At 43.7% G+C, this 243,793-nt stretch overlaps 1 protein-coding gene across 4 annotated transcripts; it reads left to right on the forward strand.

The window, feature by feature from the left end:
- The first annotated feature begins 26,294 nt into the window (after positions 1–26,294).
- ASAP2 (ArfGAP with SH3 domain, ankyrin repeat and PH domain 2) lies at positions 26,295–242,972 on the forward strand. Of its 4 annotated transcripts, none has more exons than XM_077291397.1 (28): positions 26,302–26,384; positions 82,528–82,600; positions 112,248–112,393; positions 128,014–128,088; positions 129,043–129,092; positions 144,718–144,847; positions 146,985–147,070; positions 167,975–168,050; positions 177,710–177,796; positions 189,608–189,711; positions 189,818–189,887; positions 190,001–190,088; positions 190,533–190,581; positions 193,597–193,763; positions 196,424–196,557; positions 197,538–197,632; positions 202,608–202,797; positions 206,308–206,393; positions 208,107–208,222; positions 216,535–216,602; positions 217,417–217,530; positions 219,690–219,939; positions 223,180–223,350; positions 224,242–224,404; positions 225,742–225,806; positions 226,847–226,950; positions 240,866–240,988; positions 242,390–242,972. In XM_077291397.1, exons 1-28 carry the CDS (start codon positions 26,340–26,342, stop codon positions 242,462–242,464), a joined length of 3,000 nt encoding a protein of 999 aa, XP_077147512.1. In that variant the 5' UTR covers positions 26,302–26,339; the 3' UTR covers positions 242,465–242,972. The 4 variants fall into 4 exon arrangements, with proteins under 4 accessions (XP_077147514.1, XP_077147512.1, XP_077147511.1 ...); XM_077291396.1 differs by lacking the exon at positions 26,302–26,384 and adding an exon at positions 26,515–26,866; XM_077291399.1 differs by lacking the exon at positions 223,180–223,350 and having other exon boundaries at positions 26,295–26,384.
- The last annotated feature ends 821 nt before the right edge of the window (positions 242,973–243,793 follow it).

Consider the following 243,793-nt stretch of genomic DNA (forward strand, 5'->3'; position numbering starts at 1 on the left):
ATCAATATGTCATAATATAATAGTATTATATTAAAGTAGGATTACCCTATGAATGCTTTAAGTAAACTTAGGCCCTGATTCATCAAAGAAAATTTCCTCAGCATGCTGGTGTAATTGTTTTTGAAGATTTGCAACATTTTTGCACAAGTCGGAGTTGCGCCAACTTTTTTCTAATTGACGTTTTTACACTAGTTTCTCCCAACTCCGCAAAAATAGATGAAGACACAAAAGAGCACAGTGAGGTCAAAAATACTCTGTTGTAAAAAAAAAAAAAAAAAAAAAAAATAGATGTAGCTGGGGCTGGACAAGGAAAGGACATCACAGCTCGCCCAATTTATGAAAAACTGTGGTGTTCCTTACACCAGAAATGTTACTCCAGTTGAGGTTTGGAATAAGATTCCTGGGGTGGTGCATAGAGACATACGCCACTCGTCAGAAACTACTGATTCATTAAGAGGCGTGTCTGGCTCTTACACGTTCCCTAATAAAGACAGACAAGAACATCGTCGGTGTTAATGAATCGGTCCCATAATGTTTATTAGCTATCCTCAATATTGGGTAATAAACCACAATAAGGCCCCATTCAGACGTCCGATTTTCTCATACGAAAGCTGTCCGTGGTTCTCACAGAGAGTTTATGGTGCCATTTAAATGTCCGTGATTTTTCACAGACCGAGCAATCCACGGAAAATGGCAGAGACATGTCCAATTTTTTGATCCGAGCGTTGGATCAAAATTGACAGTGCAAGTCTACGGTATAGTCAAAACAATTAGACTGCGGATGACATCTTAGTGTGGGTCAATTTTCACGGACTGTCAGATAGGAGATGGTGGAGAAACTTTTTTTTTCCCACGTACGATAAAATCTGATGATACTTTGGCTATACTCTAATCAAAAATATCAGTCAGTATAAAATACTGATGTGTGAATGAGCCCTAACCAGTTCCCATTAACATACTGTTACTCATGCCGAATATTAGGGAAGCACAGAACATAGCACAGTTATGTTGTAAAACCGGTTCTGAGGCCATTCGGGAACGTGAATACATACACACGTGTCCCATTAGATAATTATCTTTAATGCATCACAGATTGGTTTTTTTTTTTCTCTAAGCAGATTCTAATAAGGCTGAGGTTACTGCTTACATCAGTAATACCTACCAAATAAGGCTATTTTCACACTTGCGTCGCTATGGCCGTACCGACGCACGTTGTGAAATTTGTGGACGACGTGGGCAGTGGATGCAGTCTTTCGAAGCATCCGCTGCCCATTATGAAGTCCAGGAAGGAGGGAGCGGAGTTTCGGACACGCATGCGCGGTAGAAAATGGCGGACGCGACGGACAAAAAAAGTTCACTTGAACGTTTTTTTTGTGCCGACGGCCCGCCAAACCACGACGGATCTGTCGCACAACGGACGCGACGTGTGGCCATCCATAGCGGTCCGTCGCTAATACAAGTCTATGGGCAAAACACGCATCCTGCGAGCACATTTGCAGGATCCGTTTTTTGCCCAAAACGATGGATTGCGACTGATTTCAAAAAACGGAAGTGTGAAAGTAGCCTAAGACATACAAAAGGCACTCTGATCTCATAAATACTCGGATTCTCCATGAAAGAATAATCCTGTAGAATAATTTCTTCTAAAATATATAATATTCTGTGTTCTGTTCCTCCCTTTTTCCTCTAGGAAATGTAGAACAACTGGGTGGAACCAGCCTCTGACAATGGGGTGTGGCCCCACACAATCTAAGAGGATGATGATGCACATTAACCCCGTCAGCCAGTATAACGTAGCAGCACCTTGTGTGTTCGCTTCATTTTACTGGTATTACGATGTGTAGCCTTAACCACGTCTGTACACACAGCTTATATGTGCGCCCGCCAGAGGGTTACAGAAAAGTGGGCACTCTCACGGCATTCTTCCTCTGGAGATTTAGCAGCGTATTAATCCATAGCCCCCTTGATTCTGCAGACGGCCTGGGCTTATTTTCCTCCTAAGCTATTTTTATCCACCATAGTCACAGAACATTACATCACCAGGACCTCTGACATTCAGTGCGGATAACTGAAAAATATCATTCACGAACTCGGCCATGGGTTTGCCGCAGAATATTTATAGTAATAGATGAATCCAGGGCAACAGATCATTTTTTTAAATTTTTTTACTGGATCCGAAAATAAAAATTATTATGTAAAGGGGTTGTCCAGCCTTAGGCTACAAGTCTGCAGTCGCGCTGTGTGACTGAATACTTGTAAATCTTCACCCTGCATCGGGAGCAAGCTGTCATGTGACCAACAGTATGTGATTTGCATACTTCCAGTCACATTCCAACTAGACGTGCCTGGCTTTGCGCAATACACTTGCATTGAGTGAGAACAACCACATCTAGCGGCACGTGAACGCATGTATGCCAATCATTTACTTGTGAGCAAGCGCTCGCTGCTGGTACCGGACAATCCTTACAGCATGCAGTGCACAAACTGTGAGGATTTACAAGTCTGCTGTCACAAAGGCTTCAATTCTGAAGTCACTTAAAGGATGTCAGAAAAGACACTTAGGCCGGAGTCACGCTACCGTAGAATACGGCCGAGTGCTATGCGAGAAAACATTGCATAGCACTCGGCCCAGTGTTAATCACTGTTTATTTTCTCAGCTGTATTCAGCATGAGTGTAAAATCGCAGCATGCTGCGGCCGAGATTCACCAATGCAAGCCAATGGGAGCAAGAAAAAAAAAATCAAATAGCACAGCACTCGACCCATGCAAGTGCTGCCTGATTTTTACGCACCGGTGTCCTTTGAAAAGCCAACAATTCATCTGCCGAATACAGTAAAATCAGAGTGACAGGTTAGAATAGAATATATACGCAAAGAATACATATATAGATGTCAGTGACACACACACATATATATGTATATATATTACATAGATAGATAAATAGAAGAAAAGCTGGCAAATCAGCAGCCGCATAGTGTAAAATCACCGGCAGGATAGAAGAGATGGATTACACACAGTAAATACATATAGAATATGTAGATATATACATGTCAGTAACAAATACAATTAGTACAGTGTGTGCAGCTTAGGCTACTTTCACACTAGCGTCGGGAACAACCCGTCGCCGTGCGTCGGGCCGACGTTCCCGACGCTAGCGTGTTCTCCGCCGCACAACGGGGTCAGCGGATGCATTTTTCCCACGCATCCGCTGCCCCATTGTGAGGTGCGGGGAAGTGCGGGGAGGTGGGGGCGGAGTTCCGGCCGCGCATGCGCGGTTGGAAAAAGCGGACCGTCGGGAGCAAAAAACGTTACATGTAACGTTTTTTTCTCCCGACGGTCCGCTACCACACGCCCAAGCGTCGCAAAACGGACGCACCGTTTGGCAATGCGTCGCAAATGCGTCGCTAATGTTAGTCTATGACGAAAAAACGTATCCAGCAAGAACTTTTGCTGGATGCGTAGTTTCGGCAAAACGACGCATTTGCGACGTATTGCAGTTAACGCTAGTGTGAAAGTAGCCTTACTGCACATTTATTTAACTCCCGTGGGCTCCCTTGTAATTTTCGTAACCAGCAGAGGGAAAGTCGAAGGCTGGGGGCCGATGTTTATAGCCTGGGAAGGGGGTAATATCCATGTAACTTCCCAGGCTATTAATATCGGCTCAAAACTGTATACTTAGCTTTTACTGGCTATTAAAATAGGGGACCCTAAAAAAATGGCATAGAGTCACCTTATAATAACCAGCAAAGGCTATGCAGACCTCTGCAGGTTGATATTAATGGTCTAGGAAGCGGTCAAGGATACTAGCACCCCACCCCCAGGCTAAAAACATCAGCTTTCAGCCGCTCCAGAAAAGACGCATCTCTATGATGTGCCAATTCTGGCACTTAGCCTCGCTCTTCCCACTTGCCTTGCAGCGGCGGCAAGTGGGGTGATAGGGGGGTTGATGTCACCTTTGTATTTTCAGGTGACATCAAGCCGCGATTTTAGTAATGGAGAGGCGTCAATAAGACGTCCCTATTACTAACCCCATAGTCACATTGTGTAAAAACACAGACACCCAGAATAAAGTCCTTTAATTGAAAGAATGACACAGACTCGTTTAATAAATCTTAATTAAACTATATTTACGACTTGGCCCATTCCACGGACGCTAAATCTAGATGGCAAGCTGCATGATTGCATGATGCGACCATACAGCCTGTCATCCGGCAGCACCGTGTGTCAGTATCTCCCTGTGAACGCCTATTCCCTGCTCATGGTGCCGTCAAACAGGTCCCGCGAGTTCACAGCCAATGAACTCATTTCACCTAACTGACGTCAGCGGGGGCATGGTGGGAAATTTTTGTCTAACAGTATCTATGATTACTGCATTACCAAACTCATTGCCTATATATGTGAGTAGTAAAAAAAAAAATCACATTTTTTTTTTTTTACAAAGTTCTGATTAGTGTTACCAATTTCTGAGACACATTTTTTTATTTTTTTCCATCAATGGAATGGTGTTTCTTTTGCATGGTACCCATTCTTGGTACCACTTGGAGGTATGTATAATATTTTGGTTGAATTTTATTCCATTTTATTCAGGAAATTTAATTTTTTCTTTATGGTTTAGCTAATTTCATCATTTTATAGATTGGACTTTTAGAAACGTGTTTTTTTATACTGGATATTTTATTTTTTAATTTTATTGGAAAAAGGGGGTAATTGTAACATATTTTACATTTGTTTAGGTTTTACATTGTTGTTATTGACTTTCACTTGGTTTTGAAGTCCTCCTGACTTGAACTTGTGATTATTTGGTTGCTGTTACTATATGCTGCAATACTTCAGTTAACACTGTTAAAACCCATTCCCTTCTCCTCCTTAGGCCTTTTTCACACATCAGTATTTGGTCAGTATTTTGCATCAGCATTTTAAAATTAAAATCAGCAGCAGATCCTACAGGGTGAACAAGTATAATAGAAAATCAATGTATCTTCTGTGTTTTTGAGCCACTCCTAATTTTAGCTTGCAAATACTGATGAAATACTGCCCAAATATACTGACGTCTGAATAAGGCTTTACTGTAATCATACACCTTTTCCTGTTAAGCCAACTTTACACCACAATAATTCATCTTCCACCCCCCAGAATCTCTGTCAATGAGAACTATACCGCAATTAACAATTTTGGCCTACCCTCCATCTCACCCCACCCTACTGGGTAAAGCCTGACTCCCCATTGACTCCATTCACAATATACAGTGGGGCAAAAAAGTATTTAGTCATTCAGCAATAGTGCAAGTTCCACCACTTAAAAAGATGAGAGGCGTCTGTAATTTACATCATAGGTAGACCTCAACTATGGGAGACAAACTGAGAAAAGAAAATCCAGAAAATCACATTGTCTGTTTTTTTATCATTTTATTTGCATATTATGGTGGAAAATAAGTATTTGGTCAGAAACAAACAATCAAGATTTCTGGCTCTCACAGACCTGTAACTCTTTCTTTAAGAGTCTCCTCTTTCCTCCACTCATTACCTGTAGTAATGGCACCTGTTTAAACTTGTTATCAGTATAAAAAGACACCTGTGCACACCCTCAAACAGTCTGACTCCAAACTCCACTATGGTGAAGACCAAAGAGCTGTCAAAGGACACCAGAAACAAAATTGTAGCCCTGCACCAGGCTGGGAAGACTGAATCTGCAATAGCCAACCAGCTTGGAGTGAAGAAATCAACAGTGGGAGCAATAATTAGAAAATGGAAGACATTCAAGACCACTGATAATCTCCCTCGATCTGGGGCTCCACGCAAAATCCCACCCCGTGGGGTCAGAATGATCACAAGAACGGTGAGCAAAAATCCCAGAACCACGCGGGGGGACCTAGTGAATGAACTGCAGAGAGCTGGGACCAATGTAACAAGGCCTACCATAAGTAACACACTACGCCACCATGTACTCAGATCCTGCAGTGCCAGACGTGTCCCACTGCTTAAGCCAGTACATGTCCGGGCCCGTCTGAAGTTTGCTAGAGAGCATTTGGATGATCCAGAGGAGTTTTGGGAGAATGTCCTATGGTCTGATGAAACCAAACTGGAACTGTTTGGTAGAAACACAACTTGTCGTGTTTGGAGGAAAAAGAATACTGAGTTGCATCCATCAAACACCATACCTACTGTAAAGTATGGTGGTAGAAACATCATGCTTTGGGGCTGTTTCTCTGCAAAGGGGCCAGGACGACTGATCCGGGTACATGAAAGAATGAATGGGGCCATGTATCGTGAGATTTTGAGTGCAAACCTCCTTCCATCAGCAAGGGCATTGAAGATGAAACGTGGCTGGGTCTTTCAACATGACAATGATCCAAAGCACACCGCCAGGGCAACGAAGGAGTGGCTTCGTAAGAAGCATTTCAAGGTCCTGGAGTGGCCTAGCCAGTCTCCAGATCTCAACCCTATAGAAAACCTTTGGAAGGAGTTGAAAGTCCGTGTTGCCAAGCGAAAAGCCAAAAACATCACTGCTCTAGAGGAGATCTGCATGGAGGAATGGGCCAACATACCAACAACAGTGTGTGGCAACCTTGTGAAGACTTACAGAAAACGTTTGACCTCTGTCATTGCCAACAAAGGATATTTTACAAAGTATTGAGATGAAATTTTGTTTCTGACCAAATACTTATTTTCCACCATAAAATGCAAATAAAATGATAAAAAAACAGACAATGTGATTTTCTGGATTTTTTTTTCTCAGTTTGTCTCCCATAGTTGAGGTCTACCTATGATGTAAATTACAGACGCCTCTCATCTTTTTAAGTGGTGGAACTTGCACTATTGCTGACTGACTAAATACTTTTTTGCCCCACTGTATAGGCAATTCCCAAATTTGTGTACAAGATGGAACAGGGCAGTCAAAGAAATACCCAAATACTTCCCTCATCTCTGACGTCTCCAAAAACCTCGCAGCCCACCATCCAGTTCACTCCTTCCTGCCATCACGTATGGCATCTTCAGCCTCTTCACTATAGGCCGGGATATCTGGCTGTTCAGGCCTTGGAGGTCACTGCGCTTCATAAAGGTGGTGGTGCACGTTTTGATATTACAACATCATGATCTTACACTTCGCAGTGATCTCGGAGGCCTGGATGTTCTGGTCTATAGTGAAGAGGCTGGAGAGAGAACGTGCAACATTATCTGTTAGGAAAATGGTGGGAGACCCTTATACATGTTAGATGGTCTGCTGATCCTGTCGAAATTGGCAGGCTCTTACAACTCTAATCTAATGAGTTTGGGGACCTGCTTCCAATCTCTCTGTAAAAAGAGGGGTGGAACCACTGTGCTGTGGTCCGAGGAGAGCCTGGAGGGGCATGATTAGGTGAACACCAGACTCTTCTTCACCAGAACCCCTGATGGTGGGGTTACACTTGGCTCCCGATGGACATCAGGTGCTACTCCAGGACAGACCTTACACACAGCGGCTGACTGCCGAGGGACAGGTAGCTGGAATGGCTCAGTAGGAGGAACAACCGAACAGGGACCTGAGAACTATCAAGAGTGTTGGTGGACTAACAACATTGCACAGGCACCTCCATGCAGGTGGAGGTGCCTTACATAGTAAGTGTCTCCCAGTTATTGGCAGGGGACACTTTAGGACGGCGCATGTGGCCCCTTTAAGAAGGAAGGAGTGCACGCGCACCCTAAAAACAGTGCCCGGATATGTGCGAGCACCTCGGGCAGCAGCAGATGAGGAAGGAGGAGGAGCGGGACAGGGACTGCGGTGGTGAGTCGGCATCCCTGCCGGGGGAGAGGATCAGCGTGCAAGGACGCCAGCACTACACTCTCATAACTAATTAGTGTGTTAATGCAGCAATAACTTTACAAAAATAAAATGTAATAAATGTCAATTGTGGAAAATCCATTCGAGTTATTATATACAGTAACACAAACGTCTATGGATCCCCAGGTGACCCACATACATCAAGATTCCTGTTTTGTGGCACACCTATCCCAGAATAACATATAAATGGGGCAGAGGATGACAGCAAATTTGTTTGTTTCTAATTATAACACATATTATACGCTGTAATTAATATGTAATTCCCCAAGACATATCAGAGCTGTATTATGATATAAATGTGCACTGACACACTGGTTGGGAAGATAAGATTTCATGTATTTACTCGACCTAAATATTTCAGGTGACGTTAATAATATCAGATAGACAGATTACGGTATTGCAATTATCTCCCCGCGGTTAGGTGCTTTCTCTATTGGCTTAAAATAAATAAATAAATATATATATATATATATATATATATATATATATATATATATATATATATATATATATATATATATGTATATATATATATAAAGTACAGACCAAAAGTTTGGATACACCTCATTTAAAGATTGATCTGTATTTTCATGACTATGAAAATTGTAAATTCACACTGAAGGCATCAAAATTATGAATTAAGGCTAGTTTCCCACTAGCGTTTTGAGGAGCTGCCGAGGGCTGAGGACTTCCTCCGTGAAGCCCTGCCCTCGGTCGCTAGCTCCGCCTACTTCTGCATGCGGCCTGCATGCGGCCGGCGTACCTATCTTTAACATTAGGTACTCAGGTCGTGCCGCTGTATGCGGAAGCATCCGCATGCGTCGTTTTGACGATGCGGAAATAAAAAAAATTGCTACAAGCTGAGTTCTACGCTGGTTGCAGCATCGTCAAAACGGCACATGCGGAAGCAACCGCATACAGCGGCACGACCTGCGTACCTAATGTTAAAGATAGGTACGCAGGCCTCATGCAGGCCGCATGCAGAAGTAGGCGGAGCTAGCGGTGGAGGTGTGGCCAAGGGTGGGGCTTCACGGAGGAAGTCCACAGCCCTCCGCAGCTCCTCAAAACGCTAGTGTGAAACTAGCCTTACACTTGTTGAATTATATACTTAACAAAAAAAGTGTGAAACAACTGAAAATATGTCTTATATTCTAGGTTCTTCAAAGTAGCCACCTTTTGCTTTGATGACTGCTTTGCACACTCTTGGCATTCTCTTGATGAGCTTCAAGAGGTAGTCACCGGGAATGGTCTTCCATCAATCTTGAAGGAGTTCCCAGAGATGCTTAGCACTTGTTGGCCCTTTTGCCTTCACTCTGCGGTCCAGCTCACCCCAAACCATCTCAATTGGGTTCAGGTCTGGTGACTGTGGAGGCCAGGTCATCTGGTGTAGCACCCCATCACTCTCCTTCTTGGTCAAATAGCCCTTACACAGCCTGGAGGTGTGTTTGGGGTAATTGTCCTGTTGAAAAATAAAGGATGGTCCAGCTAAACGCAAACCGGATGGAATAGCATGCCGCTGTAAGATGCTGTGGTAGCTATGCTGGTTCAGTATGCCTTCAATTTTGAATAAATCCCCAACAGTGTCACCAGCAAAGCACCCCTACACCATCACACCTCCTCCTCCATGCTTCACGGTGGGAACCAGGCATGTAGAGTCCATCCGTTGACCTTTTCTGCGTCTCACAAAGACACGGTGGTTGGAACCAAAGATCTCAAATTTGGACTCATCAGACCAAAGCACAGATTTCCACTGGTCTAATGTCCACTCCTTGTGTTCTTTAGCCCAAACAAGTCTCTTCTGCTTGTTGCCTGTCCTTAGCAGTGGTTTCCTAGCAGCTATTTTACCATGAAGGCCTGCTGCACAAAGTCTCCTCTTAACAGTTGTTGTAGAGATGTGTCTGCTGCTAGAACTCTGTGTGGCATTGACCTGGTCTCTAATCTGAGCTGCTGTTAACCTGCGATTTCTGAGGCTGGTGACTCGGATAAACTTATCCTCAGAAGCAGAGGTGACTCTTGGTCTTCCTTTCCTGGGGCGGTCCTCATGTGAGCCAGTTTCTTTGTAGCGCTTGATGGTTTTTGCAACTGCACTTGGGGACACTTTCAAAGTTTTCCCAATTTTTCGGACTGACTGACCTTCATTTCTTAAAGTAATGATGGCCACTCGTTTTTCTTTACTTAGCTGCTTTTTTCTGGCCATAATACAAATTCTAATTCAGTAGGACTATCAGCTGTGTATCCACCAGACTTCTGCTCAACACAACTGATGGTTCCAACCCCATTTATAAGGCAAGAAATCCTACTTATTAAACCTGACAGGGCACACCTGTGAAGTGAAAACCATTTCCGGTGACTACCTCTTGAAGCCCATCAAGAGAATGCCAAGAGTGTGCAAAGCAGTCATCAAAGCAAAAAGGTGGCTACTTTGAAGAATCTAGAATATAAGATATAATTTCAGTTGTTTCACACTTTTTTTGTTAAGTATATAATTACTCATGTGTTAATTCATATTTTTGATGCCTTCAGTGTGAATGTACAATTTTCATATTCATGAAAATACAGAAAAATTTTAAAATGAGAAGGTGTGTCCAAACTTTTGGTCTGTACTGTATATATATCTGTGGCAGTGTATGGCGCACTGATATTTTTAGGTGCAATGTCTATATGGTATTATGTTCAAGGGCACTGTATGTGTAGCACATTTTTAGGGGGTTAAATATAGTAATGACACCAATATTTGAAAAATACAGTGTATGATGGCACTGTTACACTCCGCAAAATAAGGACACATGGGGCAGCAACAAGCCCAGAAATAGGGGTACCCACAGAAAGGGAGGTTTGTGTAGCTTTGGAATAGATGGGAACAGTGCTCCAAATAGTGTGTAAACTCAAATGTGTCTCTGTTTCAAATGCTGCAGATGAGTCGGGGTTGGAAGAAGTTGTGGTGGTGGTCTGGGTCCGATGGAAAAGATGAGAGAAGAGAATGATGCTCATCAGAAAGGATGTCATCTGTGAATTACCATTTAAAATGCTATTGTAATCTCCTGTACAGCCTGTAGTATTTTTTGCCACTATGTGATGGTGTAAGTGGAGTTGTTGCCCACACTGCCTCTTAAAGATATGTGAAATGATATAATGCATTATGGTGTTTGCAATGTTTTGTATTTTATATGGTAGGGTTGTGTTCTGCCCAGTCACAGAAAGTTGACAGGGGTAGTTAGAGTTAATAGCTGGGACTAGCCCAGATAGGAGGAGTTAAGTGAGAGCACCACAGAGAGCTTCCTGTGAGAACATCAGATAGGGACAAGCCTGCGGTAGTAGCAAACCTCAGGTCTGGATGAATAGCAGAACAGCAAGTAGTGGGTACTTTCATGGCAAGAGGGAGTTGACCGAGGCAGGCAGTAAGTCCCTATGGGAGAAGCAACAACAGGAAGGAAAGAAATTAGAGTCCAGAATCTGTCCAGACTAAAAGGGAGAAGTCGTATCGGGGTCTGAGGCACGAAGTCTAGTGGGACAGTACAGAGTTGTCTGTCAGTCAGGTAACGGGACGGAAGAGGAAGGATAACCGAGACGATGAGGAAATTCCCCATGAAATGGTCCAGATGAGTCAAAGCAGAAAACTAAGTAGTGGCCATATTGGTATAGAAAACTCCCCTAAGAGAAGAAGGACGTGGAACCAGGGGTGGAAGTATAGGACTCTTGCTTGCTGTAGTGCCATTATTTGGGACGAGGAAGTTCGCGGATTAGTGTGTTGGGCTGTGTTGAGATAGAAGAAATGAGCGATGAAGAAAGCGAGAGTGACTCCGGGAAAGAGGAGAAAGCGCGTGATAATGTTTAAGGTCATAACAGAAAAGTTCCTGAAGATGAATACTACCTGCTATACCTAGTCCTACAAAAGTTATTGTTCAGTAAAATACATTTATTCTCTCTCATTGAACTCTGTAACATCTGGTCCTGGCCGGCCGAATACAACAGCACCATGCGTTCTTAATCGGGGTATCGGCACCACAGCTAAAGTCCACACCCAGCCAGGACCCCCATTTTCATTGAGTAGGAGATGAGTATCTCGTACACGGCTACCGTCCCACGCCAAGATACAGTAGTAATATTGTCCTTGTCTTTTTATAGGGTTTTATTTTAGTATCTGTATGGCTTGTCTGCTGAGGTCCGCACTGTACCCATTAATATTAGGGTACACCTCTATAAATTCAATAACTGGGTTGGGGGGCCTCCACCCTGTACTGAACCCTTTGCTACGTCTCTAGGGTGACTACAAGAGATCAGCAATTTGTCACCAAATCCTGTGGGAATAATCCTTTGCCATAAACTGGACAAAAACTTTGAAAACTGATGCAGACTCACATGGAAGACAAGGAAATATCCTACTTTCCTGCAAACTTAACCATTCATTAATACGACCTATACTCCTGGAATCTATGGTGTCAAGTGGGTCAAGGCATTGTGTATATGATGTTGTTATGAGAATGTGGGGGGTCCCTTATGCCTAAAAGATGACACAAAGGAATGAGAGGATGCTCTCCAGAGATCTCTTCTCAACATGTTATTTCCTGAAACCTTAATTGCTGGCGCTGATCCAAGATGTATAACAATGCTCTGCCGGCTTCACATGTTTTGTGCATCACCACATCGGAGGCCCATCTTTACAGATCATCTTGTTATAGTAGATGGAATTAGTGTTGATTGCAACCAGCTCCCTGAATAACTTCTGAGCTACTCCAGGAGCCGACACGTCTGCTTCTCATTTAGGAGATTGCTGGAACATCTGCAATGATTCTGCTCTTTCTCCGTTTTCACTTCATATCAGTAAATGAGTTTAACCACAAAATGGTAAAGGTTATGGTGACATTTGTTATATTGGATCTTGGGAGGTGTGGAATAAATAGAGGACATCAAAAAGATTGAGTAATAAATTGCAGGGCTGCCAGGTTGTGCATACCAAAGAGGGTAGATCACGCAGCTTTACCAGAACAAATGGAGAATATGATGCTTGTGGCTTTCTGTCCTCTCCACAATGACACCCAGAAAGTCACTTTTCCATATCATGAAAACTTGCACTGGTTATTAATCAGCATACGCACTGGAAACTCAGAAAGCAAGGCATTAGGGAAATGACCTAAGGGACTGACCACCCATCAGTCCAACAAGGGGTAGAAAGAGATTTGATCGGTAGGTGAACACGCACTAGGCCCTTCTGTCTCGAAACAGAGAAACAAACCAATCTTGTCTTTTATGATGAACTTAAGTTATACTTCTCAACTCTTTCCGAACACCTGTCTGCTGGAAAAAGGGGTGACCACCCGGATTCTCTAAAGAGCTCTCACATCTCCTTGGGTGCATGCCAAGCACTAGTAAAAACCTCCTGGCAAGCGGTGCTTCCGTCAGCTTTTCTCCATTAAAGAGGCATGGAAAAAGATTGCCTAAAAATGATGAGTAGTTGTGGGTGAAAGATTTTCGGCAATGTGTTCTCTTCGAAGGGTGTTGTCAAAAAAGATTTCTGGTATATCTAGTACTATAACTATACCTCATCCTTTGGACTTACTCAGTGCCACATACCTTTCCGACTGCACATTTAGCGTTTCCCACTCCCACACCACCTCCTCATCCCGCCCTCTCTCTGTTGGAGTACTTCAGGGCTCTGTCCTGGGGCCCCTACTTTTTTCCATCTATACCCTAGGCCTAGGACAACTCATAAAGTCCCATGGCTTCCAGTACCACCTGTATGCGGACGACACTCAGATCTACCTCTTTGGCCCAGATGTCACCTCTCTGCTGTCCAGAATCCCGGAGTGTCTGTCAGCCATATCCTCCTTATTCACCTCTCGCTTTCTAAAACTCAATGCAGACAAAACCAAACTCATCATCTTTCCTTCATCTCGAGTATCTCCCCCCCCAATCTATCTATTATGGTAAACGGCATCAAGCTCTCTCCGGCACCTGAAATCCGCTGCCTCGGAGTAACTCTCGACTCTGCCCTGTCCTTCAAACTGCACGTCCAAACTCTTGCCAGCTCCTGTTGCCTCCAACTCAAAAATATTTCCAGAATCTGTCCCTTCCTCAGCCCTCAATCTACTAAAACTCTTGTGCATGCCCTCATCATCTCCCGCCTTGATTACTGCAACACCCTCCTATGTGGCCTCCCCGCTAACTCTTGCACCACTCCAGTCTGTCCTCAACTCTGCTGCCCGACTAATCCACTTCTAACCTCGCTACTCCCCTGTTTCTCCCCTCTGCAAATCCCTCCACTGGCTCCCAATCCCCCAATGAATCCAGTTCAAACTACTAATACTGACCTACAAAGCCATCCGCAACCTGCCCCCTCCCTAAATCTCTGAATTAATCTCCCAATATCTTCCCTCACGTAATAACAATAATAATCTTTATTTATATAGCGTCAACATATTCCGCAGCGCTTTACAGTTTAACAGTTTCAAACACAACAGTCATAAGTAACAAAGTTAACAATACAATAATTAAAGGGAACCTGTCACCTGAATTTGGCGGGACCAGTTTTGGGTCATATGGGCGGGGTTTTCGGGTGTTTGATTCACCCTTTCCTTACCTGCTGGCTGCATGCTGGCTGCAATATTAGATTGAAGTTCATTCTCTGTCCTCCGGAGTACACGCCTGCGCAAGGCAATATTACCCGAAAACCCCGCCCATATGACCCAAAACTGGTCCCGCCAAATTCTGGTGACAGGTTCCCTTTAAAGCAAAATAAGATGACCCTGCTCGTGAGAGGCTTACAATCTACAATGAGGTGGGGGAGATACAAGTACAGGTGTGTATTTACAATGACGGTCCAGCCATCTTCAGGGGGTGGGGGATAGATGGAGATAGTGAATGGGCTACACACACACACAAACATAAAATGACTTTGATTATTGAACGTGATAGGCCGCTCTTAACAAATCTGTTTTGAGCGAGCGCCTAAACCTATGCAAATTGTGGATGGTCCTAATATCTTGGGGTAGAGCATTCCAGAGGATTGGCGCAGCACGGGAGAAGTCTTTGGAGTTGGGAGTGGGAGGTATGGATTAGTGGAGAGGTTAGTCGAAAGTCATTTGAAGAGCACAGTGGTCGGTTAGGCCGATAGGCCGAAATGAGAGAGGAGATGTATGGGGGTGCCGCACTGTGGAGAGCTTTGTGGGTGAGAACAATTACTTTGAATAGGATTCTATAATGAATGGGCAGCCAGTGTAACGACTGGCGAAGAGCGGACATGTCTGAATACCGATTAGGTAGATGGATAACCCTGGCTGCTGCATTAAGGATAGACTGGAGAGGGGAAAGTCGAGTAAGAGGGAGGCCAATCAATAGAGTGGTAAAGTAATCCAGGCGGGAGTGGATCAAGACGACAGTGAAGGGTTTTGTTGTATCCATGGTGAGAAAAGGGCGGATTCTAGAGATGTTCTTTAGGTGTAGGTGGCACGAGCGGGCAAGAGATTGTATATGGGATGTGAAAGAGAGATCGGAGTCAAACATAACACCCAATTTGTAAATATATGTAAAAGGGGTGCACCCCTATACTGATAATGATACAGGGTGCAAAACCTAGTCTGTAGGGCAAACTAGATACAGCAAAAAAGAGAAAAGACTAGACTATAAAAAATCAGAAAACTTTTATTATTACACCTCAAAAAAGACAGACACAGATAAAACCATTTAAAAGGGCCTAAGATATAGGACCGATAAGCGACACCCCTATATATCGCAAATATAGTATAGTACAACCAAAAAAACGTAATTATAAACAAATATACATAATATAATAGGCTGTACAGATATAAATGACAAAATGTCTCTTGCTCATAGGTTAAATAAGTCAAGTCTCCTAGTATTGAACCAAAACAAAAAAGAATATCATGACACACAGTGTGCTGCAAACACATACACACATAATTGAAACCCTATAAAATAGGCATGACTATAATGAGTAACAGTGTTATCTGAGCATGCTCAATGCCCGGAAAGCCCAAATACCAATATTCATATCACAATGTTAGGCTTGAATGTAGGCACAGACCCCACAATGATATATACGGCTATGCATTATATAACAGTATTGTCTGAGCATGCTAGGTACCTGGAAAGCCTAAGTCCCAATGTGCACATTACAATATTAGGCTGACACATAAGCGTAAACCCCACAAAGATGTATGTCCAAATACCTATGTGGACCTGGTCCAACAGAAATAGGCAGCAACTGATAACAGATAATGTGCAATTGCGCCTGGAGAAAACAAGGTGGGGAAAAATAAGCCCACTCTAGGTAGATAAATACCACTGGAGCTGCGGGGGAGTGCAGCGGATTGAGGCGCCCAGGAGAGACAAGAGACAAGAATAAGGGGTGAGGCAAGAGCCCCACGCGTATCGCTGCAACAGCAGCTTCGTCAGGGGAAGTGACATAACACCCAGACAGCGCGACTGCTGCCGGGGTGCTATTATGGTGCCACCCACGGAGAGGGAAAGGTCAGATTTAGGGAGGTTAGTAGATGGCGGGAGCAGAAGAAGTTCAGTTTTGGGGAGGTTGAGTTTCAGATAGAGAGCGGACATGATGTTGGAGACTGCGGACAGACAGTCAGTGGCGTTCTGTAGTACAGCGGGGGTAAGGTCAGGGGATGACGTGTATAGTTGTGTGTCATCGGCATAGAAGGTACTGAAAGCCAAATTTGCTGAAGGTCTGTCCAATTGGGGCTGTGTAGAGGGAGAAGAGATGGGGGCCAAGGACTGAGCCCTGAGGTACCCCAACAGTGAGAGGAAGAGGAGAAAAATATTTAGAATTGAGAGTCCTCAGTGGTTGATACCTTTTTAAGGTTGATAACCTCATTAAAAGGTATCAACCACTGAGGACTCTCAATTCTAAATATTTTTCTATTTACTGGCTAACACGGTACCAAGATATATATCTTTCCTGTATCAGGAAGAGGAGATGAAGTGGAGCCAGCAAACAGAGCACTGAAGGAGCGGTCAGAAAGATAGGAAGAGAACCAGGAGAGAGCAGTGTCCTTAATGCCTAGTGACTGGAGCCTAGAGAGTAGGAGAGGGTGGTAAACAGTGTAGAAAGCTGCAGAAAGGTCGAGAAGAATGAGCAGAGTGGTCACCGTTACATTTTGCTGTCAGAAGGTCGTTTGTCACCTTGATGAGTGCAGTTTCTGTCGAATGTAGGGGGTGGAAACCGGACTGTGAAGGGTCTTGGAGGGAATGAGTGGAGAGGTAATGGGAAAGGCGGGAGTAGGTCAGGCGCTCCAAGAGTTTAGAGATGAAGGGGAGATTGGAGACTGGTCTGTAGTTATTTGTGCAGGATGGGTTGAGGGCGGGTTTCATTAGTAATGGAGTAATTATAGTGTTTGAAGGAGGAGGGGGAAATGCCAGAGGAGAGGGAGAGATTAAAGATTGTAGTTAGGTGAGTTGTGATGACGGGAGAGAAAGACCGGAGGAGATGAGAGGAAATGGGGTCGGTAGTGCATGTAGTCGGACGAGAAGAAGAGCGGAGCCTGGAGACTTCTTCTTCTGTGATGGGATCGAATGTGGAGAGTGAGCCAGGGGAAATGCAGGGAGGGATGGGAGTCACTGCACTTGGTGGCTGGGAGCGGATTTCCTGAAGGATATTATCTATTTTCTCTATAAAGTGGGAGGCCAGGTCATCAGCACAAAGATGGATACCGCCAGATCACAGGTCAGACGGCATCCATAGTGCCTCCATCTGCCTCATTATAGGGAATCTTTCTCCAGAGGTTCCGTCTGAATCAAGTATTTCAGAGATTTACACGGAAACCCCGCTGTAAGCGCTCAGCACAAATAGACAGAATCCAGTCTGTAGACTAGGCCTGTGCAGTCTGTTGGTAAATATATAGCTGCAGATTTGTTTGTTTTTGTGGGGGCTGAAAAAAAATTATATTCAGGTGCTTCTCACAAAATTTAGAATATCATCAAAAATAGGCATTAGACCTACCGGTAATTATGTTTCCAGGTGTCCATCCTGACAGCACCATGGAGGACGTCGTCCTCCTCCTTACAGGGACAGGAAACACACAGAGGTTAAAAGGCCCCTTCCCACCCACCTCCTTCAGTGTTTTAACAAGTACCACACCATGATGGATGCAACTTAACTAATTTATTTCAACAGATATCATATTAAGGCACCATGAAACAACACAAACAGGGAGGGAACTAACCGTGCTGTCAGGATGGACTCCTGGAAACATAATTACCGGTAGGTCTAATACCTATTTTTCAGGACGCCCCTCCTGACAGCACCATGGAGAATACCAAAGTACCTCCTCAAGGTGGGACCTTTCTCCCGAAGGCAGTATGTTGACTACATAATACATCTAACTTATAATGTTTGTAAAACGTATCTAGCCTGGCCCAGGTTGCGGCCCTACAAATTTGCTCGACTAAAGCCCCTGCCCTCTCAGCCCAGGAGGTTCTCGTCGAGTGGGCTCTTATTCCTTCGGGGTGAAAAACCCCTTCCGAATGGTAAGCTAGAGAGATTGCTGAAGTGATCGATCTTGCAATGGTGGTTTTTGATGCTTTTTTCCACTTATTTTTTTCCCCCAAATAAAATAAGCAAGTTAGGATCCTGCCTCCAACTACTAGTAGCCTCTAGGTATTCGATGACCACCTGCCTAACATCCAACCCGTGAAAGGCCTTCTCTTTCTGATTTGATGGGTTTTCTCAAAAGGAAGGCAACATAATCTCCTGGTTTAGATTCTGGGAGGTCACTGCCTTTGTTAAAAAGGCAGAATCCAGTTTTAGGATTATGTGATCCTCCCATATCCGAAGATACGGATCTCGAGTGGACAGGGCCTGAATTTCTCCTACCCTCTTTGCGGTAGTAATAGCCGCTAAAAATGCTGTTTTGATGGTCCGATATGAGATGGACATCTTCTCAACGGGTACATAAGGATCTTTACAAAGGGCTTTAAGGACCAGATTCACATCCCAAGGGTGCACCGACCGCCTTATAGTAGGTTGCAACCTCTGTATTGCCCTGACAAACCTAGCTACCCACAGGTGAGTGGCCAACGAATAGTCTAAGATTGTACTTAATGCCGAAATCTGGACTTTAAGGGTGCTTGGTTTGAGACCTTTATTAACCCCTTCGCGCCATGCGCCGTACTAGTACTGCGCTGCCGGCACTGCATTTGTGCCAGCCGCAGTACTAGTACGGCGCATCGATCACCGCGGTCTCACGCTGAGCGCCGCGGTGATCAGGTGTCAGCTGTATATGACAGCTGACACCCCGCAGCAATGCCCACGATCGGCGCTAGCGCCGATCGCGGGCATTTAACCCCTCTGATGCCGCTGTCAGTAGTGACGGGGGCTCCCTGCGCTCTCCCATGAGATCGCGCTGCTCCAGTGACCCGGAAGGAGTCCCCGGATCCATGATGGCCGCGGGACTCCTTCTGTGTCATGAAATGACCTGGCTTGCCGGCGCCTGCTGAGAGTTCATAATAGCAGACGCCGGCAAGCCTCTGGAACGTGCCTGTCAGATCAACGATCTGATCTAATACAGTGATGTCCCACCCTGGGACAATAGTAGAAAGTAAAAGAAAAAAAAATAGGATGTATAAAAATAAAATACAAAAATCCCCAAATAAAGAAAAAAAAACATTTCCCAATAACTCCATTTATGTAAATAAAAAAAAAACAATAAAAGTACACATATTTGGTATCGCCGCGTCCGTAACGACCCGCTCTATAAAACTATCCCACTAGTTAACCCCTTCAGTGAACACCGCAAAAAAAATAAAAAACAAGGCAAAAAACAACGCTTTATTATCATACAGGCAAACAAAAAGTGGAATAACACGCGATCAAAAAGACGGATATAAATAACCATGGTACCGCTGAAAACATCATCTTGTCCCGCAAAAAAAAAGCCGCCATACAGCATCATCAGCAGAAAAATAAAAAAGTTATAGCTCCCAGAATAAAGCGATGCAAAAACAATTTTTTTTAATATAAAATAGTTTTTATTGTGTAAAAGCGCCAAAACATAAAAAAATTACATAAATGAGGTATCGCTGTAATTGTACTGACCTGAAGAATAAAGCTGCTTTATCAATTTTACCACACGTGGAATGGTATAAACGCCCCCCTAAAAGAATTTCAGGAATTGCTGGTTTTTGTTCATTCCGCCTCCCAAAAATCGGAATAAAAAGCGATCAAAAAATGTAATGTGCCCGAAAATGGTACGAATAAAAACGTCAACTCGTCCCGCAAAAAACAAGATCTCACATGACTCTGTGGGCCAAAATATGGATAAATTATAGCTCTCAAAATGTGGTGATGCAAAAACTATTTTTTGCAATAAAAAGCGTCTTTTAGTGTGTGATGGCTGCCAATCATAAAAATCCGCCAACAAACGCTATAAAAGTAAATCAAACTCCCCTTCATCATCCCCTTAGTTAGGGAAAAATAATAAAATTTTAAAAAATGTATGTATTTCCATTTTCCCATTAGGGTTAGGGCTAGGGTTAGGGCTAGAGTTAGGGCTAGGGTTGGGGTTAGGGCTAGGGTTAGGGCTGGGGTTAAGGTTGGGGTTAGGATTTCAGTTAGAATTGGGGAGTTTCCACTGTTTAGGCACATCAGGGGCTCTCCAAACGCGACATGGCGTCCGATCTCAATTCCAGCCAATTCTGCTTTGAAAAACTAAAACAGTGCTCCTTCCCTTCCGAGTTCTCCTGTGCACCCAAACAGTGGTTCCCCCCAACATATGGGGTATCAGCGTTCTCAGGACAAGTTGGACAACAACTTTTGTGGTCCAATTTGTCCTGTTACCCTTGGGAAAATAATAACGTGGGGGCTAAATTATCATTTTCGTGGAAAAAAAAATATTTTTTATTTTCACGGCTCTGCGTTATAAACTGTAGTGAAACACTTGTTGGTTCAAAGTTCTCACAACACATCTAGATAAGTTCTTTGGGGGGGTCTAGTTTCCAATATGGGGTCACTTGTGGGGGGTTTCTACTGTTTAGGTACATCAGGGGCTCTGTAAATGCAACATGATGCCTGCAGACCAATCCATCTAAGTCTGCATTTCAAACGGCGCTCCTTCCCTTCCGAGCTCTGCCGTGCGCCTAAACAGTGGTTCCCCCCCATATATGGGGTATCAGCGTACTCAGGACAAATTGGACAACAACTTTTGTGGTCCAATTTCTCCTGTTACCTTTGGGAAAATAAAAATGTGGGGGCTAAAATATCATTTTCGTGGAAAAAAATATATTTTTTATTTTCACGGCTCTGCGTTATAAACTGTAGTGAAACACTTGTTGGTTCAAAGTTCTCACAACACATCTAGATAAATTCCTTGGGGGGTCTAGTTTACAATATGGGGTCACTTGTGGGGGGTTTCTACTGTTTAGGTACATCAGGGGCTCTGCAAATGCAACATGACGCCTGCAGACCAATCCATCTAAGTCTGCATTTCAAACGGCGCTCCTTCCCTTCCGAGCTCTGCCGTGCGCCCAAACAGTGGTTTCCCCCCATGTATGGGGTATCAGCGTACTCAGGACAAATTGGACAATAACTTTTGTGGTCCAATTTCTCCTGTTACCCTTGGGAAAAAAAAAATTGCGGGCTGAAACATCATTTTGTGGAAAGAAAAATTTTTTTTTAAAAATTTTCACAGCGCTACATTCTAAACTTTTGTGAAACAATTGGAGGTTAAAAGTGCTCACCACACATCTAGATAAGTTCCTTAGGGGATCTTCTTTTCAAAATGGGGTCCATTGTGGGGGGTTTCCACTGTTTAGGCATGTCAGGGGCTCTCCAAACGCGACATGGGTTCCGATCTCAATTCCAGCCAATTTTGCATTGAAAAGTCAAACGGCGCTCCTTCCCTTCCGAGCTCTGCCATGTGCTCAAACAGTGGTTTATCCCCATATATGAAGTATCAGCGTACTCAGGACAACTTGCACAACAACTTTTGGGGTCCAATTTTTCCTGTTACCCTTGGGAAAATAAAAAATTTGGGGCAAAAAGATCATTTTTTGTGAAAATTAATGAATTTTTTTTTACGGCTCTACATTATAAACTTATGTGAAGCACTTGGAGGTTCAAAGTGCTCACCACACATCTAGATTAGTTCCTTAGAGGGTCTACTTTCCAAAATGGTGTCACTTGTGGGGGTTTCCACTGTTTAGGCACGTCAGGGGCTCTCCAATCGAGCCATGGGTTCCGATCTCAATTCCAGCAAATCTTGCATTGAAAAGTCAAATGGCGCTCCTTCCCTTCCGAGCTCTGCCATGTGCCCAATCAATGGTTTACCCCAACATATGGGGTATCGGCGTACTCAGGACAAATTGTACAATGACTTTTGTGGTCCAATTTCTCCTGTTACCCTTGGTAAAATAAGACAAATTGGATCTGAAGTAAAAATTTTGTGAAAAAAAAGTTAAATGTTCAATTTTTTTTAAACATTCCAAAAATTCCTGTGAAGCACATGAGGGGTTAATAAACTTTTTGAATGTGGTTTTGAGTACCTTGAGGGGTGCAGTTTTTAGAATGGTGTCAATTTTGGGCATTTTCTGTCATATAGACCCCTCAAAGTCACTTCAAGTGTGAGGTGGTCCGTAAAAAAAATGGTCTTGCAAATTTTGTTGCAAAAATGAGAAATCGCTGGTCAAATTTTAACCCTTATAACTCCCTAACAAACAAAAATTATGTTTCCAAAATTGTGCTGATGTAAAGCAGACACGTGGGAAATGTTGTTTATTAACTATATTATGTGATATAACTCTCTAATTTAAGGGCATAAAAACTAAAAGTTTGAAAATTGCTAAATTTTCATAATTTTCGACAAATTTTTTTTTTTTTCACAAATAAATGCAAGTCATATCGAAGAAGTTTTACCACTGTCATGAAGTACAATATGTCACGAGAAAACAACGTCAGAATCACCAGGATCCGTTGAAGCGTTTCAGAGTTATGACCTCATAAAGTGACAGTGGTCAGAATTATAAAAATTGGCCCTGTCACTTAGGTGAAAACAGGCTTCGGGGTGAAGGGGTTAAAACCCACCTGCAGGAAATCTAAAACCCTTGGAATATTGGGCCTGCCGGGAACAACATCGGACCTGCCACCTTCCAAACAGAACCTTTACCAGATTGTATTGTATATTGCAGATGTGACTGGCTTTCTGCTAGCTTGAATCCAGGTAATAATCTGCTCCGATAACCTGAGATCTTAGGATGTCCCGCTCAGGATCCAGGCTGACAGATGAAGTCTTTCTGGGTTCTGATGGAAGACTGGACCCAGGTGGATTATATCTTTCCTCTTGGGAAGCATAACCGGATCTTCTAACACCATGGTTCTTAGCAGTGGGAACCAACATCTCTTTGGCCAGTACGAAACGATCAGAAGTACCTTCACCTGATCCTCTTGGATTTTCCTGAGTACTCTTGGAATAAGTGCCATCAGGGGAAAGACATAAGGCAGGGACCTGTCCCACTTCTGGCTCAACGGGTTGTCCGTTGGATTTAGGGAGTAAAACCTGTCGACCTCTGAGTTCTTCCTGGTTGTGAGCAGGGCTATTTGAGGTGTGCCCCAGAGATGACACAAGTACTGGAACACCTCTCCGTTTAGCTCCCACTCCATTGGCCAGACCTTCTGTCTGCTCAGGTAATCTGTCACTACATTTTGGGATCCCTCGAGAAGAACCGCCGCCACCGACAGGACAGTCTTCTCTGCCCAGGAAAACATTCTGTACGCCAGATCCTGGAGCACTCGGTGTCTAGGGCCCCTTTGGGGTCGTAAAAAAGATGCTGTTGTTACGTTGTCCGATAGGATTTTCACATATTGCCCCTTTTGCCATGACTGATATTGCATTAGAGCTTCCCACACGGCGTAGAGCTCCCTGTAGTTGGACGACATGGACTGGATCTCTGCTGGCCATCTGCCCTGAAGAATCCTTCCTTCCAAGTGTGCTCCCCAAACCCACTTGCTGGCGTCCATAGTGATCACCATGCATGGTGAGGAGATCCAAGGAATGTCCAACTGCAGATTTTCTGGCTGAGTCCACCAAAGTAGCGATCTTCTTACCACTGGGGATAAGTACATTGCTCTGTCGAGTGATGACTGGCACCGGTCCGAGATGGATAGGACTTCCCTCCGCAAGGCTCTCGAGTGGAACTGGGCCCACCAGACACAGGGAATGCAAGCTGTCAGGAGGCCTAGAATCTTCCCGACTTCTCAGGAACTCTTGGATTCTGTTTCGCATAGTTTCCCGCTTCTCTTCTGGCAGGAAAGATGTTCTGCATCTGGAATCCAATAGTACTCCTAGGAAAATCTTCCTGTTTTCCGGCACCAGGTCCAACTTCTGTGGGTTGAGGACCCATCCAAGGTACTCTACTGTGGATATGGTCTTCTCCCTGTGAAGTCAGAGTTCTTCCCTTGAACTGGCCACTAGGAGGAAATCGTCCAAGTATGGCACTATTATCCATTTCCTCCTTAGGTAGGCTACCATCTCTGACACCAACTTGGTTAATACCCGAGGAGCTGATGCTAGGCCAAATGGAAGGCCGGGAAATTGAAAATGGCAGATGAGATTCTGGATTTTTACCACAAATCTCAAAAATTGTTGGGATGCCAGATGTGTCGGAACCTGGTAATATGCACTTTTTAGATCCAGGGTGCACACAAATGCATTCCTGTCTATAAGGGGAACCGTAGATTTTATCGACTCCATCCTGAATCTGTTGTACTTTACCCAACAGTTTAAGGGCTTCAGATTTATTATAGTGCGGGATTCTCCTGATGGCTTTATGATGGTGAATAATGCTGAATCGTGACCCCTACCCTCCTTTGACTGGTGGACCGGAATAATAACAGCAGTGTCGACCAGCTCTCTTAAGTCTTCTACCACGGGTGAATATTCCCACAAGTTACGGGGAGCGATAACCTTTCGGGGGGAGTAGTAAAAGTTTACTGATCGCGTGAACTTACCCTAATACAGGGAGTATCTGAGTGCCTTATTTTTGGCAGTTCTTGCTCCCTTCATAAATTACACTGAAATTTCCTATTTTTGAAATAACAAAAAAAACATTTCGGTTTATTTACATTATATAATTTTTTCAAATTCCTTTTTACATTTTGCCTTTATATATGTCATTGCACAGGAAAAAATGTTTTAAATTGTTTTTCCTTTAACCTAACCTCCAATTCCTCGTGGGTTTGAAATTTGTTATTGTCAGTCCTTAACCCCTTAGTGACAGAGCCAATTCTGTACTTAATGACCGGGCCAATTTTTACAATTCTGACCACTGTCACTTTATGTGATTATAACTCTGGTACGCTTCAACGCATCCCACTGATTCTGAGATTGCTTTTTCGTGACATATTGTACTTCATGTTAATGGTAAAATGTCTTCGATATGACTTGCGTTTATTTATGAAAAATTTCCTATTGTTGCCGGCTGGCAGATCTCGGCGGGCGCACCGTGCATGCGCCCTCCATTTTCTCCCGGAAATAAGAACATACTGAGCTCCTGAATGGAGCGGAGTACGGCACATGCATCTTCATTCCACCCTTCATTCTCTATGGCTGACCATCTAGTTCAGCGCTCTATGAAAATAAGAAAAAATAATTAACAGCATAAAAAGAAAAAAAAAATCAAAACAAAACCCAAAACCCCAGAATTGCTGCTTTTGTTTTCGGCTGTGCAAAAGTTATTATGCCAATGAAAACCTCCATGGAAAAAAACTGCTCTATACAGGTCCACGGGTGGTAAATTCTAAAAAGTGACGGATCTCGGCAAACGGCAAGAAACAAAGAATTAAGTTTGTTGGAATTTTTTTTAACCACTGAAATAAAAAAAGAATAAAAAAACCCAAACATTTGGAACCCCCATAATCGTAATGACCCAGAGAATCGTGTCGCCCGCCGGTCAGGTTTACAATAAATGTTGAAAGAAAAAAAACAAAAAGTAAAAAAAAAAATATGGGGAATTGCATTTTTTTCCTTTAACTTTTTTTTTACATTATGTGTTAAAACGAATGGCGTCACTGAAAACTACAGCTCAAAAGCCGCTGCACGGAAAAAAATAAAAGTTATGGCTCTTGGGAAAAAAAAACAAACAAACAAACATGGAAAAATTGCCTGGTCATGAAAAGGTTAAAGAGGATAGAAAAAAACCGCACAGATAACGTATCACACAGATGCGTGTGACCAACGTACAAAAAAAATGAGGTTAACCCTTGTGTTTGTTTGTATGAGGTTAATAAAGTTTTATAGGAAAAAAAAAACCCGACCAACCATCGCGCAGGTAGCTGTGGGCGTTCCCTAGAGTCCCGGGCTCCGCAGTGACGTCCTCATACCTGTGCTGAGGCAGGAAGAAGAGAGAAGAGGCGTGCCTACACTGAATAGGGGGCGTGGTATCGGTTTACACAAGCAAAATAGGCGTGGTTTCTTGAAAGAATTGATTAAAAGGGGAAAAAAAGGCGTGCTAACAAAGAAGGTGTGGTGATCTCGATATAGGGGCGTGGTTATAAAGACTTGATGCCGGGGTGTGGCCAGACAGTGGGAAAGCGTTGGCTATGCGCGGTAAGGGGCGTGGTTATACTGGCATATCGGATTATGAACCCATCTAGTGGGCGTGGCTTGCTGGGAGCGGGGCGTGGCTGTGCCGGGGCTGACACTGGGAGGTGCGCCCAGCAGCCACTGCCCTACTCTGGGGATCGCGGACTCATGGAGCGGCGGCTCAGGCGGATGTGTCCCGGGCACGTCTGATCCCCGCCGCTGTCACCTGTGTGTATGCGGAGCTGCCGCCGCCGCTGTGGTCGGTGCTGCGCGCCCGGTGCACTCTCCGCCAGGTGGCCTGGCTTTGTGTAGTTGGGGGTCCTCAGTGTGCGCCCTCCCGGGGGTCCTGGCCACTGCTCCTCCTCCTCCTCATCATCATCATGCCGGATTTAATCAGTGTGTCGGAATTTATAGCGGAGACCAATGAGGATTACAAGTCTCCCACCGCGTCCAACTTCACCACCCGGCTGAGCCAGTGCAGGCACACGGTGGCGGCCGTGGAGGAGGTAAGACCGTGCGCGGTGTGTCGGTGGCCGCGGGCTCTGGGGGCTGCAAGCTTACTCTGACGTCACAGGACTTTAGACAACTTTTTGTGGTTTATATATATGTATATATGGCTGTACCGGGGACTTGTCTCTCCCTCCAACCCCCTTAAGAAAAATGGCACCTTATTGTAGGGATCCGATATCAAAGCGTCAAAGAGCCATATGCAAATCAGGCTGGAAGTGCACATAGGGCGTGGCCAGGCATTTGGAAGAAACAAATGAATTGCTGACGCCCCCAGCGCGCTTCCGGCCTGATTTGCATGTTGCCTCTACGCCGATTATTATTTCGTATTCCAGCACTCACACGCTCCCCCTTTAAATGTGACAATTCCTGCAAACAATCTGCTCTTTTCTTCTGGACCCACAATTTGGGACAGTTTTCAGGCCCTTCTTAAAGGGGCGGTCTGTTTTGGGCACGTTTTTGTTCTGTTTTTCAGCAGGTGAATGTGTGGACAAGTAGTGATCACGGACTTTACTTTTTAGTTTAGATTGAAAAAAAAAAAAAAAAATCTGAGCTTTACTCACCCACCACGGGTCCAGCGCTGAGTCTTCATCACTGCCCTGACGTTGCTGCAGCCAATCACTGAGCTCAGTGGCACAAGCAGTCAACTCGGACTGAGCCTCTGAGCACAGTGATTGGCTGCAGCTGTCGATGTGAAGTCCGCACTGCAGACGATAACAAATACCGGCGAAGACTGAACCCTGGACCTGGGGAGGATGAGTAAGGCGCCATTTTAAGAAACTGTAGATGCGGTGGTGTGACTCTCAAAAAAAGCCGAGTGCATATGTCCAACCACCGCTCCATTCAGATGGGGCTCTTCAGAAATGTTTTTGGGGGCATCAGTCAGCGGACCCCCACTGATAAGCATGAGAATAACCCTTTAATGGTGTGGTGGTCATACATGCGAACTGTATGAGACCCCATAACTCAAATTCCACCACCATTCCAGCTATGGATCTTTGCTGCAGCTGGTTGGTTGCATGATATGTTCACATGACTACTGCAGCCAATCACTGGCTGCAGCAGTGACGTTATCACGGCAGGTGCGTAGGGGGATGTGAATGGTAAGCGTGTTTACTGTTAGGAATATTCCAAAATATCCTGAAAAACTGGACTGACTATATAGTGGGTGCCGTCGTATAAAGCCGAGCGAAGACCAGAAGGGTCTCTCTGGAGGAGATCAATACTGTTGGGGGATACATGACATTTTGGGGGTCCTTCTGGAGATTTCACATTGTGGGCAGCGAGATCCAAGTTACAATACTGCTGAAGAGCCCTTAAAGGTGACTATGGAAACGGCGGAGCTGCGCTGTCTGTTACTCCCATTCATGTCTATGGGAGTTACGGAAATGGCGTAGATGTCCTGCCCTGGAGTTCTATCAGCGAGGAGGACCCCTTTAAGGATGTGGCCTGTTATTGGCTGAGGATTGCCACCTTGAATCATGAAATGTAATTATTTGCTTTTGGAAGAGGCTGAGAATGTCATTAACCCTGCGGTGTCACCGGCATTGACGCCGACATTGATCCTCTGCTGCCTTTTATTTCATTAATAAAACCGGAGAAACCTTGTCAGTCCGCAGGTGGCGGCGTTCTCCTCGGTGCAGGGAGTCCGGCGTGCGCGCTGCTCAATACCCGGCTTGCATTTCCATGTTCTGATTTATACGGCAATTACTGCTCAGTGCGCCATTTGTAGCAGATGAATATAGAATATGTTTCTGGAGCGCGGTACGGGCGCTGAATATTAACTTGTTCACCAGGTTCAGTTATACGCTGTGAAATGTGCCTGGGCGCCATAGTGGCCCTAGATGAAGCCAGCGGTGTAAGTGCCATCTGCGGACACGGCCAGAGAACAGTCCTGGGGCACGAGCACATGTAATGGAAACGTCGCGGATTTGCAGAAGTGGGTGAAAACTTTCTGCGCAGAAATGAATCTGTAGAGCTGACGAGTAAATTTGCAGTTTGCCTTTTTCTTGCAGATCTGCACGCTCATTTCAGCTATTTCAGTACAGAGGGGTAAAATCAGCCGAGAAAACCGCAGCAAATTTTCATGCTGATTTTGCTTTGGATTGACCCCAGATTTTTCCGCCGTTTGTGCTCACACCTTATTATCTTTGACACACTCACCACCAGTCATCGGCCATTACCTGTACTCTTCCATGTTGTGTGTTTGCTGCAGATTTTCTGCATCTGGAAAAAAAAAACACTGAAATTTGAGTATGAAAAAGGTGCAGCTCTTCTCCACATACCGCCCTATGATGCAAAGTGTGAAAAATGCACTGACATACACGGCATAAAATGACATGCTGGAGTTCTACCACCCCCCTCAAAAATGGGGTGACTCGCTAATCAAATCGCTGGGGGTCTGACTGCTGGGACCCCCCACCAATCTTAAAAAGAGGGCTTTTAGAACAAAAAAATCAGAAGGCACTCTGCAGTACAGTCTGGAATGGAGCAGGGGTCCGCTCAATTGATTGTCTATGGGACTGCCGAATGCAGTGATTGGGTGTCAGTCCCATAGACGGTGAATGGAGCGGAGTCCGCACGTGTTCAGGGCTGGGCCGCAGAGCCCTGTTCTGGGTATCGCGGAGGGTGGCTGTGGTTGGACTCGCAGGGATCAGCAGGTTAGCCCTTATTCATAGGATAGGGGCTAACATTTTTGGGGGTAATAATAACCCTTTATAGTCACACTGTGCGTCTACTGCTACATTCTGATTTTCTCTGCAGGGTGTCAGTGGGATCTCATTCACAATACTGGTACAGGGAAAAAGGCAGAAAACCCAAGGGCACATATCCCTGCTGCCTACAAGCAAAATTCTATGAGCTTTATAGGCTGTGTTCACATGGTGTGGTTTCCACATATTTATTTTTTTTTTTTTACTTCATTTGACAAAAAGATACGTGTATTACAAAAACGAATACATGGATAAAAAATTGGTTCCGGCACAGTGAAAGGAAAAAAAAACCAAATTCTCAGGCCTCATTCAGATGTCCATGATTTTTCTTGTGCGCCAAAAAAAGTTCCTAGTTTCATCACTGTTTTGGACTGGAGTTTGGTCCGTGATTTTCACGTATGAAAAAGAAAAAAAATAGAATGGTCGATCTCACAGAAAATGGCAAGAGTGTGTTTGAGAAAAGGGTAGGGATGGCTGCTTCTCGTTGCTCACAGTCGGGCCTTGTCGAAAATGGTGGAAAGCCCCTGAAATGTTTCCCCACAGGTTTTTCAGAGTTTTCCTGACTGAAAGTGGTCACATCCTGGCGGTCGCTGGTAATCCTGTCAGGTGTAATGCAGCCCCTTAGGGTATGTGTCCACGTTCAGGAAACGCTGCGTTTATGACGCTGCGTTTTTCCGCAGCATCAAAAACGCAGCGTCCAGATGTTACAGCATAGTGGAGGGGATTTCATGAAATCCCGACTCCACTATTCGTTAAAAAACGCATGCGTTTTTGCCGCGAAAACGCACATGCGGTGCGTTTTTTCAAAACGCAGCATGTTGCTACAATGAGCAAAACACGCAGGAACACTGCAGGTGACCTGCCAGTGACCTCAGGTGCAGTTTTGGTCAGGATTTTACTTGCATAAAATCCTGACCAAAGCCTGAAGCAAACCTGAACGTGGACACATATCCTAAAGGTTTACAGCCAGCTTCTAATACTGTATATTGCTGCCATCTTTTCTTTTTGAGGTTGTTTTTTTGTGCCTAAAAACAAAAAATGACACAAGATAAAATAATTAAAAAAAAAAAAAAAAAAATTGCCCCCGAGCAGAGTGGTCACAGCCGTGCATTATTTGCCCGTCTGCTGGGAATTCACACGTCCCTGGTTCTGATGGACAGAATGGATATTTCACGGAACTTTTGAGTTTGGCCCGCAAGTGTCCCATCCAGAGTCACGTGGCAAAAAAACCCCCACAAGTGAAATCAGTCATATGCTCTAATGTGTCTGTGTGCAAAATGTAAAAAATATATATATAATATGCAGATGTAAGAAAAATGGATGTGTGAATTCAGCCATAGAGGAGAAGCGCTGCTCTGGAGGACCCACTGCCACCGTTTATTATGTCGTCATCCATTGATTGTGAAGGTATCAGCTGGTTTATCACTAATGTTTCTTAGGCTACTTTCACACTAGCGTCGGGAAAGACCCGTCGCTGTGCGTCGGGCCGACGTTCCCGACGCTAGCGTGGTCTCCGCCGCACAACGGGGGCAGCGGATGTATTTTTCCAACGCATCCGCTGCCCCATTGTGAGGTGCGGGGAGGTGGGGGCGGAGTTCCGGCCGCGCATGCGCGGTCGGAAAAAGCGGACCGTCGTGAGCAAAAAACGTTACATGTAACGTTTTTTTCTCCCGACGGTCCGCTACCACACGCCCAAGCGTCGCAAAACGGACGCGACGTTTGGCAATGCGTCGCAAATGCGTCGCTAATGTTAGTCTATGACGAAAAAACGTATCCAGCAAGAACTTTTGCTGGATGCGTATTTTCGGCAAAACGACGCATTTGCGACGTATTGCAGTTAACGCTAGTGTGAAAGTAGCCTTAGTCTGGAAAAGGGGGTCGCTCACATGGCACAATCCCTTTAAGGCCGGTTTCACACGTCAGTGGCTCCGGTACGTGAGGTGACAGTTTCCTCACGTACCGGAGACACTGACACACGTAGACACATAAAAATCAATGCATCTGTTCAGATGTCATTGATTTTTTGCGGACCGTGTCTCCGTGTGCCAAACACGGAGACATGTCAGTGTTCGTGGGGGCGCACGTATTACACAGACCCAATAGAGTCAATGGGTGCGTGTAAAACACGGACCTCACACGGACATTCTCCGTCTGGGGTCCGTGTGCGTGCAGGAGACAGCGCTACAGTAAGCGCTGTCCCCCCCACATGGTGCTGAAGCCGCCATTCATATGTTCCCTGTAGCAGCGTTTGCTGCAGAGAAAATATGAATAATAGTGTTTAAAATAAAGATCTATGTGACCGCCGCCCTCCCACCCCCTGTGTGCCCCCCCGCTGGTCAGAAAATACTTACCCGGGTCCCCCGTCGGCTGTCGCTCCTTCCTGGTCTGGCCGCGGCTTACTGTATGCGGTCACGTGGGGCCGCTCATTTACAATCATGAATAGTCGGCTCCGCCCCTATGGGAGGTGGAGCCACATATTCATGACTGTAAATGATCGGCCCCACGTGACCGCATACACTAGAAGCCGCGGCCAGACCAGGAAGGAGCGACAGCCGACGGGGGACCCGGGTAAGTATTTTCTGACCAGCGGGGTGCGCACAGGGGGTGGGGGGGCGGCGGACACAGATCTTTATTTTAAACACTATTATTCATATTTTCTCTGCAGCAAACGCTGCTGCAGAGAACATATGAATCGCGGATTCAGCAAGATGCAGAGTGGGTACCACACGCTCCGTGTGGTACCCACTCGCCATACGGGCCGCACACGTGTGCCGCACATGTGGCCTCCGTGAGTTCCCAGGCACACGGACACGGATAACTCCGGTACCAATTTATTCCGGTACCGGAATTATCTGGACGTGTGGGACAGCCCTAAGAGATGACTACAAGAACTCTCCTTAAATAGGACTTGTCATAGATGTAATAAAATATATTTAACAAAATGCACTAATGTATTTATCAATATTTTTTGTTCAACCCGATGTAAATGCCGCTGTTCTCCTAAATCTGGCATTTTTTCTTTCTTTTTTACTACTCTGTTCTTGAAAGAGTGGCCCAGTCTTCCCTGTATGTAAATCTATTTTTTAGCCAACAGGGCATGGCCTTTATGAAGATTCCTGCAGAAATGAGTCAATGACTACACCCCTTTGTCTTAAAAAAAAAAAAAAAATAGACCTATTTAGTGAAGAAGGTGCCATGTCTGAGGAACGGAGAGGAGAAGGAAGAAAAGAAAATGGCGGCGGATTCAGGAGAACAGTGGGATTTACATCAGGGATAAGTTAGTCCTCTTTATAAGGCCTTTATACTGGTGTCTTTCAGGTCCTCCATCTTTTAGTTAAAATTAAGATCTCGCTAAAGGTTTATTTCTTGATGAGGCGACTAAATTGGCCATTTTGTTTTGATTTTTTTTGTGTTTTATTGATCCGCCATCTCGTGCCATGTGGAGGTCAATTTATTCGTCCCTTGTAATTGTCTGTTTATGGCCGCTGTCCCCAGGCTCTCTTTGATGAAGATGGAGTCTGTATTTGCTGAACTATTGATGATCTTTTCATTTCCCTTGATTCAGGACTTGGGGCATGTTCTAGTTTTATTTGATGTTGCCCTTGTGGCTCGTGCAGCTGCGCCTTTCTGTAGTCACCTTAAAATATATCATCGGTCAGACATGTTGTCGTCTTATCATACTTATATTCCATCTCATATATATTATTATATATGAGATGGAATACAGCCGTTACTCAGGCTTATGGCGATATAAAGCGGAGCTGTCTCTCTTTCTGCCATGAAGTTACATTAATAAACTCTTATTTTGTGTTTTGTTTTTTTCTTTTGGTGTTTTTATTAAACACCATAGGCCTCATTTATCAAAAACTGTCTTGTTGCCCATAGCAACCAATTAGAGCTCAGCTTTCATGTTATAAAATGCTCTGGTAACATGAAAGCTGCGCTGCCATTGGTTGCTATGACGGGTTTGCTTTCAGACTGTTTTGATAAATCTGCTCCCATATGTTTTAGTTTTTGGGGTTTTTTTTTTGTGGCATTTTGGGGAAAAATACCTGAATGAAAACCCCACCATATTTAGAGCATATTGTATATTGAAGATAAAAAAGGAATGTCACATTGAGACAGGTTTTTATCGCAATTCTCAAATGACTGCTATAACATCTTATCACATTTTTTTTTTTTTTTACAGCAAAAAAATTCATAAACTGCGTGTGTGAACATGTGCTATGTAACTAGTAGATGGGAGTCACTGTTCAGCAATTGGGTCTTTTTTTTTTGTCATGAAGTGCATCAAGGGCCACTTCACCGGCCATTACAGGGTTCGGAGGACCGACATTCTCCTGATTAAATGGGGGTCACAAAGATGGCCCCTCAACTTTTTAGACCCTCCTAATAAAGGTCTTAGTAGTATTGGTCTTGTAGTGGCCATCTTTTCAGTCTGTAAAGAGGAGAAAGGCAGCGACTACGCCTATAGGCTACTAGCTGTAAATCCATAGACCACAACGGACAACATTGAAAGTTCAAGTTATTAACCAGAATGGAGATCTAACATGTTACTTTTCTAGTAAAGAAACTGTAGAAGCCTCTTGTGTCTCAAAACACTTTTGATTGCCCCCATCGGGGTTTAGGTCCAAACCCCCTCAAATTAGGATTGGGCTGTATGCGCCAACGGGGCCATTGACTGTAACGATGCAAACATAGTCACCGTGTGCTCTGTCGTGCATCATTTTTGGCCATATACGACTATTGGAGGCGAACCGCAAGATGCAATAGACTACTCCTTGTTATCCACCTCCAGTAGCCGTTTAATAATGGTGCAGAACAGAGCACACGGTGATTGTCTGCACCATTATAGTCAATGGCCTCGTTGGCGTATGCGCCCGAATCCTGTTTTGTGGGATGAAGGGGTTTTAATTTAAGTCTCGAAGGAGCTACTGAACACAAGAGAGAACGCTGTGTGATAGTCCTCATTCAGAAGTTCGTCATTCCCTTATCTGTGAATTTCACAGAACTAGTACCCATTATTGTCTGTTTGTATGTCAGTGGTCCGCAAAAATAAGAATGGACACTTTTTGATTCTAATCTTGGCTTAAATTTGTTAATAAATGTCTGTGCCCTTGAAAAGCTTCAAAACAGCAGCCATCCAAGTGCTGTCCAATTTTCATGTTTGATAAGAGAAGAGTAAGAAAACTGGAAAAAATTGATTAATTAGCATTTTTTTAGCAAACACTGATTAAAATTGGTCCTTTTTGAAATCTTTAGGTTTCTATTTGTTAAAATCCAAACTTCCTGGACACCATTTTCCCACTGGCAGACTACGACTATGTTCACACTGAGGTTTTATTTTTTCCAGGATTTTGTATTGTTATCTGAGCCACTCCAAAAAATCTCCTAAACAGCTTGGAGAACCTGCCCTATTCAGCTCAATGGGAAATTCACTTTGTCAATCATATGAGCAGTTGGTATTTTTGTAAGATATTTTTCATAAAGAGGTTTTGGAAGATGCTTGGTGGAAGCAAAAAAAAAAAAGTGCGTGTCACTGCTTTGAAGAGGATCCTATTCCAAACTAGGCTTTAGGAAAAACGCCTCAAAAAAGCTTCCCAAAAAGGAGCTTTTCCTGAAGTGGCTTCAGTTTGAAAAACTTGTCTGCTTTGTCAACTTCAAAAAAAAAAAAAAAACCTGTGTGAACTCAGCCATAAGAGGAAGGTCTGCAGGACACAAGACAACAGATTGACAGAAAAAAATGATCCCTTGGTAGCCACTGACCGAAAACTCCTTCCCGTGACCGTGCTGCAGCTGCTTCTGTTTGAAAATTTGCTTCTGGAAAAGTTGTCCTTCAGGTTTGTTGTGACAGTGCCGTATTGTCTATGCTTACAATGCAAATCTCTGTCCAGGTGTGTCCTCCTAGTAATAACTGCAGAATCCCTTGTAGACAATTTTTGGAGATATTATTATATTTTTTTTTTTGTCGTTTTTCTCTTAAGGTTTTTTTTAATTTTGTTTGCAAATTAATGGTCAAATAACCTATCACTATTTTTTCACTGTTAATAGCTGAGTGGCTTAAGGTTCAATGTTATGTTGTGTGAGCCCTGCTACTCCACATACGAGATCCCAAATAAGCCGCCCGCAGAGTAAAGGGGCATCCCGACCATTGCCTACAGATTATGTTGGGGGACATAATGATCAAGTAGTTGATATTCAGTTACCTGATCCTTTCTGTTCTCTAGAGATAAGGTGCCACGAGAGGAGCCATTTATTAGATATCTCGGAGAACATAGGACCATGTGACCGAGTCAAGCCTTAGGCCGGGGTCACACATGCGTGTTTTACGGACGTAAGAGCGCAGAAACTACGTCCGTAAAACTCGCATTACATACGGCACAATTATTCTCAATGGGGCTGCTCCTATCAGCCGTATATTACGGTTCAGTATTATACGGCTTTCTACGGCTGTACAAAATCGCAGCATGCTGCGTTTGTCAGCGTATTGCGCAAAAAATTCGCCAATGAAAGACTATGGGGGCGAGAAAAATACGGATTCCACACGGACCAGCAGTGTGACTTGCGAGAAATACGCAGCGGTGATAGTGAAAAGTCGGTAATTCAATTGCCGGCTTTTCATTTCTCCTGCACAAACCCGACAGGATATGAGACATGGTTTACATACAGTAAACCATCTCATATCCCCTTTTTTTTTTTGCATATTCCACACTACTAATGTTAGTAGTGTGTGTGTGTGCAAAAATTCAGCACTGTAGCTGCTAAAATAAAGGGTTAAATGGCGGAAAAAATTGGCGTGGGCTCCCGCGCAATTTTCTCCGCCAGAATGGTAAAGCCAGTGACTGAGGGCAGATATTAATAGCCAGGAGAGGGTCCATGGTTATTGGCCCCCCCCCTGGCTAAAAACATCTGCCCCCAGCCACCCCAGAAAAGGCACATCTGGAAGATGCGCCTATTCTGGTACTTGGCCACTCTCTTCCCACTCCCTGTAGCGGTGGGATATGGGGTAATGAAGGGTCAATGCCACCTTGCTATTGTAAGGTGACATTAAGCCAGGTTAATAATGGAGAGGTGTCAATTATGACACCTATCCATTGTTAATCCAATTGTTTGAAAGGGTTAAAAAACACACATTACCGGCTTTTCACAGATATCGCGCTGAATGAAATCTAAATACAGAATATATATATATATATATATATATATATATATATATATATATATATATATATATATATATATATACACACATACACTGTATATATGTTTTCCCGAACATTTGAGCACATAAATCCATTAGATGTCGGTTTTGCAAGCCTGCGCGAAAATCTCGCAGTACGGATGCCATACGGATTACATACGGAGGATGCCATGCGCAAAATACGCTGACACACCCTGGCTACGGATCAATATTTTGGGACCATTTCTCCGTATTACGGCCGTAGTACGGACGTATAATACGTGGCGTATTGTCTTACGCCAAGTGTGACCCCAGCCTTACTGTTTATGGGGGAGTCATGAGAGATGGATGGCTGTGGGCTGAGCGATAGTCCGGCCGACAGCTATCTGATGTGTGGGTAGCCTCCTAAAGAAAAACTGATTCAGCGATTTATAAAAGCAACTTTTAATAAGTCACAATATTTTTGTTGATGTGCAAATTATCGCCATCTTTCGCGAACTGAGAGGTACAAAATCCTTGAACTGAGCAAATCCCAGGGTATGTAGGCCGAGATGTCAGCACCGCTAGAGATAAACGATGGACTGGAATAACAGAGGTGCACATAGACGAACTGTCAGGTTCTGTACTGAAAATATCAAGCTTAAGGCATTAAACAGTGGTACGACCATTTCTCCAAAGTGTCTTGCCTTTCCTCAACACAGAGCGAGCAGCCTCTGCTGTCTAAGTGAGCTAACATAGCCTACTGTATCTCCGATGCTAGCAATTTCAAAAGGAGCTGCCAGCAGCAGACTTTGAAGAACATTCCTCAAACAACCATTAATTTTTCCTTATTGGTGTTGTAATTCCGATGTTGAGGAGTGTATGTTTGTACATGACTTTTGTCCTTGGTTTATGTAATATATATCACTTAATTTTTTAAGTGAACCTGTCTGCACATTTTTGCATGCGGGAGTAGTAGCAGCAATCATACGCATGTTACATTAAAGTGCACTAAGGGTATTTCTTTTAAACATATTGACACACCTCTAGTGCACTTGCAGCCGGATTTGCATATGGCTTTTACTCTAGATTTCTCGTGACTGCCACATCGGATATCTACAATAAAAAAAGCTATCATTTTTATTGGGGAGCGCAAGCCTGTCCAACCATTCCATTAGTTCCAAATGTAAAAATGTGCCAACAGGTTCCATAAATTTTATTAAGCACTGTAATGGAAAAGATCAGTACGGTTAAGTAAGTAAAGGGTTAAAGATTTAGCAATGTCTGTATTTCTAGGCTTCCTCCACCTTCCCTGTGGCGACTGTCATGTCATTATATTTTGCTTCTTTACCTAAGTATTGTATAGAATGAAGTTCTTGGATCAGAAATAACATCCACCGGAGTGAGGGCCTCCTGTGGTCACAGAATCCTGCCAAGGAGGATATATAAATATACTGTGTGTGTGTGTATATATATATATATATATATATATATATATATATATATATATATATATATATATATATATATATATATATATATATATATATATATATATATATATATTTGCACTCAGTATATTTAATAATAAATATATATATAAAGTCCTGAGGACTGCCTTCCGCCATCCCTAGCTCTAATTTAGATTAGCGGTCTGGCATGATGTCACACTGCACCGATGACATCGCAACGGTCATGCCATTCAAAAGAAGAGCTGTGGATGCCAGGAGGAACATATCAGTTCTCAGGGCTCCCGTGTAGTAGCCACAGATAAACGACATGAGAAAATCTAATTTGGTTCGAATCGAAAATTGGTCTGATTGTGATGAATAGACTTTTATATAGTCTGTCTTCCCAGACCCCAAATCATAATAAATGGTTGGAAGGGGTAAAACAATAAGAGAATATACTAACTTGTACTTGCTCCGTGGCTCTCTGGGCGTCCATGGTACTTCTGATGCTGATGATAGATGATTGGCCTTTATAAGGTCACGTTGGGGCAGGGCAACGCACGAGACTGACGTCAGTGATGGGCATCGCCTGGGCTTCATAAGGTCACGTTGGGGCAGGGTGACGCATGAGACTGACGTCAGTGATGGGCATTGCCTTGCCTTCATAATGTCACGTTGGGGCAGGGTGACGCATGAGACTGACGTCAGTGATGGTCATTGCCTGGCCTTCGTAAGGTCACGTTGGGGCAGGGTGACGCATGAGACTGACATCAGTGATGGGCATCACCTGGCCTTCGTAAGGTCACGTTGGGGCAGGGCGACGCACGAGCCTGATGTCTGTGATGGGCATCGCCTGGCCTTCGTAAGGTCACGTTGGGGCTGGGTGACTTACGAGACTGGCGTCAGTGATGTGTATCGCCCCTCACATAATCACCAATTCTTGGTCTCTGAGGCAGAAGACCAGCGTAGAGAACAGAGTAAGGAAAAAGGCGAGTATAGTATTTTATGGTAGCCAAATCACAAAAATTTAATATTTGCCAGATACTTTTTAAAGAAATTCCTAACAAGTTCAATATTTTTATGGATCGATTAACTCCTCTCTGTCATCTACTTGGAGAAGACTCCTCTATAATGGAGATTTACTGATGTCAATGTGGTAATCTGTCATCCATTTCTGGAGGTGACTTCACCACAAAGTCTTTCCTAAGTCGCATGTTGTAAACATGGCGCATGGTGATGAATTGTAGGAAATGTCCAATTATGTCACATTCAGAGGTCTGGGGGGCTACGATAACTCAACTTCTTCATCTTTTATACCATCATTGCACTGAGAATCAAAGGATGAGCTCTTCATGGCATCCGATGTGAAGAGCATTGTCCTGGTGGACAGAGCCCAGAGCAGATGTCTCGCAGAGCGCCGCGCTCTGCTGCACATAATAAAACTCAGTTAATATTCAGCAGAACCCAGCTCGTTCTCGTATCGGTGGCAGCTGCTCGGCTCGCTTTGCCAGGGCGTCCTGACGGTTGTAATACACAGGAGGAGACGCAGCAGATTTGTTTTGTTGTTACGGCCTGCTTTGGTGTAGTTGTTTCCCACGTGTCAGGCTGGCTTTATATCAAGACATTGTAGGCCTGATAATCTAGACAAGCAAACATTTATCACCGGTCTAGTATTTCCTATTCCTGTCCTAGGAATATTATTATTTTTTTTTTTTATATGGTCCCTAGTCCCCTTCATAAAAGCCAACTTCTATGGGTACGCAAAAATAATAATATCCCTTATGAACCAACCATAAAGCATCTGATTTTTATGAGTTCTATAACATAGAGGAAACTGTATTTGGCTTTGTACATTTTTAGAATTGCAGATTGTATTAAAAAAAAAGGTTTCCATGCAGATTGCATCTGAATAATTGAGAGTTTAAATTATTATTTTTTTTTTATATGCTTGTGTGAACTCAGCCTGACAGTGTGATAAAACACATCTTCTAAAATACTGCACTTTTTACTTGTGTAAAGGTACCAATATTCACTGTAAGGCTATCCGCAGTGTATTTTATTCTGAACCCATGGCCGATAGCTTATGGAGTACACTTACCACATTTTGAGAACCTTACACATTGGAGTTCCTAAGGCCTCAATCAGACATCCATTATTCCATTCTTTTTTTTCACTGGCAGAACTCATACCCATCATAGTGTGCGGGGACTGCAAGGCCTCCCATGATATAATGACTTTGATGCTCGACGCATGTCACGATGTTTCATAAGGTGTAATGTCTAATCCTTATGAGATGTTGTGACGTCTTGTAGGTCTTGAAACCATCAGAGGTGCCCAGGATGCCAACCCTTGTTCGGCTGCCATGCAGTATTGAAGTGGACGCTGAACCAGGGTCCTGCAAATGTTTCTGCTTTCTTCTAGTGGCTACACATGTAGCATCATTTTTGTAAAAATGATCTGTAGACGTATACAGTTGTGTGAAAGTGTTTGTCCCCTCCTGATTTCCTATTCTTTTGCATGTTTGTCACACTTAAATGTTTCAGATCACTAAACAAATTTAAATATTAGACAAAGATAACAAAAATAGTAGTTACTCACCGATAACGGTATTTCTCTGAGCCCATGACGGCACCACGGAGAGAGGGGATCCACCCACCAAGGACAGGAAACCTACAGGTAAAAAGGTGGTACCTCTCTCCTGCATCAGTTGTTTACTAGAGAACGATGGGAGACTATGAACGGAGACTTTATCATTATTATTATTTTTTTAACGTTACTTAGTTGAGATACCGCGTGATTATTTACACTATTAACATAAGGCACTATATTTCTGTGCACACCCAAGAAGTGAAAGGGAGGGAATGTACGGGTGCCGTCATGGGCTCAGAGAAACACCGTTATCGGTGAGTAACTACTATTTTCTCTGACGCCCATGACTGCACCACGGAGAGAATTGCAGAGATTTGTACATTAGGGAGGGACCACCGCTTCCAGAACCCTTTTACCAAAAGTAAGGTCCGAAGAAGAGGAAAGGTCCAATCTATAGTGCCTATAGAAAGTGGACGGTGAAGACCAGGTAGCAGCTTTACATATCTGCTCGATAGAAGCTCCGGCCTTCTCTGCCCAAGAGGTTGCCACTGCTCTTGTTGAGTGTGCCTTGATATTTCCCGGGAAGGGTACGCCACTCGATGAGTATGACAGGCTGATGGCTTCTGTAATCCATCTTGCCAGGGTGCTCTTAGATGCTTTCTTCCCCTTCCAGGGACCCTGGAAACACACAAAGAGAGAGGTATCCTCCCTACTCTCCCTAGTGGCTCCTATGTAATGCATCAGGCATCTCCTCACATCTAATGTATGTAATGCCTCTTCCTCTTTGTTTTTGGGATTAGGACAGAAGGAGGGCAGAGATATTTCTTGCGTCCTATGGAAACGGGATGCCACTTTTGGGAGATATGCTGGGTCAATTTTCAGGATGACCCTATCATCAAGGATTTGTGTGAAAGAGGGGTTAGCGGATAGGGCCTGGATATCACTGACTCTACGTGCGGAAGTGAGAGCAACGAGCAAGGAAGTTTTAAGGGATAAGATTTTGATAGGAGCTTCCGCTAAGGGTTCAAAGGGAGGTTTAGATAACGCTTTAAGCACTAAATTTAGATCCCACTTAGGGGTAACCTTCACGGGTAGAGGTCTTGATCTACCGGCTGCTCTGATGAATCTGGTAACCCACCGATTCCCTGCTAAATCATAGTTGAATAAGGCTCCTAGAGCTGCTACATGGACTTTTAGGGTGTTTGTGGCCAGACCCAGTTCTAACCCTTTCTGCAGAAACTCAAGTATGGCTTTAAGGGGGACACCCTCCCCCATTTTGACACCTGAAGATGAAAGAAATTTTTTCCATACTTTCCCGTATTGTTTGGTTGTAACAGGCTTCCTACTTTTAAGCAGTGTAGATACCAGTCCCGGAGAAAACCCCCTGTTTTCTAGTAACTCCCTTTCAAATGCCAAGCTGTCAAGTGCAAATTCTCCACCTGTGGATGATGAACTGGGCCTTGGGAGAGGAGGTTCGGGAGATCCGGCAGTACCCATGGATTGGAGATGGACATTCTCATCATCCAGGAAAACCAAGGCCTCTTCGGCCAGAACGGGGCTATTAAGATTATGTGGGCCCCGTCCTCTCGAATCTTCCTCAGCACTGCTGGAATCAGAGCAATAGGGGGAAAGGCATATGCTAGTGGATGGTTCCAGGGAATCAGGAACGCATCTAGAGATACCGGGTTCCCCCAAGGTGTTATTGAGCAAAAGGAGTTCACTTTTTTGTTTAGGTGGTTTGCGAAAAGGTCTATATTTGGTTTGCCCCAACTTACTGAGATCTGAGAGAACACTGACTGATTCAGTTCCCATTCTCCCTGTTTCAAGCGAGAGCGACTTAGAAAATCTGCCCTGTAGTTGTCCACCCCTTTTATGTGAAGGCCCGATAGTGATTGGAGGTTGGTTTCGGCTATGTGGAAGATCGATTTGGTTATCTCCATCAGATTCTGAGAGTGGGTGCCTCCCTGGTGATTTAGGTACGCTATCACCACCTTGTTGTCCGACATTACTCTGACATGGTGAGACCGAAGGGGACCCAGGAACTCTAATAGTGCATACTTGACCGCCAGCAGTTCCTTTATATTGGAGGACACCCTCTTCAGATGAGGTGGCCAGGCTCCCTGGGCTAACAGATCGTTCAGGTGTGCACCCCACCCGCTGGGACTCACATCCGTTGTTACTATCTGTGAGACTGGGGTTACCCATGGGATTCCTTGAGAAAGATTGTCTAGCGATGTCCACCAATTCAGTGACCGAATTGTGCTTGGGGACAAGTTGAGCCGACCTTCTAAATTTCCTTTTAGAGAGACTTCTTCTGACAAGATTTGCCATTGAAGCTCCCTTGAGTGTAACTGAGCCCATTGGACTGCCGGGATGCAGGCCGTCATGGACCCCAGGAGGGACATAGCTTGACGGAGAGTTATGTAGGGGGTGTCTCGCCTTTTGGATACTAGATTTATGATGTTTTGAATTTTCCCCTCTGGGAGACGGCACGGAGGTGAATCTGTAGGTCTCCCATCAAGGACAGGAAACCAACTGATGCAGGAGAGAGGTACCGCCTTTTTATCTGTAGGTTTCCTGTCCTTGGTGGGCGGATCCCCTCTCTCCGTGGTGCCGTCATGGGCGTCAGAGAAAGTAAACACAAAATGCAGTTTATAAATGAAGGTCTTTATTATTAAGGCAAAAAGAAATCCAAACCTACAGGGCCCTATGTGAAAAAGTGACTGATCCCCTTCATAAAACCTAAATTAACTGTGGTTTATCACATCTTTTGCAAGCTGAGCTTAAATTAGGCCTGATTACTGCCACATCTGCTCCCAAGAAGAAACCAGTTAAATAGGACCTGCCTGACAAAGTGAAGTAGATCAAAAGGTCTCCAAAAGCTAAACATGCCACGATCCAAAGAAATTATGGAGCAAATGAGAAACCGAGTAATTGAGATCTATCAGTCTGGAAAAGGTTATAAAGCCATTTCTAAAGCTTTGGGACTCAAGCAAACCCCAGTGAGAGCCATTATACACAACTGTCGAAAACATGGAACAGAGGTGAGCCTTCTCAGGAGTGGCCGGCTGACTAAAATTATCCCAAAAGGGCAGTGACGACTCATCAGAGGTCACAAAAGACCCCACAACAACATCTGAAGAACTGTAGGCCTCATTTGCCTCAGTTAAGGTTAGTGTTTGTGACCACCAAAAGAGTGGGCAAAAATGGTCTGCATGGCAGAGTTTCAAGACAAAAACCACTGCTGAGCAATAACAACATTTAAGCTCGTCTCAGTTTTGCCAGAAATCATTTTGATGATCTCCAAGACTATTGGGAGAATAAGTTGTGGTCTGACGAGACAAAAGTTGAACTTTTTGGAAGGTGTATGTCCCTTTGCAGCTAGTGTAGAAATAATACAGCATTTCAGAAAAGGAACATCATACCAACAGTAAAATATGGTGGTGGTAGTGTGGTGGTCTGAGGCTGTTTTGCTATATTAGGACCTGGAAGACTTGCTGTGTTAAATGGAACCATGACTTCTGTCGTTTTTAAAATAATCCTGAAGGAGAATATCCTTCCATTTGTTTGTGACTATTGTGAAGCGCTCTTGGGTTATTCAGCAGGTCAGTGATGCAAAACACTCCAGTAAGTGAATGCCTTAAATTAAGACTTTGGAGTGGCCTCGTCAAAGTCCTGACCTTAATCCGATTGAGATGCTGTGGCATGACCTTAAAGGCGGAAACACTCCAATATGGCTGCATTACAACAATTGTGCAAAGATGAGAGGGCCCAAATTCCTCCAGAGCGTTATAAAAGACTCATTGACATTTATAGCAAACACTTGATTGCAGTTGTTGCTGCTAATGGTGGCCAACCAGTTATTAGGTTTAGGGGGCAATCACGCTTTCACACAGGACCCTGTAGGTTTGGATTTCTTTTTCCCTTAATAATAAAAGACCTTCATTTAAAAACTGTATTTTGTGTTATCTTTGTCTAATATTTAAATTTTCTTTGGGTGATCTGAAACATTTAAATGTGACAAACATGTAAAGGAATAGGAAATCAGGAAGGGGCAAACACTTTTTCACGCAACTGTACATACATGAATTCCTATGGGGGAGCGAAATGCATACTAGTTTAGATTTCAGCAAATATTTTTTTTTTTTCTGCTGATATTTTTTTCCTCAGAATTTTCTGTATGTGTTGTGAATTTTGGGTGAAGAATTTTGTAATCAATTTCAGTGCTAGGTGACATGCCAAATCCAAGTTAACCACATCGGCAACGGTGATTTTTTTTCCTTGTGTTTCCTTTGCGCATTTGTATGCTCCATGTTTGTTTTCAATGATGATCATTTATGCGAACGTTTTCCTGTGAATGATTTCTCTTTTAGAGTATGGTTTACATGTTGGATTTTTGGAGCGTTTTTTAATGTAAATGAAAAGCTGCTTTTTACAGTTCCAGCAAAAGCTATGAGATTTCTGAAATCTCATGCACACGATTTCTGTTTTGTCTGACTGAATTGGAAAATTGCTTTTTTTTTTTTTCTTGCAGCGTGTCAATTCTTCCAGCACTTTTTCACCATAGAAAGCAATGAATGCAAAAACGCTACCACGCGTTTTTACACTATGAAACTTGTGCTGTCGACAAATGACATACCGTATATAATCTGCACCAAAAAAAGCAGCAGTTTGTTAAGATAAAAGGGGAAAAATGCCGATCAAAAACTCCCTTCCGGGTATGTGCACACAACATCTTTTAAACATAAGTGAACCCCTTAGTTTTGCAGGAGGAAGATGCTTAAGGACACGCTGGTGTCTTTTGTCCCGAAGCGTCATTTTTGCGCCTTTTCGGTTTCCTGAGCACTGTTTACGTTGTTGACCGCCAGCATTTTTCTTGCGTGCACATATCTTAAGGGTGTGTTCATACTTGACTTTTGTTTTTACTCAGTTTTTGTAGCAGAAACTCGCCAGAAACTACAAGCAAGTTCAAAATGGAGAGTTTCTACTCCAAGATTCAGCAAACAAAAAAAAAATCACCTCAGTGTGAACACACCCTTACACTGCCTGTATACAGTAGAAGATGGCGAATACAGGCAATCGGATGGGAACGCTGTGCCCCCTCGTATAGAAGGAATTTGGTGCTGCGTGTCCAGACAGCTGCAGCATTCCTCCTTCAATCTTGGGTCTAGGTGCCTTCGGGTGACGCACCAGGGCGTGCTCTGACTTTCTCACAGGTACATAGAGGAAGTAATGTTTTATAAGGTTGTGCAATCCAGGCCTGACCTCTACACTCCACCGCGTGACACGCCATCAGCTGTTCTTGTGTGCTGCACAAAGCTGCTACTGCACCTGGAGCCCATGAAGTCCATGGCTTCCCACAGAAACGCACGTTGGTGCCATCGCCGCTCACAAAGTGGCTCCAGAGTGGACCTTATTGACTGGAATTTCACTGGATAATATAGTGCTCAGGGTTGGACTGGCCCACAGGAGAACGGGAATCCTCCTGTGGGCCCCTGTGCATGAGTGTTTACTTGATGTTAATGGTGGGCCCGTGGCACCCAAGTCTGTCACATATTATCGCTGTTAGGGCTGCTGCAATCACTAGATTCGGGCCCCTGTGGTCCCCGTTTGAATAGAGTGGATGACGTTGTCGCACCACTCAGAATTTGAAGGCACATCCACGTCACGTGGAAATCCGGAGGATTTGTCTCGCTGATTCGTGTTGCGGAAAATCTGCAGCAGTGTGACGTAGCCGTCAATTGGATGAAATTTATACTGTGTTTTTCTGCATGGAAATCGATCTGTGGGGCAGATTTTACATTTTGAAGCCTGTCAAGTTTCGCGTATGTTTTCTCATGGATTTCGAGTGGTCTTTAATGTAAAGGAGTAATGTCTGTGGTAAATTACATCTCAAATCTGCAAAATTAAACACTGATTTTCAGCAGATTTTGACATTCTTAGGTGCTGACCGAGACAGTGCAGCGTACTATGGTGTCTGACAGAGCACTTGCTGGACATAACTCTCCACAAAAATTGAATTGATTAGCAGAACCGGGTCCTCGATGCCAAAGTCAGGAGTGGAACAGTCAGAGAAAAAGTATAATAGAAACATGTCACCACTTCTGTATTTTTCACCCACTCCTGGTTTTTGGCTTACAAATACCGATGAAAAATACTGAATGTGTAAATGTGACCTAAAGCCGCATATGTGGATATTACACAATCTGTGTCCACACTAGCGGCTTTATATTCCTGTAATTTTAAGGAGCCCTAGTGGACATGAGGCATAACTAATGTAGGTAATGCATCGGTTATGCCATTGATTGACAGTAAAACAGTGTGTTGTTGTGCAGGTTGTGTAAACCAGCCTGGTCGATGCAGCGTTGGAATAACTAATGCGTGCCTTCCTACATAGAAATTTTCTTTTCATTGCAGTGGATGGTGGAATGCATAGCGGATGCATAACTCGCTTCTCGCTTCCTATGGGCATTCTCCCCACATTTAAAATAGTTTTTGTGGATGAGGTCTTATTTAAAAAAAAAATTTCTCGTAACATTGGTCCCTGCCTGACAGAGTTGTAAAGTAAAACATACCGTAATCTATGTATAAGTTGACCTGCTGGTCTACTTAGGATCTGCTGAAACTAGCATCATGGCTTCTGCTTGTACGTGGCTTCTGCTTGTACATGGCTCTTGCTATGAATTTTTGGTTTTCAATACTTTTGCCAGTAAGTATAGCAATGGCAGATGTGCTGTCCTTGCTCAGAAACGTAAGGCTAATGAAGGCTGTTTTTCACGTACAGTACAAACATTTGTATTTTTCACTGATGGAACACGTACACTTTATGTTCACATGTCTGTGTTTTTTTTGCCAGCTGAGTGGGTACATATAAGAAAATTGCTGATGGTATAAACGGATCAAAAAAACTGGAAATTGGTCTGTTTTTACGATTGAGAAAAATCACTGAATGAGGCCTCTCGGAGATATAATGCTCCTTAAGTCGAGTACTATCAAACCGGTGGTTTCCTCCAAGCCTGCAGTAGTGACGTCACTGGACTGGTGCAGGCAATCGCTGGCTTTAGCCTGCACGCGCACATACAGCACCACTGAGGATGGTGATGGATGGACAAGAGGTCATTGCTATTGGATTAGCGATCCTGGGGCGAAAGTAGTTGAATAGGTGAGTAATAACTTTGTATCATTTTAGCACATTTCCTACTTTGAGCTGCTTATTTTTTGGGCGTATGTTGGACCAGCCTTTGAAGGCTGTGTTCACATGTCCCTTGAAGGCTGTGTTCACATGTCCATTTGGGAGTTTATTTTCTAAGCAGAGAAAAGTATTTCATGCCCAAAGTGGACCTATTGATAATTATTTGGGGTTTTTCTGGCTACTTCTTCTGTTCTGAAAACTGACACCTAACGGAAACTTGACAGCCCCCATAATTGTGTCCCTTAATTTTGATCGTCTGTTCCAACCATTTTACTCATCCCTCTTCCAGGATTGTTTAGGGAATGCTGTAGTATGATGTCCTAGTACTGACCAGTTGTGTTAAGTTCCAAAATCCTACCCAGAGACATTTTCTGGCTCAAACTGGGATTTTGTCACATAGAATCCTCCATGCGGGGCTTGAGTAGCTGCCGGCACAGCTCTGCTCTGGCCGGAAGGTACAGGAGAGGCCTATGGGGTTTTGTCGGGCCGGCGCTGCTGATTTTAGATTAGTTTGTGACATTCCTTGTGAGCACAAGTGACATTGATGTGACATGAAGGTTTCCTCCAGCCCGAGCTGCCACTTACAGATTCAGGAAAGCAATGGAAATGTTAAGTCTAATTTACTTCCAGATGAACAAAGGCAGAGATAAGACCTGTACGCCAAGAGAAAAGCCATCATCAAGGGGGCTTGTATGTCCATAGCTGATTATTTTTAGACATGTAAGAAAAAGCATAACAAAATTAATTTGCATATATTTGAGTCTAAAAATTATTTTTTTCAGGAGCTTAGGGTCCTACTGGATCAAAAATATTCCCGTCAAAAAATCAGTTTCCATCGATTTATGTATGAACATGCGGATAAATGTGGCAGGGCATTGGCTAGGGTGCTACATCCCAGAAAGGACACTAGTTATATCCCACAAATCATGCAGATTGGGGGGGCCCGCACACAGGATCCAACCCAAATTACCGAATCCTTTCGAGCTTATTATAGTGACCTTTATAATATTAAGGGACAATTCAGGGACATGTCAGCTTCATCTCTTCACCTTAATATAAACGACTATATCAGACAAAACGCCCTTCCAGCTGTCCATCCTGAACTCGCAGACTCTCTGGAGGAGGGCTTTTCAGAGGAAGAGATTTCTGACATTATTAAATCAAATCCTGTGGGAGAGAGCCCAGGCCCTGATGGGTTCACACCAAAATGTTATAAGGTATTTAGCGAACAGCTTGTCCCTTTCCTAACAAAAGTCTTCAGTTCTGTGTCAGAGGGATCCCCATTCGTGCCCCAGTCCCTGGAGGCCCACATCAGCGTTTTACCAAAACCAGGGAAAGATCCATTGTTAATTTCCAATTATAGGCCCATCTCTTTGATTAATGTGGACATCAAAATATTTTCGAAGGCCCTGGCAAATAGGTTGGCACCTTTGTTACCCGGGGTTATTCATACAGATCAAGTAGGGTTTGTCAAGGGCCGAGAGGCCAGAGATAATACGTATAAAACTCTTCTCCTGATGGCTCGGGCGAGGTCCAGATCACTCCCATTGTGTTTCCTTTCGGTTGACGCAGAGAAGGCCTTCGACCGGGTCAGTTGGAGTTTCATGTCGGCTTGCTTGCATCAATTGGGCCTGGGCACCAAATTTATTGAGAAGATTTTCTATATAGGGGCCCTACAGCTAGGGTTAGGGTTAATGGGTTCCTGTCCTCCCCTATCCACATCAACAACGGTACATGGCAGGGGTGTCCTCTGTCCCCTCTCTTGTATGTATTGATAATGGAACATCTGGCACTAGCCATTAGAAAGAACCCCAGCATTCACGGTATTCCAGTTGGGGTAGGTCAATGTAAATCGGCCTTATATGCAGATGACCTTCTCATGTTTATATCACAGCCTCGCCTTTCCTTCCCCTCCATAGTCAAAGAATTTGAGACATTTGGCCATCTTAGTAATTTTAAAGTGAATTATTCTAAATCAGAGGCCCTTAATATAACTTTATCTAGAGATGAAGTTCAACATCTTAAAGTTAATTTTCCCTTTAAATGGCAGGAAACAGCATTAAGATACTTGGGAGTAACCATCCCGACAGATCATACTAAACTATATTCTTTAAACTTCCAACCCCTTTTGGATAAGACTTTGAAAGACTTAGGTAGCTATGATAAGCGGAAGCTCTCATGGTTCGGCCGTATAAATGCGATAAAAATGGATGTACTTCCTCGTTTCCTGTATATTTTCCAGACAGTTCCTCTAATTCCTCCTTCTTTCTTTTCCAGAATCCAATCAGCCATCTCGAGATTTGTGTTGGGGTGTGGTAGACCCCGGATCGGCATGGGCACTTTATATAGGCACAAAGGCTCAGGGGGCACGGGTCTTCCGAATTTCAAATTGTATCACAGAGCAGCGCTATTGACACGCATGCTACACTGGCAGTTCCACAGTTCAGACAAACAATGGGTGGGAATAGAACAAATTAGCTCTACAATTCCACTCCATAACCTCCCCTGGATCAGCCCTAAAAGTAGAGGTCAATTCAGTTCTGAAGCTGACCTCCTTAAAGATACACTTAGAGGATGGGATCTGGAGACCCGCAGAGGCTCTCTGTCCTTATGCAGTGGACCGCTTACGCCTCTCTTCTCTAATCCGGAGTTTCCCCCGGGGGTGGAGAGGGATCATTTTCTTGGGTGGGAGGGAGGGGACAATACCAGATGCTTTCATGTCCTCAAGGGTTCGACCATGCCCGCTTTCGAATCAGTGCAGCCGTTAGAGGGAGGGGGCCCTTCTGATTGGTTGGAATACCTCCAACTAAAATCCTTCCTCTCGTCTCCAGAGGGCGCAGGCTCATACTCCTCCCTTCCTACGCCGTTTGAAAATCTTTTCCTGTTGGGGTCGCCGCCTGCACATGCTGTCTCCTTAATATATCCTCTTTTGAGCCAAAATACCAAAGACAAGTTCCCCAATTATGTGGAGAGGTGGCGGGGTGAGTTGGGAGTTGCCATATCGGAGGCGGAGTGGAGGAAGGCGTTCGTATATTCACATAAATTCTCTATTGCCTGTGCCGCACAGGAAAAGAATTACAAGATTCTCACCAGGTGGTATCGCTGTCCTGATGTCTTACACGCCGCTTTTCCCTCCATCTCCGATAGGTGCTGGCGTTGTGGAGTAGAGGGGTACCATGCTACACATTTGGTGGGGATGTAAGCTTATTAAGCCATTTTGGGATTCTGTCTTTTCCGCTTATCAAGCCATTAGCGGTCATTTGGTGACCAACTCCCCAGAGGTGGCTTTATTATCTATCCTCCCGGGCTCGTTTGTCTTCCAGAAAAAGGGGCTCCTAAGATTCTGCTTAACTGCTGCGCGCACTGTGATCCCGAGACATTGGAAATCCTCCCAATCTCCTAGTGTGTCTGAATGGGTCAAGGGGATGACCAGCCTTCAAAGTATGGAGGAATTGTCCGCTGAGGTTAACGGTTCAATGGAGAAATATCTGCAGGTCTGGAGTCCTTGGATTTTGTTTATGGACTCTAAGGACTTTCAATCCCTCTTTTCTAAGCCATAAGGAAGAACAATACGGGTTAGACGGACGTCATTATAGGGGTGCAAGTTGCCCCCTTCTATATCAGACTTCATGGTTCCTCCCCCTCCCCCCTTTTTTTTCATCCTCTCTCCTCCCCCATATTCCTCTTCTTAGTCTCATTCTTTCCGTTCGTGTTTATACCATTACTAGCTATTGAACCCGTTCTACGCCCGGGTGGCGAGCATTTATATTGGTATATGGTCTCCATCCTGGTATGTGCTGCTCCCATCTTGCTCTCCCATCCTGTCATGTGCTGCTCCATCCTGCGCCCCCCATCCTGTCATGTGCTGCTCCATCCTGCGCCCCCATCCTGTCATGTGCTCCCATCCTGCACCCCCATCCTGTCGTGTGTGCCCCCATTCTGTCATGTGCTGCTCCCATCCTGCGCCCCATCCTGTCATGTGCTCCCATCCTGCACCCCCATCCTGTCATGTGTGCCCCCATTCTGTCATGTGCTGCTCCCATCCTGCGCCCCCATTCTATCATGTGCTGCTCCCATCCTGTGCCCTCATTCTGTTGTAATGTGCTGCGCCCGTTCTGCCTGTTCCTGTTTCCATTCTGCCATATGTTGCTCCCATCTTTCTCTCTCCGGCTCTACTGCCCGAGTGCGGCTGTGCTGAGTGCGGGCGGCTGTGCTGAGTGCGGGCGGCTGTGCTGAGTGCGGGCGGCTGTGCTGGGTGCGGGCGGCTGTGCTGGGTGCGGGCGGCTGTGCTGGGTGCGGGCGGCTGTGCTGGGTGCGGGCGGCTGTGCTGGGTGCGGGCGGCTGTGCTGGGTGCGGGCGGCTGTGCTGGGTGCGGGCGGCTGTGCTGGGTGCGGGCGGCTGTGCAGAGGGACATTCATGGCCCCGGAATCAGATGGCGTAAGTTTGAATTGCTGCGTCCTGAGTGCGGGATCTGTCCACACGCCCCCTGTTTCCGGCTGATAAATGTCCCTCTGCTCCCGGAATCGGCGCCTGCGCAGTCCGCGCTTTCCGGCGCCATTTTCTTGAAGACACACTGCAGTGTCCAAGAAAATGGCGGCGGAAAGCGCGGACTGCGCAGGCGCCGATTCCGGGAGCAGAGGGACATTCATGGCCCGGAATCAGGTGGCTTAAGTAGGAAATTGCTGTGGCATGAACTGCCACAGCATCATGAGGGCGGGATCAAGTCCACCGTGTCCCCACGTCCCCTGTTTACGGTTCCTAAATGTCCCCCTGCTCCCGGAATCGGCGTCTGCGCTTTCCGGCGCCATTTTTTTTTTTTTTCTAGAATACGGACACTGGCTATAATCTAACGCTAGGAGCGTCGCGCCTGCGCAGTCTATAAAGGCTAAGGACAGAGTGACGCTCCTACCGTTCTATTATAGATTACTTGGAGTGACCTAGCTCCTCTTGTTTGGGTCGCTCTCTTTCAGAGGATACCTCATATGTATCACCAAAGGTCATACAGTCTCCCTGGATAGGGAATGCCTACATCCGCCATGGATTTTTTTTTTTTCCTTTTCAGATCTTGTTGGACTTGATTGAAAATGATTTTGACCTGAAAGTTATACTATTTCGGGACTTGTTGGTTAGAGGTCTTGATATACAGTTGTATATGAGATTTCTTTTTGTACTCAATACTTTTTATGTTGTTGAGTCCTTTGCTCCTTGTTTGTTTTGAAGTTCTTTTCAATAAAAACCAGATTAAACCTAAAAATTATTTTTTTTCCAATTGGATGTCAGTAAGTTTTGCACTTGATTTTGTGTACAGTCATCTTTCATTTGGTCTGTGGCCATATATCGGATGACAAGAGCCCAGAAAAAGACGGATAAAATGGTTACAAACTCTCCTGTCAAACCGTCAGAGAGCACTCACTGACGGATTCTCAGTTCACTCAGTCAGGAGCCAGCAATGGACAGGGCTATAGAAGGCAAACGGTGCAAAATTTTTAATAAAGACCACTTGGAAAAAAGTATTTTTTGCTCCGGTTACATGCACTGATGTAAAAAGAATGGTGGACAACCCCTTTTGATAATATGAAATGTTTTCTAATATGGTATTTCGGTTAAGTGGCATTTTTTTTTCTCTCATTAATTCCACTTTTCTTTCTTGTAGGCTCCCTGTAAATGTTCAGAAATCTCTATTGTCTCCAAAAACTTTTTGCCTTGTGTAAAATGGTATTAAGAAAAAAAGAGGGTAGGGGGAGATGCAGCTGCAGCTATTCACTTCTTAGTGAGGGAGAGAGTGGAGAGGGGGACGGCAGAGGCAATCCCAAAACATAACCCAGCTCTTGCACTAAACTAACAGCCTGACGAGGAGTCGGCAAGACTGAAATTATAAAGAAGCATGCTGACGGAGTCCAAAAATTATCCAAAATATGCAGGTATCACACATTATTTCTGGCTGATCCACATCTGACTATTTGAGTTTTTTTTTTTCTCACAAAGGACTTGAACTTGGCAGTGAGTGCGCTCCGTAATTGCAACTTTTATTAGTAGTTTCTCTACCTTCCAAGAAAGATATAATTGACTATGAACGTTAACGAGGATTTCTATTCTGGAAAACCAATTTTTCTTTACACTATTGGGATATGTGCACACGCTGTCTCTTTCAGGGGGATTCCGCCTGAAAAGTCGCTGCAAAAGTGCCCCATGTCACATCTTTTAACTGCTTCATGAGCCTTATCTTTAGGCCAGAACAGAGAGCGTATGGCCTGCCTTGCATTGCACAGTCAGCTCATTAATTTAAATAAGCACGGTGTAATTCTTGATTTCACGCGTGGTGGCGCTGTGGAGAAATTTAACACCTATTGCCAGATAACTGCTGATTGCTGGGGATCTTACCAAGAGGACACTTTGATAGTAAAATTCAGTTCAAGGGATTGTCAGAAGTGTAGGACTCCCATTTTTGGCAAAAAAAAGACAATGTAAAAATCTTTTGATAAACTAGAATTTTTTTTAAATTTGAGGATAGTGTTACATCTAGGAAAGGTTTTGGAAGCTATAAATTAAAATAACATGCACTCACAGAGGCTGCTTCATCTTACCCATTTTATGTTCCCCTTGACGCTCTGTCTGCAGCATTGATATTCTGTGCAGTAAATAAATATATTTTATGGCCCCTGGAGGCAGGCACGGAAATTGCTGGCTGCCAAAGATTTTTTTTTAGTAATTTTCTGCTGCTGTGAATTATTCCGTTTATGGAACCTGTAGTTACAGATCTGAAAAAAAAAAAAAAAAGAAAAAAAAAAGCCTTTTAAGTTTTGCCCCTTTGAAAGTTTGTATCCCCTGCGGCTGTGTCTGTTCTGATGCAGGTCTGTTATTATGGATTTATGGGAGTCCCATAAATGTTAATAGGGCTTTTTCAAGTTTTTTATTTTCTTGAAAGCACTTGGATGGAGCTGTTAAAGTGCGCCGACACGCCCCCCCCCCTGTGCGCCGACACGCCCCCCCTGTGCGCCGACACGCCCCCCCTGTGCGCCGACACGCCCCCCCCTGTGCGCCGACACGCCCCCCCTGTGCGCCGACACGCCCCCCCCTGTGCGCCGACACGCCCCCCTGTGCGCCGACACGCCCCCCCCTGTGCGCCGACACGCCCCCCCCCTGTGCGCCGACACGCCCCCCTCCTGTGCGCCGACACGCCCCCCTGTGCGCATGTGACGTCTCAGCAGACCATCTAATCAAAAGACCCACGAATGCCATCAGGTAAAAGGTGATTTTCATGGCTGATGGCCACAGACTAACGACTTGGCGGCTGGACCCGGTGCTGTAAATCGATGTGCACCATTCTACCTGTAATGCTATATATCATTGGTGTATACTTTTTTTTGGGGGGTGGTTTATATAAAAAAAAAAAAAATGTTTTAAACATCGAGCAATAGGAACCGCTAGACTCTTAAATTTGAGTTGCTGGATATAAATAATTGATAGTCCTCCCAGAATACTGCCATCACAGTGCTGGGATAAGAATGCGATTTTCTGGGCGTCTTCTCCTGTCTAGTCCTCCATTTACGAGCCCTTTGTTATACTGCAGTTGCCATACTTTCCACCATTCGTGTAATCCACCTAGAACATTAATCTTTCTGTTTATTTCTGCGGGAATGTCTGTCCTGCTCCAGATGTTCATGTCCTCCTCAGCGCAGAGCCGCACACTTTCGTTCTATGTATTTATAGTCTAGTAATCTCCGCTTGTAGGAAGAAGTTGCAGAGTTTTTGTTTTCCCACGTTCCTTCATGTGAATTACTCAGAGCCAGCTTCTTCTTTCCTTTCGCTCTGTTATTGAAAATTAAACATTTAAAAAATGTGGTGCGGGTTTGGATTATAGCGGGCTTTTTATGTTTAATTGTATTAAAGGGAATCTGCTAGTGGGTTTTTGTTATATAATCTGACAGCAGCATGATGTAGGGACAGAGACTCTGATTCCGGCGATGTATCGCTTGGCTTACTCGGTGCAGCAGTTGTGATAGAATCACATTTTTAGCTGCTGCAGAGCTCTGAATGCTCAGCTCTGAATAACCCCGCCCACACCACGGCTAATGTACAGAAAGCTGCCATTCGGTAGTGGGGGCGTGGTTGGTCTACCTGGGAGCAGCTTTACTAGTCCTCTAGTGATGATTTCCTGTTGATAATAAAACATTGATTTTATAAAAACTACAGTAAGCAGCACAGTAAGTGACACATCATTGGAATCAGGATCTCTGTCCCTACATTATGCTGCTTTCAGATTTGGTAACAAAAACCTGGTGACAGATTACCTTTAAGTCCTTCAAGGTATAAACCACTTGGCACAAAAAAACACAGGAAAACATGAGACCTGCATTTTTGGTGCTTTTTTTTTTTTTCAATGTTTTTTTCACCATCCATTTCAAGTAAATGGGTAAAAGGCTGAAAAAACGCTGAAAGTAGTGACATGCTCTGTCCAAAAAAACATGCAAAGCACAAAATACTGTTTTTGTTTTTATTTAAGGCTGTGTGCACACGTTCTGGATTTTTCGCTATAAAAACGCGATACGGCGCCCATAGGCTTACATTCAAGCAAATGACGGACGGCGACGGATCCGTCTCTGTCCGTTTTTTTTTTGGCGGAAACAAATACGTTACTTTGCCGTTGTCTCCAGCCGCCGGGCAAACAATTTTTGATGGATCAGAAACATATGGGCTACTTGCACATTAAACAAGTCTGTAGGTACATGTTCACACCACCAAGAAACTTGAAGACACAACAGAGCACAATGAGGTCAAAAATACTCTGTTGTAAAAAAATCACAGTAATGAGCAAGTGCTAGTCAAAAAATGGAAAAAAAACCCAGGGTATTTAGTTGATACATTTAAAAAAAAAAAAAAAAAATGTATACTAAGCTGCTCCACCAATCGTCAAGGTATACCCATAACAGAGCAGTCCTAACTAATATATATATAATTGTTCTCTTGTTTCTACAAGACTGGGGAGTCCACCACTCCTTTGTGGGTCATTTGCACTAAAGCTGTTCCATCTAGCTGGTCCACATGGATATTCCCTCTCTGAACCCTGCTTATACAGGTACTATACAGATGATCAGGTTTTTAAATACAGTCATGGCCAAAAGTATTGACACCCCTACAATTCTGTCAGATAATACTCAGTTTCTTCCTGAAAATGATTGCAAACACAAATTTTTCGGTATTATCTTCATTTAATTTGTCTTAAATGAAAAAACACAAAAGAGAATAAAGCAAAACATTGATCCTTTCACACAAAACTCCAAAAATGGGCCAGACAAAAGTATTGGCACCCTCAGCCTAATACTTGGTTGCACAACCTTTAGCCAAAATAACTGCGACCAACCGCTTCCGGTAACCATTAATGAGTTTCTTTCAATGCTCTGCTGGAGTTTTAGACCATTCTTCTTTGGCAAACTGCTCCAGGTCCCTGATATTTGAAGGGTGCCTTCCCCCAACTGGCATTTTTAGATCTCTCCACAGGTGTTCTGTGGGATTCCGGTCTGGACTCATTGCTGGCCACCTTAGAAGTCTCCAGTGCTTTCTCTCAAACCATTTTCTAGTGCTTTTTGAAGTGTGTTTTGGGTCATTGTCCTGCTGGAAGACCCATGACCTCTGAGGGAGACCCAGCTTTCTCACACTGGGCCCTACATTATGCTGCAAAATTTGTTGGCAGTCTTCAGACTTCATAATGCCATGCACACGGTCAAGCAGTCCAGTGCCAGAGGCAGCAAAGCAACCCCAAAACATCAGGGAACCTCCGCCTTGTTTGACTGTAGGGACCGTGTTCTTTTCTTTGAAGGCCTCTTTTTTTTTTTTTCTCATGTAAACTCTATGTTGATGCCTTTGCCCCAAAAGCTCTACTTTTTCTCATCTGACCAGAGAACATTCTTCCAAAACGTTTTAGGCTTCTACAGGTAAGTTTTGGCAAACTCCAGCCTGGCTTTTTTAGGTCTCTGGGTAAGAAGTGGGTTCTTCCTGGGTCTCCTACCATACAGTCCCTTTTCATTCAGACACCGACAGATAGTACGGGTTGACACTGTTGTACCCTCGGACTGCAGGGCAGCTTGAACTTGTTTGGATGTTAGTCGAGGTTCTTTATCCAACATCCGCACAATCTTGCGTTGAAATCTCTTGTCGATTTTTCTTTTCCGTCCACATCTAAGGAGGTTAGCCACAGTGCCGTGGGCTTTAAACTTCTTGATGACACTGCGCACGGTAGACACAGGAACATTCAGGTCTTTGGAGATGGACTTGTAGCCTTGAGATTGCTCATGCTTCCTCACAATTTGGTTTCTCAAGTCCTCAGATAGTTCTTTGGTCTTCTTTCTTTTCTCCATGCTCAATGTGGTACACACAAGGACACAGGACAGAGGTTGAGTCAACTTTAATCCATGTCAACTGGCTGCAAGTGTGATTTAGTTATTGCCAACACCTGTTAGGTGCCACAGGTAAGTTACAGGTGCTGTTAATTACGCAAATTAGAGAAGCATCACATGATTTTTCAAACGGTGCCAATACTTTTGTCCACCCCCTTTTTTATGTTTGGTGTGGAATTATATCCAATTTGGCTTTAGGACAATTCTTTTTGTGTTTTTTCATTTAAGACAAATAAAATGAAGATAATAATACCAAAGAATTTGTGTTTGCAATAATTTTCAGGAAGAAACTAAGTATTATCTGACAGAATTGCAGGGGTGTCAATACTTTTGGCCATGACTGTACATCAGATAGGGATTATATACATTAGTTAGGACTGCTCTATTATGGGTATACCTTGACGATTGGTGGAGCAGCTTAGTATACATTTTTTTTGCAAAAAACGTATTAACTAAATACCCTGTTTTTTTTTTATCATTTCTTGACTAGCTCTTGCTCATTACTGTGATTTTTTTTTTTTACAACAGAGTATTTTTGACCTCATTGTGCTCTTTTGTGTCTTCAATTTTTGATGGATTCGGCGAACGACAGATGAAATGTGAGGCAATCCGTCGCTAATACAAGTCTATGAGAAAAAAACGGATCTGGCGGCATCAGTCGCCGGATCCGTTTTTTTTTTCAAAAATTGACGGATTGCGACTTATAGCAAAAAATCTGATGTGTGAAAGGGGCCTTAGCCTTAAATGAGGTAATCCTGCTCCACTCACTTCTGCATCGGGGGATAATTAAGGTCAGTGACTTCACCCTAAGTACCCTTGTCATGTACCTGTCCTACTCCATTAGTATCCTATGCGGCCCAGCAATAGGATGGATTCTACAGATTATGACATGAGAATTTGTTAGTAATTTATACTCCCAATTTATCATTCGGAATTGGTGTTTTAATGTTGAGCTGTGGGAAAGGTTGTTTTTACTTTCTTCGGAGAAGTCTTTCCAATCCTTGGACGTTTGCCTGGCGTTCTTCACCTCCAGAGTTCATATCCCCCATAACACTGGCTGTATGATCTCATCCTATCATGTATGATGTAACTTTTATTTTACTGCCATCTCCGCAGCCAAGAGCTGTAATAAATGTCCTGGCCGGCTGAGCCCGAGCCCATCTGCGAGTTGTAGAGTCATCCCCGCTCCTGACCGGCTGTCGTGCGGGGCGGCTGAGCCGGGACATTTCATAATTACATGTTTGCGGAATAACTCTGAGATCCTACAATTAATGAATTGTGCGTGATGGGCTCCTGAAGACAGCCGTGTGATTAAATACACCGATCCCACAGTGTTACACCATTAACGTTGACAGATTGTTACACCCATATTAACTGCGAGATCTATTTTAACGAAAGCACTATATGTTATAGCGTGCACTGTGGTGTTACATAATCTATTTATTGGGGTGTATCCAGTACTCGGGCAAATATGGAAGCGCTCATCTTCTTGCATATACCACCTTGTCTGCCGAGGAGAATGGCACAGTGTGCGTCTCTGCTCCTAAACATTACATAGATGTAGCCATCACCATTGGCATTAATGAGAATTCTAAAGTAAAAAAATATTCTATGTACTATATAATATATATTCTAACAAAGCTGCTCACTTGGGAGCTGGTCCGGCTGGTTTATTTCACTCCACATAAACTGCATCACTGGAAAACTTTAAAGGCGGCCTATTCCCAGCTCAAAGTAAAACATAAAGAAAGAGTCCATATAGTAGTATGCTTGGGAATGGAGTCTAGCTTCTAGTCCTTTACTAAAGTCACACAGTCCTGGAGGTCTGCACACCTACACAGACAGGTGCGAGACAATCAGGCCCCATTTTACCATGTGACTCACATACAGGGGTCGGGTTTGTGGGCAGCCAGACCCGCCCACATCTCTCCTGCCCAAAAACCTGGCCCAGATGTCGTACAAACTTTTTAGTACTACATGTACTGGAGCATTACACCAGGTTTGCATCACAAAGGACAACCTCCTCCGTGATACATACCTCTTGTCAACAATGTCTCCAGCAGCCATGTAAAAAAAAAAAAAAAATATATATATATATATATATATATATATATATATATATATATATATATATACACACACACACACACACACACACACACACACACACACACACACACACACACACACACACACACACACACACACACACACCTTTTTAACCCTTTAACTACCGCCCAGTGTTTTTTTTTTTTTTTTTCTTTTGATGATGGGTGGTACAGGTTTGAAGTCTGCGCCAATATCTTGGTCTGCGCCAATATCTTGGCATAATTATATTAACCCGACTGGAATCTACAAGGAACAGGCTGGGTCTCCGACAGCTGGAGAGAAGACAGAAACCAATTTTTTATCGCTTCTGCCTTCTTCTTTTTTAGTCTATTACTCACAAAAAAGGTCATTGTAATTCTTCTATTGGACACTTCTGTTAGCGGCGGCTGATTCCTACAGTATAACAGTCGGCACCCGCTGTATGTGGAGCGAGCTCAGCTCCTGAGCCTGCATATACCCAAACCAGACATGGGACGTAGATCCTGTCCTGGGAAGGCTTACGGTGCCAATGGCTTTTTTTTTTTTCTTTACTGTATGTCATCAGCCCCCTAGACATTGCCGAGCGCTGTGACCATTGCACTATTCAGATGCAAGAAACGGGATCCATATTTTGGACTTCGCTTTGTTCCCAGTGGTGGACCTTTGGATAGGTGATAAATGCTGTTAGTGGGCCAACAGTGGCATGGCAGTGAGCGGTAATACCAGGCACAGCCATTACAAAATGTATGGCGCTGTGCCTGGTATACAATAAAGGTCAATCAACTGATCACACACGGTGGCGAGGAATAAGGAGAAGTCATGAGTCTTGGAAAACCTCTTTAAATGAATCCATATAGTGTAGCATGGGTTTCACCTCCAGAGTGACGATAATATACTATGCGGACACAGACCATAGCTCTGCTTGCCTAGACTTGCTTTTAATCACAGCAATGCTCGGCAGCTGCAGTATGTGTGATGATCCGGCGAGTCACGCGGAATAATGGCTTCACCATGTATCGCCTGAAGAGAAGCTGTGCACAGCCGGCTATATACCATCCATCAGACCCGCACATCGCTGATATACTGAGCCCTCCTGCTTGTTCAGTGGCGGCTCTGCACATCCCTGTGCACAGCCCTGGCTACATACCATCCATCAGACCCGCACATCGCTTATATACTGAGCCCTCCTGCTTGTTGAGTGGCGGCTCTGCACATCCCTGTGCACAGTCCTGGCTATATACCATCCATCAGACCCGCACATCGCTCATATACTGAGCCCTCCTGCTTGTTCAGTGGCAGCTCTGAACATCCCTGTGCACAGTCCTGGCTATATACCATCCATCAGACCCGCACATTGCTGATATACTGAGCCCTCCTGCTTGTTCAGTGGCGGCTCTGCACATCCCTGTGCACAGCCCTGGCTATATACCATCCATCAGACCCGCACATCGCTCATACTGAGCCCTCCTGCTTGTTCAGTGGCGGCTCTGCACATCCCTGTGCACAGCCCTGGCTATATACCATCCATCAGACCCGCACATCGCTCATACTGAGCCCTCCTGCTTGTTCAGTGGCGGCTCTGCACATCCCTGTGCACAGCCCTGGCTATATACCATCCATCAGACCCGCACATCGCTCATATACTGAGCCCTCCTGCTTGTTTAGTGGCGGCTCTGCACATCCCTGTGCACAGCCCTGGCTACATACCATCCATCAGACCCGCACATCGCTTATATACTGAGCCCTCCTGCTTGTTGAGTGGCGGCTCTGCACATCCCTGTGCACAGTCCTGGCTATATACCATCCATCAGACCCGCACATCGCTCATATACTGAGCCCTCCTGCTTGTTCAGTGGCAGCTCTGAACATCCCTGTGCACAGTCCTGGCTATATACCATCCATCAGACCCGCACATTGCTGATATACTGAGCCCTCCTGCTTGTTCAGTGGCGGCTCTGCACATCCCTGTGCACAGCCCTGGCTATATACCATCCATCAGACCCGCACATCGCTCATACTGAGCCCTCCTGCTTGTTCAGTGGCGGCTCTGCACATCCCTGTGCACAGCCCTGGCTATATACCATCCATCAGACCCGCACATCGCTCATACTGAGCCCTCCTGCTTGTTCAGTGGCGGCTCTGCACATCCCTGTGCACAGCCCTGGCTATATACCATCCATCAGACCCGCACATCGCTCATACTGAGCCCTCCTGCTTGTTCAGTGGCGGCTCTGCACATCCCTGTGCACAGCCCTGGCTATATACCATCCATCAGACCCGCACATCGCTCATACTGAGCCCTCCTGCTTGTTCAGTGGCGGCTCTGCACATCCCTGTGCACACTGTGATTTATTCCTACAAGTTAATCTAGGTGATGGAATCTGGGAATCTCTCCACCTACAAATATGACGCTTTATGGTGGAGTTTCTGTAAGATTCCATCACGTGACACAAGTCCAAAGCACACTGTTCTGCTATGTTATCAGCTCAGGTCACCGAATTCATGGATGAGGGAGAAGTATTATCACAGGTTAGGTCCGGAGTCATTTATGCCCTGTTATATGTTATGCCTAATAATTGACCATAAGGGTTAACTTTCTCTGGTATGAAATGTGGGTATTCATTATGGGGTATTTGGGCATCATGAATACACTCTATTAAAGGGTTAGTCCCATTACGCTAATACGTGGGGGTCCACATCTATCCAGAGAACAGGGCTCTGAAATGTCCCATGAAAATGAAGTGCTGCCCGAGCATGCAAGCAATGTATTTATTCGTTCTCTGTAGGACTGCCAGAGATGGCTGCTTTTTTCACATCAGTCTCATAGACAGTGAATGGGGCTGTAGCATGCATGATCGGCCTGCGCTCTGCTCCGTCAAGGCATTTCACAGCCCCATTCTTGGATTGATAACATGCAGATTAGTGAGATTCTATCACTTATCCTTTGGATAGGTGAGAAGTTTTACTAATGGGAATAACCCCTTTAAACTGCTGCAATTCATGATAAAACCACTTGAGTTTTTTTGACACACAGCACAGCCACACTGTCTTAATTACAATCTGAAAGGATAGTCACAGATTATTAAAGTGGCATTAAATTAGACAGCACGAAAATAAGAAAGTTTACAATGTATTTGCATTTTGTATCTGCTGTGGTTCTCCTATTGTGAGAGCTTTTATCTTTTATCATGCACAGCTGGTTCATGGAGCTTGGCCTCCAGTTTCTTCCCAGACTTGGTCTTGTATACACTAGTTACAGTCCAGGAGATGGGTTAACTCCTAACATACCAGTCACTTCTCTCCAGCCTATTATTTTTTTAGACAACAGTTATCTGCTCACCCCCATCACTCTTGGCTTCTGACAAGCTGCTGTTATAAATCTTGCAAAATTTCCACTCCACAGCATTGGTTTCTTGCAGATCAGCATTTTTAATCAGTACTCTCCCTTTCCCCTGAGCTGTGTGCTTGTTCGAATGTCCTGTTATCTCTATGTTTAAATACAGTGATAGCAGTGCACACTTCAGAGCAAACTATTGATGGCTGAATGTTACAGGCTTACAGCAGAACTTGTGCTGAGCTTTAAGGCCCCGTCTCACTAAGGGTACCGTCACACATTGAAATTTCCATCGCTACGACGTTACGATTCGTGACGTTCTAGTGATATCGTTACGATATCGCTGTGTCTGACACGCTACTGCGATCAGACACCCTGCTGAGAATCGTACGTCGTAGCAGATCGTTTGGAACTTTCTTTCGTCGCTTGATCACCCGCTGACATCGCTGGATCGTTGTGTGTGACAGCGATCCAGCGATGTCTTCGCTTGTAACCAGGGTAAACATCGGGTAACTAAGCGCAGGGCCACGCTTAGTAACCCGATGTTTACCCTGGTTACCAGCGTAAACGTAAAAAAACAAACCGTACATACTCACCCGTCGGTGTCCTTCAGGTCCCTTGCCGTCTGCTTCCTGCTCTGAGTGCCGGCCGGAAAGTGAGAGCAGAGCGCAGCGGTGACGTCACTGCTGTGCTCTCACTTCTCACTGTACGGCCGGGAGTCAGTGAGAGCAGGAAGCAGACGGCAAGGGACACCGAAAGGCGAGTATGTACTGTTTGTTTTTTTTTGGTAACCAGGGTAAACATCGGGTTACTAAGCGCGGCCCTGCGCTTAGTAACCCGATGTTTACCCTGGTTACCAGTGAAGACATCGCTGGATCGGTGTCACACACACCGATTCAGCGATGTCAGCGGGGCCTCAACGACCAAAAAAAGGTCCAGGCCATTCTGACACGACCAGCGATCTCGCAGCAGGGGCCTGATCGCTGGTACGTGTCACACATAGCGAGATCGCTACTGAGGTCGCTGTTGCGTCACAAAACTTGTGACTCAGCAGCGATCTCGCTAGCGATCTCGCTATGTGAGACGGGGCCTTTATAGTTCTACTAAAACCACAGCTCTGCTGCTCACCAGAACTGTGACTCTAGGAGGAGAACCCGCCCCACCAGAAGAAAAGAAGTAAGGAGACTGCATAGCTCTGAGCTGCTCAAGAGGCAATTTGAGAATACCCTCTTCAAGGCTTTTTTTCCCTTTTACATGGCCGTATAGCGATCATATCTTTATGGTCTGTTATAACTGCAGTTGCCAACTAACTGCTGGTCTCCTGACCTAAAGGAACAGTGTCATATATGTCTATGAAGCTGTTAGTCCATGCTGTAAAACGGGTCATAAAGTTCAGCTTTTATCCAGTCACAAGACTCCCTAATGAGTAATTCGGGATGAATACGCTGACCAGCAATAGGATTAGAACTGCAGACACGTGACCTGAGTAACGTTGATGGTTAGGTTCATACTTGCCTCGGACGCCTCATTGCAAGTTTTGGCATTTTAAACTTAAGAAAAGTGGCAAACACTAACAGAAACCATATGGACTTCCCGCCTTATAGGTGTTCCGCCATGCAATTGTTAGTATCCATCTAACGTGTTCAGAGGAAGGAGAAATGGTGACAGGAGCATAGATCCCAAGGTTAATTTTTCTGCTCGGAGACTAAAGGTCAGTCCATCTGGAAGCAGTGTGGAAAGAAGACAAGCCTGCGGAGGTCATACTTTGCGGTGGGCAATGTTCTGCTGGAAATATCCTTGCTTTCATGTGGATGTTACTTTCACACATACTTGTCAGCTTTTGAGGATTCATGTCTGTAGGAGTGCGGTGCACAAAGCGTCGCCCACCTCAGGCCAAGCCTCATCCACATCCCACCACATGAATCTGCATTAGGTCTCATTTAGATGTCCAGGAATCACGTACGTGTTCTATCAGTGCAACATGGACATGGAGTAGCTGTTCACCGTGTGTCTGCAAAAAAATCATGAAGATAATCCGTTTTTGATTCCGCGTCACAGACCAATTTTCCCGTACAAGTTTATGGGTTTATGAAAAATCCTAGACAAGGACACGGTTGGCATGAATTGAGGAAATTTTGTAATTTCATTTTTGAGAAAATTACTGATGGTAAAAACGAAAACACTGGCCCAGTATTGATGAACATTGCATTGAAAAATCCGACCATCTTATTTACAAGAAAGGTTGCTGACATCTACAGCTGAAACCAGAAGTTTCCATCCACTATATGAAAAGACACATGCATGTTTTTCCTCAATATCTGACATGAAATCAGAATAATTAGGATTACCATTATTAATATTTGCCAAATGCCAGAATAATGAGAGAGAATGTTTTAAGACATTTTTATTACTGCAAAGTCAAAAGTTTCCATCCGTTTCATTAGTATTTGGTACCATTGCCTTTAAACTGAATGACTTGGGTCAAACGTTTGGGATATCCTTCCACAAGCTTCTCACAATAGTTTGTTGGAATTTGGGCCCATTCCTCCTGACAAAACTAGTGTAACTGACCCAGGTTTGTAGGTCGCCTTGCTCGCACCGGCCTTTTCAGCTTTGCCCATCAATTTTCCATAGGATTCAGATCAGGGCTTTGTGATGGCCTCTCCAAAACATTGACTTCGTTACCATTTGGGCAGTATGCTTCGGGTCATTGCCCATTTGGAAGACCCATTTCCGCCCAAGCTTTAACTTCCTGGCTGATGTCTTGAGATGTTGCTTCAGCCTGACATTGTGAAGTACGAGAGGGAAAAAAACCCTCTGAAGTCACTGTGCGGTGATTGTCTTATCACATGGCCTCATATCTTAATTAATGCCATATGATTGGCGCAATGTCAGACAAATTACTCATTTTCATGAAACTTTGAGATCAAAAGCGTTCAAGGGATGTAAGCTGCTGCCTCTTATTCAGTGATGCGCCTAGATAATCCTAAAACTTCTAGGCTATGAGTCTGTCGTCTACACATGGACTATTAGGGTGCAGTCAGACAGCCGTGTTACTAATGCGAGGATCGCACTGTAATCCTCGGACTGGCCGCTGGCTCTCCCCCCCTGAGCGTGGCAGCTGCAAAGAAAGAAATACAGGCTGACATGCTCGGGTCAGGAGAGCCTACTGCCAGTCCGAGAATTACAGTGCGATCCTCACGAGTAATTCGGCCGTCTGACTGCGCTCCTAATGTGTCCTTCCTTCCACAGATGCCTTTTCCAATAATACTTAAAATTAAGAGTATCCGTCATCTCAGTTCATTTTCCATAAGTCCTCAGTACACCTGAAAATAAGAAACTTTGTAATATATCTTATCAGGGAAATCTGCTTCTTTATCCTACTGGATCAATCACTCATTCTCAAAATTCTCAATTCACAGGTAAAATTCTTCTTCAATTAATACGGACTTTCCAATTACTGAGAGAGGAGATATCAGTTTGTGCTTATAAGGTTCTATGAAGTGGGAGGAGCTAGAGTCAGACACATTCTGCTGTAAGTTCTCTTGAGAGCACAGTTCCAGTTCACTATAAAACTTTGAGCACCAACTGACATCTCCTATGGTGAACTGGAACTGTGGGTTCAGGAGAACTTGCATCAAAAGATCTGTCGTCCTCTAGCTCCTCCCCTTCATAGAACCTTAGAAGCACCAACTGTCATCTCCTATCCCAGTAATGGGGAAATCTGTCATCACTATAAAAATGAATTTTACCAATGAATTAAGAGTGAAAGATCAGTCCAGGAAAAGAAAAAAAGCAGATGTCTCTGATAAGATGAATTGCAAAGTTGCTCATTTTCATGACTACTATTGATTTATACAATAAAAATGTGAATTTCTGTTCCTATGAAGTCCCATCAGTTAACTCTTTCTCAGACCCAAGACTACATACTGAATAAAAGCGATCCTTCAGCACCTCTTTTTTTCGTCCTGATCTGATATTTGACATTGAGATGAAGCTGTATTCTGCCCTATCAGTGCCAAACTCTCTAGTTATTGTGCATTTGTCCGTGTGACAGATTGTAAATATCAGAAACATATAAAGTGGCCCACCTCTTGAAAACGTCATCAGGTTTCTACATATGAAAATGGGGATACAGTGGTATAAGCGCTTGTTCTCCAAAGAATAATTACACCTTTTTTTTGTACTGCCGAGCAGTAAAAATCGAGTAGGAGCCATATGCAAATCCGGCTGAAAGTGCATTTGGGGCGTGTCAATGCACTTGGGAGCACAGACACACCTCCAGTGCACTTCAGCCTGATTTGCATATGTTTTCTTCTCTCAATTTCTCAGGACTGGAACATGGTATCTCTACAAAAAGAAGCGTAGTTTTTATTGGGGTGCAAGCTCCTACAGAAGCATTCCTCTACTGCAATATATGTGTTCCCTATTAAAGTGGCAGTCTTACATGTGCTTGTGTAGACACCTGTATGATACCAGCATTCAGTGGACGGGGTGATTGTGATGGTGGCAGCAAATATATATATATATATATATATATATATATATATATATATGTGTGTTCCTGCCCTTTTCACTAATTTCTGAATAATCTTGGTTGTCCATAGGTAATAGATGATGGACAATTTACCAGTGGGCTTTATAAAGTTGTCACTTAGCTTTCTGAAGACCCTGAATGTCATAGAAATGGCCTATATCAGACATTCCAGTATCTTATTCATAGACCCCGGTGTTTTAGACTTTACAGCACAGCATAACAAAAGGTAAAAAGCCAAATAAATGTATATTTATTGTAATATTCTGGTATCGCCTCCCCCCGCCCTTTGTAATAAACTGAATGAGAGCGTAGCAGAGCTCAGGGCTGATCATCTCTCATATCCTGTTCTTTCTTCAGATGTGGATCTTGCATGATGGATATTTTTTTTTATATTAATGTGGGTAATTATGATGGAGCTGATAATGCGGCCCAGCTCGGGTCTTTGTCTCTTGTCCATTACTAAAGTCATGTGATAAAAAATGGGGTCAAGAGTTCAATAGTGCGATGCTCTGCGGTGTCCATGTGCTTGGTACCTGGTGAAAGTGAGAAGCCTCAATAGAAATGTCTATCTGCAGAATACCTTGGTGACTAGCTTAAATGTTCCCATTTGATTGAAAGAGGAATTACACTTTTTGATATTTAAAGGGGCTGTCCACTACTAGGAGAACCCCCTTCTTGATCAAAATGTTTGGCCCCAATAAAATAATAAAGCTTGTACTCCCCTCCCGTGTCGGCACTGTTCCCGCGTTGTTGGCACTCGCTTTCCCCGGGGCTCTCATTCGGTGTTGACATGTGACGCCGATACCCAATCAGCACTGGACTCATGTGTCACATGTGACGCCGATGCCCAATTAGCACCTTCGGACAAATCAATCATGAAGAGGAAGTCCAAGATCAGCTGCGGCCCGGACTCATGATCATTTTTTCCTAAGGCGAGAACAGGGACGCCAGCGCTGATTGGGTATCTGCGTCACGTGTCACAACACCACACAATAGCCCCTGGGAGAGCGGCTGCCGACACCATGGGGACAGTGGCATGGAAGGGGTTGTATAGGCTTCATTATTTTATGGGGGCCAAGCAAGTGGCATGACAAGGGGTTGTCCAAGTATTGGACAGCTATTTTAAGACTTTACTAAGTAGAATGGTCATAAACTGTCTAGCTTAGACATCTGCTTCCAAAAATGAAATCTTGAGGATGCTGAGGAATCATCAAGTGGAGGTTATCTGTGTACATACTGTAACTTCTAATGCGGAGATGCCTGATCTTATCATGGATAAGATCAGGCTGGGATTTTGTGAATGGCTGACAAGTGGGTGGGAGGCTATTCACCATATCTCCACCCCATGGTGTGGCCCAGAAGCTAAATGTGGAGCCCTTGGATTCATTCAGTGTTCAGTGTGTCTGGAGATGAGATCTCCAGAGCTGTGATCATGTTCAGGGGTATCTGTCACCTCAGATTGGCCGGCTATGTAAATGCCCTGTGTCTGGTCAGATGGGCGGTGTTTCGTCTCCTTCCCCACTGTCCACAATATTTTTGGAATTTTGAGTAGGTGTCCTCCATAGTTCACGCGTGCGCAATGCAATCTTGCCTCGCGCACGCGCAGTATGCTTTGCCCAACTGCAGGTAAAGTCGAAAAGCATCACTGCGCATGCGCTGGCGCACTATGTGCCGGAACCCAGCGAAATACTTCTGGGACATAGTGCACCGGCGCATGTGCAGTGATGGTTTTCGGCTTTGCCCACAGTTGGGCAAAGCATGCAGTGCAGCTTTATGCAGCCTTACATCACCAAGCACAATGCTGAGCATTGGATGGAGTGGTGTAATGCTGCCACCACTGGGATCTGAAGCAGAGGAGCAATGTTCCGTGCAGTGATGGATCACACTTCTCTGTCTCGTGTTTCATGACTGAGTCTGGGTTCAGTTAATGTAAGGAGAACGTTACTTGCCTGATTGCAGTGGGTCACCTGTACATTTTGGTGGAGGAGGGACAATGCTATGAGCTTGTTTTTCAAAGGACGGCCTCGGTTCCTTAAATCCAGTGGAGGGAAATATTAATTCTTCAGCACAAGACATTGTGGAAAATTGTAGCTTCCAAGTTTGTAGGAACGGTTTGGTGAATTCGCTTTTGTGCCCCAATGCACAAAGCAAGGTCCATAAAGACATGGTTTGGTGGAAGAACATAATAGTCCAGACCTCAACCCCATCCAACACCTTTGGGATGAACTAGAGTTGATATTGTGAGCCCGGCCTCGCATCCAAAAGCAGTGTCTGACCTCGCATATGTTTCTCTGGATGAATGGATGATTGGATGCCAGAAGAGCAGGAGCTGTTTTTCTGCAAAGGGACGGACTTCATATTATACTTCTGGATGGGGGATCATAAACATTCCTGTAGATGTAATGTGTAGGAGGCCAAATACTTTTCTCCACATAATGTAATTTTACCAAATCTGCGACTTGGGTACCACGATGGACATTTTGTGGGCTCCTACAGGCTGAGAGTCCTAACAAAGGTTTTAGAAATAGGGCTTTATGTGGTGATTTCTAGAGCAGTGGTGTACGATGAGGTCTGTTTCCCTTATTGATGGGAAGGTTTCCTGCCGCTGTCAAGGGTTTTGTATGGATTGTTTTTAAGGGCCAGAATATGTGAACTAAACAGAGCAATCTACAGCCCCGTCGTTGGCATTATATAATACACAGGCTTCTAACGGGACCTTGTTCCTATTCACAATGTGGCATAAGTCGGGCCAACGCTGGATATCCGGTGTTCTCCACATGTTGCCTGTGCGGCTAAATGTTAACATAAACCACATCTTACTGCCCTAATCCGCAAACATTACAAGCCCACACATGCCACCATGGAAGGGAAACCCACGGTGTGATCCATGAGGCATACTTGTGTATGAAACATGGCCAAGATTACTACAGCATCCCCGATCCTGCATTAGTGTCGTTCCCATAAAGTGCTTCTAATTAGACCACAACCAAACAGACTTCAGGACTGTGAAGTGATTCTTAAAATTAAAGAAGAGATCTGATTGGTTGATATGACAACACTGACTTTCGAGACTCTGTTGTAAGTTTTTATAAATGTGGACCTATGTTCTTGTAACAAGTCCTTAACTAAAAATTTTCATACTTCCCTCTTCTCTCATGAGCTATAACTTTTTTGTTAAGTTTTCCATATACAAAGCCGTATGATGGCTTGGTTTTTACAGATTGGGCTATAGATTTTGAATGGCGCCACCATTTTACTATATAATGTAGTGAAAAACATGAAAAAAAATTCCAAATGGTACTAAAGGGTGGAACCCCCCTCCACAGTTTTGCCATTGTTTTATTTTGGAGTGGGGTGGGTTGTTTTTATGGCGTTCACAGTGTCAAATCACCTGACAACGATTCTTCAGGGCAGTACCGTTATGGTGATACCAAGCTCAGGCAGGTTTTTCTTTAGTTCGAAAAAACCTTTATAAAAGAAGTTTTTTGGTTTGTGTCGCCATTTTGTGACCCTTGTAACTTTTCAGTTTTCCGGGCTGGTTTCTTTTTGTGGCAAGGTGTCGTTTTTATCTATACATACTTTTTTGAACACTTTTTATTCCTTTTTTTTTTTTTTTAATTTTTATTGACCCCTCTACTCCCAGGTGGTGGTCATTTTTATTGGTAAATTTATACAGTGTCTTCAATAAAATGCTATGTGCACACATTTTTATTTCTTAGTTTTTGCTCCTTATTTTGTATTTCCCCTAGTGGATGTTAACCTTACAAATACTGCGATACTATAGTATTGCAGTATACAAGAATATGACTGTTCGCCAATGAAGCTGGTCTTCATTAGACCCCTGGCTGTCAGTTGGCCCTCCGGCACCCCTGGGGTACCCTGACCTTATCACAGCAGGGTTATATGACCCTCTTAGATGAGCCAATAATTAGAGAACGAGTGGGAATGCTTGTTTCAGAATATCTGCCTGACTAGACAGCTCAGGAATCGCCTGATTTGAGTGCTCGTTGGCCCTCATAAGCGTGCCATTAAACAATCTCGGATTGGCCATCCTACAGTATAAAGGTCTGTGTCGGGCCGTGTAAAAGGGGCAATACGGATCCTGTCCATGGGGATAGTAATACACACTCAGCAGCATCAAAGCTCTAGGGACCCCTGGCATCGACCTCACCCTTTATAATACGGTTAGGGCAAGGTGGAGGAGATCACCTACTCTTCCTAGGAAGACCACTATTTGATTCCTCCCACACCTCTAAGGCTACGTTCACATTTGCGTTGTTGGGTGCAGCGTCGTCGACGGATACCAACGCATGTGTCATGCGCCCCTATCTTTAACATGGGGGGGCGCATGTGCGCCGGTATGCGTTGTAATGCGTTTTACAACACATGCGTCATATTGACGCACAAGACAGGGCGCAGAGGACGCTACTTGTAGCGTTTTCCCTGCGCCGAAATTCCTGATCTTTACTATCTTATGACAACGCATGCGTCGCAAAACGCTGCGTTGTGTACATGCGTTGTTGGTTGCGTCGCCGACGCTGCGCCCAACAACGCAAATGTGAACGTAGCCTAACAGGACATGAACACTGTACAAATGGCCATGCAAGAGACATGGCACACAATGGCTGTGTTGTGTGATGGTGCCGGAGTGTTGCCAGGTGACGGCTGAGGAAGGCTGTTGTGCTGAGCATTCCATTGATGGAACACAGGCGGCCAAAAATGTCAACTCCTTCTGCGTAACCTCACATACATAGAATTCCCTGTGTGGAAATGGAGCAGATCTGATCATTGCAGTACATACAGGCATTACTTATAAGGCCATCCACTGGTGTACTATAAACTGGAGTTTTCCTCTCTCGCTCCCTACTACGCCTAGGTGTAGGGCTCTGCGCCCCTAGGTGTAGGGCTCTGCGCCCCTAGGTGTAGGGCTCTGCGCCCCTAGGTGTAGGGCTCTGGGCCCCTAGGTGTAGGGCTCTGGGCCCCTAGGTGTAGGGCTCTGGGCCCCTAGGTGTAGGGCTCTGGGCCCCTAGGTGTAGGGCTCTGGGCCCCTAGGTGTAGGGCTCTGGGCCCCTAGGTGTAGGGCTCTGGGCCCCTAGGTGTAGGGCTCTGGGCCCCTAGGTGTAGGGCTCTGGGCCCCTAGGTGTAGGGCTCTGGGCCCCTAGGTGTAGGGCTCTGGGCCCCTAGGTGTAGGGCTCTGGGCCCCTAGGTGTAGGGCTCTGGGCCCCTAGGTGTAGGGCTCTGCGCCCCTAGGTGTAGGGCTCTGCGCCCCTAGGTGTAGGGCTCTGTGCTCGCACAGCAGACAAATTAACGAGACTCATTGATTTTCTGTGCGGTGTTTTGACATTCCTGGCGGTTGCGCTGAGACTCTTGAATTCCTGCTGTTAACTTCTTTTCTTTCCTCACACACCCTCTTTAATGCCTCAGGGAAGGAAAAACTGATCACTCGACTTCTGTTTTCCTCAAAGAATGAAAATGTCATAATCTGCTCTTTAGGTTGCTCATTGGAACAATACCTATGAAGCAGGGGGGCATTACATTTGTTTTACTCATCAATAGAGTACTAATTACTTTTTACCCCCTACCCGCTTCCTTTTCAATTTTTCTTCTTTAATAAAAATATTCATATTTAATCATTACATCAAGCGAAAATGGCGCTGAATTGAAGCATGCAAGTCAATGCGGAGGGGGCAGTAGAGGGATGGGGGCCCTCTTCTTCTTCTTTTTTTTTTTTTTTTAATTATTATTAGTATAAAGCTCATAACCACGTATTTCTTCATCGCTCTTATTGGCCAAAGGGCACCATATCCTCCCTTTCAGAATCTGCAGACCTTTAGATGCCAATGCAGGTGACTAACGTATTTTACACCCCATCCACAAACTCTGGAAAATATCTATCTATCTATCTATCTATCTATCTATCTATCTATCTATCTATCTATCTATCTATCTATCTATCTATCTATATCTAAATTTATATTATATATTATTATTATTATTATTATATTTTATGAAAAGGGAAGGTGAAACAAAATAGGCAAGATATGCAGTTTTTACTTTAGAAGAAAATCTCGGTCACTCATAGGTGACTTTGATTTTAGGTGGAGATGCCCCACTGGCAGCATGAATCTGAAAAATTGTATCTGAGAAAACAAAGTATAAAATGGGCCATGGGTGAGGTGACAAGGCCGACTAGTCACAGAGGTATGTCCCTGCAGACATCTCCCCTCTCTACTCCCCCAGACTGGCAGGTCTCTTCCTATACGCTCATGGGGAGAGACCTGTCAATCATGCATTCTTGTCGCCTTATCCCTGCCCCCTGTTTTAAATAGGACCTGTCACCAGAGCAAAAGGGAACAGTTTCTGCTCCTTTTTTATTCCTGGTGCTCCACTGATTATTCCCCCCCTCCTTTTTTTTTAATTCCGCCATACAATTCCAAAGATATGAGCCTTTTTATTTAGTACAGATTTTTCTGGTTCTTTACTCACTTAGTAGCTCACTTAATAGTTATGCAGGACAGCCTAAAGAAACCTCCCCCACACCCCCAGAGAATCCTATGAGCCACGCTCCATTGTAAAGATCAGAAACATTAGCATTAAATCTCCAAATCTCTGGAACTGTGTAATGGATTTCTAAAAATCTGACTGAGGGGAGCGACAACTGTCCATTTTTGACTTGGTGACCCGTCATTTAAGGTATGTTTTCTCTAATATGCAGTCAGTCAGGGAATGTGCACCTGACGAGTTTTGGTGTACAAATGGAGTTTTTAAAACACAAAACGCTGCAGCAGAAAGCCCCTGGTATTTTTCCTTGAGCGCCTTTATTTTTGTATTTTGTGACTTTTTGCATTATGTATACAGTAATGGCCAAAAAATGTTGGTGCCTTTGAAATTGTTCCAGAAAATGAAGTGTTACTCCAAGAAAATTATTGCAGGTACACATGATTTGTTACAGTTATTTCCTTTTGTGTGTATTCGAAAAACAGAGGACAAAAAGACAAATTGGGCATAATTTCACACTAAGCCCCCAAAATGGTCCGGACAAATTTTATTGGCACCTCACAATGTGAGTAAACTGCTTTGTTTCAAGCATGTGATGCTCGTTCAAACTCACCTGTGGAAAGTAACCGGTGTGGGCAATATGAAAATCACGCCTCAAGCCAGATAAAAAGGGAGAAGGTGACTCATTCATTGCATTGTGTGTCTGTATGTGTCACACTAAGCATGGAGAACAGAAAGAGAGGAGATCTGTCTGAGGACTTGAGAACCCGAATGTTGAACAGTATCGACAATCTCAAGGTTACAAGTCTATCTGCAGAGATCTTGATGTTCCTTTGTCCATAGTGCACAACATAATCAAGAAGTTTACTACCCACAGCACTGTAGCTAATCTCCCTGGATGCGGATGGCAGAGAAAAATTGATGAAAGGTTGCAGCCATGGTGGATAAGCAGTCCCAATCAAGTTCCAAAGAAATCCAAGCTGTCCTGCAGACCTATGTACACACAGAGGAAATAAACGTGTATAATAAAACATTTTCTTAGTGAAATACTTTTTCTGGAACAATTTCAAGGGTGCCAACACTTTCGGCCATGACTGCACAATAGTGAGAGTTCCCCCAAAGAATAGTTAGGTCACTTCTTTTAACCGCTTTGTGGCTTTCAAAGCCTGAAGTGGTAGAAAAGCTGAAAGATACCGACCATACGTACAGAAAGGGGTTTTTACATAGCAATTCAAGTATTAAAAAAAAAATTATTAGGATGACACTTGCAGGAAAGTATGGAGATTATCATATGAGCCTTTATTAACAAGCACATGGCAGCCGTCTGGAGAAGGTGCACTGCATTTTATGCTCACATTTATTAATTATCTTGCCAGCCGGAGTCCACCTTCGCTCCATCTGCTCATGAACTTCTACTCAGCATTTTCCTAACCAAATATTTACCCAGTGTAAATGATCAGTGGTAGGATTTCTGCCTTCGCGTCTCAGTATTTTTGGACTGGTTTGTTATGAATCAGATTGTGTTCCTTCTTGGCATGCTTTAATATTTACTTCCAATATTTGCTTTGAACCGTGACGGCCCTCTTAACGTGCTTTCCCGCACAGATCTCCTTATAAATCTCAGGCCAGCCTCAGGGCAGTGCTTACAATCTTGCTATGAAAGGGCTTGTAAGCTCTGTGCATGTTAAGTCACTACTACTAGACAGCAGCAGTGGCTAATGTCCTTACTAACACACCATAAACAATAAAATATTACATTTGGGGAGAACAAAGCAAAATTCTAATAACTCAGCTACATTACATAGTTACTTATTTTTTTAAATCACTTTACCCATTTTTTACCCTTCCTAGAAGATGAGGGTTCCTGCAATCAAACTACTACTATTGCTTCACTGTGAAAGTCCTACACTGATTCCCATTAAGGCAATGAGGTGTTTGTTATTGTTGACTTGTGCTTTCATATCACAGACGGTGACCAAGAGAACTTGTAATAAAAATCATGAAAAGAGAAATGAAAAATGAGCCAACACTGATGGGATACCCAGTAACAAATGGACTATAACTAAAAATAAAATGCAGTTTCTTAAAGGTGGTTTCTAGTTTCGGAAAGCCTCTGTCCCCCTACCGGTGTAGCTTGCTTTTAAAAAGCATGTTGTGTTTTGTTCACACTCCTCAGGTCTTACGTTGTGGTTCCGCCTCGGCTTCTGGTGTTGTGGTTCCGCCTCGGCTTCTGGTGGTGTGGTTCCGCCTCGGCTTCTGGTGTTGTGGTTCCGCCTCGGCTTCTGGTGTTGTGGTTCCACCGCGGCTTCTGGTGTTGTGGTTCCGCCTCGGCTTCTGGTGTTGTGGTTCCGCCTCGGCTTCTGGTGTTGTGGTTCCGCCTCGGCTTCTGGTGTTGTGGTTCCGCCTCGGCTTCTGGTGTTGTGGTTCCGCCTCGGCTTCTGGTGTTGTGGTTCCGCCTCGGCTTCTGGTGTTGTGGTTCCACCGCGGCTTCTGGTGGTGTGGTTCCGCTGCGGCTTCTGGTGGTGTGGTTCCGCCGCGGCTTCTGGTGGTGTGGTTCCGCCGCGGCTTCTGGTGGTGTGGTTCCGCCGCGGCTTCTGGTGGTGTGGTTCCGTCGCGGCTTCTGGTGGTGTGGTTCCGTCGCGGCTTCTGGCGGTGTGGTTCCGTCGCGGCTTCTGGCGGTGTGGTTCCGTCGCGGCTTCTGGCGGTGTGGTTCCGTCGCGGCTTCTGGCGGTGTGGTTCCGTCGCGGCTTCTGGTGTCCATTATTGTCTGCAGCACTGACATCACCTCGACAGCGCTGCAGCTAATCAGCAAGCTAAGCAGTTCAGTTATTGACAGCAATCCTGTGGACATGACATCTCCGCTGCAGACAAAAACAAACGCCAGGAGCAAAACCTGAGACTTCGCACTGGACCTAAGGAGGGTGAGTAAGTCAAGGTTTGTTTTTTCTTAAACTACAACTAGAGAACAGTGTTTTTGAAAAACCAGGACAGCCCTTTTAATTTATAGTAAAATTCCTTTTAATATGAGTATGGTATATTGCCATTACTGACTGTTGGCGCTGGTCTTGAAATATTGAGGCTAGTATGTAGCATTAAGAAGACCTAACAGCCCATTGTATGGATCCGCTCATCACTGCGTGTCGGTCTGTCTGATCTCTGTGGATGTGCAGGTTACAGACCACGGTACTGTTTGTACTGTAATTCTGTGGTGCGGTGGCAGGTAGGAATTTATCTAAAATATGGGGTGTAGCCATTCTGAGGAATTCCAGGCGTTTTCAAGTGTTTCCAGTTCTCGGAGACCTGTTCTTGCCGGCTCTTCATCTTCCTTGTGTCTTTGGTATCTACACTACTAAATGGACGTTTTCTGCACTTGAAAAAGTGAACAATTTTCAATGTCTGTTTTTCATAATTTAGGCTGATTTGGGTTTTTCTTTCATTACACATTTACTATTTTTAAGTGACAATACAAAAATATATATAAATAATAAAATATTCTGATCTGGTTTTTATTCTTATTCATAGGGAGCGTCATTGTAGTAATTAGTTTGGGTGCAGTAAAACAATTTTCCTTAGTTTTTCTGCCTGTTTGAGGTATATAATTATGGGAACAATAATGTGTGGATTATCTTGTGACCTACAAGCATTCTGTGACCATCTGCGCGGCATAAACGCGCACAAGGAGAGACTCTATGCTAGACCCCTCTGACTGCGACTATTTTCCAGCAAAATGTAAGATATTTTTTCCTTCAAAAATGCTGCCACCCCTGTCCACAGGTTGGGTTTGGTATTTCATTGCAACCCCTTTCACTTCTTCAGTGGAGATAATTTGTAGCAGCCAAGCATAAAAAAAACAAAAAAACAAAAATATCATGAATAGTATTGGAATTCTTCTTTATTACCTAGTGTATAACTCCTGTCGATAGAGGTGAGTAAATAAGGCGTGAGTGCCACTCCGGTTTTAGTCGCTGTCAGTCGTAATCCTGTGCCAGGCAAAGCGGCAGTCATTGTGATTGGCAGCTGACATTCCCTGATGCACCGCTTACGTGATGTCCCCTGACACCGCAGAATACATTGTGCTCGCAGAGCGGGAGATAATTGGGTTCCTTCCTAAAAATTCTCTTTCTGCTTTATTTTTTTTAGAACTGTTGCACGGGCTGCTACATGTCATAGGTTGAATATACAGTACTGGATATTTTTCAGGTGGAACAACTTGTCATTTTGGAGGGATATTTTTGGAAAATAAAGAAAATCTTTTTCAATCAAATGCTTTGTTCTACACTGCCTTTTTAAAAGTCAGACAAAGACTTCATGAACATGGTTTTTCCATATGTTTGTAGGTACCGTATATGCCGCCTTTGTCTGTACATAGTGATTCAAGTGTATGGTACCAAGTACTTCTCATATAAGAGGAGTGATGGCCCACCAGTGGATTCTCCTGTTTTCCTGTGGGCCAGTCCAACCTGTCCCCTATAGGGTACTTCATTAGTTTATTCACCGGTCTAGGCCCCAATAACTTTTTATAAAGGTGGCAGAAATTGTAAAACTTTGGCGCAAGAATTAGGACAAGTAACCCTCTGTATGTCTTCTGTGCAAGCTGCATGGGACGCGTGAATAAGGCCTGACTGAATAATTAGTGGTATATTTTTCTTGTGTGTGAATACAGTCCGGTTGAGAGCACTGCTCCTCAAGTTCATTAACGCTTTCTGCGTTGTCTAGTTTCCAGGTTTTCTTCAAAGTCACAGTAAGAATAGTAAACCTAAATGTGTCCATAAAAAAGCCAAATTGCAGGAAGGGAAGGACAGCAGGAACTGTTCTAAGTTTAGTTGTTGCAGACGTCTCGTGCCTGGCACTGATTTTAGGAGCCATGTCTGCAGCGTGGTTAGGCTGGAGCCTGACATCTCTCCACCGACGGTACCATCTGATCTCCAGGTGACCTCCAGCCTTGCTCCAATGCTCGTTTAGGGGGGCACAGTAAAAACCTTCATCAGTCAGACCCTATACTGATATATTTGGAAAAAGTTCTAGAACGTATTTTGCTTATGCGCTCTATAAAATGTAGTGACAAAAGGTATTTTTCCATTATTAAAGGCACATAGAGAAGAAATGGTTTCATGTCTGTATTTGGCTGTTTCATCACAGCCTGTGTCCACCTGTACAAATGCAGAACACAGGCTGCCATAAATGGTGACCGTGCTCTGCGGACAGATTCACACACGGAATATGTTCAAGTAAGATCAGGTCCAAATATGACAGCATGTCCTATTGTAACCTATGTATTTGTAGTTTAGAGGACCGTCACTAGGGCCTATTGGGGGGAAATTAGCTTAGATTGCCTTTCTCGTTAAAAAAATACACTTGATGTTTTTTTTCGCTGTAGTTCGCACCTGTGATTAAAATATACGCGACATAAATATGTGCCACAATTTCTACATATTTTTGGCAAAAAATTTCGGAAAGCCACTAGTCGAATGGTGGCCTGCCTCTCTCCCTCCATTTTTCTTTGATAAAGCACCACTCTTGCCCATGTGGTATTGCAGCTCAAGTGCATGGGATGAGATGCAGTGCCAGACATGACTCCATTTTTTTTCCCTCGAAAACAGTTCCACACTTGTCTATAACTCGTTTTCTTATTCCTGGAAAAGTCCTTCAAATCTATGGCTGTGCAGAAGGTTTGGAGTTCAGTTTCACTCAGAAGTCACCATGCCGCAGAAAATCCTCAGCAGCCCTGTGCCACTGTGGTCTTTACAGGATCACTTAATCTTGCAGATGAAACCCTATGGGCGATCATCATAGCCCAGCCTATTTTCATGTGAAAGACCGGCTTTCCCTGCTTATTTGATCGTGCAGGGAGATAATGGAAAGATGGCAGCTGCAAAGGGCTACTGTTGTCCTCAGCCGCAGCATGACTTATGTGTGTGTTTGTGAATGTGGCCTTAAAGGTAGTTAACATTATTACGTTTTTTTTTTATTTTTGTACGGAGATGTGATCTGGCAAAGTTCTAGGCCCAAAGCCTGAGGCTGCACTCAGATTCTGATGACACATTTTCTGTCAGGCGCAGTGTTATGGAGACGTGTTGTGTATCGAAATGACCGCACCAGATCTGTCCTGAACAGCGCCAGTTATGTGTCTGTATGACCATTATATATAAGCGTCCCCTGACTGGCCAGGTTTGCTTGCCAGGCACCCGAGAGTATGTGCCGTGTCATAAATGTCAGGAAAGTTATTTTCTCACTATTTAACCCCTTCAGGAGAGGGACACATGCCCTGTTTTCCCACTACTGAAGGTCCAGGGATCACCATTCCCTATGAAATAAACACTTTCCATGCATAGTGCTCTTGCTGTGTTGATGGGTTGCGTCCCTATACAGTAAGGCTATGTGCACACATTCAGGATTTTCAGTAGAAAATTCTGAGGTGTTGGCAGGAAAAGGACTGCATAAAATTCACACATTTTTGTCGCTCTTTTTTTTCATGTGTTTTTTATGCAGATATTTCTCCACTCATTATTATGAGTGGAATCTGCTGCAAATCTGTAAGGAAAAAATAATCTTGCCTGATTAGAAAATCCTCCAGTTTTGTGACAATTACGTGGAAATAAACACAACAAAAACACAAAATGTGCATATGCCCTAATGTTTTTTGTTTTGTTAATCTATTCTAGAGGATAAGCACTGACAATTGTCAAAGAAATGCAGCTTAAAATGTGTGTATTGATACTTTTGGATGAAGATTTCCGTACTTTTATTTTTTTAAATTTATTTATTTTTGCTACTTGGCCTCAGTGACCTCAACCCAGTGTAAAATTCTGTAAAAAAAAAAAAAAAACAGTACCGTGTGTGGAAAATGCAGTATGTGGCTGGGACTGTAAAAATTAATTTATTTTTCTTCTACTGTAAAATGCTTTTTTTTCCTAAAAATTATAAAAAATTATAGAGAAATAATAATAATAATAAAAAACTCCAAATACCCGCGTCGAGTGGACAGTATCAGACTGTTTAGGGTTTAATCTTACTATGCGATTGCTTGTAATTTTTTTTTTTTTTTTTTTTTTTTTTAAGAAATTTTTAAAATTCGTAATAAAAAAGCATTGTTTTTCTGAAATTGCAGTGCTCTAACCCCAATATCCAAAAATCTTTGCATATTGCAATCATACTGTGTATTTTTGCGAACACCCTCGGCATCTTTTTGATGGACTGTCAGTGATCATACATTTTCAGCTTGGATAGGTGTGGTTTGCGGGATGGCATTGCTTTAACCTTTTGTATGGTGCCATTTTTGGTCCATAGATTCTATCCAATATATATTTTCTCTTTATTTCCTCCTTTCCTGGATATAGAGTATCAGTATATGTCAAATGGGAACATTATATTGTGAGCCAAAAAGGGGACACAGACTACTTTGGCGCTGCGGAATATATTATGCTCCATAAGCATAATGGGAAATGACTGCTGTGATGGTGAAGTTATGTAACGCCATTAAACCTTCCTCTTAGATTCGCAGCAATCCGGCATGAAATACATACCCGGCCTCTTAAGTGGCTTCCGACCACAGAGTTAATTGAAAGCGTCTTATTGATTATCTTTCTGCACTTAGCACAATTTATGGTTTATAATTATCCTGCTGACCAAAGCATCTCTCACTGTCAGGTACATTAATATGTGTCGGGCGCCCATTCTGACATATCGACTTCCATGTTTTTGTCACAGGCCCTGGATGTTGATCGCACAATTCTCTACAAGATGAAGAAGTCTGTAAAAGCCATTAACACATCTGGGCTGGGTATGTATGCCTCTTCTGCCTGACTTCATGTTGTGCTACGTGTTAATTGGTTTTACTGTATGATTTTTAGCGCCAAGTCTGAAGCTTTTCACACTTTTCTGTGCAGGTCTTTATTGATTGTGAACATGATTTACAGCGCCTTAATGGTGTAAATTCCCCCCCAAAATGTACTTGGAGTAACAATTCTTGTCAGTTGTAAAGAGCACCTAATTCATTAAGTTGTGTGCACTTCTTAATGGAATAGGTGCGCCTTACTCCAGAAGCCCCAGCCATTGTGACTGCTGTGCAAAACAGAGTAGTCACAGACCGCTCCTCCTGGCAATTCAGCGCCCTCTGGTGTCACATTGACAGAGCAGCAGCTTCTCTACCACCCCGCTTTGTTGACAGGGTGTGACTGCCAACGTCATGCTGATTGTCAGCCGGCTCCCTGCTGCCTCACTGCGGGGAGCTGGCTATCAATCAGCATGATGACTGCAGTCACGCCCCGTTTAAAGGAGCTTGGAAGAGGAAGAGCTGCTCTGTTGACGTTGAGCAGCTGAATGACTGCTGTTTGCCGGGGAGAACAAGCAGATAGTTAGGTATTCTATATTTCTACAACATGCAATCACTAAACTTATGCACAATATGCAAAAAGGAAAATGGGCAAGTGCAAAGGTTTGAGCAACCCTGCATGAAGACGCTATTTGTAGCCAGTGGTGATGAGGGAACGTGTGCTAACAACGTGCTCAAAAAATATGTTCGAGTCCCCGCAGCTGCATGTCTTGCGGCTGTTCGACAGCTGCAAAACATGCTGGGATTGTGCTAACAAAAACAGGCAATCCCTGCATGTATTGTAGCTGTCGAACAGCTGCAAGACATGCAGCCGCGGGGACTCGAACATATTTTTCGAGCACTCCAAAGACACACTAAGCACATTCGCTCCTCATTAGTAGCCAGCAAAGAGTCTTTCAAATCTTGTTTGAGGGATTTTCATTCATTCATTCATTCACCCTTCGAAAATTCTTCCAGTTCTGTGAGAAATCTTGGGTCTTCTTGCATGCACTGCTATTTATCTAGCCATAGATTTTCCGTGATGTTCAGATCAGGGGACTGTGAGGGCCAATTGTAAAACCTTCAGCTTGCGCCTTTTGAGGTAGTCTATTGTGAATTTTGACGTGTGTTTAGGATCATTATCCATTTGTAGAAGCCATCCTCTTTTCAACTTCAGCTTTTTTTTTTTTTTTACAGGGGGTGTTATGTTTGCATCAATAATTTATTGAAATTTCTTTGAATCCATGCTTCCCTCTACCAGTGACATGTTCCCGTGCCATTGGCTGCAACACAACCCCGAAGCATGATTGATCCACCCTCATGCTTAATGGTTGGTGGGATGTTCTTTTCCTGAAAATCTGTTCCCTATTTTCTCCACACATACCTCATCGGTCCACAGAACTTGTTTCCAAAATGTATCAGGTTTGTTTAGATGTTCTTTTGCACTGAATTTTATGGTGAGAATGCAGAAGAGGTTTTCTTCTGATGAATCTTCCATAAAGGCCATATTTGTGCCTATGTCTCTGAACAGTAGCACAATGTACCACAGCTCCAGGTTCTGCTAAATCTTTCTCAGGGTCTTTTGCAGTAAAGTGGGGGGGTTCTGATTTGCCTCTCTAGCAATCCTACGAGCAGCTCTCGCTGAAATTTTGCTTATCTTGACCCCCACTGTTCCTGCTATCTTCTTATATCCTTCTCCTGTGCTTTGTGGGCCTCCACCATTTTCAGAGTGCTAGGCCGCTGCTTAGAAGAACCCATGGCTGCTCTTTTTTGGCACAAGGTTAGAAAAGACTGTTTTTTTTTGTTTTTTTTTTATAAAGCTGGGAAATTTGCATCACCTGATTTTTTCCTAATGATAATAGTGAACAAGCCATAACCCTAACTGGGTAATTTAAGGTCTGAAACCTTGGTCAACGTTATCTGAACACACAAATCTCCATGAGCGCCCAAACATTTGCATCGGCCCTTTGTCCTTTTTGTAAACTTGCTTATCTGTTCACAATATCAGTAATTTTGACCAGGGGTGCCCAAATGTTTACATGTCACTATATTTGCCTTGGACAACATTTATAATTTTGTTCTAGACACATTTTACTTTTCCCTGGGGGCTCGGTTTAGTAGAAAGAGGACCTGCCTTAGGGTGAAAGGGGCGTAGCTTGAGATATAAGACTGTACTGCTGATTCATTAAAGTAGCTATGCTAGAAATCTTTTGAAAAGTTGGAAAACTTTTGCACAACATGGAGCAGCTCCAAAATTTTTTGTCTTTTGCCAAGTTTGGCAGTCTAACTGGAGCAGCATTTCTGACAAGACGCACACCACATAGGAGATGCAATTTCAGGAAGTCGTGTGTGCACCTTTTGTCCAAAACTATTAGTAAATCTTCTCTTTTATGTTCACATTAAACTATGGCCACGATATTTCAAGGTCAGTGATTTTCTCCCTGGTCTTGATGAGGGGACATGTTGGAGTCAGGCGCTCCTGAGGCTTTAAGGGGCTCATGTCTTTTCATGAATCAGTGGCATCTGATAAGTGGTTTTCATCTCCGTGTGCCACGCCAGAAATCTTATTCCAGTCCTTGACTGGAGTGAGATTTCTGGAATAGTGAACTCCACAGCAGGTCATGAATTAGAGGAGCTGTGGCTTCACGCCCAAGTCCTGTCCCGTCTCAACCCATTTTAATGGAACTGGGGGAAGCTGTGATGGAAATGCCAAAAAGTTGCAAGATTTGGGGGTAAACTCTAGTTGTGCGAAAACTTTTCAAAGCGATTTACTTAATTACTTTGTTGGATCGGGGCCAGTGTCTGTAACTGCACGGCAGTCTTCATGAACAAGTTCATCATGTGACCGTGAACTTGGCGCATCGTTCAGCCGCCGTGCGCGACCGCAGTCAGTGACTGGAGTGCATTCGTGTCGTAATTCGTCACTTTTAGGTCCTAAATTATGGAGAATTTCCCAACTGTACTCCGCCAAGCTCACTCCCGACTTCTTTTCAGAAAGTTCAGCATTATCGTAAAGATTCCAAAACTCGTGTTATTTTTACGCTATGAAGAATTGTACAAAAACTAGTGACATTTCAAAAAGTTTGACCCCAGAATTCGGGCAAAAACCTAACTGGTGAATGGGGACCTGTGCGTTCATGTCTCAGTATGGATCATCTTTGCTGGGATACTTAGCCGTACTGAGCTTGTATGGCGGAGTCTCCAGCTGTGACACACATCCCTAGTGTCAGCCACATGCTAAATATTTATATATACCAGAATAATGTAGCAGTAGCACGAATCTGTATGTGGTGATTTCGGAAGGAGAACAGATTGTGGTTGACCACACTTATGTAATAGAGGTTACCAGGATCATAAAATATAATGACTAACCACCAATGAATATAAAACTGCTTTCCACAAAGACCACTTTATTCATTTCTGCCATGTTGACAGCACTACTTTATATTTTGGGAATCCTGTCCAACTGACATGATGCCTGGTATAAAAAATATGGTATGATGTTCAGGAGTTTCATAAAGGGATTGTCCACCTTCCAGGGACATTTTTTTCCTCCCTTAATTGCATATTTTGTTTTTTTATTTTTTACTAAAAATAATTTATTTAATTTGGCTCTATTAAATTTTTTGCCCAGTTAGCCTTCCATAGACTCCATGTTACACTGCCTATTACTGGCTGCAGAAGGAGTTAACTGAGAATCCGTCAGTGATCTTACGATCCAACGGGAGAGTTTGTAGCTCTTTTTAGATCTTTTTTTTGTTATTTTTTTATCATAGTATAGACTAGAGAGTTGAGCAGTCTGCAAGAAAACACACTAACGAGCCTTTAACATTCTGAAAAGGAGGGAGGACATAGAATAGGCACAGGGGCAAAGGATAAGCATAGGTATTGGGAAATGGATAGGAAGGGAAAAATGAATGACCCAGTAGACAAGGTTCCTAGACATTCAGGAGTATCCAAATAGTATCCCAAGGAGACCAGATGAGATTAAATCTCTCAATCATTTCACCATTCATAGCGGTACAATACTCCAAATTTCTAATGTCTTTGATGCTGGTGTATAGGTCAAGTCAACACAGGGGAGAAGTTTGTTTCCAGAGGGAAGCTAGCTATTAAAGGGGCTGTCCACTACTAGGACAACCCCTTCTTGATCTGAGTGTTTGACCCAGATAAAATAATAAAGCCTATACTTTTTGGGGGGAATTTTAGAAAGGTTTAAAGTTGATCAGCAATTTCTAATTTTTCCAACACAATTTACCAAACCATTTTTTTAGGGACCACATCACATTTGAAGTGACTTTGAGGGGCCTATAAGACAGAAAATACCCAAAAGTAACACTGAAACAGCACCCCTCAAAACCTCAGTCAAGAAGTTTATTAACCCTTCAGGTGCTTCACAGAAACTAAAGCAATGTGGAAGAAAAAAACATGAACATCTAACTTTTTTTCACAAATTTTACTTTCGCACCAAATTTATTTTCGCAAGGGTAACCGTAGAAAATGGACCTTAAAATTTGTTGTGCAGTTTCTCCTGATACCCCATATGTGGGGGAAAACTACTGTTTGGGTGGATGGAAGGGAAGGAGCACCATTTCACTATTTGAACACAAAAATGGCTGGAACTGAGAGCAGACGCCATGTCTTGTTTGGAGCGCCCCTGATGTGCCTAAACAGTGGAAACCCCCCACAAGTGACCCCATTTTGGAAACTAGACCCCTCAAGAAATGTATCTAGATGTGTGGTGAGCACCTTGAGCTCCCAGGTGCTTCACAGAAGTTTAGAACGTAGACCTGTGAAAATAAAACAAATCACATTTTACTTACAAAAATGTACTTTTAGCCCCAATTTTTTATTTTCACAAGGGTAGCAGGAGAAAGTTCACCCCTTCATTTGTTGTGCAATTTCTCCTGAGTACGCCGATACCCCATATGTGGAGGAAAAGTACGGTTTGTGTGCACGGCAGGGCTTGGTAAGGAAACTGATGTTTTGGAGCGCAGACTTTGATGGAATGGTCTGCTGGAGTCATGTCGCTTTTGGAGAGCCCCTTATGTGCCTAAACATTGAAAAGCCTCCACAAGTTACCCCATTTTTGGAAACTACACCCCTCAAGGATTTTATCCAGGGGTATATTGAGCATTTTTAACCCACAGGTACGACACAGAATTTGATAACATTTGGTTGTTATATTGAAAAATTTTTTCACAAAAATATTCTTTCAACCCCAAATTTGTAATTTTCACAATGGATAGTCGGAGAAAACGGATCTTATAATTTGTTGCGCAATTAGTCCCGAACGCGACAGTACCCCATATGTAGTCAAAAACTTCTGCTTGGGCACATGGCAGGGCAGGGAAATGAAAGAGCGCTGTTTGCCTTAAATTGATGTCGCATTTGAAGAGCCCCTGACATGTGAAAATAATAATAAATAATAATTTTTATTGATATAGCGCCAACATATTCCGCAGCGCTTTACAACTTATAGAGGGGACTTGTACAGACAATAGACATTACAGCATAACAGAAATCACAGTTCAAAATAGATACCAGGAGGAATGAGGGCCCTGCTCGCAAGCTTACATCCTATGAGGAAAAGGGGAGACACGAGAGGTGGATGGTAACAATTGCTTTAGTTATTTGGACCAGCCATAGTGTAAGGCTCGGGTGTTCATGTAAAGCTGCATGAACCAGTTAACTGCCTAAGTATGTAGCAGTACAGACACAGAGGCTATTAACTGCATAAAGTGTATGAGAACACGATGCGTGGAACCTGATTATGGGTTTGTTTTTGTTTTTTTATGATGGGCCACACAGGGATCGTTAGGTTAATGCGTTGAGGCGGTAGGCCAGTCTGAACAAATGAGTTTTTAGGGCACGCTTATAACTGTGGGGATTGGGGATTAATCGTATTAACCTAGGTAGTGCATTCCAAAGAATCGGCGCAGCACGTGTAAAGTCTTGGAGACGGGAGTGGGAGTTTCTGATTATTGAGGATGCTAACCTTAGGTCATTAGCGGAGCGGAGGGCACGGGTAGGGTGGTAGACTGAGACCAGAGAGGAGATGTAGGGTGGTGCTGAGTAGTGTTGAGCATTCCGATACTGCAAGTATCGGAATTCCGATACCGAGATCCGATATTTTTGTGGTATCGGGTATCGGTATCGAAACAACATTAATGTAAAAATGTGTAAAAGAAAGAATTAAAATAAAAAATATTGCTATACTCACCTCTCCGACGCAGCCTGCACCTTACCGAGGGAAGCGGCAGCGTTCTTTGTTTAAAATTCGCGCTTTTCTTTCCTTTACTGAAGTCCCGGCTTGTGATTGGTCGCGTGCCGACCATGTGGCCGGGACGCAACCAATCACAGCAAGCCGTGACGTAATTTCAGGTCCTTCAGGATTTTAAAATTACGTTCTGGCGTTGTGATTGGTTGCGTCGCAGTCACATGGGCAACGCAACCAATCACAGCAAGCCGTGACGTAATTTCAGGTCCTTAAGGATTTTAAAATTACGTCCCGGCTTGTGATTGGTTGACCGCGCCGCAACCAATCACAAGCCGGGAGGCTGGACACGCGCGCATTTTAAAATGGGCGCGTGTCCAGCCTCCCGTGACGTCCCGGCTTGTGATTGGTTGCGGCGCGGTCAACCAATCACAAGCCGGGAAGCCATTTTAAAATGCGCGCGTGTCCAGCCTCCCGTGACGTCACGGCTTGTGATTGGTTGCGTCTCCCATGTGACTGCGACGCAACCAATCACAAAGCCGGGACGTAATTTTAAAATCCTTAAGGACCTGAAATTACGTCACGGCTTGCTGTGATTGGTTGCGTTGCCCATGTGACTGCGACGCAACCAATCACAACGCCGGAACGTAATTTTAAAATCCTGAAGGACCTGAAATTACGTCACGGCTTGCTGTGATTGGTTGCGTCCCGGCCACATGGGCGGCATGCGACCAATCACAAGCCGGGACTTCAGTAAAGGAAAGAAAAGCGCAAATTTTAAACAAAGAACGCTGCCGCTTCCCTCGGTAAGGTGCAGGCTGCGTCGGAGAGGTGAGTATAGCAATATTTTTTATTTTAATTCTTTCTTTTACACATTAATATGGTTCCCAGGGCCTGAAGGAGAGTTTCCTCTCCTTCAGACCCTGGGAACCATCAGGAATACCGTCCGATACATGAGTCCCATTGACTTGTATTGGTATCGGGTATCGGTATCGGATTGGATCCGATACTTTGCCGGTATCGGCCGATACTTTCCGATACCGATACTTTCAAGTATCGGACGGTATCGCTCAACACTAGTGCTGAGCCATGGAGTGCTTTGTGGATGAGGGTAGTAGTTTTGTACTGGATTCTGGAGTGGATGGGTAGCCAGTGTAATGACTGGCACAAGGTAGAGGCATCGGTGTAACGGTTGGTGAGGAATATGATCCTGGCTGCAGCATTCAGGACAGATTGGAGCGGGGAGAGTTTGGTAAGAGGGAGGCCGATTAGTAGAGAGTTACAATAGTCCAGACGGGAATGAATAAGTGAGACAGTAAGAGTTTTTGCAGAGTTGAAAGTAAGAAAAGGGCGAATTCTAGAAATGTTTTTGAGATGCAGATAAGAAGAGCGAGCCAGTGATCGGATGTGGGGGGTGAATGAAAGCTCGGAATCAAGGATGACCCCAAGACAGCGGGCATGTTGCTTTGGAGTAATGGTGGAACCGCACACGGAGATGGCAATGTCAGGCAAAGGTAGGTTAGTAGAGGGAGAGAACACGAGGAGTTCAGTTTTTGACAGGTTCAGTTTCAGATAGAGGGAGGACATGATGTTAGAGACAGCGGTAAGACAATCACTGGTGTTTTCTAAAAAGGTCGTCGTGATAACAGAAGAGGTGTATAATTGGGTGTCGTCAGCATAGAGATGGCACTGGAAACCAAATCTACTGATTGTTTGTCCAATAGGGGCGGTATACAAAGAGAAGAGGAGGCCTAGGACTGATCCTTGAGGAACACCAACAGTAAGGGTATGTGTCCACGTTCAGGATTGCATCAGGATTTGGTCAGGATTTTTCATCAGTATTTGTAAGCCAAAACCAGGAGTGGAACAATTAGTGGAAAAGTATAATAGAAACATATGCTCCACTTTTGCATTTATCACCCACTCCTGATTTTGGCTTACAAATACTGATGAAAAATCCTGACCAAATCCTGATGCAATCCTGAACGTGGACACATACCCTAAGGAGAAGGTGAGAGGAGGAGGAACCAGCAAAACATACAGTGAAGGATCGATCCGAGAGATAGGAGGAGAACCAGGAGAGAACGGTGTCCTTAAGGGCGATGGAGTGGAGCATATTGAGGAGGAGCTGATGATCCACAGTATCGAATGCTCTGGAGAGATCCAAGAGAATTAGCATGGAGCAGTGACCATTAGATTTAGCTGTTAGTAGGTCATTAGAGACTTTAGTGAGGGCAGTTTCAGTAGAGTGTAAAGAGCGGAAGCCAGATTGAAGAGGGTCGAGAAGAGTTATCTGAGAGATAGCGGGTAAGACGGGAGTGGACCAGGCGTTCGAGGAGTTAAGAGATGAAGGCAAGATTAGAGACAGGTCTATAATTAGCGGCACAGTTTTGGTCGAGGGATGGTTTTTTAAGTAATGGATGTATGATGGCATGCTTAAATGAGGAGGGAAAAATACCAGAAGTGAGAGAAAGGTTGAATATTTTTGTTAGGTGAGAGGTGACAGCCGGGGAAAGGGACTGGAGGAGATGTGACGGAATGGGGTCACTGGTGCAAGTGGTCGGGAAAATAGCAGAAACCCCCCACAAATTACCCTATTTTGCAAACTAAGGAACGAAAGTCCAGCGAGGCAGCAGGTCTATACGATAATATCCAAGTTTATTGTAGAAAAATGAATTAAAAGTTTATGGCAGTTCCAATGTGACTGAGACCTGCGCGTTTCAGCTCCTTGTAGCCTAGCTCATGGTTAATAACCTGCTATAATCTGCTATATTGAAATGTTACCAACTTGAGATCATACAATGACACACAAATACAGAATTCTTATTTCCCACTAAAACGAGTGGCAAAATGTGTTATAATAAGGTAATACCACAGCGAGAAGGCAACAGAGCTTTAGGTTTTTTTTTTTTTCCTCCATTGACGAGCCCTTCACATCACTTGCTAATTTGGAATTTAGATGAGCGCTCTGTTTTCTCCCAGCTATTCACTCTCTTTTTATTTTGCCCAATGCGATCTCTGGGGACAATTTGCATATGTATCAAGGCCATTTACATACCTAATTCCCAATCTTGATGCACGAAGGGTCGGTCCATGCATGCACAATGTATCCGTGTGAATGAAAGTGACCTATTTGCTTTTTTTTTTTTTTTAGCTCCAGACCGGCTTGCCATTTCCCATAGGTGCCATATTAAACAAAGTGTTCCCAATTTATTAAAGGGCTTCTCTAAGTTGAACAATTTGGTGATTATCTCACTGGTATAAACTTACAAAATGTAGAATTGTCTGTTTCTCTGCTTCCATGTGTTCCCACATGGGCGACATACATACATTTATTCTGCCTTTTAATTTTTTTTTTGCGATTGTTTTGTCTGTCCCACCTTATGATTTGTCATCTATTACTATGGGGACGTTAAGGTTAAAAAAAAACAATTAACCCATCATACAACACTGGACAAATCCCAGGAGTGAGGTCGCCAATGTGTTAAGAAAGTTTCCATCGAAAGTTGTTTTCTCTAAAGATTGTTCTCACGCTGACTACAGACTGATGAATAGTGCACACTCTGCACGCTGTCAGGAGTCTCCGGCCCCGGTAGTAGGCGGCCATTTGGCCACAAGTAAGCAATTTGCCTACTTCCGGTCACATTCCGACTAGACGTGTGCAAGCGAGTTAAACGAGGCCGGACACGTCTAGTTAGAATTTGGCCGGAACTATGCAAAATGCTTACTTGTGGTCACATGGCTGCATACTACCGGCACTGGAGAATCCTGACTGTGTGCACTGTGAGGATTCACAAGTCTGCAGTCAAATGGAGTGATTGCAGACTTGGGCCCCACGCTTGGATAACCCCTTAAGAATAAAAATTGTCCCCGTAGGTGGAGAACAGTATAGGAGACGGGCAATAAAATAATTCTAAAAACCTGTAGAGAAAATCACTTTGGATGCAAACTTTTTGAACAAGTATGGACAACGCCTTTCTATTACATGTATTGGGGACTAAGAATCATTTTTGCAATTGGGGTTCATAAATGTTTCGCCATTTGCCTTCTGTAGCCTTTGGCCCCGATTCATTAAGACTTGCGTTACATATGCCAGCCTTAATGAGGGGCATGCAGGAATACAATGTCCCGGATTCATTAGGAGGCGCTCACCACCTAATGTATTTGGGCCATCTTCTCAATGTCGTGCGCTTCGCAAGAAATGTTAGTCTAGTGGGGAACTGGCGTGTGACATTTCTGCATAGGAATTGCTGTAAGTTTCCATGAATGTGACAGGTGGGCGTAGTCATACCCCCAGTCCTGCAGCGACTCCTCCCCAGCTCCACATACTTTGCGAAACTGCTTGAAACTGTTGCGAAAATTCCAAAAGTCTCACAATTTTTGCACAACTCCCATTTGCCTAAACATTCTGAGCCTATATTCAGTGTGTTTGACCGCACTCTTCTGGCGTTAACCCCTTCATGTATCGGCCCCAATGTCACTGGGTATTGCTGGATGGAGAATACGATAAATGAGCATTTATAGTCACAGACCACATCAAAGGTGAATGTTGCTGGAAACAAACAGCCTGTCACAGCCAAAACGGTGAAAAAACGCATCCGCTCCGTTCTCCAGACCATAACTTGTAGGCTGTGTTCATACACGGCGTAAATGCTGCATTCTTTCTGCTGCTTTCTAGATGCCTGCTTTTTGCAGGTACAAAAAAAAAAAGCAGTAACAATATTCTCTGACTATTGAGTTTTTGCTGCATTTTTTTAAAAATGCATATTATCTTTTTTAGCGCTGTTTTTGCCTTTTTAGCACAAAAAAGCTTTGATTTGTGCACTTAAAAACTCAATTGAATCTTTTTACATGCATTTTTCTGGACAGTAGGCTGGAATTTTCATCTATTTACATCCATTTTAATTTAATCCAGTTGAAGGCAGCAAAAAAAAAGAACCCACTTTTGAACGTGAACACTAACTTTAAAAAAAAATGAAAATAAATAAAAATATATATTTTTTTTATTTATTTTATTTTTTCTCAAGTAAACATCACCTTTAAAACTACTACTTGGAAAAAAAAATGGCCTTTCGATTCTTCTGATTTCAGAGGTACCTCCTTTGTTTTATTTTCTAGTGCTTACCAAACCAAAGGGTTAAACTAGTAGATCTGCCATTTACCAGTTTGAGGGATGAATAATATAGAAATGTCACAGGCAGGAATGTCCGCTGCGTCTGTAGCCTGTGGTGCTAGTGGTAGTCGCTTTCACGAATAATCTGGCTGCGGCAGGATCTATTAGCGCAGCGCCCCGATTTGCTGGTGTGCTGCCCCTTGTATGGACCCTCTTCTCCGGGGCGGACGGCCACTTGGCCTCATTAATGCTGTAGCAGAGATTGCTTTGGCGCGACCCTTCACAATTACATAGCTCCGCTGGCTCATTACATGGAGAGTGCCAGTGACGGAGGTGTAAATCCAGTGTTTAGGACGGATTTGTAGTCTGGGCTTCTACAATTCCTGGAGTATCAGATGCACTGACATGCTCGTTACACGGATTCCTACTCTAGCCCTGGGGCAGGGCCGGACGCTGTGATATTGCAGTTCCTAGTGGTACACGCTGCGCGGCATTTATGTGATTTGTAGAGCGGGCGCTTTGTAAGATTCCACTTAGGGTCCTATTAGTGACAAAGGAAATCACACCAACTAAACCTGTAAAACTGCTCCTACATGTTGGAATCATTGTGTCACATTGCAAGTCATAAAAAAAAGCTGATTTCTTAGTTCTTTATACATTTTTTTTTTTTTACATTTTAGGTAGTTTCAGCACATTTCGAAAACCAGCTTAACCCCTTCAGACCTGGGGGTACACACAACTGTAGGATGTAGGTATAGTTGAAAGAAATGATGGCACAGAGAGCCGTCAGCTCCCTCCTCCATCATTCTCCCTTTGCGCAGTGACTAAAGCAGAAGGGGGAACTGAGATTCGAGTGCATGTGTATGTATGTGTGTGTATATATCTATACCTGTTTGGAGGGCTAGGTGGGGGGCCTTTATGCTGTTTGGAGGGCTAGATGGGGGCCTTTTATGCTGTTTGGAGGGCTAGGTGGGGGCCATTATACTATTTGGAGGGGTATGTCGGGGCCACATCTACTGTGTGTGTGGACCATGATACAGTGTGGAAGGTTGTCAGGGCCATCATACTATATGGAGGGCTGTGTGCAGGCCATTATATCGTATGTGGGGGGTGGTCATCCAGTGTTGTGAGCCATTCTACATTGTGTGCTGGACTGTGGGGGCCATTTTATGTGTTGGGGACACAGTGGGGGTATCATTGTGTTTGGGGGGCATTTTTGTTGTCATGAGAGGAGTATCTTATTGCGTTGAACCCTTCAGTCGCAAAATTACTTTCTAAGACTTGCAAAGTTGGAAGATTTGCCTTTCTGTGACCCTGACGAATATTATTATTATTTTTGTGAGAGGGCCCATTTAGGATTTCTGCTGTGGCACCCCATGATTTCTATGCACGCCCCTATCAAGACCCTCTTTTTTTATGTAACTGTTTATTGCATTGCTTTGAGAGCTGGTGCCCTGTAACTCGCCACCTAGCTGCTTCTGTCCCCAGTTGTCCGCCGCATCTAAGTGGTTAAACATCACCAGACTCGTGTAATGATACCAAAGACATAGATTCTAAGGGGTTTTTCACACTGCGCTTAGGTACCCGTTCAGTGGCTCCCATTGGGGCTCCCGTCCGAATCCCCCCCCTTCCCAAAACCGGATTCTGGCGTATGTGCCTATGGGGCCATAGACTATAATGGCGCCAACACAGTGAACGTGTGCTCTGCCGTGCATCATTTTCTGGCATATACGCCTACTGGAGGCGGACACCCAGTAGACTGCATCAGGGTGTCCCCTCTAGTAAATGGATACACCTTAAAATGATGCACGACAGAGCGCACATTTGCTCTGCCGGCACCTTCATAGCCTATATAGTCAGCGCAAATGTATGAATCTCGTTTTGCTTGACGGTTCGGATGCAAACCTCCAACGAAGATAATTGCAATGTGAAAACACCCTAACTTTGAATGTTTTTTTTATTTAAAGGACGGGTCCACGTCTCCAACCATTTTTTCATTGCATCTGAAATTAAAATTAGTTAAAAATCTCTGTAATAGCCATGATTGTTTTTTTAAGTCCTATGCATCCTTCTGTCTCCATGGTAACAGACTACAAACTCTGTGTAGTCTGATCCAATATCACCGCGGGATAAACACCCATTCAGGTGTGCCGTTAATTGGGGATTCTAGGTTTGTAGGAACGCTAGTTTGCGATTGGTCACTATAATCAGGCCAGTAAAGAGTCGACGACCAAGCAAGTAGCTCATTTATTGGGTGTGATGAATGAGGCAGGAAAAATTGAGTCCGTTACATACAACTACCCTTATGGAAGCTATGCTTTGGATAATCCTCTTTATTCCTTGTTCCTCTTTCTCATAGTTGATCATTTCATCCTTTCCTCACATAAACGAGGAAATGCGTTTTATAGGCGACCTATAGATAAGAGTAATGTATAGCTCTGAGCTTTGGCATGTAGGAGAGGTAGAGCTACTGTAATCCGTAGAAAATGAGACCTCTTTAAGTTAATTTGTCCATCTGCGCTGTATCAATCAATGCCATTTACTGATTGCCTGTGATGAGAGCGGCAGCTCGTTAGTCGTCCAGTGTTGTGCGTGTCCTGCCTATGTCATGTAACTAAGACTTCTGCATCCGCATCCACTGTCGTCTTTCCTATTAATATTTGCTACCATTATAAAAATCCTACAGGACCCTAGAGATCCTTTGCATCAATATCATTCCACTTAATTGGGGAGGTTTAACAGTGCAGGTCAGACAGTTTTCTTGCATAATTGCAGTAACTGTGAAGACCCTTTTATCATCCCCTTTATGGTTGTAAAAAGGGGTTGTAAAGAGAAAAAGAGAAAAAAAAACTATGGCATTTGCTGATATTTTGCACAACACAAGCTGGCCTTCTTAAAAGGGTTGTCAAGAATGACAAAAATGGCCAATTCTTCCTAATATTCTGCTGCAACTGTCTATAGGTTGTGTGCAGTATTAGGCTCTGTGCACACGTTGCGGATTTTGCTGCGGATCCGCAGCGTTTTCGCAGCTGGGGGTCCGCAGCAGTTTCCCGTGAGTTTACAGTACAATGTAAACCTATGGGAAACCGAAAACGCTGTGCCCATGCTGCGGAATAAAACGCACGGAAACGCAGCGGTTTACATTCCGCAGCATGTCAATTCTTTGTGCGGGATCCGTAGCAGTTTTACACCTGCTCCATAATAGAAAACCGCAGCTGCACGTTTTTCTAATCATGTCTTGAACTCTTAGTTAATAAAGTATTCTTGATATTATTGATATTATTCATTATCCTCTAGCTACTCAAGTTACATTGCCGTAGACATCATGAGAAATTTCTGAGAGTTTGTAAGTAGTGCAAAATGTGCTTTAAATATATTATATTTTTCCTACCAACCCTACATGAAAGGACAACCACATTTTTTTTTTTTCTTCCACTACTTTCTCACTCCTTGTACTATCTTAAGAGCCGTATCTCTCTGGAGGTCTCAACATGAAAGAAGCATGTAATGCTTTATTTCTCCTCTGGGGGCTCTGCAGGGAAAATGAGTGTGTGCTGATTCTTCTACAGCTGCTCACAAGGACCACTGATAATTGGCTTACTGTTGGAGTCGTCTTCCAACAATTTCCAGAAACCACTTTGAGACTGGTACCAAAAATTGCAGTGATTCTCTAAAATGACAGGGACGATCTAACCTTCCGTAATTGATTCTTGGTTCCACCAGTTCCATGGAATGATTAGGAATGAGATGTCTCTTCTTGGAGCTGCCACAGTCCCATTTTCTCCACATCTAAAGTGGGGGGCCTCTTGATTTTTTTTCTTCTTGCCTTTCCATCAAGAACATTAGTCTATTTCTTCTCGAAAATTCTACACAACCAAATGAATCTTCTTCATACGGAAGGCCATTCCACCCTCCTTTCCACATTTTTTTTTCAAGGAGTATAGCGCATAAAGAACCCAAAGTTTGACAATATATGTACACCACCCCTCCAACTCCCAGGTAAGTTTTGAGGGATCTGTAGCCAGTGATAGAGCTCTTCCGTGCAGCTCTTTGGCTGGAAATCCTCTGCTGTCCCCATTCTGGTCGGGTTCTTCTTGTAGATCACCTTGTTAGTGCGTGGTATATTGTGTTTCTTATCTTCGTATGAAGATCATGCTTCAGGCCATAGCTAGTTTCTTCTGTGCTTGTTAAGACCTTTTACTTTACGTTAAAGGAATTTACCACTCAATTTAAAAAACAAAAAAACAGAAAAGGAAATTTGCAGGTGCAAAATACAGGGATGTTGAGCAAAACTTGTTTCTGTCAGTGATTTGAGACTGGGGCGTAGATTCACCTTCTAACAAGGCAATGACCCAAACCATACTGCTGAAGCAACACTCGCGTGGTTTACGGGGAAACATGTAAACGTTTTGGAGCGGCCTCGTCAAAGCCCAGACCTTAATCCAACTGAGAATCTGTGGTCAGACTTGAAGATTGCGGTTTACCAGAGGAAACCATCTAACTTGAAGGAGCTGGAGCAGTATTGCCTTAAGGAATGGACAAAGAGCCCAGTGGCCAGATGTAGAAAGCTCATAGGGACTTATCCAAAGCGACTTGCTGCTGTAATTACCGCCAAAGGAGGCTCCACAAAGTACTGACTTAAGGAGGGTTAATATTTATGCACACTGAAGCTTTATTTTGTCCTATTTTGTTTACTTCACAGTAAAAAGAAAACCAAATGTTCACAGCTGTAGGCATGTTCTTTGCATGAACAGATGCAATCCCTAAAAAAAAAAAAAGCAACTCTGAATTTCCAGGTTGTGAGGTAGGAAAATATGAAAAATGCCAAGGGGATGAGTACATTCACAAGCCACGGTACCACTATATAGGCATGTATCAGAGATACATAATTTAGTCCCTTAAACTTTTCTGCATGCTAGTTTCAGGTTTTACTTTTCAGCATCCGTTTTCTGTGTTTTTCTATATATTTTTTTTCAATTCTATTCTCTAACTGTTCCATTCCTCTCTCAGCAGCAAAGTACAGTATGTCTGGAAATGATTAGGTAAATCTTGGCACCTGGATGCTTGGGGGAGCCCTGTTCTGTTATTGGTATCTGTTAGCACTTGGCAATTTAATCAGATTACGATATATATTTCAGTATAAAATGCGTTCATAGATGGGAGACACGGGGTTCTCCCACTCGCTGTCTAGACAGTTCACTCCTAATCTGTCATTATCCTCGGCTGCAGGCATGGCTGTGCCCAAACGGCTCCTCTCCAAACCCCTTTCAATAATGCTCATTTAACTCTAATGAGCACCCTTCAGCTCCAAGATGTCTTCTAACATTATCCATCTCACAGGTGCACTCTCCAGACAGAATCCTCATGCCATTTCATAGCATTGACATTCGCACATTTTACTGCCAGCACTTACTCCCCTTTTCCTTTTGTACCCTCATGCCAAGCATCGTCAGCTGCCCCGGATAATTGTCTCATTAAAATGCTTACTTTCCTGCTTGCCTGCTACTACTGCACGCCATTAACTCCTGTCCCTCGCATACTAACATACTAAACCACTGGGCCATGCAACCGCAACTCAATTTCTAAAAACAATAGCGGATTTTTACTTATTAGGCTTATTAAAACTGTCAAAATTGGTCAAAGTGTTAACATAAATATGAGTGCCGTGCTCAAGAGTGGGGTGCAGGAGAAGTGCATTAGCTCAGCACGGTACACTATCAAGATTTATAGCATATTACGCATCTGAATACTCCTTTTCTTGTGTAAAAACATTTTTAGCAGAAAGACAAACACTATTGAGCTTCATTTTAAGGTCCAGCATTCTTTCCTGATTAATTTCTTAATATATCTTTACAGTTTTTTCAGATCTAGAGTCCCAGATCCAATGTTCTATTTTTTCGTGCCCGCATCATCCACCATTTGTAAACTTTTAGCTAAGGGATTAAGGTTTTGCCATACTGTAATGTTGTTTTATGTAGAAACCATTTGCAATATGCGCCATCTTGTGATATCTGAAGCTAATTTGAACTTGATTTAGCTTTGTCTATGCAGAGACTTTGAAGTCTGTATCTGAGTAGCATTGCTGTTATCACAGTAAACACTGATGATTAAATAAATAAATAAATACAAAGAAAAGGGTAAGGCTATGTGCACACGTAGGAAATGTGGTGCAGAATTTTCTGCACTAAATCTGCATCTCCGGGAAGAATCCGCAGGTGCGGTTTTGATGCGTTTTTTGGGCGGAATTGATGCGGATTTTGGGCAGTTTTTACCACTGCAGATTTCCATTAATGGAGGGGTGCAGAAACGCACAAAAGAAGTGACATGCACTTCTTTGAAATCTGCAGCGTTTCTGCACGGATTTTTCTGCACCATGTGCACAGCTTTTTTTTTTTTCACATTGATTTACATTGTACTGTAAATCATAGTGCAGATCTGCAGCATTTCTGCAGCAGAAAAATCCGCTGCAGATCTGCACTAATTCTGCACTAAATCTGCATCGTGTGCACATACCCTTAAATTGCGTATTTAAATAAAATTTGCTGTGTTGTGGAAAGACTGGTAACAACCTCTAAAGGCCTTTTCCATAGCATAAATGCAGCAAACCAAGTGAAAGACAAAACACCGAAAAATTTGTGATCTCATGAACTTTTTAGATTGTTTCTGGCTGATTTAAAACAAAACAAAAAATCCTGTCCTTTGGTTAGATATAGTTAATAACTAAGGACTAGAGATGAGCGAACCCGAACTGTAAAGTTTGGTGTTTGTACTGGTGCTGAATTCTGAACACTGGTTTCTCCTGGAAGTTCGTTTTACAGTTCTGGAGTTTGGGAGAGGGAGATTTTCCAGCTCCAAACTTTAGGTCCCCTTTGATTTCAATGAGGTTCAGGTTCAAGTTTGGGTAAAGTTCTGGTACCCGAGCCGAAGTTTGGACTGAAGTTCGGTCGGGTAACAGAACCCAAACTTCCACGGATCCGCTCATCCCTACTAAGGACGGGTTTATGCTGTTGTATTTCACTATCTGTAGATGAACTGCAATGACTGGGGGGTTCTTAAAACCCTAAATTACAGCCTCCTAGGCACATAGGAGGCTGTAAGTTCAAGTCAGGAGACTTGTGCTAATTCTGGTCATTGTGGTCCATATTCTGACCATAAACATGGCCATCTGAAACCGGAATCATTTTGGGTTGAGTATGAGACTAAGATGTAAATGATACAAAAATGTGTGCTCCCTTAAAGGGCTTTTCTTTTTTTTTTTAAATCTTTTTATTAGAGTTTATAATATATTGTAATTTACAACATACATTTCCAATGATAATAATGCAGTAATATGGCAAAATTAACTATATTATGTCCCCAAACCCTCCCAACCCTACTTAAACCAAAAACATAAACCTCTAGACTCTGCGTACACCCAACATAGAGGTGTCTCAAGGAATTGGTGAGTCACCACCAATCCGCTGCAATAAGTACCATTGGGTATTTTCAAATTGTGCTCTCAATTTCTCCCTAGTTTCCAAAGGGAGCGAAGGAATAAAAGCAACCCATGTAGAAAAGAATTTGCTTACTTGTCTTTCTTTGTTAGTCAATGCGTCTAGCCATTCCATTCTAAATATAAACTGTATTTTTGTGCGAATGAAAGGGAGCGAAGGAACTAAAGGATTCAACCACTGATGTAAAATACTCTTTCTAGTTGCTGAGGCCCATATTATAAGTGTTGCCTTGATATGTTTGGGTAATTTTTGAGATGTTTCATCTAGTATATTAAAGATAGCCCATTGTGGGGTAAGTGTGAAACCCACTCCACAAATGTTTTGCAGTTCTTTGTGTACCTTTTCCCAAAGTTCCCGGATTAGCGGGCAACTCCATAAGTGATGGTATAAGTCAGTATTATGGGCTTTACATTTGGAGCATGAGTAGACAATGGATGGGGACATCTTAGATTGCATGCTGGGTGTGATATAGGCTCTATGCAATATTAGAAGTGCCATATCAGTATAGCTGCTATATGGTAAAATTTTTCTTTGTGTCATGGTAGCCTCAAAAAGGTCACTCACCTCCAAGTCAGGCATAACCCTCAGCCATCTTGCCACACCCGTGGTTTTCCCTTCCCCCACCCATTTTTTACGCAATATTGAATAGATGTTACTTATAGAAGCCGGATTAGATTTTGCATTCCGAATAAACCCATCCAAGTTGGCCCTCCCCACTGTCGTCTCCCCCAGTGTCTGACATTTTTGTACCAGGCTACGCGCTTGAAGAAATAAAAACGGTTTATTATTAAATAATGGGTATTGTTGTGATGCCTTTTCAAAAGATATTATTGAGAAATTAAGATCCAAGAGATCTACCACCTGCCTGCAACCCTGAGAGGCCAAAATCCTATAAAAAGACGGTGTGGAGCCCTCCAAGAATTTCGGGTTTCCCAAAAAGGTCTGAAATGGAGATAAATCATATCTCAAGCCACCAATCTTCCTACATTGTCGCCAAGTCTGCATCGTTTGCCAAAGTGATGGGTGGTCATGTATTCCCTCTGGGAGTTCCTCCCCACTTAAATGTAATAAAGATGGTAATGAAATGTGTGGGTAAAATTGTTGCTCTATTTCAACGTTTGCAAAATGAGAAAGACCCCTAATCCAGTCAATTGCATATCTGAGGTTAGCCGCTAAATTATATCTTCCCAAATCAGGAAAGTTAACACCACCCTCCAACTTAGTCGCTTGTAATTTTGCGAGACTTATGCGTGATCTACCTCCGATTCCCCAAATGAATCTTCGAAAATTTAGGTTCAACAGATCCTGATCCGATTGAGTCAGGAGAAGGGGCAGAGTCTGAAAGGCGTATAGCAGTTTAGGAAAAATTATCATTTTAATTAAATAGCATCTACCAGAGAATGATAGTGAGAAGTGTTTCCAGGAGTGGAGGAGATCAACTGTGGAGGAGATCAATGGCCTATAATTAGCTCTATATAAAATAGATGGGTCTGCAGGCAACCGTATCCCCAGGTATTTAATGGATTCTTGGCACCAGTGGAATGGGAATGTGGGGTCACTTAGCCTCCCGGATCTGAAAACTGCCAGGGCTTCAGATTTACTGTAGTTGATTTTGAAACCAGAGCATTTACCGAAACTCTCTAAAATAAGCATTATGGCCGGGATTGCCTTAACTGGGTTGGCAATAAATAAAAGGACATCATCAGCAAAGGCCGAGATTTTTACCGATGTAGTTCCCACCTTCACCCCCTCAAATGCCGCCTCGTTTTGTAATCTTCTCAGAAATGGGTCTAATGCTATGTTGAATAATAGTGGAGACAAGGGGCAACCCTGTCGGGTTCCCCTCTGAATCTCAAAGGGTTTGGATAGTACATTGTTCACGGACATTCTGGATAATGGTTTCCTATAAATTGTTTTGACCGCTTCACTAAACCACGGACCAAACTTCCGGAATGATAACAGGTCATACAAATAGTTCCAGGCTACTCTATCAAACGCCTTGTCCGCGTCTAGACTTACCACAATGGTTTTCATATGTTTATTAGCTCTACTATAAGATATGGCACTCACCGCTGTCCTAATGTTGAATGTAATGGATTTTCCGTGAATAAAACCAGTTTGTTGTGGTGATATCAATTTTGGCATTATTTTCTGTAATCTGTCTGCCAGAATTTTTGTGAAAATTTTAAAATCTGAATTTAATAATGAAATAGGTCTATAACCTTCGACCTGAGCAAGATCTTTACCTGGTTTTGGGAGAACAATAACCACCGCCTCATTGAAATAGTCCGGCATGTGACCAAGTCTAACTATCTTATTAAATAATTCACTCAAATGGGGAGCTATACAAGGACCTAAGATCTTATAGTGTTCATTGCTGAACCCATCTGGGCCGGGTGCCTTGGATACTTTAAGTTTAGTTATAGTCTGTACAATTTCTGAGGGTGTTATTGGGGAATTAATAGTCTCTCTCTCTTCTTCCGTAAGCGCCGGGGCAAGGCTGTCTGTGAGGAATTCCCCGCTTCCTCCCCCTATTTCTGACTTATACAACTCACTGAAAAAAGAACGGAACTCATCCACTATCTCTTCATTTTTAAATAGGGTGTGACCACTGCGTTGTTTAATTTTGTGTATTCTCGTTTGTTTCCTATATGGTTTTGTGAGAGATGCCAACACCCTCCCCGGTTTGTTACCCCATTTAAAGTATTTTTGTTTTTGGTAGTCTAAGTTAAATAAAGCCAATTCATGTGCTAAAGTGTCTGCATCTTCTTTTGCCTTCAAATATTTTTCCTTCGTCGATGGAGTGTTATTTAGTTTGAAATCTTTGTATGCTTGGGTTAGTGAATTCTGTATATCCCTAGCTTTATTCATTATTTCTTTTTTTTTTATGACTGACATAAGAAATAATTTGACCTCTCAACACGGCCTTAGAGGCCATCCAGAACAGGTGTGGATTATCACAGTGGACCTGGTTATCATTTTTATATACTGCCCATGACATTTGTAGGTATTTTTTAAAATCGTCTGATTGGTATAGGTATGACGGAAAGCGCCACCTCCGTTCCTGATGAATTGGGGATACTAATTTGGTCTGAAATGTCACCGGGGCGTGATCCGAAATATGAATGTTTTGTATGTTTGATTGTGTTACTAAGGGTAACAGAGATTCGTGTATCAACCAGCAATCAATCCTGGCATGTGTATCATGTACATGGGAGTAATGAGAGTAGTCCCTCTCCAAAGGATGTTGTAGCCTCCATATATCAATCAAATCAAAGTGATCTATTAGTAGTTGGATGCCACTATTCTGCAGTGAACGATGAGTGTCTTTAGGGTTAGATCTATCCATGAATATGTCTGCTACCTCATTGAAGTCACCTCCCATGACCACCCGTGATGTATCCCATCCCGCCAGTCTCTCTCGTAATTTAACTTGAAACTGAACCTCAGGTGTATTTGGGGCGTAAATGTTGGCTAGATTGAAACACATTCCCTCAATCATGATTTTGACTAGCAGAAATCTGCCTTGAGGATCTTCTAAAGTGTCTAGTATTTCATAGTTGAGGCCATTATATATCAGTATGGCTACCCCTCGTTGTTTTTTTGTATATGAGGCCTCAGCACAGAGTGTATATTTCCTGCTAAACATAGAAGGGTGTTTACCCTTAACCCAATGTGTCTCCTGAAGAAAAATAATGTGGAAATTCTGTTTCTGCAGGAAATGTAGAACCTTTTTCCTTTTGACCGGGGAATTAAGTCCATTGACATTCCATGAGCACCATTGTAAAGAGCGGATAGTGGTATCTTTGGTGCCTGCCTGATCAGTCATTAACCTATCCCTTTTCGGGTGATCATCAGACCCACCTGTATAAGTTGTAAATGAGATCCCCACCCATCCCAGCGAGTAGGTGTAAGATCTCCCTGAACCCAAGATATAAGTGTACATAAGCAGAGCCCATCCCCCCCTCCCCAATTCTCTCCCCAATTTAATTCTATAACAATAACAGGTGTACTCAACCTTAAAGTGAACATAACATAAAAAATAAACACGCCGCTTAGGGGCATAAAAATGTTAGCACAAGTAAGATATCACTTAATGACATATTAAAGTAGCTTTCGTATCATGAATTAACAGGACTAGAGTGAGCCTGAGATGCTTCATGAAGGAATTCCAGGGCCTTTTCTGGATCACTGAAGGACCTGCTTTTCCCCTCCATAACGAAGCGTAGAATTGAAGGATACTGCAGATTGAAGCGAATATTCTTATCCACCAATATTTTGCAAGCGGGATTGAAAGCTTTGCGTTTAGCTGCCATGGCCGCTGAGTAGTCTTGGAATAGCAATAGTTTGTGGTTTTCATACATCAGAGTACGTTGTTTCCTGAATGCTGCCAAGATACGAATTTTATCCTGAAAGTCCAGGATTTTGAAAATGACCGGGCGCGGCCTGACCCCTTCTCCCCCTCTTGGGGGTCCTAGTCTATGTGCTCTTTCAATGGCCACAACGCCTGATGTTGGCAATACTCCAAGGGCTCTAGGCAACCATTCAGATGTGATTTTAACTAGTTCTGAGGAAGGAATCGACTCTGGGAGGCCTATAAGTCTCAGATTGTTACGACGGGACCTGTTTTCAAGGTCATCTACTTTGTCTATTAAATCCGAAATAATCTTTTCTTTATCATCTAGTTTGTTTGTGAGAATTGTGGTAGAGTCCTCCAGGTCTGAAATTCTTTGTTCCGCATCTGTTATGCGTGCTCCCTGGGTATTAACTTGAGAGACTATCGTGTCCAATGAAGTTTGAAAAGCTGCCAATCGATTGTCTATCTCAGGCATCAACCGTTCTATGATAGCGTTTGCTATTGACTGTGGGTTGTCTGTGTTAGTGTCTGCAACTGATGATATCGGAGATGTACCTGCCTGGTTACGTGTAGAACTTCTGCCGGCCTTGGTACCCTTGCCCACAAATTTATCCATGGTGAGATGGGAGCCCGAGATATTTGTTAAGTTATTAGTGATATCTTTGTGCTTGATAGCTACATCTGTGTATGCCTTACATTATCACAACAGGCAAGCATTCACCTAGATCTCTGTGACATCCAAACATGGTGCAATGATGCTGTGGTTACTATAGAACTATGATAAAAACCAGTTCTGGACTTTTGCTATACAGATTGAGAAAATCACCCTGTAACAGGTGTGTCTTCTTACAGAAAAGACTCTCTCCTTGTGGCTGATTTAGACCAGGGGCGCTGCATCCACTCTCCTGCATCAGCGCTGCTGCTTGCTACAAGTCTCCACCAGACCGTGCCCACAATATGGGGGGGGATGTCTAGTGCACCTTCCTCCTTGGGGCTTCAGGTCTCGTTACTTGCACCAGCTCCCCTTGTGCCAGGATAGTTTATATGTCCCTGCGCTGCTCACCTTGTCCTTGTAGCAGCAGTTATAGTTGCGATTCAGCGGTGCAGCTCACCTCTCCTCTCTGGCTGTGTGCAACGAGCTGTGAGGGCTGGCGCGCTTTCTGGCAAGATGGCGCCGGCTCACCTCCTTTTTCCCGCTCTGAGCTTCTGCGCCTCTCCGGAGCTGTTCACCGCTCCTGCACGTCTCCGGTCCTCCTCAGTGGCTCCTGTTCTCCTCACCAACCTAGGTTAGTGCCTCTGCGTGCCGCTCACTCCCTTTCTCCGGTCTCTCAGCCGCCTTCTCCGCCGGCGACCCTGCTGGCCGGGAACTGTGCAGAGTGCTGAGTGCTGCACTGTATGTGGCGCTGAATGCGCCTCTTGACTCCCGGGGAATCCGGAGAGCTGGGACCACCGTCGGTACCCCTTGTCCGGTCCTTATCCTGATCTCTGGGTGAGATAAAGCGGCGCTTTAGATAGAATTAGCGACCTTAACCCAGGAGCTCTGCTAAGAAGCGGCCATTCACTAGCTCCGCCTCCCGGAAGTAAAGGGGGGGCTTTTCTAAAGTTTGAAAGTTATCCCTTATCCACTGGATAAGGGTATAACTTCCCAATCGCTGGAGATCTGACTGCTGGGCTCCAACTGATCCTGAGAACCTGGAGAGCCTGGTGTGTGTTGGGATGGGGTCAATCATACATGCTGCTGCTCCGTTCATAAGTATAGGTGTGGTGAAGCCCGCTAAAAATAAGCCTTCATACCGTTGTGTCCTATGGAAAAATAATAAAGTTATGGCTCTTGCAAGAAGAAAGAATAAAATAACAACAAAAGCACAAACATGAAAAATCTCCCAATCCTTAAAAGGTTAATGTATTTTTTTTTTTTATTATACAGTATTTTACATTTCAAAATAATGCAAAAACAAATGCTGGAAGTAGGTCAACAAATGGATAGACCATATAACCAGACTGTACTCACAGCAGGGCACATCTGTAACTGGTCAGGATTCCTCAATAATAATTGATCAATAATGGATTCCTTTTTCCATTATTCTCATATCTATGGTCAGTTCTTTTTTTTTTTTTTTCTGGTTTCTTCTTTACATTAATCTACGGTATGTTCACCTTTTTCCACTGCTATTTTCCATATTGCGGTTTCTATCAAATAGTTTGACACCCTTGAGGAATCTCGTTTTGCTGCTTCTTCACGTACAATCTATTACTACCTCTGAAATTCTGTTCATTTATGCGAGTACTTACATGTGTCGGGAATATGTCAATATCAGACGAGCTGCTTGGGTGAAGTACTTGCATTAATTAGTCATATTTAGCGTGGATGATTTATGATCTGCTCCGCCACACAGAGCTGTGCTGGTTTCTTTAAATATTAAGGGGAACCTGTCAGAATGACTTTAGATTTCGGCGTCCTGAGTATTTCTTATCAAAGCTGTATTAGTCTGTACAACAGCACATTACATTAATGTAGCTGCATTAAATTGCTGCGAGGGTTCACAGAGGGGTGAGGCGTATGTGGAAAGCTGTTTTGGAGGCATAATTGCCACCTTTAGCTTAACATTATTAAAATGGTTGTTAGAAAGAAGGGTCTGCCAGTCCCCCCCCCCCCCCCCCCAAGAAACAGTGCTCGTCTTGTTCATGAGCTGTGCATAGCAATACCAGACTCAGCCCAACGACAGGGGTGGCGCTGTGTCTGGGAGATAAAGCAGGACCCATCGTTCTTATCTAGGACAATGCCTTAAAAACTTTGAGTGCTTGTTTTTACATGGAGATTTTCCATCTCATTAAGCCATGGTATATATACAGTGGCTTGTGAAAGTATTCACCCCCTTGTCTTTTTACCTATTTTGTTACATTAGAGCCTGTGCTTTAAATATTTCTGCAATCCGATGTGTGTGATGCATCAGCACTAAATAGTTTAAGTTGGTGAATTGATGTGAGAAACATATAGGTCTAAATTAAATTTATGGGACCAATAAACAAAAAATTGACACGTGCATATGAATTCACACCGTTTGCTATGAGGCCTCTAAACATTTTTGGTGCAATTATCATAAATCAGATGCATAGTGACAGGACGTTCCACTGTGTGCAAGCGAAGTGTCACACATCTGTCAGTATATATCTTTTGCTCTGAAAGTCCATAGAGGCTGCAAAACCATTAACAAGAGGCACCCCCAAACAAACACCATGAAGACCAAGGAGATCTCCAAACAACACCATGAAGACCAAGGAGATCTCCAAACAACACCATGAAGACCAAGGTGATCTCCAAACAAACACCATGAAGACCAAGGAGATCTCCAAACAACACCATGAAGACCAAGGAGATCTCCAAACAACACCATGAAGACCAAGGTGATCTCCAAACAACACCATGAAGACCAAGGAGATCTCCAAACAACACCATGAAGACCAAGGAGATCTCCAAACAAGTCAGGGTTGGGTTATAAAAAGAAAATAAGCAAAAATGAAGCAAGTGGCAGGTTTGTTGTGGTACCATGTTCTTTCCGAGAGAGGGCTGGCCACAAAAACTGTCAGCACAGAGACCAAAGGTAACTCTGCAGAGTTCCCAAGCAGAGACTGGAGTATGTGACCATACGACCACAATAAACCACTCCATAAAGGTGACCTTTATGGAAGATTGAATACTTAAGCGGCACCCCCTTCATTATCTGGATTTTTGGGGGTTCCAGTGGTTGGACCCAAACTGATCAAAAGTCGTCAAAAGTCGTTTTTACGACTTTGTGATCAGTTTAGGTCCAACCACTGGGACCCCCAACAATCCAGAGAATGAAGGGGGTGTTGCCCTGGAGTAGCTCTCATAAAAATACCACCATGTTGTGGACATTGTAAAGCGAGAACTGGGTTAGATCCATTGGAAATTTACAGTAGAGACTGCAAGTAGATGGCTTACTTCACAATTACTGATTTGGATTTAACAATCATAAATTGAATGTAGTCTATCTGCACAAAATGACTGTCCAAACTAAGTACAGGCGCTCGTTGCACCCTTGCCATGGCCAACCACTTCAATGCACTTATTTAGTCTACTTCAAAACATGTCGTCTTCACGGTCTAGTTGTTTTCCATTGATCTCAACCCTTCCCAGCCCGAAGTTATCAATCGCCAATGGTGCACCGAACTGTTTGGTGCACCCTTAGCGTGGCCAAACAGGCTGATATGCACCCTTGGCGTCACCACACTGTTTGGTCATGTCACCGAGTGTATTGGACCGTTTGGCCACTCCAAGGGTGCACCAAACTGTTTGGATGCGCCAAGGGTACATTGAACTGTTTGACCACGTCAAGAGTATACCAAACTGTTTGGGTACACCAAGGGTGCACCATACTGTTTAGTGCCATAAAGTGCCCAAATAACAGAAAGTCTATAGCAATATTAATGTAGCACTATAGAGCTCTAAGTGGTGGCACAATAAGAACAATTTAGGCCTTGGTGGTGGAGTACTTGTGGTTGCCCGATGCTTTTTGTATCCACTTTGAAAAAAATTGTGATGGCCTTGGTAACTTTTAAGGGTATGTTTCCACGTTCAGGATGGCCGGCGGTATCGCCGCAGCGGCAAAGCCGCTCGGCGCTAAGCCCCGCCCCCTTTCTGGGACGCGATCATGCCGGATGTGTTAACTCTTCACATCGAGGATGATCGCTCTCTCCCATAGCGCCCTGTGATATGCCTTGCGGGGACGCTGCGTCCCCGCAAGGTGTACGGACATGCTGCGATCTGAAAAGACACGCAGCATGTCCGTAGTCGCAGGGCCGCCGCGTGCGGGTTTCCACGCATAGTGGAGACGGGATTTCATAAAATCCCCTCCACTATGCTGGAACATCTGGACGCTGCGTGTTTGACGCTGCAGCTCTGCGCAGCGTCAAACAAGCAGCGTTTCCTGACCGTGGAAACATACCCTTAGACAAAGCTAATCATTACTCTTTTCTCTTATATAAAATATCCTCTATGAAAAATGTATTCCTTTCTGCCTCCAGGGAGATGAAAATTGTTTGTTTCACTCCGCTCTGTTCTCGAGAGCTTAGATTTGATTGAAGAGCCGAGTGTTTTTTTTTTTTTTCCCTTCCTCTCGTTCTGTTGAGTGATTTTTCTGTCTCTACACTAAATTGCAAATTATGGTTTGTGTGTCAGTATGATATAGAGACGTTACTGCGCGTCTGATGGAGGTGCCAGCTTTCATCATATTCCTAATTTTCTTTAAAGGGAATCTGTCAGTATGATCAACCTTCCTTCGGCATCTGTGTTGGCACGCAGGTCATAGAAAGTTGTATAAAATGACACCTTGATATCTGCAATCTGAAGTCTTTGTCAAGAGAAATCCACATTTTTCTTAATATGTAAATGATCTGGTAAGATCTATGGGCCGGACATAGATCTCCCTGAGGATCTGCCTCCAGAGCTTATTGTAAATGAATGGAGGGGGTTACCAGTGTGAGACATATAATGACTGACAGTCTGTTCTCCTGATCTACATATCTAACACTGGTAATGCCCCCTTTCTGGAGGCAGATTCTCATAGAGATCTATGTCCGGCCCATAGATCTTAACAGCTCATTTAGGGTATGTGCACACGTTGCGGATTTCCTGCAGATCCGCAGCGTTTTTTGTGGTGCAGAAACGCTGCAGATCCACAAGTGATTTACAGTACAATGTAAATCGATGGTAAAAAAAAATGCTGTGCTAATGTTGCGGAAAATTCCGTGCGGAAACGCTGCGGATGAAAAGTAGCATGTCACTTCTTTTTTGCGGATCTGCAGTGTTTTTGTACCCATTCCATTATAGAAATCCGCAGGGTTAAAAACCGCAGTAAATCTGCAGAAAATCCGCAGCAAAACCGCACAAAAATAGCATCAAATCCGCACCTGCGTTTTCTGCCAAGAGTTGCAGGATCCGCACCAGAAATTCCTAAGCCTAATCCGCAACGTGTGCACATAGCCTTACTTTTTTTTTCCCAACAAAACGTTTTTTTTTTTTTTTTCTTTTTTACAACCATACTAGGACTACACATGGTCTTATGTCCTAAAAGTTGTGACCTATAAATGTTAATATTGTTTTAAGTCTGTGTTAGGCCAGGTTTTCTTTTTAATGTCTGTATATTTCCCCTAGGTCTTTTTATTTCCATATGACATCCGATTTTTACAAATAAATGCCAAATTCCGTTTCCTATGAAATATTTGCAATGGATCTTAAAAGAAATAAAATAAAATAATTAATCTGAACTTGTTCATTTCTCAGCATTGGTCCATCTGGTATCTGTTATGCACATGGCCAAAACCACAGTCTTCTCAGGAGCCCTTTTGGGTTGTTTGTGCCATTCTTGATTTCTTCATTCACTGGTAATAATGAATGTTATTTTTCTCTTTTAAAGCCCATGTAGAGAATGAGGAGCAATATACGCAATCACTGGAAAAATTTGGAAGTAGCTGTGTATGTAGAGATGACCCGGATTTAGGAACAGCCTTCCTGAAATTCTCCGTATTCACAAAGGAACTCACTGCACTTTTTAAGAATTTGGTAAGAGATCCATGTATTATTGTTATGATTATTATTTAATATATTTAATTCTGATTTTTCTAGCATTAATCTATCATTGTTTATGTTGACCTTTCAACTTATGACATTGCACAGAGACTTTTGTACCACGTTATGCATTTCTGCCCTCTCATTCATGTCACCGTGTATCTATCATACTCGGCATAGGATGTAATTTTTTACATTGCATGAAATTAAAAGGAACCATATTGTAAACATAAAGATTGGCACCAAAATCTGCATGAAAATCAGCGTGTTGCAAGCAGATTTTGTCGCTGATTTGGTAAAAAAAAAAAATTCAATGCCGTTTTGTCGATGAACTTCGTTAACAATATAGGTACTTTTTTTACATCACTGAATAACCTGCCAGTTAGTGTAAGTACAGTATGTTAATTATTAACATCCAATACAGTCAGTTTGATTTTCACATTTTTTTGCATTCTTTCTAATGTATCTTCCCCTATACCTGTCTAGCCTGTGTGCTCACTGAGCCGCTTTGTGAGTCTATGTGACGTCTGCCTCCGATTGTCATGTGTGCTGGATCTGTGCCATGCGGAGAACACGTCCCACGGCTTACTCTTTACACTCAGTAATAAAGCCGAGGGATGCTGCTTACAATAATGAACACGGACGGCCCGGCTCTCGTTCACATGTGCGCTGCTTTGTAAATGTGTAGACTGGCGCTCGGCAGGGCTTACTGAAATAACACGGCATGTGAGCGCTCCTCTGCTGCTTCCCTTTATCCTATTCAGCCCGTAAAGCATTCATCAATATAACGAATGGCTGGAAGTGCGGTATTTCATTTCATCTGCGGAAATCACGCTGGGAATCAGTGGAAAGTGCTAAAGGAAACGGTGCTGAAGAATTGCTAGGATGTGAGAGCAGACGTGTTATTGTACAGTGTGATGTATGTGTGAATAATCTATAATATAAGCACATTATACGGAGAAAAGTATCGGGACACGCAGCTTATTCACTGAACTCGGTCCCTGTGCCTGCAGTGTATAACATCTGGTCACAACCCCTGCTAAATAGGATTCTGGCATGTGCGTCGGATAGTGATGCGTGGAGTCACCGTGTGCGGTGTCGTGCATCATTTTTGGCTGTATACTTTTTGAGGCGAGCACCAAGATGTAGTTGACCGCATCTTTCTGCCCACCTACAATAGGCGTATATTGCTGAAAATGACGCACAGCAGCGCGCACGGTGACTCCATGCATCACTATAGTAAATATCCCCATTGGCGCACATGCCCAAATCCTGTTTTAAAGGGGGTTCAGACCGAAGTCCCAGTGAAGCCACTGGCCATAGGTCAAACCATGTGTGAATTTTGGCCTGAGGGTCAGTGCTGTAACTATCGAGTCTTTCCATAAACTTCATGCATTTGTCAAAAAAAGTGTAAAACGTATGAAGTACTTTCTCTTGTCACTGAAGTACAATCATAACATCCTACTAAAGGATCTAAAACTATTAAGGCTGCAAACGTTTTGAAAAGAAAAACTTGTCGGTCTCAAAACGGCATCCATTTTGGTTAATTGGCACCTATTGTGTCAGTGTGAACCTCGCCGGTGTTAATCCCTCTCTACACACGGTTAATGTTACTGAGACCTGCCTGTGTCGTCGTCGCTCCGGCCAACTCACTTCTGCCAGGCTGTAAAGCCCTGGTCCCTGCAGTTTTCACCCCCGGCCGCTCTTGTTTGGTTTGTTGTAATTGGCAAGCAGGGTAGTCGCTGACAGGTGCAAACTGTAATTTACATGGGACTGAGTGGCCAGCGCTGGATTCCTGCGGTGAAGCAGACGGGAGGGAGGTGGGCGCGTATTGAAATATGTCTGAAACCTGTTTGATGTTGTGAAGAGCATTTGTCGACGCTAAAAGCTACGGATTTACCTGAGTAAGCAAGTTGTGGAGTGTGCGAGGCCGAGGACGGCTGTAAGAAGTGGTTGGAAAGATTTAATAACTTAATATAAGATGTCTTAAGGACCGGGACTAGCTGATGTTTGTTTTTAGGTATTTTATGTAGGAGTGTTCTGCCAAAAGTCCCTGAAAGATTAATGCAATCCCAGGCAGTACTTATAAGGTTGTGTTCACATTTCTGTCAGGTTTTCTGTCATAAAAACATGGTGACTTCTGATGAACCTTATTGGCTTAACATGGGTGTATTGGCTTTTGTCTGTGTCCGCCAATTTACCAGATAGGATAGCGCTTTTCTTGCCAGTGATATGATGGAACCAAGGAATCCACTTCGATTCAGTTCACGCAGCATAAAGGATTTCTCCGTCACCACTCCTGTCCCCGTCAAGAGGTGAACGGCACTGATGATGAGGCAGTGACTGGGGCCTGCGAGGTCCGACAAATAGGACGCATGAACAATACCTGCCAGCCATGTACATATCCTGGGGCTGGAGTGAGCGACACCCGAAAAACCCTGTTAAGGATATTCCAATTTTAGCAGGTTTTCACCTGTACACAGGATATGTGATAACTTGGAAATGTTACTTATACCCCCATACACATTAGAGTAAGATCAGTCGAACCTTCCAGTATCAAGAGATTGGCCGACAGTCTATTGTGTTTGGGCCTAACGACAGTTGATGTTATGGAAGAGAAATATTGGATTTCCTACCGACGATCCTTCTTGTCTCCCTTATCCCCAGTGGCATAAGTAGAGTCCGTTAGGCCCCTGTGCAAAATTTGGATCTGTGCCCCCCCCAAATACGTGGTGGCCAGATGTATGGGCCTTTGTAGCATTCAAGATTTTATAAAGACATACGTGTTCACCCTCCATGTACTGTTGTCTCCATGTTGGCACCTTCCTGTAATAATATACCATGTCCTGGCTCCTTTTTGAATTAATGTCCTACCTCCTGGTGCCTTCTTGCAATAATGTGCCCCATCCAGTTATAATGTAATATAATATATTGTCCTCCATCCGGTGCCACTTCCTTGTAAGATGTCCTCCATCCTGGGCCCCATCCTGGTATAATGTCTTTCTGTCGCTCTTTTCCAACACACAAAAAATCTAAACAATTCTCGCGTTCCTCCACTCCCGCAATGTGTGGTGTCCTCTTCTGTAGCCTGCAGCTAGCTTTCGGCGTGCCACCCATGGACAGCACTTGACATCACTGCCATGCGCCTCCCTTGACAGCCACGTCACTATCAGCTGCCGGCCTCCGATTAGCCTGCGGCGTGTATTGGAGTGCATTGACTGGCAGGTCTCTGCACCACAATACACTACAGCTGAATGTGCATCCTTGGACGCACATCCAGCTGAAATAGACCTGGCATCGGTGGGTCCCTGCTTCTTCCTCACAGGAGGCTCTCGGGCGATGCGAGCATTCCTGTGCACAGGGGAGTCAGGAGAGATGGCCGTCGTCCAAATGATAGGTTGACAGCCACCTAATTTGTGTGGGGGACTCTCTAATGTAAGAGCCTGGTCTCACAAGTCCACCTCCCTATACTGTCAGCCAACAGCTGATTATCCAGGGAGAATTTTGCTGGATCTCATCCTGTCTGATCTGACCTGCAGGAGAAATGTAGAGTTAGGCTGCATTCATGTCTGTGATTTTCTGTGATGCCACGTTGCAATGTGCGATTGCTGAAGAATTAAAAATCGGTAGAAAAATTCAAAAATACAGAAAACAAACATGATGGAGGAGTAGGGGGGGGACACACACAAAAAATGAGGATAGCAGATGCCTTTCCAACACAAGTGCATTCTTAGACTTGGTTTAAACCAAGTCTAAGAACGAACTTGAGTTTGAAACGCTGTACTTTGTTTTTGTGCCCCGCCCCCACTGATCCTCTGTCATGGAGGATGTTTGGTTCCTGTATTTTGTGTATTTTTGAATTCTTCTACTGATTTTTAACTGTTCTGCAATAAAAATTTTTTTATGACTTTAACCTCATCTCCATGAACTGTGGATCAGAAGCTGGATAACCTTTTCCTTCCCTGACTCTTATTAACGCCTTGCGGTGGGGTGGATTGCTGGCTTCTATGCAGATTCAGCTACATTGAGGGATGATCTGTGGTTTTTTTTTGTTTTTTTTTCTCCCTTTTTTCCATCCCGACCTGCGATTGCGACACAGGCTGAAATGTTTTTAAATGTCTGATTTTCTGACTCTGGTTTCAAGTTGCATGCGACTCGCTTGCCATGGGCTTCAGTGCAGATCTTTGGCTTGTGTGGCTGCAAAATCGCAGCATTGAAATAGTTGGTCATGATTTGGGATGGGGGTGAGATAAAGTTTCTGACATGTTCCCCAAAGTGTTGTGCTTTAGGTTACGTATAGTCTAGAACATGCCGGGATTATATTCATCCCTTGCTGTAATGTTGGGATCAAGGACAGACACAAACCACTGCGGAAGTCAAATTGCTGTTTTGGTTTCACCCGCTGACTCTGAGAAAACAGCTGTTCAGAGACAGTCCTCTGCTGCTCAGGGTATGCAGCCCACATCACTATTGGTGGTGCAGGAAAGGCCAGTGGCTTCTTGCTGAGTGTGCCAATTATCAGTCATTTTGTGGTTGCGGGAAGCATCTCTCCAAATCCCTTTGAAAGCTGCACATGAGAAATGAGATCATTTAAAGACTGCGTTTTGAAATCCTTTCTGCTTGGTTAAACATCTGTGCAGATCTCTGGTAAACAAGGCTGTACGTCTTCAGAAAATTTGCGAGCCAGAGCCCCCCCCTGTTATGTGAACATCCGGGATCTTGTATAGCCGGACCGCTGAGGAAAGAAAGCATCAAGATTTTAATTCAACGGCATCATCCGTGTAGAGGCAGTAAAAATATACCGTACATTTTATGTAAAAAAATAGTATTCTGAATAAAGATATATAAAACGTCTCTCAAGATCCGTGTTTCTTATCAATGAAGTAGCTGGAGTTCAGCACAATGATTGTGAAGACCTGATCTGGCACCACGTCTGTTCTCCAAGCAGAGTCCTCCAAACTTCCAACTACTTCCCGACATCCTGGGAGCCTCTTCTGATATCCAAGTCCTATGACAAAGTCATGGCACCGCTTTAGTCAGTTAATCAGAAGAGCTGCCAAGATGCCAGCAAGTAGTAAGAAGTTTGCTGGACTCTGCTGTGGCAGTGGATCACCCTTTTAGAAGATCACCAAAGACTAAATCAATGCAATATGGACGTCATGGTTCCTCAAGTCTGTATGTCCCTAACACTGCACTGGCCATACGGACTCATTGACTTCCGCCCTTACAAGGGCAGTCCACAGCTAACCCTTTCACCAATTTGGCCCAAATGGTTTCCCAAGAAGCCTCTCAACGTTTTTCTTCCTCTAGGATTCATCAGGGGATTTGCTTCAGATGACCATAGTCCACAGGATATGCAGACCTATGCCAATAGCCCAGGTTATTCTATCCTTTCATCCAGGGTGTAGTCTCTGTGCTATTGGCATAGGTCTGAATACCCTGTGGACTGTTAGTCGGAAGCAGTTTCCCTGATGAATCCTAGCCAAGGAAACGCCTGATGGACAAGTCTGGGTTTAGTGATTGTCAGGAGAACGTTACCTGCCTGACTTCATTGTGTTCCCTGTATAGTTTGTTGGAGAAGGGATGATGCTATAGGCCTGTTTTTCAGACGTTGGTCTAGGTTCCTAAGTTTTAATGATGTGAAATCTCAATGCCTCAGCATACAAGACATTTTTAACCAGGGCTGTAGAGTCGGTATAAAATGGACCGACTCCTAAAATAGATAATTGGGTACAGTAGTACAATGCACGATGTGTAAATTTTTTCATAATTTGGGAAAGTTATGAAATGTCCTATAAATGTCTGTTCTGTTCCTGATCGAAGGACCTTGTCTTTTAGTTAAAATGAATCTGTGCTGCACTTTATGTACATGCTCAGTAGTGACCAGTGCTGTGGAGTTGGAGTCGGGAGTCAGGGAAACTGAGGAGTTGGATGCTTGGCTTACCGACTCCACACAGCCCTATTTTTAACAATTGTAGTTTCCAACTTTGTGGGAAGGCCTCGATCTGTTCCAGCAGAAGGTCCGTGAAGACGTGGTCGGAGGATGTTAGTAAAGGAAGAACATGAGCTGCTGCTGCACAGAGCTCTGACATCAACCCCAAACCAACACCTTTTGGATGAGCTAGAACCATATTCAACCATGTTTATTTACTAATCTGCCCTCAAAGTGCACATTTTTCTTCCTGATTCCAAGTGGATCAGCATTCAGAACAAGAATTTTAGACACATACTGTAAGTATTGGTGATTTTCTTCTGAAAAAAAACCAACCCATCTTGGCCTTTGTAAAAACAACCAATGGTTCCGTCTGTGACCAGCTCCTGAGGGTCGAGCTTTCCACAAATTAATAGTTCTCCTAATAAAGAAGCCAAGTCTCAACTGGAGGTTGATCCTTTTTTGTCTACCGACGGAGAGGAGTGCCCCCTTCTTTTGAGGAGGCTTTACATGAAGCAGCTTTTGATGTTATTTTTTTCGTGGTATTTTGATCTACTACAAATGAATAGTGTCCTCCTTAGACATCTCATCTCAAGACTAAATAAATGTAATTATTTTGTGAGCCAAGACGTTTTTTTGCTCGTTCCTTCACAATTAATTTAGCTGACATTACTTTCTTATAGGTTGTATGTGTGCTCTCCGACCTAGCGGGCTTCTGCCTGTATAAATCTCTGGAATCTGATAAGCGGTGCACCTAGAAATGTAATAATTGGGGCTATACACTCACTGGCCACTTTATTAGGTACACCTGTCCAACTTCTTGTTAACACTTAATTTCTAATCAGCCAATCACATGGCGGCAACTCAGTGCATTTAGGCATGTAGACATGGTCAAGACAATCTCCTGCAGTTCAAACCGAGCATCAGTATGGGGAAGAAAGGTGATTTGAGTGCCTTTGAACGTGGCATGGTTGTTGGTGCCAGAAGGGCTGGTCTGAGTATTTCAGAAACTGCTGATCTACTGGGATTTTCACGCACAACCATCTCTAGGGTTTACAGAGAATGGTCCGAAAAAGACAAAAAATCCAGTGAGCGGCAGTTCTGTGGGCGGAAATGCCTTGTTGATGTCAGAGGAGAATGGGCAGACTGGTTCGAGCTGATAGAAAGGCAACAGTGACTCAAATCGCCACCCGTTACAACCAAGGTAGGCCTAAGAGCATCTCTGAACGCACAGTGCGTTGAACTTTGAGGCAGATGGGCTACAGCAGCAGAAGACCACACCGGGTACCACTCCTTTCAGCTAAGAACAGGAAACTGAGGCTACAATTTGCACAAGCTCATCGAAATTGGACAGTAGAAGATTGGAAAAACGTTGCTTGGTCTGATGAGTCTCGATTTCTGCTGCGACATTCGGATGGTAGGGTCAGAATTTGGCGTAAACAACATGAAATCTTTGGGATGTGGTGGAATGGGAGATTCGCATCAGGGATGTGCAGCCGACAAATCTGCGGCAACTGTGTGATGCCATCATGTCAATATGGACCAAAATCCCTGAGGAATGCTTCCAGCACCTTGTTGAATCTATGCCACGAAGAATTGAGGCAGTTCTGAAGGCAAAAGGGGTCCAACCCGTTACTAGCATGGTGTACCTAATAAAGTGGCCAGTGAGTGTATAGTGGCCCTGAGACCTGGTCTTAAGAACTGCACACTATGTATTTCTGACAGCGAGCATGCACAGGGCCGCATTTTTTGGGGGCGTTTTGAGATAGGGGAAAAAAAACAAACACTTTAGTCAGATTTAGATCTTGTTTTTTTTTGCCAAATGCAGCATGCTCTAGGTGTTTTTTTTATGCATTTTTATAGACTTTTTCCATATGAAAATAATGCATTTTTATGAATAAGTAAGATACTCCTTATATTAAAAATTAAAAAAAATATGAAATTTGTAGCAAAAAAAGGCTCTACCAAAGAGTTCTGTGTGATGGAAACCTAAATGGGTATTCCCACTTTTTCTCACATCCATAGGATATGCCATAAATTCTAGATTACAGTAAATACAAAAAAATGTAAAAAATATATCCTACTTTTTTTTTATTTTTTATTGAAATGCTATACATCAGATCTGGGTACGGTTCTTCCTTCTAACATGTATCCACACATTTTTCTGTGAGGGTCCGGTTTTGTGAACACTTTATTAGCATTGTGTAATGTTGCATGTCACACTTTCGGTGACTTTTTGCATTGTCGGCACCAGTTGTGCTCCGCTCGGAGTCATTTATCAGCAAAGCTGTTGCTTTTTCATGTAAATGTAACATTCATTCTACCATAGATGTGGAGAGAAAGTCATTTGGCTTTTATTGCTTCCTTGCACAGATAAACGCCTGCGGAGGTTACAAGCGACAGGTGCTCGCTCTCAAAATATTCTCATTTTCTGCTAACATTTTTTTTTTCCAGCCTGTTGTCAAAACCGCAGAATCTAGAATTCAATGGGGAGTGTAATAAATGGGACAATTGACATCTTGTTATACACTGTCCATCAGAAACGGGTCATAACTTTTTTTCAATATGGAAACTTTGATATCAGGTTGGTCGGGGTCTGACTCCCATCACTGTCTCCAAATAAGAGGACTCTGAGATTCTTCAGTGAGCTCTGCGGCCTGCTTGCAGAAAAGGTGTATTTATTAATTTAGGGCGGCAGTCGTATTGCCTGGTGCTCATGTAGTCACAGAGGAAGAAGGGGACACACTGGGAATGTATCTTGGATTTCCTGGATTATTACTGTAAATTTCCAGTTCGAGTTTTATTATGTAATCTGGCACTTTCAGCATGGTAATTAACACTGGAAAGTCCCATAACTCACGTTCATTGTTTTATTTTGAATGGGGCAAAAAGTGGAAGATTTTAACTTTTTTATATTTATTTTTTTAATATTTTTAACTTTTGGCATGCTTCAATAGTCTCCATGGGAAGACTAGAAGCTGCCATATCCTGATCAGCTCTGCTACATACAGGCGATGACCAGATCCGCCTGTATGTAGCAGAATTGCTCTCTTGCTATGAGCTCCGACCATCAGGTGGCGCTCATAGCTATCCGGCAGTGACAACTACTAGAGGTCTGCTGGAGACCTCTGGTTGTCATGCCAACCCATCGGCGACCTACGGTCATGTGACGCGGGCGCCGATGGGCAGGTTTTGTGGCGCCCTTGCCGGAAGCGCTTGTTAAATGCCGCTGTCCAGAGATTGACAGCGGCATTTAACAGGTTAACAGCCATGGGTGGATCACGATTCATCCCACGGCTGTTAGCGGCACATGTCAGCTGTTCAAAACAGCTGACATGTGCTGGAAAAGATGTGGGCTCACCGCCGGAGCCCACATCAAAGGGAGGAAATCTGAAATTGACGTGTTATTACGCTCGATGTCGGAAAGGGCATCGGATGTCACAAATTTTTTTTTTTATATATATATATTTTCATAGTATTGATAAAAAAATAAATAAAGGCGTTATTATTTTACTCACTTTTATAGCGCCATTAATTCCGCAGCGCTTTACAAACAACATCATCACTGTCCCCATCGGGGCTCACAATCTACATTCCCTAACAGTATGTCTTTGGAGTGTGGGAGGAAAACTGGGAAACCCATGCAAACACTGGGAGAACATACAAACTCCTTGCCGATGTTGTCCTTGGTGGGATTTGAACTCAGGACCTGTAAGGCTGCAGTGCTAACCACTGAGCCACTGTGCCAATAGCATACCTCCCTTTCAAATCCACGTCTGCTTCGGAAGCAGGGTTTGCCTCCTTAGAAGTCACGCCACATGCTGCAGTCCGATACAGTCCAGGGGTGAAGTGTAACATTTCGGATTCATTTTTTAAATGGAGTTAACTGGAATCCTGAAAAGTCCACCTCTGACACCTCTGTTGATCTTTTCTTTTGTCGCATTTAGAAAAGACAAACTGAACAGATTAATGGAATTATCCTCCTGTGCTTTCCTAGAAGCAGAGGGGCCCCATTGAATTATGTGCAGCAATCCATAGCAATGGCGCTACTGAGCGCTTACAGGAGTATTGCAGTGTATTATATTACATGTTCTGTAAGTGCAACAGTAAAAAAAACTATACATGTCGGGTATCGGTGCAGCTGTCCTTTAAGAGTAATTTGGTGAGTTTTCAGTGTCCTCGGGCAAGAAAAAAAAATTTATATTTTGCTGCTGTATATGTGTGTGTGTGTGTGTATAGGTGTGTGTAGATAGATAGAAAAAAAAATCACAGTTTTTGCAACATTTGATTAGATTGTAACCCAATCGGGTTTCTAATCTTTTCTGTTTTTCTTAAGGTACCGTCACACTAGGCGATATCGCCAGCGATCCGTGACGTTGCAGCGACCTGGATGGCGATATCGCTGTATTTGACACGCAGCAGCGATCTGGATCCCGCTGTGAAATTGCTGGTCGCTGCTAGAAGGTCTGCACATTATTTGGTCGCTAGGTCGCCGTGTATCGCCGTGTTTGACAGCAAAAGCGACGATACCAGCGATATTTTACACTGGTAACCAGGGTAAACATCGGGTTACTAAGCGCAGGGCCGCGCTTAGTAACCCGATGTTTACCCTGGTTACCAGCGTAAAAGTTAAAAAAACAAACAGTACATACTCACCTGCGCGTCCCCCAGCCTCTGCTTCCTGACACTAAAGCGCCGGCCCTAAACTGAAAGTGAAAGCACAGCGGTGACGTCACCGCTGTGCTGTTAGGGCCGGAGCTCAGTCAGTGTCAGGATGCAGAGGCTGGGGGACGCGCAGGTGAGCATGTACTGTTTGTTTTTTTAACTTTTACGCTGGTAACCAGGGTAAACATCGGGTTACTAAGCGCGGCCCTGGGCTTAGCAACCCGATGTTTACCCTGGTTACCCGGGGACCTCGGCATCGCTGGTCGCTGGAGAGCGGTCTGTGTGACAGCTCTCCAGCGACCACACAGCGACGCTGCAGCGATCGGCATTGCTGTCGCTATCGCTGCAGCGTCGCTTAGTGTGACGGTACCTTAAGGGTGTGTTCACACTGAGTTTTTCTTAAGCAGTTTTTATAGCTGAATCTGAGCAAAAACTCTCCAAATCCTCCTTAAAGGGAACCTGTCACCCCCCCCCCCCTTCCCCAGGCGTTTTTAACTAAAAGAGCCAGCTTGTGCAGCACTAATGCTGCAATCTGTCATGGTGGCTCTTTTAGTTCGGGTCCCTGCAAACGCTGAAATAATGGCTTTTATAATTTGTCCCCGATACCTCGAATTAGACCTGGGGGCATGTCTTTCCCCCCAGACCCAAACGCCTCCCAGCTGTCACTCAATACTCTGCGCGCTGGGCTCCGCCTCCTCTGCCTTCATTAACGTCCCACTGGGGCTCCTGGATTTACCGCCTTGTCAGTGACCACCGCGGGGCGTCCCTCGCTTCCCAGACGACCTTCCGCAGCAACAGCCGCAACAGCGACCACTTTGAGGAAGTGAACACGCAGCAGTCGTCCGTGTGTTCTGCTGCAGCCCCGGCGCTGTAAGTTTTTTTTTTTTTTTTTTTTTTTTTCGGGCATGCACAGTTTGCTCGGTGACCTCCGAGTATTTGTTAGTGTTCAGAGATTTAGTTTTCATCGCCTGCCTGAGTACATGTGGGGATTCCCTAGCAACCAGGCAACCCCACATGTACTCAGCCTGGCTAGTAGCTGTAAATCATTCAGCTGCCGCTATGAAAACTAAATCTCCGAGCAGTCACAAATACTCAGAGACCACCCGAGAGTGCTCTGGAAAACACGAGCAACGAGTGCACTCGCTCATCACTAATAGGCAACAATCGCCTTCAGCTATGCTGCATGTCTGAGATATTTGAGTAGTCCCCTCCAGATTATTGCACGGTCCAAGGTGTACGGACCATATTGGGGTACTGAGCACTGCTCTGTTGTCAGGTTTAACCCCCCTTTACAGAACCCCTTGCTCAGAGCCCCACCGATCAGTGTGTTATCATCACCTATCCTGTGGATAATTGTTTTCCGCTGGACAGCCCATTTAAAGGAGTTGTTAACCACTATAAAAGAGAGGCTGATGTGCTGTACCGAGGAGTGGCCAATAAAGCGTACAGTATATGGACCCGATGGAGGTCCGCTCCGTACAATGTTCACATTTGGTCTCTGCCATAACTGTAGCAGCTGATCAGTGGCGGTGCCGGGTGTCTGACCTGATCTATTAATCTGATAATAGTGACCAATCCTAATCAGTATTTTAATAGTGGACAACCCTTTGATATTATTAAAGAGGTTGGGCACTACTTTTGCATTGATGACCTTTCCTATCTGGCCGGAACTTTTAGATTGTGGAGCTGCTCTATCTTCTGATAGTGGTAGCGGCAAAGTACTACACATCCACCTTGTATTGGTTGGAATAGGAGGCGGATGTGTAGTACCTAAACTGTCAAAGAGAACAGTTGATTTGGGAATTTTTTCTTTTACTTTTACATTTTTTGACCTGTCGCCCTTTTGTTGTAGCAGTTTCAAATATGTTATGATTACAGTTTCCCTAATACATAATGGCATTTTAGTCTGTTTGCGCAATGGCAACTACACCGCAATGCTACCTTAACAAGCCTGCCCACTCAAGAGTTGGTGCAAATCGATTAGCAGGACCCGCTCCCTTGATCACATCAGCAAGCTGTTGATTTTGGACTACAGTAGGTCCCTGAGATCCGCCTCCTACGTCCCGACAGCCACAACATTTCTTTTGATAATCTCTATTATTAAATTTGCTGATGACACAAAGCTAGGAGGGATAGCTAATACTAGAGAAAAGAGAGAAGATTCAAAAAGATCTAAACAAACTGGATCTGTTGGCAGCAACTAACAGAATGATTTTTAACAGGGAGAAATGCAAAGTTCTACATCTGGGCAAGAAAAATTAAAATTACATATATAGAATGGGAGGAATAGGACTAAGCAACAACACGTGTGAAAAAGACTTGGGTTGACTAATGGATCATAGACTGCACATGAGTCAACAGTGTGATGCAGCAACAAAAAAGCAAACGCAATTCTGGGTTGCATTAACAGAAGCATACAGTCTAGATCACGTCAAGTAATTATCCCCCTCTACTCCTCCATGGTCAGGCTTCATCTGGAATATTGTGACCAGTTCTGGTTACCACATTTTAAAAAGACAGGAAAAAACTGGAGCAAGCTCACAGAAGGGTCACCAGAATGGTTGCCGGTGTGCAAACCATGTCCTATGAGGAACAGTGCAAGTATTTGGGAATGTTTAGCTTGCAAAAAAGAAAACAGAGAAGAGACTAAAGGTACCTTCACACTGAATAACTTAACAACGATAACGATAGCGATCCGTGACGTTGCAGCGTCCTGGATAGCGATATCGTTGTTTGACACGCAGCAGCGATCTGGATCCCGCTGTGATATCGTTGGTCAGAGCTAGAAGGCCAGCACCTTATTTCGTCGCTGGCTCACCCGCTGACATCGCTGAGTCGGCGTGTGTGACGCGGATTCAGCGATGTCTTCACTGGTAACCAGGGTAAACATCGGGTTACTAAGCGCAGGGCCGCGCTTAGTAACCCGATATTTACTCTGGTTACCATTGTAAATGTAAAAAAAACCAAACACTACATACTTACATTCCGGTGTCTGTCACGTCCCCCGGTGTCCGCTTCCCTGCACTGTGTCAGCGCCGGCCGGCTGTAAAGCAGAGCACAGCGGTGATGTCACCGCTCTGCTTTAGGGCCGGCGCTTACACAGTGCAGGGAAGCGGACGCCGGGGGACCCGACAGACACCGGAATGTAAGTATGTAGTTGTTTTTTTTTTTTTTTTACATTTACACTGGTAACCAGGGTAAACATCGGGTTACTAAGCGCGGCCCTGCGCTTAGTAACCCGATGTTTACCCTGGTTACCCCGGGACTTCGGCATCGTTGGTCGCTGGAGAGCTGTCTGTGTGACAGCTCTCCAGCGACCACACAACGACGCTGCAGCGAGGCTGCAGCGATCGGCATCGTTGTCTATATCGCTGCAGCGTCGCTTAATGTGACGGTACCTTTAATAGCGGTCTTGTAATATCTTAGGGGCTGTCAGTGTAGAGGGATCAGCTTTATTCTCATTTGTACAAAGAAACACTGGAAGCAATGAGATGAAACTGAAAGGGAGAAGATACAGATTACCGTAGATAATAGAAAAAACTTTTTGACTGTGTGGGTGATCAATGAGTGGAGCAGGCTGCCACGAGAGGTGGTGAGTTCTCCTTCAATACAGGTCTATAAACATAGAGGCTGGACATACATCTGTCCGAGATGGTTTAGTGAATCCTGCATTGAGCAGGGGGTTGGCCCTGGAGGTCCCTTCCAACTGTATCTTTCTATTTCACATGTTCATCATGCCTCAATAATGACGTTGCACCAGGTTGGCCTATCAAAATAGCAGCTGCAGATGCTGGGAGGTAAAAGATGTCCATCCATCAGATTACTGACATGGCTGATGGCTTGGGTCCTGCAAATCAATTACCACTAACTCTATTATCCTCTTCATCTCCCATTACTTTAATTTGGGCACATAAGTGGCAGTTCACTAGGTTAGCACTGTAGCCTTGCAGCACTGGGGTCCTGGGTTCAAATCCCACTAAGGACAACATCTGTAATGTGTGTATGTTCTACCCTTGTTTGCGTGGGTTTCCTCTGGTTTCTCCGGTTTCCTCCCACACTCCAAAGACATATGGAGCTCCTGCCAGGGCCGTGGGGATACTCTGTATCGGGCCAGTTCTTAAAGGGGACGTGTCACGGCATCAGTGACCTGGTCCGTGGCCCTGGGCATCCAATAAAAGGGGAATAAAGTTTATGGGATAAATGTTTCTTTATTTAGCTTCACTTTCCTTCAGTTCCCTCTCTTTGGGAACTCCTTTTTGTCCTCTCAGGAGCTGCAGACCCACACATCTGCTCAGCTCCAGTTCTCTCACAATCTCCCTCACTTTCCCTCCTAATTAGCTCCCCCCCCCACTCCAACACCCTTTCCTATCCAGCCTGGGATGAAGCCATCCTCCCTTCGGGTACGCCCAGGTGCCCTGATTGAAGTGTCTAGTGTTGGATGCCGGTGTAGGGTTCTGTGCCGTGCCCTCTCCTTACCTGAGAGCGGAATACCACACCTCTGGATGAGGTGCAGTACTCTGTGGCGACTGGACCCTCAGAGGCGCCACACATACTGATAGGGAAATTAGATTGTGAGCCCCAATGGAGACAGCAATGATAATGTATCTAGAGCGCTGTGCAACATGATAGCGCTGTATAAGAAAAGCATAAAAAGTAAATCAAATAATAAATAATCCCTTGACTTACTGAACAATACGTCTGACATCGTTAAGAATAAACGCTGTGTCGTCACAATGCCAACTTGGCTAACACCACTAGAATTCTATAGAGAGAAAAGAGGGCCATAACTTGTGAATAGAGAGGCGCAGGAACTAAAGAAAGACCATGCCGTATTCAGGAGAACAGCAGAAATTATATTTATGGCAAATAATGGATCCTCTTTAAAACAAAAAGAGCAATCAATTCTATATTGTCTCATTCTCTCCCTTTTATGACCTCTTCAAATAGTGATCATAAAAAAAATAGTAGTGTCTAAAACCTTAGAACCTCACAGTTCTGTGTTATTTGTGTTTTGTAGGTTCAGAATATGAACAACATTATTACATTCCCACTGGATAGTTTACTGAAAGGAGATTTGAAAGGAGTTAAAGGGGTAAGTCCAATTTTTTCTTAATGTTTTATTAGTATCAGGACAGTGGGGTCTGAAATTATGGTAATAGTATGGACTCTCTCCAGTTTGTACATAGAATCTTATCAATACCAACTGCCATCCTGCCATCTCCTATTAACAAACGGCTGGAAAAGTAAGCTGTACTGATGAACATAAGCTGGAGGGTCCATTATCAACTAAGTCACACCACTGTGTATAAAAAGCATGTTAAAGAGGCCGAGTCTCACAAAAGCCAAGATGGTCAGAAGTCACCTATCTGTGAACAACTGCATCTAAAAATTGTGGAATCATTTCAGAAAAATTTTCCTCAATGTAAAATTATAAAGACTTTTAATATCCCACCATATACATTACATAAGAAAATATGGCTATGAGATTTCCGAATCATTGCATTTTTATTTTAATTACTTTTTACAGCGCGTTCCCAATTTTGGGGAATTAAAGTTGTAATTCCCTTCTGCTGTTTAGCAGGTTTTAAGGCCTCCAAGCTAAGGACATATGTCCCTGTAATGATGACGTCACTTTGTTTTATAAGAAATGTTATTTATTGCATCGAATACAGAATTTCCTCCATTTTAATTTTCCCTATCCAGCAATTTGGCAGTAAAGGGAGGCGTCTGTTTAGTGGTATATTAATATTGGGGGGGATTAAATAATGAAGTCAAATAGTTTTAGCTCTTGAAGTAATAATCCCAAATGCGGAGGATACAGAATTATTATTTTTATGACTGACTTTGGAGGATTTACCCGTAGTCTAGTCTTCAAGTCTTAAGGATTTATTGGAATCCTTGACTAAATCCTGGATTTTCTGCCTTCCCAATCAGAGAGAGATCCAATTTCAGATTCCTCTCCGGATATAACCTATAGCTGTGTATGTGGATTACACCGTTGACCTCCTGACTCTTTATGACTCGGCTCTATCACGTTGTGTTACAGGACTTGAAGAAGCCTTTCGATAAAGCCTGGAAAGACTACGAAACTAAAGTGTAAGTTATTAACTGACTGTATCTAACTGGTACCGGTAATATGGCCATTCATCTTCCCCTTTATCTCTGAGTTGTCTTCTGTGTGTGCATGGATTACATCTATACTATGGAACTAGGTTAAAAACAAACCGTTCTTCACATACTTCCATCCACTTAGGGCTGGAGGGCTTTGGAGCTGTTGAGTATAGTAGGAAATCGCCACTTGTGATTGCCCGATTCTCGGGTGATGACCTCGCACTTTACAATCTCCGGGTCTTCCCCATCTCTCGCATGATTACATATTTGAACTTTAGGATAAGTCAGGGGTGTGCAAATTTTAAATTGCCCTTGTATAGTCAAAAAGTCAGATCTCATCTCATGGTAGTTATGGGGGGAGTGTGAGAGCTGACATAACTGTGAGATGAGATCTGGAAGGGTTTGCAATCATACATACAGTGGTGTCAGTGTTTGCCCCCTTCTTGATTTCCTATTCTTTAGCATGTTTGTCACAATTAAATGTTTCAGATCACCAAATAAATTTAAGTATTAGACAAAGATAACACAAATAATCACAAAATGCAGTTTATAAATGAAGGTATTTATTCTGCTGAAAAATGCTTAATAAAAACTAATTAAAAAAAATAAAGTCTTTATTAAGGGAAAATTAAATTCAAACCTACAGGGCGCTGATTAAAAAAGTGATTGTGCCTCCCCCCATGCACTTAAAACATAAGTTAACTGTGGTTTTTCACATCTTTGAGAAGATGAGTTCAAATTCCCTAGCCACACCCAGGCCTGAATACTGCCACATGTGTACTTAATCAAGAAATCACTTGAATAGGACCTGCCTGACAAAGTGAAGTAGACCAAAAGTGCATCAAAAGCTAGACATCATGCCGCGATCCAAAGAAATTCTGGAACAAATGAGAAACAAAGTAATTGAGATCTATCAGTCTAGAAAAGATTATAAAGCCATTTCTAAAGCTTTAGGACTCCAGCGAACCACAGTGAGAGCCATTATCCACAGTTGGCGAAAACATGGAACAGTGGTGAGCCTTCCCAGGAGTGGCAGGACTACCAAAATTACCCCAAGAGACTCATCCAAGAGGTCACAAAAGACCCCACAACAACATGCAAAGAACTGCAAGCCTCACTTAATCCCTTAACAACCAGTTTTTTTTCAGTTTTTGCGTTTCATTTTTTGCTCCCCTTCTTCCCAGAGCAATGACTTTTTTGTTTTTCTGTTAATGGGCCGTGTGAGCTCTTCATTTAAGGATTATGGAGGCCACTGTGCTCTTATGAACCTTGAGTACTGCAGAAATTCTTTTGTAGCCTTGGCCAGATCTGTGCCTTGCCACAATTCTGCCTCTGAGCTCCTTGGCCAGTTCCTTTGACCTCATGATTCTCATTTGGTCTGACATGCACTGTGAGCTGTTAGGTCTTATATAGACAGGTCTGCACCTTTCCAAATCAAGTCTTATCAGTTTAATTAAACACAGCTGGCCTCCAGTGAACGAGTAGAGCCATCTCAAGGAGGATCACAAGGAAACGGACAGCATGTGACTTAAATATGATTGTCTGAGCAAAGGGTCTCAATACTTATGACCATGTGAAATTTCAGTTTTTATTTTTTAATAAATATGCAAACATTTCTACTTTTCTGTTTTTTTTTCAGTCAAGATGGGCACAGTGTATATTAATGAGAAAAAATTAACTTTTTTGAATTTACCAAATGGCTGCAATGAAACAGAGTGAAAAATGTAAAGGGGTCTGAATACTTTCTGTACCCACTGTATGTACTCAATTGCGCTGGGTCCACTGGAGTCTCCTCCGATCTTCTTGGTGCCTGGCATTTTCGGTGGCACTGACGTCATGTCGCCAGTGCGACCCTCACTCAGTGGCTCTGAAGGGAGGGTGCTCTGTCTACACCGGCAGATCTGCCGAGATCACGGATTGACTGTCGCTCTACCAAGTTGAAGTCCGCAGTCAGTGCCAGACATCGGGAGGAGAGGCGGAGACTAGCCGGTGGACCGGGGAAAGGTGAATATTGCACAATTTGCTTTTTTTTTTTTTTTTTTACAGCAAACTGCAGCCTCTGTAGAAACTGATTTGACAGGGGACAATCCCTTCAACTTATATTCTGCGGGCAGGGGAACCAGAAAATGTGTTAATTTTTTTATTTTTTTGCATAAATGTGGATATTTAGTGTTTCATAATTGGGATGTAATTTCTAGTTTGGCCATATCTTGTCTAAATGCTTTGTAATCGGAAGCTCTTGTAGCCTCCTATATTAGCCTTATAAATCTAGAACCATGTGGCTTTCGTTTTAGGAAGGCAGCAGGTTGCAGGGTGTTTAATTACGTTACAAGCGTTCATCAGCGCAACCAGCCAATATTGTATATTTCAGACAAAAATGCCTATGACCGAAATATGACCCTACTTTTATTCACTAGGGACCACTTGGCATCACAGCTCACTAGACACATATAATGGGTCAGAAAGTGGACACTTGCCCTTTAACCCCTTCCCGACCTTTGACGCAGCATATGCGTCATTAAAACCTGTGCCAATCCGACCTGTGACGCAGCATATGCGTCATGGTCGGATCGCGCTCCTGCAGGCCGGGTGAAAGGGTTAACTGTAATTTCACCCGACCTGCAGGGACAGGAGGAGTGGTACTTGAGCCCAGGGGGGGTGGCTTCGCCAGCCCCGTGGCTACGATCGCTCTGATTGGCTGTCGAAAGTGACGTTTCACTTTCAATCACAGCGATAGTAATATTTCACCAATGAAAATTGGTGAAATATTACAATCCAGCCATGGCTGATGCTGCAATAGCATCAGCCATGGCTGGAGATCGCGATCTGCCCCCCTCCACTGCCACCAATCTTGTCCCCACGGTCCTCTGTCCTGTAATTGCTGTCCTCCGCTCCCCTCTGTCCTCCTGTCCGCTCCCCCCGCTGTCCGATCCCCCCCCCCTCATACTTACCGACCTCCGGTGTCCCTCCCGTGTCCGTCCGTGTGCTCCATGGGCGCCGCCATCTTCCAAAATGGCGGGCGCATGCGCAGTGCGCCCGCCGAATCTGCCGGCCAGCAGATTCGTTACAGGTACATTTTGATCACTGTGATAGGTTCTATCACAGCGATCAAATTAAAAAAATAATAAATAGTAAAAATAGTAATAATAAATAACCCCCCCCCCCCCCCTTTATCACCCCCATAGGTAGGGACAATAATAAAATAAAGAAAATATATATATATTTTTTTTTACGCTAGGGTTAGGGTTAGGGCTAGGGTTAGGGCTAGAACTAGGGTTAGGGTTAGAATTAGGGTATGTGCACACGGTGCGGATTTGGCTGCGGATCCACAGCGGATTGGCTGCTGCGGTTTCGTAGCAGTTTTCCATCAGGTTTACAGTACCATGTAAACCTATGGCAAACCAAATCCGCTGTGCCCATAGTGCGAAAAATACCACGCGGAAACGTTGTGCTGTATTTTCCGCAGCATGTCAATTCTTTGTGCGGATTCCGCAGCGTTTTACACCTGTTCCTCAATAGGAATCCGCAGGTGAAATCCGCACAAAAAACACTGGAAATCCGCGGTAAATCCGCAGGTAAAACGCAGTGCCTTTTTCCTGCGGATTTTTCAAAAATGGTGGGGAAAAATCTCACACGAATCCGCAACGTGGGCACATAGCCTTAGGGTTAGGGTTGGAATTAGAGTTAGGGTTGGAATTAGGGCTAGGGTTGGAAACAGGGTTAAGATTAGGCTGTGGTTAGGGTTATGGTTAGGGTTAGGGGTGTGTTGGGGTTAGGGTTGGGATTAGGGTTAGGTGTGTGTTGGGGTTGGGGTTGTCGTTAGGGGTGTGTTGGGGTTAGGGTTGTGATTAGGGTTATGGCTAGAGTTGGGGTTAGGGTTAGGGGTGTGTTGAGGTTAGTGTTGGCGTTAGAATTGAGGGGTTTCCACTGTTTAGGCACATCAGGGGTCTCCAAACGCAACATGGCGCCACCATTGATTCCATTCAATCTTGTATTCAAAAAGTCAAATGGTGCTCCCTCCCTTCCGAGCACCGACGTGCACCCAAAATAGTGGTTTACCCCCACATATGCGGTACCAGCATGCTCAGGACAAACTGGGCAACAATTATTGCGGTCCAATTTCTTCTGTTACCCTTGTGAAAATAAAAAATTGCTTGATGAAACATAATTTTTGAGGAAAGAAAAATGATTTTTTATTTTCACGGCTCTGTGTTGTAAGCTTCTGTGAAGCACTTGGGGGTTCAAAGTGCTCACCACATATCTAGATAAGATCCTTGGGGGGTCTAGTTTCCACAATGGGGTCACTTGTGGGGGGTTTCTACTGTTTAGGCACATCAGGGGCTCTGCAAACGCAACGTGACGCCTGCAGACCATTCCATCAAGTCTGCATTTCAAAAATCACTACTTCCCTTCCGAGCCCCGTCGTGTGCCAAAACAAAGGTTTACCCCCACATATGGGGTATCAGTGTACTCAAGACAAACTGGGCAACAACTATTGGGGTCCAATTTCTCCTGTTACCCTTGTGAAAATAAAAAATTGCTTGCTAAAACATCATTTTTGAGGAAAGAAAAATGATTTTTTTATTTTCACAGCTCTGCGTTGTAAACTTCTATGAAACACTTGGGAGTTCAAAGTGCTCACCACATATCTAGATAAGTTCCTTGGGGGGTCTAGTTTCCAAAATGGGGTCACGTGTGGGGGGTTTCTACTGTTTAGGCACATCAGTGGCTTTGCAAACGCAACGTGACGACCGCAGACCATTACATCGAAGTCTGCATTTCAAAAGTCACTACTTCCCTTCCGAGCCCCGACGTGTGCCCAAACAGTGGTTTACCCCCAAACAGTGGGGTATCAGCGTACTCAGGACAAGCTGGGCAACAACTATTGGGGTCCAATTTCTCCTGCTACCCTTGTGAAAATAAAAAATTGCGGGCTAAAAAATAATTTTTGAGGAAAGAAAAATTATTTTTTATTTTCACGGCTCTGCGTTATAAACTTCTGTGAAGCACTTGGGGGATAAAAGTGGTCACCACACATCTAGATTAGTTCCATGGGAGGTCTAGTTTCCAAAATGGGGTCACAAGTGGGGGAGCTCCAATGTTTAGGCACACAGGGGCTCTCCAAACGCGACATGGTGTCCACTAACGATTGGAGCTAATTTTTCATTCAAAAAGTCAAATGGCGCTCCTTCCCTTCCGAGCCCTGCCGTGTGCCCAAACAGTGGTTTACCCCCACATGTGAGCTATCAGTGTACTCAGGAGAAATTGCCCAACACATTTTAGGATACATTTCATCCTGTTGCCCATGTAAAAATGAAAAAATTGAGGCTAAAAGAAATTTTTTGTGGAAAAAAAGTACTTTTTCATTTTTAAGGATCAATTTGTGAAGCACCTGGGGGTTCAAAGTGCTCACTATGCATCTAGGTAAGCTCCTTGGGGGGTCCAGTTTCCAAAATGGGGTCACTTGTGGGGGAGCTCCAATGTTTAGGCACACAGGGGCTCTCCAAACGCGACATGGTGTCCGCTAAAGATTGGAGCCAATTTTTCATTGAAAAAGTCAAATTGCGCTCCATCCCTTCCGAGCCCTGCCGTGCGCCCAAACAGCGGTTCACCCCCACATATGGGGTATCGGCGTACTCAGGACAAATTGTACAATAACTTTTGGGGTCCAGTTTCTCTTTTTACCCTTGGGAAAATAAAAAAATTGTTGCTAAAACATCATTTTTGTGACTAAAAAGTTAAATGTTCATTTTTTCCTTCCATGTTGCTTCTGCTGCTGTGAAGCACCTGAAGGGTTAATAAACTTCTTAAATGTGGTTTTGAGCACCTTGAGGGGTGCAGTTTTTAGAATGGTGTCACTTTTGGGTATTTTCAGCTATATAGACCCCTCAAACTGACTTCAAATGTGAGGTGGTCCCTAAAAAAAATGGTTTTGTAAATTTCGTTGTAAAAATGAGAAATCGCTGGTCAAATTTTAACCCTTATAACTTCCTAGCAAAAAAAAAATGTTTCCAAAATTGTGCTGATGTAAAGTAGACATGTGGGTAATGTTATTTATTAACTATTTTGTGTCACATAACTCTCTCGTTTAACAGAATAAAAATTAAAAATTAGAAAATTGCGAAATTTTCAAAATTTTAGCCAAATTTATTTTTTTCACAAATAAACTCAGAAATTATCGACCTAAATTTACCACTAACGTGAAGCCCAATATGTCACGAAAAAACAATCTCAGAACCGCTAGGATCCGTTGAAGCGTTCCTGAGTTATTACCTAATAAAGGGACACTGGTCAGAATTTCAAAAAACGGCCAGGTCATTGAGGTCAAAATAGGCTGGGTCATGAAGGGGTTAATTCCATTATCTGCTATATTTGGTTTTTGTTCTTTGACTATTGTCTAAACGTGTAAAAGAACTAATCAGGATGGAATGTAAATGGACCAAAAAATTGCAAACTGTTATCACAGAGCATAAAAGAAGATGACAAATAATGCAAATCCCAAACTCGCAGTTAATTGCATGTAAAATCCTATAATCTTCTATTGGTTCCCTGGAGACTTGCTAATATTTAACACATTTTTTTAGCAAAATTTGACATATCAAGAGGAAGAGAAAGTCACTAATTGCCATCTAGTGTCCATGCTCCTTCTCTGCCGTCTGATCAGGGTGCTCTGAGAATTAGGCCATGTGCACACGCTGCGGATTCCATTGCGGAATTTTCCGCAGCGGTTTTGATAAATCCGCAGTGCAAAACCGATGTGTTTTTTTTCTGCGGATTTATCGCGGTTTTTATTGCGGTTTCCGCTGCAGTTTTTCACCTGCAGTTTCCTATTGGAGCAGGTGAAAAACCGCTGCGGATTCCGCACAAAGAATTGATATGCTGCAAAAAATAAACCGCTGCGTTTCCGCGCGCTTTTTTCCGCAGCATGTGCACTGCGGATTTCATTTCCCATAGCATTACATGATACTGTAAATGCGTGGGAAAACGCTGCGGATCCGCAGGAGACAGACTGATTACTGGGGAAGGGCTTTATGGGCTGCAGTTGTGAAATGTGTCCCTAGCAGAAGAGGGTCACACATGAGTTATCTGGCCATGATACCTGGTGCAAACATTCCCATTCATTGTTACTGGTGGTCCTTGGAGAATGGGGGAACAATCATTCAACACAAAAACGTTATTGAAACAATAGGCCATTATTATTATTATTTATTGTTATAGCGCCATTTATTCCATGGCGCTTTACATGTGAGGAGGGGTATACATAATAAAAACAAGTACAATAATCTTAAACAATACAAGTCACAACTGGTACAGGAGAGAGGACCCTGCCCGCGAAGGCTCACAATCTACAAGGGATGGGTGAGGATACAGTAGGTGAGGATAGAGCTGGTCATGCAGCGGTTTGGTCGGTCGGTGGTTACTGCAGGTTGTAGGGTTGCTGGAAGAGGTAGGTCTTCAGGCTCTTTTTGAAGGTTTCGATGGTAGGTGAGAGTCTGATGTGTTGTGGTAGAGGGTTCCAGAATAGAGGTGATACGCGAGAGAAATCTTGTATACGATTGTGGGAAGAGGAGATAAGAGGGGAGTAGAGAAGGAGATCTTGTGAGGATCGGAGGTTGTGTGCAGGTAAGTACCGGGAGACTAGGTCACAGATGTATGGAGGAGACAGGTTGTGGATGGCTTTGTATGTCATGCTTAGGGTTTTGTAGTGGAGTCTCTGGGCAATGGGGAGCCTGTGGAGGGATTGACAGAGGGGAGAGGCCGGGGAATAGTGGGGGGGACAGGTGGATTAGTCGGGCAGCAGAGTTTAGAATAGATTGGAGGGGTGCGAGAGTGTTAGAGGGGAGGCCACAAAGCAGGGGGTTGCAGTAGTCAAGGCGAGAGAAGAAGAGGGCATGGACTAGGGTTTTTGCAGATTCTCGGTTGAGGAATGTACGTGGAGCCCCCCCAGACGCAGGGCCGCGGGGCACTCGGTACCGGGCCTCTGTCTCAGTTCTGGGATTGTCACGGTGGCTAGACCCGGTCCGTGACCCTGCTAAGGGGCGTCCAATGAAAGGTGTGATGGTGGTGCGTGGTGCAAGTCACGATGAATAACGAGGACACAGGGTTGCAGTCTCTTTACCTCTTTACTGAAGGCTTCGGGATCCGCAATCCAGAGTACTGCTAACAGGGCTGTCTGAGACCGGCCGGTCCGAAGGCACATCCAGAGTTTCCTTTGCAGGTGGAAATCAGTGCCTACCTTCTAGCGCCTGTGTGTTGTAGTCCCTCCCTGCTGAGCTCCACGGCATAGTCCTCACAACTGTTGTCTGCTTCTGATGTTCTTTCCCACAACTATCGTATCTGTTCTGATGTTCTTCTCCGTCCCCCAGATGATATGGCTAGGACGCACCCGTATGATGGGTAGGCCTGGAGTTATTCTGGGACCCTAGAGACGCCCCTCTCCCACAATTGCTTCCTATGTCGTCTTAGGTGAGACAGCCAACCTATAACACAGGTCAACAAAAAAAAAAATTTTTTCTGGTGTCCAAAATATTTTAATGAATTTGGGGTATTTTTGGGGTGCTGATTCTGAATATGCTATCAGTTTTGCCAGATTGGCTCAAGTTTTTGAGATTTTTGGTATCTTATTTATAGCACTTGTTGGTAAATGCGATGCATCATCTCATTAATTTCTTTGGATTAGTACTTGAACTGAGCAGTTCTCAATATAGTTTTGTGTTAATTAGTGTTCTAAAAGTTTGTTCATAGCTTGATTTTTGCACTAACTTTATGTTGTTGTCTGTTTTCCAGTGAAAAGCATGAACTCATCAAGAAGAAGTTGTCTTAACGATCCAGACTCATTCTGTTACATTTGTGGTGAATACACACTGCCAAAACATAGAAGAAACATAACAGACTTCGTAAAAGAAGTGTATTTTGCCTATTTTGGGGTTATGCTTGGGGACCAAGACAAGTTTTGGGCACCACACATAGTGTGCAAAGCATGTATCGAATTATTACGAAAATGGAGCAAAGGACAAAGAAAAAGCTTCAAATTTGGTGTTCCAATGGTGTGGAGAGAGCCAAAAAATCATCATGATGACTGTTATTTCTGTGCAGTGCAAGTGCAAGGATTCAATAAGCATAAGAAACGAAAATGGGAGTAACATGGAATCTGCAAGAAGGCCTGTCCCTCATTGTGAAGATGTGCCTGTACCTGTGTTTACCATAAATAACAGTCATCATGATGATTTTTTGGTTCTCTCCACACCATTGGAACACCAAATTTGAAGCTTTTTCTTTGTCCTTTGCTCCATTTTCGTAATAATTCGATACATGCTTTGCACACTATGTGTGGTGCCCAAAACTTGTCTTGGTCCCCAAGCATAACCCCAAAATAGGCAAAATACACTTTTTTTACGAAGTCTGTTATGTTTCTTCTATGTTTTGGCAGTGTGTATTCACCACAAATGTAACAGAATGAGTCTGGATCGTTAAGACAACTTCTTCTTGATGAGTTCATGCTTTTCACTGGAAAACAGACAACAACATAAAGTTAGTGCAAAAATCAAGCTATGAACAATCTTTTAGAACACTAATTAACACAAAACTATATTGAGAACTGCTCAGTTCAAGTACTAATCCAAAGAAATTAATGAGATGATGCGTCGCATTTACCAACAAGTGCTATAAATAAGATACCAAAAATCTCAAAAACTTGAGCCAATCTGGCAAAACTGATGACATATTCAGAATCAGCACCCCAAAAATACCCTAAATTCGATGAAATATCTTTGGCACCAAAAATGCTGTTGACCAGTGTAATTAACTGTCCTGCCGCTGTTTGAAGCAATGCTTGGAGCCCAATACTTCCTCGGGGTTCCGGCTACGCGCCTCAGTAGGATGTTGCCACGATCTTAAGGCACGACTCCTACTGGTTCTTTCTCCTTTGTGCTGTGATCTCGTTTCTCACTTCTCCACAGTAAACCTCGCTTCGTGTCCTTTCTTAAGATGCCACCGCAACGGGTGCAGGCGCGGCTCCGTAACGTTCTGTCCTTTTCGCTAGGCCACTGTCAGGATCCCACCCCTGACAGGGACCCCCCTGAATCTTCCCCCGCAACACCCTCTGCCACAGGATGTTGCCTGGATCAAACCCAGTCAGCTTCTCTCTAACTTCCTATCCAACCCCCAGTTTTACCAGATTGTGAGGAGTGGCCTAATACATAGAACCCTTTGCTCCCCCTGGTGGCCAGAGTGTGAAGTGTAATGTGACACTGTGATACCTGGTCAGGTGAAGTCCTTAAGTGCCATCAGATGTACCATCACTCCCCTTAGTGGCGGAGCGTCAGTACTGCAACGACCAGGACTCTGGGGCGCAGCACTCCCCCCTCCTGGTTAAATCCAGTACTCCCGGACTGGGAAGAAAACAACAATGCATGTTAGCAAAAGACCTACAAATTTTTGGAATGCAATGAACAAGTAAATTTAACAGTGCTTCCCTTTATGGGAGGTGAGGACGCTTGAACGTTACAAACAGAAACATATTTACATTTTTACTCAAGGTTATAAATAACACTTATGACCAACTCGACTATAAATAACCATCATTACCCAGCCGGGTATTCTATCTACTAAGTGCAAATGTTGAACAATAATTTAACTTTTCCTTTAAGGGCGTATAAGCTGAACCCACTAAAGGCTTGCTATGAAACTCTAAGATATAAATTAACTTAGTCTTTATTTTCTAAATACAACACTTCTACTTTGAACATGCAGGACCGCCTGGCTACTCGTCCGGGCCTACTGCCTCTCTTTTTCAATTTTTATTCATAGTATAAAATCAATCAACCATCTCTCTATGGTTTCCAGGAGGACTCACTAACCCCTTCGGGTTCACTTTATTGAAATTCGGCTTTCAACTCTTTCCTGTCCTCAATCTCTAGTAATCATCATTAAACAATTCCTATTGCTAGCTAACTAACTACATACTATCTCTATGTAAACATTTTTACAATCCAACTTTTCTTAAGGCAACATCATACTTAAGTTCAACACGTGAACATTCCCTTTAAGAGGGACTCAAATCTCTTTGAGGTAGTGCAGACTCTCTATCTGCAAGTCCGTTTAAAGGCAAGAACTTCTGCGCTGTATTCAAGAACAGTCTCTTCAAAAAGTTGTCTTTTTTTGTAAAACCAGTAGAGGACACCTTTAAGAAGGTGCAAACTATTTACAAAAGTTTGTGAACCATTCACCATGCATGATTCGGCAATCTTTGTAAACAATGATGAACAAAAACAAAAAGCAAAAACAATAGGGATCCCGGGTAAACGAAGGGATCCCTTTAAGAATAACCCTGGTCGGGTTTAAAGCAGCAAAACATCAGGAAAACAAAGAGTTAACTATTTACATACTCGTGGTTCCGAGGTTTATTCTCATAGTAGGTTGTAAGACATCAGTTGGTAGCGAACACTTCCTGACCGGGGAAGCTTTAATCCCGTGTTCTCGTCTGATGCGGTGTCAATATCATAATGTCGTTCCTCAGGTGCAGTCAAGTCACCAGGGGTCTGGATTCGAATGTCAGTTTTGGTAGCAAGTTCAGTAGCGGCAATAATGCACACAGTGGTGGTCGTGTTAGGATTCGTCAGTTCAGAGTTAGTCTTAGTCATGGCAGCAGGGGGCGCTGCGACGGGGCCTATCAATAGTTCTTCAGTCACCGGGGCAGGGTCTGCGTTCTTACCTGCCGCAACGGTGTCCTCGATGTCGGCTGGCTCTGCTGGCGGCGGCGACCGCGACGGTTTTGGCAGCGGCTCCTGTAGCGATGTAGGGAGCGGCGGCGGTGTTGAGGAATCCTCCGCAGGTGTCGTCCGGTATGCGGTCCTGGTGGTTACCCGCATCTGCAGGAGCTGGTCAATCAACTCCTCCATTCCAGCCTGCAGGAAATCAGCATCAGCGATGGAGGCCTGTTTACTGTGCCCCTCCGGGTAGCTGGGGGAGTCCTCTGCTCCGACCCAACGCTCCGGTCCTAGGCAGCTCGCCATGGCGTCCTCCACGTGGTTTTCTTCTTCCTGGTCCTTTTTCCTCTCTCTCCTTCGTGGGCGGTTTCTTTTTCTTTGTCTCCGCCCTCCATTAAGGATTAGGAGGCGGATCTCGGCTGCTGAATGACACGTCCTCACGGTACAGAAATATTTAGACTGGGTGGCCATTGTCTTTCTCGCTTTTCAGCTTGTTTACGCCCACTTCCACGCCCTCCTTCTTCTCCTGCACTCCTCTTAGTGCTGTAATGGCGGCGGTTTTGGCGGGAATCGGCAATGCGCAGTCTTTGCAATAAGTCACAGTTCAAACACAATTCAGACACAGTTCCAAGGCACACATGACCTGATTCTTCAGGCTTAAGTAGATCCTGTTTGTGACGCCAAGTGTAAGCGCCCCCAGATGCAGGGCCACGGGGCACTCGGTACCGGGCCTCTCTGTCTCAGTTCTGGGATTGTCACGGTGGCTAGACCCGGTCCGTGACCCTGCTAAGGGGAATCCAATGAAAGGTGTGATGGTGATGCGTGGTGCAAGTCACGATGAATAACGAGGACACAGGGTTGCAGTCTTTTTACCTCTTTACTGAAGGCTTCGGGATCTGCAATCCATAGTACTGCTAACAGGGCTGGCTGTGACCGGCCGGTCCGAAGGCACATACAGAGTTCCCTTTGCAGGTGGAAATCAGTGCCTACCTTCTAGCGCCTGTGTGTTGTAGTACTTCCCTGCTGAGCACCACGGGATAGTCCTCACAACTGTTGTCTGCTTCTGATGTTCTTTCCCACAACTATCGTATCTGTCCTGATGTTCTTCTCCGTCCCCCAGATGATATGGATAGGACGCACCCGTATGACGGGAAGGCCTGGAGTTATTCCGGGACCCTAGCGTCGCCCCTCTCCCACAATTGCCCCCTATGTCTGCTTAGGTGATTTAGGTGAGACAGCCAACCTATAATTAACTGTCCTGCCGCTGTTTGAAGTAATGCTTGGAGTCTAATACTTCCTTGGCGTTCCGGCTACGCGCCTCAGTAGGATGTTGCCACGATCTTAAGGCACGACTCCTACTGGTTCTATTCTCCTTTGTGCTGTGATCTCGTTTCTCACTTCTCCACAGTAAACCTCGCTTCGTGTCCTTTCTTAAGATGCCACCGCAACGGGTGCAGGCGCGGCTCCGTAACGTTCTGTCCTTTTCTCTAGGCCACTGTCAGGATCCCACCCCTGACAGGGACCCCCTGAATCTTCTCCCGCAACACCCTCTACCACAGGATGTTGCCTGGATCAAACCCAGTCAGCTTCTCTCTAACTTCCTATCCAGCCCCCAGTTTTACCAGATTGTGAGGAGTGGCCTAATACATAGAACCCTTTGCTCCCCCTGGTGGCCAGAGTGTGAAGTGTAACATGTGACTGTGATACCTGGTCAGGTGAACTCCTTTAGTGCCATCAGACGTACCATCACTCCCCTTAGTGGCGGAGCGTCAGTACTGCAACGACCAGGACTCTGGGGCGCTGCATACGGGTTCGTGAAATATTTTTGAGTTGAAGGCGGCAGGAAGTGGAAAGGGCTTGGATATGTGGTTTGAAGGAGAGATCAGCGTCAAGGATTACCCCGAGGCAGCGAGCTTATGGGACTGGGGAGAGGGCAGCCATGTACTGTAATGGATAGGTTCGTTGGGGGGGGGGGGTCGCGTGAGATGGGGGAAAGATGATGAATTCTGTTTTGTCCATGTTAAGTTTTAGAAATCTAGCGGAGAAGAAGGATGAAATAGTGGACAGACATTGAGAGATTCTGGTTAGTAGGGAGGTGATATCTGGTCCAGAGATGTAGATCTGTGTGTCATCAGCATAGAGGTAATACTGAAAGCCATGAGATTCTATGAGCTGTCCCAGGCCAAAGGTGTAGATGGAGAAAAGCAGGGGCCCAAGGACTGAACCTTGTGGGACTCCGACAGATAGGGGGCGAGGTGAGGAGGTGGTGTGTGAGTGGGAGACACTGAATGTCCGGTCTGTTTGGTATGATTAGATCCAGGATAGGGCCAAGTCTGTGATGCCAAGGGATGAGAGGGTCTGTAATAACAGGGAATGGTCCACTGTGTCAAAGGCAGCCGACAGGTAGAGGAGGAGGAGGACAGAGTAGTGTCATTTGCTCTTGGCGGTTAAGAGGTCATTGGTGACCTTAGTTAAGGCAGTTTCAGTGGAGTGATGTGACCGGAAGCCAGATTGTAAGTGGTCAAAGAGGGAGCAAGAAGAGAGATGGGAGGACAGTTCAAGGTAGACGTGTTGTTCCAGTAGTTTGGAGGCATAGGGGAGAAGTGATATAGGGCGATAGCTAGATACAGAGGATGGGTCAAGAGAAGGCTTTTTGAGGATAGGTGTGATTGAGGCATGTTAAAAGCTTGAGGGGAAAACACCAGTTGTTAGTGATAGGTTGAAGAGATGGGTTAGGGTTGGGATGAAGACTGTGGTGAGGTTTGGGATGAAGTGGGATGGGAGCGGGTCAAGTGCACAGGTGATGAGATGCGATCTATTATATTACATTATTATATTACATTATATTGTGTGTTCCCTTTAAATGATGCAACTGCTATGCTGCTGCTTCCATGTCTTACACAAAATAAAACCTGATTTTTTTTTTTTTTAATTGAGAGTTGTATATCCTCAAAAAATGCAATAATAAGCGATCTAAACTCACATCTATTAAAAATATCAATAAAAAAGAAGCTCGGCACACAGAAGACAAGCTCACACAGGTTCGTCGTTGAAAAAATAAAGTTTCAAATCTACCTTAAAAAAAATAAAAAAAAATAAATACATTTTTTTTCAACTGTATTTTTGAGGAAGTGCGGGATCCACCCTCCGACTCCCCTCCACCGCCATAAAAGAAGCCATTCATGTATTTCTTTTACAAATTTGAGTTTTATTTTAACCGCAAAAGTAAATTTAAAAAAAAAAACCTGTATTCTATATTGCCAGCATTGTACTGATCTGAAGATTCACGGTGACGGGTAATGATTAATGTCAATCGAGAAGTATAAAAGTTATGACTTCTGGAAGAAGAGTAAAACAAAAACTAACTTTCCAAAATGAAAAAACGATAAGAAAAAAAATGAAAGACAACTTACTCTGGATCTTCTCCCACAAAACTGTATATTAATCTGCTCCCTGTCCTGTTTTCTTCCATGCGGATGGCAGATCGGACACAGGTTCCCTTTAGGGTTCATGATGCGTATGAAGATTCGTCAGCAATAAGTCAGGACTTATTCATGTTGCTGCAAGTGCATTCATTCCACAGAACTGTCCTCCAAGTTTTGATCTTCTGGATCACTGATGGCGACTGTTGTATAAAATCCTTTATGTAACACAAAGGATTCCATGTTCAGGCCAATGTGAGTCATGCTAGGAAAGCACAGAGCGGTGCACTCACCCACTCAGCGGCCATTGTTCCTCTTCTCTTTTTCTTGGTAGTAAACCTTCAATGAGTCTCTCGGTCCATTCCCCTATAGACTACAATGGCGGAGATGAGGCCACTTCAAAGTTTTCGTGTTCTGAGATCTGTAGTCTTGAGGTTGTTTCTTCTTTATTTTTATGTTTTTTTTTCTTCCTTTTCTTAGGACTAAAATAGAAAAAGAAAAAAAGGAACATGCAAAGTTACACGGGATGATTCGCACCGAGATCAGCGGGGCCGAAATAGCCGAGGAGATGGAAAAAGAGCGAAGGTTCTTTCAGCTGCAGATGTGCGAGGTAACAAGACACGAAGGTCATGGAGGTCTCCTGTGTGACTTTCTCATCACTTTCTGTAGCCATAAAGTAGCTACGTGGCTAATATTTGTGGCCTGATTGTTATTACTCAGATATTATGTTTGGTAGGTTGACTGTCGGTGGTGTCCAACATTTGGGCAACTCCTTCTTAAATACCCGATGAAAACCAGAAAAGATTATACTTGACTCTTGCATTGGATCTGTAGCTCCCAGTGCTTGTGTGACGTTATTATGTCAGGTAAGCACTGCTGTCAGTCGTCAGCCACCACTGACTACCTGCAGCCTTTACTTTTTCATCAAGGAAGAATATTGATTATCCGACACATCACGTCACCCATCGGGAATAATAGCAACAATATAGTTGTGGTGCTCCTCTTTGGGAGATTAAAATATGTTTTTATTTTCTGTGGAATGCTGAATTAAGCCGGGGTTATCCACTAGTGGACTTCCCTTTTATCGCCTCTTCCTCTGATATCTGGTGCCTAATTCCCATTTTCCTAGTGATTTTGTGACTGGTAACCTCCCTGATATCCAGTTGTTTAGCAGCTTAAAGGATTATTCACATCTTGGCAAGTTCTCATCCATCTACTGGTAATCTGACACATGAGACCCCCATTAATCCCAAGAGCGAGGCTCTGAAGGTTCCTCCATTTTAGTTCAGCGATGATAATGACCACTCTATTCAATGTCTATATAGGACCACCGGAGATAGCGCAACTCTGTATTCTCTAGCAGTACTATAAACGGTGAATTTTTATGCGTGACCGTGGCTGTATTGAAGCGGGGCCCTTCAGAGGAGCTCCTTCTTCAGGAGAGTTGGGAGGCCTAGAGGTGGAATCTCCAGAAATTACCACGCTTTCCTGCCAAGATGAGAATAACCATTCAATCTCTTGAGATACAGTGCCTTTTTTTTACTTTATTATAATATTTGTTGTGCCACTCCTGGTTGCTTTGGATTTTAGCACCTCAGTCCCTGTTATCCTCTGGATGAGTGTGCCCCAAGTCCTGGTGTCCAGAGGTTTGATGCCACAATCCTCGTCTAGTATTTCGACTCATTAGAGTCTGTCAGTCAAGTAGGAGAAAATGGTGCTAGGCGGGGAATAGAGCTGGAGTGACAGAGGCTACAATAGTCCTGAAGCCTCATTTGCATATCAGTTCAAATTCTGATTTCCCAGTAATAAAGGACCAGACTGGTCATGTTACAGGTATTTCTGGACTTGTCTTTGAAAGGGCTACATGTGCATATAATTTGAGAGGTGAAATCCTGCTCATAGATTCCCTTTAAATGCATGTACTTGGGGCTAAAAAGCATTTTTGGAATTGGGCTTCATTTAAAAAAAAATTGCAATTCTTGGCTTTGTTTCCCTTTACATTTTACTTTGATCTGTTCTGTGGTTCATAAATCAGCTGAGAGGAGTTAAAAAAACCCCAGATAAGAGTACCGACTCATCAGATCGTAATAGTGAGCTCGCCGACAGATCACCAGTTATCTCATTCTGCAGCCAGAAGGCTGTAGAAGGAAAACGGTGCAACATTTTTAATAAAACTCCATTGCAAAAATGGTTTTTAGCCCCAAATACAGTGCATCTCTTGTAGATCTTTTTATTACTACAGGTCTGTTTATGAGCAAATAACAGGATTTGGGGGTCTGAAGCTGGAGCACTATGGCGGTCTGGCATGACTGTGTGCCGGCATATGCCACCTTGTAGCTTGCACCAGCAGCGGATGCAATTATTAATACTGAGTTTTCCTTCGAACTTCCAACAAAAGACAAAAGTGTATGAACTTTTTGAAAAAATGAGTTGAAACAAAATGTTCTATTTTTTCCCCCCTGGTTTTGTGCTGCATGTGCTTTAGCATAGTGATATACTTTTGTATGGTGCATTTCCTCTTTTATTTGCCCTGCGGTTGCCCAGGTAATAAGGAGAACTGTCTGGCGCTGTCACTTTATAGCATTATTGCACGTCCATGCGTGTAACAATAGGTCCCCAGATCTCCTGCTTGTCGCTTGTGATCATCCTTCGGGGGTTGATGAAATGTAACGAGATTTTCTTGTGTTGCAAAAAGGAAAAAAAAAAACCTCGAGTTAAAATGTCCTTTCGTGTTTCCTGTCTGACAGTACCTGCTGAAAGTCAACGAAATAAAGATCAAGAAAGGAGTGGATCTGCTGCAGAATTTAATTAAGTACTTCCATGCCCAGTGCAAGTAAGTGGCGCTTTCTTCACCTCCCTGCTGCAAATCTTTCAGTTCCTTAAGATAAGGTTTGTCAAGAAACCGACACTTCAGAAATGGCAGCAGTAAGACCAAAATGCGTCATGTTCTCCAAGTCCAATTTGCTCTTCATTTATCTCCAGGATTAGAAAATAATGTATTACTGTAATATTAGACACAGGCCAGGGACTACAGTAGCACATTTTTTTTTAAGGAGGTAACTGTTATATCCTGCTTCTAATTTATATTAATTTGTTTTGTAAAGATCAGTGATGAGCGAGCGTGCTTAAATAAGGGGTTATCTCATGTTTTGGTGCTAACCGAGTGACTTTGGCGTGCTTGAATAATATGTTCGAGTCCTTGCGGCTACATGTCTCTTGATTTGCATGTGTCTCATACTCTTGATTTCTCAGGACTGACACTTTATTTTACAGAGATCCGATTTATGGTTTTTGTAAGGTACAAGCCCCTATATTGCCATACCTTTTTCTGTCTTACCCGCTTACTCGAGTACAACTCTCGGTCATTCTGTCCATCACCGCTCTCCAGGAAGTTCTATCCTATGTTTCTTCTTAATGGTCATACTTATGACGCATGACTTTGAGTGTGCTGTCGCCATCGCAGTTGATCTTGTAGCCAAGGAATATATAATTCTCAACCAATTCTGACTCCTGATCATTGACATTGATGATAGCCATTTGGGCTGTTGTCATGATTTTTGTTGACGTTCAGATACTACCCGAATTTCTCACTCTCTTCTTTAACCCGCAGAATAAGCTTCTCTAAATCCTCCTTGTGAGGCAGTACCACTGCTTCCATATGAAAACATGTATTGACCGCTTGCCTTTAAATTGTGCTTTTAAGGAAGACTTGTCCTTTATGCCTTGCACCGCAGCCACAGTTATGTGTTTTTGACACCTTTCAATATGCTCCTCAGGGGCGTGAACTAAAGAAAAGTGAGCAGCCTAAGAGGCAAGGTCTAGACTGTCATCCCCTGCTTTACAATTGCTGTACAATTTGACAAAACTCTGTTCACTAAATTACCGTAAGTTAATTAATACCTGGTATAAATTTAAACCCACCAAATTTCCCAATCTGCTTGAGCCTCTTTGATAAATCTAGAGCATTTTAAGGTTGTCTAAATGCTATGCAGTGTTAGTAAATCAGTCCAATGTTTTCATTTTCCTGTGGTTTATTTTTTTTGTGTGCTACTTTTCACTTAATTCTCCACACAAAAAAGCGCACTTTCCAGCTTTGCTGTATAGACTGGGTCAGAATTGACAGAGGGTTGAAATACCTTTTGTATATCGATCTCTTCCAGATCCCTGGGGGAGGGGATTGTGTCATCACCTTTCCGTAGACTGTACTCTTTCAATTTCCTTCCATTTGTTGCCACTGCCATAAAGCACATGCCACCTATGGCAATATAAAGAGTATGCAGGTAGTGGCTCTCCAAAATATGCCGCCCCCCTGGGATGATGAAAATGTTATTCTTTAGTTATCTCTAGGTTTAATTTAGTAGATACATTTTTGGAAAATAAAAATGGCGTGTACAGAGTCACTGTCTCTAAGGGGGGATATAGTAAGCAGAGAAGAAAGATGTGGCAAGTCATTACACTGGAAAGATCAGGGGGAGCAGATCGTGCGAAGGGTCCGCAGTCTCCGATTGATGGCAGCTGTTATTTCTGCTGATGTGAGAAATTGTCAGATATGTGACTATTTCACCTGTGTGAAGACAACTATATAAATATCCTGGTGTGAATGAGTATTAATAGAGCAGTTACATATCACTAATAGAACAGCATTTCCTTGTCTTCCTGTGTCAAAGCCTTAAATCAACCACTATGGTGTGATAAGGGATTTTTGTGTCAATTCTTCAAATTTCATTCTTTATTTTATTTTTAAGCAGTTTTACTAGTGAGGCTAATTCTTTTGATATTGGAGGTTTAAGGGGTTGTTCAGGGGTGGGGCTGACAATTAGGATCTGCACTAATTAGCAGGCAGTTCGGGGACAGTTTGTCCCCTTTACAAAATGGAGCAGTAGTGTGCACGCTCCACCGCCACTCCATTCATTCCCTATGGGACTTATGAGTGCTGTGCTATTCTTTTTCTCTATCCCCATGATGGCACCACGGAGAGAGGGGTCCGCCCCCAGGGACAGGAAACCTACAGGTGAAAAAGGGCGTACCTCTCTCCCGCATCAGTTGGTTTCCTGTCCCTGACGGGGAACCTACAGCACGTACCTGAAGGATTCTTCGTGGATTCCAGGGGCTGGTGCAGTCGACTTTCTAACAGGGGGCGCCCTGTTACGGCTGGATCAAGCGTTTTTTTCCCCTTTTTTCTCCCTTTCCTGAAGCACCACCACAGAGGTCGGCGGGCCTCATGGGTGAGTGGGGGAAGGCAGTGAAAGGATCAAGTCTGCCTTCCTCGGAAAAAAAAAAAAAGGGGGGGTATGAAAGAGCAGGTGACGGCGGTCACCAAAGGACTCTGCATAGTAATATGGAGGTAGCGGCGGCTATCCTTCCATAAAAAGCCCAAGTAAGAACGGGGGGACACCCGTGGGCAAAGACACCGGAGTCAGGCAGGCGTCGGCAGCGGAGCGCTGGTAGGCGCTTACCGGCGCCATTTACCGCAAAAACGCCGACAACGGAGCGCTAGTGCGCGCCGGCGCCCCAGCGCATTCATTTCCTCATGTGAGGCCGACGAACCAGAGAACCGGAAGTTGGGCGGGCGCATGCGCAGACCGTCACTTCCGGTTTCGCCGGCACAAATACAATAAAAGAACGCCAGCAAACGAAATAGTGTGGCAAATTCAAACTCCAAGTGCACCAGACAGTGCGGAGGCCACTATGAGCGAAAACGAGCAGCAGATTATGCAGGAAGCTGTCCAGCGATCTCCTGAGCAGGCACAAGTGCAGCGGCGTCTGCACATACAGCAGCAGCGCAAAGGAAACTCTTCCTCGGTACAGCGCAGCAGCAGCGGACGGTCAGAGTCTCAACGCAGCCGAGGGTCTGCAAAAACCATACGGCCGGCGACGGTTCCAGCGGATACAGTCCCCAGGCCTGAGACGGTATCTCTGATCCACACGGGGTGAGTGATCTACGTGAAAGTGCTGAGTTTAATATGGGGTTACTCTTTCTTGTTCTAGGGGAGGAAAAGTACAGGCAAAGCTAAGCACAAGGAGTGTGCCATATGTTCAGACGAGCTGCCTTCCTCCTGGGAGAAGAGACTATGCAGCGTTTGTATAAAAAAGACGATTCAGGAGGAAACCCCATCATTTGCCTCAGAATTAAAGTCATTAATAAAAAACCAGGTGGAAAGTGCCATTAGAGACATTAAAACCACAAAGAAAAAACATAAAAAAAGACCTGAGCCTGAGTCTAGTGCGGACGAGTCAGAAAGTGAGTTATCCGACTCAAATGATTCGTCAGCCTCTGACACCTCTTCAGTATCCTCTGAGGGGGGGCGCAGTTGCTTCTCTATCGAGGAAACAGACGCTTTAGTGAAAGCAGTCAGAGCAACAATGGGGCTAGTAGATGAGCGACCTAAAAGAACAGCGCAGGACATAATGTTCAGCGGTCTGGAACAAAAAAGAAAAAGAGCATTTCCAGTAAATGAGAAGATCCACTCTCTAATTAAAAGAGAATGGAAAAAACCAGACAAAAAAGCTCTCCTGACCCCCAAAAGAAAGTACCCGTTTGATGACCCAGCCTGCTCGTCCTGGAGTAAGGCACCAAAGTTAGATGTGGCCATAGCAAAGGCCTCAAAAAAGTTTGCCCTACCATTCGAGGACATGGGTACCTTAAAAGATCCGATGGACAAAAAAGCCGAAATTTTCTTCAAAAACTCCTGGGAGGCGGCAGGAGGCGGGCTTAAACCAGCTGTCGCGGCCACCTGCACGGCCCGCGCGCTAATGGTGTGGCTCGAGAACTTGGATTCCCAATTAAAGCAGAAAGTCTCAAGAGACACAATTCAAAAATCAGTGTCCGTAATGAAAGGTGCAGCAGCCTTTTTGGCGGATGCATCGGTAGATTCTGCCAGACTAGCAGCCAGAGCTGCCGCCTTCTCAAACGCCGCAAGACGTGCTCTGTGGCTAAAATGTTGGCCAGGGGACCTTCAAACAAAAACGAGACTGTGTTCAATACCCTGTGAGGGTGAATTCTTGTTCGGCGCAACGCTAGATGATATTCTCGAGAAAGCCGAGGACAAGAAAAAGTCTTTCCCTGGTTTCCCCAACCAGTCTTACAGACGTTCCTTTCGGAATAAAAAATTTATGCGGAGAAAACCTCCGAAAGGGAACAAAGAAACATGGGAGGACAAAAGAAACAAAACCAGAGGGTTCCTATTCAACAAACCTACACCCGATAATAAAAAAACTCAATGAAGGTGTCCCCCAGGTTGGCGGGAGACTGACCGGGTTTCTTCCAGCCTGGGTAAAAATTTCAAGCAGTCCCTGGATACTAGGCATAGTACGAGAGGGGCTCAAGCTAAAATTCCGCATTCCCCCCAACAACCTCTTCATGGTAACACCGCAGAGACAGTCTCAAGAACAGTCGGCTCTTCAGGAAGAAATTCTAGGCCTAGTCCAGAAGGGAGTCTTACAGGAAGTCCCACACCAGGAAAGAGGCATGGGCTTCTACTCTCCCCTCTTCCTCCGAAAGAAGCCAGACGGATCGTACAGGACGATAATAAATCTCAAAAAATTAAACAGTTTTCTCGAGATCCCACACTTCAAAATGGAGACAATAAAATCTTGCGTAAAAATACTCTTTCCCAGGTGTTTCATGACTGTTCTAGATCTACGAGATGCTTATTATCATGTACCGATCCACAAGGATCATCAAAAGTACCTCCGGCTAGCAGTAAATATCCAGGGGGAGGTGAAACATTATCAGTTTCGGGCCCTCCCATTTGGGTTAGCTATCGCACCCCGGGTATTTACGAAAATAATGTCGGAAGTGATGGCTCATATACGGGAACAGAATATCCTGATAGTTCCCTACTTGGACGACCTCCTTGTAGCAGGGACATCATTCCATCACTGCAAACAGCAGTTGGATTTGGTCATGACTTCTCTGTCAAGCCTAGGTTGGCTGTTGAACCTTACCAAATCCAAAGTAGCCCCATCTCAGGTACAGGAGTACTTAGGGATAGTCCTCGACTCAACCACACAACTGTGCTACCTTCCTCAGGGGAAGGTTCAAAAAATGACACCGGCTGCGGTGCAGTTGTCAACATCCCCAGTCACCACGCTCAGGAGAGCCATGTCCCTGCTGGGCTCCATGACAGCCTGTATCCCGGCCGTACAGTGGGCACAATGCCATTCCCGGGACTTACAATGGGAGACTTTAAGTTCAAACCTGTGTCTGGGAGGAAATTTAGACGGGCAGTTAAGTATATCACCGACTACGATACACTCCCTACAGTGGTGGGCGGACCCGATAAATTTTTCCAAGGGGGTTCCTTGGGCACTGCCGACAGAAAAAATCCTAACGACGGATGCAAGCCCCTGGGGGTGGGGGGCTCATGTAGACGGTCAGGTGGCACAAGGAAACTGGAGCAAAAATTAAGAGCTAACCTCATCAAACATGAAAGAACTGCTAGCGGTAAAACTCGCCCTAATACACTTTCTAAAACTCCTCCGCTCCCACCACGTAAAAGTCTTCTCAGACAATCAGGTAGTGGTGGCATACCTAAACCACCAAGGGGGTACCAGGTCGCAAACACTGATGGAAGAAACACGATCCATCTTTTACATTGCAGAACACAATCTGAAGTCCCTAACAGCCCTTTACATAAAGGGTTCAGAAAACCAGACCGCAGACTTCCTCAGCAGAACACGCTTGAAACAGGGGGAGTGGGAGCTGAAACAGTCGGTGTTCAACCAAATAGTGAAGCGTTGGGGAGAGCCAGAAATAGACCTATTCGCGGACTATCAGAACCGGAAAGTGAGAAAGTTCTGCTCAATCGATCCCCGGGGAGGGCCAGTAGCTCTGGACGCTCTTACAGTCCCCTGGAACTATCGTCTCTCCTACGCGTTCCCTCCAATATCCCTCATTCCCCTAGTCTTGAGGAAAATTCGGGAGGAGGGGGCAACAGTGATAATAATAGCTCCATTCTGGCCTCGCAGAATATGGTTTTCTTGGCTGAGAAAGATGTCCATAGACAGGCCGTGGGTTCTACCAGACACGCAAAATCTGTTATCCCAGGGCCCAGTGTGTCACCCCAGTGTAAAAAGCCTACATATGACAGCTTGGCTTTTGAAAGGAAGCTATTAAGCAACAAAGGGTTTTCATCCAATCTGGTGTCCACATTACTACAGAGTAGGAAACTCGTAACCACCAAAATATATGGCAAAGTGTGGAAAAAATTCATGTCTGTATCGGGGGCTGACCCAGGGGGGGAAATCCCAATAGATAAAATTCTCGAGTTCCTGCAAAAGGGTTTGGAAAAAGGGCTAGCTACAAGTACTCTAAAGGTTCAGGTAGCAGCCTTGGGAGCGCTGTATAATTATGATCTAGCCAGAAACCGATGGATCGTGAGATTCATCAAAGCCGCGGGTAGATCAAGACCTGTTCCTTTGCATAATGCCCCTCCATGGGATCTAAACCTTGTTCTAAATGCACTAACCAAATCCCCTTTTGAACCCCTGGCAGACGCACCCCTAAAGATTCTATCTTTAAAAACAACACTCCTAGTGGCCCTAACCTCAGCCCGTCGCGTTAGTGACATACAAGCGTTGTCCGCGTGTCCTCCCTTCACTCAAATTCTCGAGGACAGAGTCATTCTAAAAACAGACCCGGCTTACCTCCCAAAAATCGCATCACAATTTCACAGGACACAAGAGATCTCCCTGCCCTCATTCTGTCCCAACCCCAAGAATGAGGGAGAAAAGACACTACATACCCTTGATGTTAGAAGGTGCCTACTCCAATACTTGTCAGCCACTAGGGAGTGCAGGAAGGATAGGGCTCTGTTTGTCTGCTTCCAGGGTCCGCGGAAGGGACAGAAAGCGTCAAAAGCTACGCTAGCGAGGTGGATAAGAGATGCCATCGCCCTATCCTACTCATCCAGCGGGGCGGCCATCCCGGAGAATATAAAAACGCACTCGACCAGAGCAGTAGCATCATCCTGGGCGGAAAGAGCTGGCGCTTCAATACAACAGATATGTAGAGCGGCCACTTGGTCTTCCCAGTCTACATTTTTCAAACACTACCGCTTAGACTTGACCTCCTCTGATCTCACCTTTGGTCGAAGGGTTCTAGAGGCAGTGGTCCCTCCCTAAAAAATTACAATCTATGCAAATCTCTCCGTGGTGCCATCATGGGGATAGAGAAAATTGTAGTTACTTACCGATAACGGTATTTCTCTGATCCCATGATGGCACCCGTATATTCCCTCCCTTTTCACACACAGGTGTGCACACTATAATGTATAGTTAGTTACCTTTAGTCACGGTGCCTCTGTTAAAATTGTTAAGCTCAATTTGTGTAAATATTAGTTTGCAGCTGAAGTTCTGTATAAGGCTCTGTTAACCAACTGATGCGGGAGAGAGGTACGCCCTTTTTCACCTGTAGGTTTCCTGTCCCTGGGGGCGGACCCCTCTCTCCGTGGTGCCATCATGGGATCGGAGAAATACCGTTATCGGTAAGTAACTACAATTTTTTGGCAGCTCCATAGTGAGTGAATGGAGCAGCTTTCGATTTTCCGAGCTACTTCTCCATTTTGCTTCGCCTCTTTCTCGCACATCGAGCGGTGCCATAAGAGTGGTCACCGGGGTACAGCAGCTTTTCACATTCCTTGAACTTTCTCACTTCACTGCTACATGCTGCAGGGTCGTTATTATGCTTCGGTTTCAGTGTGAGCTAGCTTGCATGGATAGCGGTCGCATCACTGATAGGACCGCTATCCCAATCATCCATATCTTCGTGGGACAAATATGGACAATCTTCATGTCAGACTGGTGAGGGGTATGGTTGATTATTATTTTTCTTCTTTTACAGGGGACTTGGGCATCAGTGGATTAGGTGTAAAGGTGAGTACTAAGGTTGTTTATTATTTTCTGTCTTTTACAAGTGACATGTGCTTCAGTGTATTAGGTGTAAAGTTGCGCCTTTGCTGGGGTGGCTGCAGGCTACTATTTTTAGGCTGGGGGTCCAATAGCCATGGCCCCTTACCAGCCTGAGAATACCAGCCCCCAGCTGTCTGCTTTAGCTTGCCTGGTTGTCAAAAATGGGGGGGACTGCACGCCGGTTTCTTTCTTTTTTTTTTTTTTTTAAATTATTTCATTAACTTAAAAAATGGTTTGGGGACCCCTTTATTCTTGAAAACCAGCCTTGCTAAAGCTGACATATAAGGGTTGCAACCCACAGCTATTGGTTTGATTGGCTGCAGCACGGTCAATGTGACACCATTACTGCGGACCATAACACGCACCGGGACTAGCGGCAGTGACTCCGCGCTGGACCTGGAGAGGGTGAGTAAAGCGAGGTTGGGTTGTTTTAACTGAAAAAATGAAAAAACCCTTCATCTGTCTGTGTCCAGCTATAGACAGGGTGGAGGGGGACAGAAGTCCTGGCTGATCTCCTGAGAAACAGAGAAGATTTCTTTATATATTTCTCAGTAACTTTTGATTGTAATATGATACAAAGTAGGATCTAAGGAGAGCGGGAGATAATGGGAGGCGTTCCTGGCATTTCTTGTACAGTGTTTATATGGTGTTTACCCTGCATATAGCGGCATGGCTGTGTAGATTTAAAACTTCCGTGATCTTAAACCCTTAGATGACTCATTGTAGTTAATAATGTATAATGGCGCGAACACAATGGGCTGCCTTCACTGCGAGTGCCACAATTATCAATTTCATATTAGTCTCCCCAGGACTAGGAACTGCTCCTTAACACTTGGAATGTCTCCTGGTTTCTACTTCTATTTTCTGTTACATATGGTAAATAATTTTCGTGAGCTGTCGCAGTTTGGCCATGTTCACACTTTGCGGTTTTTACCGCGGATCCGCGGCGATTTTGATGCTGCGGGTCCGCAGCAGTTTCCATAGCGTTTACATTAACATGTAAACCCTATGGAAACCGCAAACCGCTGTGCACATGTTGCGGGAAAAACCGCGCAGAAACGCAGCGGTTTAAAACCCGCAGCATGTCACTTCTTTGTGCAGAATCGCAGCGATTCTGCACCCATAGAAATGCATTGAACCGCTTACTTCCCGCATGGGGCTGTGCCCACGTTGCGGGAAGTAAGCGTATAATGTGCGGGAGGTACCCGGGGTGGAGGAGAGGAGACTCTCCTCCAGGCCCTGGGAAGCATAAATAGTGTTAAAAAAAAAAAGAATTAAAATAAAAAATGATGTTATACTCACTCACCTCTCAGCGCTGCCCGCGGCCGTCCGGTCTTCGGTTTGCTGTGCGAGCAGGACCTGTAGTGACGTCGCGGTCACATGACCGTGATGACGCCTCGGTCACATGACCGTGACGTCACGAAGGTCCTTCTCGGCACAGCATCTTTGGAACCGGAGCGCCGGGTGCAGCGCCGAGGAGATCCGGACATCGGAGGGTGAGTATAAGCAATTTTTATTATTTTTATCATTACTATTGATGCTGCATATTGCTGCATATGCAGCATCAATAGTACAGGAGTAATCCCGCAGCAGAAACCGCGGAACAAACCGCGATAAATCTGCAGGGATAACCGCAGCGGTTTTGCCCTGCAGATTTATCAATTCCGCTGCGGGATAAACCTGCAGAGCAGGCCGCAAAGTGTGAACATGGCCTTTAAGTGTTAATTTTTTCTGTCTGTATTCGTGTTCTAGGAAATGTCCCCATTCACCATGTTGGTGCCCTGATATATATAGGTTTACAAATCTTTCACATACCTGGTTATTTTTGGAGATCCCAACACGTACTTGCTAGTGATGAGCGAATATACTCGTTACTTGAGATTTCCCAAGCACGCTCTGGTGTCCTCCGAGTATTTTTTTAGTGCTCGGAGATTTAGTTTTCCTCAGCTGAATGATTTACAGCTACTAGCCTGCTTGATAACATGTGGGGATTCCCTAGCAACCAGGCAACCCCCACATGTACTTATGCTGGCTAACAGATGTAAATCATTCAGCAGCAGCGATGAAAACTAAATCTCCGAGCAGTAATAAATACCCCGAGGACACCTGAGCATGCTCGGAAAATCTCGAGTAACGAGTATATTCGCTCATCACTATTACTTGCATTACCCATTGATTTTCATTCACACATTGTAATGCATCATTTCTCCTGTGGAGGCACTGCAGGGAGATTGTACACTTGCTGCTGAGTTCCCCTGCAACCTTCTGACCAGATGGAGAATTACAGCCATGGCCATCCTATTAATAACTCATTTTTAGAGGATCTTGGAAAGAAATTGGCATTGTTCAAAAGGAACCTGACAACTGCTGCTGGCTGCCTGTTCCACGGGCATCATGTATTAGGCACTGGCTGTATGATTTAAGGTATGTACAGTTATATGAAAAAGTTTGGGCACCCCTATTAGTCTTAAGCTTAATGTTTTATAAAAATTGTTTTTTTTTTGCAACAGCTATTTCAGTTTCATATATCTAATAACTGTCGGACACAGTAATGTTTCTGCCTTGAAATGAGGTTTATTGTACTAACAGAAAATGTGCAATCTGCATTCAAACAAAATTTGACAGGTGCATAAGTATGGGCACCCTTATCATTTTCTTGGTTTAAATACTTCTACCTACTTTTTACTGACTTACTAAAGCACTTTTTTTGGTTTTGTATCCTCATTGAGCTTTGAACTTCATAGCCAGGTCTATGCAATCATGAGAAAAGCTACTTAAAGTGGCCACTTGCATGTTGTTCTCCTGTTTGAATCTCCTCTGGAGAGTGGCATCATGGGCTCCTCAAAACAACTGTCAAATGATCTCAAAACAAAGATTATTCAACATAGTTGTTCAGGGGAAGGATACAAAAAGCTGTCTCAGAGATTTAACCTGTCAATTTCCACTGTGAGGAACATAGTAAGGAAATGGAAGAACACAGGTACAGTTCTTGTTAAGGCCAGAAGTGGCAGGCCAAGAAAAACATCAGAAAGGCAGAGAATAAGAATGGTGAGATCAGTGAAGGACAATCCTCAGACCACCTCCAGAGAGCTGCAGCATCAACTTGCTGCAGATGGTGTCACTGTGCATCGGTCAACTATACAACACACTTTGCACAAGGAGAAGCTGTATGGGAGAGTGATGTGAAAGAAGCCGTTTCTGCACCACAAACAGAGTCGGCTGAGGTATGCAAAAGCACATTTGGGGAAGCCAATTTCTTTTTGGAAGAAGGTCCTGTGGACTGATGAAACCAAGATTGAGTTGTTTGGTCATACAAAAAGGCGTTATGCATGGTGACCAAAAAACACAGCATTGCAAGAAAAACACTTGCTACCCACAGTAAAATTTGGTGGAGGTTCCATCATGCTTTGGGGCTGTGTGGCCAATGCCGGCATCGGGAATCTTGTTAAAGTTGAGGGACGCATGGATTCCTCTCAGTATCAGCAGATTCTTGACAATAATGTTCATGAATCAGTGACAAAGTTGAAGTTACGCAGGGGATGGATCTTTCAGCAAGACAATGATCCAAAACACCGCTCCAAATCTACTCAGGCATTCATGCAGAGGAACAATCACACTGTTCTGGAATGGACATCCCAGTCCCCGGACCTGAATATCATTGAACATCTGTGGGATCATTTGAAGAGGGCTGTCCATGCTCGGCGACCATCAAACTTAACTGAACTGGAATTGTTTTGTAAAGAGGAATGGTCAAAAATACCTTCATCCAGGAACTCATTAAAAGCTACAGGAAGCGACTAGAGGCTGTTATTTTTGCAAAAGGAGGATGTACTAAATATTAATGTCACTTTTCTGGTTAGGTGCCCATACTTATGCACCTGTCAAATTTTGTTTGAATGCAGATTGTACATTTTCTGTTAGTACAATAAACCTCATTTCAAGGCAGAAACATTACTGTGTCCAACAGTTATTAGATATATGAAACTGAAATAGCTGTTGCAAAAAACCCAACTTTTATAAAACATTAAGCTTAAGATTAATAGGGGTGCCCAAACTTTTTCATATAACTGTATGTCCCCTGTTCTGCCATTGTTCTTTAATGTATAGAAAAAAATAACCATTATACTCACCACGGGCGTTCATACAAGTCACGGGGCTCCATGGGCACACATGCAAGTCATGGGCACACATGCAAGTCATGCAAGTCATGGGGCTCCATAGCCGAAGTATAGTGCAACCCCATAATCCTGTCCGGTTGGATTTTTTTTGGGTGGGGAGTGGGTTGCCTATTTTCCACTGCAGACTCATTCTGTTGGATTTCATTTTTCCTAGCCAGTTAAGTCTGATTAGTTCGGCCTGTTTGTGGTCATATGATCGCGCGATCCATCGTCCTCTTCATCTGTATGAGCAGCTTTCACAATGATTGCGGAATCGCATTCCTGAAAAATACACATATGATATAATTGGCCCCATATTGGTGTTTCTTACTGCAACTTCCCCCTTTCTATTATTTTGTCAGGCAGACTGTAAGTCTTGTGATCGCATATTATCCCAGAATTGCTAAACACCAGTCACAGTGCGGCGCTGCCCGTTAGTTAATTATCTGTCTGAGTGAAGCAGAATCCTGCTCTGAAAACATCGGTGTGAATCCTAGCAGGCATTTATGGGGTTAAGATGCTGGTGTTCTCATTGTGGAGTGTGTGCGGAGATTTGTGGCCCTTCATTATTAGCGGAGTCTTATTTTTCGTGGACTTAGTGTATTCAGTGTATGAAGGTTCTGACTATGTTCACACTTGGGGTTTTTTTTTCTGCATAATAAACACAACGGAAGTGATGTGTGTTTCTAGTTGGGTTTTTTATGTGTTTTTTTTTCTACTGTTGCCAAGTAACGTTGGTGCAAATTGATTAACAAGACCTGGTCTATTGGTCACATCAGTAATCTGCGGGTGCTGCAGGAGCCCCGAGAACCCTTCTCCTACCGCCTAGATCATCTTCTGGTTAGCTGGCCCAGTGCGACATCACGTATACGTCACACAGAGGCCCTAATTCCAGCAATGTGTGGAATGGCTGCTTGTTGGAGTTTTGATAGAATCCCAGATTTCTCTGCTGTAGATGTAGCAGTGCTGTGAATGCTGAGCCCTGTACAGACTCCATCCACACCACTGAGTGACCATTCCTGTATACACCGTACAATGTCAGCAAGCAGCCAATCAGTGTTGGCGGCAGGAGGGGTGTCACACAGATTATCTGGACTTCCTTCCTCAGGACACCTAGTCCGCTAGTGATAATCTCCTGTTGAGAAAACACTGATTGTGTTGAAACTACATCAAGCTTCTGAGCAAGTGACGCCTTCCTGGAATCAGTGTCTCTCTGCCATACATTATGCTGCTCTCAGCTTGCACCCTGACACTGGAAGAGCTCAGTGCCGCTCTTTATGTAAGCTTGGCCACATGCTAAACGTGGGTGCAGGCACACTCTGATCCCCGGTTCTCCTTTAGAAGCTCCTCGCTCGATACACTTCAGGGTGTAGTGAGCGCTGGCCATAGACTGGCAGGACCGAGCGATCGGAGCCACACTGCGTCGGATGGAGTGTGCCCACACTGTGAGCGCACCGCTGGGCTACTGCTGCTGGAGATGGAAATCAGAGGGCATAATGGTGCGTCATGAGTAAGACTGCCTAGTGCAGTCGAAACGCATCGACTTGGTCATGTCGACCAGGTACATTTTTCTTTTGTATGCACTATATTTTCTTTTGAAAATTAAAAAGAAAAGGAAATCCAGTCCTGTTGAGCCGGACTCCAATTTTTTTCAATTTTTTATCTATTTTCCATCTTGGTGCTCCCAGACATTGACTGCGCCAAGGAGTATGACCGGCTACCTTTACTTAGTCTTCCCCCAAGAGCGTCAGAGCGCCTTGTAGATGTGACAAATGTACAAGGGGCCTTATTGTGTTACTGAGACTCTGCCCAAAAGCAGAGGAGCAAGGTGCGCCCGCGTCTGTCACCCCTTCATGATTGCTCTATTGTAGCAGGCAGTCTTTTTTTTTTTTTTTTTTGCATGCGGTGGAAGTATAAAAACTAACTTGCAGAGAACTTGTCTGCATCTCCCTGAAGTGGAAAGAAGATGACACTTGTGACGAGCTCAACAATAAATCTAATGGTCAGCGCCACCTGTTAGTTACAGACCATGCACATTATGGCACTTGTACACAAAAGGCCGATACTGCAGCTTGTGACGACGGCGTCTGATAAGGCAGATCACAGTGTGAGCACAGCCCGATGACTGACTGCAGGGGATTGCTTCACATGTGTCACCGTCCTCTCTAATTAAATGTCCACAGACAGAAGTGATGTGACTATACGGTATTATGGAGAGTAAGTTCTCCATAGTGGGAACCTGACGGCACCAAATGACTTGTCATACCAAGCTCAGGCGCTCAGTGTGGTCAAACAGTGCAGTGCGTCTTCCATTCCATCTATCTTTATCCTTCCCTTCTTTGATTGACTACTTTGGCTTTACAGGGAACAGCAGGGGTGAAGGATAGATAGAAGTAGGTGGGAAGGTGCCCCCGGACAGCTACACCAAGGGTGCACTAAGCGCCTGTGCTTGGTTTGATCAGTCATTTCTTAGTGACACAATTTCAATGTTGAGGGGAATAACAATATATACTATAATGTATACTGCTCTCCATACAGATCTACGTTTCTGAACCTACCTCCATTTACCTCCGTTCACTTTTACCTAATGGGCTTGGTTATACCACTGTGGTTTTGCACTACAGAAGCCCACTCATTATTTTAGGGTCGCGCTATGCTGACAGTAATAGATCGGGGTATTTTGTGCCCCCTGGGCAGCGCAGAGTAGCATGACCCTGCTCATCAATATACTGTACTTCTGATCTAATGTCTGGCACCCACCGGCATCCTCTGCCCCCGAACACTTAGTGTTTGCTCTTAAAGTGATTAGATCTTTTTCTCTCCTTTCCTCCCAGCTTCAATTATTATTGGCTTTTTAGTAAATCCAATTCCGTTGCTGTAGTTCTAAACTGGAAATCTAATCACGTAAATGGATCCGATAATCGGATTATCTTTGATTTACGAGCGCGCCGCCGTTACCGCCGGAGAGTCTGATTTGTTCAATGATTTTGGAATGGGTCACATTGCACGACTGTGTTACCGTCGTCATGGGATAGCCCAGGATCCGGCAGCGGTAGCCTCACCTCTGCTTGTATCAGAAGCCTCCGGCCATGAGTTCTGTCAGCCAGCTGGCTTCACCTCTGCTATATTGTATCCCAAGGTCAAAAATGGCGCTCTACAAGAAAGCGTATAATTTTCCTTTAAACATTTCCAAGAGGGATAACAGAGGGGAATTTCAGTGCTTGGTTCCAATACAAGAGGCCCCAGAATGGTTACTGCACTGGGAATGCTGGTATTCATCTAATTCCGCTCTGCCTTCATGTGGTATCATTTCTGCGGTGTCACCGGAAGAAAAGTTTCCTATTCACTTGACCGTGAAACCACAAAGTCTTGTCACTATTGTTACTGAACCGTTCTGTTTCCTGCAGTTGTCATTGTCTGTCAGTATCCGTGTGAGATCACATCCACTACATAATACTGTACACATTTTATACATGCGTGTTAAAGTCACCAGTCTACATTTTTATAGTGCATCTGTCATCAGTTTTCTCCGTACAAACGGCATAAATGATTGAATAGAACTCTTGAACCTGGTGAGGCTGGCCTATTTACTTTGATAATTCCTTGTCAGAATGGCTGAATAACCTTTTGGTACAAGTTTATTTCAAACTCCGCCCACTATCCTAATTCACAGCTCCTCAGTGTCCCTCCTCCCTGCTGACATCTCACGTTGCTCAGTACAAGCTGCAGCTGTCGGTCAAGCTGTGTGGTGAAGACTGAACACACTTGGACTCATGAGAACTGTCCTTTAATAGCTCGACTCATAAAACTCTACACAATTGAGCATTTCCAGCCAGCGACAGCCAACACCGAGAGTAGCTGAACGGTGTGTGTGCTGGGTGTTGGACCCTGTCTGATCAGACATTGATGACGTATCCTTAGGTCATCATCAATAAAGTAATGGACAACTTCTTTAATATTAGGATTATGCAGCCATTGTGATGTGAATTTTCAAATTGAGTACATCCATCTTGTGTCTAAGAGGTCCATTAAATAATATTTGCGATTTGTATTGTGAATCCTGGTGATAGATCCACTTTAAAGAGTTATTCTCATCTTCATAAATGGGCATTACTGGATAGTACTTGCAAATACCAGTAATTTTTGCAATTTGCGGCTTATTACAAATTTTAGCCGTTCAGGAGATTTTAGCACTTTTCTATTGATTACAGCTCGTTGCCTTGGAGACAGACCACCGCTGTTAGACAGCAGAACATGCACAGTGCTTTCAAAATATTTTCTATTGAGCTTGCCGGTACCTCCTAACCCTTGCCAGCTTCATTCAGTGCAGTGTTTGTGAGGTGGACCACAACAGTGGTCGGTCTCCTAGGAAACGGGCTGTAAACAAAATCCTATTTAATACACAGTAAATTATTTTTGCAAACACTGTCCAATAATATCTATCTATGAAGATGGGAATAAAGCCATGTTAGGCTACTTTCACACTAGCGTTAACTGCAATCCGCCACAATGCGTCGTTTTGCCGAAAAAACGCATCCTGCAAAAGTGCTTGCAGGATGCGTTTTTTCCCCATAGACTAACATTAAGCGACGTATTGCGACGGATTGACACACGTCGCAACCGTCGTGCGACGGTTGCGCCGTGTTGTGGCGGACCGTCGCCACCAAAAAACGCTACATGTAACGCTTTTTGCTCACGACGGTCCGCTTTTTCCGACCGCCCATGTGCGGCCGGAACTCCGCCCCCACCTCCCCGCACTTCCCCGCACCTCACAATGGGGCAGCGGATGCGCTGGAAAAATGCATCCGCTGCCCCCGTTGTGCGGCGGAGACAACGCTAGCGTCGGGAACCTAAGTATCCTTAATTAACATTTCACAATTTAATAAAAAAAAATCCTCTATGGGTTTTAGTTCCACTAAGTGACAAACCAGAGAGTTTTCCTTTACCCTCCAGAAAGGAGTTCTGACCATAGAGAGACATCTATAGTTATTACACTTCAGAGTGACCCTTTTTCCATTAAAAACAGTGGTTTTGTTCGCTTTGTACAATACACAGTTTATCTGGGTCTTAGCTGGCCCAGATCATCGTTCGTGCATGTTAGGAGGCTGCATTCCCCCTGTAAGTGGGCCTAACAAGGTGGCACTAGTAAAATGGGAAAAAAAAAAAAAATGATAAATACATATATGAATGTGTGTATGTATATGTGTGTGTGTGTGTGTGTGTGTGTGTATATATATATATATATATATATATATATATATATATATATATATATATATATATATATATATATATATATATATATATATATACACACAGTGGGGCAAAAAAGTATTTAGTCAGTCAGCAATAGTGCAAGTTCCTCCACTTAAAAAGATGAGAGGCGTCTGTAATTTACATCATAGGTAGACCTCAACTATGGGAGACAAACTGAGACAAAAAAATCCAGAAAATCACATTGTCTGTTTTTTTATCATTTTATTTGCATATTATGGTGGAATTAAGTATTTGGTCAGAAACAAAATTTCATCTCAATACTTTGTAATCTATCCTTTGTTGGCAATGACAGAGGACAAACGTTTTCTGTAAGTCTTCACAAGGTTGCCACACACTGTTGTTGGTATGTTGGCTTATTCCTCCATGCAGATCTCCTCTTAGGCAGTGATGTTTTTGGCTTTTTGCTTGGCAACACGGACTTTGAACTCCCTCCCAAGGTTTTCTATAGGGTTGAGATCTGGAGACTGGCTAGGCCACTCCAGGACCTTGAAATGCTTCTTACGAAGCCACTCCTTCGTTGCCCTGGCGGTGTGCCTTGGATCATTGTCATGTTGAAAGACCCAGCCACGTTTCATCTTCAATGCCCTTGCTGATGGAAGGAGGTTTGCACTCAAAATCTCACGATACATGGCCCCATTCATTCTTTCATGTACCCGGATCAGTCGTCCTGGCCCCTTTGCAGAGAAACAGCCCCAAAGCATGATGTTTCCACCACCATGCTTTACAGTAGGTATGGTGTTTGATGGATGCAACTCAGTATTCTTTTTCCTCCAAACACGACAAGTTGCGTTTCTACCAAACAGTTCCAGTTTGGTTTCATCAGACCATAGGACATTCTCCCAAAACTCCTCTGGATCATCCAAATGCTCTCTAGCAAACTTCAGACGGGCCCGGACATGTACTGGCTTAAACAGTGGGACACGTCTGGCACTGCAGGATCTGAGACCATGGTGGCGTAGTGTGTTACTTATGGTAGGCCTTGTTACATTGGTCCCAGCTCTCTGCAGTTCATTCACTAGGTCCCCCCGCATGGTTCTGGGATTTTTGCTCACCGTTCTTGTGATCATTCTGACCCCACGGGGTGGGATTTTGCGACGAGCCCCAGATCGAGGGAGATTATCAGTGGTCTTGAATGTCTTCCATTTTCTAATTATTGCTCCCACTGTTGATTTCTTCACTCCAAGCTGGTTGGCTATTGCAGATTCAGTCTTCCCAGCCTGGTGCAGGGCTACAATTTTGTTTCTGGTGTCCTTTGACAGCTCTTTGGTCTTCACCATAGTGGAGTTTGGAGTCAGACTGTTTGAGGGTGTGCACAGGTGTCTTTTTATACTGATAACAAGTTTAAACAGGTGCCATTACTACAGGTAATGAGTGGAGGAAAGAGGAGACTCTTAAAGAAGAAGTTACAGGTCTGTGAGAGCCAGAAATCTGGATTGTTTGTTTCTGACCAAATACTTATTTTCCACCATAATATGCAAATAAAATGATAAAAAAACAGACAATGTGATTTTCTGGATTTTTTTTTCTCAGTTTGTCTCCCATAGTTGAGGTCTACCTATGATGTAAATTACAGACGCCTCTCATCTTTTTAAGTGGTGGAACTTGCACTATTGCTGAATGACTAAATACTTTTTGCCCCACTGTATATATACATATATACATATACATATATACATATACATATATATATTTATTTATATATATATATATATATATATGTGTATGTATGTGTGTGTGTGTGTATATATGTGTGTGTGTGTGTGTGTGTGTGTGTATATATATATATATATATATATATATATATATATATATATATATATATATATATATATATATATATATATATATATATATTTATTTGTCTAAGGGTTTTTCTGTCTGTCTGTCTGTCCTGGAAATCCCGCGTCTCTGATTGGTCGAGGCCGTCAGCGACGGGCACAGTATCGACGTAGATGTCATAATGGTTGCCATGGCGACGATGATGTCATAAAGGTTGCCTCGACCAATCAGCAACGGGCTCAGTCTGCCGCGAATTCTGGAATCATCATTGTCAATATACTACGGGGACATGCATATTCTAGAATACCCGATGCATTAGAATCGGGCCACAGTCTAGTATATATATATATATATATATATATATATATATATATATATATATATATATATATATATATATATATATATATATATATATATATATACACATATATATATATATACACATACATACATACATACATACATACATACATACATACATACATACATACATACATACACGCGCACACGTAAAGCGCCCTGGAATAAATGGCGCTATAATAATAAATAATAATATCTATCTATTATATATATATATATATATATATATATCTCCAAATACAATACACACATACATATACACATATATATATATTTAATGTTAAAATGTCTCTCACAAATGTCTTACATGATAATAAATTTTTAAAGGTACTATTTATAAAAATATTAAATGGTACAATAAAATAAATACAGCACGTATAAGACCACGGATGGCTTAAAACTATAATTTCTAGTCTAGGCTTCAAAAGCTCAAACATTATACAGTATCTGCAATCTACAAGTCATAGTAAATAAAGTGAACACCGTTTATTTGTGCTTAAAAAAACCCAAAAACTTTATTTTCCACATTTTTTTAAATTTCTTTTTTTTTTTAAAAAAAGCATATCTAAAAATGACATGAAAGACAAGCCCTGTATATCACTGAAAAAAAGATGCAAAGTTATTTAATTAACCAAACAAAAAAATGAATAGCTTTCAAGACTGCATGTACTAAAACCCAAAATGTATGTATGGACAGGGGATAAGCCAGCCCTTAACTAGTTAATTTAATCATTGTGTTTTTTTGTTTTTTGTTTTTTTTCAGTTTTGCTTCTTACATGGTTTGTTTTTTCTTCCTAATTGTTACAACTCAGCCATTTTTCTTTGCTTGATGTGAAAAAAATCTTTAAGTGTGCCCCCGACCTCCGCTATCCCTCGTGTTTACACGATTACGTCCCCCCTCTCCAATATTCCACGTTAATGTGAAGTGAAGGTCACGCGGGCAGATGTATAGGTGAACCTCATCCTGTTAGTGTCGTGCTATGGACACGATATGGGGGGATGGAAAGAGTTTTACATCAGTGGAAAATTCTTCTTTTCCGGATCATCAGTACAAATGCTTTCCTCTGATGTTCGGGTGACAACGATGTTCTGCATGAACTATAAAGCCGCAGCTCTGTAATTGCTTTTTTTTAGAATAATTTATCTTATTGTTTAAAACTGCTTGCTCCGTCATGTACATTGATGCCTTCCAGATACCGTCAGCCTGGCGGATTCTGACCTCCGCTCATCTCATTTTATTTTATTTTTAGCTTTTTTCAAGATGGACTGAAAGCTGTCGAAAACCTCAAACCTTCCATTGAGAAGCTATCGACGGATCTGCATACGGTAATTGTAGTGATTTTCTTTTTTACCATGATGTTCTGTTAGTGGATAATTGCTCTTTTTGTGCTCATGGTTCTTTGCAATTTATAATAATAGTAAATCGACCCTTCTGTTGTACTTACATTTACGTGTTCGGTTTTCACAAAACTTGCAGTTTCAGAGTCTTGGATCTTTGTTAGATGCTTCTATGGTTACTGAAGTACAAATACAAGCATTTCATATGTTTCTTTTATTGAAAAGTACATCAAGGTTATAAAAAGACTCCAATTTTCACAGCGTTGTTGGGAGAATGTCACAAGTGTGTCACGTCTTCTGGGAGATCTGGGGTTAGGTGATCCTTACTTCCCTCATATTAAATGGACTTTGTTTCCTTGGGCACTGAAGAGGTTGACAACTCTTTCTACGCTGGTTAGAGACATGAAGCTTCATCTTTCAGCTGCTAGTGACCTGCTCATTTTTCTTTCTCTGTAAAACCTGGCCAGACCTGTTCATCCCTGCCTGTGAAAGTTTTGCTTCCTGGCTTGCTGGAGTTGGTGTGCTGAATTTGGAGTTCATAGTTGCTGCTGGAGATTGTTGTTTGCTGTTTTTGGGTGTATGCTTTCTCCATTATCCTATTCTCATTTGGTTTGTACCTTCCTATCCTTCCCTTTATTCCTCACTACACTTAGTGAGTGTTTTTGTATGCAAGTTGCTTTTTGTTATCCCTGTTTGCTTGCGTGTATATACACTAACATATATCTGTCTCAGGCCTCCTGGGGGAGGGGACAGCTTAGGACATTAACAGGAGCATAGTAAGGTCGGAGGCTCAGGCCTCTCTACCTTCAAGAGTACCCTCGGGACAGGGATAGTTAGGGTCCCAGTTCCAGGGACAGTTTGAGGCCCCTCTTCCTTACCGAAGACAGTCATAGAGTGATAGAGAAGTTGCTAGTCATCCATGCAGGGGGTCACTGCCAATTTTCTTTTTGCCATGAATAAAGAATGGGATCTAAACATCCTCTGAGAGAATCTTCTCCCAACCATCCAGGAGTAGAATGGTGAAGAACAATGTTTTTTTTTCAGCATGACGGAGACCATGTCACAGAAGTGGTAACTAATTGGCTCGTTTAACAAAACATTGACTTTTTAAATTCATGGCCATGAAGCTCCACCAAACTCAAACCCATTGAGAATCTCAAAAAGTGGGAGGACAAACAAAAACTAAGACACTGGGATAAACTTTAAGCACTGACAAGACAAGATTGGGTGGTCGTCAGTCACGATTTGGCCCAGACGCCGATATTCAGCTGTCAGGACGAAGGTCAAAAGTCTTGAACAATAAAGGGCAACACTCTAAATATTGAGTCTTTCCATACCCTTGATGTATTTGTCAAGAAAAGTGGAAAGACTTAAGAAATGTTTCATAATAATGAAAACATCCGAATAAAATCAAAGAACACTAAAATGTCAAAATGTGTGAAAATGAAAATTTGTGTCCGTCTCAAAACTTTTGGCCCACTGTACATTTACATCTATAAATCTTACGCATGCAATAAATGTGTCCTTAGTGGTGTATTGGTCAAACGGGCCTCTGTTAAAGGGAATCTGTCAGTAGGATCAACTCTTCTAAGCCCTCTATATGGGCACGCCAGGTCATAGAAAGTTGAATCAAATGATACCTTGATATCTACGATCTGTTGAATGTTTCTCGAGAAATTGACAAAGACCTTTGTGCCGGAAGAATCTGATGGCACAGAGAAATTATCTTTTGATTTGCATATAAGAAGAACGATGATTTTTTGGTAATCACTCACTTACTAGAGGGTAAAAACCAGCACAGGCTCCTGCAAATGTCCACATCCTACAGCTGTTAATACTGGATAGCACATCCCTGTAATCATTTATTAAAAGAATTCTCTGTAACAAAATGATCATATGAATTATTTTTTAGAAGCTGATGATGTGCTCTGGTCCTAATTAACATCTTCAGATCCTAATGAAGTCCCTTAAGACCCAGATCTCCGCAATGGAGCACACATACAGTAGCTCGGCTCGTTAAAATCAAGTATCGTAACTAAAAGCCAAGTATTGCATAGCTGGAAAAAAGGACTGAAGGCCAAAAAGCAGGAGCTGTAGCCCCAGACTGCAGACTGGCCCGGCACACTGTACAACTCTCATCATTTTGTGGAATGGTTGTATCGCCAATATCCACAAAGCCCTTAGTCGTTTTACAGTTTCCTCATTTGGACTGAGTCCATGATCGCCCTAGGCTAGTGATTGGCACACATGGCGTACTTGTTGGGTGTCTACATATAGAAAATCCGCGATATAACACAGCACCAGCTAAGAGTTTAATCATCTCAACTAAACACTGTGGAAAATTATCTGGGCAGAAATTGACACGTGGTGCAAATTTTTAGATCTGTGGCATGACAATTCTGTGTAAGGGATTTATCGTGGCATCCGGGCATTGCAAAACATATGGTGAAATCTGCTGCAAAGCCACAACAAGATCTGCATGGCAGGATCGTGCCGTGGTCGTGAAATCTGCTACAGATTAGTCCAAACATATTCTCTGCTGCGAGAACATCTACATGCATTATAAAGGGGTTATTTCCAATCATATGGTAGTAGATCCGAAGATCAGAGCTCTGGAGCCCCGAGAATGGACCGTACCGTCTTCTGTGGAGCAGAGTATGTTCTCCTATGTCCCATGGGACTGGTGCAAATAGGTAAGCGCTGTACTCCGCTTTCTCCAGCCGTCCCGTATACAGTGAATGGTGCAGAGGCCGAACATGTGTAAGTCTGCTCTGTTCTGGATGTGCTATTTTAAGGATAAGGACAGGATATTACTAATTCTGTTGGGAATAGACCTTTTACCACTTTGGTCCAATACACACCACATTTTGGCAATTTTATTTTGGATTTCATCGTAGAAATGCTGTGGATTTACCCAAAATTTCACACGTTGCAGCATACTGTAAATTGAAAGACTACAATCGTGACATTTTTCAGGTAACTTTCATTCATAGATCAGATGACTTCTCTCAGTATTACAGGATCACAAGTTTTACTTCACTTCCACCAATGAGCGAAGAATATACCGTAGTCAGATTCAGCATAAAGGGAGCTTTGTACTCAGACCAGGATTTTGCATTTTACTGCAGTTTTATATATTACAATAGGATAATCCATTCCCCTTTTTTGTCATAGATTTACCAACATTTTAAAGACAAATGTAGTAATTTCACCACCATACACATAGAGCCCAAAGCAGTCACACTGAGAAGAAGCTGTGCCAGTTTTACCTGTGTAGCTGTCTTCTGGCTGCTGCCTCTCCCTGCTGCTCCATAATACACAGGAATCCATCTTGCATTACATCAGGTATCGCTACAGTCAGCATGTTAGCAGCACAGTCTTCCCTTTCTATACTGGTAACGCCCATCTAGAAGTTTCACAAAGCTGACAAGATAGGGAAACCGTGTAGAGCCCGAGCTGACTTCATTATTGCTCTCCTAAAGGGACAGAGCTTTCATTAGTAAGTTGGAAATTACATTTTCTACTTTTCCTTATGATATATTTTTGAGACATGCTTTATATATTTTGTTATCCCTTTACATTATGCAGTTTTCCAGGAGTTTGAGAAGTCCTCTTTAAGGTGTAACCGGTAAAAGTAGATCAGACTCCTTGATATAGGAACTAATCAATTTTACAACAAGTACTTTAGTGGATGAGCACTTCTGTATGGATTGGAGCTGTCTCCAGCCAATCTTTAGAAGCACTGTTGATGTGGACTGGTGACGTACCTCCTACAATATAAGAAAAAAACTTGGCACTCAAGAAGAATTTTGGTGTAAAGAAGAAGATCCTTTAATGTGCATCCACAAAGTTTGAACGTTTTCGGCCCACATCCGGACCTTCATCAGAACAATTTTACTGGTATGGAAAATATTGAAAAGATATACATAAGTGAATCTTCACACAAAAACTGGAAAATAAAATATCATAACAACTATGCACATATGAGTACATGGAAAATAAAGTAAAAAACAAAAAATAAAACACAGACGAAAGCGTAGTATGTCTCATTCGAAGAGTTGAGAAAATAATCGCAAAAAAAGTTCCTCCTACAATAGCTCGCCCAGGAATTGAGAAGATAACCATGGACCCCAGCTCTATGGAAGGCACATCAGTGTCTTGAATATAGGGATGTCAGCTGTCAATTTTGGCCTACATTTATATTTTTTATTATTTAACGGCCTTCGGTTTGATCTTGAGCCATGGCGACTTGAATGACCAATCTGCAGGAAGAGTGATGTTCCTACAGATCGTTCACCACGGTCATGTCTGCCGTCATCTTGACAGAATTAAGCCATCGGGTTGCTGGTCTTCCTCTTTGCCTTATTCCTTCTATTCTTCTGACCATGATAACTTTCTCCAGTAATTGCTCTCTTTGTGTGATATTTCCAAAGTTGGCAAGTCGTAGCTTGGTCATCCTCGCTTTGAGTTACATGTCTGGGTTGATTTGTTCCAAAATTGATTTATTTGTTCTTCTTGCCATCCATGGTATTGATAACATCCTTCTCCAGCATTGCATTTCGAAGATGTCGATTCGTCTTCTGTCTTTTTTTTTTTTTTTTTTTTAATCTTTTCCCAAAACATTTTTTTCTCATGAATTGGCAAACTTGTCTTGGGAAATAAGAATTCAGCTAAATGATACCCTTCCCGTCACAAATAGTCTATGTCTTGGGGGAGAATGCTTTGTCAGCATGGCTTTATACTTCATGTAATGTTTTCTCCATCCCTGTGGCACAAGCGTATGTTTATAGAAATAACAGAACAAGTCTTCTCGAAGCAGCTGTGAAAACCGTGTTACTTGCTGATGTCACCACTTCATTCCTTCTCGTTTCTGTAGGTTGGGTGATAATTAGACATTCATGCAAGATCAGGATTATGAGTTCACAAAACATAAGTTTTTACCAAAACATCCTTTACCCTCTGTCTTTGGCATTTCTTCAGGAACCTCTAGTCAGCATTCCCATAATGCATGTGTCAGGGTCTGTTGCCCATTTTTCACCACAGTGCACAATACATATTTCGCATTACTTACCTTGGCTGAATTTATGCGTTACTCCTATTACTCTGTGTGTCATCAACCACTGTCTTAAAGAGGACAATTGAAATGGTTTACAACCCATGCACATTCCACTTGTGCAAATCAAGGCCAAAAAAAGTTCAACAGGGTTCTGGGATGTTTACAGGCGTTCAGTAGTTGATTGAAACTAATCAATCCAGCAGGCAGTCATTCATTATAGTCATAACTGGCCATTTCCATCACTTTGATCTGTTGTGTATGGGCTTCTTAAGCCATGATGATCTTGGGGGAATCCATGTCATTGGATGGGTTGAAATCCATATCCGAAAACAGCCTGATGGTTACCAAAAATCTGCAACATCTGCGGGCAGGAAATTTCCGCTTCATGGTGAGGATAAATGCAAATTTTCACCCAGGAGTATCTAATTTTCCATTTTAAATGTTCAATATGGGATTTATTTAAAGTAGGAGGTCAATGCCTGACAGTAAGAAAACTGGAGCTGAGCAAAAAGATACGTAGTCTGTGGCTACCAGACCAAACCTGCAAAGTTCTCCTACCTACCGGCATCCTTCGCGCCTCTTTAAATTAGTAGGCTTACCATGACATCATCGTTGCGCATGACATCGTGCCAGGTCTACTAATCAGAAGAAGTGCTATGGATGCCACAAGATAGGAGTAGGTTCACAGGAATCTCTTTTGACAGCCACACACCACCAACATGGTTGCAGGACCTACAGTTAAGTCCATATATATTTGGACAGAGACAACATTTTTCTAATTTTGGTTATAGACATTACCACAATTAATTTTAAACAAAACAATTCAGATGCAGTGAAGTTCAGACTTTCAGCTTTCATTTGAGGGTATCCACATTAAAATTGGATGAAGGGTTTACGAGTTTCAGCTCGTTAACAAGTGCCACCCTGTTTTTAAAGGGACCGAAAGTAATTGGACAATTGACTCCAAGGCTCTTTCATGGACAGGTGTGGGCATTCCCTTCGTTATGCCATTCTCAATTAAGCAGATAAAAGGCCTGGAGTTGATTTGAGATGTGGTGTTTGCATTTGGAAGGTTTTGCTGTGAAGTAAACATGCGGTCAAAGGAGCTCTTCATGCAGGTGAAACAAGTCATCCTTAAGCTGCGAAAACAGAAAAAACCCATCCGAGAACTTGATACAATATTAGAAGTGGCAAAATCTACAGTTTGGTACATCCTGAGAAAGAAAGTAAGTACTGGTGAACTCATCAATGCAAAAAGACCTGGGCGTCCACGGAAGACAACAGTGGTGGATGATCGCAGAATAATCTCCATGGTGAAGAGAAACCCCTTCACTACAGCCATCCAAGTGACCAACACTCTCCAGGAGGTCGGCGTATCAATATCCAAATCTACCATAAAGAGAAGACTGCATGAAAGTAAATACAGAGGGTTCACTGCACGGTGCAAGCCACTCATAAGTGTCAAGAATAAAAAGGCTAGACTGGACTTTGCTAAAAAAAAATCTAAAAAAGCCAGTACAGTTCTGGAAGAACATTTTTTTGGACAGATGAAACCAAGATTAGCCTCCACCAGAATGATGGAAAGAGAAAAGTACAGTTATGGTCAAAAGTATTGACACCCCTGCAGTTCTGTCAGATAATACTCAGTTTCTTCCTGAAAATGATTGCAAACACAAATTCTTTGTTATTATCTTCATTTAATTTGTCTTAAATGAAAAAACACAAAAAGAATTGTCCTAAAGCCAAATTGGATATAATTCCACACCAAACATAAAAAGGGGGTGGACAAAAGTATTGGCACTGGTCGAAAAATCATGTGATGCTTCTCTAATTTGTGTAATTAACAGCACCTGTAACTTACCTGTGGCACCTAACAGGTGTTGGCAATAACTAAATCACACTTGCAGCCAGTTGACATGGATTAAAGTTGACTCAACCTCTGTCCTGTGTCATTGTGTGCACCACATTGAGCATGGAGAAAAGAAAGAAGACCAAAGAACTGTCTGAGGACTTGAGAAACCACATTGTGAGGAAGCATGAGCAATCTCAAGTCTACAAGTCCATCTCCAAAGACCTGAATGTTCCTGTGTCTACCGTGCGCAGTGTCATCAAGAAGTTTAAAGCCCATGGCACTGTGGCTAACCTCCCTAGATGTGGACAGAAAAGAAAAATTGACGAGATTTCATTGCAAGATTGTGCGGATGTTGGATAAAGAACCTCGACTAACATCCAAACAAGTTCAAGCTGCCCTGCAGTCCGAGGGTACAACAGTGTCAACCCGTACTATCCATCGGCGTCTGAATGAAAAGGGACTGTATGGTAGGAGACCCAGGAAGACCCCACTTCTTACCCCGAGACATAAAGAAGCCAGGCTGGAGTTTGCCAAAACTTACCTGAAAAAGCCTTAAAATGTTTTGGAAGAATGTTTTCTTGTCAGATGAGACAAAAGTAGAGCTTTTTGGGCGGCAAAGGCATCAACATAGAGTTTACAGGAGAAAAAAAGAGGCATTCAAAGAAAAGAACACGGTCCCTACAGTCAAACATGGCGGAGGTTCCCTGATGTTTTGGGGTTGCTTTGCTGCCTCTGGCACTGGACTGCTTGACCGTGTGCATGGCATTATGAAGTCTGAAGACTACCAACAAATTGTGCAGCCTAATGTAGGGCCCAGTGTGAGAAAGCTGGGTCTCCCTCACAGGTCATTGGTCTTCCAGCAGGACAATGACCCAAAACACACTTCAAAAAGCACTAGAAAATGGTTTGAGAGAAAGCACTGGAGACTTCTAAGGTGACCAGCAATGAGTCCAGACCTGAATCCCATAGAACACCTGTGGAGAGATCTAAAAATGGCAGTTTGAAGAAGGCACCCTTCAAACATCAGGGACCTGGAGCAGTTTGCCAAAGAAGAATGGTCTAAAATTCCAGCAGAGCATTGTAAGAAACTCATTGGTGGTTACCGGCAGTGGTTGGTTGCAGTTATTTTGGCTAAAGGTTATGCAACCAAGTATTAGGCTGAGGGTGCTAATACTTTTGTCTGGCCCATTTTTGGAGTTTTGTGTGAAATGATCAATGTTTTGCTTTTTGCTTCATTCTCTTTTGTGTTTTTTCATGTAAGACAAATTAAATGAAGATAATACCAAAGAATTTGTGTTTGCAATCATTTTCAGGAAGAAACTGAGTATTATCTGGCAGAATTGCCGGGGTGTCAATACTTTTGGCCACAACTGTATGGCGAAGGCGTGGTACAGCTCATGATCCAAAGCATACCACCTCATCTGTAAAACACGGCGGAGGCAGTGTAATGACTTGGGCATGCATGGCTGCCAGTGGCACTGGGTCACTAGTGTTTATTGATGATGTGACACAGGACAGAAGCAGCCGAATGAATTCTGAGGTATTCAGAGACATACTGTGTGCTCAGATCCAGCCAAATGCAGCCAAACTGATTGGTCATCGTTTCATACTACAGATGGGCAATGACCCAAAACATAAAGCCAAAGCAACCCAGGAGTTTATTAAAGCAAAGAAGTGGAATATTCTTGAATGGCCAAGTCAGTCACCTGATCTCAACCCAATTGAGCAGCATTTCACTTGTTAAAGACTAAACTTCACACAGAAAGGCCGACAAACAAACAGCAACTGAAAACCACCGCAATGAAGGCCTGGCAGAGCATCAAAAAGGAGGAAACACAGCGTCTGGTGATGTCCATGAGTTCAAGACTTCAGGCAATCATTGCCAACAAAGGGTTTTCAACCAAGTACTAGAAATGAACATTTTATTTAATATTATTGAATCTGTCCAATTACTTTTGGTCCCTTTAAAAACAGGGTGGCACATGTTAAGGAGCTGAAACTCCTAAACCCTTCATCCAATTTTAATGTGGATACCCTCAAATGAAAGCTGAAAGTCTGAACTTCAACTGCATCTGAATTGTTTTGTTTAAAATTCATTGTGGTAATGTTTATAACCAAAATTAGAAAAATGTTGTCTCTGTCCAAATATATATGGACGTAAGTGTAAATTGTTCCAACATTAATCAAGTACATCTAAGCTAACATCAAGAAAATCGCATTATTCTGAGGTCTCACGACTCTAGATTTCATTGTAATGCAGTTCTAGATGGTTTGCCTGTTTATCTGAGGCTGGATTATGGTTCACATTTATTTCCCCTTTGGCTTATTTTCTAATTTATGGCTACAGATTGTCCCTGAGATGTTAAACGCACATGGGGACTGGACCTGTGCTTTCGGTAATTAGGATTTACTTGGATCAGGCCATTAATAAGGCAGTCTTTGAGCCCTAAATCTTACGTAGTAAATAGGATCTTGTTTTTGAAAGAGCCGCGGCTAGACTGGATTAATGATTCCTAACAATGTCTGTTTATCTGTGGCTTTTTCCTCTTCTTAATCTTGGATAATTTGTTCCATGCAGCTGCTAATGGAAAGGGTCTGACTGCATATGGAGTCACTATGTCAGCTATGCTTCTTGCCCATTTGGATTTTTTTCTTTTTTAGGGCAGGATTAAAAGTTAAGTGAAGTGTTCTCTTAAAACTTGTATTTGACATGTCGTTGTATTTTTTTCATCTTTTTAGATGAAACAAGTCCAGGATGAAGAAAGAAAACAATTGAGCCAACTAAGAGACATCCTAAAGACTGCGCTGCAAGTGGAGCAGAAGGAGGTGAGCTTGTGAGCCTAGAAGTCTTATCACACATGGTAGAGACATTAAGGCCATGTGCACACGTTCAGGATTTTTAGCGTTTTTTTCGCGTTTTTTCGCTATAAAAACGCGAAAAAAACGCTAACATATGCCTCCTATTATTTACAAGGTATTCCGCATTTTTTGTGCAAATGTTGCGATTTTTTCCGCGAAAAAATCGTATAGCGGAAAAAAAAGCAACATGTTCATTAAAAATGCGGAATTGCAGGGATTCCGCACACCTAGGAGTCCATTGATCTGCTTACTTCCCGCACGGGGCTGTGCACACCATGCGGGAAGTAAGCAGATTATGTGCGGTTGGTACCCAGGGTGGAGGAGAGGAGACTCTCCTCCACGGACTGGGCACCATATAAGTGGTCAAAAAATAAGAAATAAAATAAAAAATAGTCCTATACTCACCCTCGATGTCCCGCGCAGTGTTCCCGCCTCCACTGCACGCTGCCGTTCGGTTCCTGTAGCTGATGTGCGGCGAAGGACCTCGCCGATGACGTCACTGTCCTGTGATTGGTCGTGAGCGGTCATGTGACCGCTCACGTGACCGTGACGTCACGCTAGGTCCTGTGCGCACAGACCAGCTATAGGAAGACGAACGGTCGCCGCTGATGAGATGTCTGGGTGAGTATAAGCATTTTTTTATTTTTTTTTATTATTTTTAAACATTCTATCTTTTACTATAGATGCTGCATAGGCTGCATCTATAGTAAAAAGTTGGTCACACTTGTCAAACGCTATGTTTGACAAGTGTGACCAACTTGTCAGTCAGTTTTCCAAGCGATGCTACAGATCGCTTGGAAAACTTTAGCATTCTGCAAGCTAATTACGCTTGCAGAATGCTAAAAAAACGCGAAAAAAACGGAAAAAAAACGCAAAAAAAAAATGCGGATTTCTTGCAGAAAATTTCCGGTTTTCTTCAGGAAATTTCTGCAAGAAATCCGCAACGTGTGCACATGGCCTAAGTTCTTCGTCTTTTCCGCACCTTTGGTACCATTCTCTCATGCCATACAATCGGATCACAGTAAACGGAGACAGAGTTTGAGCCGAGTGTCATTACCATAATCAATCCGATTCGAAGGCCATGTGCACACGTTCAGGATTTTTAGCGTTTTTTTCGCGTTTTTTCGCTATAAAAACGTGATAAAAACGCGAAAAAAACGCTAACATATGCCTCCTATTTACAAGGTATTCCGCATTTTTTGTGCAAATGTTGCGATTTTTTCCGCGAAAAAATCGCATAGCAGAAAAAAAAGCAACATGTTCATTAAAAATGCGGAATTGCAGGGATTCCGCACACCTAGGGGTCCATTGATCTGCTTACTTCCCGCACGGGGCTGTGCACACCATGCGGGAAGTAAGCAGATAATGTGCGGTTGGTACCCAGTGTGGAGGAGAGGAGACTCTCCTCCACGCACTGGGCACCATATAAGTGGTCAAAAAATAAGAAATAAAATAAAAAATAGGCCTATACTCACCCTCGATGTCCCGCGCAGTGTTCCCGCCTCCACTGCACGCTGCCGTTCGGTTCCTGTAGCTCATGTGCGGCGAAGGACCTTGCCGATGACGTCACTGTCCTGTGATTGGTCGTGAGCGGTCATGTGACCGCTCACGTGACCGTGACGTCACGGAAGGTCCTGTGCGCACAGACCAGCTATAGGAAGACGAACGGTCGCCGCTGATGAGATGTCTGGGTGAGTATAAGCATTTTTTTATTTTTTTTATTATTTTTAAACATTCTATCTTTTACTATAGATGCTGCATAAGCTGCATCTATAGTAAAAAGTTGGTCACACTTGTCAAACAGTATGTTTGACAAGTGTGACCAACTTGTCAGTCAGTTTTCCAAGCGATGCTACAGATCGCTTGGAAAACTTAGCATTCTGCAAGCTAATTACGCTTGCAGAATGCTAAAAAAACGCGAAAAAAACGGAAAAAAAACGCAAAAAAAAAAATGCAGATTTCTTGCAGAAAATTTCCGCTTTTCTTCAGGAAATTTCTGCAAGAAATCCTGAACGTGTGCACATACCCTAAAAGGAGGACTCATTGCTTGTGTAAGCGAGCCCTATGTGGGACTATAAATTTCTGGGAAAGAAGAAATCTGGTCGCAGATCTGGCAGACAAATGTGCAGTCACAATTAATGTCAGTGATAGAGGGTCACTATGTGTGGATGAGAGCCAAGTGATTCAGAGAAACTTTCAGGGGGGCTTTGGCCTTTTTGTACTTCAAATTAGAAAAGCCCAACTAGTCTCCTCCTGCCACCAATCATAACGTGACTGCGTAGTCTGCCAAATTCATAAGAAACCTTATCTGTCACCTTAAAGGGGGTTTTGACAACTGCCTTAAAAATTAAATAAATACATAAAAAAATTGCAGGCTGTAAAAAAAATAAAATAATAATAATTAAAAAAGGGAGTGAAAATCAATTAATCAGTCATCTTGCTAACCTCCTCATCCCCGCTTGCTCTATCTTACAAGAACTTTATGAATCATTGATAACCACTGATGGAAAAGCAATCTAAGGGGAAGCAGTGCAAATCTTTGACCCCATTGATTTATTACATTCATTGACTTCGCTATAAAGCCCCCATAACTTTCTGACAACCACAAAGTGGTCTAAGGCCATGTTCTCACATAGCGTACACATTGTCTACATTGCGCCTTGGCTTGAGAAAGGCTCTCCATGAGCTGAAACGTCGCCATGATGGGCTATTAAACCTGAACACTTTTTGAACTCATTTGTAATGGTGTGCTGCCTCTGACTTTTTGGACTCTCTCGCGCTCTCTCTCTCTCTCTCTATCTATATATCTATATATATACATACACATACAGTTATATGAAAAAGTTTGGGCACCCCTATTAATCTTAAGCTTAATGTTTTAGAAAAATTGTTTTTTTTGCAACAGCTATTTCATTTTCATATATCTAATAACTGTTGGACACAGTAATGTTTCTGCCTTGAAATGAGGTTTATTGTACTAACAGAAAATGTACAATCTGCATTCAAACAAAATTTGACAGGTGCATAAGTATGGGCACCTAACCAGAAAAGTGACATTAATATTTAGTACATCCTCCTTTTGCAAAAATAACAGCCTCTAGTCGCTTCCTGTAGCTTTTAATGAGTTCCTGGATGAAGGTATTTTTGACCATTCCTCTTTACAAAACAGTTCCAGTTCAGTTAAGTTTGATGGTCGCCGAGCATGGACAGCCCTCTTCAAATGATCCCACAGATGTTCAATGATATTCAGGTCTGGGGACTGGGATGGCCATTCCAGAACAGTGTAATTGTTCCTCTGCATGAATGCCTGAGTAGATTTGGAGCGGTGTTTTGGATCATTGTCTTGCTGAAAGATCCATCCCCTGCGTAACTTCAACTTTGTCACTGATCCATGAACATTATTGTCAAGAATCTGATTCTGAGAGGAATCCATGCGTCCCTCAACTTTAACAAGATTCCCGGTGCCGGCAATGGCCACACAGCCCCAAAGCATGATGGAACCTCCACCAAATTTTACTGTGGGTAGCAAGTGTTTTTCTTGGAATGCTGTGTTTTTTTTGCCGCCATGCATAACGCCTTTTTGTATGACCAAACAACTCAATCTTGGTTTCATCAGTCCACAGGACCTTCTTCCAAAAAGAAATTCGCTTCTCCAAATGTGCTTTTGCATACCTCAGCCGACACTTTGTGGCGTGATTGCAGAAACGGCTTCTTTCGCATCACTCTCCCATACAGCTTCTCCTTGTGCAAAGTGTGTTGTATAGTTGACCGATGCACAGTGACACCATCTGCAGCAAGTTGATGCTGCAGCTCTCTGGAGGTGGTCTGAGGATTGTCCTTGACTGATCTCACCATTCTTCTTCTCTGCCTTTCTGATGTTTTTCTTGGCCTGCCACTTCTGGCCTTAACAAGAACTGTACCTGTGTTCTTCCATTTCCTTACTATGTTCCTCACAGTGGAAATTGACAGGTTAAATCTCTGAGACAGCTTTTTGTATCCTTCCCCTGAACAACTATGTTGAATAATCTTTGTTTTCAGATCATTTGACAGTTGTTTTGAGGAGCCCATGATGCCACTCTTCAGAGGAGATTCAAACAGGAGAACAACTTGCAAGTGGCCACTTTAAGTAGCTTTTCTTATGATTGCATACACCTAGCTATGAAGTTCAAAGCTCAATGAGGTTACAAAACCAAAAAAAGTGCTTTAGTAAGTCAGTAAAAAGTAGGTAGGAGTATTTAAAACGAGAAAATGATAAGGGTGCCCACACTTATGCACCTGTCAAATTTTGTTTGAATGCAGATTGCACATTTTCTGTTAGTGCAATAAACCTCATTTCAAGGCAGAAACATTACTGTGTCCAACAGTTATTAGATATATGAAACTGAAATAGCTGTTGCAAAAAAAAACAATTTTTATAAAGCATTAAGCTTAAGATTAATAGGGGTGCCCAAACTTTTTCATATAACTGTATATACGAAAAATCCAAAAAAACGAAAAATGCAGAAATCTATTTTTGATTTTGGTGGAAATAATATGCAGTAGTAAATAAAAAAGAAAAAAAAAAAAAAGCTGCATGTTTGACTGTGGGACCATGGCCGTAGGTGTATAGTAATGGCATCCTCTGCCGGGGGGTAATTTCTGGGTGTCTGCCTGCTCTGTTACTCATGAATGTGTTTTCTCTTTCTCTCACAAATGCTCTAACCTGTTGTGACCGAAGTCTAGAAGAGTAAGTGTGTTAATATCCTTGATTTCTTGCAGTGCATGTGTCGCCCGTGAGCGCATTTATCTGCATGTTTTATCCCTGTTCATTTTTCAAGAAGCGAATCGGACCTTGTGGGTTCTGCATCTGGGAGGAGAAATAATGGTCTTTAACAGGAGTGATGATAGAAAGCGATTTTCTGATAATCTAAACTTCAGATAAGCCGTCAGTGTTTATCAGGTGGACTGACCTCATGGACCGCTGCCAGTCTCACACTTGAGAGACGAGGTGTAGTTTCAGGCTCACCTGCCATCCGCTGTGCCTATTTAGACAATGAAGGTGATATGGTCCTCATACTCTACCTCATTCCTCCGACCATTTTTGTAGAGACACAGAAAACATTTTTCTCATAGTACTATGTAACGTGTGAGAGATAAAATGGTGCCATATTCCATTGCGTGCCATAGTACAAATGCCTCTAGGCAGGGCCGGGTTTGGGTTTAGGAGGTTCCCTGGGTGAAATAGTTTTATTGCGCGTCTTTTGACCTCAGCCAATTTTTGTTTAGATTTTTTTCTTAAGGGACTTGAACTTGCGACCACTTGAATGATACTCTGCAATATTGCAGTGTTCTTTGATACCGGGGGTCTTTGGCAAGCTCCTGGCTGCCATGACAATACTTTCATCACCCCATTTTAAACCTTGACATTTGACGGCGGCATCTAAGGGGTTAAAGCTGCTGCTGCAGTCTGAGCTCACTCCGGTTACAGCTGGTAGATGCAGGCTGTGTGGCCCAGGTCCTGAGCCTGCTCCATACATGCAGAATGCTCTGGCTTGAGTGGGCCCTGGCACCAGTCCTGCTTCTAGGTGTGAACATGATCTTGTAGGGATGCTTCATATGGCAGCGCACAGTTTTTCAGTGTCTATTGTGTGTACAATACACACGCACACAATTTCTGTATAGGAATGCATTGATTAAAATACAGATTGGTGTTCTCCATACACAGAAAATAGTGGACCTCACTGGTTGCCCATGGCAACCAATCAGAGCTCAGCTTTTATCTCCTAAACTGCGTTAGAGACTTGAAAGCTGCACTGTTGTTGGCTGCAATGGGTAACCAGGCCAGTGTTTCTGTTTGACAGTTTTTGGAAATGAAGCCCACTGTTTTATAGTTGTGTGCACCCTTAGCTCTTAATGAATTACATGGAGTTATACAGCTTGTCATGAAGTAATGAGATTGTATTGAATGGTGGGCCTGGCCTGTGCTGCAGAACCTCATGATGGGCCCGGTCAGTGCTGCCGAACCTCATGATGGGCATGGTCTGTGCTGCCGAACCTCATGATGGGCCCAGTCAGTGCTGCCGAACCTCATCATGGGCATCGGTCTCTGCTGCCGAACCTCATGATGGGCCCGGTCAGTGCTGCCGAACCTCATGATGGGCATCGGTCTCTGCTGCCGAACCTCATGATGGGCATGGTCTGTGCTGCCGAACCTCATGATGGGCATGGGTCTCTGCTGCAGAATTTCATCATGGGCCTGGTCTGTGCTGCAGAACCTCATGATGGGCCCGGTCAGTGCTGCCGTACCTCATGATGGGTATGGTCTGTGCTGCCGAACCTCATGATGGGCATGGGTCTCTGCTGCAGAATTTCATCATGGGCCTGGTCTGTGCTGCAGAACCTCATGATAGACCCAGTTTCCTCTTCTGCTGAACCTCATGATGGCTCCAGTCTGTGCTGCAGAACCGCATGAATGGCCCGGTGTGTAGAGCGCCGCGTCTGAGATCAGTTATTCAGTCTGCTGACATGAATCAAGGTCTCACACAGGAAGCGAACAAGCGTGGGTTAACCACATAAAATGTGAGGTCTCTCAGAAGCCGATTTTGGATTATATTACACTGAGGTTTTCATACGCAGGCGAACAGCTGTGAAGTGAAGCCCCAGGGAAATAGCGACTTCACACTGAAAATGCAGAGGAAGTGTAAGGCTCCAGGGAAGCAACAGGTTCCTGCAGAGACTGGGTGTACAGGTCTGATCTGCATGAGCTGTCCTCTCATCTGTCTAACCACCTGCAGATTTACTGGCCGTAATGGTGATCCTGAAGTCTTGTGTAACGGTCATTATGAGGCTACCAGACGTCTGATATAGGACACAGAGCATTTCACTGTTATAAGAATCGCCTAAAATTCCGTGTCTCGGGGAACGTCCTCATAGGACCGGAATGCTGCAGATTACCCATGCAGATTTGTGCAAGGAAAATCCTCAGTGAAATATTGTACCAGCAGCGGATGCACCTTTAATCACTCATCCCATGTTGCAGAATGTGTGTGCACTGACATTGGTCTGCAGTGCTGGTGGTAAAGCATATCTCTTAATTAAATAAATAGGGCCATTATTACCAGGTGGAAATGCCGCTGACATTTTTTTTTCTTCTTCCTCTCAGTTCCTGTGATATGGACTGCATGCTTTTCATTATATAAAAATCTAGTCTTGTTAACCAAGTGGGTGTGACCTCAACTCTTTTCTGTGGGTGTCTTCTTGAGGAACACGCTTACTTGGGTAACAACACTAAATTTACAGTGGGTATGGAAAGTATTCAGACCCCTTTAAAGTTTTCACTGTTTGTTTCATTGCAGCCGTTTTGTAAATTCAAAAAAGTTCATTTTTCTTTCACTAATGTACACTCTGCTCCCCATCTTGACCGAAAAAAAAACAGAAATGTAGAAATTTTTGCTAATTTATTAAAAAAGAAAAACTGAAATATCACATGGTCAGAAGTATTCAGACCCTTTGCTCAGACACTCATATTTAAGTCACATGCTGTCCATTTCCTTGTGATTCTCCTTGAGATGGTTCTCCTCCTTCATTGGAGTCCAGCTGTGTTTAATTAAACTGAGGACTTGATTTGGAAAGGCGCACACCTGTCTATATAAGACCTCACAGCTCACAGTGCATGTCAGACCAAATGACAATCATGAGGTCAAAGGAACTGGCCAAGGAGCTCAGAGACAGAATTGTGGCAAGTCACAGATCTGGCCAAGGCTACAAAAGGATTTCTGCAGTACTCAAGGTTCCCAAGAGCACAGTGGCCTCCATAATCCTTAAATGGATGAAGTTTGGAATCACCAGAAGTTTTCCTAGACCTGGCCGTCCAGCCAAACTGAGCAATCATGGGAGAAGAGATGGGAGAAAGTTCCACAAAGTCAATTATCACTGCAGCCCTCCACCAGTCGCGCCTTTATGGCAGAGTGGCCCAACAGAAGCCTCTCCTCAGTGCAAGACATATAAAAGTCTTCATAGAGTTAGCTAAAAAAACACATGAAGGACTCCCAGACTATGAGAAATAAGATTCTCTGGTCTGATGAGATGAAGATAGACCTTTTTGGTGATAATTCTAAGCAGTATGTGTGGAGAAAACCAGGCACTGCTAATCACCTGCCCAATACAATCCCAACAGTGAAACATGGTGGTGGCAGCATCATGCTATGTGGGTGTTTTTCAGCTGCAGGAACATGACTGGTTGCCATTGAACGAAACATGAATGCTACCAAGTACAGAGATATCCTGGGTGAAAACCTCTTCCAGAGTGCTCTGGACCTCAGACTTGGCCGAAGGTTCACCTTCCAACAAGACAATGACCCTAAGCACACAGCTAAAATAACAAAGGAGTGGCTTCAGAACAACTCTGTGACCATTCTTGACTGGCCCAGCCAGAGACCTGACCTAAACCCAATTGAGCATCTCTGGAGAGACAATGAAACAGAGTGAAAAAGTTAAATGGGTCTGCCTAGTTTCTGTACCCACTGTATATGCAGTACATAGCTGAGGGGACCATATTTCAGGAATGGAACGGCAGCATTCACGTCACATATAACAAATTACATACCGTATTCATGGTAAAAAAAAAAAGTTTTTTAAATCAGATACATTTTTATTGAACACAAAAGCATAAAAAAAGTAAATAACTCCACCCCAACCCTTTCCCCCCCCCCTCAAGGAGACCAGTCCAGGAGCGGACAACAGTTCGTCCATGATTATCAAAATCAGGTATTGGATCAGTTCACCGGAAACTTAATTAAACTTTTCTGTTTTCTGGCACATCTTTAATGAATCCTTTCCAACCAGGGCTTCACATATTTATGGTAATTAATAGTGATGAGCGAGTGCACTCGTTGCTCGGGTTTTCCGGAGCACGCTTGGGTGGTCTCCGAGTATTTATGACTGCTCGGAGATTTAGGTTTTTGGCCCAGCTGGATGATTTACAGCTACTAGCCAGGCTGAGTACATGTGTGGGATTGCTAGGGAATCCCCACATGTAATCAATCTGTCTAGTAGCCGCAAATCATCTAGCTGCTGAGAGGAAAACTAAATCTCGGAGCGGTCATAAATACTCGGAGGCCACCTGAGTGTGCTCAGGAAAGCCCGAGCAATGAGTATATTCACTCATCACTAGTAATTAACTGGTTCTCTACAGATTGTTGCGGATTTGCTGCAGATTTTTCCACCTTATCTGCACCTTACCACCAAAAATGCCCTGTATAGGAGATACACAGGATAAAAGTGGCTTACATTTAGTGCATTTCTTTTGTTTGCACCATTGTTTTTTTCCCTTTCATGGTTCTTCTCTGTAGACTCCTTTACAGCGTAAAATAATTTTATCTTTTTTACTATTACAGCTCTGTTTTTTCAGTTCTTATAAGGTGTTACCTGAGAATGCTTGGATGCTAGCCAAGTGATTTCGGAGTGCTTGAAAAGTATGTTCCAATCCCTGCGGCTGCATGTGTTGTAGCTGTCTAACAGCCGCGAGACATGCAGCCGCAGGCACTCGAACATATTTTTCGAGCACTCCAAAGACACTTTTTGCTAATCACTAATCCTTACACAAGCTTGACAGCCACGTGCTCCAGGATCAGGCAGTGTATGCAGTGAATTTGGGCACCTCACTAATTCGTATTGGCTCTCCTCCGGCTGGATGAAAACTCTTGGGTGCCACCTATAGGTGGCTAACTTTATAAGTCAGTGTCAGGGGTAGACAACTATAGGGGTCAACACGGAGATTGTTTTAAAATTTGTTAGGATATCATCACGTGACGTGGATATGCTATGGATTTTTAGTTATTTCAGTAAAGGCAAAATGGTTGAGATTTTGCCAAAACTGATCCATACACCAAAAATAATCCACCCCTAAAACAGCTGAAATAGATAAAAATTGTAACATAAATCTATGCTAGAGATTTTGAATATCAACTTTTGCAGTGCATGGCAATTCCACAGCCAGGACTTATGAGACGCATGCGCATTTCAATGTAGAATCACTATGGGCAAGCTGCAAACTTCACAGCAGAGCATTTGTACATGTGAACTACTAGTGACATTCGGTTTAGTTTTTATTTCCTAAATCAAATGTACACATGAAAGGTACAAACTTTATAATATGTCTTATCAGAGAAATCTGCTCCTTTCTCCTCCAGGACTGATCACTCGCTATATAAATTCTCAATTTCAAGGTAAAATCTGTATTCAGTGAAGACAGATTTCTACATCACTGAGATAGGACATGAGAGCCGCTACTGAAAATGTGTGAAGAGGAGGAGGGCAGAGATCTGCATTTAGCTCTTCCCACCCCTCTACATAAAGTATTATCAGCAGCACCTGCCATCTCCTATCTCAGTAATGTAGAAATCTGCCTTCACTGGATACAGATTTTACCTGGAAATTGAGAATTTTGAAAATGAAAAATCAGCAGATTTCTCTGATAAGACATATGTCAAAGTTACTTATTGACTTATGAAATAAAAATTAAAATGATGGCTACGATCCCCGTACACATTAGACTAGCTGTAGCGCAAACTATTGTTCGGCCGACATCTATCTCTCGACTTCACCATACACGTGAACCCTCGACTCAGCCAAGTGCTCCTGTGTTCTCTGAGTGAGCCACTGCCAGAGAAGTCTTCTCTCCCCGCTGAACAAAAGGATCAGCCATGGAAATTCGACAGGCTTGGATCCTTCTTTCACAAGATGTCCGCTGTCGTGGGAGAGTCAGTAGGCCAATTTCCACTGATATTAGCGGGTTCAGCCAACTTCAGTCTTGTGTGTTTAGGGGCCTGTAGCCTTAAATGGGTTCAGTTTGCAGTAGACTTGTGAGTCTGGTGCCTTTGCCGGCAGCCAGCAGTCATGTGACCGCAAGTATGTGATTTGCATACTTCCAGGCACATTCCAACTAGACTTTGTCCAGCCTCCTCTCCCAGCGATGGCAGCGCGGTGCGTGCAATGTAAGGATTTGCAAGTCTGCAGTCATATAGAGCTTTAGATCCGATGGCTCCTTTGAGGTGTATGTTCACATGTAGCTTTTTGCTATGGATTTTTTTTTTCCTCTGAAAGGTCAAAAATCCACAATGGAAATTAAAACACCGGTCAAATAAAAAAATAACTACGTGTGAACAAAGCCTTATTAAGCGATATGTAAGCTGAATCATTCAAGTCTTATGGATTTAAGGGGTATTACCATCTACCAAATCCTATCCCAATATATAGCAGGTGTAATAATATTAGCAAATACCTCCAATTAGAAATGTAGTATAGTTTTTCTGATTCGCTCTGTCTCTTTCCTCATGTGCGGGCATTGCAGGACCTTCGATATCCATGGTTATGAACCTCTGATATGACAGTTGTTTAGTGGTCGTAACCATGGATACCTAAGGTCCTGTAATGCCTGCACATGAGGAAAGAGACAGAGTGAATCAGAAAAACTATACTACATTTCTAATTCTAATTGTAGGTATTAGCTAATAGTATTCTTATACCTACTATATATTGGGATAGGATCTTGGAGATAGGAATACCCTTTAACAGAGAAGCCACTGAATTGTGGGGGCTGTAAGCTCGTGTCGTCTTGTTCCCAAGTAAAGCACCCTACTCTGTGACGTCCATATTACAAGATGAGCAGTACTTTATTGTACGACTTTATAGTTGATTTAATGTTCTGTACAGATGTCACTGCTGCACACCATTATGTTGGGGGCCTTGGCTCAATGTCAGTGCCGGCCTACACTGATCCCATCCTCTTACATTCTGCAGGATTCCCAATTCCGCCAGAGCACGGCATACAGCCTGCACCAACCTCAAGGAAACAAGGAGCACGGCACGGAGAGGAATGGCTACCTGTACAAGAAGAGCGATGGGTCCGTGATGGTTCATTCACAACATGCTCACAGCATTCGGACAATATCACACTGATGCCCAGCCAGATGTTAGATTAAACTTTCACTTTTTTTTTTTTTTTTTTAGAATAAGAAAAGTTTGGCAAAAAAGGAAATGCTCCGTGAAGAATGGTTTTCTCACGATAGCCCACGGCACTGTACGTGATGGTTTCTTTTTTATGGTTGTTGTGTTTGGAAAATGGATTTTTAGGAAAGCAAAGACCATCATCTTTATCTCAATCATTTTCCACACTTATGTTTTCTCTACCAGCCCAACATACCTCCTGCAAAGTTGAACCTACTGACCTGCCAAGTGAAAACCAACACCGAGGAAAAGAAATGTTTTGACCTCATCTCTCGTAAGTCGCTCTCTGGTTCTTCTGATTAGCCTCTGAATGCATTTTTGCAATTTCCTGCTTATTAAAATTTACAGTTGATCTTGACTTATTAACGCTTTTCTTTTGTTTACAACTCATTGCCTAAAAGACCAACCACTGTTACTGTATAGCTTGTAAGCACTTCCGTAAAAACAGTGCTTACAAGCTCAATAGAAAAGAGCATGTGAGTGCTTCCCATGGTCTAGCAGAGGTGGTCGGTCTCCAAGGCAACGAGATGTAAACAATAGAAAAGTGTTAGTATCTCCTGAATGGATGAAACCTATAGCCGCCCAGTCTGTCATGCAGCTTCAATCCTTACTTATGTCTTTGTAAGTTCAGTTGTCCGTTCTAGAAATTGGCCCAGTGGAGGTTTATGCATTTGTTTCTTTGTTCTGTATTGTTGTTCACAGAGATTTCTCTTGACAGATGACCGGACATACCATTTTCAAGCTGAAGATGAACAAGAGTGCCAAATGTGAGTATGCACGTTTACATGTTCACACCAGCGCCTTTGTTATGGCTTTAAAGGGGTTGTCCGGCCTTGGGGCTTAAAGTATGATTGTGACTCTATAGGACGGCTGACTTATGCACTGCACGCATGTGAAAATTCTCCTGTGCCAGGAAGCAGCGAGTGCGTGACAGCAAGTATGAGATTTGCATATATGTGGTCACATGCCAACTAGACGTGTGCAGCCTCGCTCAATACAAGTGTATTGAGTGAGGCCTGGTACATCTAGTCTGAATGTAGCCGGAATTTTTACAGTGTGCGTGATGTGAGGAACCACAAGTCTGCAGTCACTCCAAGGCTGGACAACCCCTTTAAATATTTCCAGATGTCTGATGACCAGGGCCTCCTGTGGAGGGTGTTCTGTTTGCGAAATGGTCTGAGATGTCTTTTTGCCTGGGGCTGATATTGGATTTGTAATCAGAAACTCCCCAAAACTCGGGCTGCTTGCTTCATTATTAAGTGACCTTGTGGCCCCATGACAGTTCTTCTTTTAGCTAGTGAAATGGTAAGACTACAACAAAAAGTGAAGGTTATTTCAGACTTGTAGAAGGAAGCATTCTGCAAATAATTTTTAACCCTATAGGCACCTGTTAAATGTGACCGTAAAAAGGATTTCCTATAGTTTGCCTTTGCCTTCCTCCCAAAATTCTACTGCAAATCTTGTGAGCGACGGAATCTCACATATTCCACACATGCCACCCAACCAGTTTGGTACAAGGAGAATAGCAGTTGAATTATTTATTAGGTGACAGGTGGAAAGTCCACACAGATAATCCATTTTAAAGGGGATTTCACACTATTTTGGTCACCGTATTGTTGACATCTTGGTCCACATTTTGGATGCTGAGATGTCGAGATCCCTTTACAATGAGATAACCACAGCCTAATAGTCGTGAGATATGTCAAGTCCATTAGTAATCGTGTGACCGACAATGAAAGCACGGTGCACATGCGCTATTTTACAGTATTTCTACAGTTCACTAATTGGCTGTAATATATGTCCAGAAAACAATCGCATGTATCTGTTGTATCACATGGGACCCTATGGATAGGAGAAGTGGCCTGTCAAATAAGAATATTTTATTAACCATGGGCCATGCTTATACAATGTGAATAAATAATGCAAAACTAATCCGTATATTAATAAAGAAAAAAAAAGTAATGGCCAAAAGTGTTGGCACCCTTGAAAGTGTTCCAGAAAATGAAGTATTTTTCCAAGAGAATTATTGCAATTACACATGTTTTCTTACACATGTTCATTTCCTTTGTGTTTATTGGAAGAACACACACACAACTGTAAAAAAGGCAGACTGGACATAATTTCACACAAAACTCCGAAAATGGGCCAGACAAAATTGTTGTCACCTTTCAAAATTGTGGGTTAACAGCGTTGTTTCAAGCATGTGATGCTCGTTTAAACTCTCCTGTGGCAAGTAACCTGTGTGGTCAATATGAATATCACACCTGAAGCCAGATAAAAAGTCTCAACCTTTGCATTGTGTGTCTGTGTGTGCCACACTAAGCAGTGAGAAAAAAAAATGTTGAACAGTATCTGCAACCTCAAGTCCATCCCCAGAGGTCTTGATGTTCCTTTGTTCCTGGTGTGCAACATAATCAAGATGTTTACAACCCACGGCACTGTAGCTAATCTCCCTGGACATGGATGGCAGAGAAAAAAACTGATTAAAGGTTTCAACGCAGGATAGTCAGGATGGTGGATAAGCAGCCCCAATCAAGTTCCAAAGAAATTCAAGCTGTCCTGCAGGCTCAGGATTAGTGATGAGCGAGTGTACTCGTTACTCGGGTTTTCCCGAGCACGCTCGGGAGATCTCCAAGTATGTGTTAGTGTTCGGAGATTAGGTTTTCATCGCCTCAGCTAAATGATTTACAGCTATTAGCCAGGCTGAGTACATGTGGGGGTTGCCTGGTTGCTAGGGAATCCCCACATGTAATCAAGCTGTCTAGTAGCTGTAAATCATTCAGCTGAGGCGATGAAAACTTAATCTCCGAACACTAAAAAATACTCGGAGATCACCCCAGCGTGCTCGGGAAAACCCAAGCAACAAGTACACTCGCTCATCACTAGTCAGGATGCATCAGGGCATCAGCGCAAACTATCCATTGACATTTGAATGAAATGAAACACTATGGCAGGAGACCCAGGAGGACCCCACTGCTGACACATAAAAAAACTAGACTTTAGTTTGCCAAAATGTGAAGAAGCCAAAATCCTTCTTGGAAAGCGCGTTGTGGACAGGTGAAACCACGATAGAGCTTTTTGGTAAGGAACATCATTCTACTGTTTACCGAAAACAGAATGAGGCCTACGAAGAAAAGAACACAGTACCTACAGTCAAATATGGTGGAGGTTCAAAGATATTTTGGTGTTTTGCTGCCTCTAACACTGGGTGCCTTGACTGTGCATCATGAAATCTGAAGATTACCAAAGGATTTTGGGTCACAATGTAGTGCCCAGTGTCATAAAGCGGAGTTTTGCATTCATAGGTCTTCCAGCTGGACAATAACCCAAAACATACAGTACTTCAAGAAGCACACGGATATGGATGGAAACAAAGTCTGGTGAGTCCTGAAGTAGCCAGCAATGAGTCTGGACCTAAACCCAACTTAACACTTGTGGGGAGATCTTAAAATTGCTGCAAGGATACCCTGCAAGGATAATTCTCCCTTAACGGTTGGTTCTTTTCTCCAAGTTAATACCTATTTTACACACACAAAAGATTCTCATTTCTATCCTGATCTGTGCTTGAGTGCGTTATTCATGTTCTCGGGGCCATAATGCATGTACCTCACTGTTGGACCTTTGTGTACCAATGTGGATTCTTGATCCTGTAAGGTTTTCTAGGTTCACCGTGTCTTTAGTGTTGCATTAAGTCTGTGTATTTTCAGCAAACAACAATAAAAATGTAGTTTGGGAAACAAAATGTAAAAAACAATAAAGACAAAACATGTCATTACATCTAGATGGATGTCCGTGCTCCAGAACAGCAAAGAAGAAGCCTTAAACAATGCATTTAAAGGAGACCACTGCTCTGGAGAGAACAACATAGTCCAGGAGCTGACCAAGGAGATTATATCGGACATCCAGAAAATGCCAGGAAATGACGTCTGCTGTGACTGCGGAGCATCAGGTACCTTCCTCTGTGATTTGCAAATCTTCATTCACAGCAGCTTGATTATTATATATCTGGGTACTACTTCCTAAGATTACTGTTACAGATGCCCAAGTAAGCTAGGCTGCTGATCATGTGCTCAATGCTCAGGATTACATCAAATTCTTGTTTTATCGTATATTGTCCATTCCTCTGCTTTTCATAAAAAATAATTATACAGGTCATCTATATAATGGACTGCCTCATTGCAAATAATCATTAACTAATGTACTATTATTTTTAGGGGAGGGGATCAGAAAGGCTGTTTTTTTTTTTGTCATTGATAATAAAAGTTATGTTTACTCATTTGTGTTAAAGGGAAACCAGCAAAGCAATTCCTATTACTGCATCTATTTCTAACATCTTTCCAGGATATACTCCTCAGTATTGATTCTGGTCCAGCTATAGAGTAAGAGCGGTAATGAGTCCAAATGTTGTCAGTCTCTGCCCACCCACCCACCCAACCTGACTGACCGCTGCAGATTGCAGTGTGATTTCGTTAGGGAGGATGGACCCTTTAGAGCGGTCAGACTAAGTGGGTGGAGATGCAGCAGCTGGGGAGGTTACACTAAGGAGCTGTCAGTCAGGGTAGGTGGGTGGAGATGCAGCAGTAGGGAGGAGTTACACTGAGGAGCTGTCAGTCAGGGTAGGTGGGTGGAGATGCAGCAGTAGGGAGGAGTTTCACTGAGGAGCTGTCAGTCAGGGCAGGTGGGTGGAGATTCAGCAGCAGGGGAAGTTACACTGAGGAGCTGTCAGTCAGAGTAGGTGGGTGGAGATTCAGCAGTAGGGAGAGGTTACACTGAGGAGCTGTCAGTCAGGGTAGGTGGGTGGAGATTCAGCAGTAGGGAGAGGTTACACTGAGGAGCTGTCTGTCAGGGTAGGTGGGTGGAGATGCAGCAGTAGGGAGGAGTTTCACTGAGGAGCTGTCAGTCAGGGTAGGTGGGTGGAGATGCAACAGCAGGAGAAGTTACACTGAGGGGCTGTCAGTCAGGATAGGTGGGTGGAGATGCAACAGCAGGGGAAGTTACACTGAGGAGCTGTCAGTCAGGGTAGGCGGGTGGAGATTCAGCAGTAGGGAGAGGTTACACTGAGGAGCTGTCAGTCAGGGTAGGTGGGTGGAGATGCAACAGCAGGAGAAGTTACACTGAGGAGCTGTCAGTCAGGGTAGGTGGGTGGAGATGCAACAGCAGGAGAAGTTACACTGAGGAGCTGTCAGTCAGGGTAGGTGGGTGGAGATTCAGCAGCAGCTGCAAGCACATGTATACTGTGGATCTGGTGGGCTAGCTGGGCGTGGATTCACCAGCAAGGAGGAATCTGTATGTTGCCCCCTTTTAAAATAATAACACTTAGACCCATCTCCAGTGTTGGCACCGTTCCGTTCCAGTGGTGTCAGCGCTGGCTCTTCCTGGGATCGTGTGACATTGTCATGGGATCCCTGCTGCCAATCCTCTGCCAATTCACTTTCCCCACCTTCGGACAATTCACATACATCTGGAGGAAGTGAGAGCTATAGCTACGATGTGTCTGAAGTTGGGGAGAGAGAAGCAGCCGATGATTGACTGCAGGGATCTTGTGATGTAATGTCTCATGATCCCCAGGAGAGCCAGTGCTGACACCGCTGGAAAGGCGCCAGCACTGGAGGTGAGTGTAAGGGCTTGTTCACACGATCCTTTTTTCGCTGCGGATTTTTCAGGTCCTGATTTGTGAAAACCGCAGTGCAAAACCTGCGGTGGTTTTCACTGCGGTTTTCAGTCCTTTTTCTACTGCGGATTCCACTGCGGCTTTCCAGCTGCATTTTCCTATTGGTGCAGGTGGAAACCCGCTGCGGAATCCGCAGACAGAATTGACATGGTACTTCTTTTTTTCCGCTGAAAATCTGCGCTGATTTTCAAGCCGAAAAAAGGATAGTGGGCACAGCGGATTTCGTTTTCCATAGGGTAACATTGTACTGTACCCTGCATGGAAAACGTCTGCGGATCCGCAGCTGCAAATCCGCTGCGGATCCGCAGCGAAAAAAGGATCGTGTGAACATAGCCTAAGTGTTATTGTTTTGCAAGGGGGCAACATGTGGATTAAGACGGAGTTGTCAGATTAGTGTGCAACTCCTTTAGGGTATGTGCACACGTTTAGGATTTTTCACGGTTTTTTTCACGATAAAAACGCATAAAAAAAGTATACATATGCATCCGATCATTTAGAATGCATTCCGCAATTTTTGTGCACACAATGTGTTTTTTTCCACAAAAAACGCGGTAAAAAAAGCAGCATGTTAATTAATTTGGTGGATTTTTAGCGTTTTTCCTGCTATTTAATGCATTGGGAAAGCTCCGGAAAAAAACTCGTAAAAACGCGAAAAAAACGCATGCGGATTTCTGGCAGAAATGTCCTGTTTTTGTCAGGAAATTTCTGCAAGAAATCCTGAACGTGTGCACATACCCTTAAGCGACTTTTTATGAAGCCACTTTTAAGACATTCTCCTCTTATCAGGTGAGATTTCCTTTGTGGTAGATGTTTGCCAATGATTGTTTTTGTGGTCATGTGAATAATGGTGACATTTACTGAATTGCCATCACTTTGTCTGTGTTCTGACATATTACTTCGTGTTAGTGGAATGTGATTGTATGCGTTTTATATCTCAGATCCTACTTGGCTTTCTACAAACCTGGGTATATTGACGTGTATCGAATGTTCAGGGATTCACCGGGAGTTGGGGGTACATTACTCCAGAATACAGTCACTCACACTGGACGTCCTGGGAACATCTGAACTGCTGGTATGAAGACATTTTAAATTCTATAATGCCCTATCTATACAGTATTTGTATGTTTGTGCCATTAAAGGGGTTTTCCACTACTAAACAAGTTAACCATAATGGGTCAAGGCAGCAGAAATAAAGTTAAAAGCAAACAACTATATTCTCTGCACCCCATACTGTGGCCTCCACCCGTTGTCTTGACCTCGGCATTTGGTGAGAGGCATCATGTCACCTTTGCAGTCAATCGACGGCTACTGATCGGCTGCAGCCTTCACATTCTAATTGAACAGGAAGAACTGTTGAGCAGAATGTGAATGCTGTGGCCGATCTGTGGTTACTGATTGGCTGCAGCGGTTACAATATAGATAGTGGAGGAGCGGCGCTGTTCCTGGAGGGTAGTAGAGCTCGTTTTGTCATCTTACACTGTCCTGGTCCCATTAAGATTTACTTATTTAGGAGTGAAGAAGTCCTTTAATTCATCATCTGCAGAACTTGTCTACACATTTCTATCCAAGCCGGGTGGTCAATACCAATATAGCACGTGTTGCCTCCAGGGTCAGATCATGGTTGGTGGATGCTCCTGGTCAAAAAATTTGGGGCAACACCATCCCACCTCTGAAACCTAGACCAACTGACCTCTTGTAGCTGACACTTTTCGGTGTCTATATCACATGATGTTAGGGGGAGAGGGAAGATTGGGTATGTTACTTTTCACTCCCGATCCTTTTGATTCCATGGGAGGTGTCTGACAGCAGCCTACACCCCTCTCCTCATCTATAACACATGCGCACTCTGATGAACGAGCATGCATGTGTGCACGGAGGTTAAGAGATATGTCAATCAAACAAGTTTTTGGTGTACTGCCATCTGATGTGTACGGCTAGCTTTAGATATGCTTCAATATACTCGCACATTATCGCACTCTGTATGGTCACATAGAGAATGCATTAAACTGCAAACACACAGTCCTAAATGTGCTCGCATTCTTCTTTTTTTAGCTGGCAAAGAATATAGGAAACATTGCGTTTAACGATATTATGGAAGCCTGTCTGCCTGTTGATGATACAGTGAAGCCTGCGCCCAGCAGTGACATGTGAGTGACAGATTATACTGTGCTATACTTAGCCGAATGTGCTGACCCTCCGGAGCGAGCTCGTCTCCATGTGTTGTGAAACTAGCATTGCTATGTGTATGTCGTCATAAGGCTAAATCGTTATTGGTCCCTACATTGGATATTTCTCCAATAACGCGCTCCTCTAGTCTCCTGACCGCCATTTCTGCCATGAGGTGACCTCTCAGGCGATGGTCTGCGGTGCGGCCCTCTGGAAGATGGCTTTCTCATACCGGAAGTGGAATTTGGCTGGTTCTCCAAATCGGTTGTTAAACTGACAGTCGGATTGAAGAAGCACTAGAAGGCCGGTTACCCGTTGTCTCTATCAAATGGGTTCAGTCATAAATAGAATTGAAGAAGTGAGCGCCGCCGCAGCTTGGGCAGAAGCAACATAGTGTCGTGATGAGGTCACCTCATCACACTGCTGACAATCACACCTGTGCTGCTGACGAGGCGAAAACAGCAGCAAGGTAATCACTCAATGGGGCTGAAGATACCCCCTCTTCCCATCTACAATTCCCTGGTGTTAGTGTGGGAGCACTGTGTGTGTGGGACAGTATACAAGTGTGGGAGGGGAGGAGTGTCAGAGGGAGCGCAGTATAAAGAGTAGACAGCATGAAGAGGGGCAGTGTGATGGGGTCATTGTAGGGTGGCGGCCATAGTTCGTAAGAGAGGAGCATGTGACCGTTATCGTTCATAAGGGAGGACAGTGTGACCGTTATCGTTCATAAGAGAGGACACTGCGGCAGTTATAATTCATAAAGGGTGGGCAGCGTGAAGGTTATTGTTAATAAGAGCAGACAGTGGTGGTTATAGTTCATAAGAACAGACAGTTTGGCGGATATCATTCATAAAGAGGCAGATGTGTAGGTTTTATTTCTTAAAGGGAAGGTGCCATCAAAAAAATTTTTTTCCAGCGATTGAAAAAAATTTAAAGAATTAATGTTTACATTTCCTTAAAAAAATATTATCATTTGTTTATAATTTAGTAAAATATGAAAAATAATTTTAAAAGGTTTGGCATTTCCACTTTTAAACACTAGGGGAGCAGCTAATGAACTTTGACAAAAACCTAGTGTACAACTAGCTCACATTACAGCACTGCAGTAAATATGGGCGGAGTCTGCTGACGTGTGTGTGATGTCTCCTCTCCTCCCCTTCTGGGTGTTTGCTAAGGGATAAGAGAGGATGAGATTCAGGAACCCAGTGAGCAGCCATTTTATTGGTGACTGCAGAGTTATACTGACAAGTAGACAGTCACCAAGGATGGCAGGCAGCAAGGATTCTAGGAGACATATGGTGGAGGGAGCAGGGTGACAGCAGCACAGAGTATTTCAGGAGAGCAGTGTGCTGGTCTATGGGGGGCACCCTGTTCGGTGCGCGGAGCAGCCAGGGATTGTACATAGAGTGCTGTCTTTTATACACATAGATGGACAGTCTGCTCCACAGAAATCCAGGAAACATTTCTGCGGATTGATGGCCTGTTCTGATCCAGACTTTGCATGCAAACCCCATTCCCCTCCTCAGATCCTGTCTTCTCCATCCTGTCCTGGCGATGTGTGAAAGCGAGGCGACAGGCGAGGTACAGGGTGATGCTGGGAAGGAAATGTAGCCATATAGTAACGATAAACATGAGACCCCTCTCTTCAGCTGCCTCACCAGCCCTGACTGCACCTAACTGGAGGTCATGCTGCCCCCTCTATTACCCCAGACCCATGTGCAGGTGCTCAGCCAGAACCACCATAGAATGGGTCCGCTTTATGAAGATAATACTGCCATAGTGTTCTCACATAATACCGCCATATATATCAAACATAATACTGTCCTATAGTTCTCACATAATACCATCATATAGATTGCAAATAACGACGCCGTAGTGTTCTCACATAATACCGACATATAGATCTCACATAATATTGCCATATAGATCTCACATAATACCGCCATATAGATCTCACATAATACCACCAAATAGATCTCACATAATACTGCCATATAGATCACACATACCGCCATACAGAGCACACATAATACCGCCATACAGAGCACACATAATACCGCCATATACTTAACACATAATACCGCCATATACTTAACACATAATACCGCCAGTGTTCTCACATAATACCGCCATATAGATCACACATAATACCGCCATATACTAATCACATAACGACGCCATATAGATCTCACATAATACCGCCATATAGATCACACATAACGGGGGAGAGGAGTGCATAGGAGAGGATTAGATACACAGCTCAGTCAGTATCATACAGGATAGGATTAGATACATGGCTCAGCAGACCGTATCACACAGGATAGGATTAGATACACGGCTCAGCAGACAGTATCACACAGGAGAGGATTAGATACACGGCTCAGCACAGTATCACACAGGGTAGGATTAGATACATGGCTCAGCAGACAGTATCACACAGGAGAGGATTAGATACACGGCTCAGCACAGTATCACACAGGGTAGGATTAGATACATGGCTCAGCAGACAGTATCACACAGGAGAGGATTAGATACACAGCTCAGCACAGTATCACACAGGAGAGGATTAGATACATGGTTCAGTTAGTATCACACAGGATACGATTAGATGCATGGCTCAGCAGACCGTATCACACAGGAGAGGATTAGATACACAGTCAGCACAGTAACACACATGGGAGGAAATAACTGCTCAGAGTCAGCACCACAAAGGATAGGATTAGACTGCCTCTCCCCCTCCCCACTGATACTTACTTCACGGCTCCCTGCTGAGTCCTTTCTCCCTCCCGTCCTTGGCCTCCTCCTCCTCCTCCTATAACTGCAGGGCTCCTGCGATTATCCTGGGAAGCTGGAGCTCACAGATGCAGTGTGAGCTCCAGGAAGATGGCGCCGATCTCCTGCCTCTGCTGTGTTATGGACGGCTCAGGGGGCCGGAGCAGACCAGACCAGACCAGAGCAGAGAGCAGCTTATAATGCTAGGTATGGGGTCGGGCGCCGACCGCCGATCTCTATGCCCAGGGCTGCCGTATTTGCAGAGTGTAAGTGTCGTGCAGCTACACTCCTGCAAAGCAAAATGGCCGCGCCCAGTGGCTGAAAAAAATTTAATAATCAAAAAAATGTTAAAGTTAAAAAATGTAAATTTGTATTAAAAATAATTGTTTATATAAACAATCATTTTTAATACAAAAAATAAAATGCGGCACCTTTCCTTTAAAAGCAGACAGTGTGGATGCAATAATTTATTAGAGAGTACAGTATGGAGCCCACCTACCTTTTTCGAGGCAAAGCGTGAGGGACATTATTTTTATTTTTTTGAAGAGCGCAAAGTGATTGGCAGTCATTTTATTTATTCAGGGGCACAGCATGGGCAGATATTTTTATTCAGGGGGCATTATAACCACGCTACTAATTTTAGGTCACCATGTTGAAATGTGCTACAGAAGGCTTAAAAAGAGGAAAGTCTGCAGAGACTAGTTGTGGCTGTGCGAAATCATCATGGCTTTGGACCAGTTAAAGGTCAAAGAGATCAGAACAAATCCAATCAGAGAAGACATCACCTTCAAGGCATCTGGATGTAAATGTTTTTTTTTATACTGAATGTCTAATTTGTACTGTGGTCCCTGTGTGGTCTGAATAATAGTAATAACTCACAGCGTCTCTTTACCAACATTTAGAAATAAAAAACTGACCTGTCGCATCCGAACATGAATTAGGTGTGAACAGGTGCCTACCTAGAGTCGCCAGCTCATATACAATCAAATAAATAAGGCAGCACTCTGTAGCGCCATAAAATGCGAACATGAAATATGGAAATTGAACTGCATTACTGCACTAGAAAATATAAAAAAATGAGAAAGCTTGGCACACAAATTGGCCAATTTATGTGTACCTGGACACCACGTTGAGGCGTTTCTCATTTCCAGGACCTTTATCAATACTTAGGACATACCAGGAGTTGTAGGGTCATGTGATGCAAGTGTATAAGACAGAGGTTTATCCGACTTTGCAATTGGTGACTGTAATTAGATTGGTGATGCATTCCTGTCCTGCTGATAGTTTTGCTGCTGTATTCATGTACTGCTGGTGGTTCTGGTGCTGTATTCATGTATTAATGGTGATTCTAGTACTCTCTTTTTTCATGTACTTTTATTAGTTCAGATCCTGTACACATTTAGTATTCTATAATGTGCTATGTGGTTCTGACAGTAATGTATTCCTGTGCTGGTTCTGGTTCTGGTGCTCTAGTTATGTAATAATTGTTGTTCTGGTCCTGTATTCATGTACTGATGGTGGTCCTGGTGGTGTATTCATGTACTAATCATCATGTGCTTCATGGCTGTGTTAAAGAAGTAGTGTGACGGCTGACATGTTAAAGATGGCTATATTTATGTTAAGAGCAGGAAACCTTTTGTATTTGAAGTTCCCCGTTTCTGCAGCTTTGGCTCTGCAAACACTGAGCTTTTACAGAAGACTGTGATTTCTCCTAGGTGCTGCAATATTGTGGCATTGCAGCTTGTACAATAAACTACATCAGACGAGCGCAGGCTCACATACCCAAGGAGAACTAAGAATACAGTAAAAAAAAAAAAAAAAAAAAAAAAAAAAATTCACCCCCCTTCTCCCTTGTTAAGAATAAAAAAAAAATGTTAAAATCATTTATCCTTAAAAATTCAGTCTATAAAAACGATTAAAATATAAAAGTACCGTGTTCGGTAAATAAAAAAAAATCGACATGCCAGAATCGCAGGCAGGTTTTGGCTCCTGATCTCCCTAAAAAAGCCCCCCTGCGGAGAGGCCTTTCCTGGATTCATAGGGGTGCTGAAAGGTGAGTATGGCTCAATTTATTATTTTCAAGCAATCCAGGTCTTAATAAGATAGTGTATGTTTGTGCGTATGTATATAATATTGGACCACCTGTACCTACCTGTAAGCTTTACTTTTCTCCTATCATTACAGGAATGCCAGGAAAGATTACATTACTGCAAAGTACATAGAGAAAAGGTATGCACGAAAGAAATATGTGGACAACGCAACTAGAATGCACAGCCTATGTGATGCCGTCAAGACCAGGGACATACATGCACTGGTCCAGCTGCACGCAGATGGAGTAGACCTTACAGAAACCATTCCATTAGCAAACGGGCATGTGAGTGCACTCTCTCAATCAGTGGCTGCTTGTTATGTATATATGTTATTTTTGCTAGATTTTTCATGTTTGCTTGTTGGCCCTTCAGTGAGGTGGCATCACAGTGGCTCGTCTGTTCCTTTACAGCACTGGGGGTCTTGGTTCAACATATAGTTTGTTTATTCTCCCTACATTGTCATTGTTTTCCTTGTTACTTTTTCTACTTTGGACTCCTACCAATGCAGGTGACCTAAAGGGACTGCATCATCAGAAAATGACCTAGGTCTTTGTTACATGTATTTGTTTTTATTTTGGTGATCTCAATCTATGACCGGTGTTAAAAAAAAACAAAAAAAAAAAACAAAGAAATTTAGAAATCTTGCAATTTTTACACTGGCCACTGGACCTATTCTAAAATCCTAGTTACTGTTCTTTCCGGAAATCCACATGTTCATTAGCAGGAATACAGGTTTTGACCCTCTATTTTGTATTGAGGCCTCTAATGAGCGTGGTCAAAGGTCATTGTACAGGAAGGGGGAGGTGAGCTGTGAAATCACCTATTGTGAATAGTGGATCCGAAGTTATCTGCTTTTATATGAAGGTGTTATCTGATATGACAACCCTGCCTCTGATGATAATGAGGCTTCTGGAAATTTTCTATTATTCTTCTTCGTGTGAACATTGCAAGATTGTTTTGTTAAATAGTGATATGAAAAAGAAAGCATAGCTAAATTAGGAAAATAATTTACCATATAAACTTGATTTGAACACTAGGCCGTTTTCTGATTATACATCATTCTCTTTAATGCGGGTGTCTGTGGGACGTTATTGGCACCGATGACGTTGCTTGTACACATACTAGCCGGGACTCATGTGCAATTGGTGGATGTCCAGTATGTGTCTTATTTTAATGAACAGAACAGAAGATCCATCAAAAACTTTTATGCCACAAAAGTGTTTGCACTATGTGGAGTTGCATAAAAATATTGCCACTTTTGGAGTTTTCACTCCACTTTGGATCAGCTTTGTTTAAATAAGCAGAGCTTAAGCGGAGCCACGGCGTGGCCACTTCCGATTGATGAAAAGTGCGGGTGTTTCTACACCAGAACTGCTATACAAGTTCCTGACTAGAGTATCATATTTGGTGCGAGGCACAGAGGCTCGCGCCACTTGGACACGCCGGATTGTTACACCAGTCTTGATGAATCGGTCACTATATTGTGTGTGTATGATATATATATATATATATATATATATATATATATATATATATATATATATATATATATATATATATATATATATATATATATATATATATATATATATATATATAGTGGCCTGATTCTAACGCATCGGGTATTCTAGAATATGCATGTCCACATAGTATATTGCCCAGCCACGTAGTATATTGCCCAGCTACGTAGTATATTGCCCAGCCACGTGTGTCACAGGTTAAAAAATAAACGTATACTCACCTTCCGAGGGCCCCTTGCAGTCCTGTCGCCTGTGTGCAGTGCACGCGGCAGCTTCCGGTCCCAGGGTTGGTATGAGCGCAGGACCTGTGATGACGTCGCGGTCACATGACCGTGACGTCATGGCAGGTCATTCTCGCATACCATCCTTGCCTCCGGAACCTGCCGCTTGCATGGAGCGGTCACCGGAGCGTCGCGAGGAGCGGCAAAGGCGGCGGAAGGTGAGTATATAATGATTTTTTATTTTTTTTAATAATTTTTAACATTAGATCTTTTTACTATTGACGCTGCATAGGCCGCATCAATAGTAAAAACTTGGTGACACAGGGTTAATAGTGGCGGTAACGGAGTGAGTTACCCGCAGCATAATGCGGTCCGTTACCGCTGGCATTAACCCTGTGTGAGCGGTTACTGCGGGGAGTATAGAGCGGGCGCCGGGCACTGACTGCAGGGGAGTAGGGAGGGACTAATTGGACTGTGGCCGTCACTGATTGGTCGCGGCAGCCATGACAGGCAGCTGGCGAGACCAATCAGCGACTTTGATTCCATAACAGACAGAGGCCGCGACCAATGAATATCCGTGACAGACAGGACAGACAGAAAGACTGAAGTGACCCTTAGACAAATAAATAAATATATATATATATATATGTATATATATATAAATAAAATTAACGCTGCTAGTGATTAAACTAAAGTAAATAATGACAACATTCCATAGCGCTTACGCAGGTGGTAAATTAACTTAAAATGAAGTTAATAACAATAATTAAAAATCAGAATAATACTAATAAATTTTATTCACAGTGTAAAAAGCAAACTGGATTTGCGTGGTAATGTGTGGGGACAGAGCCTCGTGTGGTAATGTTTGGGGACGGAGCCTCATGTGGTAATGTGAGGGGACGCAGCCTCATGTGGTAATGTGTGGGGACGGAGCCTCATGTGGTAATGTGTGGGGACGCAGCCTCGTGTGGTAATGTGTGGGTACGGAGCCTCGTGTGGTAATGTGTGAGGACGGAGCCTCATGTGGTAATGTGGTGGGGGGGCGAGATTGTGTGTGGTAATGTGGTGGGGGCGGGATTGTGTGTGGTAATGTGGTGGGGGCGGGATTGTGTGTGGTAATGTGGTGGGGGGCGGGATTATGTGTGGTGATGTGGTGGGGGGCGGGATTGTGTGTGGTAATGTGTTGGGGGGCAGGATTGTGTGGTAATGTGGGGGCAGGATTGTGTGGTAATGTGGTGGGGGGGCCGGATTGTGTGGTGATGTGGTGGGGGGGCCGGATTGTGTGGTGATGTGGTGGGGGCGGGATTGTGTGTGGTAAGGTGGTGGGGGCAGGATTGTGTGTGGTAATGTGGGTGCGGGATTATGTGTGGTAATGTGGTGGGGGCGGGATTGTGTGTGGTAATGTGGGGGGCGGGATTGTATGTGGTAATGTGTTGGGGGGCAGGATTGTGTGGTAATATGGGGGCGGGATTATGTGTGGTAATGTGGTGGGGGCGGGATTGTGTGTGGTAATGTGTTGGGGGGCAGGATTGTGTGGTAATGTGGGGGCGGGATTGTGTGCGGTAATGTGGTGGGGGGCGGGATTATGTGTGGGGGCGGAGGTACTGTGCAGGGGGCAGGATTAGCGAGTAATCACGATGCCTCATTATAATAAATATATATATATATATATAAAATTAATTACCATGAGAGTCATGAGGTTCGGCTTTTATCTAATAATTTTTGGCGTATACAATCAACATTTTGGATGTTTTGAGCACAAAATAAAATAGAAGCTGTAAAAAGAAAAAGAAATCCAAGTTGTTTTTTTTTAAATGAAATCATTATTTACAGCTTTGGGAATCCTTATATGTGCAGTGATACCGTGCATCCTGCTCCCATGAGTCACATAAGCTTGCGTCTCTATAATACAAGGTCACCCAGTCTGTGCCTGTGACCCGGTGCATGCACATTATATAATACTGCAGATGGGATGACCTCTGCCTGACCGGGCCTATCCAACGTGATCACCTGCCTCGCCGATTTTAGATATGCCTCCCCTTTTCTATTATAGGAGAAAGGAGAAACCGCGCTGCATCTCGCCGTCAGATCCGTCGACCGCACCTCACTGCACATAGTTGATTTCCTGGTGCAAAACAGGTAGGTCTAAGAGCAATCATTGCGGTATTGTATGTGTGATCTCCCAGGGGCACAATTATTAAATAAAGGTGCGTTCTAAAACACCATTCTTTACAAATGGTGATGAGCGAACGCCTTATCTGCGCATGCTCGGGCACTAACCGAGTGACTTCAGCGTGCTCGAAAAATATGTTTGAGTCCCTGCAGCTGTTTGACAGCCACAACATATACAGGGATCGTCTAAGGGACAGGAAACCCCTGCATGTGTTGCTGACATGTAACAGCAAGGAGACATGGAGCCGCGGGGACTCGAACATATTTTTTGAGAATGCTGAAGACACTCTGTTAGCTCCCGAGTATTCTCGGAAAGCACCTTATCCCAGCACATTTGCTTATCACTAGTTGCAAACTCCATTTTTAATCTTTAGTGCGAGAATAGTCTGAAAAAAAAAAAATGATGGAGAATGGGAAGCAGGTAATAGAATTTGTAATGCCGATCCATATTTTGGAATGTACAGAACCATTCCTTGGCACATAATACTGGCATACATGTTACTACTGCCATGACTTGGTGTAAAATAAAAAGATAATTAAAAAGTCTTGTGTGCTGTGGGTTGTGCCATGTAAAATTTAGGGCCAGCTATCCCAAATTAAACCACTTGCTGGGACACCTATTTTCAATGGTCTCAGAAGAATCGCATCTTATAAACTGAGAGTGCGAACGTAGTAGGCATACTAGACTATCTGGGGCCTCCATCACCTACCACAAATTATTCTTCTTTTTTTTTTTTAATTTGTATTTTTATCAGTAAAAATGATTTGTGTTCATCACCTAGAGCAGTGTTTAGTAATATATGAGCACTGTATGGCGACATTGATTGCACTGGTTTGTTTTTATCATTTAGTACTGCATGGTATAATTTGATTCTAAATTGTAACATGTTGCTGTATAATTGTTACCTTTCACTGTAACATTTATTTAAAAAAAAATTACACGTGTATGTGTAGAAGTATGTATGTGTATATATCTATATTATAAAAAAATAATTGTGTATTTTGTCTTTTTTTTTTTTTTTTTGCTGTGGGCCCTTTACAGATGGGAATCCGTCACCATCACAAAAGATATAAAATGGTGCACATGTTTGAAAAATGTCCATTTCTCTCGATGAATGTGCCCACTCGCCCATTGTGAAATGCTCTTTTTATGGTATTAATGATAACATGTTCTATGCACTTGGCCTTTATTCTGGAACGAAAATCCAAAAATTGACTTAGACGGTTTCCCTATAGGTGACTCCTAAAGTCCTGGCCTAGTGGAGGAGGATGCAGTCACAATGATAACCACTACTTTGACTATACCTGTGCTGCGCACCATTAATACTTTCCTCCCTGCAACACTGTTTCTCCCCCCCCCCCCCTAGCGAATAGAAGCCCGCAGCAGCTGCATTCCCCTATGGTGGAGATACTTTATAAAGGGTTCATTAAACAACCTTTTTTGAGGGGGAAGAATAAAGGTGATAGGACATGTGACATCCTGTTGAGCCTGTAGCGGCCTCCCCTGGTGACGTGTTGTCTTACAGACAGTTGTAGTATTTAGGATATTATATATTTAGCTGTTCCCTGTGTCCTTACACTATAGGATCGACCTCTTCTACCCCTGCACAGCTTTATGTATAATGTCCATCTTCCTGATCCTGTATCGTCTCTCATAGTTTTCTACACTCTTGTCTGCAGTGGTAATTTGGACAAACAGACTGTGAAAGGCAGCACCGCACTTCATTACTGCTGCTTAACGGACAACGCCGAGTGCCTTAAACTACTGCTGAGAGGGAAGGCCTCCATAGATATCGGTAGGTACCGCCATTCCCCAATGCTTCCCATAGTGATGCTTACTGATTAATGGACAGGGGAATCGCGCCTTGTATTGAGTCTAGTTTTATATACTTGCCCTAGGAAGACAGTTTTCCTCTCCAACACAATAAAGAGTATACATTGATTTATCACTTACTCTGCTGGACATGCAGGCACCGTAAATACATAATTAACTAAAAAACTGTCTATACCACTAGGTACCCAACAAGTGTCTTTATTGCGTCCATTGTGAGCGTATAAGCCGGCATACCGTCCACATTTTATTAATAACGTCCTTATTTCATTGAATATGATCGTGTCATCAACTCCATTAGGAGTCAGTGAGTAAAGGTCCTTAATGTGCACATTTTCAAGCTCTGCCCCATCCTCTCCTGTACCCCCATACTCCGCGAGAGCCCTACCCTACTCTACATTCTTGTGTTCCCATGCACAGTGCATCAAAATCTATTGGTGATTGTAGAAAAGGAAAAAGAAAACACAAAATAGCAATTAAAATTACATTTTTATTTATATACATATGTAGATCGGCGCTGGGCCTGGAGATCGGCCTAGACCCCCATATCTCAAGGTCTGGTCAGATTCTCCATTTCTGGATGATGTTTCCTTCAGTTCATCCCTGAAGGTTATCTAGTCTTCCTTCTTCCTTCAGACTCTGCCGGGAACGTAAAATCAGAAGCTGAGAAGAAAAAACGAAACAGGACGTGTTATATAGATAGTGTTCGATCCATACCATAAGCGTGTGTGAGAGCGGGGCAAGGCCAGAGTTGTCAGCCGCAGCAGAGAGGGTCAGGAAAGCAAGAGCGCCATATGTGTTAGGATCTCCTATACTGACCTAGAGGTATAAATATACATCTGTAAATGTGCTCAAGCTTTAAACATGCCTCAGTCACACTTAACCTCAAAAAGCCCTCTCTTGACCCATCCTCTGCATCTAGCTATCTCCCTATATCACTTCTCCCCTATGCCTCAAAACTACTGGAACAACAGGTCCATCTTGAACTGTCCTCCCATCTCTCTTCTTGCTCCCTCTTCGACCGCTTACAATCTGGCTTCCGGTTACACCACTCCACTGAAACTGCCCTAACTAAGGTCACCAATGACCTATTAACCGCCAAGGCCAAGCAACACTACTCTGTCCTCCTCCTTCTGGACCTGTCCTCTGCCTGTGACACAGAGGACCATTCACTATTCTTACAGACCCTCTCATCTCTTGGCATCACAGACTTGGCCCTATCCTGGATCTCATCATACCTAACAGACCGGACATTCAGCGTCTCCCACTCACACACCACCTCCTCACCTCGCCCCCTATCTGTCGGAGTCCCACAAGGTTCAGTCCTAGGGCCCCTGCTCTTCTCCATCTACACCCTCGGTCTGGGACAGCTCATAGAATCTCATGGCTTTCAGTATCACCTCTATGCTGATGACACACAGATCTACATCTCTGGACCAAATATCACCTCCCTACTAACCAGAATCCCACAATGTCTGTCTGCTATTTCATCCTTCTCTGCTAGATTTCTAAAACTAAACATGGACAAAATAGAATTCATCATCTTTCCCCCATCTCATGCGACCTCCCCAACGAACCTATCCATTACAGTAAAAGGCTGCCCACTCTCCCCAGTCCCACAAGCTCGCTGCCTTGGGGTAATCCTTGACACTGATCTCTCTTTCAAACCACATATACAAGCCCTTTCCACTTCCTGCCTACTCAACTCAAAAATATTTCACGGATCCGTACATTCCTCAACCAAGAATCTGCAAAAACCCTAGTCCATTCCCTCATCATCTCCCGCATTGACTACTGCAGCCTCCTGCTCTGTGGCCTCCCCTCTAACACTCTCGCACCCCTCCAATCTATTCTAAACTCTGCTTCACCACTAATCCACCTGTCCTCCCGCTATTCCACGGCTTCTCCCCTCTGTCAGTCCCTGCACTGGCTCCCCACTACCCAAAGACTCAAGTTCAAAACCCTAACCATGACCTACAAAGCCATCCACAACCTGTGTCCTCCGTATATCTGAGACCTCGTCTCCCGGTACTTACCTGCACGCAACCTCCGATCCTCACAAGATCTCCTTCTCTACTCCCCTCTTATCTCCTCTTCCCACAAAACCTTCGAAACCTTCAAAAGGAACCTGAAGACCTACCTCTTCCGGCAAGCCTACAACCTGCAGTAACCACCGATCCACCAAAACGCTGCACGACCAGCTCTATCCTCACCTACTGTATCCTCACCCATCCCTTGTAGATTGTGAGCCCTCGCGGGCAGGGTCCTCTCTCCTCCTGTACCAGTTGTGACCTGTATTGTTTCAGATTACTGTACTTGTTTTTATGTATACCCCTCTGTTATGATCCTTAGTGGTTGAGGATCACAAATTACTCCAGCTAAGTAACAAGCATGGGACAAGCTCTAGGGAGGTGGCAAACTGGACTGACCGCAAATCTGAACCTATCCAAACACACTAGAAGTAGCCGGTGAACGTGTCTAAAATCCTAGACGTCTCGAGCCAGCCTGAGGAACTAACTACCCCTAGAGAGAGAGAAAGACCTCACTTGCCTCCAGAGAAATAATCCCCAAAGATATAGAAGCCCCCAACAAATAATAACGGTGAGGTAAGAGGAAGGCACATACACAGGGGTGAAAGCAGATTCAGCAAATGAGGCCCACTAATACTAGATAGCAGAAAATAGAAAAGGGGTCTGTGCGGTCAGTAAAAAACCCTTACAAAATATCCACACTGAGATTTCCAGAACCCCCGCACCAACTAACGGTGTGGGGGGAGAAACTCAGTCCCCTAGAGCAACCAGCAAGCGAGGAAATCACATTTTAGCAAGCTGGACAAGAAACATGATGAATGCTGATAATCAAAAAATGAACAAACAAAAACTTAGCTTGTCTTGGAGAGACTGGGAGCAAGGTAGTCACAAGGAATCTGAAGAGCACTGAATACATTGCTAGCAGGCAAGGAACTGAGTATCCAGGTGAGCTAAATAGGAAACCAGCCAAGGATAACGAACCAGCTGATGCAGCCAACCTGCAGAAAGACAACACTACACAGTACCGCTCGTGACCACTAGAGGGAGCCCAAAAATAGAGTTCACAACACCCCTCCTCACATGTAAAGCGCCATGGAATAAATGGCGCTATAATAAGAAATAATAATATTAACAGTTATAGTTTTGAAAGCATTCTTGTGTTGCAGCCTTTTTGCCACACCTGCCTAAATCTTTTGCACAGTACTGTACATAGTCACTGACGTGATATTACCGTGTCTGGTGGAGGGTAGGATTGACCGCAGCAGAGAGGGTTAGATAGCCGACACCTCCGTATGTGTCTGGATCTCGTATACTGACCTGGATACATGTGTATACACATCTGTATATATGTTGAGATTGGATATCGGCCTAGGACCCCAATATATAAATGTCAGTCTCTGATTGTCATCATCTATGTAATAACCCCTCTTGATCATCCCTTGTTATAATCCAGTCTTCCTTGAGGCTTTTCCGGAATTTTATAGTCAGAAGCTGAGAAGTGATAGAATAGGACTTGTTGTACACAATCACTTAGTCACTGATCTATATAGATCTGGATCTTCTATACTGACCTGGAAATCCCAATACAGCAGCATGTTACTTAGGCAGGAGCCAAGTAATGCCAGCCATTCCAGAATGATTGATGCAATTTCAATAGACTGAAGAAAAGAGAAACAAATATGTACATTAGATATTGTCCTTCCTGTTCATCCTGGTTTCCATGTAGTGATGATTATTACTGGGCCCCTTGGGCCTGTATATATTGTATTACGTATTCCATGCTTCTCAGAGAGTGACCACCAATAAGGCCATCATGACAGCTCCTTCCATGTTTGACATCCAGATGTGAAATCCACTTGATCTCTCTCTACCATATTACTACATAGCTAAGCTGGTTCACCAAAAATTCATGTAAACTAATACGATCCCTGAAATCACTGACGAGTTCTTCAAGAGCCTAAGAATATGATAGATAACAGTAACAGTGGTTCTTGATAGTTTTTGAACCCTTCAGAATTCTCCATATATCTGCCTAAATCTGACCTATCACTTTTCTCACAACTCTTAAACATAGCTGGAGAGAACCAAATAAAACAAATAAGTCAAAAATATAATTTTTTTAAATGAGGAATTTGATCCAATATTACGTCTGTGAATGGTAAAAGTTTGAGAACCTTTGTTTTCAGTATCTGGTTTGACCACCCCAACCTTTTAAATGTTCCGTAATTCCTGCAAATCAGCTTTGAGGAATTTCAGCCCATTCCTCCATAGAAAACAGCTTCAGCTCCTACAATCTTCTCCCATGAACTGCTCACTTCAGGTTCTTTAACAACATTTCTGTAGTATTTAAGTCGGGATTTTTGTATTTGACCGTTCCAAAACTTTCAGTATATTCTTCTTTAACAATTCTTTTGTAGAACGACTTGGTGATTTTGGTCATTGTCTTACTGCAGGACCATTTTCTTCAGATTCAGCCCATGGACAAATGTCCTGACATTTTCCTTTAGAATTTGCTGGTATAGTTCAGAATTCATTGTTCCATTAATGTTGGCAAGATGTCCTGGGCCAGATGGAGCAAAACAGCCCAAAAACATATTACCACCACTATGTTTCACAGATGGTATGAGGTTTATGTTGTAATTAGTGTTTTTCTTTCTCTAGATATACTGGTTCTCACTTAAGGCAAAAAAGTTCTATTTTGGTCTCATCCAGCTACAAAACATTATTTCAATATACTTCTGATGTGTCCAGGTGATTGTTAGCAGACAGGAAGCAATATTTTTTTCTAGAGAATAGTGGCTTTCTTCTTGCAATACGGTCATTAACAAAATTTATGTTTAGTGAAGTCATAAACATTAATATTAGTTTATGATAGAGAGGCCTTTAGTTGCTTAGAGGTTACCTTTGGTTCCTTTGTGACCTTAGAGACAATTACAGTATACTACTAGCTTTTGGAGTGGCCTTTACCACTGAGGAGGGTAATGGTCTTGAATTTCCCACATTTATATCTAATTTATCTGTCTGTGATGGAGTCCAAACACTTTAGAGATGGTTTTGTAACCTTTTCCAGCATGATGAACATCAGCAGTTCTTGTTTTTGAGGTTCTTAGAAATTTCTTTTGTTTGTGCTATGAAACATTTACACAAACGTGTTGTGAAGATTTTGATAGATCCTTGTACTTTAAAAGAAAAGAAAAAAACTGGTCGCTCCCTCACACCTTAGTGTCATCCCATTGATAGAAAACAAATTCAGATTATCTGCTAATCCTAATGGTTCCGTTTTTTTGCCACTCAGACGTGTGATATTGGATCATATTCCTTATTTAAAAAAAAAATCAGTCTAATATTTTTGACTCATTTTTTATTGCGTTCTCTATCTACTTTTAAGACTTGTGTGTAAATCTGATGGAGTTTTAGACCAAATTTATGAAGAAATATGGAATATTCTGAAGAGTTCACAAAATGTCATGTATATGTATATACACAGACTGTCCTGATTGGTAAGGCATACATACCTGTAGACAGTGGACACTGTTACAGTTGATAATTGCAGTAGCTTTACAGGATTGCTGGTCAACTCTTAACCTTTATAACTTCCTAAAAAAAAAAAAAAATTGTTTTGAAAATTGTGCTGATGTAAAGTCGACATGTGGGAAATATTATTTATTAGCTATTGTGTGTGACATAACTCTGATTTAAGGGCACAAAAATGTAAAATTTGAAAATTGCAACCTTTTTCAAAATTTTTTGCCAAATTTAGTTTTTTTCATGAACAAACGCTAGTCATATCGAATAAATTTTACCACTGTCATGAAGTACAATATGTAGTGAAAATAAAGTCTCAGAATCAGTGGGTTCCGTTGAAGCGTTCCAAAGCTATAACCTCATAAAGTGACAGTGGTCAGAGTTGTAAAAATTGGCTCAGTCGTTAAGGGCTTAAAGGGGACAAGGGCATCGGAGATTTGGTGTTAGGTGAGTATAATGTTTTTCTTTTTTTATCTGAATATGTACTTAATTATTTTAAATGCTTTATTTTTTTAAGTTTGAGCATCAGCTGACGAGAGACTACTTTAACCCAGCAGCGGCGCCTGTTATCACTGTTATCAGTGATGGCAGATGTAGCCTGATGGGAGTAGTAGTCTCTCATCTGCTGACCTCCGGTAACCTTTTTACCGTGGGTCACAGTCAGATCTGCGGAGTCGCGCTGAAAAGTGACAGAATGACCACGCAGCGCTTTGACAACAGTAATGATCTTACTGGCGGTAATGTTATTGCCAATCAGAACCGCCACACCAGTGTTTCTCGCCCTGTCACACAGGTGATAGCGTGGGAAACACCATAGGAAGTCCATAAAAACGCAAGCGAAAACTCAGCAAATCCGCAAACCTTTTTATACCTGCGTTTTTGCTGTGGATTTGACTGACACAATTGAAGTCAATGGGTGAAAAATGCTAAAAATCCGCACAAAAAATTAACATGCTGCAAAAAAACACAAAACAAAAAAACCTCACTGCAGATACTTAAGGGAAAATTACTGATCATGTGCACAGCACTTCAGGGTTGTCAATGAATTAGTGCAGGCATAAGGATGCTGTCACTTTATTCATCCTCTTCCGGGCTGATGAAGGTTGCTGTCACTCCATTCATCCTCTACCGGGCTGATGAAGGATGCTGTCACTCCATTCACTCTCTACCGGGCTGATTAAGGATGCTGTCACTCCATTCATCCTCTACCGGGCTGATTAAGGATGCTGTCACTCCATTCATCCTCTACCGGGCTGATGAAGGATGCTGTCACTCCATTCATCCTCTACCGGGCTGATGAAGGATGCTGTCACTCCATTCATCCTCTACCGGGCTGATTAAGGATGCTGTCACTCCATTCATCCTCTACCGGGCTGATGAAGGATGCTGTCACTCCATTCATCCTCTACCGGGCTGATGAAGGATGCTGTCACTCCATTCATCCTCTACCGGGCTGATGAAGGATGCTGTCACTCCATTCATCCTCTACCGGGCTGATGAAGGATGCTGTCACTCCATTCATCCTCTACCGGGCTGATTAAGGATGCTGTCACTCCATTCCTTCTCTACCGGGCTGATTAAGGATGCTGTCACTCCATTCATCCTCTACCGGGCTGATTAAGGATGCTGTCACTCCATTCCTTCTCTACCGGGCTGATTAAGGATGCTGTCACTCCATTCATCCTCTACCGGGCTGATGAAGGATGCTGTCACTTCATTCATTCTCTACCGGACTGCTGAAGGATGCTGTCACTTCATTCCTTCTCCACCGAACTGATGAAGGATGCTGTCACTCCATTCATTCTCTACCGGGCTGATGAAGGATGCTGTCACTCCATTCATTCTCTACCGGACTGCTGAAGGATGCTGTCACTTCATTCCTTCTCCACCGAACTGATGAAGGATGCTGTAACTCCATTCTTTCTCCACCAGACTGATGAAGGATACTGTCACTCCATTCCTTCTCCTTAGACTGATGAAGGATACGGTCACTCCATTCATTCTCCACCGGAATGATGAAGGATGCTATCAATATCATTCAAACCAAAGGTGATCTCAAAGTATCTCATAACTATATGTCAGTAGTTCACTAAAATAAACAAATACTGGAAACTCCACCAAAATGTGTATCCTAAAAGAGACTTGGAGTACTAAACGAGAGTATAGTAAAAAATACAAAAGTTTATTAGTAATCACATAACAGAAGGTTATTACATAAAGAATAGAAGGTTTGAGGCAAAGGCACATGGCGTCAAAAAGCTACACATCCATGTCACATGATGACAGGCATGGAGATTCAAATAAATTAATGGTGTCCCTAGCGGTTCACAAACGTGGTATTATCCTGTAAATAACAAGTGTAAGAAACAACATACAAATCATCAGGTCCCGTCAGGGAAAATACCACCAAATGATTAATGGGAACAACAAATTGATCAGATGTATACATATATCATAATGTTTGCAAAAAGATAGCAGCAACAACCATGATGTACTAACATAAGTGAAAGTAACAAAAGTATGTGAATGTGCAGACAGCAGCATCCCTGACGCGCGTTTTGTGTAGGTTCCTTCGGGGGGCTGTCACTCCATTCATTCTCTACTGAGCAGATGAAGGATGCTGAGGACAACGCTCAGTTTTCTTCTGTACATTTTTGCTGACAACCGCGCAAAGAAAGTGTCTGTGTAAATTGGGTTTACAGTTTTATGTTTTTGTTTTCAGCCAATGAAGCAGGAGAAACTCCTCTGGACATAGCGAAGAGGCTGAAGCATGTGCAGTGCGAAGACTTGGTATGTCCTGTTCATTGTTACTGTACGACCTCATCTCTATCATCTCCGAAGGGTGAGACCACGCGGTGTTGATGACCAGACACAACCCAAACTTCATCCACTTCTGTGGCCGATGGCCATTACATTTTTTAGATGGGTGGACGAAGTTTTGGCCGTGCTGCCAGTCGATTCCTTTGGTCTCAGAATTCATTCTATAGCCTATTTAATAAATGGGGGTTTGTGAACTGAGGACCTTTTTTATGTTTGAGCTGTTAACATAGAAACATGCCACGAGTAATTCCGCTCCCAGTGCTGGATGGGGGAACACTGCTGATCCTTTGCTGTAAGGGAGAAAACATGTCATAGAAGGGTTTCCCTACTTGAAATCCCTTTTAAAGCCACGGTGGAGTGACATCATGTAGACGTTGCTCCCTCCCTGGCAGAACTGGCCTATCCTTTTATTACGTGAATGGTAACATGATAAATGTAGTTGTATGGGGGCAGGATATGGAGCGCTGCCTACGGGGGGACCTTACAGACCATCCCTTAATACAGGGGTTCTAGAGATCATATATTGGAAGGGGGAAAATTATTAGCATGCTATATAATAAATGGTGACATTGGGGCAGATTTATTAGAGTATTCCCCCGTCAGGGTAAATGTGAGGAGGTGCATGGAAGAGTGAATGAAGGCTATGTGCCCAGGCTTCACCTTACAGGTCTATATTAATAAGGCTCGTCATAAACTTTACCGTATGTTCCAAGATCGTCCAGTGAGTGATTATCAGACGTTTCTTCTTCTTTCCTGACCACTGTCACTTCTTCTGGTGTCTCAGTTGATACAGGCTTTGTCTGGACGCTTCAATTCTCACGTCCATGTGGAATATGAATGGAGGTTGCATCACGTGGACTTGGATGAAAGTGATGATGACGTGGATGATAAAATTCAGGTTGGTTTTGGCTTTTTCCTTATTGCGAAGCACAAATACATACAAAAATTTTATTTATATAGTATTTTATATTTATATTTGACTTGGTAGCGATTGTTCACTGTCGGTAAAATCAAGGTAAAGCGTGGGTATCACTGGAAACAAAGGAAAAAGTCGAGTTGGCACTTAAGTGGCACACTTGTCCACAGAATGGCATCCGAAGTAAATCAACAGTAGAATAGACCGACGCGTCAAACAGTTGAAACTTTAATGTATTGGCATCCTATATCATGACTCCTTTCGGCTCAAAGTTTGAAAAAGTCTCTTGTTGACCTGAACCGGGCTAGACCCCAGTTTCAGAGATTGCTATAGATCCTACCACTTTCTTCCACACCTATCAGACACTTATGGCATAAATGTCTTTTGGGAGACCTCTTTAATCTATATAAAGGGTACTGCGGGGTGGTTGCATGGTCGCTGATCTCAGCATGGGCGGCTGATTTTGGAAAATGCACCTAATTACAAGTTTCGTCAGTTAATAATTATCACATGGTCATAAGTATTCAGACCCTTTGCTCAGTATTGAGTAGAAGCATCCTTTTGAGCTAGTACAGCCATGAGTCTTCTTGGGAATGATGCAACAAATTTTTCACACCTGGATTTGGGGATCCTCGGCCATTCTTCCTTGCAGATCCGCTCCAGTTCTGTCAGGTTGGATGATGAAAGTTGGTGGACAGACATTTTCAGGTCTCTCCAGAGATGCTCAATTGTGTTTTAGGTCAGGGCTCTGACTGGGCCAGTCAAGAATAGTGGCAGAGTTGTTCTGAAGCCACTCCTTTGTTATTTTAGCTGTGTGCTTAGGGTCATTGTCTTGTTGGAAGGTGAACTGTCGGCCAAGACTGAGGTCCAGAGCACTCTGGAAGAGGTTTTCATCCAGGAGATCTCTGTACTTGGCCACATTCATGTTTCCTTCAATGGCAGCCAGTCGTCCTGTCCCTGCGGCTGAAAAACACCCCATAGCATGATGCTGCCACCATGTTTCACTGTAGGGATTGTATTAAGCAGGTGATGAGCAGTGCCTGGTTTTCTCCACACATACCGCTTAGAATTATCACCAAAAAGGTCTATCTTCGTCTCATCAGACCAGCAAATCTTATGTCTCATTGTCTGGAAGTCCTTCATGTGTTTTTCAGCAAATTCTATGCAGGCTTTCATGTGTCTTGGACTGAAGAGAGGCTTCTGTCGGGCCACTCTGCCATAAAGGCTTGACTGGTGGAGGACTGCAGTGATAGTTGACTTTGTGGAACTTTCTCCCATCTTCCTACTGCATCTCTGATGTGATCTTCTTTACCTCTCTCACCAAGACTCTTCTGCCACGATTGCTCAGTTTGGCTGGACGGCCAGGTCTAGGAAGACTTCTGGTGATCCCAAACTTATTCCATTTAATGATTATGGAGGGCACTGTGCTCTTAGGAACCTTAAGTACTGCAGAAATTCTTTTGTAACCTTGGCCAGAACTGTGCCTTGCCACAATTCTGTCTCTGAGCTCCTTGGCCAGTTCCTTTGACCTCATGATTCTCATTTGGTCTGACATGCACTGTGAGCTGTAATGTCTTATATAGACAGGTGTGCGCCTTTCCAAATGAAGTCCTGTCAGTTTAATTTAACAAAGCTGGACTCCAATTAAGTAGAACCATCTGGAGGAGGATCACAAGGAAATAGACAGCATGTGGCTTAATTATGAGTGTCTGAGCAAAGGGTCTGAATACTTATGACCATGTAATATTTCAATTTTATTTTTAATAAATATGTAAACATTTCTACATTTGTTTTTTTTCAGTCAAGATGGGGTGCAGTGTACATTAATGAGAAAAGAACTTTTTTGAATTTACCAAATGGCTGCAATGAAACAAAGTGAAAAATTTAAAGGGGTCTGAATACTTTCCGCACCCTCTGTATGCAGGAGCATGTTGGGTGTTGTAGTTCTGTACCTGCCAGAGAGCCACCAATAGCAGATGATCACAACTGAATGTAAGCGCAGCAGAGCCTTACGTCCTATGTGTATTTGAGGGGTGCACAAGCGTTGTACTTAGTTTTTTGTAGTTTGTATACATTTTCTGCTTTTATCTTTACATTATTATCTCTATTGGTCTCTGAACTTTTTCTTTGTGATCTTGTAGCAGCCAAGTCCCATCCGCCGGGAGGAGAGACCGGTCAGTTTTTACCAAATTGGAGCTAATTCAATGCCATCCAGTGTTGCCTCCCTGGCCAGAGATGCAGCCAACATTGCCAAGGACAAACAAAGAAATTTCCTGCCAAATATCATCCAGAATGAAACTTACGGTGCAGTGCTGAATAACAGCAGCGTCCCTGGCTGCACGGCTGGCACTGCTCCTGCCCCTCCTTTACCCCCAAGGAACGTTGCGAAAGGTAACAAAGCAATATATTCATAGTCCCAGATCACAGCATACTGTGTACACACGACGTGTGTGTGATGATACATCACGGTATCCATAAGCAGTCCTCTCTCTTCTCACCTGGATTAAAGAGACGCATTAACAGAAAAAACATTCTTCTAATAATCTCTGTATGGTCAAGTACGACCACAGTTAAGCACTAAAGTAGTAACACCCCCTTTATTATTCATTTTTATTCAGTGGTCAAAAAAATAGTAAAATTCTGTAATTTTTGGAAAATGACACACTGGTCTATGGAATTTACAAATATTCTTGATAACAGAAAATAAGCAATAAATGCTTTAATAATTTATACAAAGGGTTAATACCTGGAGTTACTTGCTTTTGGCTCCAGCGAACTTCAGTCACGGCCACAAGTTCTGAGACTGAAAAGTTGTTGTAATGGAAATTTGACTCAAAACTACATAGTTATGAAGAGTGATCAATGAATTGCAAAGTTTTCCTTGCTACAAAAATTAATTTAGTCACAAAAGCCCCATTTCCGCTTCGGTTCTGCCGTGCCATAAAATTAGATGTAGCTGTTTTATACCGTTTCAGTGATTTTATTTTTTTTTTTCATTGGCTGAGGAGGAAGTGTTAACAAGGACAAGGCAGCTGATATAATTCCATCAACATGATTGAGAGATAAGACCAGACCGATTGCTTTAAAAGAGTGCTGGTGCTTGAAATTGTCTTCTCTTAACCGTGGTTACCTCCAAGGAAATGTACAGTCATCCTTGCTTTGCATTTATCGGATTATCAAGAATTTCAAAGAAAAAGGTTCAAATGCTTTGAAGTAGACTTCGTGGCGCCCAAGAAAATCCAGAAGGTGCAAGGACTATCTAAGTGGTATTAGCTTTATTATTAGTTCCACGCCAGAGCAGAGCTTGCTCAGAAATGGCAGCAGGCAGTTGTCGGTCCGTGTCTGCATGCACAGCGAGGTGAATGCTTTTGCAGACTGGCCTGGTGTCAAGAAGGGCAGAAAAGAAAAACATCAAGGACAGACTGACATTCTGCAGAAGACTAGGTTAAGTTATTTTCTCAGTTGAAGCCCCTTCAGACTGTTTTGGACAATCTGAAAGAATGATTGTCTGTAAAGGTGTGCGCTATCATGAGTCCTGTCACGTCAACAATAAAGCACCATGAAGACCATTCATGTGTGGAACTGATTTTCATGAATGGAGGAGGCACTGCGAAGAATAAAGACTGGAATCTAATCCTCCTACAAGAGCAACTTCTCCCAACCAACCAGGAGCAATTTGGTGATGAACAATGGGTTTTTTTTCCATCATGATTGAGACCATGTCACATGGCAAAATGGTAAAGAAGTGGCTCGGACAACAAAACATTAAAATTTTGGGTCCATGGCCAGGAATCTCCCCCAATCTCAATCCCATTGAACACCTTTGGTCAATCCTCAAAAAATGGGTGGATTAACAAAAATACAGAAATTGTGACAAATTCCAAGCTCTGATAAAACAAGAATGGGCGGTCATCAGTCAGGATTTGGCCCAGAAGCTGTTATCCGTATGCCAGGGCGAAGGGCAGAAGGCTTGGAAAAATAAGGGTCAACACTGGAAATATATTGTCAAATACATCAAGTTTAAGGAAAGACTCCATAAGTGTAAAAACTTATGGAATGCTGATAATTATACTTCAATAACCAGAGAACCATCCGTGTCAGTCTCAAAACCTTTGGCCAAGACTGCTATAGAGCTTTCTGACGATCTATGCAAAATCTGAACAGATGAATGTAAGGTCAGAGAAGGCAAGGACTGTGCCTCAAAAGTGATCTGTGTGATCAGAGGAAAGAATCGACAGAGCCTAAAGCTTCCCCTCCCCCATACGCTTTAGATGGCTGTAGGCCAAACAATGGAAGTGTAGGCTGGGAATACACATTAGGTGGCTGCCGGCTGAAAGATCGTTTGCCGACTCTTCCCATACACAGGGGTGCTCGTTCGTCCGAGCGCTCCTGTGTCCTCTGAGAGAGGCAGCAGCTGGCACATCGGCCAGCGACTTATCTCATGGAGAACAATGCCATCGGCAATCAGAAATCAGACATGGCTTATTGACATCTCTCTTGACCATCATTCAGCTGGTACCCCCATACACAATGGACCGTTGGCCGAACACGTTGATATCACCGGGTTCGGCCAACATAAGTCTAATCTCCTACACAGGAGCGCAGCGCTCGGCCGGTCTTTGACGCTCCCACTAAGAATAAATGGAGTGGTGGTGCGCATGCGCGACTTCTCCTCTAGATGCGGCTCTTCAGAGCTCCGTTCTCAGGATCAGTCGGATCGCAGCAATTGAGAAGTTATGAAGTTTAGAAGTTATACCCTTATCCACTGTGGATACTGGATAACTTCCGAACATGACAAAACTACATCAACTCCACCAGATAACATTGTGAAAAAATCAAAAACTGGTCAAGCTATGAGTCCAATGAATTTCTTGCCCACAAAACTTGCTGATTCACAATTCTTTATCTTCTTCTTTAATCTTCGATCTTGTGAGTGTTAGAGCACTCATTCCCATAGCACAGATGTCTCAAAGCTGGACCTCCATAATCCTGCATGCACGGATTCGCTGTGTGAACATGATGGGGAGAATGGCAATTGTCTGCTGCCGCTTATCTCAAAGATAACAAGGGATGATGGGGCATGTGAGAATCCATCATGTCCAACCCTTCTTTTCCATATATAGGATAAGATGTAAACTTTCTTCAGGCCTCTATCCCCAGCCTTGTTCACATAAACTACTTACAGCAAAGACCTGGAGAACACAAGGGGGATTATTACTCCCATTATTACACAGGTTTCCTCCAGTTATATTCCTTCAGTCCAGTATTTATGAATGGCTCCAGTAGTAGTGTACAATCCCATAAGCACCATTGTATTAGCAGACAACATTAGCAGCTCCTTGATCCCGGTCAGTCAAAGATTGGGCTCATACCCTGTACAATCCACGATGAGACCATTAGTGCATCCAGCAGAAATTCTAATGAGACTTTTTATGTGAATGGAGCAATAGAACATTATAGGTGTCACCACTAAAAGTAAACCAGTTCTACGTTCTGCTACACAAAGATGGTGGAAATTCATATAGAGATACTGTTATACTGGATAAGACGCATGAAGTATTGCATGCCGCTGTGTTTGTGTGTGATATATGGAAATATCTCCTCCACCCTCTTGATTTTTGTCCCCTCTAGTACAGTCGACAATATTTGGCAGTAGTATACACAACACCCCTTCAAATACCCCAGCGTGGAAATCTCATCCACTAGGACATGAGAGTGGTGGCAGCAGACAGAGGTCGTCATCTGACCCGCCAGCTATTCATCCCCCTGTGCCACCAATGCGTGTCACCTCTACCGCCACAAGTACGTGACCTCACCAGCACCGTGCCAAATGCATTGCTTGCTATCTACTTGTGTGTGAGAGCCACGTTGTTAGCATTTTATCCACCGTATCGTTCTGTTACGTTACCCTGTATCTAACTGTGTGAGCGTTGCTCCTTTCATGTGATTATTGGCATGGCAGCAGTGTATGGCGGGTTTTTGTGATCTCTTATGGCTTGCAATACAGAACAGAGTGGGTACTACTTCCATAATCCCCCTCCTTCTTTACCTGACTCTTCCCACATGACTGCTGACTAGTTGATCTTCTGTTTTCTAAAGTTGCACAGTGCCATGATCCGAAAAAAGTATGGTTAGTATGGCAACTGGCTCTGTTAGCCTCATAGTCTCCTTCAAGTTCCTAGAAAGTGGGCAGTAATATGGTACAGTAAAGGGAGCTCACATCCAGGGATCACCATTAGGCCCATGACAACCCCCCATTCATTATGGTTTCCTTTTGTTATGCTTCTCTCGTTCCTTACATTTTGTACACATGAACGGAGCTTGGTCAAAAATTTCCATGTATCGTCTAGAGTTGGTGTAAATTGATTTGTGCTGCCTAATTGTAACATCAGGAATCTGTGACCGCTGGGCCGGAGCCGTGACAATCACCTCTTCCCTGATGGCATCTCCTGCTCCTCTCTTGATTAGCTGGCTTGGCAAAATTTCAGGCCAGATAGTAATATAAAGTAAAAAAATAAAAAGCCGTTGATGCCGATAGGTAAGAGGCGATTCCCACTGCTCAGATCCAGTATCTCTTTGCACCAACTCTTGTATCGTCCCATTAACATCCACGTTGCCTGAGTGATCAGCGCATTGTCTTTGTATGGTGTGTTATATATCTCAAATCTAAAAATGATTTTGCTTTTTCTGTAGACCCCCCTCCACCCCCTGTGGCAAAAACACCCAGTGTTATGGAAGCCTTGAGCCAGCAAACCAAACCGGTCCAGCCACCTGCGGTACCCCAGAACAAACCAGCACCCCCTCCAGTCCCACCACAGCCTCCCAACAGGCTGCAGCAAAAGAAGCTGGCTCCAGGGTGAGTATTAGGTTCATGCCATTCGACCATTTCAGGAAAAAGGTTTTTTCTTTTTTTTGTGTGGTGAAACCACAAAGCTATATTCCAGGATCAGATTTGTCGGCCTGTCGCTACAGTCTTGCACCTTAGATAGGTGGATGAACGCTGGTTTGGCCTCCAGCTAATCCCTTCTGCCTCCTCCATAAACATCAGTGTATCCTCGGCCGAGTCTTCGTCTTTCCCCAACATCTGTCTTTAAGGTACACGTGGGTAGTCCATATACTGACTGATCTTGGACTGGATCAGCTGAATTCTTCACTCCATTCAGTTATTATTGTAAATTTTGGGGAAAATCATTGAGTTAATTGTAAGTCATTCTACCTTAGACTCTACTTTGTGCTTAGTTTCTCAGTATTAACCCACTGGGCCATTCATCTATTAAATTGAACTATATTTTATGTAATGTATCACAAGATCACTTTTGGGTGCTTTACCTCGACAATGTTTTTTTTAGGGTGCACAGAAGTCTAAAGCTTTAAACCTAGTTCTCATGTCTCAGTGGGGTCTTCTACGCTGTGATCTTCTGTTCTGCTGATTCTCCAGATCTCTTACAGTAATTACAGTGGGGAAAATAAGTATTTGATACACTGCTGATTTTGCAAGTTTTCCACCTACAAAGAATGGAGAGGTCTGTAATTTTTATCACAGATACAGGTTCAACTGTGAGAGACAGAATCTAAAAATGAAAAACAGAAAATCACATTGTATGATTTTTACATAATTTGCATGTTATTACATGAAATAAATATTTGATACAATAGAAAAACAGAACTTAATGTTTGGTACAGACACCTTTGTTTGCGATTACAGAGGTCAGAAATACATGCAGCCGCACACTCAGGTCCCGAGTGCCGGGTATTGATGCGAAAGACTGGCGCAAGTTTCTCGCATTGCACTCGCAAGTGTGACCCCGGCCTTTAAGAATAACTAACAGATCTGAGAGAGCCAGAATTCTTGCTGGTTGGTAAATCATCAAATACTCATTTCATGCAATAATTCGCAAATTAATTATGTAAAAATCATACAATGTGATTTTCTGTATTTTTTTTTTTTTTTCTTAGGATTCTGTCTCTCACAGGTGAAGTGTACCTATGATAAAAATTACAGATCTCTCCATTCTTTGTAGGTGGGAAAACCTGCAAAATCAGCAGTGTATCAAATATTTATTTTTCCCACTGTACATAAACTAATCTTATGTTACAGGAATATCGTATAGGGTTATAATATGGCAGGCTTTCCACATCAGTGATTTAATTTGGCCAATTCTAATGTAATGTGTTTCTGATACATTTTACCAGGGTTGAGAAGCCTGCTCCGCCGGGTAAGATCCGGGCTGCGGCCACAACATCCTTACCGAATCCTGGTGAGTTCCCGACCCTCGTGTCTCCAAGTGAAGCATCATGATCCCCAATCACAGATGTGGCCATAACATTTTTAAGTTTTAATGATTGCATATATTTTATTTGGATCTCTGGCAGTGGTTTTACATTTACACGTGCTACATTCATACTAAAGACTTACGCTGGCCGTACACATTAGACCTATGTTGGACGACCCCACCGATATCTACAGATTCGACCTATGGTCTGATATATATGGGGGGAGCCGCCAAATAATGGTTGGTACAAATGTCGATCAGGCATATTCAATTTCAGACTACTAAGATATGTCGGTGGCTTTCTCATTGACAACACAGGAGCGCTTGGTTGAATGAGCGCTGGCTGTGTATGGGAAGAGTCGGCGGAGATGGCTGTCAGCCGAACGATCTTTAAGCCGACAGCCATCTGTGTATGGCCGGCCTTATGTACATACAATCACAAAAAGGCAGAATGTTAAGCTCTTACCCCCAACACAGAACCTGGAAAGTAAAAGGGCTTCCACCTGTTGTAGAACTTGTGTTGATTTTGTCTTGTGAGACAGAGGAACCACTTGGGCATGGGTGCGACCACAACTTTGTCACCTTTGATATAGGCCTCGTTCAGATGTCTGTTTGTTCACTTATGCAAAAAGTGTCCTCAGTGTTTGGTCAATGTCAATCTTTACTATCCGCGTTTCATCAGTGTTTTTCACCTGTATCTTCTAGAATCCTTATAATAGAACATTATTATTTTCTGTTAACTTTTTAGTATTTACTATTCCTACTGTTAATATATTTTGCTAAGAGTTTTGTGTTTGCTTTTTTATTAGTTAACTGAATTATTAATGCATTGATATTTAAATAGAAAGCGAATACTGACATAGTGTATACCGTACATGCTTTATTGGGTCTGGCTACATCCAGTATTAACGTGTTCGGGTCTGACCTGCTCAGATGTGATGCATCTGCTTTCTTATTTTATGGATGATTACATTTACATCGTTAATTATGTGATTAATCTTTTTTTTTTTTTGTCTTCTATGCAGCTGCTGGAGATGCATTGTCTGATGCCCCTTCTCAGCCTGGACCTAAGCCTGGTACCACAGTGCCTGTACAGCCACCCGCACCAATGCCACGCAAATCTCAACTGGCAAGTAACATAAGTGACAGAAGACTAAATCCTTGGTATATTTACTGATGAGCCCGCTCCATAATCGACAGACACCAGCTGTGTTATTCGGCTCCTTCCAATAGCAGCAGTGACTGGAGCTTGCTCTGATTACTGCTGTTCAACCACTTAAATGGTGCTGCTAATCTCTGACAGCTGTATTTAAAGGGAATGATTGTGTGGTGTAATCATTCCCGTGCCCTTCATCCCCCATTTTTCCCATGTCATGATCGCAGTGAGCCATTTCAGATGATGGGTCCGGTCTACTGAAGGCCACCATCTCTGCCATCTTGGTGCTCCTATAAAGCCCAGTCTGTGGTCGGGCTTCATAGATGATCAGTGATTGTTTGGTTGCTTGTATTATATATTGCAGTATACAGTACAATCTTGGGTTCCCTAAAGAAATAATATAAACATTGCATTTAAAAAAAAAAATGTAAACAAAAAATATATAAAGGAAAATCAAAACTTGAAAGTGTGGTGATCAAGATGAAATGCAACAAAAAGTTGTACAATGTAGTTCACATTATACATTCCTAACAAACACTATCTTAAACCATCTTATTGAGCTTTGTGTTCTGACCAAATAGAAAAGAACAGGGGAAGAAAGAATGAGAAATGAGAGCAATAAGGGAAAAAGGAAGGAGAGGAAGGTCAGATTCGGGGAAAGTCTGAAGGAGTAGTACTGGAGGGGAATTGGGGAAGGGTGGGGGACTGCGAAAGGAGAGGTGAAGAGATTCTCACCAAGATGGGAACTATTTGTATACATGAACATTTTTTTTTAAGTGAAAAAAATAAATTTAGAAAGTAAAAAAAGGTAAATCCCGAAAATGTTCGCTCTGTCAAAAGAGGGATTTTTGTGTACTCACCGTAAAATCCTTTTCTCCAAGCCATTCATTGGGGGACACAGACCATGTGGTGTATGCTGCTGCCTCTAGGAGGCTGACACTAAGTGATACAAAGAAAGTTAGCTCCTCCCCTGCAGTATACACCCTCCTGCTGGCTCTCAGCTAACCAGTTCGGTGTAACAGCAGTAGGGGATCAATAACAACAAATGAGCTTACGGCATGTCATATTATATATGAGAGTATAGCATAACATAATAAAACAAGCATAAGCTAATACCAGGGTGGGAGCTGTGTCCCCCAATGAATGGCTCGGAGGAAAGGATTTTACGGTGAGTACACAAAAATCCCTCTTTCTCCTTTGCCTCATTGGGGGACACAGACCTTCGGAAGGACGCCGTCCTCTAGACGTACCTGGTGGTGGCATGGGGGGTGGGGTTAGAACAGTTAATAATTTAAGAAAGAATAGAGGTACAGAGAGGAACATCAAGTGCATGTATACTAATGCCAGAAGCCTCTCCAACAAAATGGACGAATTCGAATTAATGTTGTTGGAGCATAATTATGACATGGTGGGGATATCTGAAACATGGCTGGATGAGAGCCATGACTGGGCTGTTAACTTGCAGGGTTATAGCCTTTTTAGAAATGACCGTACAGATAAGCGAGGGGGAGGGGTGTGTCTGTATGTAAAATCGTCCTTAAAACCCATCCGGCGTGATAATATAGGTGAATCTAATGAAAATGTAGAGTCCCTGTGGGTGGAGATAAGGGGAGGGGGAACAAATAATAAATTACTGATAGGGGTTTGTTATAAATCTCCAAAAATAATGGAAGCAATGGAGAATATCCTTGTAAAGCAAATAGATGAAGCTGCGACTCAAGGAGAAGTCATTATTATTGGGGACTTCAACTACCCTGAAATAGATTGGGGAACAGAAACCTGCAGTTCCAGCAAAGGTAATCAGTTTTTGACAACTATGAGAGACAATTACCTTTCACAACTGGTTCAGGACCCAACAAGAAGGGGGGCACTGCTAGACCTAATATTAACCAACAGGCCAGACCGCATAGCAAATATAAGGGTTGGGGGTCACTTGGGGAATAGTGATCACAAAATAATAAGTTTTAGTGTATCCTTTAATAAGAGGTGTAGTAGAGGGGTGACAAGGACACTAAACTTCAGGAGGGCAAATTTCCAATGGATGAGAGATGATCTTGGTGCAATTAACTGGGACAATATCCTGAGACATAAAAATACACAAAGAAAATGGGAGATGTTTATTAGCATCCTGGATAGGACCTGTGCACAGTATATACCGTATGGGAATAAACATACTAGAAATAGGAGGAAACCAATATGGCTAAATAGAGCTGTAAGGGGCGCAATAAGGGACAAAAAGAAAGCATTTAGAGAATTAAAGGAAGTAGGTAGTGAGGAGGCATTAAACAAATACAGAAAATTAAATAAATTCTGTAAAAAGCAAATCAAGGCAGCAAAAATTGAGACAGAGAGACTCATTGCCAGAGAGAGTAAAAATAATCCCAAAATATTCTTTAAGTACATTAATAGTAAGAAACTAAAAAATGAAAGTGTTGCCCCCCTTAAAAATAGTCTGGGGGAAATGGTGGAGGAGGATGAGGAAAAAGCCAATATGCTAAATGACTTTTTTTCATCAGTATTTACACAAGAAAATCCCATGGCAGACAATATGATCAGTGATAACAAAAATTCCCCATTAAGTGTCACCTGCTTACCCCAGCAGGAAGTACGGCGGCGTCTAAAATTCACTAAAATTGACAAATCTCCGGGCCCGGATGGGATACACCCCCGAGTACTGCAGGAATTAAGTACAGTCATTGATAGACCATTATTTTTAATCTTTAAAGAGTCCATAATAACAGGGTCTGTACCACAGGACTGGCGTATAGCAAATGTGGTGCCAATATTCAAAAAGGGGACAAAAACTGAACTCGGAAATTATAGGCCAGTAAGCTTAACCTCTACTGTGGGTAAAATCCTGGAGGGCATTCTAAGGGATACTATACTGGAGTATCTGAAGAGGAATAACCTCATGACCCAGTATCAGCACGGGTTTACTAGGGACCGTTCATGTCAGACTAATCTGATCAGCTTCTATGAAGAGGTAAGTTCCGGACTGGACCAAGGGAACCCTGTAGATGTAGTGTATATGGACTTTTCAAAAGCTTTTGATACCGTGCCACAGAAAAGGTTGATACATAAAATGAGAATAATGGGGATAGGGGAAAATATGTGTAAGTGGGTTGAGAGCTGGCTCAGGGATAGGAAACAAAGGGTGGTTATTAATGGAGCACACTCGGACTGGGTCGCGGTTAGCAGTGGGGTACCACAGGGGTCAGTATTGGGCCCTCTTCTTTTTAACATATTTATTAATGACCTTGTAGGGGGCATTCAGAGTAGAATTTCAATATTTGCAGATGACACTAAACTCTGCAGGGTAATCAATACAGGGGAGGACAATTTTATATTACAGGATGATTTATGTAAACTAGCAGCTTGGGCTGATAAATGGCAATTTAATGGGGATAAATGTAAGGTCATGCACTTGGGTAGAAGTAATAAGATGTATAACTATGTGCTTAATTCTAAAACTCTGGGCAAAACCGTCAATGAAAAAGACCTGGGTGTATGGGTGGATGACAAACTCATATTCAGTGGCCAGTGTCAGGCAGCTGCTACAAAGGCAAATAAAATAATGGGATGCATTAAAAGAGGCATAGATGCTCATGAGGAGAACATAATTTTACCTCTATACAAGTCACTAGTGCGACCACACTTAGAATACTGTGCACAGTTCTGGTCTCCGGTGTATAAGAAAGACATAGCTGAACTGGAGCGGGTGCAGAGAAGAGCGACCAAGGTTATTAGAGGACTGGGGGGTCTGCAATACCAAGATAGGTTATTACACTTGGGTCTGTTTAGTTTGGAAAAACGAAGACTAAGGGGTGATCTTATTTTAATGTATAAATATATGAGGGGACAATACAAAGACCTTTCTGATGATCTTTTTAATCATAGACCTGAGACAGGGACAAGGGGGCATCCTCTACGTCTGGAGGAAAGAAGGTTTAAGCATAATAACAGACGCGGATTCTTTACTGTAAGAGCAGTGAGACTATGGAACTCTCTGCCGTATGATGTTGTAATGAGTGATTCATTACTTAAATTTAAGAGGGGACTGGATGCCTTTCTTGAAAAGTATAATGTTACGGGGTATATATACTAGATTCATTGATAGGGCGTTCATCCAGGGAACTAGTCTGACTGCCGTATGTGGAGTCGGGAAGGAATTTTTTTCCCCAATGTGGAGCTTACTCTTTGCCACATGGGTTTTTTTTTTGCCTTCCTCTGGATCAACATGTTAGGGCATGTTAGGTTAGGCTATGGGTTGAACTAGATGGACTTAAAGTCTTCCTTCAACCTTAATAACTATGTAGCTATGTAACTACCTACTCAGAGCACTCACTTCGTCCGGAATATGGGGAACTCATTCCATTTTGTGGACTGGTGCCGAAAGAGATGAGGGAAGAACTATGCCCTCATAACAGTGGTAATACAATACCACCTTGGTATCAAGGGACGGGGATGGCCTGAGGACAACCTTGCCTTGAAGGAAATAAGGGAAAAAAGTCTGAAAGGACAGAGCAGTTAGCACCGAAGACTCGTCAGGATGAGGATATCGCAGAGAAAAAAGGGACGACCTTCCCTGATAGTAAGGTCTGTCCGGATCAAAAAAAGTCTACTGTAAGACTCCTAGGACCATAGTGGAAGGGGAGTTATGGAAACTGGTACCACGGAAGAACCAGAGCATGCAGTGCGATGGCTCTTGGATCTCAAGGCCGAATCAGGAACTTGAGTACATAGGCTATCAGTCTGGATGCCATCCGAACTACAACTGGAGAGCTCCAGTGAAGGCAGGTCTGATGGAAGACTTCCTGGTGGTGAAGTTCCCACTCACTTGAGGCGAAACCCTGACGGCTGAATATGTTCGCCGCCCAGAGTTATACTCCTGGGATATGTACTGCCGAGATCACCGAATGATAGATCTCAGCCCATCAGAGAATGTGAGATACCTCGGCCATGGCGCCTGAACGTGGGTACCTGCTAGATGATTGACGTATGGCACAGCCGTGGCATTGTCCAATTGAATTCAGATGGGTTGACCCGCCAGAAGGCAGTGGACCTACTGTAGGACTACCGTTTGGATCTCCAGAGCAATGATCGGGAGAAGAGGACTGGCATTGGAAGTTACTAGTAACCATGGAACCGGGAGAAAGGCCCTGGATGAAGAAGGAGCTCAGAGACTATCGTCTGAAAGTCTTTGACTTGCTGAAAACAAGCGGAGCAAAGGAAACTGCTTCCATTGTCGTCACTATTTTTCCTCAGAACCCTCCAGGCAAATCAAATGAAATGAGGGGATGAGTGATCAAGTGCGCGGGCTCCCTGTTGAAGGGCCATGACCTTGTCTGGAGGGAGAATTACCATCCTTCTGGAAGTGTACCGGATCATCCTCAAAAAGGATATCTGCTGGGCTGGAAATGAGGAGAACTTGTCTAAGTCTAGCCGCCAGCCCAGGTGAGAGGGTATTGCAAGTGATATAGACTACTTAGCGTTGTACTGGAAGTGCGGCTAGAAAGTCGGCCAAACAGGGCAGGACGACCATGCCTCTAGGGTGCAAGAGGAACATGACAGCCACCATGAGCCTTGCGAACACTGGGTGCGGTAGCAAGGCCGAAGACAAAGGCGTGACTTGAAAATGCTGCTCACCAAGGGAAAAGCGAAGACATTTTTGAAGAGGGTAAGCATCCCAAATGTCGATGGATGCCAGAAACTCCACCTTTTTCTGTTGAAGTAATGGCTGAGTGGAGGAACTCCATTTGAAGGAGGAGAACCTTGTGAAAGGTTGTTAGAAGTTTGAGGTCCAGGATCGGTCCTACTTCTCCTTCCCCTTTTTGGAACCAAGATCCCTTAGATCTAGACTGTCCTGGACAACCCTTCCACTGCTGGTCGGGGCTGTAGGAACGTACGATCCTTTGTTAGTCTCCCGCTCAAAAGATTTGATTGACCAGTCGTACTGTCTTCAGGAAAGGGTTGATGGTGTGAATCAAAGTAGTTAAGGTCTCCAGTCAGGAGACCATTGCTCTAGCAATCCATGCGGCGGCTAGGGAGGGTAGAGCGCCTGGATGCAGAAGCGGAGACATGGAGGCGACACTCTATGTGCCCGTCTGTTTATGGTGTGGGGAGATCGGTGCCCTTTAAAGGGTCCGTTGCCTTAAAAATCAGACCAGAGGCTTCTGTCCAGTGAGTCGCATATCCGGACTGGATGGCAAATGCTCTACGAGGGAGTTTAGTCTCCTTATGAGGGACACTGCGTAGTCTAGAGCAGGACCGGAGTTTTCGTCAATGTGCAGAGATTAGTTGATGATATAAATAGGAGAGTTCATCCTTTACTGAAGCTCTGGAAAGTCCAGGTCCAAGGCAATATCCGATCCCTGTTCAGAGTCTTGTTCTCAGCAAATTCTTGGAGATCATGAAATGAAAACTTCCGTTTTCTAGATGCCTGTACGTTTCTAGAATACTCGCGGCCCCTGCTAGCCGACAGATCCCATGTAGGAGAGGCACCATGTATATCGATCCTGTGAGCACTCCGAGCCACGGAGGGATCACTGAGGGATTCAATCTCTTGGTCAGAGAAACCATGGGTTGCGGCAGTGACGAAGTCCACTGAGGGGGACTAGGTACTCTGGGATAAACTGGGATCAGCGGCGGAAGGGCTCCTTATTTATGACCAGCTTCGGATTGGCCATGTGCCTTTAAGACCAGGGAATACTGGTCGTGTGCCTTTAAGACCAGGGAATACTGGTCGTGTGCCTTTAAGACCAGGGAATACTGGTCGTGTGCCTTTAAGACCAGGGAATACTGGTCGTGTGCCTTTAAGACCAGGGAATACTGGTCGTGTGCCTTTAAGACCAGGGAATACTGGTCGTGTGCTTTTAAGACCAGGGAATACTGGTCGTGTGCCTTTAAGACCAGGGAATACTGGTCGTGTGCCTTTAAGACCAGGGAATACTGGTCGTGTGCCTTTAAGACCAGGGAATACTGGTCGTGTGCCTTTAAGACCAGGGAATACTGGTCGTGTGCCTTTAAGACCAGGGAATACTGGTCGTGTGCTTTTAAGACCAGGGAATACTGGTCGTGTGCCTTTAAGACCAGGGAATACTGGTCGTGTGCCTTTAAGACCAGGGAATACTGGTCGTGTGCCTTTAAGACCAGGGAATACTGGTCGTGTGCCTTTAAGACCAGGGAATACTGGTCGTGTGCTTTTAAGACCAGGGAATACTGGTCGTGTGCCTTTAAGACCAGGGAATACTGGTCGTGTGCCTTTAAGACCAGGGAATGCTGGTCGTGTGCCTTTAACTCCTTTACCCCCAAGGGTGGTTTGCACGTTAATGACCATGCCAATTTTTACAATTCTGACCACTGTCCCTTTATGAGGTTATAACTCTGGAACGCTTCAACGGATCCCGGTGATTCTGACACTGTTTTCTCGTGACATATTGGGCTTTATGATAGTAGTAAAATTTCTTTGATATTACCTGCATTTATTTGTGAAAAAAATGGAAATTTGGCAAAAATTTTGAAAATTTCGCAATTTTCCAACCTTGAATTGTTATGCCCTTAAATCACAGAGATATGTCACACAAAATACTTAGTAACATTTCCCACATGTCTACTTTACATCAGCACAATTTTGGAACTAAATTTTTTTTTTTGTAAGGGAGTTATAAGGGTTAAAAGTTGACCAGCAATTTCTCATTTTTACAACATCATTTTTTTTAGGGACCACTTCACATTTGAAGTCATTTTGAGGGGTCTATATAATAAAAAATACCCAAGTGTGACACCATTCTAAAAACTGCACCCCTCAAGGTGCTCAAAACTGCATTCAAGAAGTCTATTAACCCTTCAGGTGTTTCACAGGAATTTTTGGAATGTTTAAAAAAAAAAAATGAACATTTAACTTTTTTTCACCAAAAATTTACTTCAGCTCCAATTTGTTTTATTTTACCAAGGGTAACAGGAGAAAATGGACCCCAAAAGTTGTTGTACAATTTGTCCTGAGTACGCCGATACCCGACATGTGGGGGTAAACCACTGTTTGGGCGCATGGCAGAGCTCGGAAGGGAAGGAGCGCCATTTGACTTTTCAATGCAAAATTGACTGGAATTGAGATGGGACGCCATGTTGCATTTGGAGAGCCCCTGATGTGCCTAAACATTGAAACCCCCCACAAGTGACACCATTTTGGAAAGTAGACCCCTAAGGAACTTATCTAGATGTGTGGTGAGCACTTTGACCCACCAAGTGCTTCACAGAAGTTTATAATGTAGAGCCACATTGTTTTCCCACAAATTATTTTTTAGCCCCCAGTTTTGTATTTTCCCAAGGGTAACAGGAGAAACTGGACCCCAAAAGTTGTTGTACAATTTGTCCTGAGTACGCTGATACCCCATATGTGGAGGGAACCACCGTTTGGGCGCATTTGAGCTCGGAAGGGAAGGAGCGCCATTTGGAATGCAGACTTAGATGGATTGGTCTGCAGGCGCCACATTGCATTTGCAGAGCCCCTGATGTAACTAAACAGTAGAAATCCCCCACAAGTGACCCCATATTGGAAACTAGACCCCCAAGGAACTTATCTAGATGTGTTGTGAGAACTTTGAACCCCCAGGTGTTTCACTACAGTTTATAACGCAGAGCCGTGAAAATAATAAAAAAAAATTTTCCACAAAAATTATTTTTTAGCCCCCAGTTTTGTATTTTCCCAAGGGTAACAGGAGAAATTGGACCCCAAAAGTTGTTGTAAAAATTTGCCCTGAGTACGCGGATACCCCATATGTTGGGGTAAACCCCTGTTTGGGCACACGGGAGAGCTCGGAAGGGAAGGAGCACTGTTTTACTTTTTCAACGCAGAATTGGCTGGAATTGAGATCGGACGCCATGTCGCGTTTGGAGAGCCCCTGATGTGCCTAAACAGCGGAAACCCCCAATTATAACTGAAACCCTAATCCAAACACATCCCTAACCCTAATCTCAACGGTAACCCTAACCTCACCCCTATCCCTGACACACCCCTAACCCTAATCCTAACCCTATTACAAACCGTAAATGTAATCCAAACCCTAACTTTAGCCCCAACCCTAACTGTAGCCCTAACCCTAACCCTAATGGGAAAATGGAAATAAATACATTTTTTTAATTTTTCCCTAACTAAGGGGGTGATGAAGGGGGGTTTGATTTACTTTTATACCGGGTTTTTTAGCGGATGTTTATGATTGGCAGCCGTCACACACTAAAAGACGCTTTTTATTGCAAAAAAATATTTTTTGCGTTACCACATTTTGAGAGCTATAATTTTTCCATATTTTGGTCCACAGTCATGTGAGGTCTTGTTTTTTGCGGGACGAGTTGTCTTTTTATTAGTAACATTTTCGGACACGTGACCATTTTTGATCGCTTTTTATTCCGATTTCTGTGAGGCAGAATGATCAAAAACCAGCTATTCATGAATTTATTTTGGGGGGCGTTTATACCGTTCCGCGTTTGGTAAAATGGATAAAGCGGTTTTATTCTTCGGGTCAGTACGATTACAGTGATACCTCATTTATATCATTTTTTATGTTTTGGCTCTTTTATACGATAAAAACTATTTTTATAGAAAAAAGAATTATTTTTGCATCGCTTTATTCTGAGGACTAACTTTTTATTTTTTCGCTGATGATGCTGTATCGCGGCTCGTTTTTTGCGGGACAAGATGACGTTTTCAGTGGTACCATGGTTATTTATATCCGTCTTTTTGATCGTGTGTTATTCCACTTTTTGTTGCGGTATGATAATAAAGCGTTGTTTTTTGCCTTGGGTTTTTTTTTTTTGTTTTTTTTTTTTACGGTGTTCACTGAAGGGGTTAACTAGTGGGACCGTTTTGTAGGTCGGGTGGTTACGGACGCGGCGATATACTAAATGTGTGTACTTTTTATTGTTTTTTTTGTTTTTTTAATTTAGATAAAGGAATGTATTTATTGGAACAATATATTTTTTTTTATTATTTATTTAGGTTTTTTTTTTTTTTTTCCACACATGTAATTTTTTTTTTTTTTTTTACTTTGCCCCAAGGAGGGACATCACAGTAAAGTGACAGATCGCTGATCTGACACTTTGCTGTGCACGGTGTCAGATCAGCGAACTGACATGCACAGCAGTGAGGCTTCCCGGCGCCTGCTCTGAGCAGGCGCTGTGAAGCCACCACCCTGTAGGACCCGGATGCAGCCCCGTGGCCATTTTGGATCCGGGAACTGCAGGGAGGAGATGCTCGGTACAAGGTGAGGTTTATTGCAGCGTGGACAGAGCAGGGATAGAGGGCTAAACCTCAATCCCTTTGTTCGGGAGATGGAGAGGAACCGTCCGCCTCCTTGTGCCATCCGCTTTCACAGTGGTGGGACAGTGGGGGCTGCTCGGACGCCATAGAGAGGGGCCTCTGTACATCCACGGAGTTCAGCCCCCGGGTGGACAGGGCCAGTTGTCCGGCATTAGGCCTGGCTCCAGGAGAGGATACATGGAGGCGAAACTCCATGTGGTCGCCTGCTGCTGGTGTGGGGAGATCGGGACCGTGAAGGCACCATCGCCCCTGAAGTTAGCTGGGCGGGGCTCCGGCGGTTGGCGGGGATTTCAACTGCGGCCTAGTCCGGCTGAAAAAGCCGGGGACCAAATGTCGGCGGGCTGCGACGTAGCGCCAAATGATTGCCGCTGGCGTCCAGCCAGCGGCACCTCTCCCCAGGGTCCAGGACCGCACCTTCCCACGCAGGCAGCGTGAGGAAGGAAACTACTCACCGCCACCGAGCAGAGATGCATCCTCCATTGCTAGGGAATAAGCTCAATCGATCCTCCCTTTGCCGGGGGATGGAGAGCCTCTGTCCATCTTCATATGTGCCTGCCGCAGGGGACTTACAGATACGCCTGCCGCAGGGGACTTACAGATACGCCTGCCGCAGGGGACTTACAGATACGCCTGCCGCAGGGGACTTACAGATACGCCTGCCGCAGGGGACTTACAGATACGCCTGCCGCAGGGGACTTACAGATACGCCTGCCGCAGGGGTCTTAGATACGCCTGCCGCAGGGGACTTACAGATACGCCTTCCGCAGGGGACTTACAGATACGCCTTCCGCAGGGGACTTACAGATACGCCTTCCGCAGGGGACTTACAGATACGCCTGCCGCAGGGGACTTACAGATACGTCTGCCGCAGGGGACTTACAGATACGCCTTCCGCAGGGGACTTACAGATACGCCTGCCGCAGGGGACTTACAGATACGCCTGCCGCAGGGGACTTACAGATACGCCTTCCGCAGGGGACTTACAGATACGCCTGCCGCAGGGGACTTACAGATACGCCTGCCGCAGGGGACTTACAGATACGCCTGCCGCAGGGGACTTACAGATACGCCTGCCGCAGGGGACTTACAGATACGCCTGCCGCAGGGGACTTACAGATACGCCTGCCGCAGGGGACTTACAGATACGCCTGCCGCAGGGGACTTACAGATACGCCTGCCGCAGGGGACTTAGATATGCCTGCCGCAGGGGACTTACAGATACGCCTTCCGCAGGGGACTTACAGATACGCCTTCCGCAGGGGACTTACAGATACGCCTTCCGCAGGGGACTTACAGATACGCCTGCCGCAGGGGACTTACAGATACGTCTGCCGCAGGGGACTTACAGATACGCCTGCCGCAGGGGACTTACAGATACGCCTGCCGCAGGGGACTTAAAGATACGCCTGCCGCAGGGGACTTACAGATACGCCTGCCGCAGGGGACTTACAGATACGCCTGCCGCAGGGGACTTACAGATACGCCTGCCGCAGGGGTCTTAGATACGCCTGCCGCAGGGGACTTACAGATACGCCTTCCGCAGGGGACTTACAGATACGCCTTCCGCAGGGGACTTACAGATACGCCTTCCGCAGGGGACTTACAGATACGCCTGCCGCAGGGGACTTACAGATACGTCTGCCGCAGGGGACTTACAGATACGCCTTCCGCAGGGGACTTACAGATACGCCTGCCGCAGGGGACTTACAGATACGCCTGCCGCAGGGGACTTACAGATACGCCTTCCGCAGGGGACTTACAGATACGCCTGCCGCAGGGGACTTACAGATACGCCTGCCGCAGGGGACTTACAGATACGCCTGCCGCAGGGGACTTACAGATACGCCTGCCGCAGGGGACTTACAGATACGCCTGCCGCAGGGGACTTACAGATACGCCTGCCGCAGGGGACTTACAGATACGCCTGCCGCAGGGGACTTACAGATACGCCTGCCGCAGGGGACTTAGATACGCCTGCCGCAGGGGACTTACAGATACGCCTTCCGCAGGGGACTTACAGATACGCCTTCCGCAGGGGACTTACAGATACGCCTTCCGCAGGGGACTTACAGATACGCCTGCCGCAGGGGACTTACAGATACGTCTGCCGCAGGGGACTTACAGATACGCCTTCCGCAGGGGACTTACAGATACGCCTGCCGCAGGGGACTTACAGATACGCCTGCCGCAGGGGACTTACAGATACGCCTGCCGCAGGGGACTTACAGATACGCCTGCCACAGGGGACTTACAGATACGCCTGCCGCAGGGGACTTACAGATACGCCTGCCGCAGGGGACTTACAGATACGCCTGCCGCAGGGGACTTACAGATACGCCTGCCGCAGGGGACTTACAGATACGCCTGCCGCAGGGGACTTACAGATACGCCTGCCGCAGGGGACTTACAGATACGCCTGCCGCAGGGGACTTACAGATACGCCTGCCGCAGGGGACTTACAGATACGCCTGCCGCAGGGGGCTTACGGCTACTTTGGGGACTACAAGACGCCAAGGTGAGGGCTTGAATGCAGAGGATCCCGGGAGATGCACATAAGAGGTATACTCTATGTGCTCGCCATCTTACGGGGGGGAGATCGGGACCGTATAGGAACCGTCGCCCTAGCGTAGATTAGGCGTGCCCCAGTCGTCGCAGGAAAGGTACGGGGAGGTATTCTCGCCGTGCTCACCTGTTGATGGTTCGGGGGAGAGCGGACCCTAGAAAGGAATCCGTCGCCCCCTTCACTCCGTTAATTAAAAAATAAAAATTTATAGAAAATAAAATAAAAAATGTTGGGGTCTGAAAACAGACCCAAGTGCCTCCTACAGACATTAAGCAAGAACTGGTTAGCTGAGAGCCAGCAGGAGGGTGTATACTACAGGGGAGGAGCGAACTTTCTTTGTATCACTTAGTGTCAGCCTCCTAGTGGCAGCAGTAGCATAACACCCACGGTCTGTGTCCCCCAATGAGGCGAAGGAGAAATATAAATTTAAGCAAACAACAAAAACACAATGCCAGAGTTAGATTTTTTTTTTCAGTCGCTTTGCTGTTGATAAAAAAAATTGCAATAAAAAGTGATCAAAGCATAGTGTCTAATCCAAAATGTTTTCAGTAAAAGGCAAAGCGTCTGCAGGCAAAAGAGGAAGCGCTCACATAGCTCCAGCGACAAAAAAATAAGCTACAGGTCTCAGAAAATAGTGTGACAATCAATACTTTTCTCTACAAAGTTTTTAAGCTACTAAAATACACACACACACACACACACACACACACACACACACACACACACACACACACACACTTGCTATCTCCACAATTGCACTGATCTGGAGACTCATATTGGCAGCTAACAAAAAAAAAAAAAACAAGACAATGGCGGAATTGAGTTGTTGTTTTTTCTATGTCGCAGTTCCATCCTCCTCCTCCATGTCACATCTATCACTGGTGAGACTCCCGGGGTGCCTGGCCAAATATGGAAGATCCACCAAATATATAAATTCATAGAAATGGGTAATTTGGTTTCTTCTTGGGTTTCCAGCACTAGTTATAATTTCATATTCTCTGTTTTTACAGGTGAAGATGAAGCCGAAGAGGGTGAAAGCAATATATAACTGTTCCGCTGACAATCCAGATGAACTGACCTTTACAGAAGGAGAGATCATTGTGGTGGATGGAGAAGAGGACCATGAGTGGTGGGTAAGTGGTCACGTCTGTCTCTACAGCTGTATAGTGGCTGCCTGAGATGAGGGAGACCAGGGCTGGACTGGTATAATGATTGGTGAGTGGTATAGATTTATCATCGCCATAAGCGGCGTGGAGGATTAGCTACTAAGCAGGAGGCACCATGGGATCAATGAGGTTGGAGATAGAAGTTCTGATCAAAGATGACTTCTCCTGTTCCTTATTGGTGGAATGCAAAATTAATGGGAAATCCTTTACATCCCGGCACAAAACAATAATTATCTCCTGCCTAGACCATAGAAGGGTCTACTACCAACCACCCAAAAGAGAATGGCACCAACTGGAGACCAGCAGTCCTCAGTCACAATCTTTTGGACAGATGTCTTCTTCCTCTTCAGTTTCCCTCTGTTGAGGCTGCATGCTCTGCACAGCTTTCTAAGGCCAGCCCAACTTCTGGATTGGTGGAGGGTTACAGAAAAAAACGGGATTACCAAAGCCCATAGTCCACGCTACTTTGCTAGAAATTTCCACCTCTCTGGGATTCCTTATACCTCACCTAGCTATTCATGGATGACATAATGACTTCCTGGAGCTCAGGATATATATGAGAGGAATCTTGGGGAAATGCAGCAATCTCTGACCACTTGTCACCTCACATCATGAAGAAGTGAAGAATAAAATAGTGCCTGTCCAGGGGTAGGATATATTAGGCAGCAAGTGAACACAAGTTGATGCAATGGAAGCAGGACAGGGGGATAAGCATATTGATCTGGATGGGTGCCCCATGAAAAAATACAGGTTTAAAGGTTCTGCTGCTTACATCTTGGTGCTGGAAACCACAGGACACATTTGGAGCCTTTTTGGCGGAAAAGTGGGTTTACACAATGTTGAAATCATTTTGAGGTTAAAAGGGTTGGGCTACCATCTTATTTATGTTTATTTATGAAGAAAATTGCAGGTTTTAACTTTTTTTAATTTACTTGTATGAAATATAATGCATGGTAATAAAGATATTTATGTTTTATCATAAAGCTGGTGCCCTATGGAATTAGTAGCAATGCCTGAAATGTGGCTGTGTGTATATAACTAGGTGGCCGAGCACGTGCAGAGTTTAGCTCCCACCTGAAGAAGACCGTGTTCCCCGTCGAAATGTGTTGTGGTTAAACTATACATGTTCATTCAGCGCTCGTGGGACCAATCTTTTCCCGATAACAAGAACTATAGCTCAGTCGTCACTGACATAAAGCCTAGTTTAGGGGACTGGCCCTTCCTCCTAATGCCGGTAACCGCTCAGTAACATCATTTGTTTTCCCATTTATGATTTTTATCTATTTTACCAATATTGCCACCATGATAAATGACGTGCTGTATAATGTGCTTTATGGACTAATATCTCCATTATTGCCTCGCTGACAGATCGGACACATAGACGGCGAGCCGTCCCGCAGAGGAGCCTTTCCTGTGTCTTTCGTGCACTTCTTTGCTGAATAAGCCATCCAGTACTGCGGGCATATCTGTGCCCGTCAGGAAGCCTTCCACAGGAGCCAGAGCCACGGAGACCCCCACACCAGAGCCTGTGACCAGCGCCCACTGCGAATCCTCCTATGCACTGACTTACGCTGGGACTCTCCCATCCAATGTATATTTATTCTTCCTTTTGAGGAAATATGTTGCCAATCGGATGTAGATATTCCTGTTAAACACTATAGATTTCCGCCCTCTCCTCCCTCTCGTACTGCGTCTTTTGTACCATCCTGGCTTTCTATGACCAGTGGTTTATAAAAGCTGTCTCTACTCCTCCATCCTCTGGAGCTGGATTACATTGCAGGGCAATGCACTGTACACTCACCTGCAGCTAAATGGTTAATGACTCCTCGGAATACATTGTTGTTTTTCTACGTACTGTAATTAACTTTACTTTTTTTATGGAACTAATCGTTTAGCTCTGTGTGATTTGCTAATAAATAACCAGACCAATCCAATAAATCTCTATACTGCCTACCTGGAAGTTATTTGTACATCACAGTTCCTTTATCTACGGCACACTACATTGCGGCCATTACTGACCTTTTCAGGGGACTCTAAACCATACACGCGCTTGTTAGAAATCAGTCTGGATGGAAACCACGTGAACTCGACTGAATGCGTGTTTTTTGCATAGATCGACCATTTTGACCAAAATTTAATAGACCTTGCCAAATAATTTACAGTCAAAGTGCGCCGCCAAGAATGTCTGTCTATGCAATCAAATCACCTTTGAGGTTTTTTTTTTTTACTTAATTACATGTATTTAGTACCAAAAAATCAATATTGGATTTAATTAAAAGTGTTGCAGTTTTGGCTTTTCCAGGTTGTTTTCTTACACATTCATCTATGATGTTGGATTCGGCTTCTCTCAGATGACGAAGCCAAAACCTGCTGACGGATTCCCTTTACGTAGAAGTCCTATCACCCACCACCTTTCCACTCACAATCTTACACACCAACTTCACTATTCCGCAATATTATCTTCAGTTCTATTCGTCATTTGTTCTGTCTTTTCACTAAACTAAATCATCCCCCAAATTATATTCACACTAAATAAAACTTTTCCTCCTAATTGCCTTTCGGCACATTAACCGGCAGAGTCACATTGATCCATGTATCTTCCTCATCGACATATTATCTTACCTACCCTTCCGCTTCGTCCCACTTCTCCCCTTGCTACACAATTCATAAGGTGGTATTAGTATTATTTTCACACAAAATCATTCTTCTTTGTGTGTTCTCATTATTTTACTCTTATGCGAATTATATATTTAATAATTTCCCCCCCCCCCA

The sequence above is a fragment of the Ranitomeya variabilis genome, chromosome 2 (assembly GCF_051348905.1).
Source record: "Ranitomeya variabilis isolate aRanVar5 chromosome 2, aRanVar5.hap1, whole genome shotgun sequence".
NCBI classification, from domain to species: domain Eukaryota; kingdom Metazoa; phylum Chordata; class Amphibia; order Anura; family Dendrobatidae; genus Ranitomeya; species Ranitomeya variabilis.

Bases quoted from the DNA above. Each gene is read 5' to 3' on its own strand.
- ASAP2 (XM_077291396.1), top strand. From the start codon at position 26,741: ATGCCGGATTTAATCAGTGTGTCGGAATTTATAGCGGAGACCAATGAG. The intron at 189,712-189,817 runs GTCCGTGATGGT...TTTTTTTTTTAG, and splicing joins CTGTACAAGAAGAGCGATGG to AATAAGAAAAGTTTGGCAAA. The intron at 225,807-226,846 runs GTGAGTTCCCGA...TCTTCTATGCAG, and splicing joins AACATCCTTACCGAATCCTG to CTGCTGGAGATGCATTGTCT.